General features: G+C 42.8%; 2 protein-coding genes, 1 non-coding gene and 1 pseudogene across 4 annotated transcripts; 2 read left to right on the top strand and 2 right to left on the bottom strand.

The window, feature by feature from the left end:
* Positions 1-33863: 33863 nt before the first annotated feature.
* LOC102966692 lies at positions 33864-34729 on the top strand (annotated as a pseudogene).
* A 31964-nt stretch (positions 34730-66693) lies between these two features.
* UGGT1 (UDP-glucose glycoprotein glucosyltransferase 1) lies at positions 66694-177124 on the top strand. Of its 2 annotated transcripts, XM_007093110.3 has the most exons (41): positions 66694-66894; positions 72266-72401; positions 77679-77761; positions 79241-79371; positions 81938-82050; positions 84221-84395; positions 86179-86275; positions 87299-87377; positions 90094-90194; positions 90905-91004; positions 92104-92164; positions 96430-96521; positions 98329-98479; positions 101152-101271; positions 102836-102921; positions 106673-106808; positions 108937-109068; positions 117633-117797; positions 128821-128941; positions 131421-131519; positions 132502-132525; positions 133020-133114; positions 134466-134672; positions 135653-135784; positions 136612-136742; positions 139642-139737; positions 142971-143073; positions 144450-144529; positions 145998-146187; positions 149919-150077; positions 150482-150567; positions 152323-152407; positions 153488-153576; positions 154105-154209; positions 155445-155529; positions 156758-156940; positions 158003-158163; positions 159390-159504; positions 169749-169865; positions 170349-170514; positions 172703-177124. In XM_007093110.3, exons 1-41 carry the CDS (start codon positions 66837-66839, stop codon positions 172726-172728), a joined length of 4671 nt encoding a protein of 1556 aa, XP_007093172.2. In that variant the 5' UTR covers positions 66694-66836; the 3' UTR covers positions 172729-177124. The 2 variants fall into 2 exon arrangements, with proteins under 2 accessions (XP_007093172.2, XP_042850089.1); XM_042994155.1 differs by lacking the exon at positions 132502-132525.
* LOC122241641 lies at positions 112596-112699 on the bottom strand. Its single transcript, XR_006221882.1, has one exon. It is a non-coding gene; the product is annotated as a U6 spliceosomal RNA (small nuclear RNA).
* Positions 177125-218692: 41568 nt separating the features above from the next.
* On the bottom strand, positions 218693-264676 carry HS6ST1 (heparan sulfate 6-O-sulfotransferase 1). The gene is made up of 2 exons (XM_042994154.1): positions 264142-264676; positions 218693-222213 (listed from the first exon to the last, which is right to left on the bottom strand). The coding sequence occupies exons 1-2, from the start codon at positions 264666-264668 to the stop codon at positions 221505-221507; spliced, it is 1236 nt and encodes a 411-aa protein (XP_042850088.1). The 5' UTR covers positions 264669-264676; the 3' UTR covers positions 218693-221504.
* Positions 264677-278697: the final 14021 nt, after the last annotated feature.

Raw genomic sequence — 278697 nt, 5'->3', positions numbered from 1 at the left:
GTAAAAAGGTAGTGAATCCCACCCCTTTGCCTCAGCTGATGGCACTAGGTTGCATTTTCCCCATGGAGGTGCGGCACGGGAAAAGGGTAATGGAGGCCGACTGCAGCGGGCCGAAGAGGCCGCAGGCAGGGCCGAGGGTTTTCCTGACTGTGCTCACTTCCCCGCGCGGTGTGTGGGACTTGATGTCACCACCGAAGGCCAACCACGGCTAGCAAAGCCTAAGCATCGTGGGAGAATCGGGTGCGCTGAACTGGAGCTATTCTGTGGGGTTTGCGCCGAGCGCGCCGCCTCAGGCACTGCGCACCGGGCTGGGCCGCCCCAGAGCGGTACACCCTCGGGTTGAATCAGGCCGGCTAGAGAGGGGATCCTGACGCAAGGCTCGGGCACTGTGCACTTGCTCAGTTTTTTCCAGATTACAAAGAAGACAAGGGGGATGGTGTTGCTTTGTTGTTTTGTTTGGGGTGGAAGATTGGAGTTTGTACACCTGTAGAAGTCTTAGCGAAAACTGGGGAAGCAAAATTTGGATCTGTATTATGTTCCCCTCCTCCTTTCCCAGATGGTAATTTAGGCCTGGACTTTTGTGACAAGTTAGAAATAAGAGGGGCTTAAATCTCTCCTTTCTATCGTGCACAGTTCTGTAAGATAACTGATTGGTAGGACGATAGTAGCTCAAGGCAACAAAGATGAGCCTCAAGTACCCCTCTCCTTCCTCAAGCCATTTTCTCACTTTCTTCCCTTCTCAGATTTCTTCTGAAAGTAACTGATGTGATATACTTTAGTCTGCTCTCTCCTTAGGCAGTCTCTACCCCTTGTTGGATTCTGCTCCTGCCACTCTTCTCAAACTCCTCCCCAAAAGTTGCCAGTGACCTACTTCACCCAGTGGTCCTTGCTTAGTTCTCATCTCCTCTACCTTGTTGACAGTAATTCCTCTTTAAAGTGTTCTTCCCTTGGCCTCTATAACCACGCTTTCTCCTTGTTCTACTCCTATCCTTATCAAATTCCATGGTACCTCTTCTTTCTCACAAATACAGCCTTCTCCAAGGCTCCAATCATCTTCTGATTTATACTATCTTCCTAACTGGTTTAATGCACTCTCACACTTTCAAATATCATTCTTGAAAATGACTCAAAATCTTATCTACACAATGTGACTTCTCTCATAGTTGTACACTTACAGGTCCACAAATATGTCTTACAACCCCCTGAAAAGTAACTGATAGAACACCTTTATTGATTTGTCTCATGTATGTACTCCTGATTTCTGGGTTTGATGAATGGCATCACCATCCTCTCTGCCTGTGGTTTTATTGTTGTTATTTTCCACTTTTCCATCTCCTAACATCACCATATGTACCTCTATACCCCTTTTCCAATGGTTACCATAGCCTTGGCTCAAGCTTTCACTATTTCTTGTCTGGATTAGAGCAGTGCTGTAATGAGTGCCCCCATGTGAATCTCATCCTGCCCCCAATCTGTCCTCCACAGTTATTTTTCTAAAACATTAATCTGAGTCCATTCTTCCCATCCTTGGCGTTCAGTAACTTCAGAATAAATCTCTAAATCCAGTATTCAAGGTCTTAGTAATTTAATCCCTCCTACCCAAACATAGGATACTCTCTCAACAGTAGTTTCCACCAAATCTCCAAACAGCTTGACTTCCAGAGTTTTGCTCAAGACTGACATGCCTTCTATAAAGGCCTCAACCTTCAGTGATCATCTGGTAGAGTCCTGCTGATTCTACGCTACCTAACTGGAAAGAAAAGGATTTATTATCTACTACAAGCCTTCCCTGAATTCCTCTCCTCCCTTCTCCACAGGATACTTCCTGGAACTTCTTCAGTACCTCTAATGTAGCACTGTCTACTCTGTATTTCTCCTGGAGTAGGCAAAGAAACCACTGATCTTTATATCTCCAATAAACAGGAAGAATTCAATAAATGTTTGCTGAGTCTAGTCACAAACAAGTCAGAGTACATGAGTGAAATCTGAGTTTTCTTTAGTTACTAGGGATAGTCTCTGCTGCTGTATTCATGCATATCTCCAATCCTTCATATCATGTACACTTGAAGGAAAATCCATGGTTGTGTTGCTAGGTTTTAGAATCCCCATCTACTGGGCTTGGTGTGCTGAAGACAACTTCCTGGTGCCCTGGCTGGGATGAATCTTCCATATATCTCAGGTATTCAAGCCCCCTATCAGTTTCAGGGACTCATTACTCTCTTGGATTCTTGAAAATGATGTTGCCCATACAAGACAGTTTTGATGGATTGAGCAGAGACACCAACAGGTATGCATCTACTAGGTGGTTATCTAAAGAAAGGGAAGTAACTACTCCCCTCTGCCAACAAAGGGCACAGGTTCTCAATGCAAGTGTCCTGTGGTGGTCAGTCAAGTGTCAGCAGGTGGCCTATACGTGTTTGTGATGTAAACAATGCCTTTGGCACTGGACCCCAATGGTTCTCAGTCTGTAAGAGCCTCAGTGGTCCAATGATACTCTTTGCAGTTCCTCTAAGTCCAGAAACTCCCATTGGCCCAGCTCTTCATACAGAGAAATCTAGTCCCTTCTTGTTTGCTCATCTGTAAAGGGAGAATACCGTTACCTATCTCAATCTTTTTGTATAGATTAAATGAACTATAAAGGATGTGATGTTTTTGAACTTTCTTATATCCATTGTCTTTATGACCTTCATCTGTTTATTACTGAGGCCAGACTCAGCATCTGTCTCCTCCTGGCACCACATTCTGTACCACTGTCCCTACCCCAAATGCATGTATGCTAGGTGTGGTGGGCAGACACTAGAATGACCTCTCATGATCCTCCTCCTGGTGTTTATTCCCTTGTATAATTCCTTTCCCTTGAGTATGAGGAGGACCCGTGATTTGTTGTAACCAATAGAATATGACAAAGGTGACGAAATGCCACTCCATGACATGTCATATTCTATGAGACTGTCTTGCTGCCACACCTGATCTAGAGGCTCCTACCTGGGCTGATGAAACAGCCAAGCGACATGGCAAGGGACTGTAGGTGGCTTGTAGGAATTGTAAGCAACCTCTAGGATTTGAGGGTGGCCTCCAGAAAACACTTGCAAGGGCTTAGACCTTCAAGCCTACACACCAAGGGAATTAATTCTGCCAACAACCTGGGTGAGCTTTGAAGCTGATTCTTACTTAGTCAAGCTTCTGGATGAGAACTTAGTACAGCTGATACTTGTAATTGTAGACTTTGAAACTATAAGCAGAGAATGAAGCTAAGATACACCTGGGCTCCTGACCCACAGAAATTGAGATAATACATGTGTTGTTTTAAGCTGCTGAGTTTGTGGTGATTTGTTATTCAGCAATAGCTAACTAATACACTCAGAGTAGAGTGGCATCTGATCCTAGGGCATCTATTCTATAGGCTGTCCTGAAGGAATATACTGTCCAAACTAGAAGGAATGTAATTGACCAAACGTCTCAATTCTCCAGAATTTGAAAGTAGAATTTGAAATATATAGAAGAAGAGAAGGAACAGAAGCTGAAAAGCTTGAGCATCAATGAAAACCATAAGAAAACTGAGCCAGAAACAGGCTGCAGCCGTAGACAGAAAAGAGCAGCATAGAGTTCCCAAGGAGAACTGGAAGTCGGGAGAAACCATAGAAGCAGAAACAGATAAGGGACAATTCATTAGGCAGTGGGTGGGAGATGGACAATTACCTCTTAGAAAGTCAGAGCAACCAGAGCACCTGGGTGGCTCAGTTGGTTAAGCGTCTGACTCTTGATTTCAGCTCAGGTCGTGATCTGACGATCATTGAGTTCAAGCCCCAGCACTGGGCTCTGTGCTGACAGGATAGAGCCTGCTTGGGATTCTCTGTGTCCTTCTCTCTCTTCCCCTCCCTGCGGTATCTCTCTCTCTCTCTCTCTCTCTCTCTGTCTCTCTCTCTCTCTCTCTCTCAAAAATAAATAAATAAACATTAAAGAAGAAAAAGAAAGCCAGAGCAACCAGCTGACTCAGTCTCTAGAACTGACCCAGAGGAGGTTTGTGTGTCTTCAACTACAGCATCTGCATATACAGATGAGCCAGAGTGAACCCATCTTCTTTACAGCCATGCCCAACCTGTTGATAAATTCACATTAACTTGAGTGAGTCTCACTGTAGCAGCCTAACCCTGTCAAGGTGAGGTGTGAACCTGAAGGCAGGCAGTTGAGAGGTGATACAGTGGCCATGCCATCTACAAAGATCCCAGTTGCTGTCTCCTGCTTTGTCAAATTTCATGATCCAAGTTGGCAGCACCAGCTCTAGCCATCTATTACTCTGGTTCCACCCCAGCTGATCTAGTACTAAGTGGACTGCAATTCAGTCGAGACACTAACCACCCATTAGTGTAGGCCTCCCCAGGTTGGGGGCAGGGTCCTCCCCAGGCTGCCCTCACTTATTGCCCCCAGCAATAAATTTCAGGGGGTCCCCAGGCCACTCGCACCTCTAATTGGCTACAAATTTGGGGGGTTCCCACAAATTTGTTTAAAAACTCACCAGAATGACTCATGAAACTCAGGAAAGCACTATAGTTACAATTACAGTTTTATTGTCAAGGACACACATAGGGTGAGATCTGAGAGGAAATGCAGATCTTGTATGCCCTCTTCTCACAGAATTGGGGTGCATCACCCTCCTAGCACATCAGTGTGTTCATCAGCCAGGAAACTTCTCTGAACTTCAATGTCTAGAATCTATAGTCATATTTCACTATGTAAGCATGAGCAATGAAATCATTGGCCAGATGACTGAACTCAATCTCCAGCCCCTTTTCCAACACCAGAGCTGAAAGCCCCAGCCCTCTGCCCCATCCTAGAGCTATCTAAAGGCCCACCAGGAATCATCTCATTAACATAACAAAGTCACCCTCCTCATCCAGGAGATCCCAAACTTTTTTGAAGCTTGATGCCAGGAACCCAGCACAAAGACCAGACAAATTATTTATTGTACCACACCATCACATCTGTATTTTAGCCAGGAGTAAGGAGCAAAAAAGGCCCCATCTTTACTGGAAGCTGCACAGGACTATTCCACTAATATCTCAGTGGCTGGAACACAGGCACTGTCTTGCAAAAGAGTCTGGGGACTGCAGGTGTTTTCCTTGACAGAAATGTGTCTAGCTAAAAATTGAAGACATTATTTTTAGGAAGGAAGGGAAGATTGGTCATTCAGTAGGCAACTAGTGGTATTTCACAGAACTCATGCAAAGGGTAGAGAGAAACACAAAAGGCAGAAAGAATGTTTTTTTCATTTCAGCCTCTGTGGGAGGTTGAGATGTCAAAGAACCACTAACACAGCTGTGAATAGTTTCCATAGTAACAAATGCCAATGTCATTTGTTACCCCCAACCCTGAGATCCCGCGGTGGCTGCCAGAAGCAGAGCTGTGAGTGTGCCCACATTAGAGGCTAGGTTACTGTCTGTGGTGTTACAAAGGACAAGAGAGATCACCCCGGCAGCCAGAGGAGAAGACAATGGCACATGTCCATTGGACATGTGGACAGACAGGAAGAATGGCCTATGGAGCAGACAGGAAGAATGGGCCACTCATTCCACCGATAGACTAAGTGACAGGCACTCCACAGAGGCTAGTTACATAGAACCCAATGAAACACTTCCATCACCACCCTCAGAGAACATTATATAAATACAATAAAACTTCCCTGCAGAAGGGTAGAGGCAGAGTCACAGAACAAATAAGTGGTGACCATTATTATGACAATATCTTTACTCCCAGGCCTGTGTGACCATAGAAATCCCAGTGAAGAACCATCGTTCAAACACTTTTTATAGAAGAATGTGCCTGAACACTACCAGTGAGCAACTGGTGTTTTGGCTAATCCATAGTCCTTCCTCCTAGGAAAGACTCATCTCCACAACCCCACATATGGTGATGACAATCACATGGTCCTGTCCCCTGACCACCAGGATTGGTATGGGCCCTGCTGGAAGAGTGAATTCTCTCTCATGAACTGGAAACTTATGTGGAGACATGGCAGACATTGAATGAGAATGGAGCCCAGTCATCTCATGGCACCCTTCAAGGTTCTGGTACATAGGATGCCAGAGATGTCTGGGCTCCTACCCTTTCTGGAGTCTGCTCTTTGGGCTCTTCTTTGGGTGCTGTGAACCTTTGAGTATGTATCTGAATTAGTTTTCTGTGGCTGTTATAAAAAATTACCACAAACCGAAAGAACCCACATTTATTGTCTTATTGTTTCTCAGCTCATTCGTCCAATGTAAATCTCACCTGGTGTCAGGCAGGCTGTTTTCTGGAGGCTTTCCTTGCTCATGTGCCTTGTTGGCAGAATTCAGATCCCTGCGTTTGTAGGACCAAGGTCTTCTTTTCTTGCTGCTGTCAGCTGAGGGCTCACATTTCTTGGATCTGGGCTCCTTCTTCATCTTTAAAGCCAGCAATACAAGGGTCCCGCTCATGTTTTGAATCTCTTCTTCTTCTTCCATTTCATCTCTCTGAGCAAGCCGGGAGAAGCTCTCTGCTTTTAGAGACTCATGTGATTAAACTGTACCCACCAGAATAATGCAGGATAATCTCCCCATCTCAGGATTTATAACTTTAATTACATTTGCAAATCCCCTTTTGCCATGTAAGATTCTAGGGATCGGAGGGTGGGCATCTTTGGTAGGCCATTATTCTATGTACCATGCTACATGTCTAATTAAGTCCTGGGGTTTGGGGATCTGATTTCTACCCTGACTCTGCTTCTAGTCAGCTGTCCGACACCAGACAAGACATTTCCTATCTTTATGCTCTCAGGTCACACCAGGAGTTCATGTTCTGGTAAGCCATGTTGGCAGACCTGCCATACAGGCTGACACAGGGCAGATGGAACAGGTCAGCTCCCTGGAGGAATCAGGGTAGATCGAGTATGAGGGTAAAAGCAGAGTTGCTCCCGAGGAGCCATGGGGGCAACTGGAAAAGTCAGAGAGGAGCAGAAGCATTGGAGCTGGGGCATCTCCATGGAGGAAGGAAGAAGTTGGGGCACACCAAAAACCATAAAATACCTAGGAATAAATCCAACCAAAGTGGTGAAAAATCTATACACTGAAAATTATAGAAAGCTTATGAAAGAAATTGAAGAAGACACACACAAAAAAAGGAAAAATATTCCATGCTCTTGGATAGGAAGAACAAAGATTGTCAAAATGTCAACACTACCCAAAGCAATCTACATATTCAATGCAATCCCTGTCAAAATAACACCAGCATTCTTCATAGAGCTAGAACAAATAATCCTACAATTTGTATAGAAGCAAAAAAGACCCTGAATAGCCAAAGCAATCTTGAAAAAGAAAACCAAAGCAGGAGGCATCACAATCCCGGACTTCAAGCTGTATTACAAACCTGTAATCATCAAGACAGTACGGTACTGGCACAAAAACAGACACTCAGACCAATGGAACAGAATAGAGAACCCAGAAATGGACCCACAAATATATGGCCAACTAATTTTTGACAAAGCAGGAGATAATATCCAATGGAATAAAGACGGTCTCTTCAGCAAGTGGTGCTGGGAAAACTGGACAGTGACATGCAGAAAAATGAACCTGCTCCACTTTCTTACACCATACACAAAAATAAACTCACAATGGACAAAAGACCTAAATGTAAGACAGGAAGCCATCAAAATCCTCGAGGAGATAGTAGGCAAAAACCTCTTTGACCTAGGCCGCAGCAACTTCTTAGTGAACATGTCTCTGGAGGCTAGGGAAACAAAAACAAAAATGAACTATTGGGACTTCATCAAAATGAAAAGCTTCTGCATAGAGAAGGAAACAATCAGAGAAGTAAAAAGCAACCGACGGAATGGGAGAAGATATTTGCAAATGACATATCAGATAAAGGGTTAGTATCCAAAATCTATAAAGAAGTTATCAAACTCAACACCCAAAAAACAAATAATCCAGTGAAGAAATGGGCAAAAGACATGAATAGACACTTCTCCCAGAAGACATCCTGATGGCTGACAGACACATGAAAAAATGCTCAACATCACTCATCATCAGGGAAAAACAAATCAGAAGCACAATGAGATACCACGTCACGCCTGTCAGAATGGCTAACATTAACAACTCAGGCAACAACAGATGTTGGCGAGGATACAGAGAAAGTGGATCTCTTTTGCACTGTTGGTGGGAATGCAAACTGGTGCAGCCACTCTGGAAAACAGTATGAAGGTTCCTCAAAAAATTAAAAATAGAACTACCCTATGACCCAGCAATTGCACTACTAAGTATTTACCTAAGGAATACAGGTGTGTTGTTTCGAAGGGACACATGCACCCCAATGCTTAGAGCAGCACTATCAACAATAGCCAAAGTATGGAAAGAGCCCAAACGTCCATCGATGGATGAATGGATAAAGAAGATGTGGTACATATAGACAATGGAGTATTACTCGGCAATCAAAAAGAATGAAATCTTGCCATTTGCAACTATGTGGATGGAACTGGAGGGTATTATGCTAAGCAAAATTAGTCAGTCAGAGAAAGACAAATATCATATGACTTCACTCATAATGAGAACTTTAAGATACAAAAAAGATGAACATAAGGGAAGGGAAGCAAAAATAATATAAAAACAGGGAGGGGGAAGAAACATAAGAGACTCTTAAATATAGAGAACAAAAAGAGGGTTACTGGAGGGGTTGTGGGAGGGGGGATGGGCTAAATGGGGAAGAGGCATTAAGGAATCTACTCCTGAAATCATTGTTGCACCATATGCTCACTCACTTGGATGTAAATTAAAGAATAAATTAAATTTTTAAAAAGTAAGCTATAAAACGACTTTAGTTTGATATCTATTGGCAATGATAACCCAACAAATTTTTTAAAAACCAAATTCACAAATACATATAGGAACATACCTTAGAGACATTGTGGGTTTGGTCCCAGACCACTTCAATAAAGTGAGCATCTTAATAAAAAAAAAAAAAAAAGAAAAAAAAAAAAAAGATGCTAGGCTACTATGCTGAGTGCCAGTACAATGTTAGTGGGAAGTCAAGCAGTATCAGGGCATAGCCATCCCGACAGTCTGCAGAATCAGATCTCATACCTACTCCCTCTCCCTAAGGCCTTTTGTGGACTCCATGGGCCTTTTTTTCAGATGCTCAGTCTGGACCCTTTTGACTCTTGGTGGCCTCAGACCCTCTGAAAAGTTGGCATATGATTCCATTCCTGGACACATTCCCTACCGCCTCTTTCACCTGCCACACAGAAGCCATGGGCCATATAAAAAAGTCCAGTGGGCACTCTCTCCAGGTGCAGAGACTTGCTCCTGCCCCTTCTACAAAGCTTTGTTTGCAAATCCCCTGGAGTCCCCACTGCTTAACTACTTCCACTGATAATACCTTTGATCAGCTAAGCCAGTTGGAGTCCAGCCCCTTCAGGAAGGAGGTGATCCACAAAATCTACTGGGTCACTGCAGCCTCTCTTGGATCTGGAATAGGGAAAAGCACAGGTGGCTTGCCAGACCTGTCTGGGCCCTTTTTTCCTTCCTGATCCACACATCTCGAAATCACCTGGCTTTCTCTCACACTAGATTGAGCCATCTAGCTCAAAGACCTCTGTTCTAGAGCCTCTTTTTCCAGCAAGCTGGCCTTGAGAAAAACTATCTGCTTTGGTAAAAGGAACTCTTCACCATAGAGGTCACCTTTGGAGGCCTGACTCTCTGGAGTCTAGCATCCTTGTGAAGAATCCTCAGATGGCTCTAGAGCTGGCAGTCCTGCTTTTCAGCATTTGAGTATACTTTCCTATTTGCTTTTAATCATTTAAAGTTGAAAATTTTAATTCCACATAGATAATATATAGTGTTATATTGGTTTCAGGTATGCAGCATAGTGATTCAACTAGTCCATACATTACTCAGAGCTTTTCAAGATAAGTGTATTCTTGATCTCCTTCACTTATTTCATCCATCCCCCTACCCACCTCCCCTCTGATAACCATCAGTTTGTTCTCTACAGTAAGAGTCTGTGTTGGTTTGTCTCTCTTTTTGTTCCTTTGTTCATTTGTTTTGTTTCTTAAAATTCCATATATGAGTGAAATCATATGGTATTTGTCTTTCTCTTGACTGGCTTGTTTCGCTTAGCATTATACTCTCTAGATCCATTCATGTTGTTGCAAATGGCAAGGTTTCCTTCTTTTTTATGGCTGAATTATACTACACTGCATATATATACTATATCTTCTTTATCCATTCATCTATTGATGGGCACTTAGGTTGCTCCCATAATTTGGCTATCGTAAACAATGTTGCAATAAACACAGGGATCCATGTATCCCTTTGAATTAGTGTTTTTGTATTCTTTGAGTGCATACCCAGTAGTATGATTACTGGGTCACTGGGTAGTTCTTTTTTTTTATTTTTTGAGAAACCTCTATAATATCTTCCATAGTGGCTGCATCAGTTTACATTCCCATCAACAATGCACGAGGGTTCTATTTCTCCACATCCTCACCAACACTTGTGTTTCTTGTGTTGTTGATTTTAGCTATTCTGACAGGTGTGAGGTGAAATCTCATTGTAGTTTTGATTTGCATTTCCCTGATGATGAGTGATGTTGAGTATTTTTTCATGTGTCGGTTGGCCATCTGGATGTTTTCTTTGGAGAAATGTCTCTTCATGTCTCCCACCTATTTTTTAATCGGATTCTTTGTTTTATGGATGTTGGGTTGTATAACTTTAAAATATATTTGGGATACTATTTGCTGTGCAGGAACTTTTTATTTTGATGTAGTCCCAATAGTTTGTTTTGCTTTTGTTTCCCTTCCCCCAGAAGACATATCTAGGGAGAAGTTGCTATGGCCCATGTCAAAGAGGTTACTGCTTGTGTTCTCCTCTAGGATTTTTGTGGTTTCAGGTCTCACATTTGGCCCTTAATCCATTTTGAGTTTACTCTTGTGTATGGTGTAAGAAAGTGGTCCAGTTTCATTCTTCTGCATGTTTCTGTCCAGTTTTCTCAACACTATTTGTCAAAGACACTGCCTTTTCCCCCACTGCATATTCTTTCTTGCTATGTTGAAAATTAATTGGCCACATAATTGTAGGTTTATTTCTGAGCTTTCTATTATTATGCTCCATTGATCTATGCATCTATTTTTTTGTGCCAATACTATTTTGTTTTAACTACTATAGTTTTGTCTGGAAGTCTGAAATTTTATCATGACATTTTAATCTATGTCAATAAGAGCATTTTTGTGTATATAAACAGCTAATTCAGGCATTGGTCAGCTGTTCTGTTTACCCTTCTTGACTTAGTCTCTCCTTTCTTCACTGTTCCTTCATTATCCCTGATGCTCTTCTGATTCCTCTTTTTCCCGCAGCTCTGACAATGTCCCAGGCCCTCCCATCTACTATGCCCTTACTCCACCACCCCTCCCCCAAAAGCTGAGCAGGGACCTGACAGACAAGTCTTCTGTGCAAGAAGAATTATCAGAATAATCACGAGCGAGAATATGTCCCACGTTGGCAAGAAAGAAATGGAAATTACTTCAGTTTTGTCCTTGGCCAGATTGGAGTTGCCACCCTGAGGTAGTGTGGCACCAAGGGAATCACAGAGGGAGAGGCAGAGAAGACCTCTGGACACCAGAAGTCACAGCTCCCAAGGGTCTCCTGGATAGAGAAGCTGAAGTAAGAGGAAATAGAAAATTCCAGAGGGGTCAGAGAGACATTTAAAAATATTTCCAAGTGTTGATATTAAATTTTTTTCTTATTTTATGAATTCTGTGCAGTTAAACAGTTCTAACACAAGTATTCCTGTCTGATCCCAAATAAAAGTGACAATACTGGACTTGTCATCTTGTTCCACTATTGCAACCACTTCACCACTACAGCCTTGGATAGCTGAGATGCCTGTAAAGTCAGCACAAATGGGACTAGGAATCTGCCTCTTTCAGGTATTTTTGGACAGTGAAGGAAAGTCAAATGGGCCTATATCCTGGAAAGCTAGAGAACCAGAGAACAACAACAACCAAGTTAGTGAATGTAGCAAGGTCATAGAATATATGGTCAATATATAAACATCAATTCTGTGTCTATATAATAGTGATGAACTTTTAAGAAAACGAAATTTAGAAATAATACCATTTATGATAGCAACAAAAATAAAATACTTATGGGTAAACTTAACAAAATACGTATTTACAAAACACTGTATATAAAAAATCTCCAAAGATTGCTGATAGAAACTGAAAAATGAAATAAGTGGAGATACATGCCATGAGTTTGGATTAGTAGACTAAATGTTAAAGTGACAATTTTGCCCACATCAATCTATGGATTCAACATAATCCCAATCAAAATCCCAGCAAGCTCTTGCAGAAATTGACAAGCTGGTTCTAAAGTGTAAAAAGAGATACGTATGTTTGTATACACATGTAATGGATATACACATTTTAGAATCAGGAGATGCAAAAGACCTAAAACAATCTTTTTTTTTTTAAATATGCATTTTTGAGAGAGGGAGAGAGGGAGAAAGAGCATGCACATGCACGTGTGCAAACTGGGGAGGGGCAGAAAAAGGGGGACAGAGGATCTAAAGCGGGCTTCATGCTGACAGCAGAGAGCCTATGTAGGGCTTATACTTGCAAACCATAAAATCATGACTTGGGCCAAAGTTAGATGCTTAACCAGTTGAGCCACACAGGGTCCCCAAGACCTAAAAAAATCTTAAAAACAAAGGATAAAGTCAGAAGACCTATACTACCTGATTTCAAGTCTTTCAAGACTTAGTGTAAAGCTACAGTCATCAGGACAACGAAGTATTGCAGTAAGGATAGCTATGTCATTCAATGGAACAGAATAGAAAATGTAGAAACAAATCCCCCTTCTGTACAATAAATTGCATTTCCAAATTGTGCAAAGGTAATTCAATGGGAATAAAATTATCTTTTCAATAACTGTTGTGAGAGCAGTTGCATATTTGAATGGAAAGAAAAAGAATGTTCACTTTTACCTGAAAGTACATATAAGAATTAACTCATGCTGAACTTATAAAAAAGCCCATTAAATGTGTTCAAAGAAATAAAAATGAAATAAAACTATTATTCCAATGTCTTAGTTGTTATATAAATATTAATGAATATGCCTCAGTGTCATATTTAATGGCATATTGTGTGTCAAAGTAGACATTTAAGAAATACTCACCTATCATGCATGGATATAGAATATGTCCTAGTTTTTAATTGCAGTGTAGTTGACATATAGTATATTAGTTTCAGGCATACAATATAGTGATGCTATAATTATGTATACTACAAAATGGTCACCACAATATAGTTACCATTTGTCATCATACAAAGTTATTACAATATTATTGACTATATTCCCTATGCCATACTTTTCATCTTTGAGATTTATTTATTTTTGTAACTAGAAGTTTGTACCCTTTACCTACTTCACCTATACACCTATTGCCCATTTGGCAACCATCAGTTTGTTTTCTGTATTTATGAATCTCTTTTCTGTTTTGGTGGTGGTGGTTTTGTTTTTTGGTTCCCACATACAGGTGAAATAATCTGATATTTGTCTTTTACAGTCTTATTTGTTTCACTTAGCATAATACCTTCTAGGTCCATCCAGGTTGTCATGAATGACAAGATTTCATTCATTTTTATGGCTGAGTAATATTCCATTGTGTATATACACCATATCTTCTTTATCTATTCATCTGTTGATGGGCACATATGTTGCTTCCATATAATGACTCTTATAAATAATGCTGCAATGAACATAGGGTTGCAAGTATCTTTTTGAGTGAGTGTTTTCATTTTCTTCTGATAAGTACCCAGAAGTAGAATTTCTGGGTCATATGATATTCTATTTTTAATTTTTTATTAAAATTTTTTTAATGTTTATTTATTTTTGAGAGACAGAGCATGAGCAGGAGAGGGGCAGAGAGAGAGGGAGATATAGAATCCGAAGCAGGCTCTAGGCTCTGAGCTGTCATTACAGAGCCCAACGTGGGGCTTGAACTCACAAACCACGAGATCATGAGCTGAAGTCAGACCCTCAACTGACTGAGCCACCCAGGTGCCCCTATTTTGAATATTTTAAAAGTTTATTTATTTATTTTGAGACAGAGAGAGAGCATGGGAGGGGCAGAGAGAGAGAGGGAGAATCTCAAGCAGGCTCTACACTGCCAGCACAGAGCCTGAAGCAGGGCTGGAACTTATAAACTGTGAAATCGTGACCTGAGCCAAAATCAAAAGTTGGATGCCTAACCGACTGAGCCACCCAGGCGCCCCTGTTTTTAATTTTTTGAGGAACCTCCATACTATTTTTTGTAGTGGCTGAAGCAAATTACATTTCCACCAACAGTGCATGAGGGTTCCCCTTTCTCCACATCCTCACCAACACTCATTATTTCTTGTGTTGTTGATTTTAGCCATCCTGACAGATGTGAGGTGATATCTTATTGTGGTTTTGATTTGTATTTCCCTGATGAAAGTGATGTTGAACATCTTTTCATGGGTTTGTTGGCCATCTGGATGTCTTCTTTGTAAAAATGTCTATTTATGTCTTCCGACTATTTTTTAATTGGATTATTCGTTTTTTGAGTGTTGAGTTTTGTTTTTAAGTAAACTCTACATCAAATGTGGAGCTCAAACTCAATACCCCCACGATCAAGAGTCACATCAGCTACAGACTGAGACAGCCAGGTGCTCCTGGGTGTTGAGTTTTATAAGTTCTTTATATATTTTGGACACTAATCCTTTATTGGGTATGTCATTTGCAAATACCTTCTCCAAGTCTGTAGGCTGCCTTTTAGTTTTGTTGATTATTTCCTTCACTGTGCAGAAGATTTATTTATTTTTTTATTAAAATTTTTTAAAAGTTTATTTACTTTGAAAGAGAGAGAAAGCAAATGAGCTGGGGAGGAGCAGAGAGAGGCAGAGAGGGAGAGAATCCCAAGCAGGCTCCATACTGCAAGCACAGAACCCTATGTAGGGCTTGAACCCTTGAACCATGAGATCATGACCTGAGTTGAAATCAGAAGTTGGAGGCCGAAGCCACCCAGGTGCCACAGAAGATTTTTATTTTGATGTAGTCCCAATAGTTTATTTTTGCTTTTGTTTCCTTTCCCTCGGGAGACATATCTAGGAAGAAATTGCCAAAGCCCATGTCAAAGAGGTTACTGTCTGTGTTCTTTTCTAGAGTTTTTATGTTTTTAGGTCTCACATTTAGGTCTTTCATCCATTTTGAGGTTACTTTTGTGTATGGTGTAAGAAAGTGGTCCAGTTTCATTCTTCTGCATGTTGTGGTCCAGTTTTCCCAACATCATTTGTTGAAGAGACAGTCTTTTTCCAATTGGATACTCTTTCCTGCTTTGTCAAAGATTAATTGACCATGTATTGTGGGTTCATTTCTGGCTTTCTTTTCTATTCTATTGATCTATGTGTCTATTTTTGTGCCAGTACCATACTGTTTTGATTACTACAGTTTTGTAATATAACTTGAAGTCTGGAATTGTGATGACTCTGGCTTTCCTTTTCTTTTTCAAGATTGCTTTGGTATGCAGATTCTTTTGTGGTACCATATACATCTTAGGATTTATTCTAGCTTTGTGAAAAATGCTCATGTTATTTTGATAGGGATTACACTGAATGTGTAGATGGCTTTGGGTAGTGTAGACATTTTAACAGTATGTTCTTCCAACCCATGAGTATGGAATGTCTTTCCATTTCTTTGTGTCATCTTCAATTTCTTTCATGAGTGTTTTATAGTTTTCAGGGTACAGGTCTTTCAAATATTTGGTTAGGTTTATTCCTAGGTGTTTTGTGTTCTTGGTGCAATTGTAAATGGGATTGATTCCTTAATTTCTCTTTCTGCTGCTTCATTATTGGTTTATAGAAATGCAACAGATTTCTGTACGTTGATTTTGTATCTTATGACTTTACTGAATTCATTTATCAATTCTATCAGTTTTTTGGTAGAGATTTTCAGGTTTTCTATGTATAGCATCATGTTACCTGCAAGTAGTGAAAGTTTCACACTTCCTTGCCATTTTGGATGCCTTTGATTTTTTAAAATGATTTATTATTTCTTAAGTTATTTTTATTTAAAAAAAATTTTTTAAATGTTTATTTATTTTGTACAGAGAAAGAGAGAGAGAGAGAGAGAGAGAGACAGAGTGTGAGTGGGGGAGGGGCACAGAGAGTGGGAGACACAGAATCTGAAGCAGGCTCCAGACTCCAAGCTGTCAGCACAGAGCCTGATGCAGGGATTGAACTCACAAATCATGAGATCATGACTTGAGCCGAAAACAGATGCTCAATCAAGTGAGCCACCCAGGCACCCCTAAGTTATTGGGGTTTTATTTATTTATTTATTTATTTATTTATTTGATATTGGTTTTTTTTACACACAAGAAATAATTCCTTCTAACCACCCACTACTGTGACTCAACTTGTCTATTACCTTAGAAATACTGTATTAGTAGAAAGAAAGGGAGAAATTCATTTGGGCAATTAGCTAACAATCATTATACTAATCCATTTCCACAAACCTTTATAATACATCTTAAGATATCCCCCACAGAAGTACACCAGAAATTTGGGCTACAAAACAAACATTTATATTGATGCCATATTTTTTACTAATCATCCAGAGTTTTTTTTTTTTTTTTTTTTAAATTTACATCCAAGTTAGCATGTAGTGCAATAATGATTTCAGGAGTAGATTCCAGTGATTCATCCCTATGTATAACACCCAGTGCTCATCCCAACAAGTGTCGACCTTGATGCCCCTTACCCACTTAGCCCATCCCCCCCCTCCACAACCCCTCTGGCAAACTTCAGTTTGTTCTCTGTATTTAAGAGTCTCTTGTGTTTTGTTCTCCTCCTTGTTTTTATATTATTTTTATTTCCCTTCCCTTATGTTCATCGGTTTTGTATTTTAATTTCCACATATGAGTGAAGTCATTGATATTTGTCTTTCTCTAATTTTGCTTAGCATGATATACTTTAGCTCTATCCACTTTGTTGCAAATGGCAAGATTTCATTCTTTTTGCTTTCAAGTAATATTCCATTGTCTATATATACACCACATCTTTTTTTTTTTTTAAAATGATTCTTGGGGCGCCTGGGTGGCGCAGTCGGTTAAGCGTCTGACTTCAGCCAGGTCACGATCTCGCGGTCCGTGAGTTCGAGCCCCGCGTCAGGCTCTGGGCTGATGGCTCGGAGCCTGGAGCCTGTTTCCGATTCTGTGTCTCCCTCTCTCTCTGCCCCTCCCCCGTTCATGCTCTGTCTCTCTCTGTCCCAAAAATAAAAAAAAAAAACAAAAAAAAAAACGTTGAAAAAAAAATGATTCTTTTTTGAGAGACAGAGTGTGAACAGGGGAGGGGAAGAGAGAGAAAGGGAGACACAGAATCTGAAGCAGGCTCCAGGCTCTTATCTGTCAGCACAGAGCCCCATGCAGGGCTCGAACCCACAAACTGTGAGATCATGACCTGAGCCTAAGTCGGACACTTAACTGAATGAGCCATCCAGGAGCCCCTATACCACATCTTCTTTATCCTTTCATCAGTTGATGGACATTTGGGCTCTTTCCATACTTTGGCTATTGTTGACAGTGCCGTTATAAACATTGGGGTGCATGTGCCCTTTCGAAACAGCACACCTGTATCCTTTGGATAAATACCTAGTAGTGTAATTGCTGGGTCGTAGGGTTCTACTTATTTTTTAATTAAAAAAATGTTTATTTATTTTTGAGAGACAGAGAGACAGACAGCAAGAGGGAGAGGGGCAGAGAGAGATGGAGACACAGAATCTGAAGCAGGATCCAGGCTCTGAGCTGTCAGAACAGAGCCCGTCACAGGTCTCAAATCCATGAGCTGTGAGATCATTACCTGAGCCGAAGTTTACTGATGCTTAACCGACTGAGCCACGTACCCCAGGGTAGTTCTATTTTTAATTTTTTGAGGAACCTCCATACTGTTTTCCAGAGTGTCTGGCTGCACCAGTTTGCATTCACACCAGCAGTGCAAAAGGGTTCCTCTTTCTCCGCATCCTCGCCAGCGTCTGTTGTTGCCTGAATTGTTAATGTTAGCCATTCTGACAGGTGTGAGGTGGTATCCATTGTGGTTTAATTTCTATTTCCCTGTGATAGGTGATGTTGACCATCTTTTCATGTGTCTGTCGGCCATCTGGATGTCTTCTCTATTCATGTCTTGCCCATTTCTTCACTGGATTATTTGTTTTTTGGGTGTTGAGTTTGATAACTTCTTTATAGATTTTGGATAGTAACAAAGGTATGTGTCATTTGCAAATATCTTCTCCCATTCCATCGGTTGCCTTTTAGTTTTGCTGATTGTTTCCTTTGCCGTGCAGAAGCTTTTTATTTTGATGAGGTCCCAATAGTTCATTTTTGCTTTTGTTTCCCTAGCCTCCAGAGACATGTTCAGTAAGAAGTTGCTGCGGCCTAGGTCAAAGAGGTTTTTGCCCTCTTTCTCCTCGAGGATTTTGATGGCTTCCTGTCTTACATTTAGGTCTTTTGTCTATTTTGAGTTTATTTTTGTGTATGGTGTAAGAAAGTGGAGCAGGTTCATTTTTCTGCATGTCACGGTTCAGTTTTCCCAGCACCACTTGCTGAAAGAGACTCTATTCCATTGGATATTCTTTCTTGCTTTGTCAAAAATTAGTTGGCCATTGTTTGTGGGTCCATTTCTGAGCTCTATTCTGTTCCATTGATCTGAGTGTCTGTTTTTGTGCCAGTACCATACTGTCTTAATGATTACAGCTTTGTAATGCATCTTAAAGTCCAGAATTGTGATGCGTCCACCTTCAGTTTTCTTTTTCAGGATTGCTTTCGCTATTCGAGGTCTTTTCTGGTTTCGTACAAATTTTAGGATTGTTTGCTCTAGCTCTGTGAAGAATGCTGGTGTTATTTTTATAGGGATTGCATCAAATATGTAGATTGCTTTGGGTAGTATCAATCTTTAATAATGTTTGTTCTTCCAATTCAGGAGCATGGAATTTTTTTTCATTTTTTTGTGTCTTCTTCAATTTCTTTCATAAGCTTTTTATAGTTTTCAGTGCATAGATTTTTCACCTCTTTGGTTATGTTTATTCCTAGGTATTTTATGGTTTTTGGTGCAATTGTAAATGGGATCAATTCATTGATTTCTTTTTCTGCTGTTTCATTATTGGTGTATAGAAATGCAACCGATATCTGTGCATTAATTTTATATCCTGCGACTTTGCTGAATTCATGGATCAGTTCTAGCAGTTTTTTGGTGGAATCTTTTGGGTTTTCCACATAGAATATCATGCTGACTTTAAAGAGTGAAAGTTTGACTGAACCTTGCTGACTGGGAGGCCTTTCATTTCTTTGTGTTGTCTGATTGCTGAGGCTAAGACTGCCAATACTATGTTGAATAACAGTGGCAATACTGGACATCCCTGTCGTGTTCCTGACCTTAGGGGGAAAGCTCTGTTTTTCCCCACTGAGGATGATATTAGCGGTGGGTCTTTCATATATGGCTTTTATGGTCTTGAGGTGTGATCCTTCTATCTCTATTCTCTCGAGGGTTTTTGTCAAGAAACGATGCTGTATTTTGTCAAATGCTTTCTCTGCATCTATTGAGAGGGTCATGTGGTTCTTGTCCTTTCTTTTATTAATGTTATGTATCACATTGATTGATTCATGGATATTGAACCAGCCCTGCATCCCAGGTATAAATCCCACTTTATTGTGGTGATTAATTCTTTTACTGTATTGTTGGATCCAGTTGGCTAGTATCTTGTTGAGAATTTTTGCATCCATGTTCATAAGGGAAATTGGTCTGAGTTCTCCTTTTTAGTGGGGACTTTGTCTGGTTTTGGAATCAAGGTAATGTTGGCCTTGTAGATTCAGTTTGAAGTTTTCCTTCCTTTTCTATTTTTTGGAACAGCTTCAAAAGAATAGGTGTTTGACTAATTTTTAAATGTTTGGTAGAATTCCCCTGGAAAGCCATCCGGTCCTGGACTCTTGTTTTTGGGGAGAGTTTTGATTCCTAATTCAATTTCTTTACTTGTTATGGGTTTGGTCAAATTTTCTATTTCTTCCTGTTTCAGTTTCAGTAGTTTATATGTTTCTAGGAATTTGTCCATTTCTTCCAGATTGCCCAATTTATTGGCATATTGGCTCATAATATCTCATTATTGTTTGTGTTTCTACAGTGTTGGTTGTGACTTCTCCTCTTTCATTCTTGATTTTATTTATTTGGGTCCTTTTCTTTTTCTTTTTGATCAATCTGGCTAGAGGTTTGTCAATTTTGTTAATTCTTTCAAAGAACCAGCTCCTGATTTCATTGATTTGTTCTATTGCTCTTTTGATTTTGATATCATTGATTTCTGCTCTAATTTCTATTATTTCCCATCCTCTGATGGTTTTGGGTTTTATTTGCTGTTCTTTTTTCAGCTTTTTAAGGTGTAAAGTTTTTTTGTGTGTCTGAGACCTTTCTTTCCTCTTTAGGAAGGCCTGGATTGCTATATACTTCCTTCTTATGACTGCCGTTGCTGCATCCCAGAGGTTTTGGGCTGTGGTGTTATCACTGTCATTTTATTCCATGTACTTTTTAATTTCCTCTTTACGTTCTTGGTTAACTCATATATTCTTTTTTTTTTTTTCAACTTATTTTTTTATTTTTTTATTTTTGGGACAGAGAGAGACAGAGCATGAACGGGGGAGGGGCAGAGAGAGAGGGAGACACAGAATCGGAAATAGGCTCCAGGCTCCGAGCCATCAGCCCAGAGCCTGACGCGGGGCTCGAACTCACGGACCGCGAGATCGTGACCTGGCTGAAGTCGGACGCTTAACCGACTGCGCCACCCAGGCGCCCCTAACTCATATATTCTTTAGTAGGATGTTCTTTAATCTCCAAGTATTTGTGGTCTTTCCGAATTTTTTCTTGTCATTGATTTTGAGTTTCATAATTAATTGGTTTATATATTTGGGTGTCTTCATGTTGGGGACGTAAATCTTTACAATGTTAGATCTTGGTGGACAGACCCCTTAATTATGATATAATGCCCTTCTTCATCTCTTGTTACAGTCTTTATTTAAAAATCTAGTTTGTCTGATATAAGTAAGTATGTCTACTTCAGTTTTCTTTTGGCGACCATTAGCATGATAGATGGTTCTCTGTCCCCTTAATTTCAATCTAAAGGTGACTTAAGGTCTAAAATAGGTCTCTTGTAAACAGCATATAGATGCATCTTGTTTTCTTATCCATTCTGATACTCTATGTCTTTTGACTGGAGTGTTTAGTCCATTGACATTTAGAGTGAGTACTGAAAGATATGAATTTATTGCCATTGTGTTGCCTGTAGAGTTGGAGTTTCTGGTGGTATTCTCTTGTTCTTTCTAGTCTTTGTTGCTTTTGGTCTTTTTGTTTTGTTTCATCTTTTCTTCCCTCAGAGAGTCCTCCTTAAAATTTCTTGGTCACAAACTCCTTTATTTTTTGTTTGGGAATCTCTTTTTTTCATTAAATTTTTTTAAAATGTTTGTTAGTTAATTTATTTATTTTTGAGAGAGAGAGAGAGAGAGAGAGAGAGAGACAGAACATGAGCAGGGAGGAGCAGAAAGAGAGGGAGATATAGAATCTGAAGCAGGCTTCGAGCTGTCAGCATAGAGCCTAATGCAGGGCTGAAACTCACAAACTGAGATCATGACCTGAGCCAAAGTCAGATGCTTAACCAACTGAACCACTCAGGCACCCCTTGTCTGGGAAACTCTTTATCTCTCCTTCTATTTTGAATGATAGCCTTGCTTGATAAAGAATTCTTGGCTGCATATTTTTCTGATTCAGCAAGTTGAATATATCCTGCCACTCCTTGCTGGCCTGCCAAGTTTCTGTGGATAGGTCTGCTGTGAACCTGATCTGTCTTCCCTTGTATGGTAAGAACCTTTTTTCCTTTGTTGCTTTCATAATTCTTTCCTTGTCTGTTTATTTTGTGAATTTGACTATGATATGCCTTGTTGATGGTTGTTTTTTGTTGAATCTAATGGGAGTTCTCAGTGCTTCTTGGATTTTGATGTCTGTGTCTTTCCCCAGATTAGAAAAGTTTTCAGCTGTAATTTGTTCACATAAACCTTCTCCCCTTTTTTCTCTGTCTTCATCTTCTGGGACTCTTATGATTTGGATGTTATTCCTTTTTAATAAGTCACTGAGTTCTCTAATTCTTGTATCATGTTCTTTTGCCTTAGTTTCCCTCTTTTTTCTGCTTCATTATTCTCCATAATTTTGTCTTCTATGTCACTTACTCGCTGCTCTGCTTCATCCATCCTTGCCGTCGTGGCAAAAGCCCCTATCTTTGATTTCTTTTGTTGTCTGTTGTGGGTAGGACTTCCAGCATTATGTTGGATAAAAGTGGTGAGAATGGACATCATTCCTGTCTTGTTCCTGACCATAGAGGAAAAGCTCTCAGTTTTCCTCCATTTAGTATGATGTTACCTGTGGGTTTTTCATATATGGGCTTTATTATGTTGAGATATGTTCCCTCTAAACCTACTTTATTGTGTTTTTTCATCATGAATGCATGTTGTCCTTTGTCAAATGTTTTTTCTGCATCTATTGAAATGATCATATAGTTCTTATTCTTTCTTCTATTAATGTGATGTATCACATTGGTTGATTAGCAAATATTTAACCTCAATGGCAACCCAGGAATAAATCCCACATGATCATGGTGAATGATTTTTTTTTAATGTATCGTTGGGTTCTGTTTGCTAGTATTTTGTTGAGGATTTTTGCATTGATATTCATCAGAGTTATTGGCCTATAGTTCTCTTTTATGTGTGTGTGTGTCTTTATCTGGTTTTGGTATCAGGGTAATGCTGGCCTCATAGAATGAATTTGGAAGTTTTCCTTCCTTTTCTATCTTTTGGAATAGTTTGAGAAGAAAAGATATTAACTCTTCTTTGTTTTTTATGCTTTTATTTGTTTATTTTGAGAGAGAGAGAGAGAGAGAGAACATGCAAGTGGGGGAGGGACAGAAAGAGAGGGGAATAGAGAATCCCAAGCAGTCTCTGCATTGACAGCACAGAGCCTGATGCAGGGATTGATCTCATGACAATGAGATCATTACCTGAACCAAAATCAAGAGTTGGACACTTAACCCACTGAGCCAGCCAGGAGCCCCTGACTTTTCAAATGTTTGGTAAAATTCTTCTGTGAAGCCAACTGGTCCTGGACTTTTGTTTGTTAGGTGTTTTTTGATTACTAACTCAATTTCTTGCTAGTTATTATTCTGTTCAAGTTTTCTATTTCTTCCTGTTTCAGTTTTGGGAAGTTATATGTTTCTAGAAATTTACCCATTTCTTCTAGTTTGTCCAAATTGTTGGCATATGGCATTTCATAATATTCTCTTATAATTGTTTGTATTTCTGTGGTGTTGGTTGTTATTTCTTTTCTCTCTTCTGTTGGTTCCTTTCTCTTTCCTTTTTGATAAGTTTGGTTAGAGGGCTATCAACTTTATTAATTTTTTCAAAGAACAACCCCTTGTTTCATTGATCTGTTTTATTGTTTTTTAGTTTCTGTATCATTTGTGTCTTCTCTAATCTTTATTATTTCCTTCCTTCTTCTGGCTTTAGATTTTGTTTGTTTTTCTTTTTTCAGCTCCTTTAGGTGTAAAGTTAGGTTATTTGAGACTTTTCTTGCTTCTTGAAGTAGTCCTGTATTGCTCTATAATTCCCTCTTAGGGCTGCTTTTGCTGCATCCAAAACATTTTGGATTGTTGTGTTTTTATTTTCGTTTGTTTCCATGTATTTTTTCATTTCTTCTCTTATTTCCTGGCTTACCCATTCATTGTTTAGTAGCATGTTATTTAACTTCCATGTATTTGTGGTCTTTCCGGATTTTTTCTTGTGGTTGACATCTAGTTTCATAACATTGTGGTCAGAAAAGGAACATGGTAGAACTTCAATCTTCTTATATTGCCTAAGGCCTGTTTTGTGAACCAATATATGATCTATTCTGGAGAATATTGCATGTGCACTTGAAAAGAATGTGCATTCATTCTGCTGTTTTGGGATGGGAAGTTCTGAATGTATCTGTTAAGTCTATCTGATCCAGTGTGTCATTCAAAGCCATTGTTTCCTTGCTGATTTTCTGTTTAAAGATTTTCCTTTCTAAATTTTTTTATTTTTATTTTTTTATTAAAAATTTTTTTAATGTTCATTTATTTTTGACAGAGAGAGAGAGAGAGAGAGACAGAGCATGAGTGGGGGGGAGGGGCAGAGAGAGGGAGACACAGAATCCGAAGCAGGCCCCAGGCTCTGAGCTGTCAGCACAGGCGCTGACATGGGGCTTGAACTCACGGACTGCAAGATCAAGACCCAAGGTGAAGTCGGACGCTCAACCAACTGAGCCACCCAGGCGCCTCTCTAAATTTTTTTTTTAAACGGTTATTCATTTTTTGATGCAGAGAGACAGAGCACGAGTGGGGAAGGGGCAGAGAGAGAGGGAGACATAGAATCTGAAGCAGGGTCCAGGCTCCGAACTGACAGCACAGAGCCCCACGCGGGGCTCGAACTCATGGACTGCGAGACCATGACCTGAGCTGAAGTTGGATGCCCAATGGCTGAGCCACCCAGGTGCCCCAAAAGATTTTACTTTAAGTAATCTCTGCACCCAACTTGGGGCTTTAACTTACAACCTGAAGATCAAGAGTCGAATGCTTTACCAACTGAGGCAGCTAGGTACCCCCGATTTTTTGTTTAGATGACATGTCCATTGATATAAGTGGTGTATTAAATCCCCTTACTATTATTGTGTTAATATCAATTAGTTCCTTTATGTTTGCTGTTAATTGTTTTATATATTTGAGGGCTCTCCTGTTGGGTGCCTAAATGTTTACAATTGTTACATGTTTTTGTTGGGTTGTCTCCTTTATAATTATATAGTGCCCTTTTCTGTCTCTTGTTATGGTCTTTTTTTTTAATTAAAAATTATTTTTACATTTATTTATTTTTGGGAGACAGAGAAAGACAGAGCACAAGTGGGGGAGGGGCAGAGAGAGAATGAGACACAGAATCCAAAGCAGGCTCCATGCTCTCAGCTCTGAGGTTGCACTTTGTGCTTTTTTTCTTTTTTCGCATAAAAACATATCCTGGAAATAACACCAGCATTCTTCACAGAGCTAGAGCAAACAATCCTGAAATTTGTATGGAACAAGAAAAGACCCTGAATAGCCAAAGAAACCTTGAAAAAGGAAACCAAAGCTGGAGGCATAACAATCCCAGGCTTCAAGATGTATTATAAAGCTGCAATCATCAAGACAGTATGGTACTGACACAAAAACTGTATCTAAAGGAACAGAATAGAGAACCCAGAAAGGGACCCACAAATGTATAGCCAACTAATCTTTGACAAAGCAGGAAAGAATATCCAATGGAATAAAGACAGTTTTTTTAGCAAATGATGTTGGGAAAACTGGACAGTGACATGCAGAAAAATGAACCTGCTCCACTTTCTTACACCATACACAAAAATAAACTCATAACAGATGAAAGACCTAAATGTCAGACAGGAAGCCATCAAAATCCTAGAGGAGAAAGCAGGCAAAAACCTCTTTGACCTAGGCCGCAGCAACTTCTTACTCAACATGTCTCTGGAGGCAAGGGAAACAAAAGCAAAAATGAACTATTGAGACCTCATCAAAATGAAAAGCTTCTGCATAGCGAAGGAAACAATCAGCAAAAGTAAAAAGCAACAGACGGAATGGGAGAAGATATTTACAAATGACATTTCAGATGAAGGGTTAGTGTCCAAAATCTATAAAGAAGTTATCAAACTCAACACCCAAAAAACAAATAATCCCGTGAGGAAATGGGCAAAAGACATGAATAGACACTTCTCCAAGAAGACATCCTGATGGCCGACAGACACATGAAAAAGTGCTCAACATCACTCATCATCAGGGAAATACAAATCAAAAGCACAATGAGATACCACCTCACACCTGTCAGAATGGCTAACATTAACAACTCAGGCAACAACAGATGTTGGTGAGGATGTGGAGAAAGCGCATCTCTTTTGCACTGTTGGTGGGAATGCAAACTGGTGCAGCCACTCTGGAAAACAGTATGGAGGTTCCTTAAAAGATTAAAAATAGAAGTACCCTATGACCCAGCAATTGCACTACTAGGTATTTACCCAAGGGATACAGGTGTGCTGTTTCGAAGGGGCGCATGCACCCCAATGTTTATAGCAACGCAATTGACAATAGCCAAAGTATGGAAAGAGCCCAAGTGTCCACCAATGGATGAATGGATAAAGAAGAAGTGGTATATCTACACAATGGAGTATTACTCGACAATCAAAAAGAATGAAATCTTGCCATTTGCAACTACATGGATGGAAGTGGAGAGTATTAGGCTAAGCAAAATTAGTCAGCCAGAGAAAGACCACTATCGTATGAGTCCACTTATATGAGGACTTTAAGATACAAAACAGATGAACATAAGGGAAGGGAAGCAAAAATAATGTAAACACAGGGAGGGGGACAAAACCTAAAAGTTTCTTAAATATAAAGAACAAACTGCGGGTTGCTGGAGGGGTTTTGGGAGGGGTGATGATCTAAATGGGTAAGGGGCATTAAGGAATCTACTCCTGAAATCATCGTTACACTGTATGCTAACTTGGCTGTAAATTAAACAATAAATAGATAACAAAATATATTAAAAATAAATCTATACTAAATAATAAGGTCTATTAATTAAAAAATAATAAGGCATCTATTTTGGCTAATGTTAAAAAAATGTTTTTTAATGTTTATTTATTTTTGAGACAGAGAGAGACAGAGCATGAACAGGGGAGGGTCAGAGAGAGAGGGAGACACAGAACCTGAAGCAGGCTCCAGGCTCTGAGCTGTCAGCACAGAGCCTGACACGGGGCTCAAACTCAGGGACCGCGAGATCATGACCTGAGCCGAAGTCGGACGCTCAACCAACTGAGCCACCCAGGCGCCCCTATTTTGGCTAATGTTTAACAAAAGACTAATGTCCAAATATTAGCTCCACAATATCTAGCATTAAATGTGACGAAATTTGAGTTGTAAATGCAATTTTACTCCTGTGGCTGTAAACTAATGTTTGACCAGGCAAATTAAAATGTCACTTTTGAAAAATAAATAAATAAATTCTCTATCAGTTATGTTATTTATATCTGTTTTGCTTGGATCTCTGGCTGTGACCTTATAGTGTTTTTTCATTTGGAATAAATTCCTCTGTCTTCTCATTTTGTCTAAGTCTCTGCCATCTTCTCTGTGTTAGAAATCCCAGTTATGTCTCCTCTTCCTGAAAGTAATGGCCTTATGAAGAAGAGAGCCTGTAGTGTGCAGGGTCTGGCACTTCAGGGAATGCCTCTAGCATGTGTTACATGGGCTCTGCTGTTGTGTTCTGGCTGCTCTGTCCTCCAGGCCAGTCATCTGCAGAGGCTCTCCCTGCCTGCTGTGGGCAATGCTTGTTCCTGGCCTGGATGTAGTGAGTTTTAACTAGGTATGCTATGGTCTGCTTGTGAAATGAGACCTGTTACCACCTCTCCTGGAACTGAGGACCTGCAAAATTCTGTTGTTAGGAGACGTGTTGTGGGCAGGAGTTTGTGTGGTCTTCTACAGGAGGGGCCTGCCTTGCTGGGACTGAGCAGGGCAGTTCTATCAGAGCCTAAGGCAGTGGGACTTGGTGTAAGCACGTTAGGTAGCCAATGTCTACACTGTGTTGCTTCCTGCAGGTGGATCTGCGTTTCTATTGAGGGCCATCAGAGAAGAATGGCACTATTCAGCTCCCTTGTTCCCAGAGAGGTGCCCTGTGAGCACTGCCTCTCAGGGACACTCTCCAAGAAGAGAAGAATGAATAATCTCTCCACTGTGTGTCCCATGTGTTCTTCAGATGGACATTTCCATGCTGTTGTCACCCATCCCCCAGGGTTGTTTGCCTGCCTTCTCTGTAAGAGCAGTGCAGTGCCTGCAGGGCTCAATCCCAGCCAAGTCTGGGGACCTTTACTTCTCCAGGCTTTAAGCTGCCCTATTTGCAAGGAGGCATGAATTCAGCCCCTCTTGCTTTCCAAGCCAATGGCTATGGGGAAATATTCTCCCTGTGTATTCGCCTGTGTGCTTCTCACTCTTGCCCTTCTAATATGACCACAGCTCCCCTCCCTCAACAGCAGCCAGGATCCATCTCTTCTCTAAGCTGCTTCACCATACTTTCTACCTTCTTCAACGTGGACTCTTGTCTCCCTTTAGTTCTGGAGCTTGTTCTGTCAGTCTTCAGGCTGATTTCTGGGGTATTTAGGATGATTTGATAGTTACCTAGTTATATTGCTGGGATGAGGTGAGCCTAGGGTCCTCCTTGTCTGTCACCATTTTCCTCTCTGACTAGGCTTATTGGGATTTTTTTTTCCTCAATTTCTTTTCTGCTACTTTGTTATTAGCATTTGGAAATGCAACAGATTTTTATAGATTAATTTTGTATCATATGACTTTATTAGTTTTAATAATTTTCTTTGGTGGAGTCTCTAAGGTTTTCTACTTATGCTAATGTGTCACATACAAATACTGACAGTTTTATTTCTTCCTTAACAATTTGGATACTTTTATTTCTTTTTCTTGTCTGACTGCTGTGACTAGGACTTTCAGTAGTATGTTGAATAAAAGTGGTGAGAGGGGACATCCTTGTCTTGTCCCTGACCTTAGGGGAAAAGCTTTCTGTTTTTCACTGATTTTACTTGTGATTTGTCATATATGACCTTTATTATGTTGAGCTTGTTCCCTCTAAATGTGCTTTGTTGAGAATTTTTGAATTTTTTATTATTTATTATTTTTTTAAAACATTATTTATTATTGAGAGACAGAGAGACACAGAGCGTGAGCAGGGGAGGGTCAGAGAGAGGGGGAGACACAGAATCTGAAGCAGGCTCCAGGCTCTGAGCTTCCTGCACAGAGCCTGAGGTGGGGCTCGAATTCACAAACATGAGATCATGAACTGAGATGCTTAACCATCTGAGCCACCCAGCTGTCCTGAGTTTACTTTTTATCATGAACAGATGTTGAATTTTGTCAAAAGCTTTTTCTGCATCTGTTGAGATGATTATATGATTTCTATCCTTCATTTGTTAATTGATTTGCTGATGCTGAACCATCCTTGCATCTCTGGAATTGATCCCACTTGATTGTGGTGGATGACTTTTTAAAATGTATTGTTGAATTTCATTTGTTAATATTTTGTTGAGGATTTTTGCACCTGTGCTCATCAGGGATATTGGCTTGTAGTTTTTTGTTTTGTTTTGTTTTGTTTTTGTAGTGTCCTTGTCTGGTTTTGGTATCAGGGTAATGCTGGCCTCCTAGAATGAATTTGGAAGTTTTCCTTACTCTCCTATTTTTTGGAATAGTTTGAGAAGGAAAGGTATTAACTTATCTTTAAATGTTTAGTGGAATTCAGATGTGAAGCCATCTGGTCCTGAACTCTTATTTTTGTTTTTTTTTTTTATTTAAAATTTTTTTTTAACATTTATTCATTTTTGTGAGACAGAGAGAGACAGAGCATGAGTGGGGGAGGGGCAGAAAGAATTCAAAGCAGTCTCCAGGCTCTGAGCTGTCAGCACAGAGCCCAATGTGGGGCTCGCATCCATGAACTGTGAGACCATGACCTGAGCTGAAGGCAGACGCTTCACTGACTGAGCCACCCAGGTGCCCCACTGAACTCTTGTTTGTTGGGAGTTTTTCGTACTGATTCAATTTTGTCAGTAGCAATCTGTTCAGATTTTCTTTTTTTTTTTTAACGTTTATTTATTTTTGAGACAGAGAGAGACAGAGCATGAACGGGGGAGGGGCAGAGAGAGAGGGAGACACAGAACCGGAAGCAGGTTCCAGGCTCTGAGCCATCAGCCCAGAGCCCGACGCGGGGCTCGAACTCACGGACCGCAAGATCGTGACCTGAGCTGAAGTCGGACGCCCAACTGACTGAGCCACCCAGGCGCCCCCAGATTTTCTATTCCTTCCTGATTTAGTCTTGGAAGATTGTGTGTTTCTAGGAATTTATCCATTTCTTCTAGGCTTTTATTTATTGGCATACAATTTATCCTAGTAATATCTTATAAAACTTTGTATTTGTGTAGTGTTAGTTGTAATTTCTCCTCTTTCATTACTGATATGATTTATTTTGGTTCTCTTTCTCTCTCTGATGAATCTTTCTAAAGTTTTATCAATTTTGTTTATAGTTTTGAAGAACCTCTCTTAATTCTAGTGATTTTTTCTTTTTTTTTTTTTTTTGTTGTTTCTATTTAATTTATTTCCACTCTGATTTTCATTATTTTCTTCCTTCTGTTAGCTTTGGCTTTGTTTCTTCCTTTTTTTCTAGTTACTTTCAGTGTAAGTTTAGATTTTTTTTGAGATTTTTCTTGTTGCTTGAATTAGCCTTCTGTCACTATAAATTTCCCTCCTAGAATTGCTTTTGCTGTATCTCAAAGATTTTGAACCATGTGTTTCCATTTTCACTTCTCAAGGTATTATTCACTTCCTTTTTGATTCTTAATTGACCTATTGGCTGTTTAGCAGCATGTTGTTTAGCTTCCATGTGTTTGTGTGTGCGTGTTTTTTTTTTCTTTAGGATTTCTTCTTATAATTGATTTCTAGTTTGAATCTGTTATGGTAAAAAAGATACTTGATATGATTTCAATCTTTTATGGAGACTTGTTTCATCTTTTTATGGAGACATGTGACCTGTTCTGGAGAATGTTCCATGTGCACTTGAAAAGAGTGTGTATGATGCTGTTTTTTTGGGTGGAATGTTCTGTATACATCTATTAAATCCATCTAGTCTAATGTGTGATTCACAGCCACTCTTTCCTTACTGATTTTCTATCTGGATGATATATCAAAATTGATATGTGAGGTGTTAGAGTCACCCATTATTATTGTATGACCGTCAAGTTCTCCCTTTATGTCTGTTAATAGTTGCTTTATGCATTTAGGTGCTTTTATGTTGGGCGCATAGATATTTACAATTGTTAGATCCTCTATTTGGATTGATTACTTTATCATTATGTGTTACCATTCTTTGTCTATTGTTAGCCTTTGTTTTAAGGTCTATTTTGTCAGATATAAGTTTACCTACCCAAGCTTTTTGTCACTTCCATTTGTATGGAGTAGCTTTTCTATCTCTTCTCTTTCAATATGTGTGGGTCTTTAGGTTTGAAGTGAGTGTCTTATAAACAGCATAGAGGTGATTTTTTTTTTTCTTAATCCATTCAGCCACCCTATGTTGTTTTTTTAAAATTTTTTAATGTTTATTTATTTTTGAGAGAGACAGAGAGACAGAGTGCAAGCAGGGGAGGGGCAGAGAGAGGGAGACACAGAATCTGAAGCAGGCTTCAGGCTCTGAACTGTCTGCACAGAGCCCGGCTTGGGGCTCAAACTCACGAACTGCAAGACCATGACCTGAGCGGAAGTCAGATGCTTAACCAACTGAGCCACCCAGGCTCCCCCACCCTATGTTTTTTGATTGGAACTTTTAGACCATTTATATTTGAATTAATTATTAATAAGTATGTACTTAGCCATTTTGTTAATTGTTTTCTGGTTGTTTTTGTAGTTCTTCTCTATTCCTCTCTTCTTGCTCTTTTCCATTGTGATTTGATGACTTTTTTAGTGTTATGCTTGGATCTCTTTCTTTTTATTTTTGTGTGTACCTATTATAGGTTTTGGGTTTGTGGTTATGATGAGGTTCATATATAATATCCTATGTGTATAGCAATCTATATTAAGTTGATGGTTTTAAAATTTTGAATTCATCCAAAAAGCACTGTATTATTACTCCCTGCCTTCTACAAAAGTACATTTTTTTAGTTGAATAGAAATCTCATTTAGAAAAAAACATTTTTCAAATGTTTATTTGTTTTTGAGAGAGAATGTGCACACATGTGCACGCAAGTGGGGGAGGGACAGAGAGAGAGGGAGACAGAGGATCCGAAGCAGGCTTTGCACTGATAGTAGAGAGCCTGATGTGGGGCTTAAACTCATGAACCTTGAGATCATGACCTGATCTCACTGCACTGATAGTGTGGAAGTTGCTTGGGATTCTTTCTCTCTCTCTCTCTCTCTCTCCCACTTTCTCTGCTCCTCCCCTGCTTGTGCACTTACTCTCTCTCTCTCTGTCTCTCTCAAAAATAAATAAAATAAAAATAAATAAATAAACTAAGTTTGAAATCAGAGGAGAAGCATGATTTCAACACATTTAGGATATTGAAGTGTTCAAAAGACATTAATGTTATAGCAAGTAAAAATCAAGTGATTGCCCTAACTACAATATGAAGAAAATGTTACAATGAAGATAGTTTGAACAAACGCTATTGGAGGTATTGTTATATCTCACATTCTGTATCTCAAACTTATGTTCCTTATTTTCCACAAAAAATTGAAACAGTAAAGAAATGTAGTTAGGGAAAATATACATGTGCTGATAATTGAATTAGACTTGAAGCTTGAAGAATGATCTGGTTTCTCCTTTACATTGAAGGATGATGGTAAGATATTGAGATGAAGACAATTCATTTGTCTAGGAAAAGGAATGTATTGTTTCTGTAATCACAGTTCTATTGGTGTGAACTACAATTCACAATCCAGACCTGATAAAACTCAAAAGACAGACTTGAATGTGAGCTAGCTGTGCACACTGCATTGTAACTTGTATTTGAAGCCATCCTAAACCTACAACTAGCAAGCACACACATTGCAATGTAGTCTTCTTAATTCTGGCAGGAGGGTTATGTGTTACATTTAAATATTAGCAAATAACATTTTAGGAAAGCGTGGTTATGATTTTACTTTACTATGTGTAATGGGCCGATTTGTGTTCTCCACCAAATTCATATATCTTGGAGTCTCAACAGCCGGTCCCTCAGGATGTGACTATATTCAGAGATAGGGTCTTTAAAGCGGTGATATTGTTAAAATGAGGCCATTTAGGGTGGATTCCTGATCCAGACTGATTGGTATCCTTACAAGAAGTGGGGATTAGATCAGAGACACCAAAGGTGCAGGTGCACTGAGGAAAGTTATGTGAAGACACATCTGCCACCCAAGGGGAGAGCCTTCAGGAGAAAACAAACCTGCTTATACTTTGATCTTGGACTTCCAGCCTCCAAAATTGTGAGATAATAAATCTCTGCTATTTCATCCCTGACGTCAGTGATATTTTGTTTGGCAGCCCGAACAAACTATATGCAATATATACATAATAGGTGGTAGAGTTTGTGAAATTTTAGTTTCTGTTGCATGTGTGGGTACTGAGTCTCAATGCAAGATGCATTTCTTATTATGGGTTATAGGTCAAAGTGTTGGAAAAACATTGAATTGGAAGAAATGAAGGATTGTTGCCTCTCAGCTCTGAAACAAGCCAGTTGAACCAGAAACTTGCACTATGCAGACCTGGAGAAACTCTGGCCCTGCCTTTCACAGGGAGAAGCTTAAGTTAGAGAAATGGTCTCCAAAGCTTTGTGCTTCTTCCAAAAATAAGTCTAGAATAGGGTTCCAGGGTGGAGTTTGGGGATGGAATTCACAGGGCGTGTGAACTTGGATAGGAAAAAGATACATATTTATTTTCACTAATGTGTATCTGAAAATGACCTTTTCTATCAATTACAGATGGAAGCAACAGATTTCAGTAATATTAGCAGTACTGGTAACTTTGTCACCAATTGAAATCACCCATGTTTCCACACCATGTCACACAAACTGAACCTTGATATATAGACTACAACCATCATTATATCAAAAGTATATGGGTTTGTAGGTTATCTCCCTGGATCTCGGCTTTCCCTTCTGCATTTGCTGGCTGGCTCTTACCCTGTGATGCCGGAGCAGGCTACAACTTGCTCCTGGGCTCCGTCTGTAGCTGCGTCGTTCGAGGCACGCCTGGTCCAGGCATCATCCTGAAGAAGGTGCTGGAGGCGCTTAAGGATCTCATCAACGAGGCCTGCTGGGACGTGAGCTCTGCACAGCCTGGACTCCTCCCACATCTCCCTGGTGCAGCTTACCCTGCCTTCTGAGGACTTCAACATGTACCACTGCTACTGCAACTTGGCCTTGGGTGTGAACCTCACCAGCATGTCCAAAACACTAAGATGTGCTGGCATTGAAGACATCATTATCCTAAGGGCTGGAGATAATACGGACACCCTGGCACTTGTATTCGAAGCTCCAAACCAAGAAAAGTTTTCAGACTATGAATGAAGTTAATGGATTTAGCTGTTGAACAACTTGGAGTTCCAGAACAAGAGGAGCTATGTAGTAAATATGCCTTCTGGTGAATCTGCACGTGTATGCCAAGATCTCAGTCATATTGGAGATGCTGTTGTAATTTCCTGTGCAAAATATGAAGTTTTCTGCAAGTGGAGAAAGAGGAAATAGAAATAGTAAGTTGTCACAAACAAGTAATGTCGATAAAGAGGAGGAAGCTGTTACCATAGAGATGAATCAGCCTGTTCAGCTAACTTTTGCACTGAGATACCTGAACTTCTTTACAAAAGCCCAGCACTCTCTCCTACAGTAACACTCAGTATGTCTGCAGATGAACCCCTGCTGCAGAGTATAAAATTGCAGACATGGGACACTTAAAGTACTATTTGGCTCCCAAGATAGAGGATGAAGAAGGATCTTAGGCATTCTTAAAATCCAAGAAAATAAAATTAAGCTCTTCGAGAACTGCTTCTGAGATGCCAGCACATACTCAAGTCTCTTCTGTCTCCGAATTTGTACCTCTCAGTACATATGTAGATATTTTATGTAAATAACCTTTTTCTTCCTCCATTCTGTACAGTTTAAAGAATAAAGTCCGAAGTCAAATCTGGTCTTGTTAACCTAGAAATATCTCTGCCTTAACCTAGAAATACCCATGATTTTCATAACAAAAGGGTTTTGACTCTAAATGCAGTTTTAATTTTTTCAATTTAAATAAAAGTTGTTTGAATTTCAAACATCACAACACAGTGCCTCCATTTGGACCGTGACTGTTGCAAGTATCCTAGGGAATTCAGTTCAAGCTACTGTTTTCTAGAAATGTGTTTATTTTTTCTGCCTAGAGGAGCCTGATAAATAATACATTAGATACGGCATTAAAAGTATTCCAAATACAGTAAGTGACAAGATATCTGGGGGGAGAGGATTCATTTGCCAAAATTACTTTGGTGTTCTTCTATCTTTACTCAAGAAATGAACAGAAGTATAGACCAAATCCTATATATTTAGTTATTTTGCCAATTTTGTTAGCAAAACTAAAACTTTAAGAAGCTTCATGAACCCAAAGCCATGTGTCTTTTAGAAGCCTAGCAGTGCTACAGGGCAGTGTTTCTTTAGCCTAGGGAACATTTTCAAAGAATCTTGAAAGATTTAGTAGATATGAATTAAGGCCCAAGGAGTATGTTTGTGCAAAAATAATTTTTCTAGGATAACTAGCCTTTTTGGGGACTTAATCCTAGCAGTTGTGAAACAGATTGTTGAAATGTTCTTACTAATGGTGCCACAAGGCCACAAACTGGCATACTACATATTGAGAATTGCTTCATTAAAGTCCTTTTTCCCTGTGTATTTTGGCCTTCGTGGTTTAAATGACTGGTTTCTTTGGTGTAATACCTGGAAGAACTCACAATCCAGTAGGTTACTGTTCATTACCTTCTGTGTGCCTGGGGGGTGGGGAAGGAGATGGAAAAGGGGCCTGATGGGAGTTTTGGGAGTGATGTAACTAACGTATGTAGAATGTGGTGATGGTTCCAAGACTATGCACTTGTCAAACTCCTCCAATTGTACTTTATTGTATGTAAATTATACTTTAATAAATCTGGCTTTTGAAAAGCTTAAAAAACAAAGTATATGGGTTATTAGATTTACTGATTGAACTTGTTATTTAATATATTAATAAAGAAGCACCTATATTACTATGCACAGATTTTAAAAATACATTTTGATAATAACCATATTTGTATATAGTTTGCTCCCTTTGGAGCCCTGTGCATTTTGTCTTAAGCCATTTAAGAACATTTTTCTGGCAATGCCCTACAGGCTTCATGAGACTGTCAAAGGGAATCTGTGGCAGATAAATGGTTAACAAAATCTTCTCTACAGGTATATTCTTTTTTTTTTTAAGTTTATTTACTCTGAGAGAGACAGAGCATGAGTGGGGGAGGGGCAGAGAGCGAGGAGAGGGAGAATCCCAAGTAGGCTCCATGTGGTCAGTGTGCAGAGGTCCAATTAGGGACTCAAACCAACAAAACCGTGAGATCATGACCTGAGCCCAAGTCAAGAGTCAGACACTTAACCTACGACAGGCGCCCCTACAGCTATATTCTTATAGCCTCACAGCCTCCCTGCTACACTTTCCCTGAGTCTTTTTCATCTGTTTCTTTCAGCTTCTACCCTTTTGGTTACCACCAGTTCTCTCCTTCTGACCAGTTTCTTTTAACCGAGTACTTCCTTGTTCTAACTTTGACTTGATGTCTTCCCACAGCCTGCCTCTTCATTTGCCACCTCTTCCAGTGCAGCTCTTGGGTAGTGTTCTGAACTGGTAACTGGGCCAGGAAACTGACCCCCGGACTGTAACTTCAGGATGGCTGAGCACCTGCCAGAAGAAGGTGCCTTACTCCCAGGGCCAGAAGGCCACCCAAGGAGCTGATGGTCATTTTGAAAAACAGCTAATATTGTCAGCAGCACAAATGGAAACCCTTCTGTTCCAGGCCCCATTGACCTGTTCCTGCCTCCTGAGGATGTTTGGCTTACTTTTGTGGCTTCCCTGATCACATCATTTCATGTTTAGGCACCACCTCCCCCACCCACCCCAACTCTAGCTCATGACCTGAATGTGCAGCCCCATCCATAGCTCTCTAGACTCCGGATGTCCACATTTCCATGGCTTACTTGCATCATCAGTGGCCATATAGAGCGTGTTCATCTCCCACAATGCATCCTTGTACAGCCTGTCTGCCAGTTTCCAGTAATTTGGATCTTCAGCCACTGGGGTTTCCCTCTGCATACAGCATTTCTGTTCTGGCTTGCCCACCTGACAGACACGTGGTGAATTCCACGTTGCACAAAGAACAGAGTGATACCTTCTAGTGGTATCAACCGCCCTCTTTGTGGGAGAGAAGGAGGGCAATTCTACTCCGGCACCACCCCATGTGTAAGTGGCACACTCTGGCCTCTAGAGGGATCCCCGTGAATGAGGCAGAGGAGGAGAAGCAGCCTGAGCCTTCTGGGAGTAAGAATCTGGAACATTGAATCACTAGCTGTTTTGGAGAATGGGGCTCAGGTCTTGGCGACATATCCTTATTTCATTGATATCCTTTAGTGTCATCGATATCCTTTACTTGATGTCACCTGTCTGGTTTGTCCTCCCACCAGCCTTTGGCCACTTTCGACATTTATCTATGTGAGGGGCACAGTGTAGATTCTTGATGGCTTAGGCTCAGCCTGGCCTAAGTACCCAAGTACTTGGTACTCAAGGATTCCCTCAATGGAGACTCCAGATTGTGGTCTATAGGTGTCATGGATGTACCAAGAAAGCAACCAGTCAGGACAAATGCATATCCTTAGTCTCATCTGGGCTTCCATCTGGCAATAAACAATGCTCTGTATCATGTTTAGTTGTGTTTTCCTTTTACACTGATTGTTAAAAGCACTTTAATATATTATTTTTTTTCTCACCTTTTCACTCAGAAATCCTTCAAACACACAGAAAAGTTGAAAGAGCCCGTAATGAACAGCTGTATTCCATCCACCTAAATTCAAACAATATTTAACATTTTTGTAGGACAGTTTTTACCTTTCTACTGTCTTTGCTCCCTCAACCATCCCCTTGTTTGTGGGTAAGGGATTGTGTTTGCTTGTATATGCCCACTTTCTTCCCCCTGGACCATTGGAAGTTAAGTTCAGACATCAAGATACTAAATACTTTATCCTAAAATACTTCCTAAAATACTCCATCCTAAAATACTTCAGTATGCATCTCCTAAGAATAAGAGCTGTCTCTTACAAAACTTCCAAACCATAAAGGTTGCTCTGATGAGCTCCATATCCCCAAAGGACCCAGGCCCTTTGTTATTTGGTAGGGAGACTGGTTTTCTCAGAGGCATGTCAGCATTGGTGGGCCCCAGGTGCCAGGCTGTTGCCTCTGGTTGCTCCCAAGGGCCAGGCACTGGGCCTGACTTTTATGTTCTCTTGGTCCTGGTCCTGATTCCGATTCAGAAGCCAGACACTCAGGGTCTGGGCTTCCCAGGCACAAATAACCCACCCATCCTTCTATCTTATGTTTTAAATGTTATCATTTTGAGTAGGAAATACATTCACATGTTGTAAAAGGGTGAATAGTGAGAAGTTCCACCCCCCCCCCATAACCTCTCTATGCTCCTCCCTCGAGGGAAGCAATCTTATCAGCTTCTTGCAAGCCTGTCCCCAGATTGCTTATATGTTTATAAGCCAATATGTGTATATCAGTGGTTCCCTTTCATTACAGAAATAACACATTATGCCTACTGCTCTGCACCTATGTTTATCAGTAACTCTGAAAATATATAATTAAAAGATAAATACAGCCTTAGTTTTTCGAAACCTGTGCTTAAATTCAAACTGCTCTGCTGTACTCAAGTGTCAACAGTTATGTATCTGTAAATATGACAGAGAGTGGTGTTTGCTCAGGGAGCCTTCACCTTACAAAAGGTTTTCCCCAGAGACTCCCGCCAAGCACCACCAACAGAAATCCAATCTCTATCTAATATGAAAGACAATCCTATCTAGTTCCAAACATAATCCTAACTAATACAATACTATCTATTCCTAGCATGATATATACCACATTAGGTACCCTTTCTAATATGTAATTTAACATATTAGAAGTAGTAGTAGACAGGTCCTACATTTTGGAGCCTGCTGAAATTATTCAAATTTGAAAATCCTAAGCCTGCTTAACCTGCTTACCCTGACTTGTTTCTTCCTTCCCTGGAAACCACAATAAAAGCCCTTGTCCAAGTTTTCCTCTTGTTCTCTTTGTGTCCTGACTGACCCGGTGCTTCCCACATGGCCCTGGAGGGCATAGCATGCTCCTTCCTCTTGGAAACTATGAGAAACTATCTTTTCAATGGTAATAATTTCCTGGTCTGTTGGCCTCACTATACCTAAATAATATTTAAACTTTCATTACAAAAATTTTTTTAAATGTTTATTTATTTTTGAGAGAGAGAGACAGAGAGCAGAAGAGGGGCAGAGAGGGAGACACAGAATCTAAAGCAGGGTCCAGGCTCCAAGCTGTCAGCACAGAGCCCTATGCGGGGCTTAAACTCACGAACCGTGAGATCATGACCTGAGCCGAAGTTGGACGCTTAACCTACTGAGCCACCTAGGCGTCCCTAAACTTACATTTTAAAACAAGTGTGAGGTTTATATAATTAAAGGAAGGCATGGTAACATCTCAATTGAATGTTACTTAGAAGTTATATATCTGTGTAGGTGGGGTACAAGGGAGAATTGCAATGGCCTGTCAACGTATTCTAGATAAATTAAGTTAGATTATTCCCAAGACAAAATGGCAAAATGAGATTCAAAGTCAATGAATCTAATTCATGCTGATTTATCAGGTAAACTGGTCATTTAAAATTGAAAAAGCAGAACTAACCAATTGATTTCTTTACTCGTAGAAGGGAAATTTACCTATTTTTCTGGTAGTCTTCAGACATTCCTTCTGTTACAGGCAGTAAAGAGCATGGCATCTAGTTTCATCTAGAAAAAGGTATAACTTACAGATTCAACACAGTTTCTATCAAAATCCTGGCTAGGTTTTTTCAGAAATCGATATGCCAAAATTTATATGTAAATACAAGGGGCTCACAATATCCAAAGCAACCTTAAAAAGAACAAGGCTAGAGGACTTGCATTTCCCTATTTTATTTATTTAAAAACAATTTTTTAACGTTTATTTATTGAGTACGAGAGAGAAAGGGCAAGCCGGGGAGGGGCAGAGAGAGAATCCCAAGCAGGTTCTGCACCGTCAGTGTAAGCTTGATGCAGGGCTCAGTCCCATGAACCACAAGATCATGACCTGAAATCAAGAGTCGGATGCTTAACAGACTGAGCCACCCAGATGTCCCTGCATTTCCTTATTTTAAAACTTACTACAAAGCTATGGTGATCAAACTGTGTGGTACTGACTTAGGATAGGCATATACATCAACGGAGTAGAATTGAGAATCTAAGAATAACCCCTTTCATTGTGGTCAGTTGATTTCTGAAAAGGAAAAGGATGCTGAGATAATTCAATGGGAGAAAGAATAGTCTTTTCAACAAATGGTGCTGGGACACCGGATACCCACATGCTAAAGAATGAAGTTTGGACCCTTTGCTAATATCATACGCAAAAATTAACTCCCAATGGGTCATAAGGCTAAAACTATAAAACTCTTAGATGGAGAGGTCTGAGAAATATAGAAATATGGTTTCATGACTTCAAACTAAGCAAAGTCTTCTTGGGTGTCCATTAGAAAAGTAAAAAGACAGGAGCCTAATTAAAAAAAAAAAAAAAAGAAAGTAAAAGACGATCCACAGAAATGAAGGCTATATTTTCAAATTACAAATCTGATAAGGAACTTACATCCAAAATATGTAAAGAATCATATCTCAATAATAAAAAGACAATCCAATTAAAAAAATAGTCAAAAGATATGAATAACTCTTTTCTAGAGAAAATATGCATGTGAAAAGATACTCAGCATCATTACTCATTGGGGAAATACAAATCAAAAGCACAATGAGATATCACTTTACAACCAGTGTAATGGGTATAGTAAAAGGAAAAATAACAAATGTTGGTGAGGATGTGGTGTAATTGGAACCTTCATACACTGCTGGTGGGCATGTAAAATGATGCGGATGTTTTGTAGAAAGACTGTCATTTCTTGAAACAGTGTTATCATATAAATGGAAATTCCACTCTTATGTATATGCCCAGGAGAAATGAAAATATATGTCCACAGAATATTTGCACATAAACTTTCAGTGTTATTCATAATAGCCTCAAAGTGGAAACAACACAAATGTCCATCAGCTGATAAATGGGTAAATCCAATCTGGTATAGCGATACAATGGAATATTTTTTCAGTTATAAAAAGCAATGAAGTACTACATTTAATGCAATGAAATACTACAAATGGAAGAACCTCAAAAACATTTTTTCCAAGTGAAAGAAAGCAGTCACCAAAGACCACACATTTTATGATTTCATTTATAAGAAGTGTCAAAAAGAGGCATGTCCACGAAGACAGAAAGTAGACTAGTAGGGATGGGGATAAAGAGTTGATGGGAGATGGGAAATGACTGCTAACAGGTACATTTTAAGGTGTACCATTTTAGGGTGATAAAATGTTGTAAAATTGATTGTGGATGATGGATACACAACTCTGTGAATATACCACTGGACTGCACACTTAAAGGTGAATTGTAGTCTATGTGAATTATATTACAACAAAGCTTTTTTAAAAAATGTGTAACTTACTTATTTTAGATGCATGAATAAAATATTCATGCCAAAGGGCACAAAACTTCAATTGCATGTTGGAAAGAATGTTTTAAATCCAGGGTAGCCCTTAAGGCTTCATATCACTTAAGTTTTGTATTAGGTTTTATGACATAACATATACTTTATGATATAAAAATAAATAAAAATAATAGGTTCTTGAAAAAAGTTATTCACAGTAGCTTTTTTTTTTTTTTCAGGAGAAACTGAACCTTCTAGATCTTAGTGTCTATCTAGTCCAAATCTATTAGCATAAGTCATTAATCAGTCTTTGTTTTTGTTAATAAAACAAAGGGACCATTTTCTAAGTCCCAGACAGGTCTCTTCACTTAGAATATTATGGGGGGGTGGTGCTTCGCCTGAATCACCACTGGCTCGGTGTTTTCCTTTTTGTCCGTGTTAGTTGTCTTACTTACTCTCTTTATTACAGTCCTCCATGTAAATGTAAAATATCCATTAAAACCATCTTCTGTAGCCTGTGGAATGGAGGCAGCCCACAGAATGGGAAAAGTTATTTGCAAATGGCATATTGGATATCCATTTGCATATTGGATAAAGAACTAATCAAACTCAATCCCCACAACACAAACAATTCAGTGAAGAAATGGGCAGAAGACATGAACAGACACTTTTCCAAAGAAGATATCCAGATGGCTAACAGACACACGAAAAGAAGCTCAACATTACTCTTCATCAGGGAAATACAAATCAAAACCACAATGAGATACCACCTCATACCTGTCAGAATGGCTAAAATTAACAACTCAGGAAACAACATATGTTGCTGAGGACGTGGAGGAAAGAGAAATATTTTGCACTGTTGGTGGGAATGCAAGTTGGTGCAGTCACTCTGGAAAACAGTAGGGAGTTTCCTTAAAATATTAAAAATAGAAATACCCTATGACTCAGCAATTGCACTACAAGGTATTTATCCAAAGGATACAAAAATGCTGATTCGAAGGGGAACATGCACCCCAATGTTTATAGCAGTGCTATTGACAATAGCCAAATTATAGAAAGACCCCAAATGCCCATCAACTGATGAAAGGATAAACATGTGATATATATATACAACTGAATATTACTCAGCTGTCAGAAAGAATGGAATCTTGCCTATTGCAACAACGTGGATGGAACTAGAGTATATTATGCTAAGTGAAATAAAACAGTCAGAGAAAGGCAAATACTATATGATTTCACTCATACGTGGAATTTAAGAAACAAAACAGATGAATGTAGGGGAAGGAAAAATAAGATAAAAACAGAGAGTGAGGCAAACCATAACAGACTCAAATACAGAGAACAAACTGAGGGCTGCTGGAGGGGAGTTGGGTGGGGGGATGAGCTAAATGGTTGATGGGGCATAAAGGAGGGTACTTGCTGAGATGAGCACTGGGTGTTAAGTGTGTGATGAATCACTAAATTCTACTCCTGAAACCATTACTACACTATATGTCAACTAACTTGGATTTAGACTAAAAAATAGTATAAAAATAATAAAAAATGAAACAAAACAAAACAAAAAACAAACCATCTTCTGAGAGTTGTAGGAGCAGGAAGTTCTGGAGAAGGAATGTCTAAGACAGGAATATTAGCTACCAGAATGTCTTTGAATTTCTCTACTTGTGCTGCACACTTCTTCAAGGGAACTTGAAAAACCATTTTGAATTTGCAGTCTTGGTTGCCTGCTCTTCTTTATTATTATTTTTTTCAGGGTTTGCCTTGAGGAAATGGTGTTGTTGCTCATTCTTTTTATGAAGCAAATATAGTAGTGAATTTAAGTCCTAAATGAAATATAAGTTATTGTACCTTGCACTTATAAGAGTCATAGCATTTTGGCGGGCCACTTTGGATTGATTCTTGAGGCAACATATACATTTGAGTGTGTTGTCTGACCATTTACTGAGTAACATATAATCTTTCAGTTTTGAGACAAAGCCAGAGCAAGAGAAGGTACTGTAGTTGATTCAACTTTATCATTAGCTACTCTACCGCTTGAGACTTATGACCCAGCAGATTCAGTGGTTCCCAAAGTATTTCTGATATTTTGATGGATATGATGGAGATTCTGGAAAATCTCAATAAAGAATTTCAGCTTAGACTTCTAGGATTTTAGGCAAAGCAATGCCATCTTGTGAAGACAGATATTCTCTTTTTGAGAGACAGCTCCTGGTTTACTTCTTAGCCTCAGTAGAGACAAAAAGGAAACTCAATTATCATCTGACCTCAGTTTCTTATCCTGATCTGAGTGTTACTGGATCCATGAGGCCAAAAAGTGTACTGATAATTCAACATCAAGTGGAAATAGTATATATGAGATTGTGCATGAACATGTCCTGAAGGCACAAGTGAGTTGAGTGAGCAAATGGCTTGGACTTGCATGGCAGCTACTCCTGCTCTACTGATACCTTTATTTCAACCCACATTATGGCCTTATGTGGAGTTTCCTATGACCAGCTGACTGAGAAAGACTAGTTTCCTTCTCAGGATTGGTCTATGTATGGTTCTGCATGATTTGCTAGTAGTGATTTTAAAGTGTATTTGTTAATGCTAACCTTATAATTTAGACTTTACAGTATATCAAAGGTGGACTGTAATTGATTTATAAAAGGAAGTGAACATCTCCTAGACAGAGATACAATGACTTCTAGGAGTCAAGGTCTCCTCTTCTTAGGGAGAGCACAGGAGCATCTCTAATGGTATTAGGGCTAGTAGCAGTATGTTTGGCAGATCCAGGATGATGGAATTATTACTATTTCTTGGCATTTTAAATATGAGTGGAAGAGTAAGCATGCATGCCAAATTTTTATTTTGAAAAGTTTAGACTCACAGAAATTTGTGAAAATAATATAGAGATCACATATACATTTCGTTTAGCTTCCTTAATATTAACAACCTATATAATGATAGTATAATGATCAAAACCAGGAAATTAAAACCTTAATATTAACAACCTATATAATGATAGTATAATGATCAAAACCAGGAAATTAAAAATGGCTAGTTAGTAAACCATTGCCTTTTCTTAAAATCCCGGCAGCTTTCCCCTAATGTCCTTTTGATGTTTCACGATCCAATCCAGGATCCCACATTTGCATTTAGTGTTTGTATCCTTTCGTCTCCTCCAATTTGTTTCCTTATTCTACTCCAATTAATTTCCTTGTCTTTCATAACCTTGATACTTTCCATGAGTATTGGTCAGCATTTCGTAAAATATCTCTTGGTGTAGGTTTGTTTGATGTTTTCTCATGATTAGAGTAAGATTATGCATAGGTTGTTGTGTCCTTCTCCGTGCATTGTATCGGGAGGTAAATCATGATCACTTTATTAAGATGGTATCTTCTGGTTTTCTCCAATGTAAAATTACTAAATTTTCCCCTGTGTAATTGTTAAACTTCTTGGGGAAGATACTCTGAGATTGTGCTAATATCCAGTTTTGCCCACTGATTGTAGTATTCCTTGGTGAAAATGCTTGCCACAATTATTGCCATGGTATTTACCTATGGTTATGTAAAACTTTTCTTATTTCCCCTACATTTATAATTGGCATTCTTCCATGAGGAAGAGGAAGTATTACCCAATACTATCATTGTTTAGTTTATTTCCCATACTGCCTCAGCTTTGGCCCAAACTCTTTCTGTTTGGCTCTGTGTCCCATTGATATTCCTTCAAATTTATTAAAACGCCTCTTTATTTTATCACATCACAAGACATTCCATATTCATCCTGTATTTTCCCTTGCATAAGATTTTGAAGGCAGAAGAGATCTATTTCAGGCAGATACAGGAACAATGATGAGTTCTAGACCACTTTGGAGTTGTAGGTAGCTAAGAGAGTCAGTATCAGCCTCCTGGAGGTTCATTCCCTAAGCCTTCCAATAAATGAGGGAGAGAGAGAGAGAGAGAGTGAGCAGGGAGGAGCAGAGAAAAAGAGAGACAGAGGATCTGTAGCAGGCTCTGCTTTGAGAACAGAGAGCCCGATGTAGGGCTTGAACTCACAAACTGTGAGATCATGACCTGAGTTGAAGTCAGACACTTAACCGACTGAGCCACCAGACACCCCCGATCTTCTGTTACAGAGTCTCTCACAAGGCTGTAATAAAGGTGCTGCTCAGGGCTAGAGTTTCATCTGAAGGTTGATTTGAGAAGAGTCCACTTCCAGGCTCAAGTAGTTGTTGGCAGAATTCAGTTCCTTGTGGCCCGTGGACTGAGAGCACTAATTCCCAGATGACTGTTGGCTGGAGGCCACTGCCGGTAATGTGCCATGTGAACCTTTCCAACATGGCTGCGTATTTCATCAAATGTGCAGAGAAGGCAGTAGAGAGACTCTGCTAGCAAGGTGATGTTACAGTTTCATATAACCTACTCACCAAAATAAACTCCTTTGATGTCCTTAGGATACAACATGCCTCTGTTGCATTCTATTGGTTAGAAGCAAGTTGCTATGCCAGTCCACATTTATGGGAAGGAAACTACGTGTGGGTGTGAACACCAGAAGAGGGGGATCACTGGGGCCATTTTGGAGTGTTCTAGCACAGTTGTGTAAACTTCTAATTTTTTTCTTGGACCATCTAAGGTGGAATATTGGTTGACTCAGCCATCTTGTCAGGATTGTATTCTATCCCTTCTGTGAACTAGGAGACTGCTGTCTGGCCTAATCAAAGCTGTGGAAATCATAAAACCTGTAGCGTCCATCTTCATGCATTCAAATAATCTCCCCCAGCAGACCAGGCTGTTTGGATATGCCCTCCACCCCTGAGATTCTTCAAGTCTAAGTGGTGTTAGAAGAATTTACTCAAGCCTTTCCTGAGGCCAATTGACACCTTGAGCAGAGTACAGATCAGAGGAACTCTTATTCTACAACTCTAGTATAAGGATTTGTGGGAGATTGATGTTTTCCAAGGGAGAATGGATTTTACCTTCCTCACCCCATCCACACACATTCCCTGACAATAAGGTATGACCTCTAATCTGGAAAGTAAAGAAGAAAGTATTAAACAAACTAAATTAAAAAGGATTTTTTCAACAAATAGTGCCAGGAAAACTGGATATCCATATTCAGAATAATGAAGTTGGACCCTTACCTAACACCACATACAAAAATTAATTCAACATGTATCAAAGATCTAAGTATCATACCTAAGACAATGAAACGGTTAGAAGAAAGCATAGAACAAGAACTTCACGACATTGTCCTGGACAGGACACCAAAGGCACAGTCAGCGACAACAAAAGCAGACAGATTGGACTTCACAAAAATTTAAAAGTTTTGTGCATCAAAAGATGATATCAACAGAACAAAAAGGCAACCCACAGAATGAGAGAAAGTATTTGCAAAACATATATCTGATAAGGGATTAATATCCATAAGGTCTAGAGAACTCCTAAAACTCAACAACAGCAAAACCAAACAACCTCATTAAGAAAATCAACAAAGGACTTGAATAGACATTTCTCCAAAGAAAGACACACAGATGGCCAACAAGCACATGAAAAGATGATCAATATCACTAATTATCAGGGAAAAGCAAATAAAAACCACAATGAGAATTACCTTCTACTTATTTGGATGATTACTATCAAACAAAAGGCAAAACCCAATCAATCACAAGGGTTGGAGGATGTGGAGAATTGGAACCCTCATGCAGTGTTGGTGGAAATGTAAAATGGTGTGGCCACTATGGAAAACAGTAGAACAGTTCCTCAAAAACTTAAAAATAAGTGATATGATCTAGCACTCCAACTTCTGGGTATACCTAAAAGGACTTAAAGCAGAATCTCAAGGAGATATTTGTACAACCATGTTAATGAAAGCATTATTCAGGGTAGGTAAAATATAGAAGCAACCCAAGTGCTCATCAGTGGATAAATGGATGTATATAATGTGGTCTATACATGCAATAGAATATTATCCAGCCTTAAAAAGGAAGGAAATCCTGATATATGCAATAACATGGATGAAACTTGACTACTTTATGCTAAATGAAATAAGCTAGTTACAAAAAAGACAAGTACTATTTGATTCCACTGACATGAAATTCTTAGAATCTTCAAAATCATAGAGACTGAAAGTAGAATGGTGGTTGCCAAGGGCTAGGTGGAAGGGGGGAATGGGAAGTTATGGTTTAGGTTTAGATACAGAGTTTCAGTTTTACAAAATGAAAAGAGCTATGGGGATGGGTGGTAGGGGTGGTTGCACAACATTATGAATGTATTCAATACAACTGAGCTATACACTTAAACATGGTGAAGGTGGAAAATTTTATGTTATTTAGCTCTGTTTCATTAAGGTTTCTTTCTGAGGTTTTAACTTGTTCTTTCGTTTTGAGTATGTTCCTCTGTTTCTTTATTTTGATTGATTCTGTGTTGATTTCTGTGTATTAGATGAAACAGCCATGTCTCCCAATCTTGAAGGAGTGACGGTGTAGCAGATAAAACTTATCATTTAGTCCTGCCCTAGCTCTTGGTCGTTTCTGAAACTTTTATAATTTTTCCAAGCAGTCTGTTTTATTTTTAATAGCTCCCAGTTGTGCTAAGACAAGTCAGTGTCCTAAAGGGGAGTATTACCATCTAACATCTAGATTCAGGATGTTTGGAAGCCAGATCCTCAGGCAGTAGCTTTTCTTCCTTCCTTCCTCTCTTTCTTCTTTTTTTCTTTCTTTCTTTCTTTCTTTCTTTCTTTCTTTCTTTCTTTCTTTCTTTCTCTTTCCTTCTTTTTGTCCTTCCTTCTTTCTTTTGTAGGCTTCTTGCCCAGCGCAGAGCCCAACATGGGGTTTGAACTCATGACCCTGAGATCAAGACTTGAGCTGAGATCAAAAGTCAGATGCTTAAACTGATTGAGTCACCCAGGTGCCCCATTCAGGCAGTAACCTTTAAAGTATGCAAATATATACAGGCCTGTGGGGCCACAAGCATAATTCCTACAGACCACCAACCCAGGTGATCTAGAGATATCTCCTTGGTGGCAGCTGCAAAAATTGGGGCTCTAGACAGGTGTGTAAGTTCCTTTCTGGGAGGTACCAGCAATCTGTAGTGAGGCAGAGGGAGAGCACAAAGATGGTGTCCACTGGCCTAGTTCCCCAAGGGCAGCTCTGTAGCTTCTAGATGCGTGCCAGACCTGAAGCCTGCCCCTCAGGCTGAAACTCCTGGGCAAATAAATAGGCTTCTTTCAGAGAAAGAATGGGATTGCATTTCAGTCTGCTGTCTGTGCTGTCTGTTCCGATCGTGGTAGTCTGCAAGAACTGTCTCTCTGATTGTTACAATCCTGTGGGACACAAGAAAGCAAGGAAATTGAAGATGACACAAACAAATGGAAAGACATTCCATGCTCATAAATTGGTAAAATTAATAGTGTTAAAATATCCATAGTACCCAAAGCCATATACAGATTCAATGTAATCCCTATCAAAATACCAATAACATTTTTCACAGAACTAGAACAAATAGTCCCAAAGTTTGTATGGAACCATAAAAGACATCAAATAGCCAAAACAATCTTAAGAAAGAAGAACAGACCTGGAGGTATCACAATCCCAGATTTCAAAATTTACTACAAACAGTAGTATTCAACAAACTATGGCACTGGCACAAAAATAGACACGTTAGAGTAATACAACGAAATAGAGAGCCCAGAAATAAGCCCATGCTTGTATAGGCAAGAATACATAATGGGGAAAAGATAGTCTCTTTAATAAGTGGTGTTGGGAAAATAGGATACCCACATACAAAAGAATGAAACTGGACCACTTTCTTACACCACATACAGAAATAAACTCAAAATGGATTAGAGGCCTAAATGTAAGACTTGAAATCATAAAACTCCTAAAAGAAAACACAGGCAGTAAACTCTGGGCCATCAGCCTTAGCAATATTTACCTGAACCCGTCTCCTCAGGCAACAGAAACAAAAGCAAAATAAACGATTGGGACTACATCAAATTGAAAAGGTTTTGCAGAGCAAAAGAAACCGTCAATGAAACAAAAAGGCAACCTACTGAATGGGAGAAGATATTTGCAAATGATATATCTGATGAGGGGTTAACATTCAAAATATATAAATAATTCATATAAATCAACACCAAAAAACTCCAATATAATTAAAAAATAGGCAGAGGACCTGGATAGACATTTTTCCAAAAAAGACATACAGATGGTGAACAGACACATGCTCAACATCACAGTAATCATTAGGGAAACACAAATCAAAACCAGCACCTCACACTAGTCAGAGTGGCTAATCTAAAAGTATATAAGAATATACAGCTGTTGGTGAGGATGTGGGGTAAAGGGAACCCTCCTAGGAGCACTGTTGGTGGGAATGTAAGTTGGGTGAGCCACTATGAAGAACAGTATTGAGCTTCCTAAAAAAGTTAAACATAGAAATATCATATGATCCACTAATTCCACTTCTGGGAATTTTCTGCGGAAAACAGTAACACTAATTAGAAAAGATATATGCAACCCTATGTTTTTTGCACCATTGTTTGCAGTAGTCAAACTATGGAAGCAACCTAAGTGTCCACTGATAGATGAATGGATAAGGAAGATGTGGCGTATATATACAAAAGAATGGTACTCAGCCATAAAGAATAGAATCTCGCCATTTGCGACAACATGGATGGAATTCGAGGGTATTATGCTAAGTGAAGTAAGTCAGACAGAGAAAGACAAGTACTTTATGATTTCACTTATATGTGAAATCTAAAAAGCAAAGAAAACAAAACAAAACAAGAAACAGAAGCAGATTCATAAATACAGAGAACACACCAGTGGTTGCCAGAAGGGAGAGGGTCAGGGGGATGGGTGAAATAGGTGAAAGGGATTAAGAGATACAAACTTCCAGTTGTAAGATAAATAATTCACTGGGATGAAAAGTACAGCATAGAGAATATAGGAAATAGCATAATAACTTTGTGTGATGACAGATGGTAACCACACTTATGGTGAGCATTTTGTAACGTATATAATCATTGAATAACTAATATGAAACTAATATAATATTGTATGTGAACTATACTTCAATTGAAAAAATAAATAAAATCTACAATTTAAATAAATAAATGAATGAATAAAGAAACCCCAAACATCCCAAACAAAAATCCAAACTCATAGTTACAAAGAACAGATTAGTAATTACCAGAGACAAGAGGTTGGGGTGGGAGAAAAGGGTGGGGAAGAAAATGAACTCTTTCTCCTTTGGTTGTAGTCCTGTGGAACCCAAAAGTGTGAACCCCACTGGCCATTAGAGCCGGGTGATGTAGAGGTGTCCTCCTGGCAGCAGCTGCAAAAATGAGGGTGCTAGGCAAGTGTAAGAGCTCCTTTCAGGAGATACTGGTAGGGCAGAGCAAGGCAGAGGAAGAGCCTAAAAACTGTGTCCACCAGCCCCTGTCCCCTGGGAGCAGCCCAGGCCCCTGGCTGTTTGCCAAACCAGGAGCTTACCCATCAGGCTGAAGCTTCTGGACAAGCAAATAAGCCTCTTTTAGATAAAGACTGGGGGTGTGTTTCAGTCTGCTTTTTGTGCAGTGCCTTTGAAGTGGTAGTCTGCCCCAAACTCTGATTGTTACAGTCCCAAGGCTCCCAGGATTGGAAAAGACCTATGGCCTCCAGAGCCAGGCAATCAAGGGGTGTCTCCTAAGCAGTAGCTCCAAAACCAGGGCGCCATTCATGTAAAAGCTCTCCTTGGGGAGATCCTGGAGCTCTGGAGCATGGCAGAAGGACAGTGTGAAGCTGTCTGAATTGGCAGAGGGAGAGAACAAAGATAGTGCCTGCCCGAGAGCAGGCCCCTAGATGTGTGCTAAATTAGATGCCTGGCTCTCAGGTTGACACTTAAAAATTAGCAAATGAGAGGTGCCTGGGTGGCTCAGTCTGTGGTGTCCGACTTCAGCCCAGGTTATGGTCTCATGGTTCGTGAGTTTGAGCCCCCACATCAGGCTTTGTGCTGACATCTCAGAGCCTGGAGTCTGCTTCAGATTCTGTGTCTCCCTCTCTCTGCCTCTCCCCTGCTCACGCTATGTCTCTCTCTGTGTCTCTCTCTCTCTGAAAAGTAAATAATAATAAAATAAAATAAAATTAGCAAATGAGCCTCATCCACAGAAAGTCTGGATATCTCTTGACCAATTGCCTCGGTGCTGAGCCCTGGGTGAGTCTATGTGAGCCCTTTAAGAGCCATCTCTTAGCTTGGTCTAGCCTTGTGGTTCTTTTGGATATGAGCTTCATTGGTTTTCAAAACTAGATGGTTTGGGGGCTTGTCTCTCAGGTTTAGGTCATAATGATTGGGATACCCAATGTGGGGTCTGAATCCTTTATTCCTTGGGGAGAAGCTCCAGGTTTTGAGTTCCCTCCTTGGTCACTGTGCCAGGGATGGAGTTTATGGTGAGAATGTGCCCCAGTCTCTCCTATCTGTCTCGATGTGGGCCTTCTCTTATTGGCCCTATGTGTAGGAGTCACTCAGTCAGTTTCAGGTCTTTGGTTTTTTTGTTTTGTTTTTTTTCTTCAGAAGAAGATCCTCCATATGTAGCTGTAGATTTGATGTGTCCCTGGGAGCAGGTGAGTTCAGGATCCTCCCAAGTTGCCATCTTGAACCAGAACCTGGTAAATTTTATGTTATATGCATTTTGTCACAATAAAAATTTTTTTGGAGAAAAAGACAGTGACTGCAAAGGAAGGGGCAATGTTCTGTAAGTGTCCTTCATGGGATCTCGAAGTTGCAGAGCTGTGAGGAGCCAGTGCACAGCTAAGGCCGGTTAACAACTAACATAGCTGCCTGTGGATCCCCACAGGACCAGAGGCAGAGAGGCACAAATGCCAGGACAGCATGTTGAGGGCTTGGCAGTGCCTTTGTGGGGACACTTCGACAGTTTCAGCTCTTGCTCTGGAGTAACTGTAGTAGATACGTGGGATGCTCAGAGACAGCATGTGAGAACCTCTTATGACAGCCTATGAAGTAGTTGACAGTATCTAATGTTAATGTAACTTCGTAATATTAGAAATGCCCTGGAGCATGTCTACTGTTTTGTATAAGGCGATTCCAGGGAGCCTCTGGCTACGCCTGATATTCCTTTTTATTTCTTTTAATGTTGAAAGAAAATTTTAATAAAGGTTCTTATTACACTGGGGTAGAATAAAATATACCATGACCTTAAGACATTCCAGGAGAGGGGCGCCTGGGTGACTCAGTTGGTTAAGCATCGGACCCTTGATTTTGGCTCAGGTCATGATCTCACAAATTGTGAGACAGAGCCTTGCATCAGGCTCCGTGCTGTGCAGAGCCTGCTTAGGATTCTCTCTCTTCCTCTTTCTCCGCCCTTCCCCAATTTGTGCGTGTGCACACACACAGGCTCTTTCTCTCTCAAAATAAATAAATAAACTTAAAAAGACAGAGACATTCCAGGAGAGAGAAAAATAAAAGGGAAATTCAGTTGAAGTATACACCTATCACCTTTGAATGACAAAAGACAAAGTTCAATTGGCAAATTAACCTAGTAAGAAGGAAAAGTGAAAACAAACCAACCCCCCACCCCAAGTCAGTGATTACATTTATCAAATTAGAGAGAAAGAAAAATGAGGACTCTCAACATAAATACTAGACAGATAAAAATAAGAACCAGATTATACCTTCAAATAAAGAAACTTTTCCAGTGAGGCATGTTTAAGATGGTTTACGCATTCAATAAAGATTCAGTCATATGCACTTTAAGCCCAACAGTGTTCTAGGCATAGGAAATACAGTTACAAACAAAACAAATGAAACCCCTGCTCTCAGGGAGTTTAAATTCTTGGAGACAGTGGGTGGAGACAGATCATATATGCTGTCTAGAAGAAACCTACTTTAAAGATAAAAGCAAAGTAGGTAAGTTAAAAGTGAATAATCAAAAAAGATTTATGATGCAAACACTAAAAACAAATGGTAAACAAAGCTCCCAGCTGTACTGGCTACATTAAATTAAAAAATAACTTTGGAACAAGGAATATTAGCAAAGATAAAGAGGGATATTACGTTATGATAAAGTGGTCCAAGTCACCAAGAAGGCATAACAGTGTTAAGATATCTGTACCTAGCAATGGAAATTTATTATTTTTTTTAAGTTTATTTATTTATTTTGAGAGAAGAGTGAGAGAGCAAGAAGGGGAGGGGCAGAGAGAGAGAGAATCCCAAGCAGGCTCTGCACCATCAGCATGGGACCTGATGTGGGGCTAGAAACCATGAACCATGAGACCATGACTGAGCCAAAACCAAGACTTGGACACTTATCCAACTGAGTCACCCAGGTGCCCCATAATGGAAATTTAAAATACATGTAAAATAACTAAATAGTGAAATAACTAAAAGAAGAAACAGACAAATTCACTATTATAGTTGGAAACTTTACACAATCCTATCTCAGTTATTGATAGGAAAAGTTCACAGAAAATCAGTAAGAATATAGAAGTCCTGGACACCCCATCAACCAAACTGACTTAACTGAGATTTATAGAATCCAGCAAGAACAGAATACACATTCTTTTCAACAGCACATCGAACATTCACCTCTCTAGATGATATTCTGGGCCATAACGCAAACTCTAAAAAATTTAAAACAACTGAAATTATAAAAATTATGTTTTCAAAGCATATTGGAATTAAAGACTAACAGAAAGACATTTAGACAATCCTTAAATACTTAGAAATTAAAGAATGCATTTATAAATATCCCATAAGTCAAAAGGAAATAAGGGAAATTTAAAAGATATTTTGAACTGAATGAAACTAAAAATGCAAAATATTGAAGTCTGTGGAACACAGCTAAAGATGTAGCTAGAAGGAAATTTAGAGCATTAAGAAGAAAGGTCTCATATCTAGGCATCTTAAGAAATTAGACGAGAAGCAAATTATTTAAGAATTTAAAAAAAGGAAATTATTTAAGTAATCTTGACACCCCATGTGGGGCTTGAACTCATGACCCTGAGATCAAGAGTATCATACTCTTCTGACTGAGTCAGCCAGTCATCCCAAGAAAAGCAAATTAAATCCAAATTTTGCAGAAAGAAGGAAATGAAGACCAAGTTTGAGAGAAAATGAAAATTGAAAATCAATAGAGATAGCCAAAGAAAGGAAAAGCTGGTTCTGTGAGAAGAGCAATTAAAATGCATAAATCTCTAACTAGAGTGATGGGGGGGGGGAGAGTAAAAAGAGAATACACAAATTACCAATACCAGAATGAGAAAGGTGACATCTTCAGTAATTAAACAGTTATTAAACAGAACAAAAAAAGGACTATTACAAATTTTATGCTTCAAAATTTGACAATTTAGGCTAGAGGTCAGCATGTTATGGTTTCTGGGCTAAATGACCCCATGAGCTAAGAATGGTTTTTACATTTTTAAAAAGGCTATTAGAAGAGGAAGGCAGAGGGGGAGGAGGAGGAGGAGGAGGTGGAGGAGGAGGAGGAAAGAATATGTGACAGAGAATATATATGACCTGCAAAGGCTTTATATTTACTATTTGGTCTTTTATAGAAAACATTTCCTGACACCTGACTTAGGTGAACTAGACAAATTCTTTTTGAAACACTCAAATTACCAGTGATTGCTCAACAAGAAATAGATAGCCTGAATAGTCCTACATGTATTAGGACAGGACTTGTGCTAGGTGAGGTGAGTGAGGCAAAGTGAGGGTCCCAAAGTTAAAGAGGTACTTACTTTCAGGATCTCCCTAATTAAAGAAAGTGAATGCTTCTTAAATGTTGCACCACTCTGGAAAACAGTTTATCAATTTCTTATGGAGTTAAATATATATTTATAATATTATCTTGTAATAGTACCCCTATGTATTTACCTAAAAGAAATGAAAACAAATGTTCCTACTAAATGTGTATATGAATGTTTATAGTAGCTCAGTTCATAATCATCAAAACAACCCAAATGCTAAAAAACTGGTGAATGGACAAAGTGTGTTACATCCATTCAATAGAGTACTACTGAGTGATAAAAAGGAATGAACTATGCAGGAATGTTTCATGCAATGTGTATGAATCTCACAAAGATTATTCTAAGTGAGAGAAGTCATATTTAAAAGGCTAAATACTGCATGATTTCATTTTTGTAATATTCTGATAATGGCAAAATTATAACGACAGATCAGCAGTTGCCAGGGGCCAAGGTGGTAGGAGGGGTTTGATTACAAAGAGGCAAAGGAGAATTTTGAGGGGCAATGAAATTGTCCTATACTGGGATTGTTGTGGTCATTACACAACTATATTTGTCAAAACACACAGAATTATTTATTAAAATGAGTTAATTCTGCTATATATAAATTATAACAACTCAAAGAAAGGGAAAAATGAGTGAGGAACATATAGAGGATTTCCAGGATATGTTTTTTTTATTATTATTTTATTTTTGAGTATAGTCGGCACACAATGTTAAAACGTTTTTTATCTTTTTTCTTTTTTAATTAATTAATTTTTAAATTTACATCCAAGTTAGCATATGAACAATGATTTCAGGAGTAGCTTCCTTAATGCCCCTTACCCATTTAGCCCATCCCCCCCTCCCACAACCTCTCCAGCAACCCTCTGTTTGTTCTCCATATTTAAGAGGCTCTTAGGTTTTGTCCCCCTCCCTGTTTTTATATTATTTTTGCTTCCATTCCCATTTGTTCATCTGTTTTGTATCTTAAATTCCTCATATGAATGAATTCATATGGTATTTGTCTTTCTCTGACTAATTTCACTAAGCATAAAACCCTCTAGTTCCATCCACGTAGCTGCAAATGGCAAGATTTCATTCTTTTTGATTGCCAAGTAATACTCCAGTGTGTGTGTGTGTGTGTGTGTGTGTGTGTGTGTGTGTGTGTGTGTGTGTGTACATACTACATCTTCTTTATCCATTCATCTGCTGATGGACATTTGGGCTCTTTCCATACTTTGGCTATTGTTGATAGTGCTGCTATAAACATTGGGGTGCATGTGTCCCTTCGAAACAGCACACCTGTATCCCTTGGGTAAATACCTAGTAGTGCAATTGCTGTGTCATAGGGTAGTCCTATTTTTAATTTTTTGAGGAACCTCCATACTGTTTTCCAGAGTGGCTGCACCAGTTTGCATTCCCACCAACAGTGCAAAAGAGATGCGCTTTCTCCACATCCTCGTCAACATCTGTTGTTGCCTGAGTTGTTAATGTTAGCCATTCTGACAGGTGTGAGGTGGTATCTCATTGTGCTTTTGATTTGTATTTCCCTGATGATGAGTGATGTTGAGCACTTTTTCATGTGTCTGTCGGCCATCAGGATGTCTTCTTGGAGAAGTGTCTATTCATGTCTTTTGCCCATTTCCTCACGGGATTATTTGTTTTTTGGGTGTTGAGTTTGATAACTTCTTTATAGATTTTGGACACTAACCCTTCATCTGAAATGTCATTTGTAAATATCTTCTCCCATTCCGTCTGTTGCTTTTTACTTTTGCTGATTGTTTCCTTCGCTATGCAGAAGCTTTTCATTTTGATGAGGTCTCAATAGTTCATTTTTGCTTTTGTTTCCCTTGCCTCCAGAGACATGTTGAGTAAGAAGTTGCTGCGGCCTAGGTCAAAGAGGTTTTTGCCTGCTTTCTCCTCTAGGATTTTGATGGCTTCCTGTCTGACGTTTAGGTCTTTCATCCGTTATGAGTTTATTTTTGTGTATGGTGTAAGTAAGTGGTCCAGGTTCATTTGTCTGCATATTGTTGTCTGGTTTTCCCAGCATCATTTGCTGAAGAGACTGTCTTTATTCCATTGGATATTCTTTCCTGCTTTGTCAAAGATTAGTTGGCTATACATTTGTGGGTCCCTTTCTGGGTTCTCTATTCTGTTCCTTTAGATACAGTTTTTGTGTCAGTACCATACTGTCTTGATGATTGCAGCTTTATAATACATCTTGAAGCGTGGGATTGTGATGCCTCCAGCTTTGGTTTTCTTTTTCAAGGTTTCTTTGGCTATTCAGGGTCTTTTCTGGTTCCATACAAATTTCAGGATTGTTTGTTCTAGCTTTGTGAAGAATGCTGGTGTTATTTCCAGGATATGTTTTTATGTGAAAAAAAGAAAAAAAAAACACAAAGTGCAAAAGAATATCTATAATATGTCACCTTTTGGATAAAAGAAAGGAAAATAAAAAAAATATGTAAGAATACAGAAAACTGGAATAACACTATTAACCAAATGACTCAGTTGACATTCTAGAGTATTCTGTCCAACATGAGCGGGATGTACACTCAAGTGCACCCAGAACATTCACCACAATAAGCTATTTTGTTGTCTGTGAAACAAGTCATAATAAATTCTAATAATTCTAATTGTAGAAAGTATGTTTTCTGACTACAACAGAATAAAATTAGAAATCAATGACATAAAGATATGTGGAAAATCTCCAAATATTTGGATATTAAGTAAGTCAAGGAATTTGGGTGAAGTAGTATGCATTTCCAAATCTATGCACTAGTGATTGGCTAAATTTTCCAGGCCTAGAAGGTGGTGCTTGCACGTGAAAGATTACTTGTCAAAACAAAATCTCCCAGAGTAAAAAATCTATGTGTAGAAAAGAGAGTAGGGGTACCAGGTGGTTCAGGCAGTTTAAGCATCTGGCTCTTGGTTTCGGCTTAGGTCATGATCTCACGGTTTGTGGGTTCAAGCCCCACATCGGGCTCTGCACTGACAGTATGGAGCCTGCTTGGGATTCTTTCTCTCTCCCTCTCTCTGCACCTCTCCTGCTCACTCCTTATCAGAATAAATAAATAAACATTAAAAGAAAGAACAAAGAGTAGAAGGAAATAAATGAAAATTTAGACATGTAGATTTGTTTGGATGATGGAGGTATAGGTTAATTCTGTATCTGAGTTTTCCAAACCTTTTTTTTTTTTTTTTTTAGCCAATGTGTTGTATTTTTTAATACTGAAAAGCATTACCACACAAAAGAGAGAGGTAATCAAAGAACTTGTTAGCAGCACTCTGCTGGAGAGGTACCTCCTCCAAGAAGCCTTCCTTGACTCTCCTTGCTGGCTTCATGCCCTTTCTCTGCATACCACCTCTGTCTCAGCCTTTCACCTGTTTTATAATCATCTGTGTCTGTGTCTCTCTCCTCACAGTCTGGTCTCCTTAAGGGCAAAGATTGTTTCAGGCACAGATAAGTGTTTACCAGGTGAAAGAAAGAATGTTAAATACACCATTTAACATTAGATATAGCATCTCTATTCTGCATACCATAGATATACCATAGATTTGGTTGGATAAATCATCTTTCCTTCCATCAGGAAACAGGAAATGTGTGGAGAATTCTGTGAGACAGGGCTTTGGAATAGGAACTAAAGGTGTGGCTGCTGGATGTTGGTCACAGAGGCCAGACACTATGTCAAAACCAAGCTTAATCTATGTGATAACAACCAACCAGTGACTTGCTTGATCTGAAAACAAGGGATTTTGGAGGCTTGGGCCATGGATGGCAATTAACAAGTTATAGAGAGTTCCTACAAAGATAATACAAGATGGCCCATGGCCTAAAGGAAGAATCTTTGGGTACTGCATAGACAACTGATTTTCCCGTTCAGGTCAGCAGGGCCTTAACTGTGCCTGAGCAGGTAAACAGAGGAAGTTCAGCCCAGTCTGATGCCCCTGAAGGTGCAACACGGGCCCATGTTAAGAAAGATTAGTGAGAGTTCTGGAGGGGAAGAATGAGGAATGGAAGAGCTAGCCTGGAATGGAAAAGAACTTAAGTGGTAGGAGGCCCTTCCATGGCCTTCTGGCCAACATACTGCATTATTTTAATTCTGTGTGGCCAAAGCTTTGCTCCATCACAGGACACCCACAAGCTGCACCTCAGCATCACTGCACAGAGCCCAGTGTCAGTTACCCTGGATGCCACTCTGCCTTGCAGATTTGCTCTGTGTCACCTTCAGCTTTTCCTATTCACATCGAACAAACTACAAGTAAAGACTGGTGGGGATCTGTCTGCTTTTCATCTTTAGTATTCTTCTGAGTTTACAACTAGACTGAGTCCTGTGCTATTGTGTGTACCCAGATTTATGTATAAATGTTAAAACACCATCTGGAAAAGCAAATGGCTCTTTGAAGTCTGTGGAGAAGGCACCAGATGGAAGCTTATAAGGCTCTTGCTCCCAAAAGCCCTGCTTCCAAAACATCCTCAAGTATGATTTTTAAAAATATCGTTCAGCAATCCCGGGCTTTGCTATCAATAAAACGTATATGTGGAAGCATGCATCTATGTGTCAGTGTGGAGGGCAGAATAGCAGTCCCCAAATCGTGCTGTGATCCCCAGAATCGGTAAACATTACCTTACATGGCAAAAGTGACTTTGCTGATGTGATTAAAGGTATAGACCTTGAGACAGGGAGATTATCCAAATGGGTACAATCTAATCACATGAGTCCTTAAACATTTGAACCTTTTGGGCACCTGGGTGGCTCAGTCGGTTAAACTTCTGACTTCAGCTCAGGTCATGATCTCACAGTTGGTGAGTTCGAGCTGTGTGTCAGGCTCTGTGCTGACAGCTCGGAGCCTGGAGCCTGCTTTGGATTCTGTGTCTCCCTTTCTCTCTCAGAAATAAATAAACACACACAAAAATTTTCTTTTAAAGTTTGAACCTTTCCAAGTTGTAGTGGGAGAGACGCAGTGACAGAAGAGTCAGAGAACGGTAGCATGAGGAGGATTCGGCACCCTGTTACTGGGTGAGCTGCAGGGTGCTTTGTGCATGGACCAGAGAGAAGCCTCTAGCAACTAGGGGCAGCCAGGTGACAGCCAGAAAGGAAATGGTGACCTCAGCTCAAAAGCCACAGGGAACTGAATTCTGCCAAAGCCCGAATGAGCAAGGAAGTGTGTGCTTCCCAGTAGCTTCCAGAGAGGCATGCCACTCTCCCAGCACCTTGGTTTTAGCTAGCAAGACCCATGTTGGATTTCTGACCCAAAGAACTATATGGTAATAAATTTATGCTATTTTAAGTTTGCGGCAATTTGTTCTCTCAGCAATAGAAAACTAATACAGACTGGGCGCCTGGGTGGCTCATACTCGTGATTTTGGCTCAGGTCATGATCTCATGGTTCATTGGTTCGAGCCCTGCTTGGGATTCTCTCTTTCCCTCTCTGTCTGCCTCTCCCCCGCTTACGTACGTGCTCTCTCTCTCTCTCTCTCTCTCTCTCTCTCTCAAAATAAACAAATAAATGTTAAAAAAAAAGAAAACTAATACAGGCAAGAAACCATATACTGCATTTGTTTAAAAGGTTAAAGCTTCCGAACCAGTGTTTTTCTAATCCGTGGACCACAGCCCATTAATCTTTGGCCTTTACAAGTATTAAATTTTTTGAGGTGTCTTTGTTATACCTCAGTAAAAAAAGAAAAAGGAGAAAATATCACAGTGCATTTCACAGGTTCTTACCCCCAAACTGTACCCATTGTGACAAATATTGGTACCGATTGTGACAACTTAGTGAGGGAGACAGCACAAAGGATGTAGGTGGGCTGCAAATCGTGTTTCCAGCTTCTGTTTACTGAGGCCACTTAATTCAGTAGTAAATAACAACTGGTTTTACCATTAACAAGATGGAGAGAAAGCTTAATTTTAACATTATTGTCATTTATAGCTGTGACACACAGAATTTTACCTGCAGTTAGCAATGAGGCTTCCCGCTGAGTTTATATGTGAACATCCACATAACTTTTAACCAGATATGTGAATAGTAGCTTTGTCCTTGAGGGTTCTGTGATGGAATAAATTTGTGAGCAGGAATTAAAGTTATTCCTCATTTTTAGTTTTTGTATTGTTTGTTTTGTTTTTTCTTTGGGTTATATATACATATGCATAGAATAATATTTGACATGATTGAATATGCAAGGGTAAAGTGTTGCTTCACGAAATACTTTCCACTTTTGTAGATATGTTTAACAGTGTTAGGTCATGATGTGAAATGTGTTGCTGTATGTTGTAGTCTGAATACTGTTCTAGGTTGGGCCATTGAAATGCAGTTGTTATGGGTAAAATTTATGATCGAACAATCTGTAGTGTAGGGATTTTTTTTTTTTTTTTGCTACAAGACTGTTTACAAAGGCAAAAATATTAAGAGGAAAAGAATTCCCAGTGGGTAGAGGGTTTTTTTTTTCAAGGCATCATTGAGGTATAGGCCTCAGGCTACCATGCAGGGTAGAGATTCCTCAGAAACCACATAAAATGATCGTGGAACTTCTGGCCTCCAAATCTCTATTTCTGGTCAGAGTAAGGAGGATACAATTTCTTTCTTTCTTCTTCTTTTTTAATGTTTATTTATTTTTGAGAGAGAGAAAGAGAGAGTGAGAGCTGGGGAGGGGCAGAGAGAGAGAGGGAGACACAGAATCCGAATCAGGCTTCATGCTCTGAGCTGTCAGTGCAGAGCTGGATGCGGGCCTTGAGCCCACAGTCCGCAAGATCATGACCTGAGCCAAAGTCGGACGCTCAACCAACTGAGCCACCCAGGCACCCCAGGTGGATACAATTTTAGTTGCTCTCTTTACTCCCAGCAAGGGGATCCCTTGCCCATCCAACTTCAGGTCTGCCTGGGCTGGTGTACCCAAGGCCACTCTGTGTGCACTGGCACAGGGCCACACTTCTTTGTGGCTTTGGGCTGTGTAAGAAATTACCACAAAACATGGTGGCATTAAAAAAAATAACAAGTATTATCTTTAATAGTTTCATAGTTTCATAGTTTAACTGAGTGAATCTGGCTTGAGGTCTTTCCCCAGGTCGCAGTTAAGACATGGACAGGGATTGTAGTCATCTGACAACAGGGGGATTGAATTCCAAGAGGCTGCAAAAGCTGATGCTGGCTGTTGGCTGCAGGCCTCACTTCCTGCTCACATAGATGTCTCCTTGGGGTCTCCTTGAGTCTCAACACCAATGTGGCAGTTGGTTTCTCCCAGAGTGAGTAATGCAAGAGAAAGCAAGATGGAAAGTCTCTTATGACTTTACTTCAAAAGACATACTGCATAATTTCCACACTACCCTATTCTTAATGCACTTCATCCATGTTCACTACAGGAGGGGACCACACAGGGTGTGAACACCAGGAGGCAAGAGTCCTTGGAGGCCATTTCCAAACCTTCTTACAGACTCCTGAAGCAATCTGATATACAGAGTGCACTAATTTACTTTAGCAGAATAAGGACCTAAATTATAGTTGCCAAGAAGTGATGGAGTTTCCATAAGATTGTAATTCAGATCGGGGGCACCTGGGTGGCTCAGTTGTTTAAGCATCCGACTTCAGCTCAGGTTATGTTCTCCCAGTTCATAGATTCAAGCCCCGCATCAGGCTCTATGCTGATGGTTCTGTGTCTCCCTCTCTCTCTGCCTCTCTTCTGTTCATATTCTGCCTCTCTCTTGCTCTCAAAAATAAATAAAACATTAAAAATTTTTTTTAAAAAAGAATATAATTGAGATCAGCTCGGGAATGAGAAGATGAACCCATATTAAATTAAACCTATATTAAAAGAACAGTAGGCAATCACTATGACATGGACACCTTATTGAAAAATCCTAGGGCATAGACATGCTTAGAGAAAATCAGGACTTGGAGACCACCCCTCCTACTACAAATGCCAAAGGTGTGAGTGATAATGGTCGGAAATTATACCTCACAGGTGCCATGTGAAAATGCATTGAGCAATGACCTCCAGCTATCGTACCTGCTGCACGTGTACATCTGGCCAAGAAGGATCAGGTGCAGGTAAGTCTCCCAAGGAGCTATTAGTGACATCTCCCAAGAGGGGTGGGGAGGGAATGGCAGTGAAGAGAGTCACCTCTGTGCCTGGAGGGCTTGCTCCCTCAGGGGCTTGTGCACACAGGGCATGCCTCCTGCAGAGCTGGTGAGCACCAGGGCTGATCCCTGCATCCTGAGACGTGGAACAGCCTGCTTCCCTGAGAACTGTGATTTTTCCCAAAGGTCAGGCTTTCTCTGTAGACCTGAGTGGGCCATGGCTGGTCAGTCTGTGGGAATAGGGCTTCTTATTGGGGGAGAAAGTAAAACTTGTCGGTACCTGTGGACCTCACTACCCACATGCCACTGACCTGTAAAGCAGTGAAGCCAGTGCTCCTGTCTCACAGGTAGGGACACGTTTCTAGGTGTTGCCTTTTGGAACTTCATCTGCATTTTCTTATGCCTCTTCTCTTTTCCTCTCCTTTATTTGGCCACATGTTTAAAGTACGTTTTTTTTAAAGTTTTTTTTTTTTTTTAATGTTTATTTGTTTTTGAGAGAGCGAGACAGAGAGCAAGAGGGGAGGGGCAGAGAGAGAGAGGGAGACACAAAATCCGAAGCAGGTTCCAGGCTCTGAGCTGTCAGCACAGACCCTGATGTGGGGCTCGAACTCACAAGCTCTTACATCATGACCTAAGCTGAAGTCGGGTGCTTAACTGACTGAGCCACCCAGGTGCCCCTAAAATATGTTTTGAAAATAAGTTCATTTACTTTTTTTATACAATTAATAGTCATGTGTTTTAAAATTTAAAGGCCATAGAGTGACATAAAAGGATGTAGAGTGAAAGCTTCCTTCCTATCCAGTGGTGGTACATGTTTAACAATTTACTTTCCAAAAATGGCGCCTCATGTAACAATGTGTGTCAACTATACTTAAATAAAAGAAAATTAGAAAAAAGAGGGGTGACTGGGTGGCTCAGTTATGTAAGCATTCGACTCTTTATTTCGGCTTGGGTCATGATCTTATGGTTTGTGAGCTCAAGCCCCACATTGGGCTCTGCACTGACAGTGTGGAGCCTGCTTTGGATTCTCTCTCTCCCTTCTCCTCTCTCTCCTTCTCTGCCACTCACAGTCTCTGTCTCTCTCAAAAGAAATAACTAAACTTAAAAAAAAAAAAATCTGTCTCTCCCTCTTCCTCTGCCCTTCCACCATGTGCGTGACCACCTTCCCTCACTCTCTCTCTGAAAAACATTTGAAAAACAATTATAAAAAGGAAAGAAAAGTGGTTTCCTTCTCCATCAGGATATCTTGGGCTTTTCTGTGTGCAGGTTGGACCCTGAGAGTGAAAGGGAAAGCAGAAACTGCCAGGCCTCTTAAGGTTTGGGCTTGGAAGTCACAGAATGACATGTCCACAACACTCTCCCGGTCAAAGCAAGTCAAAAGACCAGTCCAGATTTAAGGGGTGAGGTGATAGATTCCACCTCGTGGTGGAAGGAATGGCAAAATCACATTGCAATGGGGAGGTGTGATAGCGGGAGGGGTGGGCCATGCTGCATAAATCGGATGGCCCTAGGTGTTTCTGTTGCCACAGCCCAGGGGCACAGGCCTATTAAAAGGTTGAGGCCTCATCATAGGATTACAGAACAGATTACTGAATGCTTGCCCTCTCCTTAGTCTTACCAACCACATCAACAGGGCTCCTGGATAATAATGTGGTTTACAGCTAACAGAACTATAACGATCAGACTCTACTTAAGATGCCATTTCTAGGGAAACCCAAAAATAACAGAGGAGAGAAAAACAAGGACACTGGAGGACATAGAGGTCTCTGACATGCACAGCTATAGCAAACAGTAAACACAGCTAACTGCTGGCCAGAAAAACACAAAAATTCACACTGAGGCCTATTTACCTCGTTTCTTTTTACCCAGTACATCATGTATGGGTTTTAAGCAAAAGTTACAGGCATACAGGCAGATATTGTGTAATTATCACAATGGGATCTTTAAAGTAACAAGCCAAGGGCTCTAATGGAAAAAGTGGACAATATGCAAGAACTTCTGTGTCCTCATAAGATGTAAAGGCAAGGGGTGCCTGAGTGGCTCAGTTAGTTGAGTGTCAGACTTGGGCTCAGGTCATGATCTTGGAGTTTGAGTTTGAGCCGCGCATTGGTCTCTGTGCTGACAGCTCAGAGTCTGGAGTCTGCTTCAGATTCTGTGTCTCCCTCTCTCTGCCCCTTCCCTGCTTGTGCTCTCACTTTCTCTCAAAAATAAGTAAGGTTAAAAAAAAAAAAAAAAAGACGGAAGGGCAAGGGAGCTCTCTGGGGTCTCTTTCTGTAAGGGCGCTAACCCCATTCAGGAGGGCCCCACTCTCATGACCTAATCACCTCCCCAAAGCCTCACCTCTAAATGCTATCACACTGACAGTCAGGTTTTACTATATAAATTTGAGGAGGACACAAATATGCAGTCCATAGCAGATGGTGAAAAGATCAGTGATCTGCTAGGGATTTGGGGGAGAATTGCAGAGGTGAATCGAGGAGTAAGTTATTATTTTTCGTTAATCTTTAACATTTATGATTTCCCCCTTCTAGATAGATTTGATTTTTAAATATTTTATTTTATTAAAAATAATTTTTTAAATGTTTATTCATTTTTGAGAGAGAGAGAGAGAGAGAGAGAGAGAGAGAGAAAGAGAGAGAGAGTGTGCTGGCAGGGAGGGGCAGAGAGAGAGGGAGGCACAGAATTCCAAGCAGGTTTCAGACTCCAAGCTGTCAGCACAGAGCCGGAAGTGGGGCTGAAGCTCAGCACCCTGAGGTCAAGACCCGAGCCCACGACCGAGGCTTAACCGACCGAGGTACCCAGGCGCCCCTACAGAAATTTTTGCACAGCGATTTATATTGGGCAAACAATTTTTTTTTCCAAAAAAAAAACCAAAAAAAAAAAAAACACAAAAGGTAAGCAAATTGCCACTGCCAGTATAATCTAAGCTAAATCGTCTCATAAAACTTAAAAAGTTTTCCTTTTCCCACGCTCCCAGGAACGGTAGTTATCAAAATTTAGTTAGGGGTTACGATAGTCTAAGATGCCCAGAAACATTAAGAAATTTTGTGCTTTAGTTGTGCAGCAGTGCTTGTAATGTAAGGGTTTAAGGAAGTAGCCTCTGAAGCTCCCCAAAGTCCAGGTCGGAAAAAAGGCTGAAACTCCTATTCGGCTTCACCAGCTGGTACAGCCTTGGGTCTCAGCTGTCGGCTCCTAGTCCCACTCCCCAGACCGTAAAAGTGCTCTCTTCCCAGCCACACTGCACAGCCAGAGAAAGGACGGAGGCGGGGACTCCTCGGATACAAGATGGCGACCACACGACGCTCTAGGCTGCCCCAGCCGCGACTCGGTAGCCGGAAGTCCTCCGGCTCTCGCCAGTAGGAAGCGGAAGTAAAAAGGTAGAAGGCAGCTGGGTTATTGCTTTGCGAGACCGGGTTGTGAGGGGAGCCGCGGGAAAGGCGCGTGTCGGCCGCTCACTGGCGCAGCCGCTGCTGCCGCCGTCACCGCCCCGCCCCGGCGTTGTCGCTGACATCGTCGCGGACGAAGCGTGGCCCCAGCATGGGCAGGAAGGGGGACGCGAGCGGCGCGTGTGCCGCGGCTGCGCGGCCGGTGACAGGTACCCCTGGCGTGGCGTGGGGAGGTCTCGTGGACGGGGACAGGGTCTGGGACGTGAGGCGACCTCGTGCCCTGGTCACCTTGAGCTTCCGCTTCTTCCCTGACTCAGTTTCTCCTTCTGTGTACCAGTCCTCCCCCTATTTGTGAGTCCTCCGAGTTGCCCTCACTGGTCTTACGGGCAAAGTATAGTTTCTGCGAGAGTGGCCGCGGACTCTCTTGTAGCCGTTTTTGAGCCTTTACTGAAGAGCTTTGAGATCCGTGTGCCCAAGTGCAGAAGGAGGTGGGGGAAGTGCCCTAACTTGAGTTTGGACCACGTCTGACCCTAAGTAGGTTGAGAACCAGCAGTTTGCAGGACTCTGATTGGAGAACGACTTGATCTTTTTGTAGATTTCTGTTTTTTCCCTAAAATGAATCAGGGTGATGCCTACTGGTTGCCATTTTCATTTAAGTACGAGGATCTGTTGGCTGGTAATTGGATAATTCGGTTTCACTTTTCGTGTGGGACCTGCCAGAAGATCTGCGTACATCGCCAATAAGTTATGGATGTGAACTGTTCTCCGTTGGCCAAAACCTCTAGATTGTTTTGCATTTCTTGCCAGATTTGAGAACTAGCATATTATGTTCATTTGAAGTCTGGGGGTCTTATGTCTTACTGTGCGATACTATGTTGGAAACATTCATCAAGCACTTGCCAGCCAGTTTTAGTATGATGTTTGAAGACATTTAAAATAGTTATTTAAGGCCACAAAATAAGGGATGATGGTAGCCTTTCCACTTGACCTGCTTTAGACAAACTTAGTTGGCACTCATTTTTATTAAAGGAAATAAACATTGCTTTGTATAGTTGTGTGGCAGTTGTACAATGCACGCTTACCTTGAGGGGAAGAAATTGAACTATGTAGAAAATTCTTTTAGGTTTTTTTATGCAGTTACCTGTGATCATTTTCGTATCAGATGTATAGTAACTACTTTTATAAAAAATTAGCAAATGGTTTTGCTAATAGCTATGAATACATATTAACTTTATTTGAGAAGTAAAATTATTTCTTGAGGGGTCGTTCCTAATATTTTTCTCACTGTTAATCTTGTATGTTGATGCTCAGATGGCTATCTATAAACTTGCAAGGTGCAAGTTGGTTTTTTAAGAGATTGTAAGCTATTATCTTCAATTTAGAAATGGAAAAAGAAAAAGTTGGTGATTTGTAATTTTATGCCTCTTCTGTTTTCCAAAAACTGAAAAGTGTTTGGGGCGCCTGGGTGGCTCAGTCGGTTAAGCGTCCAACTTCGGCTCAGGTCATGATCTCGCAGTGAGTTAGTTTGAGTCCTGGGTCGGGCTCTGTGCTGACAGCTCAGAGCCTGGAGCTTGGTTCAGATTCTGTGTTTCCGTCTCTCTCTGCCCCTCCCCCACTTGTGCTCTGTCTGTCTCTCTCAAAAATAAATAAATGTAAAAAAAAAAGTGAAAAGTGTTTGCCAAACTGCAATTTTTATTAATATTTCCAAAATTTTACTGTAGGTCAGTGAGCAAGAGATAGTCATTGAACTGAGGAAGCTGGGCCATGGACTAGATCTTACAGATATAACATTTGCGCCTAGGACTTATTAAAGAATGTTTTTAATTTACCCATTTTGCCACAAGCATTATGTCTGTGATCATGGAGTGCCACCTTGGGATTCTGACAACGATTATTTCTTAGACTGTTCATATTTATAAGCAACATTTAAGGACCACTAGGATCGGAGTGTAAGATTCTCATAAAATGAAGGCATTCTCAAACAAAAGGCCGCTTCTGTGAAGTTCTTACTTCTGCTTCTCTAAACAGTCTTTTCTTGTGGTTTTACCTGTTGCATCTAGGCTGCGGGGTCTGGGTAGGAAAGTTCTTCTGTAGTGGCCACTTTCCTCTGTCACCTCCAAGCGGTGCTATACCTTGCCCCAAGAACTGTCACTGTTTTTCGAACAATTCAAGGGGAACGCTGGGCGAGTCTCGGTGCGTACAATTTTCATTTTAATCTTTTAAGTCCTAAGCATCTTTCCTCTTGGTATCAAACTCCTTTCTTTGTATTTGCTTTCATTCATCCTTTAATGAAGACTTTGTTTATTTCATTCTGAGCACCTCCTGTGTTCCAGGCATTATGCTAGGCATTTGACCCTGACAAACAAAATTCCCTGCTTTTTTTTTTTTTTAATTTATTTTGAGAGAGAGAGAGAGAGAGCACAAGCAGGGGAGGAACATAGGGAGGGAGAGAGAGAGAGAGTGCGAGTGCACAAGCAGGGGAGGAGGAACATAGGGAGGGAGGGGGAGAGAGAGAGAGAGAGAGAGAGAGAATCTCAAGCAGGCTCCTCACTGTGATCCCAGAGCCCGATGCAAGACTTGAACTCCCAAACCTCGAGATCATGACCTGAGCGGAAATCAAGAGTTGGTCACCCAACAGGCTGAACCACCCAGGTGCCCCCCAAATTCCCTGCTCTTGAGGAGGTCACATTCCATCCCCAAAGCCAGCCTGATCTGTCAGGCTGGTTGGTCACTTCTTTTGGGTCCCAGCTTCAGGCTGGCATGCTTGGTTTTGGGTTGAAACTGTGCCTTTCTCAGCCACCTGTATCCCAAGGTCTCTGTCCCTAGAAAGTCCTTGGACTTGCCTTGGTTCTCACAAGAAAGCTTTTTGCTTAGTTTGGTTCTGCACAGTATGAATTCTTACCCTTCCAAAGCTAGGGAACCGGGGGAGATAGCATGGTATTGTAGAACTTAAAAACAGGCAGATGTGGGTTCCAAGCATTGCTATTTATTAGTTGGGCAAGTTACTCGGCTTCTCCAAGCTTCCATTTTCTTATTTTTAAAGGTGAAATTATAGTGTTTCACCCATTATGCAGCATAGTTATGGAATATCTGCTGTTTGCCAGGTGCTGCGCTATTTGCTGTGGTGAACAAAATAGACATGGCAACCACCCTCCAGGAGCTGCAGTCTCCTGGATAAGTTGTGTGGAAGGACTAGAAGTCATGGTGTATGCAAAGCACCTGATGCAGTGTTTGGCCCAGAGCATTTGGTCGGTAATGGCTAATGTTTCCTCAGGGACCTTTTGTCACTTCCAGTTCCCTCACCACTCTGTGCATGAAGCCTGCCTGGGGTTACTGACAGTGTTTCAATTTCCTGTCCACGGTCACCTCTTTTGGGACAGCACATGTAGGCCCCTTCAGGAAAAATTGTAAACATAGCTGTAGCACAGTACTGCTTGAACGTAGTTCATATATTCTGTCTCCAGTTTAGACGTTTTGTGACTTTTGGGGATGATTTTTTCCCCCTAATCACAGAATATATATTTCCAATTTTTTGAGACCATGCAGTAACAATGATGTGTTCTTATTCTATAGTTTAGAAGGTGGTTTCTTTTACTTATAAAAACATGTTTTACTAGAACAGTTAATTCTCCTATAGTACTTGGCACTTCATGAAGTGATCTTCATGTCGCTTTTTCATTCTCACAGTGTCCAAGTGCGGTAGATACTGATATTCCTATTTCAGAGTCTGGGAGAAGGGCCAGAGATGTTACTAGGGGACTTGCTTATGGTTAAACTGCTAGTAAGTAGCAAAGTCAGTAAGTGAAGTAAGTCCCTAACTCTAAACGGTTCTCTCTTTTTTCCCAACCATGTTTTTCCATCATGCAGAGCAGGATTCTGAGGCTGCAGTCTGTGGACAGGTAGGGGAGGGTGTCTAAGAGTTTTTGAGTGGTCTGAAATTGTATCTAAAAGTTTGCATCCTTGCTTGCTCCTCTGCAGGAAATGTCAGTAACTTTTGCTACATTCTGAAAGTCCCCTCCCCAAAATCACTGCTAGCAGGTTTCAGTGTTGGGGGTCTAGTTTGGTTAGCCCTAGTCTTTGCAAATTTTGTGGTTTTTTTTTTTTTTTTTTTTTTAGTGCTTATTTATAAATGGGATGTTAATATTTGTTTATATTAATTTGTCAGTCGATTAAATCAATTAAGGTGGCAGTGCCTGAACTAAAGACTCTTAAAAAGCAGCTTTTCTATTTGGTATCTTTTATTTTGCTTTTGCCCATTTGTTCTTTAGAGATATTGTGTGTTATATATGAAGCAGGATGTTGGCACAGATGTTAATGCTTTTTGTAAAAAGAAGGTAGTGACTGGTCTCCCAGATGATAGCTTTTATAGCCAATATCTTGAGGAATTGGGGTGAGTGAGGTGAGTCTTACCAGACATTAGCATGCGCAAGCACAGCTTTGGCATAGTGTTTCCCACAGATTCATGGCCCCTTTGGGTTCCCATTCAAATGGGTAGAACTTGGATGCTGACTTATATAGCCCACGGGAAACCTGCTTAGGGTTCTGTGAGCAGACTTCTGAGATGAAAAATCAGACCAAAGAAGCCCTGCAGCTCGAGGCCTTTTTCTGAAATGATCTAGACACATCAGCATGCTTAAGGACATTGCTGCTGGGAGGTTGGAAGGCCTGCATTGTATGACCATGCCAATTTACCAGTGACCCCAGCTTATTTTGTAGATAGGGACCTGTTTAACTTCCTTCATTCCGGGACTATTTTATGCGTTTACATTGAAGTGTTAGCTTCCTAGGATTGCTGTGACAGTGCATCAAACTGTGTGGCTTACGGCAACAGCAGTTCCTTGCCTTCCAGTTGTGGAAGCTAGACATTCTAAATCATGGTGTCACAGCTCATGTTCCATCCAAAATCTGTAGGGGAGGGTCTTTCTTTCCCTCTTCCAGCATCTGCTGGCCCTAGGTGTTCTGTGGTTTGCAGTGTAGTTCCAACAAGTGCCTCTGTCCTCACTGGCACTCTCCCGGTGTCCCTTCACATGGTCTTCCCGCTGTGTGCCCGTCTCTGTGTCCACATTTTCCTTTTTTTTTTTTTTTTTAACACCAGTCATATTGGGTTAAGGTTCACCCTAATGACCCAATTTTAACCAGGTTACCTCTGCTAAGATCCTGTTTCCAAATAAGTTCACATTTCAAGGTGCTGGGATTAGGACTTCATAACCTTTGGGGGGTGGGCACCATTTAATACCCATCATTTATGTTTTCATCTAAGCTTTGTTTACTCTCATGCTTCATAAAGTAGAATTATGTGTAAACTGCCGTGCCACCAACTGACTTTTATACTTCCGTAGAGGCGACCCAGGAAATGCAGTGCAGTCTTTATAGGAAAGCATTCCATGAACTTCACGGCTTTAGTTCTACATCAGTCGCTCAGCAAATATCTGTTGAACTATGGAGATATTAGGTGCTGTTATGTTTCAGAAACATTTCCATTTCTGTAATTGTCATGTTATTTTGTGTCTCTAAGTATTAAGATTCAGGTTTAAACATTTCCTGTGGCAAAACCTTTTTTTAAAATTTTCCTGTTTTTAGGAGTTTGCTATAAAATGGAACTTCTGATTGTATTCACTGGACTATGGCTGTTTTCTTCAGTAAAGGCAGATTCAAAAGCCATTACAACCTCTCTTACAACAAAATGGTTTTCCACTCCATTGTTGTTAGAAGTCAGGTAAGAAGACATCTTTTTTTTCTTTCATGTGTTTGAGTAAAAATGTAGGATCTGCTAGTGAATATTCAGGAGCCTTTTAGGCAGCGAGATTGTCATCATCACATGGATTTAGTCAGCACCTCTTTCAGTGTGCACTGTGCTGTGTACTAGTCAGAGGCTGTTATAACACAGAAGCTGTCAGTACCATAGGGTAATCATGATTCATAGAGATACTTAAGGACTTCTTTGGACAAATGTATTGAATTGGTTAAATTATCTTGCAAGGAAGGTATACATGTGGTAATAAAGGAAGAGGGTGTCGTACTTAAAGGAATTTTTCTATTTATTTGAAGAAGGTTTTAAGAGGTGTTTAATGAAAGAGAAAGAAGACAGCTTGGCGAGACGGGAGAAGGAGGGAATGCTCCTTCTAAGAAGCCGGAAGAAGACCTTGGGATAACAAGAGTGCAGAGGGGAAGCTGAGGACATAGCTGGATTTTATCTAAGATGTACATGTTGTACATTTTAACATCTCCAAAATTAGGATGCCTTTTGATGAAATCAAGATGTTACCTTACAAATTAAAATTGGTAGCATTTTCCTTTGTAGAGTTTCATTGAAAACAACAATGTGCCTTAACATCAACAGTGTCTTAAAATTGGTGAAATACAATATAGTCAATGATTTCTTGGGAGATTTTGTATTCTGAATGTACCTTCAAGTTAGTGTTTATAACATAAAAACCAGACACCTCTCTTAGTCAGATTTTTGTTTATAGAGGGAAGCTTATTTTTATTGTATCTGAAATACTATATAGCTAGGACTTGTAGAGGTAGAGAATTGTTCTAAAGCATGAATTTAGGTAGACTGAAGGTCAAGCAGTTGGTGAATCTCACAATTTGATAGTGCGAGAAATTGGAACTGTTTCATTACTTCAGTTAACTTTGGCCTTTCTTTGTACCCTTCAATTTAGAATTAGGTTTTCTGACATTTCCCCCTTAATCCCTAGAAAAATGTGAATGAGGAGATTTTGTTAAGATGATGTGTTGATGAATAGTTTCATCTCCTAAGGAAACGGCTTCATTTGGTATTGATAAGAGGACCTGTGGGAAAGTGGGATGAGTATGAGCCGGTTTTGACTTGCAGAGGAGCCTCATGGATTGTCACTTCTCTGTGCCTCCCTTTTCTCAGCAATAAAATGCACCCCCCCCCCCATTCCTGCTGCATTCATTTCTTAGCAGTGTTATAGTGACTAATTTGATAAGTGGATTGAGCTCCTCCAGTGTCAGAACTTTATTAGATAGAGGGCAGCTGTAAAAGTGAAGTGACTGAAGGTTGTTGAGATCTAAACTGCCTGAGCCAGGACTCTGACAACTGAAATACGCCCCCGCCAATCTTATTTTAGATGATTTGTCTGGTATAAATCTAAGTGTTTGAGATTTACTATCATTTTCTAAATAATCTTGTGCAATTAACTGTAACCACTGATGTCTTATAATATTCTGCTTGACATTCTTTACTGAGTTACACTCAGTTACTCTCCACACTAATTTTTCGGTTTTTGTGCCTTGTCTCGGAAGATTCTTATGGTGTATACTTATGGGACTTTTGAAAAACTATGTTAAAACTGTCAGCCTTAATTAATCAATTTTTTCCCATTTCTTTGATCTCTGTGAAGTGAGTAATGTATAATGCTTCCTTCACCAACTTTCCTTTCACAAACATTGCCCCTTTTCATAATTTCCTGGCCATTTGCCATTTTGGTTGACTATTTAGTCCTCTTGTATGGCTATTTGCAGACAGTTTACCAAGGTAATGGGACTTCTAGGCAACTCAGAAATAAGTTGCACGTATTTGAAATCCTTGATAGTTACCTCCAGAGCTAGCTGAGGCCACCAGTCTTCCCTCCCAGGTCCATGGCAGATATTGATGGCAATCACAGCCCTGTCCATCTGGGTGAGGGTGAAGAGACAGAATATTTCTTTACACATCGAGGCATGCAACTACCACAGATATGTTGCCTTCCTTGCATCTAGTGCTTAGGGACTAAAAATATTCCCGTGTATATTTTTAGACTGGCTTGATCCTAATGAAGCACATGTAGCTTTCTGGTTGTTCATGAATTGATATATATTTAATTGAAGTAAAACACTGAATATGTTTTGAACAGCCATAGTTACTAACAGAAATATTGTATAAATAAAGTACTATTATTAAAATTGAAACTTATAATCATTTATTGAGTACTAGATAGTGTAATGGCCCAAGAACGTACCATGGTAGAGATATAAATCAAATAGATTTGAGTTTACACTCCAGATTTGTAATTTGCTAATTCTGTGCCCTTAAGCAAATCAATAACCTGTCTGAATTTGTTTCTTTATGCTAAAGATGGTTGTAAGTCAGGATGGCTGTGAGGATTTAAGGACACGGGTGAATGTGTCAAGCACAGTGCCTGTCACATAGTAAGCCCTCTTTTTTTTTTTTTTACATCCTTTAAAAAAAAAATTTTTTTTTAAATGTTTATTTATTTCCAAAGGAGAGAGAGACAGAGTGTGAGTGGAGGAGGGACAGAGGGAGAGAGATCGAGACATACACACACAGAATCTGAAGCAGGCTCCAAACTCTGAGCTGTCAGCACAGAGCCTGACACAGGGCTCGAACTCACAAACTGCGAGATCATGACCTGAGCTGAAGTTGGGCGCTCAATCGTCTGAGCCACCCAGGCGCCCCTTTTTACATCTTTTTTAATGTGTATTTATTTTTGAGAGAGAGCAAGTGCAAGCTGGGGAGGGGCGGGGGAGGGGAGACAGAGTATCTAAAGTGGGCTCTGCACTGATAGCAGAAAGCCTGTTGTGGGGCTCAAAACCACGAACCATGAGATCATGACCTGAACTGAAGTTGGACATTTAACCGACTGAACTAACTGGGCGCCCCCATAGTAAGCCCTTCTTAAATATTTATTTCCCTCCCCTTTCCTTTTGTTTCTTTAAAAAAAAATTTTTTTTAATGTTTATTATTATTGAGAGACAGAGAGAGACAGAGCATGAGCAAGGGAGGGACAGAGAGAGGGGGAGACACAGAATCTGAAGCAGGCTTCAGGCTCTGAGCTGTCAGCACAGAGCCCGATGTGGGACTTGAACTCACAAACTGTGAGATCATGACCTGAGTCAAAGTCAGATGCTTAACCAACTGAGCCACCCAGGCACCCCTATTTCCCTTCCCTTTTTAGTTTTGTATGGAAGGAAGACCAATTCTGATCGCCAACAATAACTTTGGAAATCTAGAAAACAAGTTTACTACCAGATTTATGGGCATTCAGGTTGTATATAGTTTTTGTTTTGTTTTGTTTTGTTTTGCCATAGATTAAAAACTTTTTATTGTGATCTTTCAGAACATTTTTAAGTAGAATGGTACATTTAATGTGCTCTGCTTCTACCTGTCACCCATTTTAGCAATTACCAGCTCAAGTCCAGTAACCATCACCACACTACCTTACTCCCTTCCCCTGCTGGAATATTTTGCAACAAATCCTAGACATCATATAATTTCATCTGAAAAACTATAGATGTTTTACTCAATGGAAAAGGTATAAGAAACTAAAAAACAATTTAAAATGAAAAGCAAAAAACATAAATGGTAGTAGCATTCCTTTTAATAATAATCTTGTTATTGTCTTACCTTTCCTGGATTAGGGCAGTGTATCTAGTAATTAATTTTTTTAAGATTGTTTGAGGGGCACCTGGGTGGCTCAGTTGGTAAGCATCCAACTTTGACTTTGGTTCATGGCTTCAAGTTCTGCATTGGGCTCTGTGCTGACAGCTCAGAGCCTAGAGCCTACTTTGGATTCTGTGTCTCCCTCTCTGCCCCTTCCCTGCTCATGCTCTGTGTTTCTCTGCCTCTCAAAAAAATAAATGTTAAAAAAATTAAAAAAGATTGTTTGAAACTTAGATGTTGTAACACTTATTTATGCAGTGGATGATGAAGAGTATACTTCAAGAAGTTTTCCCGTAATTATATGAAGAACATATATTTATTGGCAGATGGCCTTGCAGGAAGGTCTTAGTTTCAGTGAATCCTTATTCTCATCACTACAACCTTTGAGTGTATTATCCCTCCCCTACTACCTCAAGCATATCTTGTGAATGCAGCTTTAATTTATGAATTCAGGGTTTATTTGCATATCATAATCTGTCTTTGTATATGTTTTCTTAGGCCATAAGTTATTATAAGGTTGTTATGATGCCTATGTCAGTTACTAGAAAGCCTAGAAAAATGCCACATTCAAGGAGGTACTAAATAATTTAATACATTATGATACTGGGTAGTTTCAGAAACCTAGTTTCAGAGAGGCTGTGTATTACCAGGAAATGTTTCTTATTTTTCCCATATTTCTGTGTCTAGCTGTGGAGTAGAGTGAGAGTTGTACACCCCAGTGTTGACAAGTAATGGGAAAGCCTTCCTTTGGCTAGGTAAGCTGAGATCAGATGTGTAGTTTGCTTTAAGACAGTGAGAGATCACCACTATGTTAGTATTATGTCTCGGAGGAGAAGATAACCAATTTACATGAATCATTCAGTCAGTACACACATTTTCTTCTAAGGATTTTAGACTCTTGAATGAAGGGAAATTTAGAATGGCCATTATTTTAGGTCTGTAGAGTAAAGTCAAGAAAAGATTAAGGTGGTGTTAAGTTCTAAGACCCGGTTTTTTTTTTTTTTAGATCAGTGCTAACTTTAAACTGAAATTTGGTGATCTTGAAATTTGGATTTAGGGATGTTAAAAGATTACAACATGCTGCCTTTAGTCTCCTAGAAAATTTTCTAGGGTTCATGTTTTCCTTGGGAGAGGACCTTAGGCAAAACATTTTTTGTTCTTTGTAAGGTCTTTCAGAAAATAAGTGAGCAGAACTGGTACCACAGTTATCAGTTCTTAATTCTACTTCCACTGCGGACAGCTTTTTCACAAATGGAGTTTCATAGGCTTTATTTATATTGGGACTTCCCTGTTACAGCATTGTGATTTTAGGTTTCTTAAGGGATACATATTAAGCTATTAATATGAATAAGTGAATAAGCTACTAAGCTAATTAGTTATTAATGGTTAAGCCAGTAAGAGTTATCGTTAGAATATATATTACACATGCTTGTGTATAATATAAAGTAAAAGCCAAACTGTTGACATTTGGAAACTTAAAAACCAAAACTTAAAAACCTATTTTTACTCTCTCAGAAAAGTAACCTATATTAGAAGATTTTATTAAGTTGTTTCATTTCTGATATTTCCCCCCTTTTCTCCCAGTGAGTTTTTAGCGGAAGACAGTCAAGAGAAATTTTGGAATTTTGTAGAAGCCAGCCAAAATATTGGATCATCCGATCATCACGGTAAAATTGAAGCAGATGCTTCTTTGACTTTGGTATCTGCGAAAATATTAGGAAAAAAAATGGTCTCTTTCACAGTATGTATGGCTTTGCAATTAATGGAAAACATTTTTATCTTTAATGACTAGAGTTGTGATTCAAAAGTAATACTTTTGAAGCAAAGTTTATTATTTTTTATTTGAAAAATATTTTTTAAGGTTTTTTTTTTTTTGAGAGAGAGAGACAGAGCATGAGCGGGGGAGGGGCAGAGAGATTGGGAGACCCAGAATCTGAAGTAGGCTCCAGGCTCTGAGCTGTCAGCACAGAGCCTAATGCGGGGCTCGAACTCACAAACCGTGAGATCATGACCTGAGCTGAAGTCGGACGCTTAGCCGACTGAGCCACCCAGGTGCCCCTTGAAGCAAAGTTTATGACTTTGGCTGGAAGTACAACCTATGATTTCTTTTCCCCTCTTGTTTTTCTTTTGTGTTGTTTTATTAGAAGTGCTATAGAAATATTGTGTAGAAGAGAAATTCACTCAAAAATCATTTAGTATTAACTTAATCACCATCAGATTTGATTACTTTTTCTTTTGTTAATGAACTAATTATATAACTGATCTAATTATACAACTGATCTATTATCTATTAGGTTCGTTATCATTAACTAAAACCATCCAAAATGTTGCCTGTTCTGCCTGCCAGGCACCTACACCATATACCTACGAGTGTCAGGGTGTCAAATTAATGACAGTGTAAATTGTGTTGCTTATTTACAGTTTATAATGTGCATTCACATTTTGTAATTCAATAGAGTGTAAACATTACTAGTCAAAGATGCCAATACACAGGTAGCTAAAACCTTGACAGGCCTTGCTGAAAAGGAAATGTGTGAAAACAATGTGACTGCTATTAGTATTTAACTGAATTGAGTCTCAACTGTTGGATTTTTTGAAAAATAATAGAAATTTTAAAAGTCAAGTCTGAATCTCTTTTGTGTGATATTAGCAGAGAAATACGGGACTAAAGAAGAGATGTACTTGGTCCAGTGAGGCATGGGGTAGGGTTTGGGAGTGACTTTGCAGAGTAGGTGATGTCCTCGCTGAATTCTTCCTGTGGAGGTAGGTAGGAGTTAGTTATCCAGGTAAGTGGGGCAGTTGCAATCCAGGTAGAGGGAATAGTGTGAACAAAGAGAAGAAGAGAGGGGTGCCTGGCTGGCTCAGTTGGTAGAGAATCTGACATTTGATCTCAGGGTCATGAGTTCAGGCCTGATGTTGGGTGTAGAGATCACTTAAATGAATAAAACTTTAAAAAAAAGAGAGAGGAAGAGTCCAATTAATTTGTGTACTCCAGGGAATTCTAAGCATTTGACAACAGTTCAGGAAGGATAGTGGTAAGATTTTGCTATCATATACCTTTGTAACACATCGCTTTATACTGTATAAACGATCTTATTTGGATATGTCTACCTGTAGATAATTATTTTGGTTAATGTTCTTGGCAGGTACTGATTATTCCTATTATCATGCAATATTGGAAACTGCATTTCAGTTTCTGTCACCTCTGCAGCAGAATTTGTTGAAATTTTGTCTATCCCTTCATTCCTACTCGGCTACAATTCAAGCCTTCCAGCAGGTAAGTTCAGTCAGTGCTTACAAGATAATGGTATTTTTTAGGGGTTGTATAACATGATGATTGTTTGTATTGCAGTTATCCTGGCATTGTGTTACAGAGCTGTAACTTTTCTGCCTGAAATTTATGAGGATTTATGATGTTTATAAATAGAAAGCAAAACTGATACTAAATCTTCAGATCTCCGATTTTTTAATTATATAATTTGCGTTTACTTTCATTTAAGAAAAAAAATATCCACACAAAAACAAAACTATGAGACTTCATTTATACAACATGGCATATGGGTAATAGTCTTGCTAAACCATTTGACTGTGAATCTGATCACAGCCTGTAGAATGTAAAAGCTGTTCATAGGAGATATAGGGGATGAGAAATATGAAGCAATATCAGAAGGGTAACAGGAAAATCTGGAATGTAGAAAACTTTGTAGTAAAAATAATCTGATTTCTTCGACAAATATAAGGAAAGAGGTAAGGAAGAACTTCAAGAGAGACTTAAAATATATGTCAGCTTAATGCAATGTGTGGATCTTGTTGGATTTTGAGTTGAACAGACTCCTTAAAAAAAAAAGTAAGAGAATCAAAGATGAGCATACACCCATCGTGTATTTGATGTGAAAGAAATGTTAATTTTAAGATCACTATTTTATTATAAAGTAAAACAGGCACAGAAAATCATTCACAAGAAATACATGGTGTAATGAACACTTGTAACTTTCACCCAGGTCATGAAGTAGAACTTTGCCAGGGCCACTGGCAGCCTTTGTGCTCTGTTCTCATGACAGCTGCCTCTCACCAGCCAAAAAGGACTACTTTCTTAACCTCTGTTGGAATGACTTGCTGTGTTTCTTTATCGTTTTACTGCCCAAGAGTGCATCTCCACACGATAGAATTCAGTCTTGCTGAGTTTTGAAAATTCTGATAACTTTTTGGGAGTGTGGCCCTAAATTTACAGGTTCTAGTTCTAGCGCTTTCTTTTCTTTGAATAACATACACTGTTAGCCCTATAAATATTTTCACAGTCTGTATTATTGATCACATACTCATGATACAGTTCAACTTTTTCTCTGTCCTCTGTTCCCTGCAAATTGGCAGCTGGATCCAGAGGCAGGGCTTGAACTCATGACCCAGAGATCAAGACCTGAGCTGAGCTCCAGAGTAGGATGCTTATAACCAACTGACCTACCCAGGCCACCCATGGTTTTCTTAACTTTTAAAGGCTGGCATGGCTCCCTCTTTTTTTTTTTTTTTTTTTTTTTTTTTTTTTTATGTTTACTTTTGAGAGAGAGAGACAGAGTGTGTGTGTGTGTGGGGGGGGTGGTGGGGGCAAAGAGAGGAGACACAGAATCTGAAACAGGCTCCAGGCTCTGAGCTGTTAGCACAGAACCCAGCGCAGGGCTCCATCTCACGGACCCGTGAGATCATGACCTGATGGCTCCCTCTTCTGTTGATTTTATGTAGTGTGAAAAAAATATGGTGGCTTTAAAAAAACATGGTTGTTTGGTTTTTGAGATTTCCTTTGTTCCTCTCCTGCGCTTTCATTGGATTTTCTCTTTAGTAGTCTCTGTATCTCTGTGCTATTCAAATTTTATGGCACCCTGAGCAGTTTCTCCTTACAGTGGGGTCCTGTCTTAGCAGGACTCTTGGCTTATGAGTTTAGAGAGTTGAGAGCAGCTAAAGTGCTGTTCTTTCTTATTTTTTTGTGTTTGTAAGTTTTTATAGTAATTTACCAAAAAATGAAGAATGTAATGAAAAGTTTTAATACCAATTTTTCATAGCAAGTTTACCATTTTTCCACCTCTGAATTATTTTTCTTACGTCTATAGAAAAGGACAATATTAATGTATTACATAAATTACATTAGTGCACACACCAGTGCTTGTCATTATATCCTTTCTTTTCCCATCTCTTTATACTTAGTCTTCTCAGCGTCTCTCATTAAAGCTGCAGATTGACTTGTCTCATTATGCATTGGTGTTCATGCATTTCACTCCCGTCTCCTTCAGCCTTTCCCTGGAATATCTAGCTTACTGTGCTTCGTAGATAATTTTACCTTCCATCTATACTCTTTTTTTTCGGTCTAGTTTTTTCTTTTTCTTTTTTTTTTTTTAGAGTCTATGTCATTCTATCTATTTCAGAGAGAACCTTTAAGTTAATCTGCATATTGTACTTAATGTATGGATATGGACTTAATATACTTAATAGGGATTGTGTAGTTACACTTTGATGCTTAAAATTGATATTTGTAAGCTTGGTTTTCTTTAAGGTACATACTGTATTCCCTGGATATCTTTTGTTCTGTTCTGAGGTAGAATTTTAAAGTTCTGTTTTGGGGCTGGTATGAATACCAACCTCATGCGGTGATATTGGGAGGAGCTAGATGAAATAATATGTGAGAAACAGTGACATGAAAAACTCTTCCTGTCACATTGTAGGAGTTCAGTAGATGTTGATTTTCCCTTTTGTTGATGTTATTTTATCATCTAATTACCTGTTTAGAGTATTCATGTCCTTACTCGTCTGTGGTTAGAAATCATGACGAAAATGTCTTGTGTCTTAAATGGCAGATAGCAGCTGATGAGCCTCCACCAGAAGGATGTAATTCGTTTTTCTCTGTGCATGGAAAGAAGACTTGTGATTTTGACACCCTTGAGACTCTTCTCCTCACAGTGTCTGAAAGGTAAATTGTGTGTTTCTTCACACATACTGTATTTCATTGTGCTTTCTTCCATATCAAGCCCACCCTTCGAATTTCTTACAGGTTTTGTGGTCTGTAGATACAGTGGTTTAAAGTGTGGATTCTGGAATCAGACCGACTAGATTTGAATCCCAGCTCTGTCACTTAAAATAGTTTTGTAAACTTAGGCAAATTATTTAACCTTTCTTTCCTACCTCACTTTGAAATAGAGATAATAAGAGTACTTTATGTTCCTGTTATTATTTAGTGATGACCCTCTGTGAGATTACATAGGCTTTGTCATTAGTGTAGTAAAGAATACCCTGTGTATTAAACCAGTGCCTGAAGTAATGATATTAATGATAATGATCTCTCAGTATTACTAGTTTCAGACAAAAGAGACTATTTAAAAGATAATAGCAAGCTTAATTTGAATATTAAGTTGGTAATTTAATGGGCTGGCTTTTTGCTTAAAGGTAGGTTTCCTTTGGTGGACAGATATAACAGGTGTCTCTTGCTGTCTGGCTATGGCAGTAACCCCATTGTACCTTCTCTGTAATGCCGTTTTAAATTGGATAACTGACCTCTCTGTGATGTTGCTCTGCTCTACCAGAGGCCTAAGGGCATTTCAGGTAGGGTAGCTCTTCTTTAGTGAGGTACTCTTTCTTCCCAGCACTTGTTCTCTGCCCGTTAAATGGTGGGAGAGCTTTTTACTTAGAATGACAACCAAAAAATGGGGTACGTGTTCCAGCTATGTCCAGGCCGAGGAATGGACATTGGAGAATGGCTTGCATGGTAAAGTGGTGCTCCCTTGGGGTAAACAAAATTAATTGATTTAAAAAACTCTAACTTGTTAAAACAATAATGCAGACATTTATAAAGAAAAGAATGATGGCGTCTCCTCTTCTGAGAGGTGGTAACTGTTTTTAATGGTTTGTCATCATGTTTTAGGCTTTTTTCTGTGGTTATAGATTTATACAGGTAGGTAGGTTTATTTTTACAAGAGGCTTCTTCCCATTAGTACATGTATGTGTACCTCATTTTTAATGCATGAAAAATAGCTATGTAAGAATGTCTCACAGTTTTTTACTGATAGTTTTAAAAGTTGTTTCCTATTTTTTTGTTTGTTATTGTGGTAAGGCTATAGTGAATATCCTTACTTCTATCTCTTTACCTTCTGTGGAACAGTTTATTAAGAAATAGTTTATTGTAAAAGGAATGGCAAGTCATAAAGTCTGTGCAATACGATCTATTGATATCTTGATGCTGATATTAGGAAATTTATTTTGAGGGGCAAGTTTAACAATTTATGAGGGAAACTTAAATATTAAATTATTTAGTAGGAAGATCATAGTAGTAAAAATGATAGAGGAGGGAGATGCTGTGGTTGACCAGTTATATGCTTAAAATCATCCTGCCTTTTCACGTTATTTGTGCTTATGTTTTCAGATAGAAGGATAATCTATTTATATAGTAGAATAACGTAATAAAGCCTTAGTACTATGGGATGTGGATATGTATCCTTTTTCTGCCTTTCATCCTTCTCTAGGAATTGGTAACAATTACTAATCAAAGTCTGAATTTTATGGTTAGTATGATGTGGTTTTATTATTTTTAGTCATGAATAAGACTCATATTTGACAGTGTTCTTACTGACTGAAAACTGTTTTGATACTCTGTTTTTAAATTTTTTTTTAATGTTTATTTATTTTTGAGAGAGAGAAACAGCGCGTGGGTGGAAGAGGGGCAGAGAGAGAGGGAGATACAGAATCAGGCTTCAGGCTCTGAGCTGTCAGCACAGAGCCTGATGCAGGGCTCAAACTCATGAACTGTGAGATCATGACCTGAGCCGAAGTTGGACGCTTAACTGAGTGAGCCGCCCAGGCACCCCAATACTCTTTGTATTAAGATGCTTATAATCTTTATTTAAATTATTGCTCCTGTAGCTATATCTTGTACCATTTTTAATTTTTAAGAACTTTTTTTAAGTTTAAGAGGATGGGTGAAATAAGTGATGGGGATTGGGGGTGCACTTGTGATGAGCCTTGAGTGATTATGGAATTGTTGAATTACTATGCTGTACACCTCAAACTAATGTAACTCTGTATGTTAGCTAACTGGAATTAAAATAAAAACCAGAAAAAAAAATTAAGCTTCTAATATTTATTTTCAGGCCCAAACCTTTATTGTTCAAAGGAGATCACAGATACCCATCATCTAATCCTGAAAGCCCAGTGGTCATTTTCTACTCTGAGATTGGTTATGAGGAATTTTATAATTTCCACCGCCAACTTATATCAAAAAACAATGCAGGCAAAATCAATTATGTACTCAGACATTATATACTTGTAAGTGTTGACTTATGTGTGTATTGTGTGTGTGTGTGTGTGTGTGTGTATACTCATATATATAAAACTTAAAAAAATTTTTTTAACGTTTATTCATTTTTGAGAGAGAGAGCACAAGTGGGGGCGGGGTAGAGAGAGAAGGAGACACAGAATCCAAAGCAGGCTCCACAGAGCTGGAACATAGGGCTCACACCCATGAGCTGTGAGATCATGACTGAAGTTGGACGCCTAACCAACTGAGCTACCCAGGTGCCCCTTATAGCTGTTAAAAATCTTGATTTGCCCTGCACGACCTTAGCACATAAGCTAATAATATCCCCCCTTTATAAAATTATTTGATCTACTTTTCATCATATCTGTTATTTGCACATAGGAGGTACTTTGCTTGCCAGTCTGAAGAAATAGGAAATAATTATGCTTAAAAAATGGCTTAATAAAGTGTACATTCTACTTAAAAATGAAACATGTAAATTATATTTTCTAGATTTAATATAATCATCATACTATGGAACTGATTCTTGAATTCCTTTCCAAAAAAATTTTTTTTCCATTCGGAATCTTCATTTGATGTAAAAGGGAGGATTTCTAAAGGCATAAAAACAAGGATAATTGACTTAAAATTAAGTTTTTAAAGTCTTTTGTAACATTTAGCAATTAACATATTTATATGTAAACATATTTGCTTTTAAAGTTTCTGTGTCATAATAAGCTCAGTAAAATTGCGTGGTAAGTCCCTATAAGCAAAATATATATTAACAAAATATTTTTTTAAGTTTATTTATTAGGAGAGACGGAGAGAGGGAGAGCGTGCACAAGCAGGGGAGGGGCAGAGAGAGAGAGAATCCCAAGCAGGCTCTGTGCTCTCAGCTTGGAGCCAAACATGGGGCTTGAACTCCTGAACTGTGAGATTATGACCTGAGCTGAAACTGAGAGTCGGATGCTTAACCAACTGAGCCATCCAGGCACTCCCAAGTAAATATTTAAATGAAAATTTGTATGAACAGAAACAGATTTTTAAAAAAAATTTTTTAACGTTTATTTATTTTTGAGAGAGCGAGACAGAGTGCAAACGGGAGGGACAGAGAGAGGGGGAGACATAGAATCTGAATAGACTCCAGGCTCTGAGCTGTCAGCACAGAGCCTGACGCGGGGCTCGAACCCACGAACTGTGAGATCATGACCTGAGCTGAAGTCAGACGCTTAACCAACTGAGCCACCCAGGCACCCCTTGAAACAGATTTTTTTAATACCTAGTTTTGACAACTGCTTTCCAGGCTATATTGCTGTTATTAAAGATTAAAATATCTAAAGCGCCATTCTCATTCAGGATGGTGGTAAGCCTGTGACAGTTGGTCAGCCCAAACCCAACCTGAAGACTTTTTTTTTTTTTTTGAAGACATTTAAATTCAATAAAAAATGAATACATCACACACACATGGTCCTATCAAAGTACTTCTGGGTTTGAAACCTCATCGGTATTTCAACTCTGCTTTGTAAGTTCTGGAGTTTCCTTTTCTTTTTCTCCATTTCTTCACGTGGTTTGGTTACTTCTGCCCTGTCACTGTCCCTTCATCTGGTTTTGCCTCTGCTTTGGAATTCCCATTCCCATACTTGTGGCAGGATACAAAATCTAAAGGAGGCTGAGATTCCCGTGGAAGTTTTAGCTATATTTTGAATGCATAATCCTAGGTGGTGGCTGTGTGATGTTAACATGTTCACGTCACGTTCATTGTGACATTTAAGAAGCCAGGTGTTAATGCTGGAATACTTACTCTGCTTGCAGAATCCGAGGAAGGAACCTGTTTACCTCTCTGGCTATGGTGTGGAGTTGGCAATTAAGAGCACTGAGTACAAGGCCAAGGATGATACTCAGGTGAAAGGTGAATTTGTGAATTAAGACCAATGTGTTTTCTTTTCCTTAAATGTGAGTTAAAGGGAATTTATTTCCTTAATGTAAAAGAATAGATTTAGGAGCATGATGAACCTGTGTTTGAATTCTGGTCCTGTTACCTGTGAGTTGGGTGATGTGAAGCAAATTCTGTAGGTCCTAAATTTTCTGTCTGTAAAGTGCAGATAATGGCATGTGCCTCCTAACGTATTTGTGAAGAGAAAATGAGATGTATAGGTAAAGAATGTAGCATAGTTCTTTGCACAAAAAGGTCAATAATTGTAGCTGTTGTTATTGATGATGTGTAATTCACAAATAGCCATTAATTTGTGACCCAGAGTGAAATCCTAAACTATCTTAATGAACAATTTTGTGTTTTTGATTATTTTCTGCACTTGGAATACTTCTTATTGTACTACTCTAGGGTTTTGAATTTATTATTTCAACCACACAAGTTTTATGTGCAGTCTTTCTATTTCTTCCTTGTGAGCTTATTTTATTTTTATTTTTATTTTTTTTAATATATGAAATTTATTGTCAAATTGGTTTCCATACAACACCCAGTGTGTGAGCTTATTTTAAAGATAAAAACGGTTGGTTTGGGTAAATGGAGGATAGCCTAGTACCTCAACATCTGTTACCAATAATTATATTTAGGATTAAGTTGCTTAATTGGAAGTTCTTTAGAATTTTGATACTGAAAAATCTACTGTTCATAATTTTAGAGGTATTAATTTTGAGCTTTTGAGATTTTTAACATGTAAAATTTTCCAAAGTTCAAGGGAAAAATACATTCTTACTGTATCCAGGAACACAGGATACGTTGAAAAACACATGTATTCTGTCTAAAAAAAAAACACTCTACAAAAGGGTCATTGAGGTATTCAGTGTTTTAAGTAGTATTGTAATTTCAGGTGTTTCTAATTTGTTTTACATTATTCAAATTTTATGAGGTTAATAACATTTTTATTTCCTGTCTGAATGATTAGACATGTATATGCTTGTGCTTTTATAGGAACGGAGGTAAATGCTACAGTGATTGGTGAGAATGATCCTATTGATGAAGTTCAGGGATTCCTCTTTGGAAAATTAAGGTATGTATATTTTTGGGGGAAATGCCCTTATTCTTTTAAACTTCCAAGCTTCTTTGCATTGTAGGTATCATCTTTCTCATTACTGTCTGAGTTACAGATCTCTCAGTAGTGCTTTATATATGTAACCTGATAGGAAGCGATTACCACTTAATTTACTGTATAGTTCATGATTTCCAGACATCTGAAGCACATTTTTGTTTTTTTAAATTTAATTAATTTATTTAAATTTTATTTATTTTAAAAATTTATATCCAAGTTAGTTAGCATATAGTACAACAATGATTTCAGGAATAGATTCCTTAGTGCCCCCTCCCTCCCACAACCTCTCCAGTAACACTCTGTTTGTTTTCCATATTTAAGAATCTCTTATGTTTCATCCCCCTCCCTGTTTTTATGTTATTTTTGCTTCCCTTCCCTTATATTCATCTGTTTTGTAACTTAAAGTCTTCATATGAGTGAAGTCATGATATTTGTCTTTCTCTGACTAATTTCGCTTAGCATGACACCATCCACGTAGTTGCAGATGGCAAGATTTTATTCTTTTTGATTGCCGAGTAATACTCCATTGTATATATGTACCACATCTTCTTTATCCATTCATCCATCGATGGACATTTGGGCTCTTTCCATACTTTGAAGCACATTATTGTTAAATGATATTATGGCTTCCTGCCTATGGCTTTAGTTGATTTTGTTTTCTGGGCCTTGCATTTGATGACATAAAGTTACACATAAAAGGAGACATCTAATTTTTTCACCCAGTTTTTCCCAAGAAAATCGACAAAGTACTTTATTATTTTTTTTTTTTTTTTATTTTATTTTTGGGACAGAGAGAGACAGAGCATGAACGGGGGAGGGGCAGAGAGAGAGGGAGACACAGAATCGGAAACAGGCTCCAGGCTCCGAGCCATCAGCCCAGAGCCTGACGCGGGGCTCGAACTCACGGACCGCGAGATCGTGACCTGGCTGAAGTCGGACGCTTAACCGACTGCGCCACCCAGGCGCCCCTCGACAAAGTACTTTAAAAGGTCATAGCTATTTACTTAAGCTAAACGTAGTCTGAAACAACGCAAAAGAGGTGCAGTAGATCTTATACACGTTTAGTTGAAATATATATTAGATTTCACTTTATTTTTTTAATCTTTATTTTTGAGAGAGACAGAGTAAGAGTGGGGGAGGGGCAGAGAGGCAGGGAGACACAGATAAATCTCTGCTGACAGCTCAGAGCCTGACGCGGGGCTCAAACTCACAAAACAGCAAGATCATGACCTGAGCCAAAGTTGGAAGTTCAATCAACTGAGCCATCCAGGCTCCCTAGATTTCACTTTATATGAAAGAGGATAGAGATGGTTTCTTGAAGAAAATTTCATAGCCATTTTATGAAAGTTTCAGAGAAATTTATGACTGAAAATTCTTCTTAGTAGTTACTTCAGTGGCGTTTTCTCGTTTTTGTTTGTTTGTTTGTTTGTTTTTTTGTAAAGGAAAGATCATGAAGAAGTATGTGTAGGCCAGTTTCACGTACTTGAACTTTAACATTGGGCCCAGTGAAATGACTTAACCAGACTAACAGGTTAGCAAAGATGACTCTGTTCATGTTGAATTTCTGTGGACATGTTGAGTCCATCCCATGCATATGAATGTTTCATTGTGTTTAACATCATTTTGGCTTCATTAGTATGCAGTCAGGTTTCATTTTTATTGGACCCAGCTTTCCAGAATATTTTTTCATATTCATGTTTTTTATGTTTGATTTTTGGATAGCATTATGATCTTATGTATTTAGAGCACAAAGGTAGTATGTAGCATATTAAAGACGTTTTCCGTTTTGCACATTCGGAATAGTTGTTTAGCTATCTAGAATAATGGGACCATTTTCGGATATGATCATCATGAAGAAGATGTAGTAACTGGTTGGAAATGGATTGGTTGGAAGGTGAAGGATCTGAGTAAATATTTTACTTTCTGTATGTGGCATTTAAGAAATTTTTAGTTGCTAGCATTTAAAAGAACAGAATTACTCAACAAGCCATCTGTTGTCTGATCTAAATGATGCATATCTGCCTCTGATAACTTCTGTTTTACTAGCTTTAAATAGAATGCACTGTATTTCAAGATAAAACTAAGTGAAACCCAGTGCTCTCGGTTAACTTAAGTTGTATTATTCATGTGATGGAAGGATTTATGGGCATGTAGCTGAAAGAAATCCATCTTGGGACTGGCAGCATTGTATTTCCAGTTTTATTTTGAGAATTTAAAAAGATTGAGGAAAAGTGTGGAAAATAATAGAACATACGCATGTGCTCATCACCCAGAATTGATGGTTGTAATTGTACATGCTTTTCTGTTTCAAAGAACTATTTATGAAGTTTTTTTCCAACACATGCCTTCTTTTACTTGAAAGAAATGGTAAAACACTACAGGTAGACTTGGGGTCCCCTTTGTCCCCACTCTCAGTCCCATTCCCTCTCCCTGACATAGAGAATCACTGTAGTGGTGATTCATTTTTTAATCTGTAAATTTTATGGTTTAAAAGATTATCATTTTCTGTATTAACTTATTTTTTAAGAAAAATAATTCTGCTCTAATATTTTCCCTTTATTGTAGGAATTTACTTATTGCTAAGGGGAAAATCATGAATATAAAGTTGGAGCCAACTTCTACGTGTGCTTTGAGAAAGAAAAGACATGTTAAAGGACTGATTTTATGTTTCTTTCAGAGACCTGCACCCTGACCTGAAGGGACAATTGAAGGAACTCAGAAAACATCTTGTGGAGAGCACCAATGAAATGGCTCCTTTAAAAGTTTGGCAATTGCAAGGTAACAAATATGTAGAGGAATCACCGGCCTACTTTTGACTGAATTTTATGGTATTAAAAAACTAATAGAATTTGAATTTAATTTTATTTATTTGCCTGATTCTCAGGGTACCACAGATTTTCACGATAAAGTGATTATGATTAATCAGAAAAGAAAGGAAGTCCTTTTGTAGACAGATTAACAGTATGCAGAAGTATGTATATAAATGAGTGCCAGATCTTTCTCTGTGTGAACAGATACTTAAGTTTATAATGTTTGTCTTAGTTTTTCTATTTCTTTATATATACATTTCTTGAATAGTGTATCTGTCAAATGTTAAAGACATATTAACATGAAGGATATGTGTGTTTTTCTGGCCCAAAGGTCTATTTTATCAAAATTTTTTTTTAAGCATAATTTACTAAAGACTTTTACTATACTTTGTGGTATATTGTAAATTCATAAAAATGAAAAGGATTTGGGATGGATTTATCCTATGCTAAATGTAAATGTGTTAGTATATCTCTAGTGTTTTATGCAAGTATAGCAAGCAATGTAACAATAAACACTAGGAATTGAACAAAACCTAGAATTAAACCATGGGTGCTCTCTGAAATGGTTGCATTCTAAAACATTCTCAATTGCCAAGAAAATAATGAGAAATAAATGTTTTTTTCCCCTTATTTCTCATTGCATTAGATTAATACACTTTATACTTGACCTTGTTGCAGATCTCAGTTTCCAGACTGCTGCCCGAATCTTGGCTGCTCCTGTTGAATTAGCTTTGGTGGTAATGAAGGATCTTAGTCAAAATTTTCCTACCAAAGCCAGGTAATGAAGAGTAAGGCTCTAAGACATTCTTCTCTTTACTATATACCTAATTATCTTCATGTTTACATGCAAAATGAGACAAGTAAAATATGAAAATGCTTAGAAAATTAAAGTTTTAATACCAGCACCATGCCACTGATGATGCTATCTTTCTGGGAAGTTGGCAGTACCGTACATTGTGGGGTTGGAGACCCATGTAGGTTGTGTCCTTGGCTCTGCCTTGCTAGCTGTGTGACATTTGCAAATAATTACCTCTCTTCTCGTTACCTCACTTCCCCAGCATTAAAATGGAAATAACGATCCCTGCCTGTCAGGATTAGATGAGTTAACAAAATCTGATGTATGCGGATGTAACTAATATAGGGTCTAGCAGCAACTGTGTTTTTCTTCCTGAAGAGTTTTGTATACATCATCTAATTTAAAGTCAATGAGGCAGATGAGTTCTATAGGCTGACTTGTTCATGGTGACAGTAAGATTTTGAGTGCAGCTTTTTAAATACTGCTTTCAGTTGTATAATATCCTCCACGTCTCATAAATCTTTTTAAAAGCCAAATTTTTAGAGACTAACAACTTAAATGGTTGCCATTGTTTTTCTTGAGTAACTGAATGAGCTATTTTGACTTCTTATGTGAGATGCTTTATAAATAAGTTTGTTTATTTGGTTAGTCTTGGCAACCATTTCTTAGAAAGACTTATAAATCATATAGTACAATCTCATTTAATTCAGTATGCTATTGAAGATATACATGTAGGATGCCACCTCCACCAAAAGTGCTTAAGTAGCATGAGCAGTTTGTCACCTTAGTTTAACATTATCCCTTAGTCTGTGAGCAGTAGAGATTGTGTATAGGAATAGAGTTACATATATTTAACCTAAGATCTTTGGAATAACTGCACTTGATTTAAAATGCTGCTATTACTGCTACTTTTCTGTGATGTTGTATGTTGAAGTAATGAAAAAATATGTACATCTGAGTGGAGAAATGTATTATTTGTAAAGGTGAAGATTTTTTTGTTTTTTTGTATTAAGGAATTTGTTGTTTTACATACAAATATAGGGAAATTAACTAAACATCGATAACATTTTTATTTCTTTAGAGCAATAACAAAAACAGCAGTGAGTTCAGAACTTAGAACCGAAGTGGAAGAGAATCAGAAGGTATTACCCAGTGGTCTTTCTGTTTTGTATTGTATTTTTAAAGATGAGGAAATCTGAGTTACATCAATGACATTGAACAAACTTTTACCAAAGATAGTGGTGTTTTATTCATTTCTGTAATCTTTTTTTATGTTTTTAATATTTAAAGTTGAATATGAATATAATTGAAACATCAGATGGTGCCACCACTTTGTTTAGATAAGCAGCATCCCCCTAACATGACTTACTCTCTGTTTTTAATCTGTCTGTCTGTCTGTCTGTCTGTCTATCTATCTATCTATCTGTGAGAGAGAAGGAGAGAGAATGTGAGCGACCAGGGGAGAGGGGCAGAGAGGGAGAGAGAGAGAATCTTAAGCAAGGCTCCTTGCTCAGCATGGAGCCTGACGTGGGGCTCAATCCCACGATCCTGGGATCATGACCTGAGCCATAATCAAGAGTCAGGTGCTTAACCAACTGAGCCACCCAGGCTCCTGGACTTAATTCCTGTTTTGTCCTCCTTGCTAGAAGCATCTATTTTCAACCCTTAGCTGATTGTTTTGATGTTTATCCCCAGCTTTATAGTAAACTTAAATTAGTGCTTTGTTTTCCAGTTTCAAGTCTTCTGTGTCGGTCTCCCATTACAAGGATGACATTTAACTTTCTTTCACTGCCCCTCACCCCCATGTCTGCCACTACTCTGTACTGGCACTTCCCCATCCCTCCACTTTCTCTGTATTTTCATGTTGTGATTTTATTAATTTTTGTTCTGCTCCAATATGTTCTGGTTGTTCTTTATGTCTAGGGCATACCAGTTATCCTGGGACCTTGCTTTAATCTCTTTTGTTGGATCTCCTATTTCTTGGGTTCCTGGTATTCTTTGTTTTTGGTTACTCCCTTTTTTGGTGCAGTACATCATTCTTCATGAGAAAAGTTGCATTTCAGATTCTGAGAAATCAATTTTCCACTTCTGTTTTTATTGATAGCTTGGCTGAGTATAGAAATCTAGATTGGAAGTCCTTTAGAAGTTTTGTTACTGGACCAAAGTGAGTTGCTTCTTGGTGAGTTACAGACAGAGACCACACCAGGAGGAATTGCCTCACAAGGTCATCTTTATTTGTAGAAATAGGGAGATCACAGGGAATAATTTCCAAAACCATGACTACTCTTAACAGAGGTAGGCTGGCTCCTTTATTAGGGCTTGGATGAATAGTTCCAAGAAGGGGACTTTAACATTGTAATGAAGCTGAGGAAGCTGTGGAGCACTTTCTGATTCATTTGCACAGGTGTCATATTTCCTCAAATAGTTTCTTTTCCTTTTCTAGCAATTTGTTAGTTTCTAAGAGATGAACTTGACTGACAGAAACTTTTAGGAATTTCCTGAGTTCAGTGGGTCAGTTTTGAGTTCAGGGGTCAATGGTGACAGTTTGAAGGCATTGCTTCTTAGGATTTTGGTTTCTGTTGTGGTTATTGAGAAGTCTGAAGCCTTGGTATGAGATCTAGTTTTTCTTTCCAGAATCATTCAGGGTGTTGTTTTTGGCTCTAGTAATCTGAAATTTCACAGTGCTATGCCCTTTAAAGAAATCTCTGTACTGTTGAGTGATTGATGGGCCCTTTGAATCTGGAAAATCATTTCCTAGAGTTTTGGGAAGTTTTCTTGATTTATTTCCTTGCATTTTTTCCATCTAGTTTCTCTCTTTTGTTTTCCTGGAATTCTTTATTTTTAAGATGTTGCATTTCCTTGACTAGCTTGGCCTAATTTAAAAAATGTGTATTTTCTTTCCTATTTTCCAATTCTTTTGTGTTTTATTTTAAAACTTTTTAGGGGAGGATTTTCAACCCCTTTGTTGACATTTTTTCCTTTAGTTGTCAAATCTTTAATTTCCAAGGGTTATTGTTCTTTGATCCTTTTTTTTTATGGTGTTCTCATGTCATTTTGAACGTGTCAGTAGTGTATATGTATGTTTTCTTCTCTTTTGTATCTGTTTCCTCTTAAGTTGACTTTATTTTTGTCTTGGTTTCTTGTCTTTAATGTTAGAGGCTTTCCTCACATGTCTGGTGACTACTGCTCATATTGAAGAGAATGAGGCAGTAGCAGTAAGGAGCCGATGGCAAGCCTTGAGGCTTTTTGACTGTAGGCTATCCTGTTATGGCCATTTCCTAGCTTGTCCCAGTGTGTCAGTCTGAAACTTTTCCTCTTGAGCTGTTCAGTCCCCAGAAAAGTATCTTCTGATCCTTTCTTACCTAGAAGGGGAAGTCTGGCTGCTGGAGTGGTAGAAGCCAAGTAGGAAAGAACATTCAGGAGCTTCCACTCAGTCCCCTGTTTTCCGTATGGGATTCCCGCTCTCAGTTGTGTTTCATTTCCCTGAGTTCCCAGATTCTTTCACTCTTTCACAGGGAATGAAAGCATTCCATTTTTCTGGAGTGGAGGGACCTTGCTCCATGAAATCAACCGGGGAGTCTGGGGGCTCTTATCTTTAAAAAGCTATACATCAGAACTCATTTTTTAGGCTAGTAATTACCCCCTCTTACCTGTGTTCTTTGTGCTGCCAATTCTTGAGCCTTTCGAGGAGTTCCACAGGGTAACTTGTGGTTTCTGTTGGCTTTCCCCACTGTCAGCCTAGCCTTTAGCTTTCTCAGGGTTGTTAAAACTCTTGCTACTCACATATCTCCTTTCTAGCTTCCAAAATTAGTTGCCCTTTTTCTCTTTTGTTCTCTTTGTTGTTGTGGATTTATAACTCTATAAAAATCCCTTTTTAAAAAACTGTCATTTCAATAGAGTTTTAGGAGGGAAAGAAATGCTTGTGTTCAGTCTGTCTTTACCCCAGATTTTTAAAACCTGTACATAGAAGATATTAGTTAAATAGATCTGAGGGATAAGTAAACCAAATTTATCTCCAATATTTACTAATTTGAAGAAACCTTATTGACATTTTTTATTTACCTTGTTTTTGATTTTCAGAATAGCAATATTAAATATTATCTTACTTTCAGGGCTCCCCCCACCAAGAGGACAGAACATTAGATTACATAGGCTATAGTACTTCCTAGATACTTCGGGGTTTCTTGATTAAATATTAAAGTATAAAATACAAAAGTATAAAACATGCAAAAATGTGTACAAACATTAAATCTTCAGTGTGATGAATTTTCAAAAGTGAAGTTTGCTGTATTACCAGATCCTGAAACGGATATGAGTTATGCTTAGCAGCTCAGAATCTGTGTTTCTTACAGTCAGAGGGTGCTGTACTTATGGCCTGGGTGTGAGTGGACATGGAGTTTTTCCTTCCTAACGTAAGAAATTCCAATTCTGAATTGATGCAGCTTTCCATTTTCCCCTTATTTTACTTGCCATTTAATCCTTCAAGGCAAAGAAGCAAATGTTGTGGCTTCGTCATTGTTTTGTGCTTTACCCATGCAATACTAGACCTTGAAGTTTACTGAGTCTGCAGACTACTGGGACATGAAGGAAGCTCACTGGTCCCTGCCCTTCTTCCCCAGCCCCATGAGAACTAAAGGTTTAATTTCCATCCCTAGTATCTGAGTAGTTTCTTCCCTTTGCTGTGTGGAGCGGCTCCCAAGGAAAGAGGAATTAAATGGAAAGGGTAGAAGTCAACAGAAGCTGACACATCCAAGCAGTGTGTCGGATGGGTCGGGCAGGTCTGAAGGGCTGCACAGTCACCTGTGTGCCATGGCAGCCACCACCTCAGGGAGCAGCAGTTGAGGCGCCCCATGGAGACCAGCGCTTGGAGAGTTAGCTTGCACATAGGTGCTTCCTCGGGGCAGCAACTCAGTTTCTTGATGTGTGTTAGTTTGAAGGTCTCAGGGAGGTGTGGGATTTTGAACCCTTTCAAATTAGGTCTTTGGAGTTCATCAGGAGGCCCAGCTGTTAGTGACTGCTGTTACCACCTTGTTTGGCATCATAAACAGGAAAGAGTAACAGAAGTCTCTTATGAAAAATGATCCTCAGCACTTGGCTTATTTAACCAGTCTCCTTCCTTCTCCTCCTTCTCTGACATTAAACAGTTGTATTAATCAAAGTTGGAAGGAGGGAGGGAGGAGAGGTGTATTTTATCACAACCAGCAGTTTCATTACAACAAAATAGATGCTATGAAAGATCTGTGGGAGTACATAAAAGGAAATCTTAACCCATCCTTAGGGTTTCCTTTAGTAAATAGGAGGATGCCAACATTTGTACATGTAATAAAGTTAGAAACGTGGAAATTTTTGTTAAACATCCTCTTCTTCTTAACAATTTTTTTTTTTTTTTTTTTTTTAAATATTTCAGTATTTCAAGGGAACTTTAGGATTACAACCTGGAGACTCAGCACTGTTCATCAATGGACTTCACATTGATTTAGATACACAGGATATATTCAGGTATGGATAATGTTTTTCATTTTCTGAAAAGATTTTATAATGTTAGCTTCTTGTTGGGTGCCTGGGTGGCTTAGTTGGTTGTCAGACTTCGGCTCAGGTCATGATCTCATGGCTTGTGAGTTTGAGCCCCACGTCAGGCTCTGTGCTGACAGCTTGGAGCCTGTAGTTTGCTTCAGATTCTGTGTCTCCATCTCTCTTGCTCTCTGCCCCTCCCCCGCTTTTGCTCTGTCTCTCTTTCAAAAATAAATGAGAGCACTAAAAGAAAAAAAAATTATTGTGTTAGCTCCTTGTAACATGTTCAGATTGTGATGGCTTATTACCAGGTGAATGCATTTAGGTAGGCTCATGACTGGGATGGGCAGGATGACACTGTCATTTTTGTTTTAAGTTTATGTATTTATTTTGAGAGAGAGAGAGGGAGGGAGGGAGGGGCAGAGAGAGAGAGAGGGAGAGAGGGAGATAATCCCAGGTAGGCTTCACATTGACTGATGTAGAGCTCAAACTCACAAACCATGAGATCATGACCTGAGCTGAAATCAAGAGTCAGACTGAGCTACCCTGGTGACCCTGTCATTTGATGTATGTTCAAGGTCTTGGACATTTAAGGCCCAAGTCTTTTGAGGGTGCCCTTTTAGAGCTATAGCTTTTATGCCCCATTCAACCATAAAAAAAAGAGAGAGCTCAAGCAGGTTCTTTTACTTCTGGAAACAGTGTGAAGTAGATTTATTCAAAATGCCTATGCATCTGGTGTCTCAGAAGGTGTTCTGTCTTACATATGTTATTTGAGTATCTACCCTTTTTGTGTTGTTAAAATGTGGCTCAGTATTAACTTGCTCTGAATTGGTCTCATGAATTTTTTGCAGGGGGGGTGGGGGAGGAGAGTGGATAGATAGAATTCAGATTTTGTCCTTGGGATTAAGGTTGATACAGTTGACACTGGGTTTCATAATAGTAAAAATAAAATTTTATTGCTAATGCTTCAGAAGAGCCAGTTCCCACAGTAAGATATTTTTCACATTAATTATTTTCATTGAACTGTTAATGTTCTCATACTGCTTTTTAGAGCTAGTAAAAAGTAAAATGGATGTGGACACTTTAAATAAAGATTGCCCATATATGTTGTTTTTTTTTAAATAAAAAATATACACATATCTCTTTAATTTTTCAGGATTTACAAACTGAGTTCTTGCTCATTTAAACAGTTTTAAATAATACCCAGATAAAAGAACTAAGAAAAGTAACGTCTTCATCTTTGCTTCTTGTTTCTTCCTCCTCCCCATCTTTTCTACCTTCCCTCAGAAACCTCTACATTGGGTATAAATTCCTCTAGACCTTATACTGTGGTCATATGTGTGTGCACCTTGTAAATTGACACTGATGTTGAAATTTATGTTAAATCTATATAATGTATTTTTTTAAAATAGATTTTTAATTATGAGATAACTGTAGATTTATGTGCAGTTGTAAGAAATACAGAGAGGTTACTGTAGTGTTTTTAAAAAATATGCAATGTAAAATACAGATGATTATTTCATCCTCAAATTGTGTGTTTATATTTAGAGATAATTTTATACCTGGTATATACATGGATAAGTATAAATAAACATGCACCAAGAAGCAAGTCCTACGTACTTTGTTTGATGTATTTTGACAAGATGAAGCAAGGGGAAGAGCTCCCTTTTTTGATTTCTTGACTGGTTTGAACAGGGCATTGAGTTTGAATGGATAGTTTTTTCATGGTGAGGTTTTTTGTTTTTTTTTTTTTGAAGCTTTTTCTACTAAATACCTACTTTCCTCCATTCTCCAGTCTGTTTGATGTGTTGAGGAATGAAGCTCGGGTAATGGAAGGTCTGCATAGATTGGGAATAGAAGGTCTTTCTCTGCATAATGTTTTGAAACTGAACATCCAGCCCTCTGAAGCTGACTATGCTGTAGACATCAGGAGTCCTGCTATTTCAGTAGGTATTCTGTTTGAGTGTCCAAGGGCATTCTGGGCAGACATTTTATTACGTCTTTCTCATTTGTCTTTTGTGAGAGGTAAGTTATTTCTATCATCTCCTTTATTGGCATCAAACAGTGATATACAGCAACTGCTTATATGGGACCATGTGTATATAATAGTCTCTCTCTTTTTTTTTTTTTTTAAACATTTATTTATTGTTGAGAGACAGAGCATGAGCAGGGGAGGGGCAGAGAGAGATGGAGACACAGAATCCGAAGCAGGCTCCAGGCTCCGAGCTGCCAGCACAGAGCCTGATGCCTGGGTCGAACCCACGAACTGTGGGATCATGACCTGAGCTGAAGTTGGACACTTAACTGACTGAGCCACCCAGGCGCCCCAAAGTAGTCTCTTAAATGCTCTAAAAGTTGAATTATTATATTTAATGTGGTTAAGACAGTGATTTTTCCAGTTTTGTATCCCCCTAGGATTCAGCTGAACATCTCTTGGGGAAAAAAGAATGCTGAATTTGTATTTTCTCAGTTGCATCCAAGTCTTGTGTAATTTTGTGTAGAATATCATTCTTTGGCTATTATCTTTTTTTTTAAACATTTTTTTAAAAGTTTATTTATCCTGAGAGAGAGAGAGAGAGCACGTGCACAAGCAATGGAAGGATAAAGAAGTAGAGAGAGAATCCCAAGCAGGCTCTGAACTGACCGTGCAAAGCCTGATGTGGGGCTCGAGCTCACAAACCCATGAGACCATGACCTGAACTGAAACCAAGAGTCAGATGCTTAACTGACTGAGCCACCCAGGTACCCTGGCTAATATCCTTTAAAAGAACTTTGATTACTGGGGAGCCTGGGTGGCTCAGGCAGGTTAAGTGTTAGGCTCTTGATTTAGGCTCAGGTAATTGTCTCACGGTTTGTGGATTCGATCCCCGCATTGGGCTCTGCTCTGACAATGCAGAGCCTGCTTCGATTTCTCTCTCTTCCTGTCTCTGCCCCTCCCCCGTGTGCATGTGCACACACTCTTTCTCCCTTTCTCTCTAAATAAATAAATAAATAAATAAATAAACAAACTAAAAAAAAAAACTTTATTTTGTATGTGAAGGATTTATATAGATTTATATCTGCTGTATTGATGTCTCCTTGTGTATAAAAGAGAAATGAGGGGAATAGAGCTGTCCTGGGCACTTGTGGTCAAAGCACAATTAATATTAGCAATGTGCCTGGCCCATCCTGCCTGACCCATCCTTGGCCCTCCTATCCTTTTTTCTTGGTTTCTATACAGCATTTATCATAGGGAAAATTTTTCCAAAGAAAATTATGTCAAATAAAGATGATCATTATTTGAGTTCTCTCTGGGTAATGTAGGTGTTATTTTGATAAATATTGTTATGTCATTTGTTTTCCTGTTAAAAACATTTGTAATTACAAAGAGTAAAGAGATGAATGTAAGTAACAGCAATATGGCCCATCCCATACTTTCTCCGCCTTAACATTTAATCATTTTGTGTCAGATCTTGTTTTCTTGGAAGAAAACAATGTTTCCATCCAAGTCCTCTTTAGCTCTCTTCCCAGTTCACCGTTTTCTCCCTGCAAGTAATTCCTCTTCAGAAGTACGTATGCATTTCCTACTGTATGTCTTGAAATTTTGAAGATGCCATGGCAGTATTCTTTGTCCTTTTGTTACTCAGTAGTTTTGTCAGACTTATGTAGGTTGATCCAAAAAGGTTGTTTATCTTCTCATGTTTTATATTTTGCTTATTAAAAAAAATCTTTCATACAGTCACAGTTTAAAATTCAGACATACAAAAGGGTATGTATTGAAAAGTCTCATCACCCAGCTGTTCAGTTTTTGTCCCTAGAAGTAACAGGCATTATCAATTACTTGTGTATCTTTCCTTAAATACTCTATTTACACGAACAAAGTAACATACCCGTAGTTTCCCTCCTTGCCCTTTTTATAGAAATGGTACATACTGTTTACTGACTGCTCCCTTTATGGAATTAGGTTGTGCCCAATTTTGTTGCTGTGATAAGCAGTACAATATCTTCTTGTATTTCTCTTTTTGTGCATATATGTGAGAATTTATTTGGAGTAGATGCATAGAACTGGAGTACTTAGTGGTAAGGTAGTAATAAAGTCTTACTTTATTACCTTTTTTTCCCTAAAGTGACTGTTCCAAGCACCAGTATTGGGTCAGAGCTCCCATTACTCTATACCCTTGCCTATTCTTGGATATTGACAAACTTTAAACTTTTTCTCAGTTTAATGAGTGTGAAATTTGACTGTGGTTTTAGTTTCTGTTTCTCAGATTATTGGTGAAGATGTACTCCTTTCCTTGTATTAATTGTTCTTTTGAATTTCCTCTGTAAATTTCTTCATCTCCATGACTGATTTTCATTTCTCATATGTTGGGGGCCTTTTTTTATTGTTATGTTAGATTTCTGTACATTGTCTTGACCCTAGTCCTTTTATTGGTTTTGTAGGTTGCAAATATCTTTTATTCTGTGGCTTGTGCTTTAGTCACTCATTTTTATACTTGATCTTTGTAATTTTGAAAATGGTGCTTTCCATGTGATTCTTCTTAAAATCATTTCAAGTCTTACGGACAGTTCTAGCACTTTTCACTAATGGCGACTAAAGTGTATGCACCGTGTTTTGTTTTGTTTTTTTCCTCCCTAGTGGATCAACAACCTGGAGGTTGACAGCAGATATAATTCATGGCCTTCTAGTCTACAAGAATTGCTTCGACCCACCTTTCCTGGGGTTATCCGGCAGATCAGGAAAAACTTGCATAACATGGTGAGTAAAACTCATTGTGTAGCCATAAGCTCTGTTTCTCCCTTGACTTCTCCCACTTCTCCCCTACCTTTCAGCCATATAGACTGTTCACTTCTCTCCTATACTAGCTGCTTCTATCACCACTATGACCACTAAATATGTTCTTCTAACTCCATATTCAATCTGAAAGGTTTATTTTTTTTTATTTTTTTTTTATTATTATTTTTTTTTTAAATTTTTTTTTTTTTTTTAACATTTTTATTTATTTTTGAGACAGAGAGAGACAGAGCATGAACGGGGGGAGGGCCAGAGAGAGAGGGAGACACAGAATCGGAAGCAGGCTCCAGGCTCTGAGCTGTCAGCACAGAGCCTGACGCGGGGCTCGAACCCACGGACCGTGAGATCGTGACCCGAGCGAAGTCGGACGCTCAACCGACTGAGCCACCCAGGCGCCCCTATTTTTTTTTATTTTTGAGACAGAGAGAGACAGAGCATGAACAGGGGAGGGGCAGAGACAGAGGGAGACACAGAATCTGGAACAGGCTGCAGGCTCCGAGCGGTCAGCACAGAGCCCGACGCGGGGCTCGAACTCACAGGCCGTGAGATCATGACCTGAGCCAAAGTCCCGAAGTCGGACGCTTAACCGACCAAGCCACCCAGGCGCCCCATCTGAAAGGGTTTTTAAATGTATTTATCACATATAGGGCTGTGAGACGTCACAGTAGCATTACTGCCTCCATCAGGGTGTAAGGAAATGTTACCTTAACCTGAAAGTTTAGGTTGTGTTATTTTAGTTTTATGATAGTTTTACCCAGAAGATGAATATGTTGCTACTCTTTTCCTTTAATGTCTTAATCTCTAAAATTTGATAGTTCAGTTTATTTCCTTAAATAAATCTGTGAGCTCCTACTTGTTTTTCTTTATTTCACTGCTTTCAAGAGAGAGAAGAGGTTTCTTAGTTTGCCCTCTTTTTTTCCTCTTATTTCTTCCTTTGCCATCATCTGCTCTTAAAGAGATTAGGGGTCTCCTTCACCAGAACTTGTAAGCGAAACTATCCTCTGTACTTGCCTGACTCTTGAAGCCACTTTTTTCCTTCTCAGTCAAAATTTCATTCTGTTTCTCTTACCCATATATCTGAACTTTATTAAATGAGATTATACATGGATTTGAAGCACATCATGAGACCTTAATACATAATAGCTAGTATTGGGATTTAAAAGTTAAGTTCTAAATGAATTCTTAATTCAGAGATGCTTACAATTGAATACACAAAAAGAGGTAATCTCCATTTTCTAAGGTAGGAGAGTTGCTAAAACTTGGGTTTTGTTAGGTGTAGTAGAAGTATGGGTGTTAGGAATCTGGAACACAGTTCCCATGCTATTAGCAGAACACCGTGAGAATTTAGTACTGAATTCTTTGAACATAAAGGAGGGAAACTGCTATTGTGTACCTCCTCTTTTATGTGGTTCAAGAGTAACTGAAAAAGATTACCTTCAAGTGCAAAGAGTAATGGCATTTTCATTGGCCCTGTTACATTTGAATAAATTTCGTTTCATATGTTCCTTTCCCCCTTTCCCCTTCACAGGTTTTCATAGTTGATCCTGCTCATGAGACCACAGCAGAGTTGATTAACACAGCTGAGATGTTCCTCAGTAATCATATACCACTAAGGTAACACTGGTATTGATTGAATGATATATATCTAATTAGCTGAGGTTTCGTTTGTCATTTTTAAATGCAAGTCTGGTGCCATGGATAATTAATAGATCATTAATGACCTCTATATCTTTGCTTAGTATGAAGCAGTATCTTTTGAGGTGGAAAATTTCATTCTCAGTGAATAAAGGCTTATACCATTGAATTCTTAATAGCTCATGTAAAAATAATTTGTGGTCTCATCTTGCTTCCCAGTGGAAGGGAGTTTTCCTAGGTAAGTGTCCACATGACAGGGCCTATTTCCCCTTTCGGTGGAGATAAAGAGTTTTGCCAATAACTTTTGTTAGACTGACAAGAACTAAATGTGCATACAGCCTTTTGTAGATGCAGACACATTTATTTCACTTGTGTTGCCAAATCTACCAACAGGGTACTTGAATGGGTGGGTTTTTCACTGTGCTTTTTAAGACCAGTTTTTTAAGGCTTTTACATATACATGCTAAGATATTTTCACTTACATTCCAAATAATGTCTGGGAATTTTATGTGCTGACAAAAATTTGAATTCTTAGAGGACATGAAAATAGAGAAGAAAAGTCTAGCTAACAAATGTTGTGTGTTCTGTACACAGCACTGAGCTAAATGCTGTGGATAGTATCTAAGCTGTATTCCTACCTTCTTGAAAAAAATACCGTGCGTACTTCCAGACTCTTTAAGAAGATATTTGATCAGGTGCTAGGTTGTGTCCTGGTCATAAGTGCTTTAGGATTTCAGAGAAACAAATGATTATGAACTAAGACATAGGTTTCATGGAACAGTCGGATTTCAGTTAGGCTTTGAAGAAAATAGAGGGGTTTTTTGATGGAAAAGCAGAGATTTTTGTTTAGTGAGATTTTACATGTAAAACATGAATACCCCCTGGTTTGATGGAGGACTGAACTACTAGATTACAGACAGAGGTGTATTTTGGTTAAAAGGGAAATAAAAGAACACAGAAGTTGGCCCATGTACACAGTGGGCATTAAGTAAATATTTATTGAATTGCATTGAGGGACAAGAAGAGGGAATGAGGTCTTCACGTTGCAAAGGTAGGTGAGAAGTCACTTAACTCATAGGTAGTAGGGAAGCATGCTTGCTTAGTTGGTGGAGAGACCCAAGGCAGAGTGGCTGTTGTTTTAGTCTTTGTCTGTGTTGATGTGGTATACCAGGGCATTGTCAGGGTCTGAGGAGAGGAGAGGACAAATCTGGGAGACTCCCTAGTGGTACTTGATGAGAAACTGGGCCTGAGAGAAACAGAAGTCTGCATTTTAGGGCCTAGCTAACAGAAAAACTCTGATGCCCTTTCTAGAAATTGGAAACTTGGAAAGGGGAATTCCTTTGTGAGGAGATACTTAGCCCTTATTTTTGTTTTCATAAGAATTAACAGGTCAATCCTCATGTGATTTCTGTTACAAGTGAGATTTTAAAAAACAAAAACGATTTTCATCTATAAACAAACTCTCTTGCCACTACCATCTACATATACACACGCTGTCCACATACCTCAGGAGAGCAGAATGTTTGATATGTGTATTTTCTTCTTCTGTTTTTAGGCTTTACCTTTTTCTCTTTTTAATAGACTTTGTATTTTTTAGAGCAGTGTTAGCTAATTAACTGGTATTAATACATTATTATTAACTAAAGTTCATAGCTTACATTAGGGTTCATTGTTTGCATTGTATATTCCATGGGTTTGACAAGCGTGTGATGACATGTTTCCACAATCACATAATCATACAAAATAGTTTCATTGCCCTCCAAGTCTCCTGTGCCCTAGCTGTTTGTTCTTCCCTCTCAGGCACTGGCAACCACTGGTTTTTTTTACTGTCTCCATTATTTTGCCTTTCCCAGACTCATGATGTAGGTAACTTTATTAGATTGGCTTTTTTTTTCATTTAGCAGTATGATTATAAGGTTTGTTCATGTCTTTTTGTAGCTTGATTCTTTCTTTCTTTTTTAAATGTTTATTTATTTTGAGAGAGAGAAAAAGCAGAAGTGGGGGAGGGATGAAGAGAGAGGGAAAGAATCTTAAGCAGGCTCCATGCCCAGCGTGGAGCCTGACTCAGGGCTTGATCTTATGATCGTGAGGTCATGACTAAAGCTGAAATCAAGAGTCAGCCACTCAACCAACTGAGCCACCCAGGCACCCCTAGATCATTTATTTTTATTGCCAAATAATATTCCATTATGTAGATGTACTATAGTTTTGTTTGTTTTTTTAATCCATTCACCTATTGACAGACATCCTGATTGCTTCCAAGTTTGGGCATTAATGAAGAAAACTGCTATAGACATCTGTGTGCAGGTTTTTGTGTGGATATAAGCTTTCAGCTCATTTGGGTAAATACCAAGGGGCGTGATTGCTTTATCTTAGGGTAAAAAGTATATTTCATTTTATAAGAAATTGCCACGCTGTCTTCCAAAGTGGTTGTGCTACTTTGCGTTCTTACCAGCAATGAATAAGAGTTCCTATAATGAGCTCTACATTCTCTCCAGAATTTGGCGTTGTCAATGTTTTGGGTGTTAGCTTTTCTAATAGGTGTGTAGTGGTATCTCATTGTGATTTTATTCTGAAATTCCCGAATGACATGATGTCAGGTGTCTTTTTTTATGCTTATTTGCCAACTCTGTGCCTTGTTTGCTGAGGCGCCAATTCCGATCTTTTGCCTGGTTTTCAACTTTTTATTGTGGAGTGTGAAGAGTTCTTTGTATATTTTGGATATCTGTCCTTTGTCAGATATGAGTTTCTCACAGGTTTTCTGTCTGTGGCTTGTCTTTATTCTCTTCTTTCACAGTTTCTTTCACAGGGCAGAAGTTCTTAATTTCAATGAAGTTTAGCTCCCCCATTTTTTTTTTTTTTGTCATGGATCCTGTCTTTGCTGTTAGTTCTAGTAAGTCATTGCCCACTTAAGATCACCTAAGTTTTCTGTGTTCTTTTCTAGGAATTTTGTAGTTCTGTGTTTTACATTCATGTTTATGGTCCATTTTGAGTTAATTTTTTGTGAGAGGTATAAGGTCTCTGTATAGATTTGTGTTTTTGCACTGTGAATGTGTCCAGTTTTTCCAGCACCCTTTGTTAATAGACTGTCTGTTCTCACTTCTGTTGGTTTTGCTCCAGTATGTAGGCTATGACTTCTGTATGGGCCAGTGAAAGGCTTTTGGGTTTATTTTTAATCTTATTTTATTTTTGGCCACTTTGTAGATGTGTAATGTATCTTTTTGTGGTTCTTCCCTTTAATCTAAAATTTAAATTGTGATAAACATGAACCTTGGTTGTAGCTTTTTGCCGATGGATAATAGTAAACATTTTCACATTTTTCATATTGTCTATGTTAAATCTCAAAATCCACTCCCCCCTTTTTATAGATTTTCACATTCTGAAAACATTTATTTCCTCTGATTTTTCTTTAAAAACCATAAAGTCTCCATCTAAAACTAGCAAAACCCTTCACATCAGTGAAGGCCTCATTTCACCGTGTGAGAACAGTGTGCTTTAACAGTTGAACAGTCTAAGCCACCTTTGGGAACCTGCTTTTATTCTGCAAGTGATGAGTGCCTTTACCCGCCATATTAGAGTAGGATGTGAACCGTGCTTTTCAGTAGAGGAGGTTTTCATTGGAGGAAGCTGCAGTATGTGAATGAGAATCAGAGATGCCATTCCTTTTAACCAGTTGCATTTTTGAGATAAGTTTCTTTTTCTTCTTTTTGCCCTTCCCCCTCTTCCCCAGAATTGGTTTAATCTTTGTGGTTAATGACTCTGAAGATGTTGATGGGATGCAAGATGCTGGAGTGGCTATTCTGAGAGCGTATAATTATGTTGCCCAAGAAGTGGACGATTATCATGCCTTCCAAACTCTGATACATGTATGTTTTCAATCAAAATGGCGAATAATTTTCTTAATCTAACTTCGTCTAAGAAATAGTATGAGTTAAGAGGATTTTATATTTCTGTGAAGAGAAGAAGTATGATAAATTATTCTTGCAAACTTCATATTTTATATTTAAGGAGTTGCCTTTACTGATTCACCAGTGTTCATAATAGACTGCTGTGGTTTCAACTAAGATAGATTCCTTAGGAGCCCTACTAAGGTATCTTAGTCTTCTGACTTTTGGTAATTTGAAGTCACTAATTTTTTTTGGTAAATGTGATGTTCTTTGCTTGTTTAAAAAAATGTTTGCTTTTCCTAAGTTCTTTATGATAATTTAATATTCAAATCATAAATTCTGTCTATTTTCTCCATTTTTTTTTTTACCTTGGAAACTCTGAAATGCCCTGATTTTTATATATACTTAAGATAATTGCTCAAGTTCAAACAAGGAACTCTCATTTTTTTTCCTGGTTTTGAATATATAAAAAACTTACAAGTAACAATTGTTTTGCTTATAGGTTAGTGGTAATTATTAGAAAACCATCTTTAAAGCATTTCACTTTTTTTTAACCTATAAACATGATGTCAACATGCTATTTTTTATGTTTGTTGTTTAGAGATTCAGTCCAGAGCATTTTTTATTAAAATGTTCATATATTTATTTGACTATCATCTATTGAAGACTCACCATTTCCCAGGCCTGGTACTAGCTGCAAGGGATACAGAGAAGTGTAAGACTTCACCCCTGTCTTTAAAGCCCTTACGGTGTGGTGGGGGACACGACCACGCAGATGGTTTAAGCATAGCTCACCCTAGCAACACCAGGACTCCCTCCACTAGGGATGTCCTGGTTGTGGAGTGGGAAGTGGTCCTAGCTGAGTGCAGGAGGGAAAACAGGAGTGAGTTGAATGATGGCTGCAAATCAGAGGTAGTAATTCCCTGTTGTCAATTCCTTGGGGCTTGAGCAGAGCTGAAAGAGGAACCTAGCCATTGAGGCTACCAGGCCAGGCCATGAGTGTCCAGATTGCAGAGGATTAAACTCCAGATAAAAAACGTTCTGGTGCATGTATGTACCATGGGTCTGACCAAGGATAGAGAAAGTGGCAGGGATACTGGTTGGTGGGCTGTTGTTGGGATCTGTGAGAAGTGATAGCGAGGGGTGCTTAGCAGTGGGGCTACAGAGAAAGAAAGAAAGAAAGAAAAAAAGAAAGAAAGAAAGAAAGAAAGAAAGAAGTTCAGAAGTTGTTGAGGATGTGTTTTAACGTCTGTTTTTTAAAATTGTGCCTCCCACCTCCCGCCAATATCTGTGTCTATGAAGGAAAGGATAATATGAGTTTTTATTTCTTTTTGCTTATTTTTAATTGCAACAACAACAAAAATTTTATGTTCATTGTAAAAAATTTTTGAAAATATTATTAAAGTGAATTGGTTTAAAATTTCTCTCTCTCCCCTCTCTAATCCTGTTCCTTAAAGGCAACCACTATTAAAAGGTTGTCTTGTATCCTTCTAGGTGTTTAACTATATGTATAAAGACATAGTTGTGTTGTTACTTGTTTTATATCTGCTTTTTAAAAACAAGGATATTTGCTGCATGTATTTTATAACTTATCCCCCTAAACATGATGGCCATAAGTTCTTATTTCAAGGATTATGTAAAGGTATTCAGATTAAAAAAAAATTAACACATTAAAATTTTTTTTAATGTGTATTTAATTTTGAGAGAGAGAGACACAGAGCATGAGTGGGGGAGGGGCAGAGAAGGAGAGGGAGATACAGAATCCAAAGCAGGCTCCAGGCTCTGAGCTGTCAGCACAGAGTCCAATGTGGGGCTCGAACTCACAAAGTATGAGATCATGACCTGAGCCAAAGTCGGTTGCTTAACCAGCTGAGCCACTCTACATTTGGGCCTTTATGTATGAACTGATTGGATCATTTTAAGAATATATAGTTTCTAATATGAGAAGGCATCTTAAAGAGGTATATGAAAAAGGGATTGCTAATATGTTCCATATGACCTTTTAAGAAAAGTAGCCATGTTTCTCTATATTCAGAAATCTTTTGTAATAAACATTCTGAAATTTGGATTTAAAAGTGTGGGGGTTACCCGGTTTTTCTTTCTTCAGATCTATAACAAAGTAAGGACTGGAGAAAAAGTAAAAGTTGAACATGTGGTCAGTGTCCTGGAAAAGAAATATCCGTATGTCGAAGTGAATAGCATTTTGGGGATTGACTCTGCTTATGATCAGAATCGGAAGGTAAGAACTGCTTTGGCACTTCTCATTGGACCACAATGCTATATTTTCCTTATCTCTTTTTTGGGGGGAATTGTAATTAAAAAAGGTAGTAAAAGTATTTAGGTACTTCTCATTTAACAGTTTAAAAACCAGGTCACTTGTCTGTGTTTGCAAATGAAGTTTATATTTCAATTTTGTAAAGATATCATTGATTTTTAGCTGGCATGTTAACTATTAAATTGAAAAACAAATTTCTTTTTCACAGTGCAGTGGTAGTACTTTGTGATATATGTTCCACATAAAAGCTATTAGAAATATATGATGCATGCTTAGCAGGTTATGATGTATCTATCCTATTGATGTGTATCATTTATTTAGTTGTTTAGGCTAAAGATAAAAATATATTTAGGAATACAATAAACAGAATGGCAAAGTGTGGTAATAAAGATATAGGGAAATATTTTAAATTTTTATTTAAAAATAATACTATTTCTTGTGAGACATGAAATACAGTAAAAGGACCTTTATCTCAAGCAGAAACAAGGTAGTCGGTTTATTGAAAATAAATGTTCAGGCAAGAAATCAAAATACATTTCTGAGATGTTTAATTTAAAAAATATTTTTTTTTAATGTTTATTTATTTTTGACAGAGAGAAAGAGCGAGCAGGGGAGGGGCAGAAAGAGAGGGAGACAGAATCTGAAGCAGACTCCAGGCTCTGAGCTGTCAGCACAGAGCCCAATGCAGGGCTCGAACCCACGAACTGTGAGATCATGACCTGAGCCAAAGTTGGACACTTAACTGACTGAGTCACCCAGGCGCCCCTGAGATGTTTTGATTTAAAGCAATAAAAGTGTATTTATTTACCAACTTTTTTTTTTTTTTACTTTTGACAAGGCCTTTGGTTCTTTTGTTTGGAGATCTGAGTTGTGATCCTTTTAGAAACTGTACTCATAATGAATTGTTTATACTTTCTTTTTCATCTGGGTACAGAATTCTTCTAGATTTTTATAATCTCCCTCCCAAGTCTTTTATAGTAGTCTTACCCACATCTAGTTTAGCATCACTTATTTTTAGCCTGTCATCTTTTTGAATTTCTAGTCATTTGATTTGTTTTCTTGAGGAGACCAGCTTTTTCTTTTTGTAATCATATTTTATTGGTTGCATAATATTAAATGATGTTATCTAACTGAGAAAAATATTTGGCTTGGGAACAGATATATCTGATCTTTGGTAAACATTTAGCCCAAATGAGGGGAGAAAAGTGTGTGCATTCTAGAGAGTAGCTCACTAGAGTTAGAGGTCAGCGTGCTTTATTAGCTAGTATTTGTTGCTATTAACTCGGTTAGTTGAGTTTGGTTAAGAGATCTATTCTAAGTTGTTCCAGGTTTTAGGGGGATTGAACAAAACACTATTTAGCAAGAACTATGAGGCTTACGTAAAACATCTTATAGTGTCTGTTTTATGCAGGTAACAACTTTGATTGCATACGAAGACTCTACCCTTTTTTACTCCTTCCCCATTTGATTTTTTTTTAAGTTTATTTTTTTTTAGAGAGGTGGGGGAGGGGCGGAGACAGAGGGAGAGAGAGAGAATCCCAAGTAGGCACCACGCTTAGTGAGGAACCCCATGTGGGACTCGATCTCGTGAACTGTGAAATCATTTTCTGAGCCAAAATCAGGAATTGGTTGCTCAGCTGACAGCCACCCAGGCACCCCTCCTGGTTTCTGTTTTTGATGCCACAGTTTATCTCTTTTTATGTTGTGTATTCCTTAACCAAGTATTATAGCTATCGTTATTCTTAATACTTTTGCCCTTTAACTTTTATATTAGAGTTATTAAGTGGTTAACCCAGTGGTTATTAGAATATTCTTTTTGGTTTGTTTGTTTTTGAGAGAGAGAACGTGAGCGTGAGCAGGGGAGAGAGGCAGAGAGAGAGAGTGAGGCAGGGGATCTGAAGCAGGCTTCTTGCTGACAGCAGAGAGCCCAATGTGGAGCTCGAACTCACTAACTGTGGGATCATGACCTGGGCCAAAGTCAGACGCTTAACCAACTGAGTGTTGTATATTTTTGTGTGTTTTGATGTCACTAGTTAATCATCTTTCATTTCAGCTTAAACAACTCCTTTCACCATGTCTTGTAAGACAGGTTTAGTGGTGCTGAAGTATCTCAACTTCTGTTTGTTTGGAAAAGTCTTTACCTCTCCTTCATTTCTAAAGGATAACTCTGCCAGGTAGTGTGTTCTTGGTTAGCAGTATTTATCTTTCAGCACTTTGATATCATCCCACTCTTTTGTGGTTGGGAAGGTTTCTTTTGAGAAATCTGCTCTGAGCCTTCCCTGGTAAGGGAAGCGTGTTTTCTTTTGCTGCTTTCAAGATTCTATCTTTGTCTTTGATTTTTGACAGTTTTATTATTATGATGTATCTTGCAGAGGATTTCTTTAAGTTGATTTTATTTGGTGACCTATAAGCGTCATGAACTTGATCAAATCTTTCCCTAGATTTGGGGAGTTCTCAGCCATTATTTCTTTAAATAAGCTTTTTTTTTTTTTTTTTAAAGCTTTTTTCTTAATGTTTGTTTATTTTTGAGAGAGGGATAGAGCCTGAGCAGGGGAGAGGCAGAGAGGGAGACAGAGAATCCGAAGCAGGCTTTTTGCTCTGAGCTGTCAGCACAGAGCCCAGTGTGGGGCTTGAACTCACGAGCCATGAGATCATGACCTGAGCTGAAATCAAGCGTTGGACGCTTAATTGACTGAACCACCCAGGTACCCCTGATCTAGTCTGATACTGTTTTTGGTTTTTTTTGCTTAAATTTTATTTATTTATTTTAATTATGAATAGAATTTATTGTCAAATTGGCTTACATATAACACCCAGTGCTCATCCCAACAACTGCTGTCCTCGATGCCCATCACCCATTTTCCCCTCTCCCCCAACCCCCCACTCCCCCATCTACCCTCAGTTTGTTCTCTGTATTTAAGAGTCTCTTATGGTTTGCCTCCCTCTCTGTAACTATTTTTTCCCTTCCCTTCCCCCATGGTCTTCTGTTAAGTTTCTCAAGTTCCACATATGAGTGAAAACATGGTATCTGTCCTCTGACTGACTTATTTTATTCAGCATAATACTTTCCAGTTCCATCCATGTTGCTGCAAATGACATGATTTCATTCTTTCTCATTGCCAGGTAGTATTCTGTTATGTATATAAACCACATCTTCTTTATCCATTCACCAGTTGATGGACATTTAGACTCTTTCCATAATTTGGCTATTGTTGAAAGTGCTGCTATAAACATTGGGGTACATGTGCCTCTTTGCATCAGCGTTCCTGTATCCCTTGGGTAAATTCCTAGCAGTGCTATTGCTGGGTCATAGGGTAGATCTATTTTTAATTTTTTGAGGAACCTCCACACTGTTTTCCAGAGCGGCTGCACCAGTTTGCATTTCCACCAATAGTGCAAAGGGTTCCTGTTTCTCCACATCCTCGCCAGCATCTATAGTCTCCTGATTTGTTCATTTAAACTACTCTGACTGGTATGAGGTGGTATCTCAGAAAAATCTGGAATGCGTCACAAATTTGAGTGTCATCCTTGTGTAGGGGCCATGCTAATCTCTGCATCGTTCCAATTTTAGTATATGTGCTGCCGAAGCGAGCACTGATCTATTCTGATATTAATGGTATTTCATTTTTCCTTTCATTTGTTGTATTCTTTGGCTAAAGTGTATCTGTTTGGTTCTTTTTTTATGATTTCTCTCTCCTTTTTTTTTAAATTTTTTTTAATGTTTATTTATTTTTGAGACAGAGACAGAGCATGAATGGGGGAGGGTCAGAGAGAGAGGGAGACACAGAATCCAAAGCAGGCTCCAGGCTCTGAGCTGTCAGCACAGAGCCCGACATGGGGCTCGAACTCACGGACCGTGAGATCATGACCTGAGCTGAAGTTGGACGCTTAACCGACTGCCCCTGATTTCTCTCTCTTCTTGCTAAACTTGTGATTTTGTTTGTGGTTTTTTGTTGTTGTTGAATTATCTTCCTGTGTTTTCTTGTAGTAATTGAATTTCCCTTTAAACAACTTTTTTGAATTCTTTATTGGGTAAATCACAAATATCTATTTCTTTGAAATTGGTTACTGAAAGATTATTGCAATCCTTTGATGCTATCACGCTTTCTTGATGTTCCTTATAGTTTTGTGTTGCTTTCTTTGCATTTGAGGTAGCAGTCACCTCCTGCAGTCTTTACTAACTGCCTTTGGGAGAGAAGTACTTTCTGTCAGACCTGCTAGGAATTCTGAGGCTTTCTTAGGCCATCTGTGGATACATATGCTCCATACTTGTTCTTTCTTGTACAGAATTCTTAAGCATGTGTAATTTCTCAATTCTACAGTGCCCAAGGCTGGGTGCTGACTGCCTTTCTTTTATTTTCCCCAAGGTGGCCCTAAAGCTCATGTATTTTGTCTGTCTCTGGCCCACGTGTTTGGGCTGGCTTTCTGTGCTTGCTCACTAGCCATCTGGCAAAATTCACTCTTGCCAACACTGTCAGGAGCATACACATGGAGCTGGCTACAGGGGGAGGGTGAGTGTGGGTGAGGTGAGCCGAGTGCTGTGAGTGTCTGCCTGTAGCCATTTGGTGGGATCTGTGGATGAAGTGTCCACAGTGGCTCATGGGTGGCTTCTTGATGGGAGTCCGTGATAGAGTAATTGGGATCCATCCCCTTTATTTTTTTATTTTTGAATGTTTATTTATTTCTGAGAGAGAGAGAGAGACAGAGTGTGAGTGGGGGAGGAGCAGAGAGAAAGGGAGACACAAAATCTGAAGCAGGCTCCAAGCTCCAAGCTGTCAGCACAGAGCCTGATGCAGGGCTCAAACCCACGAAGCATGAGATCTGAGCCAAAGTTGGACGCTTAACAGACTGAGTCATCCAGGCGCCCTAGGATCCATCCCCTTTAAATGCTTTCTGAGAGTACTGTCTGCAGCCCTCCCCCAGCGTCTTTCTACTCTCAGTCACGCAGCTCACAATTGAGTACTCTCGATGGGGTGAGAGAGAAATGAGCCTCTTTGGCGATGTCCCATATAGCTGGGGAAGTTGAGTGTTTGCTCACTTGTTCTCAGTTACCCCTACAGGAGAAATCATGGGCCCAGAAGATCTCTCGTGCTGCTTTGGCAGAGGGTGGATCTTCTTCTCCAGTGCATCCAATCTCATATTTTTTTTTGCTCGAGTGGTGTATTGGAACTTCTGCGCTGGAAACCTGGACTTACACAAAGACTGTCTTGTCTGAAGGTGATTGTTTAAGACAGTTTTTTCTAGGGCTTCTCAAACTATGGCTGGGAGAAGGTGGAGCCAGTTAATGAGCCAACGTAGGGTCCACAGCTAGGGTTGAAGTCTGTATGCCTGTTACCTGATGCTCAGGTGGGTGAGCCTTCTTCTGGTTTCCTTGGCATATGGTGCTGGATTCCAAGGCTTCCACAAAGGCACTTTCGTTGTGGATAGATACCAAATTGTTGTTCAGGATTGGGGGCCACCAATGAGGGATGTCCTGTTCAGCCACGATACTGATGTCACTTCTGCTTTAGTGTTCAGTCTCCTTGTTTTAAGGTGTATCAGGTCAGGTTTTGGGTTGCAGCTGGTCATGAGATCTACTGAGGGCTGAAGAGCATCCCATTGTTGTATTGCATTCTTCCGTTCACTCAGTTGCCTTATGTGGTTTTTAAAATCAAATAAAACTGATGTGGTACCCAGTGATTTTCCAGATAGACACAAACAGCAAGAGTAGCACTCTGTAAAAAAAGAATAGGTGAAATAAAAGAAGGACCACTTTGGTAATACCAAAGAATTGAGGGAGTTCATGAAGTTTTCTCATATTTTACATTTGGAAAATGTCTAGCTTTATTATTTTTTTTCCCTTAGAGAAATGCTGGATTTTCTCCCAATGTGCTTGCTTGCTTTTTACCACTTTAACGTTAGATCTTATGTTGTTTTTTAAAAAAATTTGTCTTTAATGTTTTATTTATTTTTGAGAGAGCACAAGTGGGGAGGGTCAGAGAGGGGAATAGAGGATCCAAAGCAGGCTCTGTGCTGACAGCAGAGAGCCTGATGTGGGCCTTGAACTCATGAACTATGAGATCATAACCTGAGCCGAAGTTGGATGCTCAACCGACTGAGCCACTCAGGTGCCTCCAAATTTTTTAATTCAAGTGTAATTAACATACAGTATTATATTAGCTTCAGGTGTACAATATAATGGTTCAACAATTCTATACATTACTTGGCGCTCATCATAAGTGATTCTGTTCACGCATCCCCCCACCTGGAAAATGTTTCACTTTAATTTTCTCTCATCCTATGAAGAAGCAGTATATAGTTGTCTTTTTATTGTGGATGATTGTATTTTCTTGAAAAATATTAGACATATTGGGAAAAAGGATATTTTTCACATGTGTTGAAATCTTGATTTTACTGAGGAGTCAAATAAATGTATAACAGACCTAGCTCCTCAGTAATTTCCTTAGACTTGGTTCTTTTCCAAGAAAAGAACTGATTAGAGGCCCTTCCCATGTAAGCAGATCATCTTCTTTATATTTATGCCACTTAATTTCCCAGCTGCTTGGGTAAACATATACTTTCATGACAGGGATGTTGTGAGATTCCCAGAAGTCCTAAGAATCTAATGATTAATAAGATTTTCAAAAGTGTAGGAGTTGTACCTCCGCATATGAAAAAACCCAAGAGAAGATTCTTTTGAAAGTTTTTTAAAGGAGGAATGATTTCATTTAGCCGTTGTTACTACACTTATAAATTTCTGTATCTTTTGTTATAAATCTGAAGCTATGATATCCTCTGTGTATTTGAAAGTTGTAATTATTTTTAAAACTAGGCAGTACAATTAAAGTAGAATTTATAAACTGAAGATAAGATAGTCTATAGGTGTATATTTGTATCTTTCAAGCTAGTGAGATAATGATATTTAATTTCTACCTTATACATAAAGACGTTTTGCATTTGCTATGTTAACTCTGGGTCCTCATTAATCTGTTACCATTTGAATAGCTCATTCATAAGACCTTACCTGTAATTATTAAGGTTTTAAAATTATTTATAGTTAACATTTTTAGTTATTGATAGAACTTCTCATATGTAATTTTTAAGTTTGGCTTTTTGGTAATTAGGCTACATTCTGTTATTTGGTCTGGTAAGTTATTTATGCTTTGCAGGAAAGAAGGTATATAGTCAAAACATGTCCCTCTCCTGATTTTCACTTAGTTGCCATTTCCAGAGAAAACCAGTGTCACTTATTGTTGCTTAGAGTTATAATGTGGGTATTGTTTTGTTTTGTTTTGTTGGGGGGATTATTTTCAAAACTCAGAGTATATTAGAATTGAGTTTTTGATGAATATCTTCGAAATAGTTAAGACATCAAAGAACAGAATTAACATGGTAAGAATTTTGTAAGTGTAAATTTTAAAAGTTTATACTATGGTAGATAGAAATGGTAGGAATCAACCTAGAAGGCCTTTCTCCTTGTGCCATATTAGAGTCCATCTGGTAAGTCTGTCCCATCAGATACTACTGTGGCCAGATCTGATTAGAAACTAACCAGTCTGTTGCTGCTGCTGATTACCAGTTATCCAGCTGAAGTACTTTTCTATTTGTGATATCTACAATAGAGGCTATATATAATTCTACTATTTTCAGAAAGTATCAGTTAAAAGATGTCTAACAAGAATGTTTAAAGGAATGCTTTTTACATCTTGCATAGTAATATGGGTTTTACTCTGGCAAGCTAGTCTTGGGTCTGTGGTTGGTATCTAGGGGGAATGAACCTATATTGACAATCAGAGAAGACTCTTCATTGTAGGCTTGTTTGCCTTTTTGTTGGCCTGGCATTTCCCTGAAAAGGAACCTCTTTTGTCTTAGAAGAAGATGAGGTTTAGTATATTATGGAGCAATTTTTAAGCACTGTCTTCCCATCAGCCTTGTTTTGTTTTTTAAAAGTGTAATTTCTTTGTTAATGACACGGATCCTCTTTAATTTAGATTGGAGTGTAAATATTTCATCTCAGGCTGTCTGCACAGGAGCACTCTCATAATTTACAGCAGTCTGTCATTGTGCTGTGCATTATGTAGCCTCTAGCCACATGTGGCTTTTTTTTTCTCACATGTGGCTTTTAAAATGGAAATTAATTAATTTTAGGTGCTCAGTAGTAACATGTGGTTAGTGGCTACTGCTTTGGATAGCCAAGATACAGTGTCTCCATCTTTGTTAAAGGGTGTGTTTTTACAATCTTAGCTATAGTATATGTAATTAAGGTTTGGTAGCCTGGACAGCTTCAAAGTACCCTCACCCCCAAATTACTTTCTAATTGGCAAGGTTTTGTGGTTTTACAAAAACTCAATAATTCAATTCCAGATTACCCAGTAGGATATTAACTATGTCACTTCTGACATTTTTTTAATGTTTTTAGTTATTTCTTGGTAACTATATTTCTGTTGATTTTGCTTGTTTTGTTAGCACACGTATGTATGAAAAATATGCTTTGTTCTGTTTGTCTCACAAAGGACAAAACACGTTGTTTGTGGTCCCTTGTGTTTCAGGAAGCGAGAGGCTACTATGAGCAGACTGGGGTTGGTCCACTGCCTGTTGTTCTGTTCAACGGAATGCCCTTTGAAAAGGAACAGCTAGATCCTGATGAGTTGGAAACCATCACAATGCACAAAATCCTGGAGACCACAACCTTTTTCCAGAGAGCAGTATACTTGGTGAGTGGTATTTCAAGGCTGATTTTGAAAGAGAATGGTTTGCTTATGTTTTTGTAGTCTCTGTAGTAAGCAAGAACATTTTGTAAGTATTACTGTTTTTCATACACCACTTATAGTTGGTTTGTAGACTCCCAGCAAGTTCTGCTATATTGAGAATATTCATGAGACTTTGTGCATTGTATTTGAAACAGCTAAGTTTATTGTTTTCAAGATTAAATGTTTAAATGTTTGTTTAAAACATTTTAAACTAGTTAGCATTTCTAAGAGACATTTGTTTTACTTGTAGGGAATTTTGACTTAGGAAAGACTCAAATATTTGTATACAGATACACACATTTACTGCTGAGACAGGTAATTCACGTGCCATAAAACTCAATCTTTTAAAGTGGAAAGTTCAGTGTTTTTAGTGTATACATAGAGTTTATGCAACTGTCACCTCTGTCTAATGTTAGAACATTATTACCACCCCTTGAAAATCCAACACACTGTAGCATTCACTCTCCCAATTTCCCCTACAGTAGCCCCTGGCAACCACAAATCTATTTTCTTTATGGATTTGCCTATTTGAGACATTTAATATAAATGGAATCATTGAATATGTGGTCTTATATGTCTGATTTCTTTCACTTAGCATAATGTTTTTAAGGTTTATCCCTGATGGAGCATGTATCAGTACTTCATTTCTTTTTATGGCCAAATAATAGTTCCTAGAATGGATGTACCACATTTTAAAAATCCGTTAATCAGTTGATGTATATTTAGGTTTCCATTTTTTGGCTACTGTGAATAATGCTGCCGTAGACAATCAAACACAAGTTTTTGTGTAGACATGTTCTTATTTGTCTTGTGTGTCCATTCTACGTAGAAGTGGAATTGCCTATTTATGTAGTAATTCTGTTTTCAACAGTTTGAGGAACTGCTCGACTGTTTTCCAAAGGGGCAGCACCAAAGCATTATACTTTGCTACCAACAATGTGTGCAGGTTCTATCTACTTTTTCCACATTCTAGCCAACAATCGATACTGTGTGTTTCTTTGATTATATCCTAATGGGTATGAAGTGGTATTGCATTGTGGTTTTGACTTGCATTACTCAAACATGAGTAAGGTTGAGCTTTGTCTCCCATGCTTATTGAGCACTTATATCTTTTTTGGAGAAATGTCTATTAAAATTATTTGCCTGTGTTTAATTGGGCTACTTGTTTTGTTACTGTTATGAGTTCTGTATGTGTTCTGGGTACCAATCCCTTATATATAGGATTTGCCAATATTTTCTGTAATTTCATGGTTTGTCTTTTCACTTTCTTGGTGGTGTCTTCTAAAGCACAGATGTTTTAAATTTTGATTAGGTCCAATTTGTTTTTTTTCTTTTGTTCCTTGTGCTGTTTGTGCCGTATGTACAAAATTATTGCTTAATTCTAGGCCTCGAAGATTTATGCCTGTGTTTCTTCTGTTTTATAGTTTTCCCTCTTAAATTTAGTTCTTGGATGTATTTTCAGTTAGTTTTTTTATATGGTGTGAGGTAGGAGTCCACATTTTTTTTTTTTTTTTTTTTTTTTTTTTATCCTATCCAATTTGGCATGCAACTGGATGTCTTTTGGGATATTCAGTTGTCCCAATACTATTTATTGAAAAGAATACTCTTCTCCCATTAAATTGTCATGGCACCCTTGTAAAAAATAAATTGAACATTAACGTATCGGTTTATTTATTTTATTATATTTTGTTAGAAAGAAAGTGCATGAACAGGGGAGAGGGGCAGAGGGAGAGAGAAGCTTAAGCAGGCTCCACACTGAGTGTGGAGCCCAATGCAGGGCTTGATTACATGACCCTGGGATCATGACCTGAGCCGAAATCAAGAGTCAGGTGTTCAACCGAGTCAGCCAGGTGCTCCAATGTATAGATTTATTTTTGAACTGTCTTGTTTTCCATTCATCTATATATTTGTTCTTATGTAAATACTTCCCCTTATGTAACTACCCCCCCCCCCCTTACAGTCTTGACTACCATTGTAATCAAGTATGAATTTTCCAACTTTGGGTTTTTCTTCCTCTTTTTTACTTTTTTAAAAGATTATTTGGCTTGTCTGTGTCCCCTTCATTTTTTTTATGAATTGTAGGAGTAGCTTGTCAGTATCTGCCAAAAGGGACCGTTTGGTTTTGATAAGAATTGCATTGAATCTGTAGATCAGTTTGAGGAGTATTGACATCTTGGCAATATTGAATTTTCTAACCCATGAACCCAGGATGTATTTCCATTTATTTAGGTCTTGTTATTCTTTCAGTGATGTTTTGTAGTTTCCAATGAAGGAGTCTACACTTTTTTCATTAAATTTATTTGTTAGTATTTTGTCCTTTTGATGCTATAAGTGGAATTATTTCCTTAATTTAATATTTTTAAAACTTTTAAAATGTTTATTTTGAGAGACAGGGAGGTGGGAGGGAGACACTTTGTGAGTTGGGGAGAGGCAGAGAGAGAGAGAGGAGAGAGAATCCCAGGCAGGCTTCACACTCTCAGCATAGAGTCCAATGTGGGGCTCAAAATCACAGAACCATGAGATCATGATACATGCTGAAATCAGGAGTTGGATGCTTAACTGACTGAGCCACCCAGGTGCCTCCTTAATTTAATTTTTGGATCATTCATTGATAGTGAATAGAAATACAATTGATTTTTGTATATTGATCTTATATGCTGCAATCTTGTTGAACTCATTTTATTCTAATAGCCTTTTTTTTTTTTTGAAACTTTCTATGTGGAAAATATTGTCATCTTACACATGATGACAAAAGCATGTCATCTAACATAGTATTGATTCTTCCTTTTCAATCAGGATGTCTTTCTCTTCTTCTCCTTCTGCTCCTCCTCCTCCTTCTCCTTCTCCTTCTCCTCCTCCTCCTCCTCCTCCTCCTCTTCTCTTTCTCTTCCTCCTTCTTTCTCCTCCTCCTTCTCTTTCTCCTCCTTCTTTTTCTTCTCCTCCTTCTCTTTCTCCTCCTCCTTCTCTTTCTCCTCCTCCTTTTCTTTCTCCTCTTCCTTCTCCTCCTTCTCCTCTTCCTTCTCCTCCTTCTCCTCCTTCTCCTCCTTCTCCTCCTTCTCCTCCTTCTCCTCCTTCTCCTCCTTCTCCTCCTTCTCCTCCTCTTCCTCCTCCTCCTCCTCCTCCTCCTCCTTTTCCTCCTCCTCCTCCTTCTGCTTCTCCTCCTCCTGCTTCTTCTTTTCCTCCCTCTCCTTCTCCTTCTCCTCCCCCCTCCTCCTTCTCCTCTTCCTTCTCCTCCTCCTCCCCCTCCTCCTCCCCCTCCTCCTCCCCCTCCTCCTTCTCCTCCTCTTCCTTCTCCTCTTCCTTCTCCTCCTCCTCCTCTTTCTCCTCCTCCTCCTCCTCCTCCTCCTTCTTCTCCTCCTTCTTCTCTTCTCTTCTCCTCCTCCTCCTCCTCCTCCTCCTCCTCCTCCTCCTCCTCTTCCTCCTTCTGTGTAATTGCCTGGCTAGAACTTCCTAGTATGATGCTGAATAAAAACTGTAAATGGACAACCTTGTTTTCTTCCTGATGTTAGGGGGGAAAGCTTTACTTTTTCACCTGTAAGTATATTAGCCATGGGTTTTTTGTGGATTCCCTTTGTCAGTTCATGGAAGTTTTCTTCTGTTCTTTGTTTATTGAATTTTTTTAATCATCAGAGTGTGTTAGATTTTGTCAAATTCTTTTTCTGTGGTGATCCTGTCGTTTTGTCCTTTATCTATTGATACGGTATATTATGATTTTTATGTAATGTTTTTATAGTGTTTTTTTTTTAATGTTTAATTTTTGGGAGAGACAGAGACAGAGTGTGAGTGGGGTAGGGGCAGAGAGAGAGGGAGACTCAGAATCTGAAGCATGCTCCAGGCTCTGAGCTGGCAGCACAGAGCCTGTCGCAGAGCTTGAACTTGAAAACTGCAAGATTGTGAATTGAGCTGAAGTCTGTCACTCAATTGACTGAGCCACCCAGGCACCCCTATAGTTGTTAAATTTTTTATACCAACTTAATTTCACTAGTGTACCAAATCCTTGCTCTTATATAGCTCTGTTTATTCCCCACATTATGTTGTTATTGTCTTACAAATTATATCTTTTTTATATGCCCATCAGTATCAGTTTATAAGCGTTGCCTTTTATTGTTGTCGCATAAGTGAAATAGAAAAAAGAGCTACAAACAAAAATACACTCAGACCCTTTTTATATTTACCTATATAGTTACGTTTACTTGTACTCTTTTTTTTTTTTTTTTTTTGGTAGGGATTCAGTTTATTATCTTGTGTGCCTTTTCATTTTCAGGGAATCTCCTTACTGTTTATTTTGGGTTACATATGCCAGTGAAAAATTCTTTGTTTTTGTTTTTCTGGGAATGTGTTTGTTTATCCTTCACTTTGAGTGATAGTTTGCCTGGATATGGAATTCTTGGTTGACTGTCTTTTCCTTTTAGCACTTTTAATATGTCATTCCATTGCCATTTGATCTCTGGGTTCTCTTGGAAACTAGCTGTTAATCTTATGAGGTTAGGAGTCTCTTTTCCTGTTTTCAGGATCCTTTCTTTGTGTTTCACTTTTGACATGTCATTAATTATGTCTAGGTATGGAACTATGAGTTTTCCTACTGGAGTACATTACATTTCTTAAATACCAAAATTAGGAGCTTACCAGTCATTATTTCTTCTAGTAGTATTTCTGCCTGTAATGACTTCTGACACCAAACTACTCAGAGTTAGGCCAAATTTGACAGTTTAAGGACACAATTTCCCACAGGCATGCCCTCACTTCGGACAGACAGTGGGCACAAGTTTGGGGGTCCCCCGGTCACCCTTAATAAGTATGAACTGGATAAAAATGCAGGGGCACATAATATCCTCCTCAGTTTTGGTAATTTGCTAGAAGAGCTTACAGAGCTCAGGATAATGCTATGCTTACAATTTGTGTTACGATGATACAGTAATGCAAATGTGAACCAGCCAAAGGGTGAGGTGCATAGGACAAGGTTTGGGAAGGTTCCAAACAAAAATTGTGTTATCTTCTCCCCATGAAGTCAGGATACATTATCCTTCCTGTTCACTGGTGTGTGGTAATGCATGGGGTATGGCCAGCTAAGGAAGCTCAGCCCAGTTTTGGTGTCCAGAGTTTTTATTGGGGCTTCCTATGTAGCCATGATTGATTGTCATTGGCTATGTAATTGAATTCCATCTGTAGCCCCTCTTGCTGTTGCCGGAGTTCAGACTGATACTATAGCCCCAAACCTCTAATCGCATGGTTGGTCTTTCTGGCTTGGGCAGCCTTCATTGAATTGTTTCATTAGTGTGAACTGTTGAAAGGCCCACCATGAGTCACCTTATTAGTATAAACTGTATGGTCTGAGGGACCTACCATGAGTAACAAAGATGCCACTCCTATTACTCAGGAAACTCCAGGATTAAGAGATTACTTTAACAAGGGAGCCAGACAAATTCTTTATTACACAACTGTCTCTTTCTTCCTTCTTCTCCTTCTGGACAGATATGTATATTGATACTCTGTAGCATCCCACAAGTCTCTTCCTTTCTGTTCCTTAGACTGGGTAATCTCAGTTGACATATCTTCAAGTTTACTAAGGTGTTTTTTTTTTCCCTGTCGGCTAAAATCTGCTATTGAGTCCTTCTAGTGGATATTTAATTTCAGTTATTGTATGTTTAAGTCTGGTTTTTCTATTTGGTCCGTTTCCATAATTTCTTTCTCTTTATTGATATAGTCTATCTGGTGAGTCGTAAGTCCCAAAGTTTCCTTTAGTTTGTGAGACAGGATTTCCTTTAGTTTTTTGGATATATTTAAAATAGCTGATTTAAAGCCTTTGTGGAGCAAGTCCAATACTTGGGCTATTTTAGGAACTATATATACTAACTGTTCTTTTCCTTAGTGTGGGCCATATAGTCATTTTTTTTGTAAGTCTTTTAAATTTTTGTTGATAACTGGGCATTTCCGTTAATATAATGTGATACTTCTAGAAATCAGGGTCTCTGCCTTACCAGGGTCTGTTGTTGGAGTGGTTGTTTTGTGACTTTCCCATGCTAATTCTTTAAAGTCTGTATTCTTTGTCCCATGTAGCGTAAGTCTCTGCTTGTTAACTTATTGGTCAGCTAATGAATAAACAGAAATTTTCTTAAATTCGAGAGTCTAAGAAAGTCTCCTGTTTTTCCCCAGGAGTGTTTGTATACATGTTGGGGTGCTCCTTGAGCCTTCCCCAGGCAGTTTACAACTCTGCCGTAGCCTTCAGTTCTTGCTTGAACAGTGTCAGGTTAGTCAGAAGTGAGAGCGTTAGGGCCTTCTAAGATTTTTCTTGAGCTTAAACACATCCCTGGACACTGTGCATTTGGCCTTTTAGATTCCAAGGAATATGTGAGAGCCTTTCAAAACCTGTTATGGACATCTCATTCCCAAGCTTTTTCTTTTATGTTTTTGCCACTTCATGTGAGCCCAACGTTTGTCACCACTTCAAGCAACTGAGATATTAAACAATTGCTCCTGATTCTTTTGACAAAGATACCTAGGAAAAAGCTGTTGGCACAATATGATCTAATTCAGCTCAACTGGAGAGAGCACCTGGGAATATTCCTAGTCTGCTGGTATTTACATTTATTTCAGAGTTACTGGTTTTCAAGGCTCCTGTGTAGCTGGGAGAGGTAGATAGCAATAGGGCAAGTTAAAGTGTCTTGAAGGTTATTTTTGCTACCAGGATTTAGCCATATTTTGAATAAAAGTATTTGGAATTTTGCAAGCCTTTGGTTAATTTCCAGAGTTTTGAAAAAAATTGATTTTTTTCTAGTGTCCTTGATGATTTTTTTGTTTTTTGTTTTTTGAGGAGGGGCTTTCAGAGATCATCACTCTATCATTCTGCTCAATGTCACTCTCACAGTATTTTTATCGTAGTAAAATATATAAAGCATAAAAGTTTATCATTTTAACCACTTTAAATTATGCATAGAGATATAATAAGTACATTCAGTATTATGCAGCATTTACCACTATCCATCACCAGAATATTTGATCATCTCAAACAGCAACCGTTTACCCATTAAATAATAATTCCTCATTGCTGGCTTCTGTCATCTACTGACAACTACTCTCCTGCTTTTTGTGTTTATGAGTTTGCCTCTTCTAGAGGGCATCATAGACTATTTGTCATTTTTGTGTCTTGCTTATTTTAAGGTTCATATGTGTTGTAGCATGTCAGAATTTATTTCCTTCCTATAAAATGGAATGATATGTATATACTACATTTTATTTATTCATTCATGTTTTGGACATTTGGGTTGTTTCCACCTTTTGGCTAGTTCACAATGCTGCTGTGAGCATTGGTGTATAAATATCTGTTCAAGTCTTTGCTTTTAATTCTTTTGGGTATATACCTAGGAAAATTGCTGGATTTTATGGATATTCTATCTTTTAACATTTTGAGGAACTACTGGACTGGTTTTTATAGCAGCCATACCATTTCACATTTTTACCAACAAATACACAAAAATTTCATTATTTCCACATCCTTACTGACAGTTGTTAATTTCTGTTATTAAAAAATAATTTATTATTTTTTTAATTTGGAGAGAGAGAGGGGTGCCCGGGTGGCTCAGTTGGTTAAGCAGCTGACTTCGGCTCAGGTCATGATTTCACGGTTCATGGGTTCAGGCCCCAGGTTGGACTCTGTGCTGACAGCTGAAAGCCTAGAGCCTGCTTCGGATTTTGACTCCCTCTCTCTCTGCCCTTCCTCTGCTCCCACTCTGTCTCTCTCTCAAAAAAATAAACATTGAAAAAAATTTTAATTTAGAGAGAGAGAGCTGGGGAAAGAGAAGAGGGGGAGGGGTGGGGATAAGGGATCTTAAGCAGGTTCCAAGCTTAGCACAGATCCCGAGTAGAGAGCTCCATCCCACAACCCTGGGATCATGACCTGAGCCAAAATCAAGAGCCTGATACTCAAGGGACTGAGCTACCTAGGTATCCCTACTTTCTATTATTTTGATAATGGCCATTCTAGTTTGTGTGAAGTGGTATCCTATTGTGGTTTTTATTTGCATTTCCTTAAGGACTAAAGAGACTGAGCATCTTTTCATTTGCTTATTGGCCATATGTGTATCTTCTTTGAAGAAATGTCCATTCAAGTCCTTTATTCATTTTCAAATTAGGCTTTTTTTTTTTTTTTTTTTTTTTTTTTTTTGTAGTTGAAGTGTAGTTTCTTACATATTTTGGATATTTATCCCTTATCAGATGTGATTTGCAAATATTTTCTTCCATTCTGTTGTCTTCTTCACTTTTTTGATAGTGTCCTTTGATGCACAAAAGTTTTGAGTTTTGTTGAAGTCCAGTTTACCTGTTTTTTCTTTTGTTGACTGTGATTTTGGTGTGCCGAGAAGTCATTGTCAAATCCAATGTCTTGAAGATTTTCTCCAAAGTTTTCTTCCAAGAATTTTATAGTTGCAGCCTTGATCTATTTTGAGTTAATTTTTGTGCATGGTGTAAGGGTCTCACTTCATTCTTTTGCATGTAGGTATACAGTTTTTCCAGCACCATATGTTGAAAAGACCAGAAATATATTTTTAAAAGAAGCTACTTATTGTGCTGATTGTTAGTGCATTTATTAAAACAAGCCCAAAAAACATAAAAAGTGTTGGCTAAATTCTATTACATGTCTCCTTATGAATGAGGACCTATCCTGGTAGTTTACTAGGGAATTTATTATTCATGGAGCTACTGAAATAAAATATGAAAACATAGTTTTTATTTGAATGAATTTGGCTTAATTTTCCAAAGTTAAGAATAGTCTAGAAGAATTGGTAATTACTTTCTTTGTTCAAGTGATATTAATAAAAAGATGAAAGATAATTCAAACATTTTTGTTTTCCAGCATCCACTTAAACCATTTCTTTTACAACATTGTTGGATGTAAAAATTCAGAAGAGTTTTTCTGTTTTTAGACACCAACATACCTATTGTTTAAAAGAATGGTCATTTTCAAATATTCCCTTTTTGAATGCTAGTTTTCCTCTGTTTTTCCTTATATTGCCAGTGAGAAGTTTGGTTTGGTCTAGCTAAAGAAAGTTTTGTTTTAAATATTATGGCATAAGTCATATGTGCTCCTGTACATATTTAGAAGATACTAAATTGGGGAGAATATTCAAGTGTGTAAAGTAAAAATGAAAGTTCTTCCCTTCATCTCAGTCCTTAGAGAAATAACTCTTTGTGACTTCATGTATGTTGAAATATATGTTTACATTTGTATTTTTTAGCTTACCTTTCTAATTGAATACGTTTTAGCTTTGTGTTTCTGAACATACAGCTCTATGTCAGTACTTTTAGATTGCTGCATAGTTTAAGAACGAGCAATAATTGGGGCGCCTGGGTGGCTTAGTCATGTAAGTGTCTGACTTGATCTCAGCGCAGGTCATGATCTCACAGTTCATGGGTTTGAATCCTGTGTTGGGCTCTCCACTGATGACACAGAGTCCGCTTGGGATTCTCTCTCTCTTCCTCTCTCTCTGCACCCCCTCACTTGCATGCTGGCTCATGTGCTGTCTCTCTCTCTCTCTGTCTGTCTGTCTCTCTCAAAACAAATAAATAAACTTAAAAAAAAAAAAGAATGATCATTTATTTCATCCCCTGATATTGGACATTGCTTGTAAAGTTGTACTGTTATAAATAGTGCTGCAGCAAATAGTCTCATATGTATATCTTTGTACCTTATTTATTTATTTTTTTGAGAAATATCAATTTTTGGAATTGTTTTGTCAAAGGGTATGATACATTTAAAATTTTGAATTAGAGTCACTGTAAAAAGGTACAATATGCAGATGGTATGAAATTCAAAATGTGTATAGAGGTATAAATGAAGAGAAACTTACCCTTTCACTCCTATTTGCCTGCCATTCATCTTCTCTTAGAAATAATCATTGTGTGTGTGTGCGTGCGTGCGTGTGTGTGTGTGTGTAGACAGGCTGCATCAAAAGTTATGTACATTTAAAATTTTGATAGATGTTGCCAAATTGCTTTCCCTCAGCTGGCTAGGCTTCTAACTGGAATCAATTCAGATTTATAATAGAGACCAAAGTTGTATACATGGGGGTGTACATCTCTGCTAAGTCATCTAGTACCTCTGTAAGTCTGTTGGGTTGTATGGATGGTTCATAGACTTATTATTAGTTTATAGTTTGAGAATTTGCATATGATTTCCCTTTCTTGGGATAATCAGTAGCCACAGAAGATGACTGATTGGAGTTTTTTAGACTTGACTGTGTATATTTGATTCACATCTATCTCTTCCTCGAAAATTGCTTTCAAATATGGTTTTGTATGAAATATTTTGAGTGTGAGAACTTGCAAGTTTCCATAGCCATTTACGCTTCGATTTGAGGTCACTTCATGGAGTACAAGTATTTCTGTGTATCTGAGAGGCATGAAAAGGAAGAGAAAACGATAAGTGATTTTTCCTCCCTGCTGTGTAATTGTGACTCTGGAAATGTAGCATTACTTGGATGCCTGAGGTTGCAAAAAGCTTGTAGTGATTTTTATAAAATACGTTAAGTGCTTAAAAGAAGGCATTTGCCTTTTTCCTTTGGAGAGAGGCTAACTATGAGCAGATCTTAGGATGGATTTTTTTTTTTATGTTAACTTTTATCTAGTTTGTAGAGTTTGCTTATTTCTGGGGGAAGAACAGTGATGTGTGGAGAGACCACAGAAACATGGGTTTGCATTTCATATTTGGATCCCCTTAGCTCTTTGGTAAGGTATGTCACCTTTCTATACCTCAGCTTCCATCTTTAAAATGGATGTCACTAACATTGGCTTCGTGTTGATGCAGAGTTAAAGGTAATGTACATAAATAACATGTCAAGCTGTGCTTGGCAGTGATAGGGACCTATAACATGAGAACTTCAGTTTTTGGCTCTTACCAGTATAAAGTTAATGCTTTTTAGTGCCTAATAAATGATTATTGCTGTAATTGGTTTAATGCTCGTTCCACTCCCACCAGTTCCTTTTTTCCTTTTAGGGTGAATTGTCCCATGATCAGGATGTGGTAGAGTATATCATGAATCAGCCAAATGTTGTTCCACGAATCAATTCGAGGATTTTGACATCTGAGCGAGAATACCTGGATTTAACAGCAACCAGTAAGGATCATTTCAGGAAGAACTTCGGACCTTTTTTGATTTATGTTTCAGAACCTTTGCATCTGTTGGATTGTAATGTTCAGAAGATAACCTAAGATTGTGACACAGTCTTATGTTTTAATTCATAATATTAGCCTCTAAATTCACAAGAATTTTCTCCAAGTTTATATAGATAAATCCTTGTAAGCTTTGAAAAAATCCATTGTCTTTTAAATGCCAGTTAAACAGGCCTTGGGTGATGAGACTACATCTGTATTTTTTTTTTTTTTTTTACAGTTGTAGAGCTGTTAAGCAGCTGTCTTTTCTTCATCTTTGTTCTAGAATCAGCCAGCAGTGATGTGGACGAACACCTCAGGTGGTTTTACTCTGAGAAGCTAGGAATACCTGTCTAAAAATAAACCTTCATTGAGACATAGTGTACATGCCACAAAACTCAGCCTTTTGAAAACTTACACATTTTAAAGCACACAGTTTTAACGTATTCTCAGTTGTCTAATCATCACTGTCTAATTTTAGAATATATCTCGTTGCCCCAAGAAGAAATCATGTAACCATTAGTAGCTACTCTCCATTTCCCCTCACAACCGCTGACCTAGTGTCTGTTTCTAAGGGAGTTTTCTACTGGATATGCCATATAATTCAAGTTTTCTGTGACTGGCTTCTTTCACTCAGCATAAAGTTATTGTTTACCCATGTTGCAGCATGTCTCAGTACTTCATGCCTTTTTATGGCTGATGTTTTCTTATATGGACAGTCCACATTTGGCTTACCTAATCCTCAGTTGATGGATGTTTGCGTTGTTTCCACAAGAATACCTTTCCAGAGGTAGTTGTGTGAACAGTGTCTTCCTTCTGCCTTTCCTTGTGACTTTGAAGGCCACTTCAGCAAATAGCTGGAAATGAGGTAGAGCTGTTGTCACTCGCCCTGGGGATGTCACTGGGTGAGAAAGATAAGCATAACAGAGAAGTCCAAGCCAAGGGCCTTTGCTGCTGTGGTGGGTGTGATGCACACAGCTCCAGGTGTGGTTGTTCCTTTATGGCAGCTGTCTTTAATCAACTTGAAACCAAATTCCTTTTAGAGGAAGAGGGACATCTCTCTGCTTCTGTTTGAAAAAGGAAGTGGTTAGAGAGTGAGATAAACTGTTTCTTCATAGTTAGGTTTTAGCTTTTTACCACTAGTTTGAATAGAGCAAATCAAGCAGTATTATGAGTCTTTGTTCTAAGTTTTTGTTGTTTCCATCATTTAAAATTAAACTGTAAAGAACTCTTTTTGGAGTACTCCTGAATAAGGAGCACAACAGTAGTTCAGTGTTTTGGGGTACCTTTCTCCACTAAATGTTGTAGTGCTCAGCTGTGAAGTGATGCTGGTTCACAGGGCTGAAAATGCAGTTTGCCTCATGAACATGTTGGAGCTGTCCTTGGAGGAGCAGCCGGCATCCTTCTGACCCAGTGGTCCTAGCTCTATTATTACCTACCCTGCCCTTGGCCTTTGTTGTCCTGGGACCTTCTTAGAAGGATACTAAGTTTCAAGGCTTTAAGTCTTTTGGAGCCTTTTCCCCTCCCCTGCATGATGTCATGAGCTCTTACTTCGCATTGCTTTCCTTTTACTTGAATCCTGACTGGAAGGATAGTAGGCCCCAGGCATAGTTGGTTGAGTGAAAGGACAGATGGGTGCATGGGTGGACACACATAGGTGGTGGGGTGGATAAGCCAGCTGTGCTTGGAGGATGGTGAGAGAAGAGTGGCATTTGTGTCGGAACACAGTAATGCAGAAGATTGGGGACATTCTTGGACATAGAGGGTTTATTATACAGAACAGAGACCATTTTGTAGGTAGGAAGAAATTACTGGGTAGTTCAGATCAAATGAATGAGTCGATGAAATTGGGATTTTAGCTAGAGTAACCCAAGGAAAAATGGTTGATAAGAGCATGGCCAGAGGCCATTAGTTGGAGAAGACACTTGTCTAAAAAGAATGAAAATGACCTTTTGTTTATATTAAAGCTAAAATTGTATTATTTTGTTAGACGTGTAAAAAATGAAAGTCAGAGTCTTAGATCTTCTCTCCCATCATTCTCCCTCTTGCCCTCCATCGCCCAGTGGTATGGGGAAGGGCTTACTCAGGTGCGTCGACTATGGAAGGAAGACAAGGAGTTAGGGGATCTTATTAAGAGATTGGTTTCTAGTTGTAGAGTCATCGGGGTGGAATAGAATAAATATAAACCGTTAAAGTTGTGCATGTATGTATATACATACATGAAAGTTATATGGGATGTGTCCATTTTTTATTAACTTTGTGTCTTAAAATGTGATTAATGGGTAGGTGTCTTGTGAACTTGTTCAGTAAACATGAAACAACAGATTTCACTTATGTGTTTTTTATAAATCTTGTATTATGGTCAAATCAGTTTATTATTTGAATATTAACATTGGATTGAATTAGGCATGTTAATTATAAATCTGTTTCAATTTTTTTTTCAGATAACTTTTTTGTGGATGACTATGCCAGATTTACTGTCTTGGATTCCCAAGGCAAAACTGCTGCTATAGCCAATAGTATGAACTATCTGACAAAGAAAGGTAATCCATTTCTGGCTTATCTTGGATTCAGCATTTTTTTTTTTTTTTAGTATTTGTAGAAGTAATTGAATCTTTAAGTGTCTATTGGAGATTCCATAATTTTTTTCATTATTTCTTCAATGATTTGAATTTAGGAAATACCTATTTAAAATTCTTTTGTATGTTTTTGAAAATTCAAATGTTTTTATAAATTTATATTAGATATTAAGGTCAAATGAAACTTATTTTCGTGATTTTAAAATGAAAACATTTATGATGTAAACATGGGTTAATGGATTGCAAATTAGTTTGACTTACCTCTTCAGTGACAACACTGATTTAATTTTTTTAGGGTTTATAGGATAAACTTGGTTCTAGGAATCCTTGTGCATATTTTAAAACTGATCTTAATATGGAATCAGCTAGTTAGGCTAAAGTTGTGTGAAGTGATATTTTAATGGCAGACAGATGTTTTCCCCCTCTAGCCACTTATTACTCCTTCAGAGCACTGACTGTCATTTAAGACAGCTCTTTTTTTTTAAATGTTTATTTATGTATTTTGAGAGAGAGAGAGAGAGAGAGAGAGAGAGAGAGAGTATGCCCATGCCTATGCAAGCGGGGGAGGGCCGGGGAGAGAGAGAGAGATTGAGAGAGAGAGAGAGAGAGAGAGAGAGAGAGAGAGAGAGAAGCCCAAGCAGGCTCTGTGCTAAAATTCATAAACTGTGAGATCATTGCCCCTAGGCAGCTATTTTTATCTTTGCTTTAGTCTTCTCCTAGAGAGAATTTCTGGCTTCCTAGATCTATGTGAATAAAAACAATTGCTCCATTTGGTTCAAGAAAATTGGTTCTGAGGGGCCCTGGAACAGTGCTGTACCATTAGGGGGACTATGGAGCAGAGAGAAGATTGATCATGTTAGACATTATTTAAAATTTTGACTTTACGGTAGGCATCAGTTATAGCAATGACATTTTCTTCTACTCTTTTTCCTTTACCTCTGTCTAGGAATGTCCTCCAAGGAAATCTATGGTAACTTTAAACTTTAGAATGTTTTGTTTCTTTTCTTAATTATCTTATGTGGTTTCAGGCAGCATTGTGATTTAGAATTTATTGATACTTTATTGTGACCTTTCTAGAACCTGTGGATAACAGTAGATAATTTTTCAAATGCAGACAAAATTTGTGTAAATGTTTGCAAAGAATTCTATTTCAGAAAGTTACAAATCCATATGATTAAAGACTATGATCTGTTACCCACATGTTTCATTGTACATGCTAACAGATGCCTAAACCATAGTAGAATTAATAAGTGCATGTTCCTAGCTTGTAATTAAGCCAATTGGAAGGTTACCCTGCTTTCGTTCTAGTAGAGAAATTTCACTACTTCTGCTTTGTATTTTTATTAAACATCATTTTCTTATTTTTTGCATGGTTTTCAGAAATTATTTGGCTTAAGAACAATACTGAAACGTGGAATGTGCTTTTTTCCCTCCGACTCAGTATGTTGTTTTCTTTTTATACAGATGATTCCTTCATTAGGCCTGTAACTTTTTGGATTGTTGGAGATTTTGATAGCCCTTCTGGAAGACAGTTACTGTATGATGCTATTAAACATCAGGCAAGTGTCTACACCTCCACTCTGTGTACTGATGTTACTGTTCTGTGCGGAAGGCAGCTGTCCTGCTGTCTTAGTGCTTGAGGGAAAGGAGCATTGTTTCTTTGAAGGTCTGTCTTGTGAGAAAAGAGAGGAGACTGCAGTGTTCAGACTTTATTTAAGGGAATAGATTCTTTTTTTTTTTCTTTTAATGTTTATTTTTCAGAGAGAGTGAGAGTGGGGGAGGGGCAGAGAGAGACGGAGACAGAGGATCTGAAGTGGGCTCTGCATTTTCAGCACAGAGCCCACTGTGGGGCTTGAACTCATGGACTGTGAGATCATGACCTGAGCTGAAGTCAGATGCTTAACCGACTGAGCCACCCAGGCGCCCTGAGAATTGAAATTAAAAAAAAAATATTTTAACTGAAGTAAAATATAGGATCAAAAGAAGTGCACAAATCATAAGATACATAGTGTCTCAAAGGGAACACCCAGGTGGCCACCATCTCAGTCAAGAAATAGAGAATTATTGAATTCCTGAAAGCCTTCTCCTGCTTGTCTCCATCACCCTGCTCCCCGTTCCCTCTTCTTGATTATTTTTTACTTTATTTAAATGGAATCTTATACATGTTTGTTTGTTTTCTTTACTCAGCATTTTGAGATTTATCCATGATATTACCAATAGTGATAGTTCTTTTTTGCTGTGCTGTATTGTATTGTATTGTATGTCTATACCACAAAGTTTTGTTTGTTTGTTTAATCTATTTCATGGACAATGTCATCTTTTTCTAGTTAGGGGCTATTCTGAAGAAGCTGCTATGACTATTTTTGTATTTGTCTTTAGATAACACATTAGTATGAATTTTTGTTGCTTATGGTCATGACACAAGGTTTTATGGGTCCCAGATCTCTTCTCCCACATGGATTATTGTCTTTTTAATCAGGGAGAGATCAATTTTTACTAGGAATCTGGAAAGGCCATGTGAACAAAGAGGTGTTTGAACAGAAGCCTGAAGATTGGTTGGGGCTGAGGGAAGGAAAGATGGGATAGACTTGGAATTTGCATGCCACCATAAAGCATGGAGTATGTTAGAATAATACAAAGTGTTTTGGGGAATACAGGACTCTGATGGTCTGTAATGGAGCTGTATTTTTAGGGATGGTAATAAATGAAAGGTAGGCTGGGGACCAGTTCATGTAGGGGTTTGAAAGCCTGGCTATAGCATTTTAATTTTATTCTGTGTGCAGAAGAGAACTGCTGAACACTTTTAAGAGAGATTGTATTTGCTACTTACTGGACTATGACTGATGTTAATGCCACTTTTTAATTTTAAAACATCTACCATATAACTCTTATTTCCCCTTTTGTAAATAGAAATCCAGTAACAATGTTAGAATAAGCATGATCAATAATCCTAGTGAAGATATAAGATATAAGAACACTCAGATCTCCAGAGCCATCTGGGCAGCTCTCCAAACACAGACGTCCAACTCTGCTAAGAACTTCATCACAAAAATGGCCAAGGAGGAGACTGCAGAGGCCTTGGCTGCAGGAGCTGACATCGGGGGGTTCTCTGTTGGGGTAAGTCTTTGTGTGTTGCATAGGGCTGCCTTGTTCTGTTACTTTCCACAGAAGTTCACTCCCGTGGGCTGATGCATCTTGTTCATGATTGGGATTTTTTTATTTTAGTACTGAGTTTCAGAGGATTTCTTTTAGTTTGGAAGAATCTTTCCAAGAAATAACAATTCTGCCACATTCTGTTCACTACTTTTAATATTTTTAAATAAAATTTCATATCTTATATGATTCATATAAGTTTATATTTTATATAGTTTTTAAAAGATGAGCAATATTTTGATTTGTCTATATAGCAAAATGATTGAAGTTTCTTAAAAGTTAGGGGTTTATGTGTTCTTGATGTGTTCTGATATAGGCCCACATGTATTCATCATGTAAGTTACTTACCTTTTGGACTGTTTTGTAGTTTTCAAAAAAAAATTTTTTTTTTTAATGTTTATTTTTGAGAGAGAGACAGACAGTGTGAGCCGGGGAGTGTCAGAGAGAGAGGGAGACACAGAATCTGAAGCAGGCTTCAGGCTCTGAGCTATCAGCACAGAGCCCGACGTGGGGCTCGAACTCACGAACTACGAGATCATGACCGGAGCTGAAGTCGGACGCCCAACTGACTAAGCCACCCAGGCGCCCCTGGACTGTTTTGTAGTTTTAAAATTCTTATAAAATGATGGTGTACTTGATGTTTCAGTCAGAAAAAAGACTTGAAATTAGCAAGGTTTTAAAATGCAGAATAAAGGTGTGATGAATAATTTGCCAGTTGAGCAATCACATAAAAGAATAGGAACAGAAAATAAGCATTACTTGATAAGTGGGAGGGTGGGGGAAAATGGGAAGAGTGAAGAATTGAAACATCATAATGTTAATTATTAAAATTTTGTTCTGACTTTTCATTAAAAGAGTATTTTGTGATTTATTCATTATGATTATTCATTTTTATGGCTTGCTTAATAACAATTACTTTTCCTTAATAACAATTACTTTCCTAGGGCATGGATTTCAGTCTTTTTAAAGAGGTCTTTGAGTCTTCCAAAATGGATTTCATTTTGTCTCATGCCATGTACTGCAGGGATGTTCTGAAGCTGAAGAAGGGACAGAGGGCAGTGATCAGCAATGGAAGGGTGAGGATTTTGTTCTGAGACAAGCTTGACCTCAAATTAGATCAGTGAACAGTGTTGGTGGTGTTCCCTGAAGCTAGTAAACTAACTTTTCAAACAGTCACTCTCTTCCTGAGGGGAATGGGGCTTATGCAGTGCTGATGATAATTTCTGCACCCTGATTTCAGAGGAGGCTTGCTTTTGTTACAAGTGTTCTTGTGGAAAACGTTCCTGCTGTTTATTATGTCCTGTCCTGTGTACAGTGACGAGAGTGTGGTGTCTCAGAGAATAAGCTGATAAAGTTTTGATCTGTGAAGTATTCATCCCCTGTGGGGACCGTGTTCATAGCTGTGCAGTCTCTGTGAACTTCATTGGTGCAGGCTTAGACTCTTTCATGCATATCTGCAGCCATAGACATGAGACTCGGGGGGCCAGGGGGGATATACCAAACTTTAAACTCTTAGCACAGAGGGTGAAATCTCTGCTGTCTGTCACTCACCACACTGCATCTCTTAAAAACATCCTAAAAACTTCACCGCACTGCATTTAGTTTTAGTATTTATATCCAGTGAGAATTAATGAAAACTTTATTGCTATTTTGTTTTACTTCAGAGTTGCTGACTGTAAAAATAGTGTGACGTATACAAGTGTACACTCTGTGTGGTTGAGGAATTGATAAATAACTGGATGAGTTGATTTGGGTTTAATTTTTGCCTTTTTCATTGATTTTATTAGATGTATACATGTCTTGGGTCTTTACCCTGATAGGCTTCTAAGATAGCCAGACGACCACAGAGGGCTTCTTTACAGCTTGCTGATTCTAGCACTGACTACGCTGCTCCTCTTCACAGATCATTGGGCCGCTGGACGACGGTGAACTCTTTAATCAAGACGATTTCCACCTCCTAGAAAATATCATCTTAAAAACTTCAGGACAGAAAATCAAATCCCATATTCAACAGCTTCGGGTAGAAGAAGATGTGTACGTTTTGCCATGGAAGAAATTAATTAGTGCATACCATAGGGGCTGGGTTAATTGAACATTCCTCATGCTTCCTATTTCATGGTGTTTTATTTTCAGCTTGAACATATAATAATGCTTTTCAGTTCAGGTGTTTACTTTTGCTTCTGTTGAAACAAGTTAATTTATTTAAAGAACTGAAGTAGGTCTCTTCGTTTTGTTTTTTCTTGGTTGTGGAAAATTTCAAACATATGCAAAAGTAGAGGGGTGAGGTGAGGGTTTTTTTTTAGTTTTTTGTTTTTTGCCTTGGAATACTTTTGTAAAGAGGTACTTTCCCTCATTTGTTTTATTTTGTTCAGGAAAGGAAAGTAGGCTAAATGCTTCTTTTCCTTTATTTATTAGCATAGAATAATGAGTTGTTTCTCTTGTATCCTGCATAGGTGATGAATTGGTTATTGTGGTTTTTAATATTTATTTTAATTCTTTCAGTGTTCTTGTTAGCTAATGTATTTTAATGAGTTATTTCTCAATGGGAAGAAAATGAATTATTTAACTGGTCCACGTCCCTGGTGTATAATGAGGGCCCATAGGTCATATACACATGGTTCTTGTATTAAATATTAAATGAATGTAGTAGGAGGGATATATTTTATGTTTAATTTTTTGAGGAACCATCATGTTTTCCCACAGAGGACGTACCATTTTACTTTCCCATCAGTAATGTGTAAGGGTTCCAATTTCTCCACATCCTCATCAATACTTGTTATTTTTGGGGGTTTTTTGGTAATACTCTAATGGATCTGAAGGGGTATCTCTTTGTGGTTTGATTTGCACTTCCCTGACAATTAGTGATGACATCTGAATATCTTTGGAAAAATATCCATTCAGTGCTTTGTACCTTGTTTTTTTTAAGTAATCTCTCTACCCAGTGTGGGGCTCCAGCTCACAACCCAGAGATCAAGACTTTCATGCCCACTGAGCCAGCCAAGTGCCCCTACTTTGCACATTTTTAATTGTGTGTTTTTTTATTATTGAGTTATAGGAGTTCTGTGGAAATATGTAAATATTTGGGCTATTGATCTTTTATAGATAGATGAGATGCAGATATTTTGTCCCATTCTGTGAGTTGTATTTTCACTCATTTGTAGTGTTCTTTGATGAGTAGTTGGAGGATACGCAATTTAAAAGTTCTGTTTTTTTTCTTCATCTCTTTCATATACCCTCATGCCACAGGGTTTAAGATACATGTCTTAGTGAAGAACTGACCTCGATAGCTGCCAGAGTAGTCCCTTTGCCAAGCCTTGTGTGATAGGGGAAGGAGTCTTTTTTCATCTCAGTCAGTAGTGGGGCTACAGATAAGGAGGTTTCCTTCTACCTCAGTGGCTCTTCAGTGATACCCCTTGTTCTGGCCTATGAAACACTTCTCTGATGCAGGCTAGGAGGTGTTCCAATGTCTCGAAGCCATCATGTCACGGGCATAGGCTTGGTGTGGTGTGCCCTTGGACCACTCCCTCTCTCTGTGAAGTCTTTGTGGACTACATGATTGCCAGACTGTGCACCAGAGACTTGCCTTTTACCAAAGAGAAGTGGCTCTGGGTCTCTCCTAGGTGGATTGAGGGAAATGAGGTAGTCCCAGGGCTACCTAAAGATAAGCTAAAACTATTCGGGCTCTCAGAATTACCTTGCTTGCCTAGGGCTTTCAGTAGTGCCATAGCTGCGCCACCTTGGAGTGGCCTGCTTTGACAGCCACAGCTTTCACTCATGGCCTAGACCTGCAGCCACAAGGCCATCCTTAGCTTTCTGAAGCTCAGCTCTGGGCTGTTTGATCAGGGTGCTTTGTGAACTTTTAGGGGAGTTTGTTGTTTGCCTGCTCAGCCAAGTGTCTTGGCGTGTTTTGTGACAGTGTTGACACATCACAGGAAACAAGTGGCCTGGATTATATGTATTCAGAGTCAGTAGTGAGAAGTACCAGAGAGGTAGTTTGATATAGCTGTTTGGTTCAGTGAGAAAATGTATAGGCTTGATTCTAGTTCAGATAGTTACAGGTGTTTTTTAGAATTCTTAGAATTCAGTGCTTGGTTCAGCAGATTTGACCTTTTTTATAAGTCTCCTGATTTAGTTCAAGATCTTCCTTCGTTAGAAATCAACTTTAGAAGGGTCAGGGAAAGCAGAAATACTTTTCTACATTGTTTACTGCAGCGTTGATTGTAATAGTGAAATAGGAAGCAACCTGGATGTTCACTAGCCAGTTGGTGATTATGACCTATCCATAAACATATTAGTGAAAATATTGATGCACCCTGTGGTTTATTAACTAACAAAAATATGTTTGTAGTATATGTTTGCAATATATTGTTAAATGAAGAAGCAGGTTACTAAATAATATAATCCCACTTATGATTATATATGTATTTATATATGTTTAAAAATATAGAAGAATTATGAACCAAAATGTCATCAGTGCTTAACTGTTGATAAGGGCATTGTATGTATATCTGTTTTCTCATTTTTTTCTGAATTTTTTCCAGTGAATTATTATTCTAATAATCATAAAAACTATTAGAGGTATTTAGCAGTGGGTGAGGGAGAAGGTAAATACCACAAACTGACAGTCTGTTACGGGATGGGCCCTGAGCTTGGTGCTTTCTGTTTAGCTGGTGCAATGTTTACAAGAGCCATACCAAGTAGGTACTACTATCCCCATTTCACATATGGGCAAATCGGTGTCTTCTTTCAAGGTTATGAAACTACTCAGTTACAAAATCATACTTTTTCTCATGTATGCTTGTTGGTTAAAAGTTCGTACATTCTTCAAACCGTCTTGTTGGTATTCACTTAGGCTGATTATATCATGTTCAGCAATAATTGGAAAAACCTTCGGTTAAAGAGATGCTCAATCTTCACCATCCATGTCTTTCAGGGCAAGTGACTTGGTCATGAAGGTGGATGCCCTCCTGTCGGCTCAACCAAAAGGAGATGCAAGAATCGAGTACCAGTTTTTTGAAGACAGACATAGGTACAGAGTTAATGGTGAATTCATGCATGTTCTTGAATAAACTCTTAAGGTTGCCTGTATCTCATCTCCTTTATTTTTCCGTGTGAAGTGTGTACATAGTTCTTACTGGAATGGCAAATTTGTCCACTGTGTATTTTTCATATATACGCATTTTCATATGCAGAATTCATAAAGGGATCTTGGTTGCATAAACACTGACGTTTATTTCTAAATCTGAAATTTATTTAGTACCCTTTTAGAAAACAGAAAGCATTTAATGACAGATCAGTTGTAATTTTCTGATAAGAATAAATGCAGGTTGTTAGAACACTTGTATCGTTCATCTTTTACTGAAAATGGTTTTGTTTTCAATAAAATAAAAATAAGTTTAGTATTATGATGTTCTTGCCTTTTGTTTTTTTTAGTTTTTTATTTGAAAAGTTTCAAAGCTGCTGAATAGTTGAAAGATTATTACAGTGAACACCCAAATAAATATCTTCAACCTGGGTTCACTGGTTGTTAACATTGTGCCACATTTATCTGTCATCTACCTTGGGTCGTGTATGTATGTATAGTATATACAATGTATATGTTTGTGTACAAGTATACATGCACTCACATTTTTCCTGAACCATTTGAAGGTCCGTTTCAGACATCATTACACATCATGTCTGAATTCCTCAGCATATGTCTCCTGAACACTTGGGGTATCTCAACCATTAGCATATTTCAGAGATTTAGCCTTGATACGGTGATAGTAAGTAGCACACAGTCCTATTCACATTTCTCTAAGGCCCCTGTAATGACCTTTGAAAACGGTTTTGTTCTTTGATTTGGTCCAGATCACACATTGCAGTCCTTTGCTGTGTGTCTCTGTAGTCTCCTTAAATCCAGAACTGTTCCCTGCTTTTTGTTTTTATTTTATTTTATTTTATTTTTTGTTGTTTTTTTGTTTTTTTGTCTCTTATGACCCTTTTTTCTAACAGTCCAGGCCAATTATTTTGTGGAATGTCCCATAGTCTGGGTTGTTTTCTCATGATTAGACTTAAGATTAACTTGTCTTTAGAAAGAACCTCTACAGTTGATATATGTAGCCAGGCAGGTTATATATCTTGATATATCTAGATATACCACTAAAACCTTAGAGGTTTTAGATACAGATGCCTGCTTCCTGCTCCTTTATGATTCTAATTTAATTAGTCTGGGGTAGATTGGACTTTGGTTTAGTTGACCTATGCTTTCTGATATCCAGTCCTTGTGGGGATCAAATCTGACTGGACTGTTTGATCCAGGCTAGAATGGAGAATCTGTTAGAAACCAGATGATTTCTGAAGCTGGTGCTGCTGGTCTGGAGCCACATTTTGAGAACAGCTGTACTAGAGTTAAAAAAAAAAAAAACACAAAAAAACCCAGTTATTTTAGAATAATTATTGGCGGCTGAAATTGTTAATTTTGTCAAAAATTGAAATCATCTGCTTTGATACAGGCACAAAGCTGTTCCGATGGTTATTTCCAAAGCTGTTAGGATTTGAAATAACCTTCATCACCATTTAAACTCTACTTACACGGTTTTTTTAGTTAACATTTTATTTTGTACTTTTGTTTTCCTCCCACTGGGTAAATATTCTTGCACAGAATAGTAGTGGTTAGCGCCGGAACTACAATTAAAACATTGTTCAGCACAAAGATAGGCACTGATTTGACCAGTTAAGATTTTGGAAAATTGGATGTGTTTTGGAATTCTTTCACCTTTATTCCTTTTCAAAATGTATCAGAAGTTCTTGCTCCTCTTAAGTCATCTAAGTCAATGTGACTTCATAGGGAGGCTGTGTAGCTGGAAACCACAGATGGGAAGATGCAGGTTCTCCCCCAGAAATCTTGGGGGTACAAATTGCAATCTAACCAGCTGCTGTTTTTTACTTATTAAGACAAAATATGTATAACTTAATATCCTTGTAAATTGGCTTAATTCTTCTGAACTTGTGATTAACAGTACATATTATCCAGAAAAATAATTTTTTATTTTCTTTAACGTTTATTCATTTTTGAGAGACAGAAGACACGAGTGGGGGAGGGGCAGAGAGAGAGAGGGAGACACAGAATCCAAAGCAGGCTCCAGGCTCTGAGCTGTCAGCAAAGAGCCCGACGTGGGGCTCGAACTCACGAACCGTGAGATCATGACCTGAGCCGAAGTTGGACGCTTAACCAACTGAGCCACCCAGGTGCCCTGAATTTTGCTAATTTTTAAATGAGAAAACTGGCAATATTCTTTTTTTTTTTTTTTTTTTTTAAATGTTTGTTTATTTTTGAGAGAGATATAGAGTCGAGTGAGGCAGGGGCAGAGAGAGGGAGACACAGAATCTGAAGCAGGCTCCAGGCTCTGAGCTGTCAGTACAGAGCCTGATACGGGGCTTGAACCCACGAACCGTGAGATCATGACATGAGCTAAAGTCAGATGCTCAACCGACTGAGCCACCCAGACACCCCATCCAGAAAAATATTTGTGTCCTGTGACTCAGTAATCTCATGTCTAGGACTTTGTTCACTCTAACGAAATTTCCAGTGTGAAAAAAAGTGTATGTACGAAGTTACAGGCTGCAAGTCATCTAAATGTCCAGCAATAAGAAATAGCTTGGGTAAACATGGCAGATTCACAGGGTAAATAGAAGATTTTTTCCTATTCAGGATATTTGATGTGTAACAGTATGGAAAAATCATAAGGTGGTGGGGGAAGGAAGGAAATTGTTATAAAATTTCTACTATCTTTATACAGGCATTTGAGAAGGTCTACAGAGAAAAATGCCACAGAATGGTTGGGTTGGGGTGGCAAGATTTTATGCTTCTTTCTTTTTTCTCTCACAAGTTTTCTGTAATGTTCTTTGTATTTAAAAAATCTGTTATTTCTTCTCTCCTCATACCCTTCTTGTCAAGAAAAAAATATTGGCATGTTTGTAATTGTCAAAAACAAACATCAGCTTTTAGCAGTTTTTGGTTAAATACAATTTCAAGCTGGTTTTCCTCTATTAACACATATCTTTTGGTTCATTTTGAGTGAATTTGAATCTTCAGGTTTTGCAAACTTTGAGGTAGATGTAATAACAGAGTTAACCACCATGTAGCCTTATTGTTTTAGATCTAAAGTGTTTTTGGAAATGCTGAGAGGGCTGATAGCTTATGTTGGCCTTAAAAAAACAAAGTTAACTTTGTTTCCTGTTTTCCATGAGATTCACGTTCTGTCTTTTTGATCTCTGTAGTGCAATTAAAATGAGGCCGAAAGAAGGGGAGACGTACTTTGACGTCGTGGCTGTCATTGACCCTGTCACCAGAGAAGCACAGAGACTTGCCCCGTTGCTCTTGGTAGGCATGGCTTCCGAGGCTGTTCTCATCTCTATCTGAAGTGGTCACAGGTCCTGTGACTCTCTGAGAGTCTTATTGTTCCTGTAGTTATCTTCACAGGGCATTGGAAAATGCCACAGGGCATCATGGCAGAGCAAGTGTCTTCATACAAATTGGTAGTGGCTCTGGAAACATCCTTCTAACCTTAGGATGTTGGTACAAGTTTGGTTGGTTTCCTCATGTACTTAAAAAAAAAAAAATCCTATTTAGAGCAAGATGTCTTTTTTTTTTTCTTTAATGTTTATTTATTTTTGAGACAGAGAGAGAGCACAAGTAGGGAATGTGCAGAGACAGAGAGGGAGACAGAGAATTCACAGCAGGCTCCAGGCTCTGAGCTGTCAGCACAGAGCCCGACATGGGGCTTGAACTCACAAACTGTGAGATTATGACCTGAGCCAAAATTGGATGCTTAACCAGCTGAGCCACACAGGCGCCCCAGAGCAAGATGTCTTTTAATTAACTTTATTTATGCCATGTTTTGATTTGTAAGGAATAAGAGGTAAAAAGATAAATGAATGTTGCTTTATCATTTTCCTTTTTTAAAACTAGCAATTTAAAAATTGTAGCATGTCTTGTACATTTGTATATGATACTACAGTTTTAAGAAAATTTAGGAGCTCTGCCAAAAATACAGTTGCTTCAACATTTTTTTTTTTTTGAGTTGTATTTCTTTTTTAAGGTAAAGTTTTACTGATGTGTAATCAGCTAACCTTTTTGTGGGTGTGTGTATATATATGCATTTTTCTCACTGTAGTATGTAAACTGCACTGGTGAACCTTTAAAGTTTTCCTTGTGTAGGGGTGCCTGGGTGGCTCAGTTGGTTAAGCACCTGACTTCAGTTCAGGTCATGATCTCACAGTTCATGGGTTTGACCCCTGCGTTGGGCTCTGTACTGACAGCTCAGAGCCTGGAGCCTGCTTCAGATTCTGTGTCTCCCTCTCTCTGCGTCCCTTCCCTGTTCATGCTCTGTCTCTCTCTCTCTCAAAAATAAATAAACATTAGAAAAATTTTAAAATTTTCCTTCTGTAGACAGCTCTCCATTATCCATCAGTTGCCTCAACACATGGGGAACAGTAATTTGCAGTAGCCCACTTGCTATGTTTTTGCCAAATGAAATGTATGTGTGATTTAGATTGTGCCCCAGAGTTGTGATTTCCAGAAATTTCTCCATTGCAGACTATTATTCTCTTTCTGTCTTTCTTGAGATATTAAGAGGTGTTCTCTCAACTCAGTGTCAGAGTGATAAATTTCTGAAGAGAAAATGTAAATATTTTGTCTCAAATATCATTTAGTTTCCCTATAGGAGAATGTGTTTTGTCTCTTGTTTGCACTTTTAGGTTTTAACCCAGCTGATCAACATGAATTTAAGAGTGTTTATGAACTGCCAGTCAAAACTTTCTGACATGCCTTTAAAAAGGTAAAACAAAGCTCTTTAAGAAATCAGTTGAAAATGTGGTACTAAATCTGAAAGCTGGTATTGCGTGTTAAGGATCAAATGGGCTTATAGCTGGACTTCATGTTTGAAAAGATCATTTACTGAATGTTTAGTTTTGCTAAATTTCTGCTTTAATCAGAAGTTCTGAGAACTTAGCATGGGCATGGAAGCATTTAGGTGGCGTTAACCCAAGCTACCGTGTGTGCCTGCCTGCCTTTCCTTCTTTCCTTCCTGCCTTTCCTTCTTTCCTTCCTGCCTTTCCTTCCTTCCTTCTTCTTTCCTTCCTTCCTCCTTCCTTCCTGCCTTTCCTTCTTTTCTTCCTGCCTGCTTGCCTTGCCTTGCCTTGCCTTGCCTTACCTACCTGCCTGCCTGCCTTCCTCTTTCCTTCCTTCCTTCCTTCCTTCCTTCCTTCCTTCCTTCCTTCCCTCCTTCCTTCCTCCTTCCTTCTTCTTTCCTTCCTTCCTTCCTTCCTTCCTTCCTTCCTTCCTTCCTTCTTGCCTTCCTCCTTCCTTCCTTCCTTCCTTCCTTCCTTCCTTCCTTCCTTCCTTCTTGCCTTCCACCTTCCTTCCTTCCTTCCTTCCTTCCTTCCTTCCTTCCTTCCTTCCTTCCTTCCTTCCTTCTTCCCTGCCTCCATCCCTCTCTCAGAATTATGTCATTGTTTAATTTTAAACATTTGGATCAATGTAGCTATTAAATTTACATAGTTAAAAAAATGTGCTGTGGTGCAAGAAGAAACTTGCCTGTCTTTTTTTATCTTAAAAGTGGAGCAGAATTATTTCAAGTTGTAGTATATTTGTCAGAGGAAACTTGGTGAGGTCCATTTGCATGTGTCTTGAGGAGGGCAGGCTTAGCTGTGTGTTGTCTAAACCTTGGAATGGTCGTTTATGAAAAAAATTATATAAAAAGCAGTTAATAGTAATAGGGTAGCACCTTCTGGGTCTGTGGGAAATTCCTTATATGTAAATGTGCTGTGTTTTATAAATTACATTCTAAGTGAATTCAGATATTGTTTCAAAGTCACTCAATGGCTCTCAGCTTCCACTGTTGTCCTTGAACAGGAGAAATGTTTAAACTATTGTGCATAGTGTTTCCAGGGCCCACCTGAGAACCCAGTCACCATTTAGGACTTTGTGTTTAAGAGAAAAATAAGTGTTTTTCTCATTGAAGGGAAACATGTGCTTAGGAAATCTTGTGCCTCTAACAGCAGCCACCCTTAGCAGTCCCAGAAAGAATGACCTTTCCTCTCATTTCTGTCCCTCATGCCCTTATCTTGCATCTGCAACAACCACAGGAGGCATAATTAGGTCAAGAGATGGTTTTGGAAACACTTTTCCCAGTGTGGGGGGCTACCTTTCCAAATATAGTTTGTTTTGATTTGTGTGGATGCCTGGGAACCTAAGGACTGTGGGTATATTAAAAAGGCTCAATTTTTTTTTCTTTCCAATTTCAGCTTTTACCGTTACGTCTTAGAACCAGAAATTTCTTTCACTCCAGACAATAGCTTTGCTAAGGGTCCAATAGCAAAATTTTTGGATATGCCACAGTCTCCTCTGTTCACCCTGAATTTGAATACACCTGAGAGTTGGATGGTGGAGTCTGTCAGAACACCATATGATCTTGATAATATTTATTTAGAAGAGGTAAGAATATCATTGCTTCTATGTATATAATCATGTGTACAACCTTTTTTTAAGAAGTGGTGGTAGTTTCTGACTGAACAGACTGGATCTCAGTCAGGCAGGACTCTGAGATGTCCGTGTTCATGTGTGATTGTATTTTTAACAGCTTCATTGAGATTTTTTCACATATCATAAAATTTACCCTTTTAAAGTATATATAGTTCAGTAGGTTTAGAATATTCACAAATTTTGCAGTCATCATCGCTAGATAGAAACTCCATACCCATTAGCAGTCATTTCCCATGCCCCCTGACCCCTGGCCACCACTAATCTACATTCTATCTCTATGGATTTGCCTGTTCTGACTTTTCATCTAAAGAGAATCGTACATTTTTGTGACTGGCTTCTTTCACTTTAAATTATTATTTTCAGGATTCATCAATGTTGTGGCATGTATTAGTATTTAATTCTTTTTTATTGCCAGGTAATACTGTATGGACATACCATGTTCTATTTATCCATTCATTGATAGACATTTGGGTTGTTTCCACTTTTTGGCTATTATAAATAGTGCCGCTGAGAACATTCATGTCCCAAGTTTTTGTAGATGTGCTTTTATTTCTCTTAGAATTGGTGGATCATATGGTAATTCTACGTGTAATTGTTTGAGGGATTGCCAGACTGTTTTCCAAGGGTGACTGCACCATTTTCCATTCCTGCCCATGATGTTGGACATTTTTTCATGTGTATATTGGCTATTTGTATATCATCTTTGGGGAGAAATGTCTGTTTAAATCCTTTGCCTATTTTAAAAATTTTGCTTACCATTTTGTGGAGGGAGTCATAAGAGTTCTTTGTATATTCTGGAAACAAGTCCCTTATCAAATATATGGTTGGTAAATAATCTCTTTCATTTTCTTAGCTATCTCACTTTCTGGAAAATGTCCTCTGAAGCACAAATATTTCTAATCTCAATGAAATCTAAATGACCTTTTGTTGCTTTTGCTTTTGGTAGTATACCTAAGAAACCAACGTTTAACCCCAGGTCACAAAGATTTACTCCTGTGTTTTCTTATAAGACTTTCAAAGTTTTAAACTCTTACATTGAGGTCTTTTATTCATTTTGAGTTAATTTTTGTATGTGATGTGAAGTACGGTTATAGCTTTATTCTTTGTGTGTGAATATCCATTTGTCACAGCACCGGTTTGTTGAAAAGACTGTTCTGTCTCCAATGAATAGTCTTGGTACCTTAGCCAGATATCTGTTAGCCCTAAATATGAATTCAATTCTGGACTCTCAGATCTATTTCCTTGATTTGTGTGTCTGTCCTTAGGCCACACTTGTCTTATTGTAGCTTTGTTGTGAGTTTTGAAATTGGTAAGTGAGTTTTCCAATTTTATTCCTCATTTTCAAAATAGTTTTGACTGTTTTCGGTTCTTTGCATTTTGGAATCAGCTTGTTAATATCTGTAGAAAAGGCTGTTGGGATTTTGATAGAGAGTGCATTAAATTCCTAGATCAATTTGAAGAATATTACCATCTTAACATTAAGTGTTCTGATCTATGAACATGGGATGTCTTTCCATTCATTTAGGTCTTTAATTTCTTTTAACAGTGTTTTGTAGTTCTTAGTATACAAGCCTATAAAAGATCATGTCATCTGCAAATAGAGGTAGTTTTATTTTTTTCTTTCCAAACAAGATGTCTTTTAAATTTTCTTGCCTAATTGGGAAATATTTAAGTTACCAGTTCAGTCTCTTTTTGTGGATTTGTTTAGATTTTCTATCTTAAGTCAGTTTTGTGTCTCAGGAATTTATCCCTTTTATCTAGGTTACAGCTTGTTGGCTTACAGTTGGTTATAGCATTTTCTTACAGTGAGTTGGCTCTTCCTCTCTTTTTTTGTGGTCAGTCTCACTAAAAGTTTGTCAGTTTGTTGATATTTTTGAAGAACCAGCTTTTGGCTTTGGTGATTTTTCTGTTTTTCTGTTCTTTTTTTCACTCATTTTCATATAACTTAAGGTAAGTGGTCCTTTTCCCCCAGTCCATTTTCAAAGACCGAGAGCTCACAAGAGTTGTTTGCTGATGTCTCTTCATAGCCCTCACTCTCTGTACCTAGTTCAGAGTGTATTAACAAAGGAATCAAAACATATGGTCTTTACTTACAAGGAGCTTACAGCATCTCAGGGCCTCCTTCCTTTCTAAGACATCTGTCTCTGTGTCTACCCTAAATATATTCTACAATTGAAGCCTGTTTGTGCATTCTGTCTTCTTCAGAATTGGGAGAACAGGAACTTGAAGGTAGTTATTAGAGAAATTCTCAGCCCTCTTATCATTAGAGTGAAGAAGAATCCCTCAGGTGCTAAGTTAGGGGTGAGTGTTGTGTACACACTTGCCTTATTCCCTGCCTCAAACTTGTCTACCATATTTATAACAAACAGGAAGTGGAGTTGTTGCCCTTGAAGAATGAACTTTTGCTGAGGAGATTATAAAATGGCCACAAAAAGCACTAAAGAGCAGTGCAAGTAGGCACAGAACAGATGCAGAGTAGCTCTCTTCCATGTCCTTAGAATTTTTGCTGTTCTTTCCTAGACTTTCTCTGGTTTCTCTGTATCCACTAAAAACACAGAGCCTAGGACTTGGTGCTTTCATGGAGGTGTACTCCTTAGCTTTCCTTATTAAACTTTTAGAATTTAGTGTAGCAGTAACATTAAGCTCCAAATAGTGTGTTATTAGCATTAGATAGGATGACAGAGCCAAGTCTGAACCAGCTTGGGATAAAAAAAATCCTTTCATCAGCCAAAGCCAGGCTGTCCCAAGACCTTGCAATTATATATTCTGCAAGGTATCAGTATTAATTTAGGCAGTTGGTGTGGAACATGAATTTTATGCCATTATGGAGCCCTCAAATACATTTGGATATTTGGATTTAGAACAGCAGTATTTTGGGGCACCAGAGTGGCTCAGTTGGTTAAGTGTCCGACTTCGGCTCAGGTCACGATCTTGCAGTTTGTGAGTTCGAGCCTGGCATTGGGCTCTGTGCTGACAGCTCAGAGCCTGGAGCCTGCTTTGGATTCTGTGTCTCCCTCTCTCGCTGCCCCTCCCCTGCTTGTGCTTGCTCTCTCTCTCCCTCTCAAAAAAAAATTTTTTTAAAAATTAAAAAAAAAAATAGCAGTCTTTTCAGCTATATCCTAAAGGCCAAGATAAATTTACATTTTTTCTCTGCAGTTTCTCACTGTTTCTCATTATTTTTTCATTTTCTCATGGAAGTTAGTCCTGGTAGTATTCTTTTCTGTTTTCTTTATTATTTAGCTTTTAGATCTGTTCATTCTTTTGGCAGGTTTTTTTTTTTTTTTTTTAACATGCTTTTTCCAATACTACCTTCCGAGATGGCAGTCTTATCCTCTCATCTGTACAAAAACCTCCTTACTGTGTTTTTTTTCCTCTTTCCAGCCCATCTGAGTTTTGAACATTGTAAACAGTTGTTGACCACCAGCACAGTCAAGATACAGAGCATTTCCATCGCCCCAGAAAGTTCTCTTGTGCCCCTTTGCAGGCAGTCCCCTCCCTTTCCTGCCACTATAGTTTTGCCTGTCCATGAATTTCTTAGAAATATGACCATAGAGTATGCAGCCCTTTATGTCTGGCTTTGTTCACTTTGCACAGTGCATTTGATCCATGTTGTTGCATGTGTCAATAGTTTGTTTCTTTTTATTGCCAAGTAGTTTTCAAGTGATTTAATTCTGCTATTGCAGGTGGATAGTATAGTGGCCGCTGAGTATGAACTGGAGTACCTCTTACTAGAAGGTCACTGCTATGACATTACCACAGGCCAGCCCCCACGAGGACTGCAGTTTACATTAGGAACTTCGGCCAACCCAGTCATTGTGGATACCATTGTTATGGCCAATCTGGTAAATAATCATCAGTACATCACATGGTGGTATTGAGTCATGCTAATTTGGGCAGTATGATTTATGATGGAGCAGTTTGCATTCTGAACATAAGTGGGATTAAAGTTCATAATTGACAGTTTGGTCAATATAAAAATCATAAGTTTACTTAAATTTATACATTGGAATTATATGTCAGCCTAAAAAAAATGCTAGCATATTCTGAATGTTCGGCTCTAATCAAATTGGCCCCTGCAAATGCATAGCTTATGAGCTGACAGCATTTTTCTTGGCTTTGGAGCTTTGTAGCTTCTTCATACATGACACATAAAATATAAGTGACTGATACTTCAGAAAAGGAAGTAACTGTTCCACAGAAATAACATTTTGATGAGAACTAAAATTTGTCTTTCTTCTTACCCTAGGGCTACTTTCAGTTAAAGGCCAACCCAGGAGCTTGGATTCTCAGATTAAGGAAGGGTCGTTCTGAAGATATTTATAGAATATACAGGTAAGATTAAGTGATGGAGGTGCTTTTTTTTTTTTTTCCAGAACATTTTGCAGAGAATCAGCTTGAATTGAATTCTACACTGGCAGTTAGCCAGGGAATAAGAATTTAATTTATGTGTGATGAAACAATGTTTTTCTGGGAAATTGAGTATAAAAGAATTGGCAGGGTATGATTACTTAATAAGTGGTATAAACAGTAATAAGTATAGTTAAGTTTCACTCTTTAGTCTTTCCCTTGTGCTAGCGGTATCTCCGAATCAGATCATTCTGTCACTGCGATGAAAACCATATGTAGATGAGAAATTGAGTCCTTTTGAAAAAAGAGAAAAGAAATGACGAACAGTTAAACTTTTTTACCTAGACAGTGTATTTCTCCACGCTGGGTGAGTCGCAGATGCACAGCATGTAGAAGGTGTGACTGTGAAATCTGGGTGCCAGCGCTGGCTTTCCTGGTCTGTGGTAGTAAGGAAGTACTTCCAGAGCATTTCCTCAGTAGCCAGGGTTCTGCCTTTAGTTTTGCTATAAATGGCTATTAGTTTAAAAAAATTACATAGCCTTTTAAAAAAATGTAATCTGAATTTTGCAAAACACAATTTAAATTAGTTTTAAGCTCTGTGAAGAGACTTTGTGTCAATTTTTTAGGGAGGGATTTCCATTAGACTGTACTTAAAACACCCTCTTGTTGTGTCATCTTAGTTCTAGAAGATCTTACCCGACATTTGTGAAAGCTGTGTGGATTCTTGAAGCTATTATAATAACGTATTCTTTGTAAATACCATTCCTCTAAGTAATGTTTTCTCCACATATGGTTTTGCAGAATTTAATCCTGTCATAAGTTTACTTGTTCTTTTGAACCTTGTCCCTTCTGCCTTCTGTGTGCCCTTTCCCTAGCCATTCTTTCCCCTTCTCTTGGAGTGTGGAGACCTCCTTTCTTCCTCCTGTCTAGACCTCCCTTCCTCTTGGATATTCCTAGTCTCTGGAGCGTTTCATGCTCCCCCATGAGAATCTTACCTTTCCTGAGAACTCTGCTCTCTGTGGGATGACAGTGAATGCAGTGAATTTATATTTTATCGTGGCTTTCTGCACTTAACATCTTGAAAATTGGTACCTGGAAATTCTAGGCATTACAATTGACTGGGGATATTTTATTTTTAATTTAAAGTTTTTCTTCTTCTGCCCCAGATCTGCCTGAAAATAGCTTTTTATAGTTCTTCCTCCAGAGTATGGGCCCCAGATGGAGTTACAGGGCCTAGACTTGGCTGATTGTGTACCTCCAGGCAGAAGGATAGAGTAGACAACTTTACAGAACTCTGAAGTAGAGCCATGCTTTGTCACCTGTCCATGAAAGAGTAGAAGTGATGTGTTTCCAGTGATGGTTCAGTGGCTCATGTCCCTGGGCACTCCTTTATTGCTGGTGGTGAGCATGGCTCAGACTTAGTAAATACAGGTGTTAAGTGCACCAGCACTGGGAGCCTCTCACTCTCTGAAAGGTAATTTAAAGGGGAGAGCCAAGAAGAAAGTCTGGGCTGTGACTGATTGGAATGCTCAATGTTTGAAGGATAGAGATTCTGACAAGTGCTTCTGTGTATTTGAAGGGACTTGCTACAGTTTGCGGGAAAATAATTTGTTCTGGAAAACTCCTTTATGATAAAGATGATGGACAAATATGGCATTTTGATATCAGACTCCTTACTGCATTTCAAGAATTGTGATTTATAACATCTGCCTTACTCTTTCCCTTTGTTTTCTCTCGAAGCCATGATGGCACAGATTCTCCTCCCGATGCTGATGAAGTTGTTGTCGTCCTCAACAACTTCAAGAGCAAAATTATTAAAGTGAAGGTGAGCTTGGAAATACTAAGGCAGCGACTTTTATAGTGGGTAAAAGTAGCAGTATTCTGGCATTCAGTAGCTCTTATCTAGAAGTAGATGGATTTAACTGATAATAATGCTATCACTGTGATCATTGTTTTACAGCTTCTATGCATATCAGATCATCACATTGTATGCATGAAGTTTACACAATATTGTGTGTCAGTTGTCTCTCAGTAAAGCTGGTGGGAAAGAAAAGAAACTGGTCTAAGGCTTTAATTCACCTTTGGGATTTTACTGTAGGGTTTATAAGAATGCTTCTTTACGTGTGAAACGTCTTTCGTAAATATACATTTGTGGTTTTCTTCAACTGAGAGATTGCACCTTTTGAGTAATCTCAGTGAGCAATACAAGTCTCAGATTTTCTGGTGTTTACATAGCCACAATTCACATTATTGCTGACTGTTCTCAGAAAACTGGGAAGAATGACAGTGAAAATTTCAACAACGGTAATTGGTAGCCCTATTTCATTTCTTTTCACGTCTCAGAATTTTAAAGTTCTTAGTGCCTTAAATTCAAGTAAAAGATATTACAGAATAAGCAATCATTCCACACAGTAAAATCTAAAGCAGACCACACACAGAAGAGTAGAAAACTGCTCCCTGTGCTGGTGAGAAGATTCAACCCATCTTTATTCTGGTGAATCCTGAAAACAGGCTGTGGCATGAAGTGACTCTGTCCTGATGGGTAGCTCTCCTGTGGGCTGCACTCTCCCTGGAACAGCTGTCAGCTGGGTGGATGATGCTGCTAGTTTTGCTCAGACTCTGTTTCCTATACAGTTGAATTTGAGGTTCTTTGACCATTTTTCAGACTACAGTTATTACTGAATTACAAGAGGTTTCTGTCTCATCACCTGAGGTGTTAATGTGGTATGTGAAAGATCATTCTGTTGAACTGGTCTAGACTGTAGGTGGGCCGTTGCCTGCCTACGGCACAGCTTTCTTTCGCCAGAATATGGGCACCAGATTGAGTTATGGGGCCTAGACTTGGCTGTAGGAAGTAGGGGCTTCGTCCCGTACTGTTCATAGTACCCCTCACGTATGGTTACAGGTTCAGAAGAAGGCAGACATGGTGAACGAAGACCTGCTGAGTGACGGAACTAATGAAAATGAATCTGGATTTTGGGACTCCTTCAAATGGTAAATTGGCACCATTAAAAAAAAAAAGTAATATTTTTAAGGAAAAGTATAAGCCCCATCCCTCCCTTCTTTTGAGTGTAAGAATCCCATGTGGACCTTTCAGAGTCTGTACTCTGCAGCAAATCTTGCACTTCCACTTAGAGTAGATGGGTGTTTCCCACAATGAATGAAGGAGGTTAATGTCCCCCCACGGGGTAGTTACTTCTTGACTCTTACTGCATGGTGCCTGTCCTTCAGAGAGCTTAGTTTACTTTCCATTGAGTGGATTGCATTCTGTGGAGTAGCCTATGTTCAGTTTGTTTCTGAAGCTATGTGGGGCCTTGCAGGCAGCATCCTTTTCGTTATCCTGTGGTGGCTTGGCTCCCTTGTGCCCTCCCAGGGCGCCATTGATGCTTCGCCACCTCCCCTTGCATCACCCTCTAGGGAAGGAATAGGATGGGAAACACGGTCTCTGTAGCTCTCCCCTTAAAGGGCTGTGTGTCTATACTAGCAGTTCAAGTGTTCTTGTTTTTACCTTTATTGTTATAGGGGCTTTACAGGAGGACAGAAGACTGAGGAAGTGAAACAGGATAAAGATGACATAATTAATATTTTCTCCGTGGCATCCGGCCATCTCTATGAAAGATTTCTTCGGTTAGTCATGTTGGTTATTTCAGTACATTATGAATGAGTTTGTCACAGTGTTCTTATTTAGAGAGTAAGAGAGTAAATGTTTCATGGCATTCTATCCATTATGCTTCTGTATATGTGAAGCACTCTGAGGACTGTGAATACAGAATTGTATTTGTTTTGATCTGCCAATCTCATAAAGTCCAGCTGTATCATAAATGTATATGTGTGGATATTACAAGGCTATAAACCTTTAATACCACTGCGCACACATTATAAATAATGGTGTTTAATTGGCCACCAAGCATTGCTTAACCCAGAAACTAGGAAGTTAGCACAGAGAGTAGAAGTGGAACAGGGCTGTGGACCTGTCGCCTAGAGATTCATAGGGGTGTAGAGCCAGGAGTGATCTTAGTTCTCAAATAACACCTCTGTTTTACAGACAGATTCAGAGGGTGAAGGGACTTGCCTGAGGTCACACAGCCAGAGCCAAGGAGAGGCCACAGCCATGTGCTGGTTGACACAGCGGCTGCTGGGGGAAGGCTTGGCTGGGAATATGCTCCTTTGCTTGAGAGTGACTTTCCTAATGCCAGGTTCATTTTACTTTTAATTTTCCATGACAAATCTAGTATGGCAAATAATTAAACTGTCATTTTACTCAGGTTCAACCTTCTATTTCCAAGAAATAATAACTGACCTAAAATAGTAATGTCAAATGTTAGTAATAACTCAATTTAATTAAATTCCTTGATCCAGTGTGTTTTTGTCTGTTTTCGTAGTAGGGAAATCCTGACGCTGTAGCCACTTGCCATCCCCTGACCTCGTCCTGCTCTCCTCCCTAGCAGTGTCTCCAGGATAGGCTGTGGGGGGCAGTGCAGCCACACACAGCTGCTGCGGCTTTCCAGTTTTCTTTTCATAGTCATGTAGACTGTTAGCTACAACCTCCGTTGTTCATTGGTAGCATAATTAATACGGCAGTTCATGAAGCAGAGTATTTAAAGATGTAACATGATTAAAACATCTGCCTTTGTCAGTTAGGTATATTTTTATAGGTGAGAAATACCCTTTCTTTTCCATTCAGTGATAACTTTATAATGAGTGCAGTTTTTCATTTTCCATTACTAAGGGTCTCTTTTTTAAAGCCATCAGCTCTGCTGTGAAAAACATTCAGCGGTCTTATGATCAGCTCTGCTCAATTTTGTTGAGATTAAAAAGCATTGGAAAATTAATATTGATTATTATTTGCTTTTGTTTGATAGTATAATGATGCTGTCAGTACTGAAGAATACCAGGACTCCTGTGAAATTCTGGTTCTTGAAGAATTATCTGTCCCCCACATTTAAGGTTTGTTCTCAGGGGAGAGGAAAGGAGACATTAAGGAGATATGATGGTATAATATACTTCTTACTGCTTCTCTGTTATTTGTGTAACTTAAAAATCTTTTCTTTCTTGGGTTTCCGTAGCTCAGCTGCATACTTCGTGTTGATTAGTCTTCTAGCCTGGACTCTTTAGGGGAACAGTCATCATAAAACCAAACATAAAATTATTGTGACCTGTTTGAAGTTTGGGTAACATAGGAGGAGAATCTGTATCTTTGTATTTTTTTTTTTTTTTTAATTTTTAAAAAAAATTTTAGGGAGTGAGAGAGTGCAAGCAGGAGAGAGGGGCTGTGGGAGGAAGGGAGAGGGAGAGAATCTTAAGCAGGCTCTACGGTCAGTGCGGAGCCCAACGTGGGGCTCAGTCCCGCAACCCTGGGATCCGTGAGCTGACGCACAACCAACTGAACCACCCAGGTGCCCCTGAATCTTTTGTTTTGATGAAATAATGTTGTCTTCCTCGGAGCATGTATATTCTAATTTAATTAGAAAGCATAGTGCTGGTTTCCAGTGGGGAGGATTATTCATTGTCTCATGGACAACAGTGATCTCTGGAAGTGTTGTTTCATCTGTGCACCATGAAAAACAGACTTGGGAAGTTTTCTGCTTTATTTATTAGTTAGTATTTGTCATCTAAATTTGTTTGTATCTTGTATCTTGTTTGTATCTTTTGTTGTTGTGGTTCTATAGATGTTACTAAACAACTTTTATTTTATTCAGTAATTCACTTCTGGTCCCCTGAAGGTACTTGTATTTAGGATCTAAAAACTTAAAAACAAATTTGTTCAGAATATTTGGATCTGCCGTGTCATTCCCTGGGTTAGGCCCAGGTCTGAGAAAGCCTTTGAGTCAAGCTCAAAAAATGTTTTACTGTAAATTAATAAGTTCATTTCCATAAAACACACACACACACACACACACACACACACACACACACAAACACAAACCTAAAAGCCTTCATTGAAAGATTTGTCATTTCACGTGATAATTAGAAGTCCTAAAGAAATGGGGGGTTTGACAAGTTTATATGTATTCTTTTAGTCACCGGTGAGTCACGGTCAGATTTCTGTATTCAACTGCCGTTATGGTAAATATGTTTTACTTGTGCTGTCATCATGGTGGCTGACTTCCATTAGAGAGCCGATTTTCTTCATCTGAGTAAATGGTTGTCTGTTGTTCCCTATGTGCCAAAATAGGAGTTCATACCTTATATGGCAAATGAGTACAACTTCCAGTATGAGCTTGTTCAATACAAATGGCCCCGGTGGCTTCATCAGCAGACTGAGAAACAGCGCATCATTTGGGGTTACAAGATCCTCTTCTTGGACGTGCTGTTCCCACTGGTTGTTGACAAATTCCTGTTTGTGGATGCTGATCAGGTAAGCTTTTAGAAGCCAGGTTTAAACAGTTTGTATTAAAGCCGTTAGACTTCCTTCTCCTTTTTAAATGATTTTACTTTTCTGGTTACAGAAAAATACATGCCTCTGTGACATTATTTAAAATATATGAAAAGGTACACCCAGGTGTGATCACTTTTACAGTTTGCATTTGAGGTATCTCCTTTTAATCTTTTTTTCTATGCCTCTATACATCATACATGCAGTCTTGTGTCTTAATTCATTTAACACACAGACTAAAAACTGGAAGATTGAGGTTTAACAGTGCTTGCTATCATCTCCAATTATTTACCCAAAAGCTAGGAGTTATCGGCATGGGTAAGACAGAGGAAGTTCTACCAGATAGATGCCTAGCTTTGATAGTTTGTAGCTCTTCAGATACTCTTCCTCCTGTCAAGATTTGACTTAAAACGAACACACTGTGATTTTAGAGCATACACACTCAAAAAGTGTTAATATAGTTCTCCTTTACAATCTTCCCCTTTTCCCTGAGCCGGCTGAAACCTGAGATGATCATTTGAATGGAAGTGATAGAATGTGTGCAAAGGTCATGCAGCCAGAAACTTCATCCACCTTTTTGGGATTCCCTGCCTCCTTCAGCTCACTGTGTCACAACCAGCTTGACCTGAAGCATGTTTTCTGGGTTCTCATATAAACACACTTACCTTTGTTGAGCACTTGGTCTGTGTCAGTTATCATTCCGCATGTGTTCATATGTTAATTCATGTAATCCTGTGAGGTCTCCATTTTACAGATGGGGAAACTCCATCACAGAAGCTAAGCAGTATAAATTTGTTTTACTGCCACCTTTTCGAATACTTAGAATACTGTGTGCCAACCACTATGCAAAGTGTCTTACATGTTAGCGAAGGCAGCCCACTAATCAGTGAAGGAATCTGGGCTTAGCCTGGGTCTACTGCTGGAGCCTGTGCCGGTAACCTCAGAGCTGCCCTCTGTAATGTCTCAGTGAGACAATCTGTGTTTTAAGGAAACTGCTGTCTGCATGGCTGTTTAACAAATGACTTGTGATTTTTTTTTCTCCAGATTGTCCGAACAGATCTGAAAGAGTTAAGAGATTTCAATTTGGATGGTGCTCCTTATGGCTATACTCCCTTTTGTGATAGCCGAAAAGAAATGGATGGATACAGGTTCTGGAAATCAGGGTACTGGGCCAGTCATTTGGCTGGGCGAAAGTATCATATCAGGTACTGAAAAAGGAGTACTCTCCAAAGCTGTTGGATTTTCTTTTCTCAAAAAATTAATTTTACATATTTGAAATTATGAATAGGTAATATGTTATTAATGTGGCTCAAAAATAAAAATTATGAAAAATATACTGTGAAAAGGTCTCCCAATTCTGTCTGTTTTCTACCCAGTTCCTACTCCTATAACAGATAACATCATCTATTAATTTACTGCAGTATGTCCTTCCAGAGTTTCTTGATTCTTTTTTTTTTTTTAATTTTTTTTTTTAATGTTTGTTTATTTTGAGAGAAAGAGTGCATAAGTAGGGGAGATGCAGAGATAGAGGGAGAGAGAGAATCCCAGGCAGGCTCGAACTCACGAACCATGAGGTCATGACCTGAGCTGAAATCAAGAGTCAGATGTTCAACCAACTGAGCCACCCAGATGCCCCTAGAGTTTCTTGATTCTTACATCCTTTTTTTTTTTTTACACAAAATATACCATCATATTTTCAGTTTTGTGCCTTTTTTTTTTTTTTTACTATAGTAGATCTTCTATCAATGTGTTGAGAGACCTTCTTTCTTAACATCTGCATTTTATTGCAGTATATGTAGGTTATTTGTGGTCTTTTGCTGTGACATACAGTGTTGCAGTGAATAAATACATCATTTGGTATATTTCAAATATATCTGTAGGACAAATTCCTAGAAGTAGAACTCCTAGGTCAGACTGTGTACCATTGCATTATCTGTTCTTGGCAGAATGTGGTTTGGAAGATCTGGAAGGTCTGGGATGTGTAGGAAGCAGCATTTACAGAGAATAAAAGTTGGGGTTTGGGGATTTCTTTATCATTAGTTATGTCCTTGGTCCAGAAGATCCATAACAGTGTGGATGTTTTTTTTTCCCAGCAACATCTAAAACATTATCAGGCTATTTTTGGCTGATGGTCAGCTTTTATTATCTAATCTGCTGACGTTTGGTAGAAGTTTTCTATTGTCAGAGACTTAAGGCAGCTAAATAAGGAAGGCAATTAAGAAAGAGTGACAAAGTGAGCTTATGGCAGAGTATGTGTTTTGCAATAATTTCCTGCCATCTTTGAAGAAGCACATGCTGACCCTGAGCTCCACTGGAGGCCACAGCTTACCTTTTCACAGAGAGGGCAGAATGTTTACCTGGTGACCATTATTCAGTGGGGTTATTCTTTGTCATAATCCATGGTTATAACAAGTAGTTCTTCTCTACCCAGTGCACTATATGTCGTGGATCTAAAGAAGTTTAGGAAAATAGCTGCTGGTGACAGACTCAGGGGACAGTACCAAGGTCTGAGTCAGGATCCTAACAGCCTTTCAAATCTTGATCAAGTAAGTGGCTATTTTTTTGGTTAACACTTGCAGTGATGGGTATGCAATATTATGTCAGAAATTGAATTTATTATTTTCCTCTCAGTTTTCTCCTCTGTTGGAACAATGTTTTGTTTCTTCATGGACAGGAGTGTGTGTGTGTGTGTGTGTGTGTGTGTGTGTGTGTGTGTGTGTGTGTGTGTGTGTGAGAGAGAGACATTTTTGTCCTCAACAGAATGCATAGGAGTGAAAAAATGTCGTAGGCCTAATGATGTTGGTTTGGAAGGGAGATGGAAAGGAGGATGCTGCCTCCTCAAACCATTACCATGTTGTTTAATTTTGCACCTAGGATAACCTGATAAATGTGTTTTCCTGCTTGCTAGGGGAAATTTGTTTCTCTTTAGAGACTAACTAGCAAGGATTCACAGTGTATAGTTTCACAATTTCCCTCTTTTCTGTTGGAAACCATGGTGTTTTTTTAAGAAGTTTATCTGAATCGATTTTTTAATGCTCAACATTTTTCAGAAGTAAGTTTTTAGTTTGTTGTGGATACCTACTTTCACATATTTTGTTTTGCTAAAGTCTGCATTAAACATTTTAAAACTTTCATTATGATATTTAGCACCCATAAAAGAAAACATACAAAACAAAACTATACCAATATATACATATTCACATGCACCAGTGAATTACCACAGACCTAATGCCCATATATGACCATCCAGTTCAACAAGTAGAACATTACTAAAATCCTGCAGCTACCATTCTTAATAAAAGTATCCAGCATCCTGACCTTTGTGGTAATCACCCCATGCTTTTCTCTGTAGAATTACTACTTTAACGTGTATCCTTAATACTGTGGTTTAGTGTTGCCTGTTTTGTTTTTTTTTTCTCCCTACCTCAGTTGTATCTTAAAAGATAAACTCTTTTAAGTCTGATTTCTTTTGCTCAACATTATGTTTGTGTGATCCATCCCTGTTGGTGTGTGTAGAGGTACTACGTTTTGTTTATTCTACATTTGGGTTGTTTTCCATTTTTGTCTTCCGTGGATAATGCTGCTGTGATCATTCATGCACCTGTGTTGCTGCACATGTACACATATTTCAGTTGTGTGTTCAGCTACATGTGTATTTGCTGGGTTACCATATTTGTATATTTATCTTTACTAGATGATCCCAGACAGTTTTCCAAAGTAGTTCTAACTTATATACCCATCAGCTGTGTAAGGATTCCTGGTGCTCCATGTTTTGACCAGAACTTATTGTCAGTCTGTTAATTTGGTACATGTGAACTGCCATCCCTTGTGGCTTTCATTTGGAGAGTTTATCACATTTATATCTAATATAAAATTATTAGTGAAGTAGGATTAACATCTGCCATTTTAATTCCCTTGTTTCTCCTATATATTTTTGACTTACTTTCTCAGTGGTTGTCCTGATGATTATCATTAACACTTATTTATGACAGTTTAATTTGGGTTAATAATAACTTAATAGTATACAAAAACTTTGTTCCTATGGAGCTGTGGTTCCCCCCCTCCCCTGCCTACTTTCATTATCATACAGTTTGCATGTTTATACATTTTATGCCTGTCAACACAGATTTATAATTATTACTGTTTGTAATTATTTTTAAACCAGGGGCAGGGGGAAGGAGCTCTAAACCAGAAATACATTGATACTATCTTTTATATTTACCTACTTACCTTTACTGCTTTTTATTTCTTCATGTGGATTTGAGTTACTGTCTAGTACCCTTTCCTTTCAGCCAGAGGACTCACTTTAGTATTTCTGATAGAATGGCTCTGGAGCTACAAACTTCTTAGGTAATATGTAAATTTCTCCTTCATTTTTTTCATGAATAGTTTTGCTTGGATATAAAATTCTTGCTTGACAGTTTTTTTTCTTCTCATATTTTTCTTTGACTATATTGTCTCACAGCCTTTTAGCTTCCATGTTTTGTGATGAGAAATTAGCTGTTAATCTTGAGAATCCCTTATCTGACGAGTCGCCATCTCTAGTCTTTCGGGAGTTTGATTATGATGTTGGGTCTCTTGAGTTTATCCTACTTAGAGTCCATTGAGCTTCTTGAATGTATAGACTAATGTTTTTCACCAAATTTGAGAAGTTCTATTTCTTTAAGTATTATTTCTGCCTCTTTCTCTATCCCCTTGGGACCCCCATTGTGTGCGTTAGTATATTTGATGGTTTCCTACAGTTCTCTGAGGCTCTGTTTATTTTTCTTCATTGTTCTTTCTGCTCCTGGATAATCTCAAGACTGGATAATCTCAACTGATTTATTTTCACTTGACCTGATTATTTTTTCTGCTGCTAAAACCTGTGGTTGAACCTATCTAGTGAATTTTCATTTATTTAAGCTATTGTGTTTTCAACAGATTTTTCTGTTTGGTTCTTTTGTATAATTTGGTTAATTTGTATAATTAATAATTTTATTAATCGTCTCTAATTTTTTGGAACATCATTCACATACTTGCCTTTAGTTCTGTTAGACATGATTTCCTTTGTTCCTATTCGAACATATTTAAGATACCTGATATAAATTCCTTGTGTCTAGGCCTCCACAAGTATAGTTTCTATTGATTGCTTTTTTGTCCTATATATGGGTTTTGTATATTTGGTATTTTGCATGTCCCATTTTCATTGAAAACTGAACATTTCCAGTAATGTAGTGTGGCAACTCTGGAAATCCTTTTTCCCCCCTTCCCAGGGTTCGTTGCTGGTGCTTATTGTAGTAGTTGTTTGTTTTTGGACTTCTAAACCAGTTCTGTGAAGTCTGCATATTTGGTATGCCTGCTTAGCTTAGTCGTCAGCTAAAATTGGACAGAGATTTCTTAAGTGTTCAAAACCACAAAGATTTCCAGTCTTTGCCAGAGGCCTCTGGGTGCCTGTTGGGATACATCCTCAACAGTCAGCCAGGCAGTTTACAACTGTACCTTAGTCTGCACTTCTCTGTTGCATAGGGCTTCAAGATCAACAAGAGGTGAGAGTTTATGGCTTTATTAGGGCTTTCTTACTTATGTACGCAACACAGAGCATGCTCAGAGCCTTACACGTACTGTTCTCATGGCCTTTTGTCTTCCCAGGAATCTGTCTTTTCTTTTCACAGCCTTCTGTGGTTATCTCATTCTTCAGTATTTCTTGTTAAGATTTTTGTTTAATGTATTCTTTGCTCCATCTCAGACAGCCTCAGAAAGCTCAACACATTTTTCAAGGGCTGCCAAGGAGAAGCTTTTAGCATGGGGTAAGTTCAAGTGAGATTGAATAGAGACAGGCCTATACAGTACGGTCTTCAAATGATGGCTCTGCTTTTGGAATGAAGTTTGAAAGACCTCCAGCCTTGTTCTCCTTACTCCAGTATGGCAGTGCAGGCTGTTATTTTTTGAGACTAATGGGGAACAGGAGAATGGGAATAGAAGTCCAAATACCTCAAAATTCACTGTTCTTAGCAACATTCAACCATTTTTTGTTGACTTTTAGGTGCTCCTTGGGTTGCTGCAAGCCTTTGGTTAATTTTCAGAGTTCTGAAAAAAGTTGATTCAATTTTTATCACTTTTTTGGTTGCTTTTATCAAAAGGCAGACTTTCAGAGCTCCTTACTCTGCCATTTTTGTTGGCGTTGCTCCTCATTGTGGTCTTATTTTGCATTTCCATAATTTAATGAAGTTGAGTACCATTTTGTGTATTTATGGTCATTTAGATATTCTCTTGTGATATGCTTATTTAAATACAGTAAAACCTTGGTTTTCAAGCATAATTCGTTCCAGAAACATGCTTGTAATGCAAAACACTCATATATCAAAGCAAATTTCAAGAACCATTGACTTAGTTGTAATCATGTGACATTCAGCATTGCATATTACTCGTATTGCAAGACATTGCTTGTTTATCAGGTTAAAATTCATTAGAAATGTTTGCTCTTCTTACAGAACACTCGCAGAACAAGTTACTCACAATCCAAGGTTTTACTGTGTTTAGATTATTTGAAATTTTTCTTCTTGATTTATGGGCATTCTTTATGTGTACTAATAGTGTAACCTTTGTTGTATATGTTGCAAAATTTTCTACTTGAACTCTCTTAATGGTATCTTTTGTTTTCAGGCTGGTCAGTATTTTCTTCTATGGTTAATGCTTTTTGACCCCTATTAAGGTCACAAAGACATTTTTAAAATATGAGCTTTATTTTTTTTCGCATTCAAATCTATATTCCAGTAGAAATTTGTTTTATATATGGTGTGAGATAGAGTTCAACTTTCACTTTTTTGTGCATATACAGTTACATCAGTTTGTTGTTGTTCTTGTTTAATGGAATGCACTGCTCTGCAATGCCATCTTTGCCAGATATGAGGTACTCATGTATGCGTGGATCTGTTTCTGGGTCTTCTAGTTTTTGACTCACCTGTTTGTCTATCTTAACATCCTACACAAATCTCAAATACTCTAGTTCTATATATAATAAGTCGTGATATCCAGTAAGTCAAATCCTCCCACCTCATTCTTCAAGAGTGTCTTAGAGTACTTTTTTGTCCTTTATTTTCTCATATACATTTTAGAATGAGCTTGTCAAGTTTAGGAGGAAAAACACATTTACTAGGATTTTATTTTTTATTTATGTCTTAAAAAAATTTTGTGTATTGTGATATTTTGACATTTTTTTAAATGTTTATATTTGAGAGAGAGAGAGAGAGAGAGAGAGAGTGTGAGTGGGGGAGGGACAGAGAGAGAGGGAGACACAGAATCCGAAGCAGGCTCCAGGCTCTGAGCTGTCAGTGTCAGCACAGAGCCCGACACAGGGCTCGAACTCATGAACTGTGCGAGATCATGACCTGAGCTAAAGTCAGACGCTCAACTGACTGAGCCACCCAAGTGCCCCTAGGATTTTATATTTGGGTTGTGTTTAATTTCTCATTGTTTTCCTCATAGAGATCTTAGATCTTATACATCTCTGTTAAGAGTTATTTTAAAAAATTTTTGTTTCCATTTGTTGCTGGTATCTAGAATTGCAGTTGATTTTTGTTCATTGTTGTATTCGGCTACCCTACTAATCTGTATATACTTTTGTATTTTCTGTATATGTAAGCATATAATTTACAAATAATGGCAATTTTACTTTTTCTTTTCTAATTGCACAATTTTTTTTTTTTTTTTTTGCTTTTGCTGTTTACTGGGACTTCCTAATGTTGAACAGAAATGTTGATAGTGGACATTCTTGACTCAAAAGCAAAGTTTTCAGCATTTCACCACTAAGTATGATGTTTATTGTAGATATTTTTTAGATATTGTAGATATTTCCTCTTATTCAGATTAAGGAAGTTCCTTTTATTCCTAGTTTCCTACTTTATTTTTTATTTTATTTTTCATTTGGGGCCTGGCCTGGCCCTCCCTGCATGTCCTACTTTGCCCTGCCAACCACTTGGTGGCTCCACAGCCCTGAGACCCCGCCTCTCCTTATGTGCCCCATGCTTCAGGCCCCAGGCCACACCACCAGAAGTCTAGTTTGCTACTTAAAAAAAATCACTTGTGTTAAATTTTTTTATGTTTTTAATATCTGCTGAGATGATAGTATTTTCTCTTTTATTCTGTAAGTGTAGTTTAATTATATACCTAAATAAAATTTCTGAATTATATAATCCAGCTTGGTCATGATTTATTATTCTTTTTTATATATTTCTGGATTTTTTGTGCTTACTATTTATTTAAGAATTTTGTATTTATGTTTTTGTGTGACATAATAGCTTGTAATATCTCTGTCAGATTTTGATGTTGAGGCTATATTGGCTTACTAAAATGAGTTGGGTTTTGTTTTTTTCTTTTTTCATTTACCAGTAATGGTTTGTGTAAGATTGACCTTATTTCTTTCTTAAATGTTTGGTAGAATTCACTAGTGAAGCCTAATAGAAATTTCTTTGTGTTTAAATTATGACTTCAGTTTCTTTAAGAGTTATGGGACTGTAGGGGTGCCTGGGTAGCTCAGTTGGTTGAGTGTCTGACTTTGGCTCAGGTCATGATCTCATAGCTCGTGAATTCGAGCCCCATGTCAGGCTCTGTGCTGACAGCTCAGAGCCTGGAGCCTGCTTCAGATTCTGTGTCTCCCTCTCTCTCTGCCCCAACCCACTCTCATTCTGTCTCTGTCTCTCTCAAAAATAAATAAACATTTTAAAAAAAAAAAAAAGAGTTATGGGACTGTTGACATTTTCTATTACTACTTTAATCAATGTTTTTGTTAAGGTGTCGCTAAATTTACTAACATAACATCATGAAGTTGTTTATACTACCCTCTCATTTTTAAAAAAATTTTTTTAATGTTTATTTTTGAGAGAGAGATAGACACAGAGCATGAGTGGGAGTGGGGGGGGGGCGGTGGCAGAGAGAGAGGGAGACACAGAATCTGAAGCAGGCTCCAGGCTCTGAGCTGTTGGCACAGAGCCTGACGTGGGACTTGAACTCACCGACTGCGAGATCATGACCTGAGCCACCCAGGTGCCCCGTACTACCCTCTCATTTTTTAAAATTGAGATGTAGGGGCTCCTGAGTGGCTCAGTCAGTTGAGCATCCAACTTAGGGTCAGGGCATGATTTCACAGTTTGTGAGCTCAAGCCCCACATTGGACTCCCCATATTGGACTGACAGCTCAGAGCCTGGAGCTTGCTTTGGATTCTGTGTCTGCCTCTCCCCCACTCATGCTCTGTTCTCTCTCAAAAATAAATTAACATTAAAAAATACTTAAAAAGTAAAATTGAGATATAATTTATATAGCGCAACATGTTCAGATTGTAAGTGCACTGTTTTGGAAAATGCTTTCATCACTTCAGTTAAAGTCTGCTGGATCTATATTGATGTCTTCTCTCTCTCTCTCTTTCTCTATCTTTTATAATTTTCTGACATTGTTTACTGTGCTTTCTCTTTTTTTGCCTTTATCACCTCACTGGGAGTTAAAGAAACATCTTTTAGGGGCACCTGGGTGGCTTAGTCAGTTGAGTGTCCAGCTCTTGATTTCAGCTCAGATCATGATCTCACAGTTCTTGAGATCAAGCCCCACATTGGGCTCCATGCTGACTGTACAGAGCCTGCTTAGGATTCTCTCTCTGTCTCTTTCTCTGTGTGTCTCTCTCTGTCCCTCTTCTGCTTGCATGCGTGTACTCACTCTTGCTCAAAATGAGTATACATTAAAAAAAAAAAAAGAAACATCTTTTAATGTTTTTCATCCTGTTTCTTTTCTGTTTCATTAATTTGTTCTTTATTGTGCTTACCTTTTACTTTATTTAATTTGTTGATTTTTTTTCCTAGTTTCCTGAGATGTTTAGTTCATAATTTTTAGTCTTTCTAATGTATGCATTTGAAATGATCAGATTCTATCTCAGCAAGACTTTGGCTGCATTGCACATGTTTTATATGTAGCATTTTCCTTGTCATTTGGTACAATGTATTTCTAGTTTCCAGTGTGATGTCTTTGACTCTTAAGTAATGTAGAAGTGACTCCAAATACACAGGGATTTTCTAGTTACATTTTTGCTATTAATTTGTAGCTCAGTGGCTTTATGGTTTGAGGATTTCTTCTGTATGATTTCAGACATTTGAAATTTGTGGAGATTTACTATTAGACCCAAATGTCATCAGTTTTGGTAAACATTTCATTTGGTTTTTTGTATTCTGTAGATATTAGGTATAGTCCATTTGGTCATATTATGTGTTTTTGTCTGTTTTTCTATTAGTTACTGAGGGAATTGTATTAAAATATTTTTCTGTATTGTGATATCTTCATCTCTGGTTTTGTCAAATTTTGCTTTATGTGTTTTGAGACTATACCATTAGGTACCTAAAACTTAGAAGCATATATATCCTACAACTGAATTTTTAATGATTTTTGTTGGGGGAACCTTCACCCAATATTAGTACATCTATGCCAGCTTTCCTTTTGGTTATTGTAAAATGGTATATTGTTTTTATCCTTCTGTTTTCAATTTTTTCTATCCTTATATTTTAGTTCTATTAAAAAAATTTTTTTTAACATTTATTCATTTTTGAGAGACAGAGACAGTGGGGGAGGGGCAGAGAGAGAGGGAGACACAGAATCCAAAGCAGGCTCCAGGCTCTGAGCTGTCAGCACAGAGCCCAATGCAGGGCTCGAACCCACGAACCGTGAGATCATGATCTGAGCTGAAGTTGCACGCTTAACCAACTAAGCCACCCACGCACCCCAGTTCTATTTCTTATAAATAGGCTTATATCTGTTGGTTTTTACATTTTGTATAAGTCATTTAATTTGAACATTTAGTCCATTTATAGTTAACGTAATCACCAGTAAGACTGGCTTTTCTAGTGTTTCTGCTTATTTTATGTGTTCTGTTTCTTTTTTCTCCTTAGTTTCCTTCAGATGGAGAGTTTTTTATAATTCCATCTTCCCTCTACTAGCTTGAACTCTACACTTTTTTTTAAAGATTTTTAAATTTTTAAGTAATCTCAACACCCAGTGTGGGGCTCAAACTCACAACCCAAAGAACAGGAGTCACATGCTCCACTGACTGAGCCAACCAGGAGCCCCTTGAACTATATACTTTTTTGCAGTTCTTTTAATGATTATCCTAGAGGTTACAGTATTATGCACTCCTGACTTTGCAAAGGCTAATGCTAGTTGGTATATTTGCACCTACCACACAGTGCAAAAACATTAGAACAGTGCTTTTCAAACTTCAGCATACATAAAAGATTCACCTGGAGAACTTATTGAAGCGTTAATTCCTGGGTCCCACTCGCATGGGCCAGTTCAGTAGGTGTATGTATGGTTGGGCCTAAGAGCCCACATTCCTAGCAGACTCCTTGCTGCATCTGCATAACCTCAGGTTGAGTAATACTGGCCTTAGAGTTCACTAACTCCATTTATCCTTATCCCAGCCTGAATGGCTGTTGCTGTGGATTTTAGATATCTCTGTATTTTAAACCCCAGAAATTCTTCTCCTACAATGGGATTGTTATCTATTTAGATATGCTCATGTGGTTACCCTGCAATCTTCTCTGCATTTCTGAGCTTCCATATAGGATTATTTTCCTTCTGCCTAAAGAATATCCTTTAATTTTCCTTAGTGTAAGTTCACTAGTAACAATTTTTTTCAATTTTTGTCATCTACAAGTGTCTTTATCTGTAATATTAGGTATAATTCAGGTAACACAAAATTTATCACTTTAACCATTTTTGAGTGGACAGTTCAGTGGTGTTAAGTGAATTCACAGTGTTGTGCAGCTGTCCATCTCCAGAAGTTTTTCATCATCCCAGACCAAAACTCTGTACCCATTAAATGGCAACTCCACCTTCCTTCCTCCCTCCAGTCCCTTGACAACCTCTATTCTATTTTCTGTCTGTATGAACTTGCCTATTCTAGGTACTTTTAGAATCATATAATATTTTTCCTTTTTGTGCCTGGCTTATTTTACTTCGTATAATGTTTTCAAGTTTCATCCATGTCATAGCAGCTTTCAGAATTTCCTTCCTGTTAAGCTGAAAGAATTTTCCTGTGTGTGTGTGTGTGTGTGTGTGTGTGTGTGTGTGTGTATACACACACACACCATATTTTGTATATCCATTCATCTGTTGATGGACATTTGGCTTATTTCCATCTTTTGACTATTGTGAATAATGCCTCTGTGAACATTGGTGTAAAAGTATCTGTTTGAGTCCCTGCTTTCTTTTGTGCATATATCCAGAAGTGGAATTTCTGGATCATATTGGTTGTGTCTTAAGATAGTGCAACATTTTATTGTGTCAAACTCAAAAGTTTTCCTGAGAAAAAAGCTTCAAAGCATACAGTTGGCTTGAAAACATGTAAGCTTCATCCACTTGGGATCAAGCCTCAGTTGACAAGGTTGATTTGGAGCATCCTTTATGCAAAGTTGTGAAGTATCAAAACCACACTCTATGCTTAGTTAACTTTCAAGAAGCACTAGTATTTTTTCTTAGAATTGCCCTCATGGAGAGAAGTCTAGGTGTAGGTTATTTTTGAGTTTTAAGCTAAAGTTTTTCAGGTGCTTATCATAGGTAGATGTTTTAGAAGTCCTCTAAACTGTAGTTTTACAAAAAATCACAAATAAGTATTTTAGCTTCTCACAGATCTTTAGTAGACCCTTTCAGTTCTAAAAAATTGTGATTGGTATGTGATATGTAATGAGCAGCCATTACCGCTAATTTGCTCTGAGTTTATTTCAGTTTCCCTCAGAACTTGAGAGTATTGTGTCTTATTTTCTTTTTACCAAACAGGATTTGCCCAATAACATGATCCATCAGGTGCCAATTAAATCACTCCCTCAAGAATGGCTTTGGTGTGAAACGTGGTGTGATGATGCCTCTAAGAAAAGGGCTAAAACAATAGATTTGGTAAGCTGTCTGTGGTTCTTTTCTACATCTTATTCCAGTGTGATTTATGACTAGATCGTTATTAACACACAGATTCTTCTTTAGTCTTCTCTGTAGTTGTGCAGTTGGGGGACTGTAGCACATCCTGTAGTAATATCCACAGATCTCTGCTGCGTGCAGCAGGCAGCCAGGTTCTCTGGTGTCTGATGGGGCTGTTTCACTACTTACAATCAGTGAAGTTACTACTTGTCCATGGATTATCTCTGTGCCTTGTAATTTTATCAAAGGAACTTTCAGTTCCTGCTTTCCAGTCATTCTCCACAATTTTGTAGAAGCTTTATGTGACCCACTACCACATTGCTTCTGCTGGTCTCTCATTTGGCTCTTCAGTGTTGTTCTTTTTGTTCAGTTGGGACTTAGAATCCAAGAACAGACACATCTTTTAATTCTGTATAATGTGCCCTGTCTTTAGCTTGGTTGAAGCATGTGATTTGGGTTTTACAGTGTAATAATCCAATGACCAAAGAGCCCAAGCTGGAAGCAGCTGTTCGAATTGTCCCAGAGTGGCAGGACTACGACCAAGAGATCAAGCAGCTACAGACCCGGTTCCAGAGGGAGAAAGAGACAGGAATGCTGGACAAGAAGACGACACAGGAGCCACGCTGGGAAGGTAAGTCCAGCGGTCAGCCTTAGGGAAGTACTTATTTGCATTTCTGATTTGTGTTTGTTGCAAAAACAACAGAATAATGAATAAAAGGAATCTCAGCCCTTCCATCCTGACATCAACCAGTGTATATTTTTACTTTCCTTTTTTAGTTGGCCTTCTAAACGTATGTATTAATACAGTTGCTGCCCCCTTTTCTTTTCCCTTATTTTATTTTATTTTATCTTTTTGAGAAAAGGTGCATTGAGAATTCTGTTATTTAGGCTCATGAATTTTGTGATATATAAGCTAAGCCTGACATTATTTTGGGGATCTTTTGTCAGATTCCTTGGTTTTTTATTAAATCTGTCCAGGCATTATTAAATGAACATATTTAGGGTCAAGACAAAGTGTATATTGATTTTGAAAAAAAAAGTGTTCTTTCAAAGAAGAATATTGGAGTGGACTTATTTAATTTAGGCTAAGAATAGAAGGGACTAAATCTTCATGTAATATTTTCCCCACTCTTGTGTAAATCTCTAATGGTATACAGTTGACAAAAATCATTAGAATACAATAGTGACCGTTTGTAAACTATTAATAAGCTGAATTCTGGTTTTTTAACATTATTCAGCTCAAAACTAATTCTAAGAAGTCAGTTACAGAACATGGATCTTGAATGATTCACCTAATCATCCCGAAGACTGTACTATGTTGTTAAGTATCACAAAATAATAATAATAATAAAATAAAAATAATAAAAATAATTCAAATTCGCTATTAACACCTGAAGGATTTCTATCGATACGTGGGTAAATAATGTACAATTCTGTTCAAATAAGAGGAAAACACAAATAAATGAAGTTGAGAAAACAGCAGTTACATTAAAGGAATCTGTCATTAATAAATATTCCCTTGAGGGGCACCTGGGTGGCTCAGTTGGTTAAACACCCAACTTAGGCTCAGGTCATGATCTCATGGCTTGTGAGTTCGAGCTCCGCGTTGGGCTCTATGCTGACAGCCTGGAGCCTGCTTCAGATTCTGTGTCTCCCTCTCTCTCTGCCCTTCCCCTGCTTGTGCTCTCTCTCTCTCTCTCAAAAATAAACATTAAAAAAAATATATATACACTCCATTGAAAAAATGTGCATATTGATACTGATAATGCTATTTGTTGGGAAGATGATGAGGAAAGTGCTCTGGGTCTACCTTGCCAAAGCTCTGTGTATTAGAACAGTCCTTGTTAAAAAGCAGAAACCATTAACATGTTTATACCCTCAGTAATTCCTTTCTTGGGAATTTACCTTAAAGAAATAAGTTCACATAAGAAAAAAGTAATAAAAATGGAGAAATTTATTATTTATAAACCAAAATTTTTTTAATTATTATTTTTTTTAATGTTTATTTTTGAGAGAGACAGAGAGTGCTAGTGGGGGAGGGACAGAGAGAGAGGAAGACACAGAATCCAAAGCGGCTCCAGGCTCTGAGCTGTCAGCATAGGGCCTGATGAGGGCTCAAACCCATGAAACCTGAGATCATGACCTGAGCCGAGTCAGACACTTAACCGACTGAGCCACCCAGGTGCCCCTAAACCAAAATTATTTTTTTAAGTTTATTGTTTTATTTTGAGAGTGTATGCGTGAGCAAGTGGGGGAGCGGCAGAGAGGGAGAGAGAATCCCAAGCAGGCTCCGTGCCATCAGCACAGAGCCCTATGTGAGGCTCGATCCCATGAACCATGAGATCATGACCTGAGCCAAAGTCAAGAGTCAGATGCTTAACTGACTGAACCATCCAGGCTCCCCAGTAAACCAAAATTATTAAAAACAGTTTAAACATCCAAGAATAGAGAGTGGTAAATGAGCTATACTTTTACTTAGGAAAATGTGTTTGTGTGTTATTAAATGAAAAAAGAAGAATCTTGACTAAAAATGTGTATATTTTTACCAGAAGTAAAGATTGTATTTGTGAAACAGTTCTGCTGGAATAGGGATATGCAGGTGGTTTGTGTTTTTAAAAACAAAAAGGTCTTTTTTGTTTTGTTTTTGCTTTCAAAATATAATACACTCCATACCAAAGCTTCTAAAAATTTCAAAATAGAGATAAAATGGAGGTGGGGCCACAGTTAATAGGTTACAGTACCAGAAGAAATATTCAGTCTGTATTTTTGTCACTTGAGGATAAAACCATTCTATTTTCAATTGTTCTCCTTTTCCATAGGACCTCAGAAACGAGAAGAATTATGATCTTCACAGGAGGACAGGAAATTGCACCATTTGAAAAACACTTTTTGTATTAAATGCTAGTTTTTTCTGATCTGTCTTTACAACTGCTGATAAACTGGCTGGGCAGGCATGCCACACCTTTTGATTCTGAGCATTTGATTTTGACTTCTACACGCCGGTGGGCTCTGGATCTTTGGAGTCAAGGCTCTATTGGATTTGTACCTCAGAGGAAGACAAGTGGCTGATCTTTTGGGACTCTGTAAAGAGCAGTCTTCTAACCAGAAGGGAAAATGGCAGAGGCAACTGGAAGAAAATGAGTCCTGTGGTGCCCACACCAAGAGCACACACATGCTGCATCACCATGGGAAGCCGACCCGCCAGAGCCGCCATGTTCTTCCTTACCTCAGTTTACTGACAGCGGAGCTCAGTCTGCAGCCTGCTCTGTGGTGGCAGAAGCTTTGTCCGAGGTCCACACACCTTGAGGTTTATGCCAGTGCGTCCTGTGTCCTTGTGTTCTCTTCCCCAGCAGTGGGTTCATTGTTAAATGGAAACCCAACCAACAATCATGTGTCTTTGAGATTGGCTCCAGGCAATTAATTTGGAGACAGGATGGGGTGGGTTGGGATGAGGGTAGGAAACCTATCAGGAGTAGGATGACTTTAGGATATTTTGGGGGAGGTGAAGAAGACAGAAATTGGCCATTCCCTTTTATAAACCGTCAGTACCACGTGACTAATTTAAAATGAAAACATTATTCTTATTCCCCACCCAACCCCAGTAAACTTCTTAGGAAATTGTTTTGTAAATAATTTTTCTATTTGTGAAAGTCTTTGCTTTTTCTTCCCACTTTCTTAAAAAAAAAAAAAAAGTCTGTTATTGATTTCCTCACTGGATACAGCCATAGTGAGCCCCTCTGGTGATCCATATTGAGGGGCTCCAGTCTCCCTCGGGAAGGTCATCACATCATCCACCTTCTGCTCCTCTGGGTGGGGGGCAGGGGGTTCTTTCTCAGACCCAGGCAAAGTTGGCTTTGACTTTTCTCTACGCAGGACTCCCAGAGCTGAGAAGAGGAGAGATGTTGACTGTAATCCGTGTTCCTCTGTACGTGGTCCTCTGTTCCTTTTAGTTCAGTGCTGTGGGCTGCCTCTGGTTTGCCGAAATTGCCGGCACACCACTCTTCTGACAGCACATAGTTGCATCTTGAAGCAGCATCAGCCCTGCTCTTAGTGTCTTTACTTCAGTGGCCCAGAGTGGCCTTTCTGGAGCGGCCTCTCCTGGTGAGCGGGCAGTGTTGGGAGGCACCCAGAGGGAGTCTTCTGGTGTGTTTTCGGCCTACATGGGCGTGAGGCTCTAGGGGCTTCCCTCTGTCTGCCCAGGCTGCAGGGTACACAAGAGCACTCCTGTGGACTGTGCCTCCTTCCATTGCAAACCATTTTTGTCCCTAATATTTTGCCTGCTTTTTACAAATGTGAGGAGGGGCTGCAAATGATAGCTGAATCCTCACTCTTCTAAGCCAGGGAACATAGGTTTTCAGTCTTTTTTAGAAATCAAAGTCTTATGGCAAATATCAAGTAATTTATTTTTTTCTATAGTCACATAAGCAAAAGTTAGCTTAGGAGTCTCTCAGTCAGTCAGAAGGAGCTTTTATAATTCCATTAAAAGTTGGGAAGAAGGGAGCTCAAATTTTTAGATAAATGGATCCAAGACTGAAAAGGTCCCTCAGAGTCATTGCTGTTGACAGAGGCTGTAGCTTGAGTCCCCCCCGCCACCCCCCCCCCCCCTGCCGCTCACTGGTCAGAGCAGCTGAAGGGATAGAATCAATGAGAACAAAAAACATTTGTTTAGCCTCATCTTGGATCGAAGAAAAGCTGTCAGAGAGCCTTCTGCCACCACCACTTCAGTCCACCCGTGAACAGAACTGTGTACTTTCTGAGTTGATTTTCTGGGAGATTGAGTGGGAAATACTAAAGTCACTGGGGTGTGCTTTTTAAATGCTGGTTCCCTTGGGACATGGAACATGCCACCTTTCTCCATGTCTTTCCACCAGGTCTCTTATGCATATTCCATGTGAGGAACGTACAGTGTGAAATTTGTTCTCCGTGTAGTGTGTGTCCTCACTGCTCTTGTCCGTCACCACCCTAAGCACAAGTCTTACCAGTAGTTGTTTCTAAGTGTGTAAGACCTCGTTTGCTTTTGAAGTGGTGTAGGGCCTTCCTTCCTTCTCTTGGTTCATGTGGCAACAGTATCTTTCAGGATGAACCTCTAATGTCCTAGGAAATGATAATACCACTAAAATTTGGTCTTGGTCAGCTTTGTCCATTGACTCTACTGTGCGAAAGCAAATTGTGACCCAAAAGATAGAGATTTTTTTCCCAAGAAGCAAGAATTGATGGCACTGAAATGCTCAAGGTTCTGGAAACTGTTCACAGTGCATTGTTTTTAACCATCATTTTTATGGAACGGGATTTGTTGTCTCTCATCATGCCATAATGGGAAATTTTCTTTATGAATCAGGGCCAGTGTGATGTGAAATAATGTGACATGTCCGAATGACATGCAACATGTGAGTTTTTATGTTCTATGAACAGTGGCATTTGAGACCAAACCCCATTCACACAGCCTGCTGCTGGAGCTGAGGAGGCATGCCTATGTGTGTTTTACAATTGAACTCAGTACTGACCACACCGAGAATGATGACACATTAGTTTCCCATAAGGATGATAAGGTGTAGAATCTCAAGATGTGGTGTTTCTAACGGAAACATGCAGATGTTTGCCTACCTACTATGTGTATATGCCTCGAGGTAGGCCCTTGTTTCGTGAACTCAGCTAGTGGGAGAGCAAAGATTTTACATATGTTTCAGAAATCGTTTCCAGGAACGGAGCTTAATGAACTCTGCTCTCCTCCAGTCCTCATGCTGTGAAGCATGTGGAGGCTGTGCTTGAAGGAACAACTTCTGTCTGGTTGCAGGACGTGGTGCCTGAACGAAGGTCCGGAAGCTGGCGGTGTGAGTGGGGTTTTCAGAAGGGACGGGCCCAGCTAATAGGAAGGAAATTCCATTGTCCTTTAGCTGGGAATCATACTTGACTGCCACTGTAATTTGGAACAAGTCAGACACCACCCTCCTAGGATTCAGTAAAATTCCTCTTACCCTACATCTCCCCTGTGAGTAAACTCGGGTACTTGAAAGTAGCCCTTTTCTAAAATTGCCATGAATGAGTCACAAGGGAATTTCTAGTGTGTTTTTCTGATTCCAATGTTAATGCTATGGCGTCAGATTTCATGGAGATGGAAATGTTCTGCTAAATCACCTGGTAAACTGGTAGATCATTTGGTAAATGGAAAGTTTTTCTTGGCAACAACAAATGGAAGGTGCATTGTGCACAAAGTAATTTAAGTATATATTCAACTGTTGTATAATTTTAATTTTTTAAGTATTTGATTTTATGGGGACATTTTTGTGGGATGATTAGAGTTAAATATAGCTGTCATGTGTCTAGTTTGGTGGGATAACATTTTTTACTTAAATTCATGTTTTCCCTGTCTTGATGTAGTGGGGGAAGATCTCAATCACAACTTTGGTAATTGCCTGATTGAATTCAAGCAAATTTGACTTCATTAACTCAGGTTGTAATTAATATTTCAGACTATCTGGAGGATACCAATTTCTCTTTCATTTGCTATTTGATCTCTTGATCTAATTCAGAAATGACACTTGTGGGTAGTAGTGAGTCAGTGCACTAAGTAGATGGTCTCTCCCCTTCAGGGTGCCATTGAGTGCTGACAGTTTATAAAACGAAACCACAAAATCAGCTTCAAGCAGCGGCATGCTCCCCAAAAGTAGCACATTAAGCTTAAACTCCCTAATACTGATTTTGCAAGCAAGAGGCTGTCTCCTGAATCTTAAATTACCTAGCAACATAGAGGCCAAATGTGGAAGATTTAAGAAGAAACAAGTTGGGGTATGAGCTAAGGCCTTCATCCCACCTGTAATTTATGCATTGCCTTACTCGTCATTATTTAGATGTCCAGAGAAGTGGGCATAATTCCTCGTCAGAGTAAAAGTAGCAAAATTCAAGGCAAATGATTTGGGAAAAAGATTATCAAGTACCATGTTTTCCAACCAGTTATCCTTGATGATAATGAGGTAAACATAGAAAAAATGAAAAATACTAGAATTTTTAAAGGAAAGTATGTATTTAGAAAACCTTCTTTATAACTATTCTGTTTTACTGTAATCCTGCTCGTTAAATGCAACATAGGTGCAGGTGCTGCCCCTTGCTTGGGAACAAGTACCGGGGCCCTAGGTGTCTGCAGAGCCCTCTGCACCCGAAGTGAGTGGAGAATGAATTTCCTGGTACTGTAATGAAAATAAGGTCTGCTCAACACAATAAACTTTTACTTGTCTTCTTTAAAACTGTCTGGTTGCTCATTCGGCTTTTATGTTTAGGAAGGACATATCATTAGAGCTCAAAATCCCACCGTTTCATCTGACAGAAGAAGCAAGCCTGCAGGAAGGAGAGCTTTATCTGCACATTTGCTCTGGTGATGGAGCTGGGTCCAGCTCCACCAATTCTCACAATAGCACCCGTGCCTCTTGAAGGTTGCCAGCCTTGGAGAACTGCCACAGGCAGGATCTTGTAGGCAAGCTGCCCCAGGGGAGCTCACCATAATGGGCAGGGTGGCAGAGTTTGAACATTTTGCAGATTCTCTAAACTATTCTGGGGCCAGACTTGAAGATATGGTTCCTGACATTCAGATGCTCATTGGATACTGCTAGCCAGTGTATGGAGTGCTCCTGCTGAGGTGGAGGTCAGGGAGGGGGACTTGGTGGCTGTGAGAAGGCAGCAGAGGGCCCCTCAGGTGGAAGAGAGGAGGGATTTCTTTGGTAGTCAGGAAAAGCTTCTACAAGGAGATGATGCTTAAAATGATGTCTGAGGAATTATCCAGGTAGGGTGTGGGAGGTGGGGATAGAGGGAGGAGCAGGAGCTAGTTTGTCTCATTTAGGGAGCTGCAAGTGAACCTAGAGTCCATAGTCAGGAGAGAAATTCTGAGGCAGGGATCTGAGTTTGATCCCAGGGCCACAAGAAAGCCTGAGTGGTTTTTAACTGGGTACTGACAGGAAGTTGGCTTTTTCTTGTAATAAACTTTACTGGTAAATAGCACATCTAGGCCCAAGTACACAAACATACATCTTGGTAGGTTTTCAAGGTGAACAGACTTAACCATCATCAAGATAAGTAAAAAGAAAATTGGATTTTTTTAAAGTTTATTTAGTTTTGAGAGAGGGAGCTAGAGCGTGTGTGAGCTGGGGAAAGGCAGAGAGAGAATCCAAGGCAGGCTCTACACAGGGGCTTGAGCTCATGAACTATGAAATCATGACCTGAGCTGAAATCAAATGCGATGCTCAACCGACTGAGCCACCCAGGGGCCCCAAGGAGGTTGAATTTTATTTTAAACAACATTTAAACATCTGGCTTCCTGTAATGGCCAGAGTGTCTTGTATCAGACTAACTCTCCTACCAATAATTATATACATTTTATATACGTTTTTGAAATGCACTGTAAATTTTGAAATGCACTGTAAAGTGAGGAAAGTGACCAGAGACAAGCAAAACTGGAGGGGACTCATCCACTGAAAGAAGAGTAACACACTGGACAAGATCACATTTAAGTGACGGTTCCTCATGTAGCCCCACAGGGAATACAACAAAAAGTGGCAATCTCACAAGGTTGAGGAGCCAACTCAGAATTCAGGGTTGTTGGAGCAGCTTGGAAATTGAAAGGGAAATTCCAGAAAGAGGAAAACACAGAGCCTTGAGTTCACCTGTCATACTCCCCTCCAATTCTTGGTTGACTCCTCCTAAATTATGCATGAGTTGGGTAGGATTCCAGAGAGCCCAACGGAAAGCAACTGGAAGTCTGGAGAAGGTCAGCAGAGATTTCAGCAGATGTCTGGTGCTGGGGAGGGAAAGTTTGGAATTTATGACCCACCAGGTTAGAGAGACATAGTAAATTTTGGGGGCTTTCATTGAAAACCTGGAAAGCCATGCTTTAGAATGAGAACCACATCTGAGAACACTGGTTGAGGCCCTAGGACTAAGGGCAAAACTAAAACAGACCCACTCTACTAAAGCCTAAAATTGAGCCTTCAAAAAAAATCAAGGCGATCTGCTAGTAACTTGACTGCCTACTAAACAAAACTCAACAATTCAGTCTCCACACTGTATCACCCAGAATGTCCAGTATACCATTACAAATCAGGAGCCATCAGAAGAAATGTATGACACACAACCAAGAAAAAATCAAACAAATCCCCCAATAAGCAAGATGTTGAAATTACTGAATAAGAATTTTAAAATAATTATAAATACCTTAAAGGATCTATAGAAAAGGACAGACATAAAGATGAAGATGTGGAGAATTTTACAAGAGACATAAAATTTTTAAAAGTCTCATGGATGGGCTTACAATATTAAACACTGCAAAAGAAAGGATCAGTGAATGTGAAGACAGGCTAATAGATATTATCCAAGTTGAATAGCAAAGAGGGGAAAAAAAAACATAGATAAATGAACAGAGATGTAACAACTTGTGAGGCAATAGTGAAAATATAAAATATGCTAAGTGGAACCCTAGAGGAAAAAGAAAATACTTGGAGGAAAAGAAACAAGCAAAATGTTTCGGAGAAATATTAGCTAAAAATTTTCAAAATGTGATTAAAATATCAATATCCAAAAACCTCAGTGACCCTCTGTAATAGTTTTTAAAAAAATTCTAAAACCAGTTTTGAGGCCCTGGCTAGAGACCAGTGAATTATCTTGAGCATCCAATTAAGTTCATACCATCAACCACTTTACTGGTTGGATATGCACATTCTGGGCCACTGTACACCCACCCTAATCGCCCAAAACCATATACCAGACAGCTAGCGGCAGCTCCCAAGCCCCAGAGCCCACTGGAATTGTTCAAATTAGCTAGTCCTAATCTTTTTTACCCTTCCTTGCCCATTCATTCCTGGGGAAACCATTATAAAAATTCTTTCCCACTGTTCCTATCTTGCCTTTTTCTTCAAGACCAACTCTAGTGTTTCCCCTGAGTGATCCTGCATGGTGTGAACTGTGAGCATCACAGAACTCTGACACTCTGGGTTTCTAACCATATGTCACCCCACCACCCAAAAGCAGGATAAGTATACAGGCCACACCTTAGGCACATCTTAGTCAAATGCTGAATACCAGAGATAAAATCTTTTCAAAGTAGCCAGGAAAAATAAAAAAGACACATGATACACAAGAACAGCAATAGGAATGACAGTTGACTTTTCAGCAGGAGAAAAACAGATGACAGCAGAATAACATTTTTAAAGTGCTGAAAGAAGGCAAAGCTGTTTTAGCATTCTATGTGTGGGGGAAATGTTCTCTGAGAATGAAAATGAAATAAAACATTTCAGAATAATTGAATGCAAATAAAATTCATTCCCAGTAGATCTGGACTATAAAAAATGGTAAAGATCCCTCAGGCTAAAAGGGAAATGATGCCAGATAGAAATTCAGATCAACAGGAAAGAATGGAGAGTACTGGAAATAGTAAATATGCAGGTAAATATACTATTTTTTCCTTTAAGATATTATTGATTGCTTAAACCAAAATTGATACCTATATGTCATAAGTATAATAGTTATATAGATAGAAGTAAAATATATGACAATTGCACAAAAGATGGGAGTTATAAGATTCTTATATGTGAATTGGTGTGATAGTAATGCAAGATAAACTGATAAGCTGAGGAAGCGTGTTGTTTTCCCTAACCATTAAAAACCAAATATGAAGTTATAGCCTTCCCCAACCAAATGGGAGATAAAATTCAGTGCTTAAATTTTTTAAATAATAAAAAAAACCCTATAATAATCAACCTGATAGAGGCAAGAAAGCAGGAACAAAGGAACAAGTACAGAGGAGATAAATACTAAACTAACAGCTAAACAGCAGACTTTAAACTGAAAAAAATCAAGATTTGCATCATATATTAATAGTTTTAAATATTCTAAGTAAAAGGCAGAGATTTTTAGATTGTGTTTTAAAAAATAATTTACAAGAATTAACAGTTAATACAAATAGGTTGAAATTAAGAAATATACCACACAAACATAAGAAAACTGGTGTGGCTATGTTAATGTCAAGCAAAGTGAAATTCAAGACATTACCAGAGGTTTACAAAAAGGACATTCTATAATGATAAAAGTCAATCAAGAAGACATTAACAATCCTAAATATGTATGTACCTAATGACATTAATTTACAATGCATATGGGGTCAATCACTATTAAAGTGGGAAAAGCTATTGCAATAAACTATTTTGGAACTCTGGAACATGTTTGGACACTTAGAACAACCAGCATAGTGCTTCATGAAGAAGCTTCTGATCTTGTGTGAATGGCATGCATGAACTAACTACCACTTCCTATTTTTTTGGCACCACTGTGGCCATGGGGACAGCAGCCTGTGTTCTTGGAGTAGATGGGTGGTGCTGGTGTGGACAGAGATGACCTTGTTCTCAAAATATTTGGATCTATACATTTGAGCTGATCTAGTGATATGTGAGGAACTGGCACAGATACTTGCCTTGGTTTGGGCCCTCAGTAGCAGTGGCTTACACTGGTGTCATCCTTCAGAAGATTTACAGAGACAGGACCCTCTTCTTTTCCTTGTTGGAGACAGACATTTAAAGAAATTGTTCTCAGGTCACTGCTTGACTACAGAGATAATGGGATAGAAACTTCAGGAACCACACGAAAGGGATATATACTTTGCAAAAATGGTTTGGGAAAGTCACAATCATATGGCTTTGCCCTCAATAAACAAATATCATCAACCCCTGAGGATTGGGAAAATCAGATTTCCAGATTTAGCATATTATAAAATCCCAGAATGTCCATTTCTTAAAAAACAAAAAAACAAAAAAACAAACAAAACAAAAAAAAAAAACAAGTGAAAAACATAAAGAAACAGAAAAATATGGCTCACCCACAGGAAAAAAACGATTTGACAGAACTATCCTTGAAAAAGCCCAGACATTGGAATTATTAAACACATTGAATCAACTGATTTAATATGCTCGATGAGCTAAAGGAATCCATGGACAGAAAACTAATGGAAATCAGGAAAATGACATAAGAACAAAATGAAAATATATTAAAAAAAATAGAAATGATAAACAAGTAACCAAATTGTGCAGCTGACAAGTACACTAAGTGACATAAAATGTTCACTGAGGGTATTCAAAGGCAGATGTGTATATGAGCAGGCAGAAAAAAAAGACCAGAGAATTAAAGACTAAGACAGTTGAAATTATCCAGTTTGGGGGGATGGGGCGCAGAAAGAAAAATGAAGAATCTGAGGGATTAATGGGACACTATCAAGTGTACCAACATATGCATTGTAGGAGTCCTAGGAGGAGAAGAAAGTGCAGAAAAAGTATCTGAGGAAGAGATTGCCACAATCTGTTGAAGGACATGAATCTACACATCCAAGAAGCTTAATGAACTCAAAGCAGGATACATTCAGAGATCCACACCAAGACATAAGTCAAATTGTTGAAACCAAAGACAGAATTTTGAAAGCAGCAAGAGAGAAGCAGCTCATCAAGTACAAGATCAGACTAATAACAAAATTCTCACCAGAAACCATGGAAACCAGAAGGCAGTGGGATGACATTTATGTCCTTTAAAAACAAAAACAAAACCCCTCTCAACCAAGAATTCTATATCTGGCAAAACTATCTTTGAAGAAATTAAGATACTTCTAGATAAACAAAAGCTGTAAGATGTCATTAACAGTAGACCTGCCTTACAAGAAATGCCATTAGGGAATATTTCTGGCTGAAACTCAGACAGTAACTCAAAGCCATAAGAACACTGGTAAATGTAACTACATAGACAAATATAAAAACCTCATTTACTTTTAGTTTATAACTCATCTTTTTTCTTTTTTTAAAAAATTTTCTTTTTTAAAAAATTATTTATTTTAGAGAGAGCATGAGTGGGGGAGGGGCAGAAGGAGAGAGGAACAGAGGATCTGAAGCGGGCTCTGTTCTGAGAGCAGTTAGCCCGATGCAGGGCTTGAACTCATGAACCGAGAGATCATGACCTGAGTCGAAGTTAGGTGCTCAACTGACTGAGGCACCCAGGCACCCCTCATCTGTTTTCCTATATGATTTAAAAGGCAAATACATAAAACAGTACTTGAAAATGTATATTAATGAGCACAAAATGTGTAAGGATGTAATTGGCAAAATAATAGGAGAAGGAGAGAAATATAGAGGAGCAGAATATATACTATTGAAACCAAGTTGCTATTCAAACTAAGTTGTTATAAATAAGTTTAAGATGTTAATTGTAATTCCTGACATAACCACTAAGGAAATAATTTTTAAATATATAGAAAAGTAAAGTAAAGAAGAAAGTCGAACATACACTTCAAAATTTTAAGTAAACATAAAAAAAATGAATAACAGATTAATTGAGGAACAAAACGTGTGGCATACGGAAAACAAAAAGCTAAATGGCCGAAGTAGATCATGTCTTATCTGTATTTATTCCAAATGCAATGGGTTAAACTCCCTTACTAATAGACAGAGACTCGCAGATTGGGGGAAAAAGCTCATCAACTATCTACATGTTGTCAACAAGAGACTTAAAATACAAAGACACAAAAAAGTTGAAAGTAAAACGATAAAAAAAAGATATCTCATGCAAATAGTAACCAAAAGAGAGTTAGAGAGACTTATATTATCTGACAAAATAGGCTTTAATTAAAAAAATTTACAAGAGATGAAGAAGGACATTATAGGAGCTCCTGGGTGGCTCAGAGGGTTGAATATCTGACCCTTGATCTCGACTCAGGTCATGATCCCCATGGTTCATGGGATCAAGCCCTGCATTGGGCTCTGCACTGACAATGTGGAGCCTGCTTGGGATTCTCTGTCTCCCTTTCTCTCTTCCCCTCCCCTGCTCTCTCTCTCTCTCAAACTAAATAAACTTAAAAAGAAAAGAAGGACATTATATATTGATAAAGTATCTAATTCAGCAAGAAGATATAACAATGACAAACTTGACCACACATAACAAAAGGGCCCCAAAATATATGGCACAAAATTGGACAGAATTAAAGGGAGAAATACAGTTTTACAGTAACAGGCGGACACTTCAGTGCCCATTTTCAAAAATGGATAGGTCAGACAGAAGATTAATGACATAAAGAGGACTTTAACAACAACCTAAAACAAGTGGACCTAACAGACATAAACAGAACACTCCCACAACAGCACAGCACGTACTCTTCTCAAGTGCACATGGAACATCGCCCAAGACACACAAAAACATTCTTCATGAGTTTTAAAAGACTGAAATCATATAAAGTATCTTCTGATGGCAATGGAATAAAACTAGATATCAATAATTGAAAGAAACTGGAAATTTCAGAGTAATAAAATCCACAAAAATTAACAGACTTTTAACGAATGGGTAAAAAAAAAAAGTCACAAGGGGAATTTTTAAAAATATAATATTCCAAAATTTGTGGGAAGCAGTGCTAAGAGGGAAATTTTTAACAGTAAATGCCTGCATTAGAAAGGAAAAGAATCTCAAGTTAATATCCTAACTGTAAACCTTAAGGAACTAGAAAAAAGAAGAGCCAACTAAAGCAGAAGGAAGGAAACAATAAAGATTACAGCAGATATACATGGGTTAAAGGGGTTAAAGAGTAGAAAAACAGGGGTACCTGGGTGGCTGAAGCAGTTAAGTTTCCAATTTCAGCTCAGGTCTTGATCTCATGGTTCATGAGTTCCACCCCTACATTGGGATCTCTGCTGTCAATGCAGAGCCCACTTCAGATCCTCTGTCCCCCCTGCTCTCTGACCCTCCCCTACTCTCTCTCAAAAATAAACAAACTTTAAAAAAGAGAGAGTAGAAAAACAACAGAGAAAATCAATGATGCCAAAAGTTTGTTCTTTGAAAGTATTGACAAACCCTTAGGTTGAGGGAGAGAGAGGGGTGAAGGGTAAGAGGGAGAAAGAAGACTTAATTAAAATCAGAAATGAAGTGGGGACATTATTACTGAAATAACAGAAATAAAGTGGATTATAAGAAAATACTATGAACAATTATAAGCCAGCAGTTGAATAACCAAGATTAAAAGGAAAAATGTTTATAAACACACAAATTACCAAAACTGATTCAAGAAAAAACAGAATTTAGACTAGACATATAACAAGTAAATAGATTTAATCAGTGACCAACAAACTCCCAACAAAGAAAAGCCTAGGAACCAGTGGCTTACTGGTGAGTTCTACCAAATATTTAAGATGAATTAAAACCAATCCTTCTCAAACTCTTGCCCAAAAAATGAAGTAGGGAGGGAACCCTTCCTAACTCATTCTATGAGGCTAGCATTGCCCTGACAGCAAAATGAGACAAAGACACCCCAAGAAAACCAAAGTCCAATATCCCTTATGAGTAGATGCAAATGTCCCCATAAAAGAGTACCAAATGGAATACCAGTAGATAAGGACTATACTCCATGAGCAAGTGGGATTTATCCCCAGGGCAAGTGAGGTTCAATGTATGAAAATTATTCACTGTAATATACCACGTTGATAGAAAGAAGCAAGGAAAAACACCACATGATCTCAACTTGTGCAAAAAAAAAAAAAAGTCATCTGATAAAATCCATTTCCCTTTCATGACAAAACACTCAATAAACTAGGAGTAGATGGAAATGTTCATTATGTGATAAAGGCCGCATATGAAAAACTGGCAGCTAATATCACACTCACTGGCGAAAGTCTGAAAGCTTTTCTCCTAAGATCAAGAACAATATGAGAATGCCCACTTTGTCACTATTCATTATAGTGCTGCCAGTACCAATAGGAAAGAAAAAAAAAAATGGTTACCAAACTGGAAAAGAAGAGGTAGTTACGTTTGTTTGCAGACAACACAATATGTAGAAAACTTCTAAGGAACCCACAAAGAAGGTTGAATTTAGTGATGTTGTAGGATACAAAATTGACAGACAAAAATCAGTTGTATCTCTATACACCAGGAATGAACAACTCAAAAAGGAAATTAAGAAAACCTTTACATTTACATAGCATCAAAATAATAAAATTCTTAGGAATAAACTTACCAAGGGGGAGAAATACTGTACACTGAAAACTGAAATTCATTGCTGATGGAAATGAAAGAAGACCTAAACAAATCGAATGACATGTCACATTAGAGGACTGGAAGACTTAATATTGTTAAAATGACAGTACTTCCCAAATTTATCTGTAGATTTAAAGCAAATCCTCATCAAAATCCCCACTGGGATTTTCTACAAAAATAGAAAAACTCACCCTAAAATTCATATAGAATTTCAAGGGACTCTGTATAACCAAAGCAACCTTGATAAAGAACAAAGTAGGAGGACTCACACTTTGCTTACTGCAAAGCTACCACAGTCAAAACAGTGACACCATCATAAGAATAGAGATATAGACTGATGGAATAGAATAGAGATGCTAGAAATAAACCCTTACATTTATGATTGATTTTTGACAAGAGTGTCAAGACAACGTAAAGGAGTAAAGTCAGTGTTTTTAAAAAAATGGTGCTGAGACAAATGTATAGCCACATGCGAAAGAATGGAGTTGAATCCTACCAAGTTAGTGATAGATCATTGGTTGTTTGTTTGTTTTTGAGAGAGAGAGAGAGAGAATGAGTGGGGGAGGGGGAGAGAGAGAGGGGGACAGAGGATCCTGAGCAGGCTCTGTGGTGACAGCAGTGAGTCCAATGTGGGGCTCGAACTCATGAACTGAGATCATGACCTGAGCTGAAGCAGGACGCTCAACCGGCTGAGTCCCCCAGGGGCCCCCCAAGTTAGTGATAGTTTCTTAATCATGACACCAAAAGCACAGATAACAAAAGAAAAAATTGGACTTCATCAAAATTTTAAGAGTTTGTCCATCAAGGGACACTATCAAGAGAGTGAAAAGACAAGCCACAGAACAGAAATAATATTTGTAGATTATATATCTGATAAGGGGTTAGTATCCAGAATATATAGAAACTTACAATTCAACAGGAAAAAAAAAAGCAAACAAAAACCCACTTAATTACAAAATGGGTAAAATGCTGGAAAAGACACTTCTCCAAAGAAGAGACACAAATTGCCAATAAGCACAACAAAATATCCTCAAATGTCCTAATTAACCATGAGGAAAATGCAAATCAAAACCCAATTTAAACGTCTCCAACCAGGAGGGGGACCTGGGTCGCCCAGTCGGGTAAGCGTTCCAACTCTTGATTTTGGCTCAGCTCATGATCTCACGGTTCGTGGGATAGAGTCCCAGGTGGGGCTCTTCCTCTCTCTCTGTCCCTCCCCCATTTGCTCTCTCTCTCAAAGTAAATAAACATTAAAAAAATTCCAACCATAATTATGTACTAATCTGTGTCTATTTTCAGTTCTGTCAATTATTGTTCCATGTAATTTTGTTACATTTTTTATTGTGGTAAAATACACATACCATAACATTTACTATTTTAACCATTTTTACATGTAAAATTTAGTGGCATTAAGTACATTCACAATGTTGTGCATCCAATACCATTATCCATCTCCAAAACTTTTCATCATCCTATACCAAAACTGTACCATTAAACAACTCCCCACTGTCTCCTGCCCTAGACCCTCATCACCTCTATTCCACTTTCTGTCTTTATGAATTTGATCCTTTTAGGTACCTCTTATAAGGGGAATTACACAATATCCTTTTATGTATGCCTTATTTCATTTAACATAATGTCCTCAATATTGATCTATGCTGTAGTATGTCTTAGTTATCTCAAGCTTCCGTAACTAAATACCACAGACTGTTTAAACAACAGAAATTAATTTCTTACAGTTTTGAAGTCTGAAAGCCTGAGATCACAGTGGTGGCATGGTCAGGTTCTGCTGATCATGGCCATCTCTTTGCTGTGTCCTCAGATGTCAGAGAGAGAGAGAGTCCCCATGTCCCTTTCTCTTCTTATAAAGACAGTAATCCCATCATGAGGTCCCTACCCTAATGATGTCATCTAAACCCAATTATCCCCCAAAGGTCCTATCTCCAAATAACATCACATTGGGGATTAGGGCTTCAAAATATGAATTTTGGTAGTGGGGACAGAATTCAGTCCACAGCATAGTGTATATCAGAATATAATTCCTTTTCAAGCTTGCAGAATATTTCTTTATAAAGCATTTTATCCATTCATCTGTCACCGACTTTTGGGTTGCTTCTGTCTTTGGGCTATTATGAATAATGATGCTATGAATATTGGTGTACAGGCATCTAGTTGAGTCCCTGCTCTCAATTCTTTTGAGTAAACATCTAGGACTGGAATTGCTGGATCATATGGTCATTCTATATAACTTTTTAAGGAACTGGCATATGATTTTCCAGAGCAGCTGCACCATTTTACATGCTTACTGGCAATGCACAAGTGTTTCAATTTCCCCACATCTTTATCAATGCTTGTTTTCCTTTTTTGCAATAGCCATTCTGTTGGGTGTGAAGTGGTATCTCATTGTGGTTTTGATTTGTATTTCCCTAATGACAAATGATGCTGAGCATCTTTTCATGTGCTTATTGGTCATTTGAATATATTCCTTGGAAAAATGCCTTTGCCTATTAAAAAATTTCTGGGTTTTTTAAATTATGAATCAACAGGGTTCTTTATATACTCTGGATACAAGACTCTCATCAGATATATGATTTGGAAATATTATCTCTCATTCTGCAGGTGTCCTTTCACTTTTGACAGTGTCTTTTGGAGAAAAAAACTTTAATTTCAATTATGTCAAATTTATCTATTTTTTTTCTGTTGCTCATGCATTTTGTCTTATCTAAGAATCCATTGCCAAATTCAAGGACATGAAGATTTACTTCTACACTTTCCTTCTAGGGAGTTTTATAGTTTTTAGCACTTACATTTAGGTCTTTTATCCATTTTGAGTTAATTTTTATTATGGTGTAAGGTAAGGGTTTAACTTAATTATTTTGCACGTGGCTTTTCATTTGTCCCAGCACCATTTGTTGAGAAGATTATTCCCTCCCCCATTAAATAGTCTTGACTTTGGGGAACCTAGGTGGCTCAGTCAGTTGAGCATCCAATTCTTGATTTCAGCTCAGCTCATGGTCCTGGGGTCCCAGAGTCATGGGATTGAGCCCCACATTGGGCTCCATGCTGAGCATGGAGCCTGCTTAAGATTCTCTCTCTCTCTCTCTCTCTCTCTCTCTCTCTCTCTCTCTCTCCCTCTCTGTCTCTGTCTCTCAGGGTGCCTTGGTGGCTAGGTCGGTTCAATGTCCAACTTTGGCTCAGGTCATGATCTCATGATTTGTGGGTTTGAGTCCCATGTCAGACTCTGTGCTGACAGCTCAGAGCCTGGAACCTGCCTCAGATTCTGGATCTCCCTCTCTCTCTGCCCCTCATGCTCTGTTTCTCTCGTGCTCTCTCTCTCAAAAATAAACATTATTTTTTTTAAAATAAAAAGTAAAAAAGATTCTCTCTCTCCCTCCCTCTCACTCTCTCTTTCTCTCTCTCTCCATCTGCCTGTCTCTTCCACCCACATGCTCTCTTTCTTTCTAAAATAAAAAAAGTTTCAACATCATTGTTTAAGCTCATTTGAATATGTACATTATTTCTTTTTTTTAACATTGTTTTTAAAGTTTATTTATTTATTTTGAGAGAGCAAAAGCATGCATGCAAGGAGGGGAGGGGCAGAGAGAGAGGGAGAGAGAGAATCCCAAGCAGGTTCCACATTGTCAGCACAGAGCCTGATGTGAGGCTTGATCCCATGAACCGTGAGATCATGAACTGAGCCAAGATCAAGAGTCAGACACTTAACTGACTTGAGCCATCCAGGTGCCCCATCAGGGTTTATTTCTGGATTCTCCATTCTATTCCATTCATCTGTATGTCTGTCTTAAGACAGTACCACACTATTTTGATTATTTTTGCTTTATAGGTAGTTTTGACAAAGAAATGTGAGTCCTCCTACTTTGTTCTTCTTTATGAAGACTAATTTGCTACTCTCAGTCCCATAAAGTTCATACAAATTTTAGAATAGCTTGTCAATCTCTGACAAAAAAAGGCAGCTGGGATTCCTATAAGGATTGTGTTGAATCCGTAGATTAATTTGTGGGATATTGCTATTTTAACAATATTAGTTCTTCCAGCCCATGAACAAGGATATCTTTCCATATATTTAGATTTTTAATTTAACAGTGTTTTACCATTTTCAGAATGTAAGTTTTGCACTTATTTTGTTAAATGTACGAAGTATTTTATTCCTTTGGATGCTGTTGTAAATGACATTATTTTCTTAACTTCATTTTCAGATTGTTCATTGCAAATTTCTACAAATACAATTGATTTTGTATATTGAGCTTGTATTATGTAACTTTACTGAACTAGTTTAATAGCTTTTAGTGGATTTCTTTAAGATTTTCTAGATATAAGATCACATCATCCATAAATATAGTTTTACTTTCTTCCTTTCAATTCTGGATATCCTTATTTCTATTGCCTAATTTCCCTGGCTAGAACTGTCAGTACAATTTTGAATAGAATTGGTGGTTGTGAACATCCTTGCCTTGTTCCTGATCTTAGTGGGGAAAACATTCTGTCTTTCAACATTAAGCATGATGTTAGCTATGTTTTTCATAGATGCCCTTTATCAAGCTGAGTAAGCTCCCTTATTTTTCTAGTTTGTTGAGCTTTTATCATGAAATTTGTTGGATTTTGTCAAATGTTTTTTCTATGTCTATTGAAATGATCATGTGTTTTTATTGATATGGCATATTTTAGTAATGAGTGTTTAGATGTCAAACCAACCTTAAATTCCTGTGATAAATCCCATTTGGTTATATAGTATAATTCTCTCTTTTTTTTTTTAACATTTATTTATTTTTGAGAGAGAGAGAGAGAGAGAGAATGAGACAGAGGAGGGGCAGAGAGAGGGAGACACAAAATCTGAAGCAGGCTCCAGGCTCTGAGCTGTTGACACAGAGCCCGAGACAGGACTTGAACTCACAGACTGTGAGATCATGACCTGAGCCCAAGTCGGGTACTTAACTGACTGAGCCACCCAGGTGCCCTGTGGTCATGGATATAATTCTTTTTATACGTTGCTGGATTTGGTTTGCTAGTATTTTGTTGAATACTTTTTCTGTCTATTTCATAAGAGATATTGGTCTGCAGATTTTTCTCTTGTAATGTCTTTGTTTGATTTTGGTATCAGGGTAATACTGGCTTCCTTTTAAATGGGAATTAGAAAATTTTTTTTGTGAGTAAAATAAATTCAAATTTACAATGTGGTTACCAAAGACTATGAAATATATTTTTAATAAAACTCAAAACAGAATAAGGTTGATAATCAGCAAAGCAAGGGAAGAATGTGATCAAATTATCCAATCACATAAGTAATACTTGTTATTATATAAAACCTGACGGATACAGGGAAAAAAGAGAAAAAAAATTCTACTACCAGAGATTACTGTTAACATTTTAATATATTTGCATATATATTCACATAGACATATATATCAAAAGTAGGCCAAATTGTATGTACTACTTTTTAAAATACAGTTTTACTTTTAGCAATTTTATACATGAATGGAGTTATACCTCTTTGGATGCTTTATGGTGTATATAAGAGGAAATACTCCTTGGGTGGGCATATCTAATAAGAAAACATACTAGTTCACACATCAGAAATCAGAGTGAGGACTGTCTTCCAGCTGGGTGATTTAGGTGTTCAAAGATACATTAAAATCCCAGGTCTTCTCATCTCTCTGCTCTGCCAGTCATAGCATCAGCTTGGTACTAAGATAGTCACTCACAGCATTTGGTGCTGCCTGTTTCCTTATCCACATGGTGGAGAACGTGGCTTCCCAGTGACAAATTTCTCTTTCATGTCAGGAGAGAACTTTCCAGAACACTGGGCAAGATTCTTCTGTTCTGGAGCCATCCAATAGGTCTCAGTCAAGCCCAACCCTTGAGCTGAGGTCAGTTCCCCAAGTGCCTTTTCAGATAGGACTGGGAAAAGTAGGAGTGATTATTGGTAAGTCCATCACATTGTTTATCATGAAAGTTTAAAAATCAAATAGTACTTAAAAATGTATATGAAAGATCAGCAGGTTGAACTTGTATTGTGTAACTTTACTGAACCAGTACTGGCCCATTCTGCTCCACCCAGAGGCAAATATATTTCAACACTTTAAGTTATATTTTTCCAGTATTCCTCTCCAGATTTCTCAAGAATATACTTATATAGTGTTATTTCTTGATACTCAGGGTGATTGAGGATTTAACTCTTCCATAATAACATCTCCTGCTTGCCCACTTTCCCTCATACATCATTAAGTACAGTAGCTTTTGTGTTATGTTATCTTATGTTATGTTATGTTATGTTATGTTATTATTATGTTTTATGTTACATTATGTTGTTAGGTTTTATGTTATGTTATGTTTTGTGTCCCCCAAAATTCATGTTTAAGCCCTAACCCACAATGTGATTTGATTGTATATGTGATTTGGTTGTATTTGGAGATAGGGGCTTAAAGAGGTATCTTAGGTTAAATGAATGAGTGGGCTCTAACCCACTCCTAGTTTTGTTGATTTGATCAACTATTTTTTTTGTTTCTGTATCATTTGTTTCTTCTATAATCTTTATTACTTCCCTTCTGCTGGCTTTGGGCTTTATTTTCTGCTCTTTTTCCAGCTCTTTTAGGTGTTAGGTTAGGTTGTGTATTTGAGACTTTTTTTGCTTCTACATGAGGGCCTGTATTGCTATATACTTCCCTTTTATGCCTTTGGGATAATTGCCTTTGCTGCATCCCAAAGGTTTTGGATACTAAATAAAGCCATGTATTTTAAGTTTCTACTTTAATTTCCTAGTTAACCCATTCATTTTTTAGTGGGATATCTTTTAATCTCCATGTATTTGTAACCTCCACACTCCCCCCACCCCCGCCCCGCCCTGTCATTCCTCTGTAGTGTGTGCTTTGATTTGTTTGTTAAAATAAGCCTGGGGCCCCTGGCTGGCTCAGACAGTTAAGCATCCAACTCTTGGTTTGGGCTCAGGTCATGATCCTGCAGTTTGTTAGTTTGGACCCCAAGTTGGGCTCTGTGCTGTCAGTGTGGAGCCTGCTTGAGATTCTCTTTCCCCCGCTTCCTCTCTGCCCCTCCCCTCTGTCTCTCTCTCTCTCTCTCTGTCTCTCAAAATAAATAAATAAACTTAAAAAAAAAGCCTGGTCCAAAAAAAAAAAAAAAAGAAAAGGAAAAGGAACAACAACAAAAAAAACCCACACAAAAAACTATAAGCCTAATTCCAAAGAAAAAGAAAGAACGAAAGAAGAAAAAGAAAAAAAAAAAATAGAAGCTTGATCCAAAAAATGAGAAAAGGAAACAAAGAAATAAAAGAACAAAGAACTATAAGCCTGATTAGAGAGAGAGAGAGAGAGAGAGAGAGAGAGAGAGAAAGCCTGGTTCTATTTCCACCAGAACTGAAGTCAATGCTTTGGAGCACTCTATGATCAGTAGACTTGGTACATGTGGGGGACCTGTGTGCCTTGTGTCCTCTGGGGGAGAGGCCCAATGTGCTGGCTCACAGACCTGCCCTAGTAAAGATGCAGCTACAGGGCACAGAGGGGCAGGGTTTGGTATAAGCAGCTTCAGCCTCCCCTGGGAGCACAGCGTTGCTTGCTGGTGGGTGGTGGAAGATGGCATCACCCCACCCTCTCGTCCCCAGGGATGACTTAAGATTTTCTATGTAGATAATCATGTTGTTTGCAAATGGGGACAGTTTTATTTCTTCCTCTCTCATATGTGCACAATTTTATTGCATTTTTTGCTTTGTTGTCCTGGTTAGGATTTCTAGTACTATGTTGCATAAGACTTGTGAGAACCATGTTCCTGATCTTAAGGGAAAAGTATTCAATCTTTTACTGTTAAATATGATACTGGCTGTAAGACTTTTTTTGTAGGTGCTTTTTATCAAGTTGAGGAATTTCCTCTTTATTTCTAGTTTTCTGAGAGCTTTTGTCATGAATGGATAGTGAATTTTGTAAAATTCTTTTTCTACATTAATTGATATGATCATGTGTTTTCTTTTTTAGCCTTCTGATACAGTGTATTATATTGCTTGCTTTCAAATATTGAACCAGCCTTGTATCCCTTGAATAAATCCCAGTTGAGCATGGCACATAATTATTTAAAAATATTTCTCAACTACGTTTGCTAATAGTTTGTTTAGGAGTTTTATATTTAAGTTCATGAGACATATTGGCCTATAGTTTTCTTTTTTTAAAAAAATATGGTCTTTGGTTTTGGTTTCAGGGCCTCATAAAATGAGTTAGGAAATGTTCCCTTCTCTTCTATTTTCTGGAAGAGATTGTCTGGAATTGGTGCTAATTCTTTAAATGTTGAATGATGAATGTCTCCAGGGAAACTATCAGGGTATGGAGATTTCTTTTTTGGAAGTGATTATAGATTCAACTTCTTTAATAAACGTAGGATTTATTTGGGTTATCTATTTCATTCTGGGCATGTTTTGATAGTTTGTGACTCTCTAGGAATTGGCACATTTCATCTAAGTTGTTGAATTTATGTGGATAGAGTTTTCATAGTATTTCCTTTTTATACTTTTAATGGCTGCAGCATCTATATTGATATCCCCCCTTTCATTCCTAATATTGGTAACTTGTGTCTTTTCTCTTTCTATTTTTATCAATTTTATTCAATATTTATCAATTTAATTGATCTTTTCAAAAGCTGCTTTTTTTCCTCTATTTTTTCCTATTTTCAGTTTCATTGATTTCTGCTCTTATTTTTATTATTTCCTTCCATCTTCTTGCTTTGGGTTTTTTCCCTCTTCTTTTCCTAGTTTCTTGAGGAGGGAACTTAGATTACTAATATGAACCTTTTCTCTTTTCTAATATAAGCATTTAGCACTATGTATTTCCCTCTCAGTACTGCTTTAGACATATCCCACCAATTCAGATATGTTGTGTGTTTTTTTATGTTTATTTAATTATTTTGAGAGAAAGAGAGAGAGAGAGGGAGAGGGAGGGGCATAGAGGGAGAGACAGAATTCTAAGCAGGCTCTATGCTGTCATTGTGGAGCCCAAAGTGGGGTTCTGGCTCACGATTGTGAGATCATGACCTGAGCCAAAATCAAAAATAGGATGCTTAAATGACTGATCCAGGTGCGCTGATAAGTTGTGTTTTCATTTTCATTCAGTTTTATGTGTTTTTTATTTCGTTTGATGCTTCCTCTTTGATTCATGAGTTATATACAAGTGTGTAGTTCAGTTACCAAGTGTTTGAAGATTTTCCTGTTATTGATTTCTACTTTAACTCTATTATGGCCAGGAATATACTCCATATGATTTCAATTTTTAAAAATTGTTAAGGTTTGCTCTATGACCCAGGAAATGGTCTATCTTGGTGAATATTCCATGGACACTTGAAGATCATGTATATTCTGTTGTTGGCTAGAATGTCCTATAAATGTCAATTAAATTCTGTTGGTCAGCTCTTCCATATCTTTACTGATTGCCTGTCTTGTTGTTCCATCCATTGTAGAGACTGGAGTGTTCAAGTCCCCAGCTATGGCTGTGGATTTGTCTACTTTTTCTTTTAGCTTCATGTATTTTGAGGGTCTGTTGTTTGGTGCACATATATTTAAGATTATGATGTCTTTCCAGTGGATTGATTCTTTTATCTTGTAATATTTTTCTTTGTCATGAGAAATTTTTTCTTTGAAATTTATTCTATGTGATATTAACATATAACCACTCCTGCTATTTTTAAAAATAATATTTGAAGGATGTATCTTTTTCTATTCATTAACTTTCAACCTATCTATAGGTAAGTTTGAAATGAGTATCTTATAGATAGCATGTAGTTGGGTTGTGTTTTTTATAATCCACTTTGCCAATCTGTCTTTTAATTGGTATATTTAAACCATTTACATTTAAAGTAATTGTTGCTATGTTAGGGCTTAGGTCTTTCACATTATTATTTGTTTTGTGTTTGTTTCCTTCATTTTTTATTCCTTTGCTTTTCTTTTCTTGCCTTCCTGTGGGTTACCTGAGCATTTTTTAGAATTCCGTCTTGATTTACTTATATGAATATGATTTTTAAACCTTAGTTCAGATAAAGAAGCTCAAAGGAGGTGATTGTTATGCACGTATCCAAATTAGAGATTTAAGGATCATCAATATTTCCAATATTTTCAATATTTCTTATATTTTTCTATTTGTTCCTTCTGTTTCTTGTTCATCTCTGTTCCTTTTTTCATGCTTGCCTATGGGTTACTTGAACATTCTGGGGGACCTATGTTATGATTTCTTTGTAGTTTTTTTGAGTACATCTCTGTGTATACTTCTATTTTAGGGGTTGCTCCAGGTCTGACAATATACATACACAACCGATTAGACTACTCTTACCAGCATTTTACTGATGCTGAGAAAGTATAGAAAACTTACTTCCATTTAAGTACTTTTAATTTCTCCACTTTTAAAATATAGTTGTTGTAAGTATTTCCTCTCTATATATCGAGCATCACGTCAGATCATGTTAAAATTTTTACTTCAACCATCAAACACAATTTGAAAAACTTATGAGGAGAAGGATATTTACCCTTATTTTTTATGCATTTCATTGTTCTTTCTTTTTTCTTTTTGATGTTCCAAAATTCTTTCTGTTATCATTTCCTTTCTGTTTGGAGAATGACCTTAGTCATTTTTAGAAGTAGGTCCACTGGTGACAAATTCTTGTAAGCATTTCTCTGCCTAAGAGTGACTCCTTCATTTCTAACGGATATATTATCTGCATGTAGTTTGGCATTGACAATTCTTTTCTGTCAGCACTTGAAAAATGTCGTGTCATTCCCTTTGGTCTCCTTGGATTCAGATAAGAAATTTGCTGTCATTTGAAGTGTTTTTCTTTAGACAATGAATTATTTCTTTCTAGCTACTGTCAGGATTTTTTCTTTGTCTTTAGTTTTCAGAAGTTTGATTATGATATGTCTTGGGTGGATTTATTTAGGTTTGCTCTTTTGGACTTATTCACTTCTTGAATGAATAGGTTTATGCTTTTCACCAAATTTTGGAAATATTCAACCATTATGTCTTCAAATATATATGTATACATTTTTTTTTGTTCCACACTTTCTCTTCTCTTCTTGGAACATTAACGACACAAATGTTAGACTTTTGTTATTACCCCATAGGTCTCTGAGGCTCTCTGTTCATTTTTTTCCCCATCTATTCTCTCTTTGTTGGTCAGACTGAATCAATTCTATTGATCGACAGATCAGTATGCTTTCATATCTTATCTTCAGTCTATTATTGAGCCCATCCAATGATTTTTTAATTTTGATTATTTGATTTTTTAATTCTATAATTCCTCTATGGTTCTTTTTATATTTTCTATTTCTTTACTCAGATTTTTTATTTTTACGTGTTTCAAAAATATTCGTGATTGCTTATTGAAGCATTCTTATGATGGTTGCTTCAAAATCTTTGCCAGATAATTCCAACATTTGAGTCCATCTCAGTGTTAGCATTCGTTGATTGTCTTTTCCCCTTCTAGTTGTGATTTTCCTGGTACTTGGTATGATGAGTGATTTTAAAAATTAAAAAAATTATTTTATTTTATTTTATATTTTAGAGAGAGAGAGAGCAAGCAGGGGAGAGGGGGAGAGGCGGGAGAGGGGGAGAGGGAGAATCTCAAGCAGGCTCTATGCTCAGTGTTGAGCCTGATGCTGGGCTCAATCCCACGATCTCTGAACTGAAGTAAAGGGTCAGATGCTCAACCAACTGAGCCACCCAGGTGCCCCTGATGAGTGATTTTTTACTGTATTCTGGACATTGTGAGTATTATGTCCTGAGACTCTGGATCATATAGAAATAATCTATTTTAGCAAATAGTCATTCTGTTTAGGTTAGTGTGATGGTCTTGGCCTACTTTTGTGGGCTGTGGTTCCAATGACAATTTCATTTCTGAGTCCTTGCAATGCTATTCTGGTCTACTTTGTATGTGTGCTATTCAAAGGCTGCTCTGAAAAACCTGGGTCAACCAGCTGTCTGCACAAAATATCCTATGCAGGTTTAGAGAATCCCTTTCCCCAGTTCTGTTCTCTCAAAAATCCTCCCACCATTCCCTAGCTTGGAGAGGAGGGGCATTTCCTGCCACTGCTAGGTCCAAGCTTCCCATGTTTTCCACTGACACTACCCACAGAGGAGGAATCTCTAGGGCTTCAGCCACTGCTGAATCGTGGGTGGAAGTGAGACCCCCCTTGATTAACACAGCCAGCAGTGGGGGAGGAAAATGCCCCAGGTTATCTGCTGTTGCTGTGCTGCCATAAACTATTTGCTACCCCTGAGTGAGGGATTTCAGTCCAGAATCACCACTCAGTCTGCTGGTGCCACACCTGGAGGGGAAGAAAACATTCCATCCAGGGTCACAGATGTTAGTGGGCAGGGAGAAGTCTCTCTATTCCTTCTCCACTGACTGACCTGTCGACAGGGCAGCAAAGTACTGTCTCTGGACTGGCCAGGGCTCTCTGCTACCATTCAGTCACCAACCTGCCTTCCATCTTTCAGAGTCCTTGTTTTGGACTGAATGTTTGTGTCTTCCTCCAAATTCATATGTTCAAGTCCCTAATTCCTGGTGTGATGGTATTTGGAGGTGTGATGGTATCTGGGAGGTGATTAAGCTGGGGTCATGAAGCTGGAGCCCCCCGATGGGATAAGTGCCCTTATACAACTGGGAGGACAACAACTCTCCTTCTCCTCATAAGGATGCACTGAGGAAAGACCATGTAAGAATGCATCAAGAAGGCAGCTGTTGGGGCGCCTGGGTGGCTAATTCGGTTAAGCAGCCGACCTTGGCTTAGGTCATTATTTCGTGGTCTGTGTGTTCGAGTCCCGCGTCTGGCTCTGTGCTGACAGCTCAGAGCCTAGAACCTGCTTCAGATTTTGTGTCTCCCTCTCTCTGACCCTCCTCTGCTCATGCTGTTTCTCTCTCAAAAATAAACATTAAAGAAATTTTAAAAAGAAGAAGAAGAAGAAGAAGAAGAAGAAAAGACAGCTCTCTGCAACCAGGAAGAGGGCTCTCAGCAGACACTGAATCTGCTGGCACCTTGATGTTGGACTTCCCAGCCTCCAGAACTGTGAGAAATAAAAGTCTGTTGTTTAAGCTACCAGTCTGTGGTATTCCGCTGTGGCCCTCTGAGCTGACTGCAACACCCCTCTTGTGATTGTCAGCTGTGTTACATCCAGGTTTTTAGGTGTATGTGGTGGAAGCAATTGGGAGAAATAGTGTCTATGAAGTTTCATTGACAGAGTAGAAGTTTTTGATTTTTATAAAATCAGATTTATGGATTTTTTTTCCTGTTATAGTACATGCTCTCTGTGTCATATTTAAGGCATTTTTGGCAAACCCAAGATTACTGTATTGCTGCATAATAAATAACCCCCAAACTTAGTGGCTTAAAACAATAACATTTGTTATTTTCACAAGGGTCAGGAGTTTGGGAACACCTTGGCTGGGTAGTTGTGGCTCAGTCTCTCATGAGGGTGCAATCATCTTAAGGCTTGATGAAGTAAATATCTATTTCTAAACTCACTCATGTGACTGAAGGCAGGCCTTCCGTTCCTCACCATATGGACCTCTCTCCTCACAGCAGACATGCTGCCCTCTCCACAGAGCAACCTCATGACATGCAGGTGGCTTTCCCCAGAATGAATATGGGGAGAGAGACAGATACAGAGGGACGATGGAGAGGGGGAGAACCCAAGATGGAAACTGTAGTCTTTTAATTGCCTAATCTTGGAAGCGACATTTTATCACTTCTGCCATATCTGTTTGCTAGAGGTGATTAAGTCTGTCCACATTCAGGGCGAGGGGGATTAAACTCCACATCTTGACAAAAGGAAGATCAGAGAGTTTGTGAACATCTCTCTTTAAAAAAAAATGTTTTGAGAAGGGGGAGGGACAGAGAGAAAGGGTGACAGAGGATCTGAAGCAGGCTCTACACTGACAACAGAGAGCCTGATGTGGGGCTCAAACTCACAGACCTTGAGATCATAACCTGAGCCCAAGTCAGATGCTCAATTGACTGAACCACCCATGTGCCCCTGTGAACATCTCTTTAAAACCAACATGACCACTAAATTTTTCTTCTGTTTTCTTCTACAAGTTTTACACATTTAGCTCATACACCTACGATCCATTCCAAGTTAATTTTTGTATATGGTGTGAGATAGAGTCCTTCCCCTCCTCTGCCTTCCCCTTCCCTCCCTTCTCCTCTTCCCTCCCCTCCTCCTCAGCCTTCTTCTTCTTCTTCTTCTTCTTCTTCTTCTTCTCCTTCTCCTTCTCCTTCTCCTCCTCCTTTGTGTATAAGGCTATTTGTTGAAAATGATGATCTTTTCTCCATAGAATTGCCTTAGCGTCTTCGTTGATAATTAACTGACTGTATATTTGTGGGTCTATTTTGTTGCATTTAGCTATGTGTCTGTCTTCACATCTATATCACACTGTGTCAATTTCTGTGGCTTTCTGAAATCAAGTAGTGTAAGTTCTTTTAGTTCTTCTTCAGAGACATTTTGGCTATTTTAGGTCCTTTGAATTTCCACATAAATTTTAGAATCAGTTTGTCAATTGCTACAAAAAATCTTGCTGGGATTTTGATTAGGATTTCATTAATCTTTGATCAATCTGGGGAGAACTGACATCTTTACGATAATGAGTCTTCAAACCATGAACACAGCTTATCTCTCCATTTGTGTAGGTCTTCTTTAATTTATCTCAGCAATGTTTTGTGGTTTATGGTATATGGGTCTTGCACATTTTTTGTCATATTGGTGGGGACTGGAGGCACCGAAGAGCCTGGGCCAGAGAGCCAAGCATGCCTCTTGAGAATGAGGTTTGGACTGTAGAGATCCTTCCTCCTCTCATTCGGCCCAGAACAGCGACAGTCATGAGGGAAATGCCAGATGGTCAAAGGAATGAAAGAATGAACAAATGGGTGTATTCCTGGGGTCAAAGTCCACAAATTGACTTCTGATGGTCCTCTTAGTTTGGACTGGTGGAATAATCCTGAGCCTGGAGCTTCAGATGGATTCTGATATAGCTGCATAGTGACTGTCAGTTAGAAGGGGGCTGGGGAGTCTCTGCTGAGTTGTGAGGTCTGCAACCCCCACCCCCTCCCAGGGAAGTCATCTTCCTAGGGCTCTTGTGTGGCAGCTCAGTTGCCACATATTGTGCCAGGTACCTTACAGATGCCAATTAATTAATCTTCATGATCCCCGACTTAGGTAGATGCTATTTTTATTGCCATTTTGTCAGGTGGGGAAACTGAGACACAGGAATTTAGGAGCTTTGTGTAATTAATTGCTCACAATTACACAACTGGAAGGTAGTGGGGTGTGTCACAAATGCTTGTTGCACCTGGATACGCCTAAAAACATGGACCAACACAGAAAATGTGTTGTAGAACACCTCTGTGCTACATCCTTCTGAAATTTTAAATTTTGAACTATGTCTTATACAAAGGAGAGTGTAAAAAATATATCTGTTCAGTCTAAAGATTCATAATAAAACAATACATCTCTCCTAGGTTGTGAAGGAGAACATTCCAGGTAACTTAGAAACAACTCCTCTCCTCCTCATGTGCCCCTCCCTGATCCTGACCCCTTCGCTCTACTAGAGGTTATCATATTTCTCTCTCTTTTTAGACTTTTTTTAACATTTATTTTTGAGAGATGGAGCACAAGTGGGGGAGGGGCAGAGAGAGAGAGGGACACACAGGATCGGGAGCAGGTTCCAGGCTCTGAGCTGTCAGCGCAGAGCCCGATATGGGGCTCAAACCCATGATCTGTGAGATCATGACCCAAGCCAAAGTTGGACGCTTAACCAACTGAGACACGCAGGCACCCTGAGGTTGTCATACTTCTAAAAGTATTAATCATTGCTTTTCTTTACAGTTTTCCCTACTGGATATGTAAGTAATGCAATGTATTAGGTTGAACCATATGAAATTGAATATAGATGATTTCACATGGTTTAACCCAAGCATTTTCAGGGGGCAATATTGTTTCGTGGGGGTGAAAATTGGCTCTTGGTTGGGGACAAACAAAAAAATACCTAGACAACAGTGGTTTATGGTGCTCCAAAGAGCCACAATATAGGAACAGACATACAGCGTATCTGCGGAATTAAAATTTCATGGGAGGTTGACATTTTAGGAAAAAAAAAATCTCTAAAAAGTCTCCTTTGGCAGGTGATAAAGAAAAATAGGTTGAGAAACACCATCTTAACATTATTTAGTTTTACCTGTTTTTTGAACTTTATGTAAATGAACTTTACAAAAATCCTGTGCATGCGTCAGGTATGTGGACATTTAGTTTTGAGATTTGTGCACGTGGGTGCAGCCTGTTTGCTAGTTTCCTTACTGTAAACTAGTCCACCGTGGGAACATGCAAGCTGGCTCGCCCCCTGCCTTTCCAGTGAATGACCATTCGGGTTGTTTTCAGGTCTTTTGCTATTGTAAACCTTGTTTTACACGGGTCCTGGTGCGCTTGTGGTCATTTCTCTTGGGTACACACTGGAAGGAGAGGAATCTTGGGCTGTGAGGCACCTCTGTTAGATATCCACCTTTATTAGATGTCAAGAGGAGGTCCCGTGATTGATGCATTTTGCATTTCCACTAGCTGTGTATGAAAATTCTTTTTTTCCCCGTAAGTCTTTCCTAACACTCTATACTTACAGAGGTTTTAATTTTTTGCTAATTTAGTGGAGGGAAATTGCATATCATTGTTTTAATTTGTGCTTCTTTGAAAACGAAATTGGATATCTTCTCCCACATTTACTGGGCCTCTTAGGAAGTAGCAAGTTTTAGGTTTTACGCCATTGAGTTAACGTTTTTCCTTGTTGATTCAGACTTAAAAATATATATATATATGTGTATATACATATACATATATACACATATGTATATACATATATACACATATATACATATACATATATACGTGTATACATAGACATATACATATATATACACATCATATATATACATTTATATTTATAATTTATATACATTTATATACATTTATAATGTATGTATATATATAAATACGTGTATACATATGTTCTGAGTATGAATCATTTTCTAAGTATATGTATTGCAAATATTGTTTTCCCCTCTTAACCGACTGAGCTACCCAGGTGCCCTTGTTGTTTTCATTTTTTAATGATGTCTTTTAAAGATCAGAACTTCTCAATTTTAATGGAGACATTTTCTAAATAGCAATCTTTTTCTTTTGGTTTATGCTCTCTTTTGCTTGTTTAGAAAATCTTTCCCTACCCCAAGGCCCTAAAGATTCTACTCTGTATGCCTGTTTAAGTCTCACTGATATGCTTTCCCTATTGATACTTGGAGATTTTCACACCTTTTCACTGCCCCGCACCTCTTGGCGACGCCTCCGTGAGGCTGGCCTTGTTGAGAGAGAGGGACACACAGGATCGGAAGCAGGTTCCAGGCTCTGGAGCGGGTGAAATGAGCCTTGTTGAGCGGGTGAAATGAGGCCCCGGGCATCCCTCTCGCTGCCTCCCGCGCGGGGGCGCTGCTCCCGGCCCGGTCACAGGCGTGGCGTAGACAGGCTCAGCCACCACGAGCTGACCTTCCGTGGCCGGCAGGTGGCGCCCGCGTCCCGCGCTCCTGCACAGCCTGTGTCCTCCCAGGAGCATCTGGCAGCTGCTTCTTGCTGTGTCATCTTGGGCTCTAACTCTCCTGTTTCTATCTTCAAAACAGGACAGCTTTCAGAGCTTTAATGATGATTTAAGATTATGGTGGCAACAGCTGGAGATGGGAGCAGCTGGTTCTCTGCAGTCCCCACCACTCCCTATTGCCTTATGCTCAGCGCTGCTCTCATTTATTCATCTCGCCAGGCACCTGAAGGCATGTGACTTTGAGATCTCCCTTGTCAGACTTTGGCCCACTTAGATGGAGAGGAATTCAGGGCTGTGTGAGTCAAACGTCGCTTTATAAATTTTATTCTGGTGATACCTCTAAGTGGTTTAGAAAATCTGAAAAGCATAGGAAAACAAGATAAATAGCCTATGTTTTCAAGTCAAAAATAAATACTGTGAATATTGTTTTTTTCCCTTCTGTGTAGTCTATTCTTTTAAATGTCTTTATATAAAGCATCTACTGTGCCCCCTGTTGTGTTCGAGAAAGGGGCGGCTCTGGAGGACGGCTCCCTGGGATTGCAGAGACCCAGGACAGACACTAGTCCAGCCCAGGTGTGTGGACAGCATCTGGTTCATTGCTGGACAGAGCCTGGTCTTGGTTTCTGTGTCAAGTGGCACAGGACGGGCCTGACGGCTGTCCCCGCAGTCCTTCAGGGTCTGGTCCCCGGCAGTGGTGGGACCACAAGCAGCAGGAACTGCTGGTTTGCGTCCCACCAGCAGGGTCCCTTTCCTGCCTCCTCATGGTGTCCTGTGAGGTGTCTCCTGTGAGGTGATGGCCATTCGAGCATCCGGGGGCATCCCCATGCACACATGGGGTTCTGGGAGTGGGAGGCACCTGTGCTGTATGCTAGTGACCACCCAGACCCAGGTTCCCACCTCGGTAGCTGCTGCCCTGGCCCAGGACCCACTGCTGCTTGCAGATCTTTCTTGATTCTTTTGGCTTCTGGGTTCTGAGGACTGGCCAGGTGGAGGAGCGAGGGGAGGGGAGTTCCTGAGCAGTTGGATGTGGGGTTGCTCAGCCCAAGGGGATGCAGATCCATCTGCTAAACACAGTGGGGCTGTGCACTCCAGGTTGTGACCGTCTCCATACTAAATTACACTCCAGCCCTTTTGAGGACCCTGCCCTGGCAAAGGGGGGCTCTAGTATCACGTGGAAATCACTGGGAGCAGGTGGAGTCCCATCGGATTGTGAGGTCTGAGAAGTTGTGTGGCACCAGTAGGCTCGCACATCCTGTTAGTAACTAATGGCAGTTATTTCAGAATGTAATAAAAATAGTTCTCTTTCAATTTATGTATATGGCTTCCAAGCAGCTACTGTTATTAGCATATACACACTTGTTAAATGTTTTGGAGATACCAAGGGCTCTGTGATCTCAGACAGCTGAGAACCTCTGGTTTAGATGCTTCCGCCTCAGGACTAGTGGCCACAGGTGTGTGTGGTTTGGCAGTTCTCTCTACACAAGAGGACACCAGAAGGGCTCAGAACAGGGGTGGAGACCCCAGAGGTCTGGGCCTGCAGAGGGAAAGAGAATTCCAAGCAGGCTCCAGGCTCAGCATAGAGCCTGACATGGGGCTCGGACTCATGACTGTGAGATCATGACCTGAGCCGAAATCAAGAGTCAGATGCATGGGGGCACCTGGGTGGCTCAGTTGGTTAAGTGTCTAATTCTTGGTTTTAGCTCAGGGCATGATCTCACAGTTTGTGAGTTCGAGCCCCCCATCGGGCTCTGTGCTGACAGCACAGAGCCTGCTTGGGATCCTCTCTCTCTGCCCCTCCCTTGCTCAATCTCTCTCTCTCTCTCTAAATAAAAAACTTAAAACTATTAAGAAAAAACAAGAGTCGGACGCTTAACCGGGTGAGCCACCAAGGTGCCTCTGGGTGTGATTTTTATCTACACCTAGCAGTGTTGGATAGCTGATGAAGTTCAGCTGGGTCTGAGAAGCTTGGAGAAACCACGGGACATGGATTTGTCAGAGGGTTTGCACAGAGCTGTGCTGGATACATGCAGAACAGGAGCACGCTGGCCCCGTGCAGCTGGCAACAGCCCTCTGCTCTTGTAGGCCCTGTGTCCACAGCGAGAAGCAGCCCAGTCTTCCAGTGGTTGGATGTCAGGCTACCCAGAAAGCAGTTGCACAGCGTGTGTTAAAATTAAAATCCATCTATGTTCAGGCCCAGCCATCGTGATAGAAATAAAGCGCTGTGGATAAAATCAGCATCGGCCGCAGAGCAGAGCACAGTGTCTGCCCCTCTGCCAGGGATGGCTGAGCAAATGACAGTCATCTGCACCTGGAACATTAGGAAGCCATGACAGAGACTGCACGAATGCCTGAGTGGAAGATTCCAGAGGGATTTGTAGAAGCTGAGTGAGAAAATCAAGATGCACAAAGTGTGGAACAGGATCCCACTTGGTGAAGCAAACCAACCAAGACATATGGATAGATGTACGAAAGTATTCGTATGCATATATATGCTTATTATCAAAGGAAAACAGATGTTTTTATGTAATTAAAGGTGTGTTTACCATACGAGGAAGGCAGAATGGGATTGCAAGTGGTTCTGTTGCAAGTTTAATGGCGGCAACCATGTTTTGTACTCATCCAGTCTGTGGGGTCAGGCGCTTCACAAGGGCTCCACTGGTCACTTTCCACTTGGTGTCAGATGTCAGCTGGGGCCACAGTCATCTGGGCTGGCGCACCCACATTCCAAAGCGGTGCACACACATGGCTGGCTCGTAGCTACAGGCTTTGGTTGCTTTCTAAGTGGGCCTATCTATGGCACTGCTTGAGTATCTTTCTTCATGGCGACTTCTAGGGCCAGAGGGAGAGAGAACTGTTGTAGCCAGAAAGTAGCCACAGATAATAGTGAGAGAATGTGTGTGGCCATGTTCCAATAAGGTGCATTGACAAAAATGGGCTGTGGGCCAGATTTGGCCCGTGGGCTATAGTTTGCCAACATACAGCCTTGAGGTCCATGCTTAATACTCTGGCTTTTCCTCAGAGCCACTGGAGGGTCTTGAGCAGAGAAGTAACTTGGCATGGCTCAGAGCAGCCATGTGTGGATGACACATGGAGGGTCTAGAGGGAAGCCAGGACCCAGGGAGGAGGCCTGTGTCATGACCTGTGGGACCAAGGTTGGGACTTTGAAGCTAGATGCAGATTGATTGGTTGATTGACTCACTGAGAGAGAAACAAAAATCAAGATACCTCATTAGCCCTCAGACCTGTGTGACCATCATGAGCCTGGGGCCAAGGAGCTCCATGGTGGGGGTGGGGGTGGGGGTAAAGGTAGAGTTGGCCACTCTTGAGTGTGATGGGGTAGCTGAGGCTGGAGATAGAGGACCGCCTTTCATAGGAGTGCATGCCAATTCTACCTGAGACGGAGGCCACGTATTTGTGTGTGGAGGGGGCCCAGGGCCAGGAAGCCTGAGGGCAGAGGGCTGGCCTCCCAGGAAGCTGCCTGTGGCATTCAGCAGAGTGTGTGGAAATTTGTGGGGTCCAGGGAGCAGGGAGGCCACTCCTGCAGGGACTGCCCATCGGTGGCCCTCTGCCTCAAATGGTGATCCCTGACATTTGGTACTTCTCTGTAAAAACAAATATGTACACATGCAAATAAAAATGTGGGATTTTCGATTCAAGCTAGTGACTCATGTTCTGTAGCTGCTGGTCAGTGTTATGTTTAAGTGAAACTACAGATCCAGCATCTCCCTCCAACTTCTGAAATTTTCTAAGGTGCATAAAGTGAAAAAGGCTGAAAACTGACACCCATACACCCATTACGTAGATTCAACACTCAGTTTTCGCGCCAGCGGTGGCACACCTGAAGCCTGTCGTTTTCTCTGCTATAAATCTTCCTCACTTCCTTCTCTGTCTGCCTTTGAGTCTCTGCCAAAGCTCACTTGATGGTGGCTGGCCCCCGTGAATGGCAAACTCTGAGTAAATCACCTTTGCCTGTTCTCATTTGGGTGGTCTTTGTTTATTTCCACAACAGGATTATAATGCTCTTCGGAGTGAAAGCTATGAAGTGAATCTACCTTGTAAAACCAGAGAAGAAATTGTGGTCCCCATATTGGACCCAGAGGCTTGGAAGATAAGCAGATGTTGTGAGTGGAGTGGGGGGTGGGGAAAGGGGCATGATTTGGGGCTGGCAGTGCTGGAGGGCCCCTACTCTGCCAGGCCCGGCTGCAAGGGTATAGAGCTGGGCTGGGGAGGCTGTGCTCTGCGGACATTTTACTTGCCGCTCTCCAGCCCCATCCTGACTGTCCAGAACAGACCCCAGGCTATGTGGGCACCATCTGTCTGCTCAGACGCTGTAACAAATATCACAGACCAAGGGGCTTAAACAACAGAAATGTATTTCTCCCAGTTCTGGAGGCTAGACATCCAACATCAAGGTGCTGGCAGGGTGGTTTCCCCTAAGGCCTCCCCCCGTGGCTTGCAGATGGCCACCTCCTGCCTGGGTTCTCATTTGGCCTTTTCTCAGTGGGCACGCATTCCAGTGTCTCTCCCCCCCCCCCCCCCCCCCCCACTTCTTACAGGGACACCAGACCTCCTGGATTAGGGCCCCATCCTTATAACCTCTGGAAAGGCCCTATTTCCAAATATGGTCACTTGGGAGATTAGGGTTTCAACCTATGAACTTGGGGGGCACATAATTCAGTCTATAACAGGTACCAAGGGCAGACAGCTGCTTCCTTCTAGAGGGAGGGAACAACAGCCCCAACGCATCCACAAGCAACTCACCTTTGGAGGACTAACCACTCACTGGTTTATTCTCTGCCACACCCCTGTTCACAGGTTGTCCCACTCCTTGCCTGCAGTGGCCACTGTCTGTCTCTGTTTGGAGTGGAGGTGACCCTGTAGAACATGTGTTCTCACTTTAGGCTCATGCTGGGCAGTGGGGATATTTTGTGCATATTTTGTGGGGACGTGTGTCTGTGTCTTTTCCATTTTCCAGGGTGAAAACCAACAGCTTTCACTTCATTCTCTGAGGCATCGGGTCCAAAAGACAACATTGGCCATTGTTCTTGGTGGCAGGCGGCCTGGGCCTAGATCTGGTGACCCAACATAAAGCTCTGAAGGGAGCACGGCTCTGCACGGGACCCTTCAGCATGCCCTGTGGCTGAAGATACTGTCTCCTTGTCTGCGGTACAGGGACATCAGGAACATGCCCACTCGTCACATGCAAGGACCCTTGAAGTCCACCTTCCATCTTATTTTGTCCTCCCAACAATCTGGGTACCAGGCAGGTGCCTTTTCTAACAGACGCAGATTTCAGAGGAGGAAACTAAGGTTATAATTGGCCCAAAGTCATTCCTCTGGGAACCAAGACCTTCTGGCTCCTGATCCAGGGGCTCCACTGCTCCCCACTGCTCCCCACTGCATATAATCTATTTTTTTTTTAGTTTATTTATTTTGAGAGAGAGAGAGAGAGAGAATCCCAAGCAGGCTCTGCACTGTGAGCACAGAGCCTGCTGTGGGGATCAATCTCATGAACCATGAGATCATGACCTGAGCTGAAATCAAGAGTTAGATGCTTAACCGACTGAGCCCCCCAGGTGCCCATGCATATACTCTTTAAATAAGCTAGTTTGTTTGGCTGGCCGGCAGGTTTTGTCTATATTTCAAGGCACATTTGGAACTTATGAGTCCAACTCTACTTCATGTAACTTATGAAGTATTAGTCCATTTCTCACCAGAGGCCAAAAGCTCACCATCTGGATCATAATGCTCACACTTTCAAGCCAAGAACAGAGCACTGATTTCAAGCACCAATTCTCAACCTTGACAGTCCATAGAGAGAGGAGACTACATCCTATTTGAAAACCTGGGTGCCTGGGCCTCCCACTCAGGCTCAACCTGAATCACAGGCATCCCTACTTTTATAAGCTTACTATGTGACTCAAATAGATGATAAGAATTAAGAACTGATGATTTAGGGGAATCTTAGTGGCTCAGTTGGTTGAGCATCCGACTTCAGCTCAAGTCAAGATCTCACAGTTCATGAGTTCAAGCCCCACATCGGGCTCTGTGCTGTCAGCTCAGAGCCTGGAGCCTGCTTCGGATTCTATGTCTCCCTCTCTCTCTGCCCCTCTCCTGCTCACTCTCACTCTGTCTCTCTCAAAAATAAATAAACATTAAAATTAAAAAAAAAAAGAACTGCAGAGAAGTTTTGAAAATAAAGTGAAAACAGAAGAATAATTAGTGAGTTTGCGAATTGATCTTTATGTTTCATATATTTATATATATTTAGGGTTAGTATGGTGTCCTCATGATGTCTCAGGCTCCTTTTATAACATGGCTTCCCTTCCCAGGATCACCTCATTGTCTAAGATGGGTGCTAATGCACCAACCATCACATATGAGCCCCAGGCAGCAGGATAGGAGAAAGAAAGGTGAGGAACCTACCCTATCCCTTTTAAGGAAGCTTCCTGGAAGTATTATATAACATTTATGCTTACATTTATTTGGCTGAAAAGACCCCAAAATACTAACCAAAAAATAAATAAAAATTAATAATTTAGATTTTATTAAAATTGAGAACTTCTCTTCATCAAAAGTATTCATCAAGAGAATAAACAGCCAAGCTAAAGACTGGGAGAAGACATTCAGAACACATACATCTGACAGAGAATATCTATCAAGAAAGTATAAAGAGGAGCGCCTGGGTGGCTCAGTCAGTTAAGTGTATGACTTTTGATTTCGGCCCAAGTCATGATCTCATGGCTGGCTGTCAGCGCTGAGCCCACTTGGGATTCTCTCTTCCCCTGTCCCTTTCTCTCTGCCCCTTCCCCACTCTTAAAATAAATAAATAAATAAACTTAAGAAAAGAAGATGTAAAGAGTTCTTACAAATTAATAAGAAAAAGACAACACAATTTCAAAAAATGAGTAAGAGATACATTTCGCAAAAGAAGATATCTCGATTGCTCATAGGCATCTGAAAAAATACTTAACATCATTAACTATCTAGGTAATACAAATTAAAAACCATCTGAGATGCTGTTATTTAACTGGTAGAATGACTAAAATTGAACGAAGGTTGGCAGGGATGGGTAGCAATGGAAATAGACATCCTCTGCTTATGACGGTGAATGAGTTCAAACACTTTCAAAAAGTGCAAGTTTGTTATAAAGTTACGATGTACTTTTAAATGGCCCAGAAATTCCACTTTTTGCTATTTACACAAGAGAAACGAGAACATAAACAATTTAATAGCAACTGTTTTTATAAATAGCTAAGAGTTTGAAACAGCCCAGTGTCCAACAAGAGGAGAATGGATGAGCAGATTATGGAACAGTCACAGGTCAGAGACATTGAAAGAACAAAGGTCCACTGCTGTGGGCCATGCTCTCATCAGGCCCAGCTTTCTGCGCAGCTCAAGACTCTGGGCCTGGCCTGTGATCCTCTAGCAGCACTTGGTGGGCGTACTCCCTGAGTTGAGGGAGCTCAGAGCTCGAAAGGGCTCAGTCCGCTGCAGCCAGCCCCACCTCCTCCTGGGACTGGACTCACCCAGCCAGTGTCTGCAAGGACTTGCATGTGACACACATAACACGTAACACATAACACACATATAGTATAAAGTGTGCATAGCAAATAATTTATAGCATGTGCACATGTATAGCATGTAACACAGTGAATAATATTGCAGCATGTAACACACATAGCATATGGCATGTATCACATGTGACACGTAATAGAGTAATGCTATATGCTACACACAGTATATAACATGCACATAGCATGCGACATACACACCACACAAACACGTACACACTTATAGCACAGAACGTACATTGCGTCTAACACGTATAGCATGTGACATATGTGGCACAAAATAGGCACAGCAAGTGACATAGACAGCATGAAACACGTGGAACAGATACAGCATGTAATGTGCACAGCATAAGCCCACGGCTATGGTTTGCCCTTCCATGAGGGACGTCTGCCTTGGATGGGCTGGCCTAAAGTGGGAGCAGCTTTGTTAGTGGGCGTAACCAGGCTTGGTTTTCCCTTCCCCTCCCCCTCTACCCTTTCTTTCCTTCCTGAGAAGAGGCCTGAATAAGCGGGGGTAGAGAGGGACCTTTTGTAACGTGACTACTGCCCCAGCGGCCCCAGAGGCTCCTTCTGCACTAGTCTGGGAGCCACACAAGGTGGCCGCTGCTGGCATCTCCACACCTCTGGCCGCCTTGCAGGCCTGCTCCCAGGGCGAGTATGTGAGGCGGGCTGGCTTTCCTCTCAACAGCCTCCAGGGGGCCCCACGGTGAGGGAGAAGCAACACGGGAGGTGGGCGTCTGGTGGCTGCCCCGGGTCAGGGTCTTCTTCAGGTTCGTGTCCCCAGAAGCAGCCCTGGGTCAGGGATTCAAGCGCAAGCAGCATACCCAGGTCGTGATCCCAGCAGGAGGGCACGTAGGGGTCACAGCCTCTGGGACCCCGGGACCTGCATCCCTTCCTTCTCCAGCTCCAGACACCGTGTGCCCCCGGGGAGTCCAGCAGCTGTTGGCTGCTTGCCTCTGAAAAGGAATCCAGCCTTCCTTTTACAGGGGGAAAACACATGCTTGATGAAGAGTTTGCCTTGAAACCGCTAAGTGGAGGAGCTGGAGATCGCTTTTCCACACTGGTTACTAGGCTGGGAAGCTCAGGACCCAGTGATGGCCATGGGTGAGGGTAAAAGGGGGGTGCGCAGAACTGCCTGAGGGGACACACGCAGAGCCCCTTCCTTCCTGATCTGCCAGGGAGGGAGCAGAGGCGGGGCTGTGGCAGGAGCCTGAGTCGGTGCCCTCCTGTCACTCCATCCTGTCTGAATGAGGCCCCGGAGTTGCCCAGCCCTGAAGGGAGACCAAGCCCCTGCAGGAGAAGCTGGCCAAGTACAGCTCACACCGTGGCCTTCCAAGGAACAGGTCCCTTAAAGGAGCTGTAGAAAGGACTGAGGGAAAGGATGGTGGCTGTCTGGCTTCTCGCCCAGGCACTCGGTCAGATGGTGCTGGCTTGGCGAGGGTGTCATGACTGATGACTCCCTCTGGCAGGGGGGTCAGGCACAGGGCGTCAGGAGGGCCGGGGCCAGAGGCTGGGTGGCCCCAGTGGTGCTTGCCGGGCTGTGCTGAGTTGGTGTTTGTTGGCAGAGGGAGGCAGCGAGGGCTCTGTCCTCACCCCAACTTTCCCAATGACTGTGCCTGAGGTCCGTCTGTATGAACACGTAAACTGTTAGAAAGCTGAAGTTCCTGGATTCCTCCAAGCTGAGTCCCACCCTCCCTGTGTTCCCTGAACTCTGAGAAAATCACTGTCATGAACGTACCTCTTATCTTCCATTTTGCTTTTGGGTTTAGTTTCAGCCAGCTGTGTTTTGAACAGGTAATTTATTCATGCTTCAAAATTCAAAAGGTACAAAAGGGTACACAGGAAAGAGCCCCCGCCCTCCGCATGCGTTTGAGTCAAGAACAGCAGGGGGCAGTCTTGAAGCAGTGCATCCCCAGGAGTGTCTGGAACGGAGGTGCTGCCACTTGGGTGCAGACTCCAGCTGGGTTGCCTTTGCAGAAATACCACCTGTAGTGGCTGTGCCATGTAGCCCGTTGTTAGATTAGGTTCAGGTGAGAGTGACAGAAACCCCAAGCAGCTAAGAACTTAAGCAAGGGACATGTTTATTTTTCTCTTACACATCTTGAGGTAGGCAGCCCAAAGCTGGTAGGGTGGTTCCATAATCACCAGGAACCTATCCTGTTGCTTGACCATCCTCAACACGAGGCATCTACTTCATGGGCCAAAGTGGCTGCTTGACCTCCAGCCATCACATCCTCATTCTAACCATTAGGTAGGAGTCAGGGAAGAAGAAATGTCCACTACTTCTCTTTCAAGATTGTGTCCCAAAGCTGCAAGCGTCATCTCTTGCATACCATTGGCCAGAGTTTAGTAGTGTGGCCACATGTCATTGTGAGGGGGCTGGGAGCATGGTCTTGATCCCAGCTGGCTGTGGTCCCACTGATACGTGGAGGTTCTGTTGCTAAGGAAGGAGGGGAAGACAGATATCGAGGGACAGCTGGCAGGCTCTCCTGCGATGCCGGAGTTTAAGATTGTTTTTTCTTTATTTTGAGACAGAGGTAGCATGAGTAGGGGAGGAGCTGTGCTGCCAGCACAGAGCCTGATGTGGGGCTCGAACCCGCGAATTTGGCATCATGACCTAAGCCGAAACCAAGAGTCAGACACTTAGACTGAGCCAACCAGGGGTCCCCAAAATCATTTGAAGTGAACAAATCACTTCCCGCATGGAGTGCCAGCTGAAAACCAGCAGGACCTCCAGGCCACTTCCCGAGGGCACCTCTCAGCATGCTAGGGAACAACGTGAGAGTGATCCGGGCAGGTCTCGGTTCCTCTGGACACCTTAGTCCCCTGGAAGCCCTTCTTGCCAGAGCCACTCAGAACAGCCCTTGTGAGTGTGGCTTTGTCACACAGCGGGCCGCTCCCTGGAGATAGCTAGGCCTCTCCAGGCCTCTCCAGGCTTCTCCCTGGAGACAGTGCCACTGTGGATCTCTTGGGCTCATGTGTTGGGCTCCTCACAAACCATGTTGTCTGGAGCTCCGGGCTGAATCCTGCCTCCTGGCTCCTGGGGAAGGCGGGCACCACCCAGAACAAAGCAGACTGCTGAGTCCCAGCCGCAAGGCTCCAGGCCGGCTCCCTCGAGTCTTAGAGAGGCTGCGTTCTGAATGCTTGGCTTTATGTTTGAGAAAGAAAAGTGGCTTCTTTCCCTAGGCTTCCTTTCACTGAGAAGTCTCTAGGGTTTTGATGAGCTATAGAAGGGGGTGGGAAGACAGGGCTGGTGAGGACAAGCCCATTAGAAGGGAGGGTGGAAAGCTGCTGGGGGCACTGGGGTGAGGCGCCTCAGGAAGAGAGGAGGGGGAAGGCACCCTAGGTCGCAGCGCTCTGTGTTCACGGCCTTTGCTGGGTCAGGCACTGGAAACATAGTGGATGGGCTGAGAGCGAAGCAGAAAGGGGGACCATGGCCAGCCTGCTTGGGACCTCAGAGCCATGCATTTGCAAGAGGGGGCTGCGGCAGGGGAGTAGAAATGGCTGTGTGGCAAATTTAGACAGAAAAGCAGGCTTCCTGTGGCTGCTGGGAGGGTAACCTGTCTGGTGGGGGTGGGGATGGTGGTTAAGAACTCTTGCCTGCTGTGGGGATGGGGGTCCCTGCAGCACAGGTGGGGGCTGGAGAGTGGGGTGACAGTGCTGGGAGAACTGAGGGGGGTTCATCAGCAGATCACCAGAGGGGACACACTGGCTCTCGGGAGGGGTCTCTGTGCCTCACCTAAGACATGAGGCTAGATCCTGTGTCCTGACCACCCTGGCCACCCTGCAGTGGAGCTGGCGAGGAAAGAGGCTGGCTGGTCCTGACCAGGGCCTGCTGGCCCTCTTGACAAGGTAGCTGGGGGACAGTGGAGGGGGAGCCTGTGTGAGCACCCTGTCACTCATCACTTGGGGATAGGAGTGTCCTCTGGGCACCCAGAGAGGAGGGGAAGCAGAGGGGGGACAGGGAGAGCCATAACATGCTGGTTCTAACCAAGAGACACTGTTAGCTTGAATGGACAAATTAAGAAAAATTAAACCCATGTCAGAGGGAATGGAGACTTGAAGTCAGGATGTGAGCAATTTCTTTATAAAAAGCATGTTTTGGGAAAGGTGTGGGCAGTGCCGTGTAAATTCAAATTCCTCCTCTGGGCCTGCCCAGGAGCCTGGTCCCACTTAGAGCCTAGGGCCACAGCCAAGAAGGCCCCAGGACTGGGTGGGCTGTGCTGGGGAGGGAGGGAAGTGAGGGGTCCAGCAGGGATGGGACCAGGAGGGTCTTTGTATTTGTTTGGCAAGTAGAGAAGGCAGGGTGGGTGACTCACCCAACTTCTAGGAGCAGGAAACAAGACGGCGCTGACCAGGTGGGGATGGATAGGGCTGGTGGGCAGGGACCTGGAATATTGTCACGGTCCTTTAGGGAAAGAAAGGGAAAGGAGAGAGCAGGCCACAGTAGAGGCTATAGCCCTTGTGGCTTTGCTCTTTGGTGGGCAGCGTGGTGGGTGTGACCGAGCTGGTGGCGGGAAGGGTCAGGTCTCTGTGCACCCTCCCCTTGTCTGAGGTCAGAGCTGGAGCTGGGGATGACGGCCTAGTGTGCGATGTGTCCTGGCCTGGGCCATTTCACAGAGAAGGGCTGACAGCAGGTCAGTGGGCCAGGTGGAGTCCCAACTCTGATCTGACAACACGCAGTGCTCCTGAGAGGTTCTCTGGTGCAGCAGCGGGGACGGGACCCAGCGCCAGCTCCTTGTAGCAGGGGGGTTCCTGGCACGGGGGGGGTGGGGTGAAGCCCTTCAAGCTAGGCCACGTTGAGGGGGCTGGGTGTGCACCCTGGTGCACTAAGGCAGGAGGATTTCGTGGGGAGGGGGCTGGTCAGCCAGAAAGGGAAGGGTCCCCGTGACACGAATGGATACAGCTCCCTCTGATGGCCTCCTAGTCTTGAGGTCCATGCTCCTGGGTGGGGGCTGTGGGCTGCCATCCCCTTAGGTTGGATTTAGCCCTCAGGGAGCCCGTGTACTTGGGGCTGGGAGCACATGGGCTTCTCCCTGTGCCACTGAAAAGGGGACCATGACCAGGCAGAGTGAGTAGGGATGACTTTCCTCCAGGAAGAGAGAAGAGGAAGCACGCAGGCCCTGGGGCAGGATGAGCTCTAGCCAGAAGGTTTTGGGGTGAGAATCCAGGTTTTGGGGTGAGAATCCAGGTAAAGCACGTGAGTAGCAGGCCCACCCCAGGAAGTGGCTGCTGTTGGTCATGGCGGGTGTGTGAAAAGGGGACAGCAGAGGAGGCAGCGGTGGGCTGGATGGGGTTGGGTGGTAGCTGGCCACAAGGGGGTGGGGGGCTGCTCTGAACCCAGGAACCCAGAGACTGAAGGAGCCCGGTAGGACCCGGTGGGACTTGTGGGAGTGGCAGGGCTACAGCCTAGTGCAGGGACGGGGTGAGCAGGGCAGGGCCCAGGAGCCTCCCTAGCCTCAGGCTCAAGAAGGCTTGAAAGGGGGCCTCCAACTTTAAACAGAAAGATGAAAACTCTCATCCTTGCGGGGAGGTATTTCCACGACTGACTTTGTCTGATGAGGACCCTGGCCCCACATTGCACAGTGGACATGTCCATCCTGTATTCCCGGATGGGGAGCCAGCCTGCAGACTCCAGATGAAATGTTTAGGGAGGGCCAATTCCAAGCTGTGTGGGGGGGAAGGGGTGTGGCTTGCTGCACAGGTCTTTCCACACTGGGGTTCCGTGTAGAATGCTTCCCTAGCAGGGACCCTGTTACCAAAGAGACACTCCCTCATGGATTCAGATGGTCAGCAAGGTTGGGGTTTGGATCTGAAGGTTGGGGTTTTAAGGGTTAGCCGTGTCTGTCCCTCACTCTCTCCCCCACGTGGGAAAGCTCTGGCAAGCAGGTGGCAGCCACTTTGCCCCCTGGGAACTAGTGGTGCCCCCATCTCCTGGGTTTCTGTCCCACCTCTCAGTTGTTCAGGGGCTCCTCTCTACAGGCAGCTGTGGGGGAGGAGGCCTCAGCCTCCCCTCCCCGCCCCTCCCCCAGTTCTTCCCCGACGACGACGATGTGGACAGGGCGAGGTAGGAGTGTCCAGATACAAATTCTGGCAGGGGAGGAAAAGGAGACCCCCTTAGGCCCACTAGCTCCAAGGTACACTTTCTAGGGTTTTCCATGTGACAGTCACTGGGAACTGACAGGCTACTGGCTCTCCCCAGGACCCTTGTGGAAACGCAAGGTCGGTGCACTAGGGCCCCCAGCTGTAACACCGTCCAGCAACAGCTGGCCCCCACAACAGATCATTTTCCTGAAGGCAAGGCAATGAGCTGACTCCTTTTATCAGCCCTGTGGTCACACTGAGACCTTGGGCAAGGGCCCTCCCTCCCTGTCTCATCAGAGAACTAAAATCCATCAGGGCTGGTGGCCAAAACCACCTCACCTGTGTGGCATTTGTGCCCAAATATTTATCTTTTTAGTTTTTATTTTAGAGAGAGAGAGCTCATGAGAGAGCAAGGGGGAGGGGCAGAGGGAGAGAGAGAGAGAGAGAGAGAGAGAGAGAGAGAGAGAGAATCCCAAGCAGACTCCACGCTCAGTGTGGATCCCAATGCAGGGCTTGATCCCACAACCCCGGGACCCTAAGCAGAAATCAAGAGTGGGCCGCTCAACCGACTGAGCCACTCAGGTGCCGCTGAATCTGATCATGAGAGAACCATCAGACTGATGCAGACATTTTAAGGGACAAGTGGCCTATGTTAAAATGTCAGTGCTAAGAAAGGGAACAGGTGTGCGGTGCAGGCTGGGTCTCTGCTTGGTGAAAGGAGATGGGAGAAGCAGGACAGCTGAGCACCGCACAGTCCTCGGCTCACAAATAAGACCTGAGGACATCGTGGGCACAAGTAGGAAATTTAGACAGGGAATGTATGTTAGCTCGGATTACTGTGTTTATGTTAAATTTGAGATGATAAAGGGTTGAGTTTCATAGCAGAATGTCATTCTTAGGATGTACATGCCTGAGTATTCTGAAGACTGCAACTTATTTTCAAATATTTCAGAAAAACGTGTGTGTGTCGGAGTGTATGTGTGAGTGCATACACACATATCTGTGTGTACTCGTGTGCACGTGTTTGCGTACAGAGAAAGCAAGTGTGAGTGCAGGACGGGAAGACGCAACAAAACGTTGACCTAGGTAAATCTAGGCTAAGTGTTTACGGGTGTCCATGAACTGTTCTTTTGCCTTGTCATCTGCAAATCTTTCCAAGTTAAAAGTGAAGGAGGAAGAGGTCACTGAGAAGCACACGGTGTCTGCGTTTCTCAGCCTCACTTTAAGCTGGGCTCCTGTTCTCAAGTGTTGCAATTAAGGACCACTAACCCCTGCTTCGTGGCGATGACAGGTCGACCTCTTCCTTTGGCAAAGGGCTGCCTCAGGGAGAAAGTGCGTGAACTCCTTTCTTCCTGGCTGCCTGCACCTGAGGGAGCCCCCGCTCCCGCGTCCATCCCTGTACTCGGATGCTCATTTTGAAAATCAAACCCAGAAGGTCTGGCCACGCCACGCCGGGCGGACGGCTGTTACCACAGACCACAGCACACCCGAGGCTCCTTGTCAAGGGTTTATTTCATCTGCTAACATTCATTCTTGACCTAGACAAAAACAATTAGATGATTATGACTTGCTTTTCCATCATCAACTCGTTTTTCTTGTATGAATAACCAAAAGATTTCTTCTCAACACTTTTTTCTTTTTTTTTAATAAGAAGCTATAAATAAATAAAGCTTTAAACGCTCCTGGGTTCAAGTGAAACACTTCCAGTTCCCAAAAAGGTCACAGACTCATTGCTCGGACAATTTTGCCGTCCCTGTTTCCTCCTCCAGGAGGAGATGTTGCAGGTCTGTGTGAGGAGTGGGTTGTCTGCTCACCGCGTGTTGCCTCTGTTTCCTCAGCCCTGTGCAGAGCCGCTGGGTGGGGCACCCCTTCAGTGGAGCCCCGGAAGGTGGTGGTGTCGGAGGAGGCGCTACAGGCATGAGGAGCTTTCACCTCAATGCAGGTGGCCTGAGCAGAAGTGCCGGACTGGAGGCTTGAGGGGCCGAGGGGCACTGGCACCTGGTGCTGTCTCTGGGCGCCTTGGCCTGGGTGCTGGCCCCCCACGGGACCGCTTTCCAGATGCAGCAAAGAAACCAAGGAGAGACCCGTGTTTCCGTGTGAATTGGGACAACGGATCATAAGTTAAAACATTCCAATATGTACAAAACAGATCCTACACTCAAGGGGGCACACACAGGAAGCCGACTTCAGGAGGGCCGGGTGCCCAGGGGTTCAGGCAGAACGGGACTGAGCTTTCCACCAGGAGGTGGAATTGACCACCTCCTGATGAAAGCCACAGCAAGCCCCAAGCACCCCACATGCTTGTCCAAGACCCCAGAGGTCTCATGAACATGTCCCACCCTCCTCCCTGGAGCATGACTGCCCCAAAGGATGAGTGTCAGAACAGATCCCCCCCATGCTGACCTTTACTACCCCTTGAAAGAACCACTACACCACTTGGGCAATGGCCTGCTCAGCGTGACACACCCACTCTGTGGGGTGATCCTGGGTAGGTGTGGTGCCCATCCCAGCCTGCTAACCACTGCCCTTGGACTAGAAGATGAAGTGGTTGGTGTAGGAAGCAGGAGGTATGGGCACCATAACCTTTGCCAGGCAGGCAAAGACTAAAAGCTACTTCTTCCTGGGTACCTCTCATTTGACAACACTGTAGTGTTTCCTGTGCTATTGAAGGTTCCTTGCTTCCACACCTCTGGGGTGGCTGAGGAGAACCTGGGGCAGAGAGGAGGGCTCCTGGTAGAATCTGCCCTCGAGGCTGCTGTCCTCAGCAGGCTGGCCGTGGCCCTCACTGCCCTCGTGAGGGAGGCTTGTAGCCCCCAGGCACGTGTGGGTCCTCACCTGGAGAGAGAGGGCACTCATCCACCTTGGGTGTGGGACACACATTTTGATCCCAGAACCCAGGGCCTCATGTGGGGAGAGCACCCCCAGAGAAGACAGTGGCCTGGCCTCCTGGAGCACAAGACAGGTAGGGCATGGGGGAAGTGTCTACAATGGATATGGAACATGGCTTCTCCAATCTGCAGGGCTGCCAAGAACAGGGCCTGACCTGGTTGTGGTCAGGGGTTGGGCCAAGGGAAATGCAGGGAGAGGCCAGGGTGGGAAGGGCTGTGTATCTGGGTACTAGGGAGCCACTGAGAGCCATTTCTTCCAACTCTGATAATCTGAAAGCCTGAGTCCCCTTCCCTGGCCATAGCAAACCACTGTGGCCCCAAGATATGATTCATGGGCAGCAGGTACAGTTGGCTGTGTTCTAGCCAATGGAGGCTTGATTGTACTTCTGCACATGTGGTTGTGGGAACAGTGGGGCATGAGCCCCGAATAAATGTCTAAGTGATGACCCTGGGGCCAGGGATAGTCTTACCAAATCTCAGAGGGTCAGAATGGTAAATGGAGCAGGGGAAACTTTCTGCCTGAGCTGGTCTGGTTTGGTGGCCCAAAGGCCAGCTTGGGTGGGGAGGTACATAGACACAGGTGGTAGCATCCTTGGACACAGCCTTCCCACTCTTTTCTTACTCTCTGTCCACAGAGGGGGACAGTGCATGTGGGCCCATCTCCTTGCAGCCCTTCTTAGGCTGAGGACTGTGGAAAATGGGGGGGAAGGGCCCCAGGAGGTGTGCTTTGATCTCCTGACCCAAAGCAAGAAGCCAGACTGTGTGTTTTGACCTTGGGCCAGAGAGAGAGTGGGCTTCCCAGGGGCAGGCCAGAGTCTTCTCGGCTTCAGGCAGGGTGGGCCCTGACCATGAAGATGGGTGAGCTAGGAGCTCCATTCCTGAGGACACCTCAAGGGGCTGCCTTTGTGCCCAGAGAAGGGGCTTCACTCAGGCCCAGGGGCACTGGGGCCACTGGAGGCCAAGGGGCTGCCTGGGTGGCCTGATCCCGGAAAGGTGCCTGGAGCTGGTGTTGGGCCCCTGCTGGCCTGCAGAGCAGAGAGCCAGCAGGTGTGCACAGTGGGTGTGGGACGCGCTCCTGGCCCAAGTCCGATCTGCACTCTCTGCTGTTTCTTGTTTTTAGACCTTCGGCTGGCCGCCGTGCGTGAGCTGGGGCCAGGAGAGGAGGGACAGTCCTGGCCTGCGCAGGCCTGCCTGCGGCATCCCTCAGGCACGCTTTCCTCTGGCCAGGGGGTGGGGGCGGTGGTTTGCACTGGCAGATTCCTCAGACCCCGCCAGGCCGCCATGTCCCCACTCCCTGGCCCTCATTCAGCACATCTACCTTCTGGTGAGCACATCTGGGACCCTCTTCCTACCAGAGTTCCGGTGGGTCAGTCTGTGTGTCTGACCTCACCCCCCGCGGGGCCACCCCCCATGACCGGCCACCACTACCACTTCTCGATGATGTGGCTCATGTAGTCCTCGGTGGGCACGCGGCCCGGCTCCTCGGCGTCCTCCCGCGGCAGCGCCTCCTTGGCGCGGTGCAGCAGGCGCTCCTCCCGGCTCTTGAGGCGCTGCTCCCTGCGCTCCAGCTGCCGCTTGTACTGGTAGCGCTGCTGGAAGAGGTCCTTGGCATAGTCGTAGAGCTGCACGTCCAGGTCATTAAGCTCCTCGATGCGCCGGATGGTGTCCTCGTCCACCTCCACACCGCCCGCCCGTGTGCTGTTGTACTGCATGAAGGGCCGGATGAACTTGAGGTTGAACGTCCGCTCGAACAGGTACTGCGTCTTGCGCTGGAACTCTGTCAGGCCGAAGAAGGCCATGCCCCGCAGATTCTTCTTGGCGCTCTCCAGCAGCAGCTGGGCCCGCTTGCCCTCAGGGATGAAGGACAGGTTGTAGCAGCCCACCAGGCTCAGATCGGCCAGCATGCGCACCTGGCGGTTGTTGGCCAGGTTGTAGGGGCAGTCCATGAACTCTTGCAGCGTGCAGCCCGACCAGTCCGTGCCCTCATAGCAGGGTGGCAGCTCTTCGGGCGTGGGCGTGCGCCCATCGCACATGTGCAGCGACGTCTTCCAGGTGGCCCCCCGCTGCACATGCCGCCACTCGCTCAGGTAGCGGGACACGGGGTCTCGCAGCAGGGTGATGTAGTAGAACTTCCTGTAATGAGATAGGGACAGGGGGTAAGATGAGGGCGCAAGTGCGGGGGGGGGGGGACAGTATCTGGGGGCCATTTGGGGGTGGAGGGAGGAGGCTGGAGCTCCAAATCTGACTGCTTTGGGTCCATATCGTGGGACCTCAGGCACCTCTGATACCAATCGTTACGTTTAGTTCTCCAAATGGCGATTTCTGAATGGGAAGCCCGGGAGCTGAGATGTGACACAACCTGCAAAGGGCACCACGGTCACCGTCACGTCTGCCAGGTGTGACTATCGCAGGGTCCTGCAGTGCCTGGCCTCAGTGCCTCCTGAATCCTGGCCCAGGGGCTTCCCCTGGACCCCAAGGCCACCCTCCTGTGTGCTCCCTCCTTAGGAAGGACAGCCTGTCTTTGCCCTGCACTGGGGCAGACCTGCAGGAGCCCGTGCTCCCGGGGACCAGAGGCGTAAGGAAGTGCTCACAGCAGCAGGCTGCATGTGTGGGCCTGCTCAGGGCCTCCCACAGGCCCACTGCACACCTGCTCCCGTGGAGGGCGGGCACCAGTAGACCACTCAACCTGGGACTCCCAGGTGACCCATAATTCATAATTATCTTGTCTCCCAGGAACTGTCTCCACCCCAGGAAGTCAGGCATCCCTCAAGATGCCACCTCCTTGTCCTATATGCAAGGGGCATCCATACCATTGGAGAAGTGACTCCCCGTGTAACAGGCACATCCCTGTCTAGCATGATGACTGGCCTGATGTCACCAAGACATAGCGGGCGGGGGGCTTCCAGATGTTCCTGTGACAGGTGTGGTGTGTGGTGGTCAGCCCCAGAGGTTCTTCCTGGAAATGTCTCCTCCAGGGCTGGCAGAACTGGCAGCCTGTGCCTGGTGGGATGTCCCAGGCCAAGGCAAACCAGGGCTGGGGCAGGCAGCAGGAGCCCCCTGGGCCCCACACACCACTCCAGGGGGAGAAGCTCCAGGAATGCCCACCCCTACCCCCCTCCAGACAGCAGCACGGAAGCACATGCACACGAACCCCTCCTTACTGAGGCCCAACAGGGGCACCCGACTAACCCACCATCCCCCTCGCTAACCCCTTGGGGAGCTGCATAGAGCACCTCGGGGGGTCTGCTGGCAGCATGCTGATCTGACTGCACATCTCCCAGGGGGCCATGGGGTTGGCAGGGCGACTGGCAAAAGCAAAGGCAGTGGGGTACCTCCACATGTCCCCTCAGATGGAGGGAGGGACATCTAGAAAACTGCAGGGTGGCATCTTCATTAGGGAACTTGGGACCCCCAAGCAGAGCCTGGGCAGGGGAATAGTTAGCCAGTGGCTGGGGGGCGGGGGCCAGACGAAGACTGGTCCTGCAAAGCAGACTGCTGAGGAGGAGCAGGGCAGGGACTGTGCCACCGGGAGTGGGGTGGTGGCTAAGGCAGACAGCAGAGAGAGCACCTGGGCAGAGGGAATCAGGGACCCCTTTCTCAGCAGGGAGTGGAGAGCAGGAAGGGCATCCTGACTCCCACCTGCTCCCTGAAGCCTGGGTTCTAGTCTGTGGTCTCTGCTCAGGTCCTCGTTTGATCTGGAAGCACCTTCCGCCCCTTCTCCCCCCCCCCCCAATACTGTGCCCCAGCCTAGGCTTCCAGCCTCTGCAGGCAGCTTATGTTCCAGCACCTGCAGGGGGGAGCCCTGCACCCCCACACTGGACCCCAGCTCCTGTGGAACACACCGTGGTGATTCTTGCTGCCCTTGAAAGATGAACAAAGGGCCACCTGCACCCTCTGTGACCACTGCACCTCCTTCCAACCCTCCTGCTGGCTCCTGGGGAGAAATTGCAGGGCCTTAAGCTGTGTCCTCTTCCCTCTCTGCTTCATCAGCTGACTCTGGCTCATCCTACAGACCTCAGACAGTGCCACCTCCCAGGGAAGCCATGAGGTAGACAGGGCTCCCCCTTGGGCCTCTGTCACAGCAGGAACTTAACACTGACCTCTCAGCTCATTTGACCACAGCCTCCCTCAGGGGCGGGAGTGGGCAGGAAGGAAGATGGCTCCTGTGTGTGTGCTAAGCTGGCTCCCCAGGGTTGAGACCGAGATGGATCCAAGGATTGAAGACAGAATGTGCCTCAAGGAGGTCACCTCACGTAGCACCTTCAGCCCCTAGTGGATGAAACCAAGCCCGGGAGGTTAAGCAGTTGCCTGGAGGTCCCCAATGGCTTTGGCAGTAGGGTGGGGTGAGTGGCCAGGACAAGAAAGGTCAGTTCATTCAGGTGTCAACTTTGTAGGAATGAAGTATAAGACATTTATAAAGCCTGACCATGAGAAGTGCTTCTGAAGAGGACAAGACAGACAAGCAGACACAAAGCAATAAACACAGGGACACACCCAGAAACATGCATATAAAGAAATGCATCCACTGCTCTCACAGGTGTCCCAGAGGGGTCTCACAGGTGTCCTTAGGCCTCTTTGGGAGGCTGAGGGCTACTTGGACCTCCTCCCATTCTGTGGGACCCTGACTCCTCATATGGAAATGGGCCAGTGTGGTAGTTCCTCCTGGACACAGAAAAGCAGAGTTTGAGGTGTCCACTGACACAGAGGCATGCCCACTTGGCCCCAGCCAAGGCCAGGTAGGGGCTCAACATGGCCCCAAAGATGACCTCTGAGGGCAAGAACACACTGTGCACACAGAGCACCAGTACCCTTCCCCGAGTGTGCCCTCAGCCTTCAGCCTGGGGTCCTGTGTCAGCACTGCCCTCCATCCCACCACGGGGGTGGGGTTGGGGGAGCCCCAGCTGCTCCCAGACCCTCACCGGTCCCTGTGATGGGACCAGGACTCTCAGCCCTGTCACAGCTGGTGCCTGCAGGTCCTGGGGAGGCCGGGTATGGATACCCCTGAAATCCTTGGCCATTAATCTCTCTGACATGTTAGCCAGAGAGGTAACGTTCACTCAGTGACCTATAGCTGCCATCTGGACAGCCAAGGCTGATGGGAGGCCTGCCCGCCCACCTGTCCAGTCCCTCTGCTCACAGCCCAAGAGGGTGTAGGGCTTGCCCAGGGTCACATAGCAGGTCTTGAGGCAGGACGAGTCCAGGCTGCCTCCTCAGAGCCCGTGGTGTGAGCTGCCTGGGCCTGGTTAGACAGCTGCGCTCGTTCTGTCTGTCAGAGAGGCCTGGGTGTTGGGATCGCTGAGGGGTCTCTAAGGGTACAGTCACTGCTGGTGTATCTGGCAGGCTCCAGGAGATGCAGACGAGTCTTCTGGTCCTCAGAGCTTCCTGTTCATGCTCTGTGGTGAGGCCTGAGAAGCTGACTCCCCTGGGCCCCTTGAGCTGATGCTGATCTCACAGCCCTGTGTTCCACATGGGTGCTAAGAGGAATGGCTTCTCTCCTGGCCCAGCTGGTACAAGTGGGGCTCACCCATGCTAGGGTGACTGGGAAGGGTATCAGGATGGAACATGTGGTGTCTTCTCTGTGCAGGACATTGCCATGGCCTGGGCACCCCCCCCCGCCCCCATTTCTGTCCCCCAGGCATAGCCTGTGGTGGAGAAAAAGGGCTCAGGCAGATTCTGGAGCCTGTTCGAGGGGCTGGCTACTACCCAGCTCTTGTCTGGACAGTGTGGGAGCCGCTGCAGCAGATACACACACCCGGGGCCTGTCAGCCTCCTCAGGAACTCATGAGCCTGACGCCCACCTCCACCTTGCCCACCCTGGCCCTCACCCTGGCTGCTACCATGACACTGCAGACAGCCCTGCCCATAGGCCTGTACCCTGGCCTGCTCCCAACTCCCCTACTCTGCCCTGTCTGTCCATTACACACACTACCAGACACACTGGCTGTTTATGTTCTGGTTTACTGTCCGATGAAAAGAAGGTATGAAGGCATTGACAAGAAGTGAACAGAAGGCAGGGTGTGGTGTGGGGGTAGAAGAACCCCCTGATCACCGACCACACCCCACAAGATGTGACCTGATGTACACTCTGTGAAGGTGCCGAGGGGCTCACGGCTCAGGGATATGAGGAACTAGGCAGGGGCCAAACAACACAGTCTGCACCCTCAGTGGTGTCCCCAGCACCTGCCCTTCCGTGCCCAGACAGCTGCCACCAGGCTAACCTAATCCCTGCCCTAGCCCCACCTCATGGGGAACTGGAGGGTCTCTGTCCCAAAGTTCTTCCTGCACGGGACATCTGGGGTCCCCCATAAAACAGGGGGCTTTCTGCTTATCACTCTCCAGCAGGAACTCATCCATTCAGATGAACTGAATGGAGCTCATCCATTCAGATGGCCCAAGTGCCAACCAACAAGGTTTCCAAAAAAAAAGGGGAATGAGGAAGCAGAGGAGAGGAGGAAATAATGAGAACTGCAGTATATGGTTCATTTAGCCTGAAATGGCCAAGTGCCCAGCAAGTGAATGTGGGGACCAGACCCAGGATTACAGAGATGGCCCATGCAGCACCTGGACAGAAGAACAGAATACCTGCAGAGGACTGGCTGTCGGGAGACCTAACTTCTCCGCAGCAACATCATATACTAAAAATCAATGGAGCACTGGCTTCTAGATGCTGAGAGAAAATGACCAGCGACATGTCAGATCCCACCAAACTATCCAGCAGATGTGAGGGCAGAGTGGAGACAATGTAGACATGCAAAGACTCAGGACATTTATTTTCCATGAATCTTGTTTTAGGAAGATATTGGACTACGAATCTCATTTAGTAAACAACAACAACAACAACAAAAGCATGGGAGACAGGAGCTCCAAACCAGGAGAGAGGTGGAGGGTGTCAACCGCACATCCCGCTGGGCCTCCAGGAGCAGAGGAGAAGGGGTTCCAGGAAAAACGGGGCCTGAACAGATTACCTGATGCAACAGAGCATTTGTGGAAAAAAACGAATGGTAGGTACACAGCAGATCTTTGGAATCACTTGGAAAAAATTACGTCTATGAACACAGAAAACAATGCAAGTAAAAAAAAAAAAAAAAGATTGGGCAATTATTAATTCCAGGAAAAGCAGGAAGTAATATGAAAAAGAAAGTATTCTACTAAAATCAGAAGTAAACAGTGCTTTTAGAGACATTATAATGTAAATACTGACTATTGATTTAATAAAAACTTGAGATTTTTACTCTACTTGGAGGATGTGCAAGGGCTTAAGAACATTTAATCTTCATCTACCCAAACAGAAAGCAAATACACAATGTTTAAATCAATAAATCAAGAAATAACACTATAAATTATTTAGAAATACAGAAGTAAATACATGAAGAACACTGAAAAGAGCCATAAGTGGTAATTTGGGGAGGTTGGAAAGGAAAAGCAGATCTGTTGGTTTTTACTATAAGCCTCTTGGAACTATTTGTCTTGAAGTGTGTATATAAACTGTTTTAACCAAAAACATGAAAAATACAACAATGAGGAAACTGGCCAAAGAAGCATATGGAAGGATGCTCTCCTTCCTTAGTCACGGAGGAAATGACACAGTGAGCTACAATGTGACTTAGACAGGCAACACAGAGGTGGGGCAATGCCAACTTCCAACTGCTCATGGGACGTGAGTCGGGGACAGTTGTTCTGGAGTGTCTTCACTGGAAAGCTGTGACCCAAGACTCCTCTCACAGGCGTACAACCCAGGGAAACCCTGTTCAAGTGCACTAAAGACATGGACAAGACCACCCACGGCCGCACCGTTGCTGACAGCCTCACACGTCTGCTGCAGTGGCATGTGAACATAAACTGCGATATTCTTCCAACAGAGTGCGGCTCAGTAATAAATGAACAGAACAGACTATAGTTACAACAACTCGGGTGAATTTGAGAAATAAGATGTTGCAGAGAAAAAGCAAATAAAGAAAATGTAATAAAGTATGATGATACTGTTTAGTTTCCAAATATAAACACAACCAAAGAAAATACTATTGACTGATACATATGTAGATATCAATGTCAGTTAAAAAAAGAAAAAAGGCAATGAGGGGACACACATGAAAATTCAAGGCAGAAGTCAGCAGTGGTGTGTACTGGGGCAGGAGGGTCGCTGGGGTGGTACCAGTTCATGGTGGCTTCTGTCATGTGGATGGCGCCCTCACTCTTAAGGCAGGCGATGGGGGTGTAGGTGTTTATGTTTTATTTCTTATGTACGTTATGCAAATTCTTTTGTAAGTTTAGAAAACACTTTGTGATAAGTTTAAAAAAGTTTTACAAACAAAACCAAGATTCGTGCCAGCAGGCCTTGCAGGTAAACTGACATTCTTGCCAAACCGGGAGTCTTGGTTCCCCAAAGTACGCCAGTCCCTTCCATCTTGCCCCCATGCTCCCTCTGCCTGCAACATCCCCCCCTCCCACCGCCAGTGCCTCCAACTCTAGGGGTTTACTGCCCTTCGCCCTTCCTTCGTGCCCCTCTCACTTCCCCTTCCTACTTGCTAACACTCCTACAGTGAGTAGGGAGAGGTCTGTGGAGGATCCCCTGTGGACATCACCTCTGGGGATGGTGATGGTGGCTAGTTTTCCAGGCTAGCAGGGGCTGCTTTTGGCTTGTGAACTAAGCACGCATTAATGAGCTAGCTGCTCCATGACCTCTAGGAGGGAACCACCACTTCTACCAAGCTGGAACATCCAGTTGGTGTCTGGCTTCCCATCCAGGGGGGTCTTGAGGTGCAAACAGGGTCAGCACCACTCCCGGGGCTCTTCAGTGGGGTCAATCCCAATGTGAAGACTCTAGTGACTTGGCTGGCAAGTTAGGCTCTGTTGGGGTGGCAAGCTTCTGGTACCTTCTCTGAGCAGAGCCCTACACTATATCCTAGCTAAAGTGGGTGGCCATGGGACCTGACCTCTAAAACAGGTCTCTGCTGTGCCCTAGGACAGGCCCAGGATCACCCAGAGCACGTCCCAACCAGACTGTCTTGCCTGTGGCTACAGAGCAGGGCTGACAGCACCATTACTCCTGAACAGGGAGCACACAGGGACCGGAGGGGTGGTGACCAGGCCCTGCTACATCTCCCCTCGCCACCAGCGGGTGCTCAGCACCACTCATCTGGTCAGTGCCCTGGCTTGGCAAAGGACACAAACTGGCAACGCCCCCAGGTCCCTCCCAGCAGCGACAGCAGCCAAGGTTACAGGCTCACAGCATGCCAGGCACAGCCTGGGGGCAGGCGCTTCTCGCCTTTCACAGAGGAAGAGTCCCAGGCTCGCAGCTATTCAGTGTTCTAGCGCTCTGGGCTGGGTGGGGTGGGGTCAACAAGGGCAGTGGGAGGGGCAGGGAGGCTTCTCAGAGAGGGTGGGGGCACAGCCTGTCCCAACCAGAGGGAAGGGCAATGGAGGCTCAAGGGGCAGGCAGGGCCAGACCAAGAAGGGTCTTGTTCATTCCACAAGAGAATGAGTTCCAAAGGGAAAGGGCACACAGTGCAGCATCCACATGGATTTCAAAAATAAGTCATGGGACTTCAAAGACATTTTGTGCTGTGAAATAATTCTAGTCCGCACGCCTGCGATCACTCCTGACACCCTGCAGGGCTTATCGCCTGTATCATGCATTCTTGAGTTCATTACGTTAGTTGTAATGCTTTCTGTGAACCTAGCTGCTCTGACATTTTTGTGTGCACTGGTTTAGCACGCCCCACAGTCACGCAAGATCCTAGAGGGCAAGGAATGTGCCTTGTTCTTGGGTCCTAACACTGCTGTCAGGCAGTGAGTGGTCAGCTCCAGAGTCTTAAGTGTGAGTTTTTATGGGACAACTGTAGCCCTGGAACCCTGCTTTGTTGACAACACACAGACACTCTGGGAAAGTTCTGCAAAATGCAGCAAATGAGCTTTGAGTTCCTTCCTGGAGGAGGGGGTGGGGGGCAGGTGGGTGGGCAGCTAACAGGAGGCTCCTGCTCTGCTCCTGCGCTGGGATCAGGGAGGTGGCACCCTCTCGCTCTGTCCTCAGGAGGCCCTCTCCCTCCTGCCACCTGCCTGTGGGCATCAGGCAAGTAGTCCACAACCCTGACTCGGTATAGCTCAAACTTTATCACTTATGTGAAACCTGGGTTCATGAGGCGAGGTGACAGGTCCAAGGCCAGAGCCCACACCTGTACTGTGTAACTGGACATTGCTGTCCCAGAAGCACCCACCTCCTGCCCCTCACACCAGTGGCCAGAGGATGCTTCATTTTCCCTTCTCTGCCCCGAGAGTGTGGGTCTGATCTGAACACAACCACTCCTGACTCTCCTCTGGCAGCCCAGGGCTCTGACCAGAAACCAGACTTGAAACCCGGCTCAGGCAGAGAGAAGCCTGGAGCTGAGGGCGGGGGTGGGGTGGGGAGGGTGGAGGGGATGTACAGGATTCTGTGGCTGGGGGAAGGGCCAAGTGGGCATCAGCTTGCAGGAGTCTGCCCTAATGAGAAGGGCTGGGGGGTGGGGCAGCAAAGTCGCTGCAGAAAGCTGATAGAGTATTAGCTCCCGCAGGAGGCATGGAAGCCAGGCAGGGAGGGGACGGTAGACACACAGCACAGATGTCTATAGCCGAGGATGTGTGGACGAGCCCGTGCCCTCCCAAAACAGCACTCTGTGATCACCACTCGGCAGGGAAGAAGAGCACGATTAGGTGGCTGCCTGAGGATGGTGAGATTATGGACTCTAACATTTCAGTGTAAAATTTTCAAACTTACAACAATGTTGGAAGTCTAGGCAACACCCACATGTCCAAGTAGGTTCCTTTAACACTGTCTTTACACGTTTCTGTGTTGTCAGCAATGAATGCACTGTTATTTAAATAACTGAAATAAAGTAACAACTCTGCTCTCTGGAATGGGGTGCCGTTGCAAAGGGTCAGGTTTGTGCTGTTCGTCCTCTATGACAAAATGCCAGCTGGCTGATGTCTCGGAGTGGCACGCTCACCTCCTTCCTGAGCTGCTGGCTCCCACGGCAGGGCTTTTGTGAACAAGGGCCCAACCCACCAGTCTCTAAACCCAGACCATGAAATAAAGGCAGATTTTTCTAGCCAGTGCCAACAGAACTGTAGCTCCCTTATGTGGGTGAGGGCACTGTTATTTACCGTCAGAATTACAAAGTATTTAAAAAAAAAAAAAAAGACCTGCTGTATTACTTCTGGATACATAGTCAAGGGAGAAGACTAATGCTCTGGAGGACCGGCCACTTTCTCCCACCTTGGTTGACTCAGGGGGTCCCAGAGTGGCCAGGGAAGCTCCATGAGGGGTACTCACACCCCCTGCTGCCCTGTCACATTAGCCCTCCCAGGGCCCAGGAATCCCCCTTCATGAGGACAGAGGCCACATGGTGAGGTCAGGATCTGGAGGATTAGTGCTTCACAACCACACTAAGAGGTACCTGGGAATTCAGAGGGAGGACTCCAAAGAACCTGCCCAGGTAGGTGGGAGCTGACTGCAGCACTCCAGACTTAGCTTGTGGGCTGGCTGGGGCTGGTATGCCGGGAGCCCTGCTTGCTCTGCTTACGGTCTCACCCCAGGGCCTATGGCTGGCTCCCTCACTGGGGCCTGGGTCCATGTTATGGGTTCAGGGGTGGCCAGAGCCAGGAGCTGTGGCCTGACCTGCTGTGATTAGCTCACTGAGCTAACCCCATCAGAACTGCTCTCTGCCGACACTAAGCCAGGTGCTGGTAACCCCAGGGTGCATGGCCTGGTGGCTCCTGCAGTCTGGTCCTGCTGTTCCCGTTGGCCTGCTGGCCTTGGAAAGGGCTGCATGTGCAGGAGGGCAGCTCTGGGGAATGCAGCTCACACAGTAAGATGACCCAGCACCGAATCCAGATGGAGGATTGATTGCCTTACAAAATGCAAGTCAGATTTTAGCTCTGATTCTCCATGATTGCCCTATGTGGGGCTGGCTGCCTCCTCCTCCTTCCTGTGACAGGAAGAGGCCTGCAGGTGCAGCTCCCCCGGGTGGGCGCCTGGCTGGCTGTCAGCTGGGTAATCTCTCCTCTCTGAACCAGGATTCTCATGTGCATCATTAACAGGGCCTGGCTGGGTGAGCAGTGCAGACTGAAGGGAGAGGTGGCAGAGTGAGAGGAAGGGAGAGGCAAGTGCTGGCATGGGCAGTAGGAGGATGGCTGGGGGAGATGAGCCAGTTCCAGGCAGGACAAGAGTTACCGGGAACCTGCGAGTGAACGGATTCTCCACTGGCTCTGGCCATGATTTCCGTCCCCACACCATACCCAGTGCTGCAAGAGCAGGCCCCACAGGGCCCAAGAGCATGGCACTCCTGACAAGCCCCTGCAGGAAACACCTAGATCACCAAGTGCTGAGCTGGCAGTGGCAGGCTGGGGAGCCCCCTCTCCAAACGCACTGTAGAAAATGTCTGTGTAAGGCTAACCCTTCTTCGGTAACATGTCCACAGAGCAGCTGTGGTCAACTGATTCTGCTTCTAAAAATACCTAGGTCCAGAGAGTGGCCCCATGACCTCAGTGATCAGTGGCTGGGTACGCGCAGCCGTGGCCAGGTCCCACCCCTCCCCCCAGCCCCTTGCGCCTCGGGACTCTCAGTGCCAAGCCCGTAGCTCATACAGTTCTTGGCAAAACACCAGAATAGGCGCTCTTAGGTGAGCACAGGCTGACCAAGCCCCTCACTGATCACACAGTGACATTTGAGGTCCAGGTGACTGGGCCAGCTGGAGAGGTTGGGTGGGGGGACTTACGCAGAAAGACAAATGGCTGGCCCAAGACTGGGTCCTGAAGGCTGAGCTGTGCTTGGGAAGGCACTGGCTGGGCTGGCTGGCCTCACAACTGGGCTCCCTGCCCTGCCCACTTCCAACAAAGTGAGGAGGGCCTCAGCTTGCCCCGGTGAGCTAAATTCCTACAGTGGGAAGGGCATTCAGCTGCAGGGAGCAGCATTCACCCGGGACCCCAGGTGACTCCTCAGGCTTAGGAAACAGCATGGAAGTCCCTGAGGAGGAAGAAGCCCAGGAAATGTTTTGTGACGTGTGGCTGTGTAACTAAGCCTGGCCATTAGGATGTGAGGAGAGACACCTTCTTCCCTCTGTTCTCTGGCTGGCTGGAGTGTAGCTGTGACTGCAGAGTGCCAGCAGTTATTTTGGATCACGAGGCAGAAAGCCCTGCTCTCTGGGGATGGGAGAGCTTAGAAACAGAACCTGGGTTCTCAGTGATTCCTATGGCTGCACCACCTGGCCTGCCTACAGTGGGCTCCTTTTCAAAAGGAGAGGAAAAATGGCTTACTTTAGTCTCTGAAACTAATCCATCTATTCAGGGCCAATGCATAAGGACCTGGGCATGATCAGAGGATAAGCTCCTGGGGTGGGGCCAGCCTGGGGTGTCAGGGACTCAGTAGTGACTGAATTAATTAATTTGGTGAACCTTAGTGCTTTACCCTGCTCAGCCTGGACACTCATAGACATTCTGCGGAAGGAAATATTACCATTTTGCAGATGAGAAAGAAAACTGGGCCCAGAGAGGTTCAATAGCAAACCTAGCCACAGAACTGGCTGGTGGTAGTGCTGGAGTTGGAGCTCAGGCCCACCTGGACCCAGACTGAAAGTGCCTGATGAGAACCCATGGAGCCCCAGCCCCCAGCAAGCACTTAAATGTCGCTTGGCAAGGCTGGCCCCCAGCCACCTGCTGACCGCTCACCAAACCACAGCCAGAGGCAGTGGTATTTTCTTTAAGTAAACTATGAATATAATTTACAATCTATTTCCTTTAAAGTACAGTGAGTTCATTGAGAGTGGTCTCTGTAGAGAAAAAGACACATCCAGATCTGCAGCTAGGATGCAACAATGTGGACCTGAAAACACTTTATACAGCCACTGTGACTGTTCTCCTGACACAGTTTCCCTGGAGCGTCTGTCTTGGGGAGCAGAGAGCTGGAGCCCTGACTTTGGCCCAGCCCAAGCAGTTCCTGGCTGTGGGACGCTGAGTGGGCCTCCTGGATGGTCTCTCCTATGGTCATGCACAGCCCTCCAGCTCCTCCTGTCTAATGACACATGGTCACCAACACTGCCGCAGGCACAGAGCTGGGGCAGAGACCTGACAGCACTCCTGTCCTCTGCTGGGAAGCCCAATGGGCGAGACCTGTCCTACAGGGCTGCAGGACACATGGCTGGTAAGCCTGACTCTCACAGGGTAGAGGCAGGGAGCAGCAGGGGTGAGAACAGGGCTGCTATGAGCCCCCACTCCCTCCCCACTGCTGTCCCACAGTCCAGCTCCCAGAGAGGAGCCCGTGCCCCTAATAACCCCCATCTGAACGAGGAAGAGGGCCTGGTCAGAGGCCTAAGTGTGTCCAGGGTACATGAACCACATGGGCCCGCAGCTCCAGACAGGCATCTCTGATCTCCCCCCAAACAACCAAATTCCAGGTTCTTTGGGACCCAAGGTCTCCAGGATCAGCAGGGTGTGTAGGGGAGTGGTAAGGCTCTGGCTCCAGCATGCAGTGCACCTCCTATACCCCCCGGGCTGGTGTGCACACTTGAGCCTAATGTTGGGCCCTCACTATTGGGAGGGGCTGTCAGAACAAAAGGACATACAAGCAGAGGTCTTGTGTGAAAGTGCCAGCAGGCCAAGGGGAGGGGACTGTGCGACTTGGGACACTGGAACCTGAGGGTGGGTTCTTCCAGCAAGCTCCTGACAGCAGAGGGACCTTCCCAGGCATCCCCTGCCTGCAGGTTCATGCACTGGCTCATCTACCCACATGGGCATCCCTGCCTGCTGTGGGCTCAGGCTGAGGCCCTACCCACCAGAGGGAGTGGTACTGGGAGCCGGGAGCTCCCACCCCTCCCCTGTGCTCCCAGGAAGCCTTCCTGGTCATGAGGCTGGGAACATAAAGGCGACAATGGGGTGAGGTGAGGGAGCTCTCTGCATCCTGTGGATTGGATTTGAGGCATCTTCATGGAGGGGTCCATCCAGTGTCAGACTCTGCCAGCTCTCTCCCTACCAGGGGGCCTGGGGAGAATGATGACCCCCATGAGCCTTACTTCCCATCTCCTGGGCCTCCCATGTTCCTATAAACACCTGGTGAAAGCAGTGTGTAAAAGAGCATTACAGCCTGGATGCTGAGGGACCCATAGCCCCAGGCAGATGCGAGGAGCCCAGGCAGGTCCAGGAGGTGTGAGCCTGGTGATCTGTCCCCTCTCTGCCTCAGGGCTCAGCACCCTGGCCTGGGCTCCACGGTCCCCTCTGTCTGCCTTACCCTTTTCTCCTTAACTGGAGCACCTGTTGCATGCAGGACGCGTACCACTCTGCCCTCCAATGGCACCTGGAAGGGTGGGGAACGTGGCCAGTGCCAGGAGCAGAAAGGGGGGTGCCTAATTCCAACTCTGGGTCCACTGGGGCCTCGGAGGTGTGACATGTGACCTGACATCTGAAGGACAGGGAGGAGCAGCGTTCCAATAAATCCGCAGAGGAGGAAGTGGAGGGGCGCCAGGGGAGGAGGGGAGGTAGGCCAGGGGAGGGCACAGCCAAATGCAGGGGAGCTCGTGACTTCAATAAGGAAAGAACAGTTATCAAACAGTGGGGAAAATGAAGTTTCTGTATTTGTTTCAAAATTCCCAGGTGACAAAATACGAAGAAAAACAAGTTGATTAGTTTAGGCTTAGAAAATAACCTCCATAGCCTCCCTCCACCTCCCCTGGCAACATGTGCGGTTCTGTGAGTGGATGACAACATCCCATCTACAAACAAGGCTAGCAAAGCTTCAGGACAGCACTACAGGCTACTCAGCCTCTTGGCCCTGTGGCACAGAGAACTGAGGCACAGCCTGGCTGGACCCCACAGCAGGCGGCTACTTTGTGTGCATTCTAGGGGCTTGAAACCCTCACTTTCCTCTTTGGGCCCCCCTGACCAGGCAGCTTCCCTGGGGGAAGCCGAAGCTTTTTCTCCCAGGATCCCTGACTTTGGTGATCCCACTGATCACCCATGGGAGACCCATGGGGCAGGAAGTGACTTAATCATCAGGCCAACGTGCTCTATTGGGTGCTGTGGAGGCACACCCACTACACCCAAGCTGGCACAGACTGGGAGAAGATGCTAAGCCAGGGCTGGGGTGCCATGAGGGGCCCTCCTGGCCCAGCCTCTCTGTGCTGCTCACTCTCGGTTCTTTTTTTTTTTTTTTAAAGTTTATTTATTTAGTTTTTGAGAGAGACAGTGCAAGCAAGGGAGGGGCACAGAGAGAGGGAGAGAGAAAGAATCCCAAGCAGGCTCCACATTGCCAGTGTGGAGCCCAATGTGGGACTCAAACCCACGAACCGTTGAGGTCATGCCCTGAGCCGAGACCAGAGTTGGATGCTTTAACCGACTGAGCCATCCAGGTACCCTGCTCACTCTCCATTCTTGACCAGGGGTGAACCCTAACAGCATCTCAGGACACCTCTAGGACCTGGGGCTGGGCGTGCTCTAGCACGAAAGTCTGGGTAAGGCTGCTTACCCTGGAAATGCATTTCCCAGCCATGTGCAGGGACAGGTGCCAGCGCGCACAGCCAACGTGCACGAGCCCCCAGCAGGCTTCTTGCTGGGGAGTTGTTTTCCTGATAGCACTGACACTGAGGTGCCCAGGGAGCTGCACAGTGAGGGCTGGGCCAGCCAGGCTCACAAGAGCCCCTCCTGGCAGGTGACCACAAAGGCTGTGACTGCTTGGCATTCTGGAAGCCCTGCTGAGGGAGGGGGCCACAGCCTCCCAGTGAGGCCAGGCTTGGGGCTGCTCTCCGACGAACCAAGTGCAGGCCTTTCCAAAAGAAAGGGGTGGCTGATAGCATTCTGGGAGACTGCCCGCTGTCCCCAGATCCACCATGGCTGTGGTCAGCCCCCGCCCTGGACTCCCTCCTGAGCAGCACTAACGGCATCCTTCTCCGACTGCACCCAGCTCCTGCCGGCTGCTCCCGGCAGTGCCCTGCCTAAGTGGGTGCTGACCTGCAGGTGAACCCAGCCAGGCCTCCAGGTGCCATCGGGCTGTTCACGCTGCACGACGGCTGCCTGCCTGGCACCTTCTGGCTTCTGACCCCCGGAAGGCGAGACTTCCGCCACACATGCAGACCTCAGGGTGAGGGGAAGGTGAGTGTCTGCTCCTTCTTGGGTGGGGCCGGGTGCTTGCGGACTGACTCAGCCCAAGACCTGCCTCCAGAGCCTTGGCCTCTGCTGGTTTCCAGCTTGAACCCCGGCCGACGGCTCGCAGGCCTCTGCTGAGGCTCCTTCCCCGAATCCTCACAGCCTGTACTTGCAGACCTGCCACAGCCACCTGGGCCCAAGGAGGAAGAGGTGAGGGCCCGTGAGTGAGGTGGGAAGTGGTGTCAGGCCCTGCTAGGGTGTGCAGCATGCGTGTCAGGAACGCCCGCTCCTGCCGTTTGCCAGGCAATAGCAGCTTCTGGGTCTGTGCGCCAAGATACACCCTACAGCCAAGACAGAGCACGGAAGGCCCACGCAGCACGCTGCAGCTCAGTGGACACTGTCCCTGCCAGGCTGCAGACAGCTCAGGGCTTAACCCGAGCTCAGGGCACACGGCTTGATACCTGTGCCCAGCAACTCCATGCCAACTGGACACACAGCCTTTTTGGGGACTCTGCAATGACACAGAAGCAGAAGCATGTGCCAGCTGAGGAGAAGCACCACTTCAGGGCTCGTGTCATGATTTGACGCCATTCTGGAGAAACATGAAGATGGGACAGAAATATAACAGGCCAAACGCAAACAGGGCTTGTCCCAGGGCCTGGAGCTCTCGGTAGCTTTGTCTTCTGTTTTTAATTTTTCTCATATTCTTCCAATTCTATACAACCAGGCATGTGTCACAAAACAAACAAGACACAAAGATTAAAAGCCCTTTAGGTACCTGATCTAATAGGATTTTCTCACAGGAGGGGCAGAGTCAGAAGCCTGGCAGGCTCTGGGCCTCCCAGGAGCCACTAGGATGTCTCTGAAACCATGAGGCCACCAGCTGTCTGCTTTTCTGGGGGTCAGGAGGGCCAGAGCTGGTCTGAGGACCACTGGGACTCCCTTTAGGCTCCACCCGCTGACCCCACAGCTGGTGTCCAGTCCCACGGAGTCTCTCAACAGACAGGAGGGGGCTGATCCCCCCTCTTTCATGCGCACACATCACCTGAACAAGCACACAGCATGCTGGGGAAGGATGGCTTTACGTGCTCTCTGAACGTAAACTATTTTTCCCCAGAAAATAGAAAATCAGAGTGTCAATGGCACACTCTAGACAGAACCATCTGATGCCCAAATTAACTGCAGTGTCCCACTTTCTGCCACCCTGTGGTCCCTGCTGACCCAGCTCTGCTCTCCCAGGTAGGGTGGCTACCTCTGGCCGATGTGCTGGGAGAGCCGCCACCTCAGCAGCAACCCCTGGTCCTGGGGACTGGGGACACCGACGGATCTAGAACCAAGAGACCCTCCACCAAGTGCTTCAGTGGGGGTGGGAGGAGAGAGGTTGATGCTTGCTGTAAGGAGCAGGGCCTAGCAGGCACTCACTCACTCTATTCTTACGACTTCTGGGGTGGGCACCACTATTCAATTCCCTCTGGCAGATGGGTAAACTGAGGTTCAGGAGAGCTTCCTTAGCCAAAGTCTCCCAGCTACCAGGGGCATCCACCCTGCTGAGCAACCCCAGACGCAGGGTGTCTGAGAGGAGCTGGGCAGGGTGCTCACAGGTACAATGGGTGGTCTTTCAACTTGTCATGGGCTCTGCCACTTAGCAGCTGCGTGGCCCTGATAGGACCCAAGGAATGCCTCTACTGTGTTTTCTCACTGCACAATATGGATACCATGCCTTCTAGAGCTCACAGCACAGTGCCTCACACAGGGACGCCCATGCCAGGGCCCTCGAACCCAGCCATGAGGGAAGGAGAGAAAGGCTCTAGAGAACAAACGGACAGATGAACTCACCTGCTCTCGCCAACCGTGGGTGGGGGCACCAGGGGGACATGCAAGAGACAGAGAGAGAAAGAGAAGCCATCAGCCAGATATAAAAGGCATAAGTAGCCCTATCACCTTAACAACAACAACAAAATCAAAGAGGTAGTTAAAAATCCTCCCACAAGTGGTCAAATGTTGAGAAGTGTCTGCAGCTTATTTTCAAATCATTCTCCTGAAAAGAAGAATGAACACACACACACACACACACACACACACACCTATACGTATACACCCAAGTACCTGCATACACAGATATGCACAGGTACGTAGCGCAGGGGAGCACGTGTGCCCAGATGGCAAAAACAGTAACAATCTGTGTGTCTGGGTGTAAGGTCTAAGGCTTTACTACTCTGTAGGCTCCACATTTTTCAAAATAAAAAGGTGGGGAGAACTCTTACAAAGAAAATGCCAGGCTATCTCTACCAAATTTTTAAAGAACAGAGTATCCAACTATATGCAAATACTTTTAGACAACAGGAAAGAAGGACACCCCACCCCGATCCATTCTAAGAAGCCAACATAACCCTAGTACCAAAGTCAAACACATGAAAAGACAAGAAAAGTACAGCCCCTTTCATTCACAGTACAGATGTAAAAAACCCACACAAAAATCTTACCAAATCCTATCCAGCAGAACACACAGAGGATCCCACACTATGACCAAGTCGGGTTACCCCAGCCAGGTACCCCATGTATGCAAGGATGGTTTAATATGAGAAAATTGCTTTAAAATTTTTTTTTAATGTTCATTTATTTCTGAGAGAGACAGAGAGAGAGAGAAAGAGCATGAATTGGGGAGGGACAGAAAGGGAGACACAGAATCTGAAGCAGGCTCCAGGCTCTGAGCTGTCAGCACAGAGCCCAACGTGGGGCTTGAACTCACAAGCCGTGAGATCATGACCTGAGCTGAAGTCGGATGCTTAACCGACTGAGCCACCCAGGTGCCTCTAATGTGAGAAAATTTGTAAACAAGATTCATCGTATCCATAGGTCACAGACCTTGGCAGATGTGTAAGAAACAAAATTTGCTAGAATGTGAGGGTGATCTGGCTGTGACATCTGTCACCCCATTGATTGCCAGGGTTGATTCGGCTGATCTGGCTGGCTAGGTGGGTGTCCCCTTCCTCCCTCACTGCTCCATGTGCATCCCTCCCGAAGCTGCGCGTTCAGTCGAAGAGGACGACCTCCCCTGATGGAGGAGGACCGTTCATCAGTCAAGGGTATACGAGTAGCTGCACTCCCCTGCTAGAACCTCCAAACAAGCTCTCAAGAAACAAAATTTGCTAAAATTAAACACCTGTTTCTTATAAAAACTCTCAGTAAAGTAGCAATAGAAAAGAATTTTCTTTTTTAATGTTTATTTTTATTTTTGAGACAGCCAGAGCAAGCAAGCAGGGCAGAGAGAGAGGGAGACACAGAATCTGAAGAAGGCTCCATCCAGGCTCTGAGCTGTCAGCACAGAGCCCAACACAGGGCTTGAACCCACAAACTGTGAGATCATAACCTGAGCTGAAGTCGGATGCATAACTGACTGAGCCAGCCAGGTGCCCCTAGAATAGAATTATCTTAACCTGATAAAGTATCCTAAGTAAACTAGAAGCAACATGGTCCTCAAAGGAAGAGTCAGATGTATTCCCTTGAAGATGCCCACATCCCACCCTGCAACTCTCCATTCACTGGGGAAGCAGGGCAGGGGGTGTTCTCACCTCACACAATAAAATGACAAGATGGACCTGTCTGTCCACCTCATCTTTGCTACACACCCACGTGCAGGCACCGGTCTGGGGGCTTCACCTTCAGAACCCCAGCTGGTGGACATAGCTACTTCCCACATCCAGTGCCCTTGTCCTGAGTCCCAGAGTGTCTGACAGTGAAAGATATGGGCTGCTCTCAGAGCTCTGCAGGTTCTGGAGGTTTGGGGTAGCCACACCACTGGAAGAGTGGCACGAGGCAGCAGCCTCATCAGCTGGCATCCTCCCTGCTCCCAGCCTCCTGGGGGCCAGGTCTCAGGCTGGGAGGGCCCCAGGCACCAGGTGAGCTCAGCAGATGCGTCAGCCAGAGCACCTGCTTCCGAGTGAGCTTAGCAGGCCAGCCTTGGGCCCCGAGGGGGAACCCCTGGCTGCATGGCCTGGGGTCTCTGGAGGCTGACACCCTTCCTGGACAAGGTGGATTGAGAGGACCCACATGTAGGCAAGATGTGGGGTCAGGGCCTCTCCAAGCCTCAGTTTCCCTGTTTCCCTTCTCTATCTGTGGGAGATGTGGGTGTGCTCAGGAAACAGGCGGCAAGCAGGATCCTGAGAAAGGCCTCTGGACAGACCTGGAGGAAAACCATCCCCGAAAGGACATGTGCTAACAGCTCTGGCACAGGGCCCTGAGCATGGACAGAGGCCCTGGGCCCTGCTCACAATTTTATCTGATTTAGCAAGGGGCCCACAGGCTCATCTCCTTGAAAATGGTTCTTAGTCTGTCCAACTCCCTCACTGCTCAGGGTCCTTCAAATGCACACTCCTCCTATCCACCTGGGTAAGCCTCTGCCAAGCTCCTGGATCCCAGGACAGCTTCAAGGAGAGAGGGTCTAGCCCTGAGATGGCCCCTGCATGCCTGACGGAGGGACCAGAGCTTCCTGGGGTAGAGGAAGCCAGCGGGGGGAGGAGACTGGGCGAAGAGAGCAGGGACAGGGCCACACCAACCCTGAGCCCTCTCACTAGCACTGGAACCAGCCTGGGTGAAAGGGGAGGGATACGGGACCCGAGAGGGACTGTTCCCAGGGGCCTGCCCACCCTTCTGTGAAATCCAAGCCCAGCAGGACACTGGCTAGGACAGGCTCCTGGCCTGGTGTCTGAGGCAGCCTGGCAGCCCGCAGAGCAGGGTCACCCATACCATGTGCAGACAAGGAAGCAGTGGGCCCTGGCCCATACCAACCTAGACACAGACACAGACACAAACCTTGAACCAGAAGGGAAAGTATGTTCTGTGTCCAGGAGCTCAGAGACCTTGCTTCCTCAAGCAGCAACAGAGGGCGTCCATCAGCAAGGCTTTCTGGAGCATGTGATGCGGGGTGACAGAGGAGGATGCTGGAGGGTCCAGGGTGGGGGAGATGCCTGCAGGAAGTGGAAGCGGTAGCACGGCAGGGCGAGAGTTCTGGCTGCGGGCACCAGGTCTGGGCTGTCTTGAGCAGGATGGGGCTAGCAGGTGGCTAGGGACACTGATACAGAAGGAGCAGCATCTGAAGACTTGCAGCCCTCTGAGGGCTGAAGGCCAGGGAATGTGGTGCAAGGAGAAGGGCCAGTGACTCAATGGGCACATGTGGGGGATGGGCTCAGGGGGCAGATGGGGTGCTGTCAGCTGACGGGCTCCAGCTGGAAAAGATGGCTTGACTCGCACAGGAGGGTGCCTGAGATGCAGGAGATTCTGAAACAGGCAGTGAAAGGGAGGCAACTTCCCTGTGGGGCTGTGGCTGGGCTTCGGCCTCTCACCAGCGCTCCTCCTCCCTGGTAATGACAGGCCCCTAGTACCCACAGGGTGCCCACCCTGCCTTCCCACTGCTGGCAGCAGTTAGAACTGGGGGGGGACCTCCCTCCTTGGCTCAGAGACAGGATGTATGCCAGCATGTGGGAGCCGGGGAAGGAGGGCCACAGCCTGAACCTAGAGAGCAGGATAGTGTAGGGTGGGCCCTGACCACAGAAAGTCACATACCCCAGGGTGTCCACAGGCAAGACCAAGGGGCTTCAGCACAGGGTTGCCATGTACTAGAGGGCAGGCCCCAATAGCCCCCTCCCCACAGCCACACCCTCCCACCAAAGTTCCTGTCTGGATATGTCTGTCTCCCCAAGCTTTAGAGTGGGCAGAGCTCATGGCCAAAGCCTGTCTGTAGAGTTCCCAGTAGGCCTGGCCAGCTCGGAGCCCAGCTGGGTCCAGGGAGAGCCATCTACGGCCACTGACTCTGTGCAGCTGAATGCAGGCCCTCTCAACGCCTCTGGGGGGCTGCAGGGGGTCCCAGGAGTTATCTGAAGACACATGTTCCTTTCACAAACAAGGTTTCAGCCTGGGCCATAGGTACCTACTCAGCCCTGCATCACCACCTTGGAACACGTCAGGATGCAACCATCGGGTGTGGCCAATGATTTCCCTCTGCATGCCAGCCCCCAGGGGAAGGGGCTCCTTAGGGATCTGAGCCCAGGCTGGTCTCCTTCCCCTGGGCACATCCCTCCTGTCTAGCCCTGTGTTCTCCACATCTGCCCCCCCCCACCCCTCCCATGCCTGTCCTTCCCAACTGCATTCCCTCTCCTGTTGCAAATGAGCCTTAGTGGTCACCCTGGGTGCTCGCCCCAGCCCATATCTTGGGTCCTTTATGTGGCTGCAGGCCCCTCCATTGGGCAAGGCGACCCCTCCATTGGGTTCTGTCTCCATGGGCCCTGGAGGAGCTGCCGCCCTGCTCAACCCCTCTCTGAGCTCTCCTCTCTGTCCCTGTCACACCTGGCCTCCTGTCAAAGAGCACAGTTTGTCCAAGTCCTGTTTCAGAGAACCTCCTTTCCTCTTAGACCTTCCTGCCCTGGCCTACCTCTCAGCCATGGGTGTATCACACTACACGGTGTTTCTTCCTCTCCTGGTCTGTCTCTCACTGTCTCCGGGGCCAGACTGGGGCCTGGACAGAGTGACTCAGACAAAAGCCGAGGCTTTGAATCTTGGAATTAAACTGACAAAAGAGCATTTGTTTGCTCCATAAAACCAAGAGAGAAAGCAGGCAGTGGTGGCTACCTCGGTGGCCATCACACACCTATCGGACCATCTCCTTGCACAGAGTCAGGGAGGTCAGGAGGGCAGCTTCTGGATTTCCCAGAAACCACAGCTCCTCCCCCTCCTCTCTGCTGAAGGAGCAGCGGCAGCGGCCCTAAGGGACCTGGAGGTGGGTTCTCTGCTTGCTGAGGTCACAGCTTCAGGGTTTGTGGGTCTGGGCATGGATGGCACCCAGGGGACCCAGGAGAGGAAGGCCTGGAGATATGTGGAATTAGTCAGTGCATGCTGGAGGGCCCACACCTTTTGTACTCCACGGCTGGTCCTGCCTGGGGCTCTGGGGTGAGGGTCCACAAGGAGGGGTGGCCTCACCAAGCCCCAGGGGGACTCAAAAGTGGGCACACACACACATACATACTTCCAAAACTTCTTGCAAGGGGGAAATAAAAATGTGGTCCAAATAGTTGGAAGGTTAGCCAAAGTACAGTGGCCTCCACCCCTCCAGGTGCACCAGGGCCCTTCCTGCCAGCTGAGAAGGTCCCCTCTGTGCACCCAGGGCCTCATCTGCTGAGCAATGGCCTCGGAGCAAAGGCCCCTGCACTGTCCCCAAGCTGACACCAACCTCTGTGGGAATCAGGAAACACAGGAATGTGAAGGCAGCAGGCCGGCAAGCGGCGCCAGCTGGGTCATAAAAACTCTTGCCTGTCGTCCGGAACCCCCACATCCAGGAGAGAAGCACTGAGTCCATTATAGCCCAAGACCTCCAGAGTCATAAATGACCCCGTGCAGGCATCCCTCATAAATTCTGGGTCTCTGAGGCTGTGAGAACTCGGCATGCACCCCCAGCCTCCTACAGCATGGCCTGCACAGGGCCTACGGGGACAGACAGGCAGAGAGGACATGAGCCCATTTGTATGTGCAGCCTCAGGCCACTGGTAAAAGAAGGTACCTTATATACCTGAGCACAGACATGGCTGCTTCAGGGCTGCCCATGGGGGCTGAGGAATTAATGATCAACCCTCTGAGGCAGGAAGTTACACAGAGGTGACTGCTACATGAGCAGGGGTCTGCAGCCATGATGAGGCCCAGCGAGTCCCACCGTGGGCCTCAGACCATAGGATGGCCATGCTGAGCCAGGCAGAAGCTCAACTGGTCATGTTGGACTTCTCAGGTGGGAAGCGGGGGGGGGCTTGACCAGGTGGGGGGGTTCTCATTGAGACCACTGTAGGGATAAGCCAATTGTGACAGGGCCACTCCTCAGCTCAGCCCTATAGCCAGTGGGCCCAAGCTCCATGCCTCTCATGGGTGGGAACCTGCCCAGTCCCTCTGCTCGACACCGGTCCCAAACTCTACTAAGTGCTGTCCGGCACCTCTGCCTTCCCAGCCTCTGGGTCCAGAGTCTGAGTCTGGCTTTGTCAGATTCCTCCCGAGACCCCAAGTCCGGAGTCTCTGCAGTAGGAACTCCCACCTCGGTATGGCCGCACTGAGATCTGACTGTCCTCCCCTAGGTCGTGACAAGTCACTAACCAGAAAACGAGAAATGCTGCTGGAAAAAATGGACCCCTGATGCATTCCTGGTGGGCAGGTAAAACAGTCAGTAGATCCTCAAAGAATTAGACATCAAATTACCATATAACCCAGAGAGTCCACTTCTGGGTATACACCCAAAAGAACTGGAAGCAGAGGCTTGAACAGATACTGTGCACCAATGTTCGTAGCAGCATTATTCACGACAAGAGAGGAAACAACCTGAGTGTCCATCCATGGTGAACAGGTAAGTGAAATGTGGTATATGCATACACCTGCACATGGTTCAGCCTTAAAAAGGGATGAAGTAGTGACACGCTCCAACATGGATAAATCTTGAAGATGTTATGCTAAGTGAAAGAAGCCAGCCACAAAAAGACAAATACTGTAGACTCCGCTTACGTGAGGTATATAGAATCATCAAATTCACAGAAACAGACAGTAGATGGTGGCTGCCAGGGGCTGGGGACAACAGGGGGGCAGTGTTTCATGGGTAGAGTTTCAGGTGGGAAGAGAGAGAGGATCTGGAGATGCATGGGGTGGGGAATGGCTGCACAGCAATGTGACTGTGCTTAAAGCCACTGCACTTTTTTTTTTCTTATTGACTGTTTATCTTATTTTTTTAATATGAAATTTATTGTCAAATTGGTTTCCACACAACACTCAGTGCTCATCCCAACAGGTGCCCTCCTCAATGCCCATCACTCACTTTCCCCTCCCTCCCACCCCCCCATCAACCCTCAGTTTGTTCTCAGTCTTTAAGAGTCTCTTACGGTTTGGCTCCCTCCCTCTCTTTTTTTCTCCTTCCCCTCTCCCATGGTCTTCTGTCAAGTTTCTCAGGATCTACATAAGAGTGAAAACATATGGTATCTGTCTTTCTCTGTACGACTTATTTCAATTAGCATTAACACTCTCCAGTTCCAACCACATTGCTACAAAAGGCCAGATTTCATTCTTTCTTATTGCCACGTAGTATTCCATTGTGTATATAAACCACAATTTCTTTATCCATTTATCAGTTGATGGACATTTAGGCTCTTACCATAATTTGAAAGCCATTGCACTTTTAAAAAATGGTAAGAATGGTAAACTTTATGTTATGACCACAATAAAAAAAAAAAAAGGCTCTCCTTTTCCATATCTCCATATGATGGGATATCTGCAGCCAGCCCCAGGCCAGGCAAGTCTTCAGGAGCAAAACCATGGCAGGCTTCTAAGGACACAGCCACCCCCAGGGGCCCTCAGTGACTGCATAACAAGGGGAGCCCACCCACTTAAGCCTATCCCCAGCGTGAGTGTGTGTGTGGGGTCTATCCTCGGCTCTCTTGGGGAATGACAGGACCAAAGGAAAGATACAGAGCACCAGGCTTGGCCTTGGATGGGCCAGAAATGCAGGCATACCGGGCTTAGGACTCCAGTGTGAGCTGAGAACTCCGTGTCTGTTCTTCAGCTGGACAAAGCAGAGGCTCAGTAAGCACCCCTCCCCCACTGTGGGCACAGGGAGCACACAGCCTCTTCTTCAGCCCCTGTGCCACACCTCATACCACATGTGATACTGGTGATGCTACCTCCACTGCTGAGGAGCTCTCAACAGCCCACCCAACCCTGAGGTGGTGCTCTGCTCCCCCGTCCTATGAACAAGTGAACAGGCTCCAAGAGGCTCTGGTCTGGCCCTCAGCTGCAGGACCACCAGTAGGAACTAGGCCTCTGCTCCAGCTCACAACAAACTGCAAGAAGTCAATACCAACCACAAGAACTGTGAATTCAATCTTATCCCAAACTTGTGATCTTAAGGTAAACGCAATGGATAGCCCTCTCATCCAGGACCCTTCCCCTGTGCTCCAGGCACCCCCGCAGGCTGCATCGTCCACCCCTAGCTCCATTTGGCAGAGGAAGAAACTGAGGCACAGAAAGGTCACACTCTGGTGAAGAGCACAGTGGGGCTTAAGCTGCGCTCTCTGGAGGTCACAACCTACGCTGTGCCAGGTGTTCAGCAATGGGTGAAGACCCATACGTGAATCATAGTGGCCCAGCCTGTCTTGAGGGGCTCCAGCTGTCAGTGGGACAGAGCCAACAGGGTGGGGGCTGTGGTGGAAAGAAGCTCAGGGCCTCTCATCCACTCTCAGCCCTGCAAATGCTGTCCATCTGCCAGGCAGAGAAACGAAGTCTATGACAGCAAGAACACCAGCCCCCAATAGGCAGAAGGCTGCACCCCATTTTGGGGCTGGGGTCTTACTGGCCCCTTCCTTCCCACACAGAACGAATGTCAGGTTACTTTTTTGAGGCCCAAGCTGGGGCCCCAGTATGGGTGATCTATGCTTGCTCTGTCGACCTGGCTCCCTCCTTCTGCACAATGGGGGATTTCTCCATGGCCCCCAGACTTCAACCCTGAATGTCTGCACAGAACCACAGGCACACATGGCACACGCTGAGGGCAAGGCTGGAGTAGGCAAGATGGTACAGTTAGGCTCCTGGGCCGGGAAGCTGCGACCTTGGTCCCCAATCCACCTCAGCAGCCCCCCAAGTCCCTCAGGTCCTTGGGCTGATGCTGGGGTCTATCAGGTGGAGAATGCTGCTCAGGGCACAGCCCACAGCCCTGCTGGAACCTGGCAGGGATGGGGCTCACTGGAGCAGATGGGGGGCTCCACCCTCCCCAAACCGACCTCACGGTAGGGCCCTCTCATCACCGTGGGCCATGCCCAGGAGATGTGGCATCCTGGATATGCCTGCCCCCCGACCCTGTACCTCTGGTCTACCTGGGGAGTGGCGTGGGGGGTGATGGGTGTGTCTACCTGGGGTGGGCTGTTGGTATGGGGGTCATCGGTGTGCCTACCAAGGGTCTGGTGGCATGGAGTCTATTGGGGGGCAGCAGACATATGTGTACCTGGAGGCTGGTGGTGTGGGGTGTGTCTGGGGCTTCTGGCCCAGCAGCTGAGCAGCTCCTGTGTCTGGAGGTCTGCAGCCCCTGTCCCAGACCTGTCCCTTGACACTCCCTATCCCCTTGCTACCACGAGGAAAGGAGAGGCAGCTGGGCCTCCAGGCCCAACTGTCTGGCTGCCTGTTTGTATTAATCTCTTCAAGCAGGCCTGAAAAACACCTGGGGGAGGGGGAAGGAAAGAGGGAGGGGTGGGTCACCTCGAGTGACAGGCTGATTCAGGTGGACAGGGGATGCTCCATGATCGACAGTCACCTAAGCCCTCAGTCAGGCAGCCACACACATGCTCCCAGACCCCCTGGGTGCCAGATGCTCCCATGGTTACTCCATGAGGCCACCCCAGGGATGAGCCCCAGGCAGCTGCTACAGCACCAGCTTCAGCCCGCCAAAGCTGCACAGTCCCTTACCCTGTCCTGGGGCCCTCGCCTGTGGGAGAGTGACCACTGTGTCTCAGGTGTGGTGAGGACAGCGGTGATGGCAGAGAGCACTCAAGGTACCCTGCTTGGCACGCCTGCCTAAGGAGCAAGGACGGCTGTTGCTGCCATTAGCCAGGGCCCCTTCTCCTGGGAAGGCTGGTGACTGAGGAGTCTGCTCTTTAACCCCCGACAGACCCTCCTGCAAAGCCTGGCCCCCCCCACCCCTGTTTGGGTGGGGGACCTGAGGGGCCACCTGGCTGGCTCCAGGCTGCCCCTACCGCCACTCTGCAATGACAGCAAATCTTCCTTGAAAACACACTTCCTTAATGTCCTGGCCTGTTCTAAGGTGATGGGGATGGAGGGGTGCCTGGCCATGGGGTGGAAAATTGCTTAGCTCTGAAGGGGGCTAAGCAGGAAGGAATTTCAAATGGAAGGAAACGTCCCAAAGTGCCCACTGCTTGTAAGGAAAAAAGGAATTCTTGTTCCAGGATGTTTCTGAGTCACTGCTGGCTCCATAGCTCGAGCTGTGCTCCCAGCTACTGCTGGGAGTGCATGTGAGTGTGGCTATGTGAGAGTGTGGGTACCTCGTGCAGCCCGTGGTCAGCCCCGGGAGCCCTCCAGCCTCTCTCCCTCCTGGGGAGGGGGTCCAGTATCCCCAAGGCCCACATGAATCCAGCCCCAGCTTGAGGATGCTGCTCTGTGAGGCGGAAGATGGCCAGTGGTTGGCAGTGACACACAGCACAGATCATAAAAAAGGCCTTCAAACTGGAGAAGGGGTCACGCCATGTGGTCAGCCCTGGGAAGCCATGGCCTGGAGCCCCCCAGCAGCAGTTGCCAGTTACCTCTTACCCTGGGTGACGTGCGCAGCAGGCATGAGGGTGGGAGGGGGCCCGGAGCCCAGTGGAGACACAGTGGCCACCAGACCAGTGGCTGCAAGGTGTGTATACAATCTTTGCATAGGGATGGAGGTGAAAGTGCTTGTCCCAACTTCAGGGACACAAGCGTGCAGGCGTAAGGCCAGTGGGCCTGCCCCCTGGAGCCTGGCCTTCCTGGGATCCCCTGGTACTTATGGAAGCAATGGCTGAATGTTCTCGGGGCTCAGATGGCCTGAAGGGCCTGTTTCTCCACCAGCCCACATGGTTGGTAGCCAATGAGCAGTGCTGCTGGCCTGTGCCTCCCCAGCCAGATCCACTCAGGTCCCAGCTTGGCCTGAGGGCAGGAGAGGGCAGAGAGCCAGGCCTTCCATGGTACCTACTGGGCCTTCTCCCTAGATAAAGTCAAGCCCCACTCAATCAACTAGCATTCCTCCTGAGCCACAAAGCCAATCCTGTCCCTCAGGAACACCTGTCGGCACTGGGAACACGGAAGGCTGCCAGGCCTCCTGACCCGTTGCTGCACACTGCACGGCCACAGAGTGGAGGCTTCCGGCCAGGCCCTGCACGCTCAGCAGGCGCTGCTGCTTCAGAGGGACTGAGAGAGGCACAGCCAGGGGGAGGGTGCCAGGTCCTGGGCCCAGGACTCCCTGGCCAGATCCCAAACTACAGTGTGTACTGCTGTTCCAGGAAAAACCCTGAAAATAAAGACTTAAAACGTGGCTTCCAGGCTGAGCACAAACTTTTCCATAGCCTTGAGCTTCCTCTTTGCCACACGTGAGATGGACCAGGTGAGCTGTGGGTGACATGTGACCCTGCCCAGGAGGCTGGGTGCGTCCCATGGCTGTCTGCTCTCAGCAAGGGGGCAGAACTGGGGCCTACCCTGACCACTGCCACCTCTGAGGACTGGCTCTAGAACGACAGCTGCCATGCAGCTATAGCCTGGGGTGTGGGGAGGGCCCAGATGGGGCTTCAAGGAAAGTCATCTGGGCTCTCAAGGCCTCTGCTCTCCCATCTGTAATGGGACAGCTGAGCCACCTCATAGTGACCTGGGACAGTGCCTACACCTAGGCCCACTGGTCCCTGAAGGCCAGTGGCACGTTCCCAGCACAGCGAATGGGGGTCCAGGGTGCACCCAGACCAAAGCCAGAGCCAGATGTGTATGAAGGGCCCCCAACTTGATATCACCTGGAGAAGACTTGCATCTGGCCTGGCAGATGGACAGGAGAAACACCACCCCAGGGGTCAAGGCCTCATAGTGCCCCTGTTATGAACTCAAGGGAGCCGACAGTACCACCCGTGGGACCTGCCAGCTGCCGAGACTCCTGGGCACTCCCACCTCTGGGCTGCCTGTCAGACACAGCTGGGCAGCCTTGGCACAGAAAGGAGGGGACCACGATCTGATGTTGGTGCCCCTCTCAAGACTCCATGGAATGAAGGCTCAGTAAAAATTTGCAAAGCAAGTTAAAATGAGTCACAAGGCTCTATACACAAAGTCCATGCTGGTCAAGGCTGGGGTTTCCTATGATCTCAGCAAGGGTGAGGCCCCTACGCCAGCTGGCTGAGTGGCCCAAGCAGGGATGGGAGCTGAAGCAGGCTGGGGAAGGCCACATGTAGCTGCAGGCCATCATCCCAGGCTCTCTGGCAACCCACTGACCCCTCTAGGGAGGCTTTCCTGTGGAAATCACCTGTAACAGTTCATATGATGTTTTGAATGGATAGGGGCGTTAATCTGCAGAAGGCCAGCTGAGCCGAGGTACAATGTTACCCCCAAATCTGCCACTGCATTTATGCACACTGTGAGGACCAGAGTCAACCTTGTGTGCAGCCCTGGGACCATGTCAGGCTGCCTCTGGCCTGGCAGCCAAATGGACACAGTGGCCAGAGACAGCAGGGCTCAGGCTGGGAGAGCATGCAGGGTTGGGGGGGTGCAGAGAGAGGGATTACAGGGGCCTGCTCAACCTTGCTGTGCCAAACAAGTCTCACGTGGGGTTCTTTGGTCTGTGGGGAGCCCCTGCCAAATGCAGAACTGCTCTGGGACTCAGACAGGGCCTCATAGGAAGTGGCCCCCCCCCCCCCCCCGATGTGGTGGCATGTGAGGGAGCCCAGGGCCCTGGCTGCTGGTCTCTGCTTCTGGAGTCTTCTGTGCATCTGATGAGCAAATCAAGCGCTCCGCGAGGCGAGAGGGCCCATGCTGTGGAATGAGCCAGAAGGACGCATCAGCCCAGCAGGGCCTCCTAAGCTCTCACATTCTGGGATTCTACTGGCCTGATGGGCATTCTGTGCCTCTGAGGGAAGCCCTGATGCCCATTGGATCCCCTTTCCCCTCAGTTGCTTGAGGATGGGGATCTGCTCCTGCTGTGAATAGCCCCTCATCAATCCCATCACCCTCCTTTTATCCGCTTGGCTGAAACCTGACCACCTTTTCCTTGGTAAAAATGGTGTTTTCCGGGGAGCCTTTGTGGTTCAGTCGGTTAAGTGTCCGACTCTTAATTTTCTGTTCAGGTCATGATCTCACAAGCCCCACAATGGGCTCTGTGCTGACAGTGCGAAAGCAGCCTGCTTGGGATTCTCTCTCTCTCTCTCTCTCTCTCTCTCTGCCCCTCCCTAGCTTGCACTCTCTCTCAAAATGGATAAACTAAAAAAAAAAATGGTGTTTTCTACTGGGCACGCTGTCAGCCCAGCTTCAAGGAAAGCAAAGGAACAAACTTCCGCTCACAGGACTGGGCTTCTTGACTGCTTGTGTAGAATGGAGTTAAAGCTGGACTTGGTAGGCCCTGAACTTACACAGGCTCAGACGGTAGGCCAACAAGCAGTCTTCTGTCTGGACTTGTGCCAGTAAAACATACTGCCCAGACCTGCTTGCCTGTCTGCCTGCCATTAGGGAACAGAAGGGGGGGGGGGGTCTGTGCTCCTCTTTGGGACGAGGGGCCCTGGGGAGGCTCAGTGGGGTGGGCGGGAAGGAGGCTGTGGCCAGGGTTTGAGGCAAGACAGGTGAGGCCTTGGCTGTCCAGGCAGGGCAGGAGACACACTCAAGCAGTGGCCCACCTCCACCCCTGCTTTGTGCCTGCCTGGGCAGGGCCTCTCCTCACAGGTGACATCAGAAACCTCTAGACTCCCCTGGGAAATTGTCTGCTGTGCCCTCCCTGTTCCACCTGCCTTCAATCCCCACTATACCACCTTGGACTCCTGGGAAAGCCGATCCTCAGAGCAGGCACTATGCTTCCCCATAGGTAGGCAGCGTGTTGGGCTTGAATCCTGTGCCCAGGTGACGCCTGGCTCTCCCTCCCGGGAGGGGATCGTGGGGAGGGGTCAACAGGAAACCCTGTGGCCACAGACCTGCGTGTGAATGCCACCTCTGCCAGGTGTGATCTTGGGTGACAAGTTATTTAGGCTCTCTGAGCCCCAGTTTCCTCATCTGCGAGTGGAGCCCCTGACAGCGAGGCATAAACAAGGGTGGCCTGGCCACGAGCGAGTGTGGAGGTTGCTGCAGTCACTCTGTGCTGTGCCCTCCAGGCTAGGACACCTGCTCGTCGCTCTCCCCAGCACAGCGTATGCCCTGTAAGCAGGCTGCACGCAGCACAGCAACTTCCCCTCCCCAAGCCCTGCTCCATTAGCTGCGATCTGGCTGGAGGACTTCCTCCTGCTGCTGGTGCCAAGTTCCCCCCACGGGGACTGTGAACCAGAGAAAATGCCCCCCGCCTACTGCTCCAAGATGATACCCCATCCTGCCTCATGCTGCTGTAACGCAAATGTGAAGCTTGAGTTTGCTGCTCCTCCTTTCCCAAGGACACCGACGCTCCAGAAACGTAAATATTTACACTTAAGGCTTTAAGGCTCATAACTCAGAGGGGAGATGCTCACCCTCTGCCCATGTTTGTTCTTGGGGCCCTAAGAGCCCTGCGGTGGCAGGAGTGAATTCTCAGATGGACGATGATTTATGGGCCACTCCTCCCGGGCCAACTGGGGACGTGGTCCAGAAGCAAATGCTGCACATAAGGGGCTGGGGCCACGTGGGGAACATTCCAAGGCCCCTGAGATGACAAGGGGGGGCGGTGCAGGAAGCTCACCTACAGAGGAGAACCATGTAGAGGTAGCTCTGGTGTGTGGCTACAGCAGATGGGACTAGGCACCAGGCTGGAGGCAGTGATGTCTGGCTCCTCGGCCAGGCTGCGGGGTGACACAGGTAGACCTCACCCCGGGAAAGCCCTGCCTAGATTTCCATCGTGGGAAGGAGGCTCCCATGATTTCAGAGCAGGGGGCGCCAGGCTCTGTTTTTGACTGCAGGATCCTTTTTCCAATCCAACCTCACAGGAACCAACAAACCAGGATCAATGGGTGTGAGACGCCAGGCAGGAAGACTGACTACTTGTTTGGCCTTCTGGGCTGGGCTCCCACCACCACTGGTGAGGTGCTGCTGAGGGCTTCCAAGGAAGGCCCTGGGGGTATTCCTGCTACAGGAAGGATGGCTGGTTAGCCAGCCATCTGTCTATCTACTCAGTCTTCTGGGCTTCTGGCTGAGCTCCAACCACAAGCGGCTCCAGAGGGGTTTAGAGGTCACAAGGTACACTCCCTCATTCCCCTGCAAGTGCACTTGGTGCCACTGGCTGCAGAACAGAGGCCCACCTGGCCCGCACCTGTGCATCAGTAAACCAAATGCCCAGGACCACAGGCAGTGTGGAAGGACAGTTAGAAGGAGAGGTCTGGCCAACACACCATGCACAGGGCTTCAAACTAGGATACACTAAGAAGACAAAGCATCCCTCAGGGCAGAAAACAGCCTGGGGACACAAATAGGTAGATGGCAGGGAGGAAACCTGCCACATAACAGAATACCCGTCTCACCAGTCACGGGTACATGTACTAGGACCACAGCGGTCCAGCTCACAGCTGCTGGCCTGGCAAAGACGACTGTGTCTTACAGGCCCCATGGTGGGGAACCTCAGGCATGGTGCTGGGGGTCTGAGGAGCCAGTCTGGAGAGCAGCAGTCATCTCTAAGAGGGCTGAGGGCGGACCACCTGCCCTCTAGCCCACTCCTAGGGACATGTGAGGAAGGGTGGCCAGGCCTGGCCACTGCCACCTGGCCTGTGAGACGCTACTCCTGTCTGCAACAAAGCACGGGAGAAAAAGAGATGTGTCTAGACAAACTTGATGTTAAATCCAGCAGTCGATGAATTCAATATGCATGTCATGGACCAACGTGGATAAATCTCAACAACAAGGATGAGATTTCTTCAGAAATCAAGTAGAAAGCAAGTTGCAGAAGGTCAAGTACAGTCTGATGCGGGTTCTGGAAAGTGCGTCAACAGCCCTACGTGCTGTTCAAGGGATACATATCTGCAGTGAAAGTATTAGCAAGCGTGCTGAAAAGCATGAAATGCAGACGGTGGTGATGGGGGTGGGTGGCAGCCAGGAGCCACAGCAGGGCTCCCTTGGGGCCCCTGTGTTCAACTCTTAGCCTGCAGTGAGGACAGGGGTGCCGGTGACACAGATCACAGCCACCACCAAATCAAAACATGAGCCTGCCACATCATACCCGTCAACGCCTGTGGGTCAGCAGCACAGCCCAGGTGCAGGACAGATGGGGGTCCAGTGAGGGGGAAGAACTACCACATCCCTTGGATTCTCCAGGAGGCAGGTAGGCCTCTCTGTGCTTGGCCACAGTCCCCCCCACCCCCATTCCTGCCCTTGTCACTGAGCAAGCAGCTCCAGGCTGCGTGTCGAGGGTTCTCAGAGGAAGAGTCAGGTGAGCTGCTGCTGACACAAGCCGCAGACAGCAGGGCCAGCCTGCACTGTTCCCACAGGCCATGATTACAGTGCCACTTGTGTCCGGGCTGTGGAACGGGGGCGGGGGCTTTCTGGACATCCAGGGAGCAAGCTCGGCAAAGCCCTTGATGGGAAGGAACAGGGTGGTCCCCAATGCCACAGCCCGGGGTGAGCAGGGGACTCTCATGGCTGAGGCACAGCACATCTCAGGTTGTCACATCAGAAGGCCAGTGATACTTGGTGGCTGTCCCAGATACTGGGACCCTAGCTACCTAGACCACAGATGCTGTAAGGAAGCCCCCTGCCAGCCCTCAAGCTGACCCAGACAGGAGCCGAAAACCTAGCTGGTCCTGAAGGACCCTTCCCTAACCCCAGAGAGAGGGGATGCACCGTAGCCTCTTATAAAAAAAATCTCCAGCACCAGGCACAGTTCCAAGTACCCACCTCTGAGGCAGGTACTGTCACTATGCCCATTTTACAGAAGAGGGAACCGAGGCACAGAGGTCACACAGCCTGTGAGTGGCAGAACTGGGATTTGACCCAGCTGGTCTGGCTCTAAGCCTGAGCCCCCACCCTTGTTCTGCTGTCCACCCTGGCAGCCTGCTGTTACTGCTCTCCCATCTGCTTTGAGCTGTTTCCTCCCAGCTGGCTTCTTTGCTGCTGGGCTGCCTGTGGACAGCCTCCATCCTTATGTGCCATGGTGGGCGGTGAGAAGCTTCCGGAGCTGGCTATCTGCTGGGGTCTGGCTCGTCCACGGCCTCTTGCCATGCCCAGGCAGGCAAGGAAAACGAGGCTCAGAGAGTTCTGGGTGTATGCAGGTTCCAGACTGGTGTCACTCGAGAGGTCAGGTGTCCAAGTGTCCACCCTGGCTCATCAGTCTCCAGAGACACCTGGGTCCCCAGCTCCTGCCTAGCCATTGACCTCCTCTGACTCCACAGCTTTATAAACAATTAGCCCCAGAGTTTTAATCTCTCGAGTTACTATCTTTCCAGACAATTATTGATTTGCTGCGATGCCTGCCCCTCCCCCCGTGTGGGTCTTTTAACGTTGCCCGTGTAAACACGTGGAGGCAGCTGTGCTGCTCACATGTGGCCCTCACAGAAAGGCTGGATGCACGGCTGTCGGGGGCTGCCTCTCCCCAGAGCCCCACCACCACGGCCCTGCCACCATAGCCAGCCTCATGCTGTGCTGTGGCAAGCCACCGACACTCCACTTTATAGACGAGGAACTGGGCCCCACTCCTGGGCCATGAGGCCTGTGTCCCACCTGGGATCACAGAATCTAAGGGATTAGAGTGACCACAGCTCCAACAAGACACGAACACAATCTGGGGCTGGATGAACAGTGTGGCCACAGGAGGTCACGGATGACAAGTCCCTGGTTCTTCTACAGAACCAAACAACAAACTCCATACCCCTGTTTTTGAGATGCAGAAACAATCTCACAGAGATGTTTTGCTGTGCCCACGAGACCCACTGGCTCAGACCCAAGGTGAGAGAGGCTGCCCAGGGGACTCCTCTCTCCTCTTCCGGTTCTCTCCGGAGGCCCCTGGCTGCCTCCTGGGCTGCATGAAAGGAATCCAAGAGCGTGTCCCCACATGTGCCCGTCCTCCCCCGCGGCCTCAGAGACCCATCTACATAGAGAGGGCCCATAAGGTCCTGCAGTGGCCATGTGGAACTCGGTGTATCAGTCCCCACAGGTGGCCCTGGTGAACTGAGGCTGCAGCCCCAGCGTGGCTGGCTAAGTGAATGAATGGACCAACAGCCTGTGTGGGGGTGAGGCCTCTGAGTGGTCTGGCCACTCGGGAGGGAGCCTCAAGAGTGGTGGAAAGCAGTCAACACTGCAGGGAAGGGCTGCTGGCTGGCCGGAGCCTGGCCAGAGAAAGCTGTAGCCGTGGGACAGAAAGGCCGCCTGGCTGACTTCTGTTCCCTCATCAAAGCAAACAGGCCCTAGGCCCAGGCTGGGGCAGGACGTGTGTGTGTGTGTGTGTGGTCATCAGCGGCTGGACAGCCCATGCCCACCGCCCGCCTGCCCGACACAGACGTCCTCTAACGTCTGCCCAGGTCCCGCAGCCTGGGATTAGCACAGTAACTCTCTGGTGGATGGGTATGTGCATGCCACACTTCCAGAATAGCAAGCCCTGCCAGCTAGCGACTTGGAACACAGCCACACCAGGGAGGGGGCATTTTACCTAGGGAGGAACAGAGAAATGAGACCACAAGTCCCATAGGCAGTAAGTGAGGCCTACATCCAGGGGCAGACTGGACCCTAACGCCTGGGCCCCTGTCTGTCTTTCTGTAGCTGGGACAGCATCTCACCCCTGGCAACCCAAACAGAGAGCAAAAGCTTAATAGGAAGAGAAGGAGCCAATGGAGTTCCGGAAGAGGCAAGAACGAGAGTATGGAGAGATAACTTTCCTGCAAACACATCTCCTCAGCTGTGAGTGCTGGCAAATGAGGCCGACGTGCCGACCTCAAGGAAGAGGAGAGCAGGGCTGCCAATGAGAAGTGTCCACGTGGTTATTGGTAATTGCTGAGGAGAAGTACTCAGAAACCATCTTCTCGGGAGGGAGCCTGAGCGTCCTTCCCGCTTCCCATCCTCTCCAAAGACCAGCTGAACTGAATCCTGGCCGGAATCACACCACCTCTCCAGCAGGCCCAGGTGGCGGGCTGCTGGCTGTGGGCCCTCACGACCACCTGGGAACAACCTGCAACGGGCACTGGGTGGGGGTGGGGGCGGGCCCACTGGCCGGGCTGCACTGGGTGCCCCCCCGAATGCTGCCAGCAGCGCCAGCATCGGCTCTCCCTTGCTGGAGCCAAGAGGATGCGGCCTGATTCTTGTCTTGCTGCTACTCTGGTGAAGGCCACCAGATGTTTTCCAGTAAACTAACGACACAGGTCTGCCTGTGAAATTGCCTGTGTCTGCTCTGGGTCTCGGGAGCCGCACGTGCTGAACCTGGCTGGTCTGACTGAACTGCTGGCTATTGTTCTCACCCAAAGACAGTCTTCCCGCCTGGGGGTGGGGTGGAGCGGGACACACAGGCTTCGGAACAGACATCTCAGCATCAGCTCCTGGCTCTGCAGGCTGAGGGACTCTGCAAGTTCCCCAACTTTCTTGGGCCTTGACTTCCTTATGTGGAAAACTGGGACAATCATCAGACACCTGCATTATTGGGGTGGTGGGCCGCATAAGATGACCCATTCCAAGAAGCCACCCAGTGCTTGGGGGACAAGAGCTAGCCTATCTGCACCCTTCCCTCTCTGGACTCTGGCTTCCTTGGATTTGGGTCCCCAGAGCCCACCACGCCTTTCCTTCAGACCCCAGATGTCAGAGCTGCACCTGGCTCTCCCAGCAGGGGCTGAAGCCAACAGCTGTGGCCAGATGAGCAGGTGTTTGGGGAGACTGGACATGACCCCTCCCCAGCCCCCAAGAGTGCATGCACCAAGCAGGGCTTTTAGATAAAAACCACAGATAGACACATTTTGCTGGTTTAAAAAAGTAAACTCTTTTCACACCCACAACGATATCCAATACCAACCAAGGTGCTGCTCAAGCGGGCACTCAAATACCACATGCGGCAACATGGTTAAGGGCAGACTTTCCGAAAAGTAACCTAATGTTTATGCTGAGAGCATTTAAACCTGCAGATCATTCAACTCAGAAATTCCACTCCTAGGAATTTACAAAGGAAATCAGAGCTACGCAAAACATTTGCACACAACGACACCCACTACAGCATTACTTATAGGAGCCAGAGACAGGAAATCTGCACATTTAATGACAGAGCAGGACTAACAACACACCCGGCGGGGGGGGGGGGGGGGGGGTGTCACCTGCAGCTACTAAAATAGTAAATTTTTAATAACAAAGAACAACATTTATAGAAAATTTATATTATGGTTTCAATTACAGTGTAAAAAAAAAAGATGTGCATGAGGAATATAGTGAGTTTACTTCTCTCTTTTATGTTTTCCTCTCAATTATCACACAGTCATTACAACAACAACAAAACCATGAGATGTGAAAGAAAAAGACTCCAGGTCCTTTAAGGATGACAAAACCAAGCCCCCCAACCCCCCTGACATGATCACCTGCTACTCCTCAAGATCAGCAGCAAACCTCTCAGACCTCCAACGGAAAAAGAAAGAAAAAGACAAGGAGCCTCACAGGCCCCAGGGGCAGGAGCTGGGCCACTGTCCCCAGGGCTCTCTGACCCAGGAGCGACAGTCCCCACAGCAGAGCAGGCCCCGCCACAGTACAGTGGGCCAGCCCACTCTACACAGCCCCAGGTTTGACAAGTAAGGTGCCTAAAAGGACAGGAAGCCCTGGTCTTGCAACTCTCAGGTGCTTTAAAGAAAACACGAGTTACAGAGAGAATTCTACAAACTGCAGAACCATTTAAAATAATCGTCAGTAAGCTATTTAAAAATTTGCCTTCTCATGCATTTGCCTAAAAAGTTTTGTTTTGAATATGAATGAAAATCTAATTCTGAACATCTTTTCTTTTTTAATGTTTATTAATTTATTTTGAGAGAGAGAAAGATGGAGAGAGGGCGAGCGCAGGGGCGCATCCGTGCAGGAGAGGGGCAGGGAGGGAGGGAGGGAGAGAATCCTAAGCAGGCTCCATGCTGTCGGCAGAGTCCAATGTGGGGCTCAAACTCACGAACTGTGAGATCATGACCATTAGCTGAGATCAAGAGTAAATCAAAAGTTGACACTTGACTGACTGAACCACCTGGGCACCCCCCAATTCTGAACGACTTGACCTCAGATTCCCTTCGTCTCCAGGCAAGGCCTCCGCAGGTGATTCAGGCCATGATGACAGTCTATCCAGGTCCCCTAGGGGGCTAGGCCCTATAAATGGGTCCTAGTCATGGGCTCTGGTTAACATCTGTCCTTCTGTAGGCAAATGTGGGTTTTGTCCCTTGATCGCATGTAAGAAAGTAACTGTGAAGGCAAGTTGGGTGTGGAGTGCCACAGAAAGAAGTGTCACAGAAACGCCCAATCTTAAGTCTGACCAAGCTGGCTGGGCCCACTGAGGGCCCCTGAAGCCCTGTGGGACTGGCACTGTACTCAAGGCTGACTTGAACCTGATTCACTAAAGGACTCATGGAAGGGCACAGCTCCTGGAGAGGGTGCAGGACCAGGAAGAGAACATTCTAGTTGGTACCAACACGTGGGCAGTACCCACTCGTCATCTGGCCAGTGCCAATGTGCTGTGGACATGCCAGCATAGCAGATGAAGGACAGCCAGTGGCATCTAAGGCAGCAGGGTGTTGGCAGCGAAGCCTTCCTGGAGGAAGGGACAGCAGAGCTGAGACTGAAGGGAGGAGGACCCAGCAGCAGTGGGCAGAGAGCACAGCATGCTGGGGCACAAGGTAGCAAAGGCTGAGCTGACAGCAGATTTCTGGAACACAGACAGGAATTCAGGAGAGTGGAGGGTGGGTGACCAGGGCTAAGAGGACACAGGCTACCAATGCTGCTTCTACATGGCAACATTACAGATTGCAGGGAGCCCACCAGGGGCTCCTGGGGTGGGGGTGGGGGACTGCTGCACAGAGGGCCTGGCTGAGCCAGGGAGGCGGCCTGGAAGTCATACTCGGGACCCAAATGCCCAAGGGGGCTCCAAATGAAGCCTCCACAATTTCAGGAACATTTCTGGGGCAATCCAGGCAAGGCCCTGACTGTCCCCTTCAGGCACATGGGGAGAGGTAGGAGAGACATTCTGGCTCTTAGGAGCACTTCTGCGAGTCTCTGAAGCAACACAGGAGCATGGGGTGCTGAGACTCTAATCCAAGTGGCCCCTGGCAGCAGTTGAATACCTGTCTGTTGCGCTGCTCCAAGGTTAGTGCTTCCTGGAGTGGGGCGGGGGGGTGGGGGGGCTTTCAAGCACATTGGCTGATGCTAGCAGGTCAGGTGTGGCAGCCCCCTCAGTGGACACAGGACATAAGAGGGACCTACAGACACTTGGCTCATATGCCTTTTCCTCTTTTAACTCAGGAAGCACTAACCACTGTTAGAAATTGAAAACTGTATTCCGGGAAGGTGTGTTTCCTCACCTTGAAGTCTGTCACCTCAACACCTGCCCAGCTTAGAACCCTCGAGGCTGACGCCGTGTGATGGGGCAGTTCTGGAGCCGTAGAAACCCCCACTTCCCTGAGCCACAAGGCCTGCCTCTTCTAGGCCCCCAAATACTGCAGACACTAGCACCAGGAGCTGCAAGAGGCTTGGCGGAGTTTCTAGAAGCACACCTCATGGCAGGGAGGCATTCATCCAAGCCCTGCAACATGCTTGGCCCTGGAACCCAGGGAGGAAGGAAGGGTCCTCACCCTAGGCCCAGACACCCAGGGACCTGTCAGGGCAGCTCTTGGAGGCCCCCCCCGCCCAGGTAACCAGCCATGTGGTCACTCCAGCACCCTCAGGGCCATGGGGAAGGCAAGCTGTAGCCTGCTGGAAGGAGGGTGAGGGTGAAATCTGGAGCTCCCGAAACCAGAGATCCCACAGAATCTGGGCACTGACGAATTCATCCAGAGAGGTGCTGGGCCGGGGGTCGGGGGATAGATGGGAGAACTGCATGCTGACCTTAGAAGTACCTTGGTCCAGCTCCAGATGAGGGGAACACTCAGCAAGTGAACCTCAGTTGGATGGGCTTGTAAATGCACAAAGCCAAGATTACCCTGGCCTCTCAGGGAAGCTCATTAAAAAAGCAATCTACCTAGCGCCTGGAACAGAAATGAAGGAGGGGAGAGCGCACAGAAGACGATGCTCTGTCACCTGCCTCACACCACAGCCCACTCCAGAGCGGACAGCAGAGGGAGGCCTCCTGCGAACCCCGGAAACCCCTCCTCCACCGGGCCAGCATGCTGCTGAGCTCAGCAACTTCTAGGCAGAGGGGCTGGCAGCCCACCACAGCAAGAGGCATCGGCTGACTAGGCACGGCTTTTTCTATTCTTGCTCAGACACCCACCCTGAGTGGGGCGGTGCTGGGCCTCCCTCGTGCAGCACCTGGGGGGTCCCATCTGCTCCACTTGGTCCCCCCACTCTTGTCTGGAAGGGTGGCTGGGCCTCCTGCTCTGGTGGACAGACTCCAGAGAAGGGAGGTCAGGGGCCCTTCATCCTGGTGACCTGAAGGGAAACAGCCTCAGGAGACAGGCTGCAGGAAGGGCATCCGGTTGTACAAACTGGATTCAGGCCTCTAGGCAGCCCCCAGAACAGGTTCTGCACACTGTCCCCTCTGGGGTTCGCCCAAGCTAATTCCCTCTAGCAGACAGGATGGTACCCACCCCCATCCTCACTCCTGCAGAAAAGGAGGAGGCCTATGTGGCTTGGTCAGTGCCTAGTTTTTAGAGCCTACAGCCCTGGTGTGTCAACCCCAGACCTGGCTCAGTCTAGTACAGAGTGGCTGGATCACACCAGGAAAGCACACCAAGTGCTGTACAGGAAGCAAGGATTTAAGGGCTTTGGAATGGTAGATTTGTAACCACTGGGGCCTTAAGAGACCTGGAACATCACCTCTCAGGTTCTGAGCTGCTAGGAGCAGGGGGTGGGGCAGCCAAGGCAAAGTAAGATGACCTGTGCCCTCAGCTCTAGGGCCTTCATTTCCTCACAGTCCAGGAAAGACCACATGAAAAGGACTGAAGAACTGAACAGGAGAGCAATGCCATGGACCACGTTCAGCTCTGGACTCGCGAGATACCCAACCTTTATCCTTCAAACACACCAGGGACCCTGCACCCTCCTGACCCAAAAGTATGCCAACAAACATGATTTACAGAGGTCACAGAAGCTATCCTACCCCCAGCCTGTCTGTAAGTGCAGTCCTGAGGCAAATATGGAAGATAAACAAAAGGCAGGCAACAAGACCTCACTCCCGGCCTTCCCCAGCCCTGACATCTTGGGGAAAAGGCCCCTAGGGCACCAATATGAGCTGGAGGAAGAGAAGTCAAATTTTAAGCGCTGGAAACCCAGCCTGGCCTCCAGGGTTGTGGCTACAGTGTACTCAGCAGGAAAGCTGTCCCCCAGAGGTCAGCCCTGTGCCTCTAACCTCCACAGAAACGGGGGGCTCCCAAGCAAAGTATGTGGCTGTACAGGTCCCCCTGACCAACTCAGCTCCCCTAACCTAGCTGTTCCCTTGCACTCCTCTTTCGGAGGGAGCTGCCAACTGGTTCTGGCCCAACTGTGAGCACAGGCAGCACTGCCTCCTCCCCGCCCCCAGCCCCAGGTCACACTCAGGCCTTTGTTCTACCTGCACACACGGGCAGGCAGAGCCAACCCCCTTCCCTGGCAGCTCCTCCCCAGCCCTCTCAAGGCAGGTTGGGGAGCTGGGGGGCTCACGGGTGCAGGTGGAAAGGCACTTCACTTCTCTCACTTCTGCTTTGGGTATGCAAGCGGCCATGGTAAGCGAACACTGCAGGTGAGCTACACACCAAGGAACCCACTTTCCCACCCGACCCACGCAAGGCCAGCCTGGACCCGCTGCTGGGGAGAGCCAGATTATACACTGGCCCGCGGTGCAAGGCAAGTGATATCCCCAGGGCAGTGGCCAGTGACCCGAGGGAAACCGAGGCTCTGCGCAGCCGGCGGGGCGGGAGCGGTGGAGGAAAAAAGTAGAGAGGCGACGCGGAGAAGGTGAGAATAGAGGGCAGGGTGACTACGGGCCGGGCCGCAGAGGACCAATTGGGAGCCTTGGGCTCCCAGCAGGTCGGGAGGGGGTCCACAAGCGGCCTGCGGGGAGGACAGGAGGGGGGGGCGGCGAGGTCAGTGCGGGCCCAGGACAACCCGGCGGGGGCATGGCCCGGGGCTGCAGCCGCAAGCTGGGACCCGGCCGCTCGGGGCGCTCACCTGGGCGTGCGCAGCGCGGCGGGGTCGCGACGGTCCAGCACGCCGGGCACACAGTTGGTGAGCTCGGTCCAGTCGGCGTGCAGCCCGCAGCTCCAGCCCGTAGAGAAGCGAGAGAAGAGCCACGTCTCGCGGCGGTTTGGCCGGTAGCAGGTGCACTTCTTCTGGCCGGGCCGGCAGTCGCAGGGCACCTCAAGGCGCACGTTCTGCACGAGGTGGCGGCCGAAGGTGGTGCCACCGGTCTTCTGGATATGCAGGAAGACGATCACGTCGTCGCCCTTCATGTCGAAGCGCAGCGAGCGCTCCAGCTCGCGCACCGGGAAGTAGTACTTCTTCTCGTAGTGCGGATCGGGCGTGGGGAAGAGGTCCAGGTCGTCGGGCGGCGCGCGGCCGCCGGGCGCGCCCAGGCTCAGACCCGGGCCCGCGTACTGGTACAGGATGAGCATGAAGCACGCTGAGCCCGCCACCACCAGCACGAACTTGCTGGCGCGCTCAACCATGGTCCTGCCGCCGGCGCGCCGCCGCCGCATGTGTCACCATCGCCGGCGGCCCGGGCGCGGGGCGCGGGGCCTGGGAGGGCGGGGGGGCGCGGGCGCAGCTGCCTCCTCCGCCGCCGCCGCCCGCGCTCCGGCCCGGCCCGGCTACTCTGCGCCCAGGCCGCCCGCAGCGGCGCGGGCCCCGGCCCTGCGCGGCGCCATGGCTGCTCTCCGCCCGGCCCCGGCTCCGGCTCCCCGGGCCCGACCCCGGGCTCGGCTCCGGCTCTGCTCCGGCCCCGGCCACAGCCCGCGCCCCCTGCGGCCCGCCGCCGGCCGCTCTGCTCCGCGCCGCGCCGCGCCGAGAACGCTCTGCGCCGCCCCGCGCGCCGCCGCGTCTCCGCAGTCCGCCGCCGCCCCGCCCCGGCCCGCCCCCGGCCCGCCCCCGCGGCGCCTCTTGCCGTCGCCGCCCGCGCCGGTTCTCGGCTCCGCCCCCCGGAGCTCGCGGGGCCTCAGGCCGGTGCTGGGCGCGGGACCCGGTCTCGGGCGGCGGCCAGACGGGGAACTGATTGCTGTCAGGGAGGCCGGGGGGAGCGACTGGGGAATCGGGGAGCAGGCGCGCGGGAGGCCCTTCTGGGCAGGAGCGGGGAGCGCAGCGGCCGGCACCTCTGGCGCTTCGGCCCCCCTCCCTCCACTTTCCGGCCGCGCGTGGACTACCCTTCCGCGCTCCTACGGAGGAAAGCCACTGACCTTGCACGCTGGGCGCTTCAAAGTTCCAAGTGCGAGAGGGCCGAGGCCGAGCTGCCATTGGTGCGACCTGCGGGCGGTGGGGCCAGAGCGAGAGGAAGAGAAGGGAGGGCTGGGGGCGCAGAGTTCTGGGCGCGCGCTCGCGATCGGGACCCCCTCTCCCTCGTGGTTTTGGGACAATGACCCGGGGTCCCTCTTGGAGAGATACTGAGGTATCCGCAGAGGCCTAAGGCCCAGTTTTATGCAGTCCCTTCTTCTTTGAAAGAAGGTTCAGACAGTGTGCATTTCCCCCTCCATGTTTATTAAAACCCCAACGAAAAAGTTATTAAGTGTTGAGCCCATATTTAAAATTGTGAAAGTCCACAAAACATTTCAACTTTCATCTTTGGGAGGTCGGTCTGTCTGGCAGCCCTGGGCCTGTCCTGTTTTTGGTGGTGCCCTCAGGGACGCCTCGGGCCTCCCTGCCCTGTGGTCCACTCTCCGCTCAAGCCTCCTGGCTTATACCACGTGCGGAGTTCCTCATCAGACCGACCCCCACCTGGCCCACCACATTTAGGGTAGGGCACTGGCCTTGACGTCCACGGAGCAGGAGCTGGGGTGTGAAATGACCTGTCAGAATAGAGCTGGGGTGGGTAGGGACACGCACATCATCGTCCCCTGCCAGGGATACCCTGTTTTGCTTCTGTTGGGGCTCCTGAAAGCATGGTGGATTTGGGGGGATGGGAGGGTTGTGTCGATTATACCTCAGTAAACTGTTAAAAAATAAATCACAACAGAAAGCCCTCTTGGAAGCAAACCCAGAGAACTGGAAAACAACCACCAATGCTCCAAAACCCACCTAACAGAGAAGCATGCGGTTTTCACAAGGGGCTGGAGGGGCATCAGCTCCAGACGGTCTGATGCAGCACCCTGAACACGATGCAGAGTGAGCTAGAGCAGCTGGGGGCAGGGTGGGGGTGGGGGGTCCAGGGCCCAAGTCCCTGCCCAAGCTGAAGCTGCTTTAAAACCGACCCTCCCCCTGGGGCCAGGGGCATTTGGGCCAGGCTTCCTCAGTGATGATTCATTTTTGCCAGGAGTGGGGGCTGGCTCTGTGCTGTGCCTGCAGCTGCCTGCCTCTGCCTGCACTCACTGGTCGCTGTTTTGGGCTGAGGCCTAGGGAGTCTCCCTTCATGGGCCTGAAGGCAGCAGCCCAGATACCGAGGGCAGAGCTTCCCTGGGTCAAACTCCTAGGCACCCAGATGACAATCCTCCACCAAGTGGTAAATCATGATTAAGCCTGCTTATTATCCAGAACTACTGAGTACTAGGCATCATAGGTATGTCATTTCCAATCTAATTAGCAAGACTGTAGACCAGACTATAATACCCATTTCACAGAATAGGAAAATGAGGTTTAGATGGGTGAAGACCCTGGGCAAGGTCACATGGCTGGCTGGTGGTCTCCTCTCTCCAGTACAACCTCTTCCTGACCCACAGCAGCAGGATGGTTAGAGCCTGAACAAAAGACTGCCGGATATGCCCCCTCATCCCTTGAGGCCTGAGTATCTGGGCCAGGCATGGAGACCACAGGGTGGGCCAACCCTCTCTCAGTCTTAAGAAAGTCAAGGTTCTGATCCTGGGCTGTCTGGCCTCAGAGTCCAGCCCGTATTCATCCCTGTAGTCACCTCAGATCCCCCAGGCCAGATGCCAAGGCTGAATGGGGGGGCAGTGAGAGGGTCTAGAAAGGCCACTCCTCAGCTCCCAACGACAGTCTCTGTTGCCAGATAGGGAATTGGGTGCAGAATGTTCAAGAGAGAGCTGGAGCATTACTGAAAGGCCACTGAACCCATCTGTGCTTGTCCTGGGTTTCCATCTTGTGCCTGATGGAATGGGGAAACTGAGGCCTAGAGAGAAAGAAGGAGAAGAAAGGCCTGACACAGGGTCCCCCGTGGGTGGGTGCCCCTCCTGTGAGCTGTGATGGGAACCAGAGCGGCCAGGTCCCTGGATAACAGCCCCCCTACCCCCCCCCCCCCCCCCGAAGCTGTGTAATTCAGCTTCCTACTTGCCAGCATAGCTGACAGGGAAACCCCCTATTTAGCCAGGAAGCCTTTTATTCCTAGAATTCTCCTAGGAGGAGAATCCAAGTTGCCTCCAGGATTTTACTCAGTTTTTCCCTCTGACTTAAGTGCTGCACTTGCACTGTGAGACCCCCAAGGCTGTAGATGCTTTCCTCACACCTCCAAGTCAATCCGATGAGCCACTGATCCTAAAAGTCAAGTTGCTTCAATGAATCAGTGGACATCTGGGAGCAGGGTGGACGCGACTCTGCCTAACCCTGGGGAGCTGGGTGCTCCATCAACCGACTCCGTGTGTTGGACCCTCAGTCTCATCCCGACAAATTGGCAGAAACACACACATTGAAAGGCAGTTGTGTGTTGGGGCACCGGGTGGCTTAGTCACTTAAGGTCCGACTCTTGATTTCTGCTCAGGTCATGATCAAGACCCGCTAACAGTGGGGGCCTCCTTGGGATTCCCTCTCTCTCCCTCTGCCCCTCCCCCTCTCAAAATAAAGAAATAAGCTTAAAAAAAAAAAAAAGGCCGTTGTGGATTTCAGGTGAAGTCCCAGCACAGCCAAGTGCCTTCGCACTTAGTGGGTCCTGTCACTTGCTGTCTGTGTTCTCCCACTGATGACCTGCGGGTACCCAACGTTCCCCACAGTCCTAAGATTGCCAGTGACTACAAGGAGGGCTAATTGTTTGCTGGAGGCAGCGCCCAGCCCTTAGTGTTTTCAGAGTTCAGGGAAAAGCAATTGCAGCTCTTCCGCTCTGTGACTATCTTTGTTCTCTGAATATCCGCTTCATAAATTCTTTAATATATGATCTCTGACTTACTGTTGAAGAAAAAGAAAAGAACATTGGCTAGTGGTGGGATGCGATGATCAAATAAAGCAAGTCATTGTACTTCTGCTCCGGGAAAGTGCAAGCCGCGATACGATTTCGGGCTTCGGTAATGAAATGGAAATTCTTTTGAATCTAAAATAGCCTCAGAACTCAAACGCAAGCTTTCCTTCCCTACACGCCACGCGTCCTCAGAGTCTGAGAACCAGGAGATCAACCCACGGCGCTCCTCCTTCCCGGGCGTGCAGTCCCATGGAAGGGCGCGCGGGGGCAGCACGGCCGCCGCTGGCCGGCCGGCCGCCCAGCAGTTGACATTGCAAGACTGGGGGATTTTCCACGCTTGGTTCCCTGCTTCTGTTTCGTCCGGTCGCCCATTGTTGTTTCCGAAGGGGTGGAGGAGGGCAGCCGCTCCTGTCCTCAGAGCCTCCCTCGGGGATGGCCCCGATTCTCACGGCGGAGCGGAGAGAGGGGTTTTATTCCGGGACAAACTTTTAAAGGGGACTTTGGATCGCAGCGGAATCAGCGTCGCCTGCCGTTAGACCCGCGGAGGGGCCGGCCCACGGCCTCGAGCGGCCTGCGCTGACCCCAGTAGCTGGCCAAGGAGTACCTGGGGAGGAGGCGCCAGGGCCCTGAGCGGAGCGACTCATGACCACTTTAGTTGAACCTTGGCACCCTCCTCTATGGAGGCCCATCTCTCCTGGCGTGTCCACACTTGACCCTTGGTGCCTCCTGCCTTTGCCCCCACTCTGTACCTTCTGCCCCGGTCTCCTTGCGAATCCTACCCACTTCAGGCCTCCTCCTCCAGGAAGCCCACCCCTTCCCACAGCAGACCTGTCCCTGTGACCAGGTGCCTGTCCTTCTGTAGTACCACTGAGTGCCAGCACCCTGGGCTCTGTGAGGTACCGCGTTCCCTCCACCCCAGCCCTGCACACAGGTCTGCCTGTTGTCTTCCAGGGTGGCTGTCTTGTGGGTTGAAGGACTCAGGCTTGAATAGGCCACCAGGACAACGGACAGGCCCGCTGCCCCCAAGTTTGCCTGACCTTCAGAAGTGCCTGGGCAGCCTAGCATTGGGGAGGGGCGCCCTAGAGCAGCCATCTCTTGGCAGTCCTGAGCCCGGTGGCCTGCCTTGCCTTGGGCAGTGGCTGGAGGGCAGACAACAGCCAGCGACAGCAGGACCCTGCAGGTCCCTTCCTTCCAGCTCCTCCTCCCTTGGTGTTGTCCCCTGCTGAATTTTAAGGCCTCCTTAAACCCTTTTGGAAAGAGGGTGAGAGTATAAATAGGTTAGTGAGAAGCTGAGCAATTCAGATGGAAATGACATAGCCCTGGTCTTCTACCTGCCCCCAAAAGCAGAGCTTTATGACCCGGTTGTGGCCCTAGCGTGGCCCTTCCACAGCCCTTGCCCTGCTGGACCTGGATGACTGTCTGATCACTCACACTCAGCCCTGCCCTTTCTAGCTCCCAGGCCTGATAGGGGGTGCGTGGGTCGTGCAGGGGGTCTGCTTGCCTGCTGCCTGGTGGGGACTCCTTGTCCAGCAGTGGGGCCCTGTTCTGCATCTCCCTCCCCACTCGGACCACAGAGAGGGCACTGAAGCCCCCCTTCCTCCTCAGCATGTCCCTGCTATTGGGGTTATTGACAGGGCAGTTCCTGAACCCTGCAGTGGCAGGTTCTGCCAGCTTGGCCGGGTGGATGGGCATAATGTTATCCCGAGGCCATCACCCTCATTCTTACACTTGGAACTTCTCCCAAAGGGACACACCTTTAGAAATTCCAGAGCAAAGTCAGCCTGGCAAAGCCTGGGTCACAGGGAGGGGTGGGGTGAAAAGTGAGAGGTGTGTCTGCATAGAATCCAGCTCCCAGTGGGACCTCATCCCTGATTTATGCTATTGTATTTGCTGCCCAACCCAGCTGGGATGGATGGGCTGCCAGAGAGGGTGGTGGGGGCACTTTGGAAAGATGCACTGCTGGGAATATTCCCTGGGGGGTGGGGTAGGGGCCCTTCTGAGGGCTTAATGGTGGAGGCTGAGATAAGCCACCAGGACCTGCTGTCTCTGCCCCCAACCCTGGCTCCCTGAAGCCACATGGGGCGGGACATGGGGTGAGAGAGGATCTGTGCAGAGGCCCTGATGCTTTGCAAGGCTGAGGTGGGGTGGGGGGTGGGCATCAGGTCCTTCCAGGCAGCTTCATCTCTGTGTTACTCGAGGGACCAGCTTGTGCCTCTTTCTCTGCCTCCTGCGCTCAGCTGGGCACCCCCTCCCTGAGGAGGCCTGCCCCTAGCACCTGCTTCTGTCACACTCACCCTGTGGGTTCTTCCCGGTTGGGCTGCAAGATAGCAGCCTGCCCCCTCCTTTATCTGGCCTGACTCTTTTTAACTCGATTCATCTTGACTGTTATTAATGATTCGCTGTCCTGATAGATTCAAGTTCACATGACAAGTCAGTTGACTTTTTCTGACGGAAGCTGCTTTCCTGGGCAGAGCCACATGGCCTTTGATGGGATCTGGGCCCTGAGTGTGTGCACAGAGGCACAGAGGCACAGAGGCAGGGGATACAGGCAGCTTTATGGAGAGCACCTGGGTTTCAGAGAGTTTGCTCGTGTGGCCTGCCTGCTCCAGGGCACTGTGAGAAGGGGGCTATCTCTTCTGGAAACCAGGCCTTGGAAGGCACTGCCCTGTGTCCCCCAGTGCCAGCAGCTGTGAACCTGGCTAGCCATGGCACTTTCTCCCAGCTCTGTAGTGACCACCTTTCTTTTTGCTCCAAATGGGAATGTTCTTGCTGTTCATTTCTCTCACTTTCCCTCTTTTTACCACCCTCCTTAAAGAGGAGCTTTTTGTGGGAATTAGACACTGGCCCAGCCAGGCCCTGGTGGTGCTCTGAGAAGCCAATGAGAGGAGGGAGCCTCTCCCTCTGGGCCACCACCAGGAGGGTGGTGGGCGTACAAGGAGTCTGGCCCATGGCCACAGCTTTTGCTTCAGTCCCACTGCCCCCAGGAGTGGGGGGCACGCTGTGGCACAGGGTACACCAGGATGTCCACTGGCCGAAAGCCTGGGCTAGTGACAAGGCCTTGACATGGCTGTCCTGGAAAGAGCAGGTGTGCGGGAGGCATGCTTCTGGCAGAAGCAAAAGGGGGGCGGGGCTCACTCCCTGTGGGCAGTAAGGCTGGTGACCACAGCTCAGACCTGCCTACTGCTGGGGGTCAGCTCAGAGCCCCATGCTGTGTCTGTGACAAGACCCATCTATGCCGGTAGTGCTGTACGGACAGCCTCCCGGGCCGGGTCTCCTTTCATCAATTTGTGTGCACAGCAGTGCTGTGAGGGGGTCCTGTGGCCACCCCCTCCTTACAGATGAGGCCGCCAAGACTCAGGGAGGCCAAGTCACTCTCCAAGGCCACAGAACCAGCTGTGAGAGGAGGCAAGAGGTGAACAGAAGCCTCTGCCCCAGTGCTGAGGCCTGCCAGGCAGGTAAGTAGGGCTGGGGAAGAGAGGGCCTGTGAAGCCTGCCTTCCATGTCCAGGCCCACCCTGGGGCTGGGCGATGGCCTCCTTATAGGTGTTTGGCTCCTGACTTTGGCTTTTGGGTCACTGGGGATTGGGATACACCTTCTTCCCATCAGGCTGGTCCCTTGAGGCTCACCTGAGCTGGGGGCCCAAAGAGGACACTTGGCCTTAGCCGTATAAAAAAAGTCAAGTGGGTGTTAGGAGCAAGGGATACTGTGTTCACACCCCAGCTCTGTCTACCTAGCTATGTGACCCAGGGCAAATTACTTAACCTCTCTGAGCCTCGAATTCCTTGTCCATAAAAGGAGGATAATAATAGGACCCATTTTATAGGGTTGTAAGGATAAGTGAGCCTCATGTAAAGGGCTAGATCCTGCTGACCTGTGGTAAGCACTGTGTTAGTGTCAGTGTATTAAATAACAGCTGATCAGATGGCCCTGTGGGACAGGCCCCGTGCTGGTCTCTGTGCACTGATTTATTCAGTTCTCTCAGCTGCCCTGGGGGTATCATTCCCCCATTTCACAGATGCTGAGGCTGAGAAAATATAAGAGGCTTGGCCAAGGGTACTCTGTCTCAAGCCTGGCAAGAGTCTTGGCTGAAGGTTCTCTTCACTGTCTCATTTCTGGGCAGTCCAGACCTTGGGGACCCAGGACCCCGGTTCTCTCAGGTTCTCCCTGGGCTGGCCTGACTCTCCTTGGCCTGGCAGGGTTTGCAACTTCTGTGTTCCTACCTGGGACCCTCCTGCTTGTGCCCCTGAGACCCTAGCTCCCCTCACACAGCCTTCTTTACTTCTTTATTGGGACAGTAGTTCTTGAAATATGTTAATATACCTGTCTCATTTGCATTTCCTGGTCCTGACTCTCCCCTCTTCTGCTGGAGGCATCCATTTGCCTCGGGTGGTTTGGGCTTGCAAGAGTGAATATTCAGTTTCAGAATTTCACAGTAAGGCTTTCTGAGTTTGCACTTGGACAGTGGGCTTGAAAGGCAGACTTTGTTGAGAGACAAGGATTTTCTAAATCTTTCATCTTCTAACGTTTTCAGGATGGAAGTGTGTGTTCTTGAATACAGAGGTGTCTGTAAGGGCCTCTCCCTCTGGAGCCGCTGGGTGTGGTCTGCTATGCAGGGCGGCCTCTGCCAACAGGGGGAAACCTCAACAGGATAAAGTAAGATGGGCTACGTGCTCAGGAGGCCTAGAGGCTCCTGATGCCTCAAGTGGGGGGGTGTAGAATCTGACTGAGATCTGGGCTGGGCAGGGTGGCTCCCCGAGGACCACTGGGAACAAGCTAGTCCTGTGATAGCTGGGACTGGGGGCTGCAGCAAGGCCTCTGCCTGTGCTTGCCCAGTAGGCTCGGCCAGCCTTCCCATACCAGGCAGTGACTAACACACCCAGCAGCATCCGGCAGCTGGCTTGCAGCCTGTGAATCTCGCCTGCCCTCTTGCTCAGGGGTCTCTTGAAGAATTTTGAATTCTGAAACCAAATGTTTACTTGAACCAGGCAAGAGGGACCAGGGTGTCCGAGGAGAGGGTTTGAGGATCACTCTTGGTCAGAGATGCAAATGGAGGCACTTAGGGAACTTGCTTTAAAATGCCCTGTGGTGAGGGGGTGCACGCCTTGAGGCGTGATGGGCACGGGCTGCTAATTGTAGACGCTAGAGAAGAGCCGGTGCATGTTCATTATGCTACCGTCTCTACCGGGTGAATCTAAACTTCTCACAACCAAAAACTAAGAAATAAAACAAAGGCTTAACAATCACTGGATTGGAAGGGAGTGACCAGGTTTTGTCTGTTGCACACTGCGATGGTGCTCCAGCAGGTCAGAGCAGATGGAGAAATACAAAGCAATGGCTTAGCTTCTGGTCTGGACAGGGTGGTAGAGATGTGTGTCTCCATGCTCCTCGCTGTTGAGTATTGCTACAAACCTTGGAAATGACACAGGAGACAAGCGAAGGAGGACTCTGGAGGGTGGAAGAGGAAGGCGAGCCTGTTGGAGCAGAGCTGCTCACAAGCCCTCCTGACAGGGACCAGGCCTGGTGCTCCCCAGCCCCCAAGCTAACAACAGAAGGAGGCCTGCTGGGCTCATTCCTCACCCTGGAGGTAATGCTGAAAGCAGGTGAGCAAGAAAGGTCAGCCAGCAGGTCTGACGGACAAGAAGGACAAGAAGTGGCTGGGGGAAGTGCTCTCTGTCCCTGCTGGGCCTGATAGTCTCCTCTCCTACCCAGAAACAATGGCAGCAGCAAGGGAACCCTACCACCACTAGTGCCCTAGTTTAGGGAGTTCCTTAACCCCTGTGGGATGGAGAATCCCACCACTACCTAGAGGCATCAGGTGGCTGGACCTGGGCCAATCTCATCTGTCCCTTAAGCACCAGCAGGGACCAGCGGGAGCCCCAGCAGCGACCAGCATGAGCCCCAGCAGCACTAGATGAACTCAAATGGACCAAAAGAGTGCCATAAGCTCTGAAAATTATATTTTCATTGGAAACAGAGCACAAAAGTAGGCCTGCATGCTAACCCTAAACCAGCAACTGACTGCTAAAAATAAACGTTTAACCATACACTCAGTGTCCGAACATTATAATCGAGGAACGATAGAAAGTCACCCATTATACCAAGAACCAGGAAGATTGAAACTTGAATATGAAAAGAAAATTAATTAATGCCAACACAGGGATGAATCAGATGTTGGAATTATCTCACAAGGGTTTTAAAGTAGCTGTGATAAAAATGTTTCTACAAGTAATTACAAATTCTCTCGAAACAAATTAAAAAAATAGAAAATCTCAGCAAATAGAAGTTAAAAAAGTCATATCTGAAAAATACAATAATGGAAGTTTGAAAAAGTCCATTGGATGGGCTCAATAGTAGACTGGAGGTGACAGAGAACAGGAAAATGTGAACTTGACGGCAGAACAATAGAATTGACCCAATCTGAGTCATGTAGAGATAATAGATTGAAAACAAAACCAAAAACACAAACACAAAATCAAAGTCAAAGCCTCAGGGACCTGTGGAACAATAACAAAAAATTGAACGTTTGTGTCATATATCACTAGACTCCAGCTGGAGAAAAGAGAGAGGGACTGATGAAACCTACTGTATTTGGCAAAATGCATAAACCTACACATTCAAGAAAATGAGCAAACCCCAAATATGATAAGTCCAAAGAAATTCATGTTGACACATCATAATTGAACTTGTGAAAATGAAAGACAAAGAAAAAATTCTTAATGGCAGTCAAAGAGAACCTTGTCTTCTTTTCTTTTGCTTCTTCCTGAGACCCATCTTTTAAAAACATTTCTGCCTATCAGAGAGAGGCAAACCAAGAAACATACTCTTAACTCTAGAGAACAAACTGATAATTACCAGAGAGGAGGTGGGTAGGGGGATGGGTGAAATTGGCCATGGGGATTAAGGAGTGCACTTGTCATGATGAGTACTGACTAATATATAGAGTTGTTGAATCACTGTGTTGTACACCTGAAGCTAACAAAACACTGTATATTAATTATACTGAAATTAAAATATCCATTATCATTTTGGTGGGTCTTTTGATTTTGAAAACATTATTTCTAAGTTATGTAGATAATACATAGTGACTGCAAGAAAATTAAGCATGTTATTCATTAAAAGGATAAAAATTACTGCGATTCTATACAGATATACAAATGGCCCACAGACACATGAAAAGATGCTCAACATCACTCATCATCAGGGAAATTAAGTCAAACTATAATGAGATATCACCTCACACCAGTCAGAATGGCTGGTATCATAAAAACAAGAAATAACAAGTATTGGTGAGGATGTGGAGAAAGGGAACCATCGTGCACAATTGGTGGGAATGTAAATTGGTGCAACCACTATGGAAAACAGAATGGAGTTTCCTCAAAAAACTAAAAATACCATATGATACAGTAATTCTACTACATTACTGTAATTACCCAAAGAAAATAAAAGCACTAATTTGAAAAGATGTATGCATTGCTATGTTTGTTGCTATGTTTATATACAATAGTCAAGATGTGGAAGCAACCCCAGTGTCCATTGATAGATGAATGGATAAATAAGTGGTATATACAGACATAAAGAAGAATGAGATCTTGCCATTTGCAGCCACATGGATGTTGGGTATTTTGCTAAGTGAAACAGGTCAAGCAGAGAAAGACAAATACCATATGATTTCTCTTGTGGAATCTAAACAAACAAAACAAACAAACCAGAAACAGACCCATGAATACAGAGAGGAAACTAGTGGTTGCCAGAGGTGAGGCTGGGGGGAGGGGGATGAGTGAAATAGGTGAAGGAGATAAAGATAACAACTTCCAGTTATTACTGCAATCCCACCACCCAGAAGACACTACCATTAATATTTTGATATTTGTATTTCCAGATCTTTTTCTGTGTATATAAATGCATATGAACAAACATTTCAGTTAAAAAGAATCATAGAATGCATATCATTCTATAATCTACTTTTCCATTTCAAAACATGTTATGAACACCTTTTCTTGTCAAGAAATGGAGAAGTATATCAATTGTTCTTAATGACCATATAGAATTTCATTGGATGAATATGCTATAATTTAAATAACCAAAAATGTTGAAAATTTAGATAACTAATTGTAAATAATTCTGTAATCAACATTTGTGTATGTATATCTTTGTGCACTCATCTGATTATTGCATTAAAGTAAATTCAGAAATTTTGAATTTTGGAGTCAAAGTGTATGTGTGTCAAAGCTTTTGATAAATATTGTCAAGTTGTCTTTCAAAAAGTTTTACCAATGAATACATCTGCTAGCAGTGTATGAGAATACTAGTTTCCAGGAATACCATCATTGCATGCTCCCCCTAGGTTCCAGACAGGACAGCTCCCCTACTGGTATCCTCAGTGTGCCTCGCATGTTCTCCCCTCAGGAACCTTTGACTTGCTGATCCCTCTGCCTGAGATAATTTTTCCCAGACATCCAAATGCCCTTCATTTTCTTTTCTTTAAAAAAGTACAGACCCCGATGCAGAGCTCAAACTCAGGAACAGTGAGATCGTGACCTGAGCCAAAGTCTGCCGTTTAATCAACTGAGCCACCCAGACACCTGGCCTTCATTTTCTTTGGGTCTCTGCTCAGATGCCATTTGGCTGGAATTGCCTTCCCTATCAATCTTATGTAAGAGAGATATCTCTCTTCCCTATTGCTTTCTAGTCCCCTTTCTTTTCCTTATCTTCCTCTCTTACACTTATCACCTTATCTTCTCACACTAGGTCCTAATGTCCTAAAGGCAGAGACTGTCACTTCACTTCTGGATTCTAACTCTCAGGGATATATGAGGATCCTGCATGTAGAAAGTTTGAACAGATATTTAGTGAATGAAGGACTAATATTTTAAAATTGTAGTAAGTTGGTGGTGAAAAATGGTATCTCACTTGTTTCAATTGACATTTATTTAATTACTAATTAAAATGGTTTTCATTTTTTGCCATGTATTGTCTTCTTTTGCAAATTACCCATTCATTTCATTAGTTTATTTTTCTATTGAGGTGTTTATCTTTTTGATTATTTTATTTTGTTTATTTTTTTAAAGTTTATTTATGTTGAGAGAGAGAGAGAGAGACAGCATGAGCAAGGGAGGGGCAGAGAGAGAGAGAGAGACAGAGAGAGAATCTGAAGCAGGTCCTGCACCATCAGCACAGAGCCCGATGAGGAGCTTGAACTCACAAACTGTGAGCTATGACCTAAGCTGAAGTCAAGAGTTAGATGCTCAACTGACTGAGCCACCCAGGCACCCCTATCTTTTTAGTTTCTAATAGTTCTTTAAATATTAATAGTATTAATCTCCTATGTATCATATATCTTAGAAATAATTTCTCACAGGTTTTAATTTATCTTTAATTCAATTTTTTTGTCATATATAAGTTCTAATTTTCTGTTTAGTCAAGTCCATCCATTTCCGTTTATGTTTTCTTATCTTAGTGTTGTGTTTAGACCATTTTTCCATGCCACTGGACTATATGAAAGTCATCTTAAATAAATTCTTTTGGCATCTTTATTGTATCTTTTTAACATTTAAATTTTAAATCCATCTGAATTTATACTGCTATAATGTATGAGATAGAGATAATTTTTAAAATCATGTGTCAATTTTCCCAATGACATTTGTTGAGAAATTCATTTTAGCTATGAGAACAAGTTGATAAGGTACAAAATTATAGTTTAAAGAAACCTACTGGAGATCTAAGGTTATAAAGAAACTTAACTACCAAATTCTGGAAAGTGGAAGAAGCCATGACTATTTCCATCCCTGCTGAAGTAAGGAAGTGGGAGAAATCTGTTATAAATGGGAGTAAGAAGGAAATATCCAGATGCATAGAAACAGAATAGAACAATAAATAGAAAATAGAAGACAAATAAGTAGGGTAAAAAGAAAGCATCAGCTGGGCTTGCAGAGTGGATTAGAATCCTGAGAAGCCCTAACATAGCAAGTCTGCACCCACCTGCCAACTTAAGCTGCACTAAAACCCAAATATAGCTCTACCCTCCACAATAGTGGCTTGTATATGTCCTTCACTGGGAATGAACATCACTAACTTCTCAGTGATTGCTTTACAAAGTCTACTATGCTAAAATCATACCAAACCAAACTAAAAAAAATGATGAAACATACAGAGAAACAATAACAATACAGAGAAACAACCCATGGTCAAAAGAAGAAGCAATCAATAGAAGTAGACTCAGAGATGGCCCAGAGGTTGGAATTATCAGAAAGGGATTTTAATATAGCTATGGTACATCTTATTAGGAATCCACCAGGAAAGATAGACAGCTTATGAACACACATGGAGAATTTCAACAGAGATATGGGAACAATACTGAAGAACCAAATGGAAATTCTAGAAATAAAAGATACTTTATCAAAGAAAACAATCAGTGAACTTGAAGACTAAGGTTAAGAGGTTAAGAGAAAATCTCCCAACTG

This window comes from Panthera tigris, chromosome C1, assembly GCF_018350195.1.
Source record: "Panthera tigris isolate Pti1 chromosome C1, P.tigris_Pti1_mat1.1, whole genome shotgun sequence".
NCBI lineage: Eukaryota > Metazoa > Chordata > Mammalia > Carnivora > Felidae > Panthera > Panthera tigris.
This window is presented reverse-complemented; position numbering and strand designations above follow the sequence as displayed.

Coding starts and splice junctions, on each gene's coding strand:
- UGGT1 (XM_007093110.3), top strand. CDS start 66,837: ATGGGCAGGAAGGGGGACGCGAGCGGCGCGTGTGCCGCGGCTGCGCGG. Junction 86,276..87,298: donor GGATGATACTCAGGTGAAAG/GTGAATTTGTGA, acceptor GTGCTTTTATAG/GAACGGAGGTAAATGCTACA. Junction 109,069..117,632: donor CTTATGATCAGAATCGGAAG/GTAAGAACTGCT, acceptor CTTGTGTTTCAG/GAAGCGAGAGGCTACTATGA.
- HS6ST1 (XM_042994154.1), bottom strand. CDS start 264,668: ATGCGGCGGCGGCGCGCCGGCGGCAGGACCATGGTTGAGCGCGCCAGC. Junction 222,214..264,141: donor GCCGCGCTGCGCACGCCCAG/GTGAGCGCCCCG, acceptor ATCTCATTACAG/GAAGTTCTACTACATCACCC.